This window comes from Oncorhynchus kisutch, linkage group LG21 (genome assembly GCF_002021735.2).
Source record: "Oncorhynchus kisutch isolate 150728-3 linkage group LG21, Okis_V2, whole genome shotgun sequence".
Classification (NCBI taxonomy): Eukaryota; Metazoa; Chordata; class Actinopteri; order Salmoniformes; family Salmonidae; genus Oncorhynchus; species Oncorhynchus kisutch.
Window position 1 is genome coordinate 13,283,741 of NC_034194.2, and position 219,196 is coordinate 13,502,936.

Sequence of the window (219,196 nt, forward strand, 5' to 3'; positions counted from 1 at the left end):
TGGGGATTGGAAATTGTCATGGACGTTCATTCTGAGAGAGACGGTCATTTCTTCAAACTATCATCTTTATTTAATATCGATGAATTATTGCAATAATGAAGCCGTCGACCCCACACTCTTGAGTGTGTTGCCGAGAGCTAAACTGATAATGAAAAAAAAACAGAGATCTTATATAGGAGACCTAAAAATGCATATACAGGGCTGGTTCCATCCTTCCCATGCTGATTGGTTGGCATCATAAGCCACCTTGGGTTCATCTCCTGGTTATCTGCACGGATTTTGTTTTACCCCCAACCCGGCTTAGTTTCCCAGATGCCAGGATTTAAAAAAGTGTTTTACTAGGAAAGTCAGTTAAGAACAAATTCTTATTTTCAATGATGGACTAGGAACAGTGGGTTAACTGCCTGTTCAGGGGCAGAATGACAGATTTGTACCTTGTCAGCTCGGGGATTTGAACTTGCAACCTTTCAGTTACTAGTCCAATGCTCTAACCACTAGGCTACCCTGCCAGGATGAAGATGAAACAATGAGGGATTGTTCTAAACTCTTCCAGGCTATCTCTATCTCGGGTCACACACACCACATATTGTCTATGGAATGCCAGCTGTAGGTTTTTATCACAAAGTCATTGTCAGCTCAAGCTATCGCTAGCAAAACCCATTTCCTTGAACATATGCCCAGGCTAACTGCAGGAAGCTAGAGTGGAAACCATCCCTTTACAGAAACACAGCATTAATAGAACAGAAATGTCTTACTATTTATTAAGTATTCATTGTTAACAATTAATATCAAACAAATCAGGTAGGTAGGTCATTTTTTTCTCACAAAATAAAAATGAAAATGGTTTTAGATCTATTTGAACTTATAATCGCTGGAGACAAATGTGAAACCAGTTACATGGCAGCAAACTAAAGCATATTAACATTTCGACTTTCCCACAGTGATGTTTATGAAATGTGCCATTATGCAGAATTTAAATTGTGTGGCCTTTTAACTTCAAGGGATGAAACTTGGAGACGCAAGCCAAATGGGTACATGTGAATGTGATGATGCAAAGCATTACGCAATAACAGTCGTAGAAAATCTAATGTTGGTCACTCTCCAATGTTTTAATTATATATCCAGACTTTCTCTGTTTCCTATTTCTATCATGTTAAATATTAGCCACTTTCAATATCGTCCATCAGTAGTACTGTTGGATCCCTTCAGTTGGTATAGTCTACATTTCGTTTCATTCTTCTTCTTCTGTAAATGCTGTCACGGTGGTTGTTGCTGAGGATCACTAACAGTTTACCATATTTAATGTAAAATAAAAATGACATGTTGGCTAATTAAATAAGCGCACACCAAGCAGTTTGAACCTGACGCATGATGCAAAACTTGACTGTGTCATCACACAGTTCCATGGTGAGTGCGGGCAATAGACCAGGGTATTGTACACTATTCTGCCTATCATAATTCCATCTACACTAATCTTCCAACATCACCATGGTTTGAAGAACTGAATGTAGCAATTTTCTAAATGAATCAAACCACCTTTTTCCTTTTCTTTTGTGCGTAAAGACTCTCAACCCATTTCTTCATGATTGCCAAGGGATCATGAAAACTTCCCTAAACCTACATATTGTGAAACATCAGTGTTTTTAAATCTATGCATGGGTTCCGAAACGCATATGTTTTGATGACTGTATTTTATTGATCTCCATTCTGAATGCCTTCTCCATAGGCTACATTCTAGTTGTAATTTATGATAGCTGGATACAACTGTAAAACCAGTCACATGGCACAGGCTGGTCTCATAGACTAGAAGTAACATAGTAAACAAAAATCCGAGACACTTAAATTAGTATGATATGTTTTGTTTGGTATGGCTACATAAGACAGAAAGAAGGTTACTTTAGGCAAAAATGAAAGGAGGTTGGGTGGACGTATAACGCGAACATCTATCATACGTGTTCGAATCTCATCAAGGACAACTTTAGCATTTGAGCTACGTTGTAACTACTTAGCATGTTAGCTAACCCTTCCCCTAACCCTAACCTTAACCCTTTATCCCAACACCAACCAAAAGGTTGCTAGATCAAATCCCCGAGCTGACAAGGTAAAAATCTGTCGTTCTGCCCCTGAACAAGGCAGTTAACCCACTGTTCCTAGGCTGTCATTGAAAATATGAATTTGATATTGACTGACTTACCTAGTTAAATAAAGGTTTTAAACGTAACCTTAATGCATAGCTAACATTACCTACCAAAAATTGGAATTCATATCATGCGTATTGCAAATTCATAACATATTGTACATATTGCACTTCGTAACATATCATACACAATTTAATTCGTAACATATCATGCGAAATGAATGATGGACATCCACAAATGAATACATACAATAGGCCGACCAAATATAACATATCATACTACTTTTAGTGTCCTGAATTTTCTTTTACTATGTTACGTCTCCCCAGCTACAGGTTGAATGGCAGTCAACTGAAGCTTAACAGCATATCAACTTTTCCACAGTGAAGTTTATAAAATGCTGGATGAAATTTGGAGATCCAAGCTACAGGCTTCTGTATAGCCATGTGCAAATGATAGTATAGTGCCAAATCTACTGAGTTGATTTAGGATTTCTAGAATGTGTCAATTATATGCCCGGACTTTTCACTGTTTAAATGTTGTTGTTTTTTTGCCACTCTCAGTAGCCACCGTCACTTATACACTCTTAGAAAAAAGGGTTCCAAAAGGTTTCTTCGGTTGTCCCCATAGGAAAACCCTTTTTGGTTCCATGTAGAACACTTTTTTTGTTCCAGGTAGAACTCTTTTGGGTTCCATGTAGAACCCTCTGGAACCAAAATAATTCTACCTGGAACCAAAAAGGGGTTTTCAAAGGGTTCTCCTATTGGGACAGCTGAAGAACCCTATTAAGTTCTAGATATTTGTTTTATTCTAGACATTTTTTATACCCACATACATTTATAACTGTCACTTTAGTGTTAGTTTCTTTACATTTTCCATCATTCCATTACATCATTAGTTTACCTTTCTTTCCACTGTCACTTTCGATAGCAATAGTATAATAACATTGTGCAATAATTTGGGACATGGAGCCTATTTGAATCATTATGGAACACAGTCCACACGTAGAAGTTTAAACCTGGAGACTGGCGCATGGTTCCCAACTACTTGACCGTTGTCATCACACTTCCTTGATTATAGTAAAGATAGATCTATAGGACTACTGTTCAACCCCTATTGTACACTTTCCTCACCTTCCAATATTTCATAGATTGAACAATTGAATATTGCAACTTTCAGGAGGAATCAAACCACTGTATTTTTGATTCACCAATATATTTAGGGCGTAAAGGTTCTCCAAACCTGTTTTTGTATTATTCATGAATATGTTCCTAACCCAAAATAATATACAAGATCAGAGTATTTTTAAATCTACCAACTGGTGCTGAAAAGGAGATGAATATGCGTGTGTTTACATGGCTTTCTTTCATTGATCCCTAATATTCTGAACCTGTTCTCTCCATATATTCTAGTCAGTCTGTTGAGAAAATTAAGATGAAAGGTACACCAAATTTAAAGGGATGGCTTTAGATAAATGTACGAAAAAAACGTACTGAATGTACTGAAAACTCCATGAGAAAATATGATGGCTAGCATGCGGGAGGGTTTCAGTGGTTTAATGACATTTATTCAGCGTGTATTCAGCGTGCGCAAGGGCACCACGCCTGCAAATCCTGTTACCATCCAACTATTGAGAAGTGCATAGGAAAGGCTTGCGTAGGAAAGGCGTACATTTCCTATGTCTGAATCGGGCTCGTAATGCCTATATACTCAAAGCGCTATAAACATTCCAAGCAGCTTAAGCTTGATCTTAAAATGAAAAGCCTCAGTAGAAAGAACTCTGGTGGCAATAAGACAGAGGCATGAGTGAAGCTCCTCAAAGGTGGTTGACCTAAAAATCTTAAAAACAAGCCGACACTGATATGCGAAGCCATTTCCTATTTTGACTTGCAAATCTCAAATAATGCTTCAAACATCATGTTGCTTAAATAAGAAAACCACTGGAATCATCACCCACATAAACAGTTCCAGACAAATCAATGCCATATTCTTCTCACAAGGTCAGAGAGGATTAATATTGGACTATGATCCTCTCTAGGTATTGTAATGGAAAGTAAAGGTGGAAGGTGTACACAAATCTGCAAAATTCTTTCTCAATAAGCCTCAGGAAGCAACGTAATCTTAACTCTCTCAGCAGATGCCTCTGGGATTTTAAATAACATGACAGTATCGTTGATTTGATTGTTTTAGGCAGGCGCTGACTGAGTCAGTATGAGTTCCCCTGCCGGTCCATTGTGCTAAGGGATTGGTCCACCACGATAAGGGTGAGGCCGGAACATCCATTTGTGGCTAAGCAGACATCTGGCACATCAAATGTGAATTGATGCAATATCTAAGGATCAACGCAAGGCCTACAGGAGATCATCGCTATTTAAACATAGTACAGTGTAATCTTTATAACCAAATGGACTGTGGGCCCTCATTTGCGCAGTGTAATTTGTGCAATAAAGCGCAAGACACACAGACAGTGCCTGTTCACACAAGTTTGAATACATTGGGCTAATACGATGAGGAGTTTGTCCTGCGTGTGAGGTGCCAGGTGAACAGGGAAAGGAAGTGATGTGATTGGTCAGGACAAGCACTTGGCAAAAGCCATGCTGATGGCTAAACGTGCTGCGACCAACATCTATTCCTACAGAAGGTCACTGATGTGACTAGAAAACCTGCTGTCTCTTTAGTCCTGGGGCACTGAGACATGACATGATGTGGTGTGAGGGTTGCAGCGAAGAAGCACTGCAGGGAAAAGTTAACTACAGTCCTTCCGATGTGACTGGACAGGGGCCAGCTGTATTCAAAGCACCACATAGGCGACTGCATGGCATATCCGTGCACAGCCACATTGAACTACAGATGTCGGATCTTAATTTGATCACCCTGTTGCAGGATAACTGCAATCAGTCCAAAAGTCCAGTTTCAGAAAATAAAGGCCTGCTATTCCCTTGTTGACCTGAAAGGGAAATGTTAAACTTTACCTCCCTTATGCTACCTCATTTGCACACACTGTGTATAGACTTTTTCTATTGTATTATTGACTGTATGTTTGTTTATTCCATGTGCAACACAGCGTTAATGTTTGTGTCGCACTGCTTTGCTTTATCTTGGCCAGGTCGTGGTTGTGCATGAGAACCTGTTCTCAACTAGCCTATCTGGTTAAATAAAGGTGAAAAAAAAAAACTTGTAGTGTGTTTGAGGTTTAAAAATGTTTCAAAGGTGTGTCATTTCCACTTTGAAATTTCACTCTATTTTCTCTTACGAGAAATTTTTATTTTAAATTTTTATTTTATTTCACCTTTATTTAACCAGGTAGGCTAGTTGAGAACAAGTTCTCATTTGCAACTGCGACCTGGCCAAGATAAAGCATAGCAGTGTGAGCAGACAACAAAGAGTTACACATGGAGTAAACAATTAACAAGTCAATAACACAGTAGAAACCAAATGTATCAACCACTACAAAAATGTCCATTAATTGTACCCCCAACAGCACACATTTTTGTTGTATCCCAAACAAGTGTGTGCTGTTGGGGGTGTGCTGTTGGGGGTACAATTAATGGACATTTTTGTAGTGGTTGATACATTTGTCATAAGAGAAAATAGAGTCTGAGATTTCAAAGTGGAAATTATACACCTTTGAAACATTTTTAAACCTCAAATACACTTCAAGTCATTTTTTATTTCACCATTATTTAACCAGGTAGGCTAGTTGAGAACAAGTCATTGTCAGCTCAAGCTATCGCTAGCAAAACCCATTTCCTTGAACATATGCCCAGGCTAACTGCAGGAAGCTAGAGTGGAAACCATCCCTTTACAGAAACACAGCATTAATAGAACAGAAATGTCTTACTATTTATTAAGTATTCATTGTTAACTATTAATATCAAGCAAATCAGGTAAGTAGGTCATTTTTCTCTCTCAAAATAAAAATGAAAATTGTTTTAGATCTATTTGAACTTATAATTGCTGGAGACAAATGTGAAACCAGTTACATGGCAGCAAACTAAAGCATATTAACATTTCAACTTTCCCACAGTGATGTTTATGAAATGCGCCATTACTTGAGGACTGGAATTTGGGGAAAACTGTACTAGATGTCGCCCAAATGGATCAAATTACTAGCCTAGAAATCAACAAATCAATACGGTGACATCATTGGTGTATTAAAAATCACTTTTAATTACAATGAGATTTTGCTCTTTTGCTTTCCAATCGGATAACCTTCAGGTAGCAAAGCCACAACAATAACCATAAATGTAGGTTACGTAATCTGATTAAGTGATTTTTCTAACCACGCACCTTGCATCAACCAAACAAAACCCTCTATAATGCAGTAGGCATCAGGATCCAATCCCAGCTACATAAATAACACATCTCAATACATACAGAATTGTGAAATACTGACATTTTCATAAATAGTCCCAGCACAAACCTTTAAAATATGACTACTCATTCAGGTCAACAAACGAATATCCTATACAATAATAGCCTATACCTAAGAATGTGGATATAGGCCTAGCTTCACCACAAATAGCAATGGATGTGAACAGCTATCGTCTAAATGCATCATGCCAGCATCTAATTCAAGTAATTCCCTCCTCATTATATATATACACACTACCGGTCAAAAGTTTTTGAACATCTACTCATTCAAGGGTTTTTCTTTATTTTTTACTATTTTCTACATTGTAGAATAATAGTGAAGACATCAAAACTATGAAATAACACATATGGAATCATGTTGTAACCAAAAAAGTGTTAAACAAATCTAAATATATTTTATATTTGAGATTCTTCAAATAGCCACCCTTTGCCTTGATGACAGCTTTGCACACTCTTGGTATTCTCTCAGCCAGTGTCATGAGGTAGTCACCTGGAATACATTTCAATTAACAGGTGAGCCTTCTTAAAAGTTAATTTGTGGAATTTTTTTCTGTCTTAATGCATTTGAGCCAATTACTTGTGTTCTGACAAGGTAGGAGGGGTATACAGAAGATAGCCAAGTCCATTTTATGGCAAGAACAGCTCAAATAAGCAAAGAGAAACCGCAGACCATCATTACTTAAAACATGAAGTCAATAAGGAAAATTTCAAGAACTTTGAAAGTTTCTTCAAGTGCAGTCGCAAAAACCGTCAAGCGCCATGATGAAACTGACTCTCATGAGGACCGCCACAGGAATGCAAGACCCAGTTACCTCTGTTGCAGAGGATAAGTTCATTAGAGTTACCAGCCTCAGAAATTGCAGCCCAAATAAATGCTTCACAGAGTTCAAGTAACAGACACATCTCAACATCAACTGTTCAGAGGAAATTGCATGAATCAGGCCTTTATGATCGAATTGCTGCAAAGAAACCACTACTAAAGGACACCAATAAGAATAAGAGATTTAATTGGGCCAAGAAACACGAGCAATGGACATTAGACCGGTGGAAATCTGTCCTTTGGTCTGGAGTCCAAATTTGAGATCTTTGGTTCCAACCGCAGTGTGTTTGTGAGGCGCGGTGTGGGTGAACGGATTATCTCCGCAATGTGTATTTCCCATCGTAAAATATGGAGGTGGACGTGTTATGTTGTGGGGGTGCTTTACTGGTGACACTGTCTGTGATTTATTCATAATTCAAGGCACACTTACCCAGCATGGCTACCACAGCATTCTGCAGCAATACGCCATCCCATCTGGTTTGGGCTTAGTGGGACTATCATTTGTTTTTCAACAGGCAATGACCCAACACACCTCCAAGCTGTGTAAGGTCTATTTTACCAAGAAGGAGAGTGATGGAGTGTTCAGTGAAGTCGGACCGCAGAGTGAAGGAAAAGCAGCCTACAAGTGCTCAGCATATGTGGGAACTCCTTCAAGACTGTTGGAAAAGCATTCCAGGTGAAGCTGGTTGAGAGAATGCCAAGAGTGTGCAAAGCTGCCATGAAGGCAAAGGGTGGCTATTTGAAGATTCTCAAACAAATCAAAATATATTTTATATTTAACACTTTTTTGGTTACTACATGACTCCATATGTGTTATTTAATAGTTTTGATGTCTTCACTATTATACTACAATGTAGAAAATAGTAAAAATAAAGAAAAACCCTTGAATGAGTAGGTGTTCTAAAACTTTTGACCATTAGTGTATATACCCTATATAATCCATTAATTTGAAGGGGTGTCCACATACCTTTGTGTGTGTGTGTGTGTTTGTGTGTGTGTGTGTGTGTGTGTATATATATATATATATATATATATATATACACATACATACACACACACACACACACACACACACACACATGTAAGGTCCCCTACAGAGAAGCATATGAACCAATTTCAGATTAATTTCTGTTTTGAAGGCTATTCAATCTCATCTAAATGGTATGATGCTACTTACAGCAGGGAGGAAAAGTGATTGTCATTTTGAGCGTGGCTGGTGGTAGCACAAATAGATTGCAGTCCTCCCTCGCTTTTTGTCCTGCTTACCTGCCAAAAGTGTACCCGCCAATAATACTCACAGCAGAGGTAGAAGCAGCCAGGTACACTTTCACAATAGAGCATCATTCTCAGTAATCATTAGCATATCCTATGCATGTCCATGAGCATCTTGCAATACACATCAAGTGCTGCCTGTGGTGATTGATATTAATCTATGACCATTTCAAACACATCAATCATGTAGCCTACCTGATTTGTCTGTAGTTCTGAAGCACATGCCCCCTTGGACCAACCGACCTCACAGATGCGCCAACCACCGAGGCAAGTAGCAGCAGCAGTAGGACATCCGTGGGCATAGTGTCCACACTGACAACGTTCTGGACCAAGATGTCCAAAGGTCTAGTTTCAGAAAATAAAGGCTACAGTGAGAACTTTTTATGTGCCTCAGGCATGATCCCTGGTACCGTTCGCGCCAAAAATACTATAGACACAAATACACACTGAAACATCCGAGGTATTTAATCTCACTGTTGGGAAAGCAATTTCGCCTAAACCTATAAATCCTTCCACGTCAGATGGCTCAGATGTTTTCCCCATCGTATATGTGAGCATGGCGCAGAACGTCCGGTTTTCCCGGCTCTCAAGAGCAGATCTGTTAGCTCTGGTTAAAAGGCGAGAGTGAGCTACAAGGCAGTTCTGTCCCTAGCCTAACATATATCCGTAATTGAGCACATTATATGATATTATTATAGGGCGGAATTATTTCAAATGATCATGTGGCCTGAAATACCTCAGAACACCTGACACGAGGCTAACATGCCCTCTGCCAAACATCTTTAAATACAGTAAAACATTTCATAAAGTAAATCCTATGACAGTCGTTTTAAACAATGGCTATTCTTTGTTTTCACAATAATGTCCACTAATGTCCACACTGTTTTCATAATACCATATTGATAGCAGGGTTGTGCTCAATTCAGAATTTTATTGAGAATGGCTCAAAAATGTCAATTCAACAGGACACAGAATTGCAATTCGAATTAAAGGAAATATAATTGGATTCAATTAAATTCAAATGCCTCTTCTATTCTATACTGAACAAAAATATAAACAGTTCGTACAAGGAAATTAGTCAAATGAAATAAATGCATTAGGCCCTAGTCTATGGATTTCACATGACTGGGAATACAGATACAGTGGGGCAAAAAAGTATTTAGTCAGCCACCAATTGTGCAAGTTCTCCCACTTAAAAAGATGAGAGAGGCCTGTAATTTTCATCATAGGTACACTTCAACTATGACAGACAAAATGAGGAAAACAAATTCAGAAAATCACATTGTAGGATTTTTAATGAATTTATTCAGTAATTAATGTTCAGTTATCTGCCAACAGCTGTGGTGGACATTCCTGCAGTCAGCATGCCAATTGCACACTCCCTCAAAACTTGAGACATCTGTGGCATTGTGTTGTGTGACAAAACTGGGCATTTTACAGTGGCCTTTTATTGTCCCAAGCACAAGGCGCACTTGTATAATGATCATGCTGTTTAATCAGCCTCTTGATACGCCATACCTGTCAGGCGGATAGATTGTCTTGGCAAGGGAGAAATGCTCACTAACATGTAAACAAATTTGTATCAGCTATGAAGGTAAGACCCACGTCGGATAACCAATAGTTTAATAATCAGGCAGGAAAATAGACAGGTCAAGGCAGGCAGGGGTAAATAGTCCAGAGAAGTGGGGGAAAGGTACAGGACGGCAGGCAGGCTCAGGTCGGTAATCTAGAGGTTGGGCAAAGGTACAGGACAGCAGGCAGGCTCAGGCAGAGTGGTCAGGCAGGCAGGCTAAGAGACAGTACCAGCAAGGGTCAAAACCAGGAGGGAGAGGAAAAAAGAAAGACTGGATGAACCCAGGCTCTGAGACAAACCACTGGTTGCCTTGAACAAACAAGACAAACTGGCACATACTGACAGAAAACACAGCTATAAATACACAAGGGATAATGAGGAAGATGGGCAACACCTGGAGGGGGGTGGAGACAATCACAAAGACAGTTGAAACAGATCAGGGTGTGACAAATAACATTTGAGAGAAATACGTTTTTTTTGCATATGGAACATTTCTGGGATCTTTTATTTCAGCTCATGAAACATGGGATCAACACTTTACATGTTGCGTTTTGTATTTTTGTTTAGTGTTTATTAGGCGTAGTCTATACAAATATACATCCTGTAAATAACATGTCGTTATATAGGCTACATGCACATAAAATATTGATGAAACAATAGATTTTGCCGACAAACTCTTAAAAGGAATGATCAAGGAAAACAAAAACTGTATGTGAATATTGTAAATTATTGTATTTCATTAATCACTTATATTTTAAATATGGGGAAAATACTACATTTTCTAGACAACATTGATTTAACCCTCATGTTGACCCTAAAGCCTTCAAAAATAATCCAAACAATCTAAATGGTTGGTGGAAATACACTATATATAAAAAAGTATGTGGACACAACTTCCAATTAGTGAATAAAGCCATTTCAACCACCCCGTCGCTGACAGATGTATAAAATTGAGCACACAGCCATGCAATCTCCATAGACAAACATTGGCAGATGAATGGCCTTACTGAAAAGCTCAGTGACTTTTAACGTGGGATGCTACCTGCTACCAGTTCATCAAATTTCTGCCCTGCTAGAGCTGCCCCGGTCATCTTCAAGTGCTGTTATTGTGAAGTGGAAACGTTTAAGAGCAATAAAGGTTCAGCTGCAAAGTGATAGGCCACACAAGCCCACAGAAAGGGACCGCCGAGGGCTGAAATGCGTAGCGCGTAAAAATCCCCTGTCCTCGGGTTGCAACACTCACTACGAGTTCCAAACTGCCTCAGGAAGCAACGTCAGCACAATAACTTTTCGTCGGTCGCGTCATGAAATGGGTTTACATGGCAAGCAGTCGCACATAAGCCTAAGATCACCATGTGCAATGCCAAGCATCGGCTGGAGTGGTGTAAAGCTCGCCGCCATTGGACTCTGGAGCAGTGGAAACACATTCTCTGGAGGGATGAATCACGCTTCACCATCTGGCAGTCCGATGGAAGAATCTGGATTTAGCAGATGCCAGGAGAACGTTACCTGCCCGACTGTATAGCTCCAACTGTAAAGTTTGGTGGATGAGGAATAATGGTCTGGGGCTGTGTTTCATGGTTCGGGCTAGGCCCCTTAGCTCCAGTGAAAGGAAATCTTAACGCTACAGCATACAGTGACAGTCTAGGCAATTCAGTGCTTCCTACTATGTGGCAACAGTTTGGGGAAGGCCCTTTCCTGTTTCAGCATGACAATCCCCCCATGAACAAAGCGAAGTCCATACAGAAATGGTTTGTTGAGATTGGTGTGGAAGAACTTGACTGGCCTGCACAGAGCCCTGACTTCAACCCCATTGAACACCTTTGGGATTAATTGGAATGCCGACTGCAGGCCAGGCCTAATTGCCCAACATCAGTGCCCAACCTCACTAATGCTGTTTTGGCTGAGTCCCCACAGCAATGTTCCAACATCTACTGGAAAGCCTTCTAAGAAGAGTGGAGGCTGTTAAAAAATGTCCATGATTTTGGATTGAGATGCTCGATGAGCAGGTGTCCACATACTTTTGGTCATGTAGTAAGGCTATTCGAAGCACTAAGGTTAAAAGAATATGAACATTGTTTCCAGACAAAAGTCATATATTGTTTGGTATCTGGAAGTGTCAGATTCAATGAAACTCTCATGTTCTATGACGGAGTTGAATTTCATTGAATTGCACTGAATTCAATTCTACTTCCTATCTCTTTTTGTGTTATTTGTAACTTATTTTGTACATAATGTTTCTGCCACCATCTCTTATGACCGAAAAGAGCTTCTAAATATCAGGACAGCGATTACTCACCCCGTATGGGAATAATACTTTTTCTTTAACGAGTTAGACGCAAAGGATTTATTCCAGACACCCGACAAGGCCCTCATGCCTGTCTTTCGCAGGAGAAAGAGAGGGAGAAATCGGGGACGTAGATCTGGGTGCCTTGTAAGGATATGACGGCGAGTTTACCATTGGTCCTATTGGCCAAAGTACAATCATTGGATAATAAAATAGATGAGCTACGAGCATGTATATCCTACCATTAAAAACTGTAATATCTTATGTTTCACCGAGTCGTGGCTCGCTTCGAGGCAAGTAACACTGAAACATGCATGAGAGCACCAGCTGTTCTGGACGACTGTGTGATCACGCTCTCTGTACCAGATATAAGTAAGACCTTCAAAAAGGTCAACATTCACAAGGCCGCAGGACCAGACGGATTACCAGGACGTGTACTCCGATCATGCACTGACCAACTGGCAAGTGTCTTCACTGACATTTTCAACCTGTCCCTGACTGTCCAATTTGCTTACCGCCTCAACAGATCTCTATTGCACTCCACACTGCCCTTTCCCATCTGGACAAAGGGAACACCTATGTGAGAACGCTGTTCATTGACCACAGCCACGCTGATCCTCAACACGGGGCCCTCAGGAGTGCGTGCTCAGTCCTCTTCTGAACTCCCTGTTCACTCATGACTGCATGGCCAGGCACAACTCCAACACCATCATTAAGTTTGCAGATGACACAACAGTGGTTGGCCTGATCACCGACAACAATGAGACATCGAGGAGGTCAGAGACCTGGCCGTGTGGTGCCAGGACAACAACCTCTCCCTCAACATGATCAAGACAAAGAAGATGATTGTGGACTACAGGAAAAGGAGGACCGAGCAGCCCCCCATTCTCACCGACTGTAGTGGAGCAGGTTGAGAGCATCAAGTTCCTTGGTGTCCACATCACCAACAAACTACCATGGTCCAAACACACCAAGACAGTTGTGCAGAGGGCATGACAAAGCCTATTCCCCCTCTTGTACTCCTGTATTCCTTAAGGAAGATTAGCAGTATATTCCTATACTCCTTATGGAGGAGTAGCAGTATGCACCTGCACTCCTGCGCTCAGTGTGTACTCCTGATAGTACTATAAGTATACTCCTGATACTACTGTATCATTAGACTATCCCGACCTGCAAACAGGATCAGGACAGAACCTGGAAGTGTCTGAATAGGCTAAAACACAGGGAGCATAATACTATTATGTGCCAAACTGACATCTGAGATTAACATAATAAAACGCAGCATCTGTTCAGGCCAGGCAGAGTCACAAGGGCGCATCAACACAATTTAGGGATTGGCTGTCAGCACCACACATAGTAAAAGGGATGTAGACATGTTTTTATGGCTTAGGGCAGCACCACAGGGCAAAGCCAATATTTCTCTGCAGAAAAGATTTGTAGGTTACTAACTTCATGTTCTCTGATGCACATGGTGTCATGATATGAGCTGTCCTATTACTGTATGTGGCATTCAAATGGAAGTTAATCTGCCTCAGATTACTTAGGCTACAAGTTATGTAAGATTCAACCCTAACCCATGTTTGTGTTTTTTATTAAACAGGATGCTAAGGTTAAAGCTAGGGTTAGAGTTGAACTAGGATGTGGACATGAAGCTAGGGTTAGGGTTAAGATTGGAGCTGGAGCCAAGGTTGGGGTTAACTCTAACCCTCAACCACAACCCTAACCTTAACCCTAACCCTAGCTGTCCACATCCCGGTTCAACACTAAACCAGCCTCAACTAAAACCCTTACCCTAACCCCTAGATTAATGTCCACATCCCGTTTCAACCCTACCCCTAACCCGGTATTCAAGATATCAGGATGTAAAATGCAGTAGTTCTCAATGACAGCAGTGTGCACTACAAGTGCATAGTGTTATAGCACCACCACCTGCTGTTCCAGAGCACTGGCACACACAAGACTACAGGGTACACATTTACTTGGATTTCATTTGAACAAACATTCTATTGGACACCTTTCAACCAATAGAGGGCGGCATGGTCTAAAACAAGTTTTAGAGTGGAAATTTGTTTTACAGAAATACCTACCAGATAGAAAAGTACCTGATGGCAAGGTCTTCTTTTATGAGATACTGTATATATCTAATTTAATAAGGATTTTTTTTTTTTTAAATGCAATGAACAATTTATTGGAATTATAAAATGCTTTTACAGATGCTTAAAGTGATTTGCACATGGGGGAAACTCACCCTATCTACTGCTACCAATGTGTATCACCAAAGTAGCCATAGCTTCAGAAAGCTCAACACATCAGCTATCACAGAGGTAATCCAATATGTCTCCCATGACATAAATAATTTAGAATGGTGTTGCAGTTCTTTCATAGCATGTGTGGCAGTTTAATTTTGTTTGAACTGACAGATTTTCTCCCACCTCCCCAATCACTTCTCCCCACACGTAATTCATCTGGATTTGGTGGGCGGAAGATTGCAGCACTTGATGCAAAGCCAACCGCATGACATTACATTTTTTTTTTTCTCTCTTCATTAGAAATTAATCTGCACTAACCAATTGTCAACTGATGATGATGGTTCTGTTGAATATGACAGTGAGCATGGCACAATACAATAGTATAATATTTACTGTAGATGCTTGTTAAAATATTTTTTACAATATACTGTATGAATATGAATTATGTTATACTTATAATATATTATATTTCAAGCTGATTTCATCAACTTTGGTAACTTGGGTAAACAATGGAATTAACAAAGCAATTAACGGTAAAATCCCCTACTGAATTCCAAACCCACATAATGGTTCTATGAATATCAATTTAGCTATTGAACAAATCAACATAGATCTTATCATTAATCTGTAAAGGGAATTTGTGTTTGCAATTTTTTTCAACACAAATTCCGCACACACACACGCATTATGTTCTTCTATCCTCGTGAGGACCTACAATGTATTTCCACTCAAAATTCTATTTACCCTAAACCTAACTTTAAACCCTAATTCTAACCCTTACCCTAACCTTAACCAATAACCGAAACCTAACTCCTAAACCTAACCACTTAAACTAACACTAATTATAACCCTAACCATAATTGTAACCCTAAACCTCACTCCTAAGTTTAAAGTAACCTTTGTCCTCATAGGGACTATCCTTGTAGTGACTTTTGGGGATTTCAGGTCCTCACAAGGATAGAACCAACACACACACAAAGAGTTGTCTAATCATAATAGTTAAGCCCTGTATTAGGGTGTATTTGTAGTGAGGATTGGATTGCCAATCCTCACTACAAATGGGCATCCAAGCCCCCTCACCCTCTGTTACTGGTTTACTGAGGACCACAGACAGCGGTCATCTGATGAGTCAACAATAGACAACATTTGTAGACAGATTACACCATGTAACAGGCATCACTGTAACATAACAGGGTTTAGCATATTGCATAAATGCCAGTTAACCAGAAACAGCAGTTGTTTCTCTGCAGACAGAGGACAAAGGATCAAACTGTGCTGTGGATCAATGACAGTGATGTCATTTTTCTGCTGAATGTGTAACGAATCTCTTCTTCGCCTGAGGAGGAGTAGGAAATATCGGACCAATGTGCAGTGTGGTAAGTGTTCGTCATATTTATTACACTGAACACAGAAAACAAGTGAATAAAGGAAAACTGAAACAGTCCCGTATGGTGAAAACACTGAAACGGAAAATAACAACCCACAAACAAGAGTGGGAAAACCAGCTACCTAAGTATGGTTCTCAATCAGAGACGATTGACAGCTGCCTCTGATTGGGAACCATACCAGTCCAAACACATAGAAATATAAACCCAAGAACAAAACATAGAATGCCCACCCCAACTCACGCCCTGACCAACCTAAAATAGAGACATACAAAAGGAACTAAGGTCAGGACGTGACAGAATGAGTTTGCCATATCACATGACATCTATGATGTTCAGTAGGTCAACCACTAGGCCTCACTTGATTGGTCAATGCTATATCAGGCATACCCTGCTGAAAGGGATATGTAGGCAGTAGGCAACTGTACTGTAGCTCCATTATGTTACAATGTTATGTTGTAATATACACTGACTGTACAAAACATTAGGAACTTTCCATGACAGACTGACCAGGTGAAAGCTATGATCCCACATGTGTGGCATTCAGAGGGTGAATTGGAAAGACAAAATATTTAAGTGCCTTTGAATGGGGTATGGTAGTAGGTGCCAGGAGCACCGGTTTGAGTCTGTCAAGAACTGCAACGCTGCTGGGTTTTTCAGGCTCAACAGTTTCCTGTGTGTATCAAGAATGGGCCACCACCCAAAGGACATCCAGCCAACTTGAGAAGCATTGGAGACAAAGGAGGGGGTGCAACTCAATATTAGGAAGGTGTTCCTAATGTTTTGTACACTCAGTGTAGAGACACATATAGCGGCTGTGTAGGTGGGGGCAGCTTAGACATTCTCACTGAGGCTAATTTAATTTGTTTGTTTGGGGATTAAATGTGCTATGAATGCTCTCTAAAATCTGGATTACAGACAGACAGATGTACATCACATGGCAAGATTGTCTCAGAAACACATTATTCTTAAAAGTGAATGCTGTATTTCCAGTCATTTTATCTCATAGTCCTTAGTAATGTTGCCTCATCCATAAGGAAACAATGACATAATCCAGCTAGGGTTGCAAAAGTCCAGCAGCTTTCCCAAAATTCACAGGTTTTCCCGAAATCCTGGTTGGAGAATTTTTCAGATTTCCTGCTTATCAGGGAATCTTCCAACTGGGGATTTTTTTTGAAAGAATTTGGGAATTTTGAGTTACTGGAACTTTGCAACCCTGCCTCCAGCAATTGAAAGATAACGGTTACAGACTTTTCTTTAGATTGAGAACAGGCCATTCAAAATATGTATGGTCACGACTCATGCTCAAACACATTGACTGCAAACATGCTTTTAGCTTAAAGCCTTTTATTTAGAAATCTGCTCCAAAAAAACCATACATTCTAAATGTTTTGACGCGACAATAATCAGTCTACAGTAGTTGCGCAAGCTTGTGGACAAGCATCTGTATGAGGTGATTTGCGTTGGTTGAGCATTTGTCCAACAGGCTGACATATCTACAGTGGCAATATGGATGCCTAGTAAATCCAGCTCATGCTTGTGGCTATCTACATACTACATACAATACCATGTGTACTAATATACTGGTTGGATAGAATACTGGATATAAAAATGCAATATGCAGTCACTTGTAATCCAAACAGTCAATCAAACAAACAAACAAACACAAAAGATTTCGCCGTGAAACCAGTTCACTTAAGGCTGTTCAAGTTCATTACATCGCTGATAAAGGTTTATAAGTCTTGAAAACCCCCTTCTGAGTAATATACAAACAGAAACAACTCTTTAATTGGTGGATAACATTGAGTTCCTGAAACAAGCTGAATGATAGTGCACATAAGCATTCCTTAATGGTACCCACCCTCACAATTTCTGTGGCCAACCATGAAAAAACCTATTAAGCCCCATGCATTGTTTTGAACAACTTAAGGTATAATGGCATATTAGTGCACTAAACATTTATTATTTAAGTAAATTGATAGGCCTAAAATGAATAAATAATTGAATAAATAGATCATTAATAAATAATTAAATAAATACTGTAATCTAAGTGAAAATCTGCCAGCTTGTATAAATGTAGATTTAGATTTTTGTGTGGTTTGCTCAATCATGATCAGCTGTTAAAAAGAATAACACTTGGTGCATTCCTAGAAGACATCGAGTCTGTGGCTGTGTTTCAATTTGCTCATGAGCAACTGATGCTTGCCAAATCAACATAGTCGATTTTAAGAGGTCAAACCCTCACATTATGGATCAAGCTTTCTGTTTTCTGCTTAAGGAGGCAAGCTTGGGCAACACTTAGTCCATTTTTTAGAAGTACGTACACTGTCAGTAATACAGACACAGTTTTCCTGCTTTGACAGTGCCATGAGTATAAAATTCATCATAGTTTGTGCTTGGACCTGCATGGTTGCGTAAATAGCAAAAAAAGGAAAGCTGTACAGTTGAGTCAAGTAGTAACATGGTTGTAGCTGATGGTGAGGATAGAATGGTGTTATCCATCTAGAGATCTGTGAAAACCTTTTGTGAGTGCTGCTGGTGAGCACAGGTGTTATAAGAAGTCCATCACCTCAATGTGCATTATGGAGGTCATTACCACTTTGAGTCAATCAGTTTTAGTTAAATAACGGTCCTGTTTCATCTGGTACAGCAACATCAGTAGATTGTCTCTCTGCTGACTCTAACAAGGCTGTCCGGGAGAGCCTCAGCAGTACACAGACCAGTAGATGAGGTTGAAAATGATGTAGGATCCAGGAAAGATCATGCGGGAGTAGGTGTCAATGGCGTGGGTGTTCTGCATGAAACTGAAGCTGCGGAAGCCCGTCTTCTTCTTGGTTGCCGCCGTGGACTCGTTGTCCAAGGAGATGTGCACCACCATGCGTTCCTGCTTCTCTGGGGGGTCCTCAGGAGCGGGGGCCCTGGTGTACCCGGCTAGACTGTTGGTGTCGGACTCGCTGTAGGTCCCGTCCGCCATCATGGTCCCGGTGTGGGACATGCCACATGTGCAGGGGAGCGACTGTAGGGCGGAGAGAGAGAGAGAGAGATGGAGGGAGGGAGGGAGAGAGACAAGTTGGTGAGAGAGAGAACGAGAGATCAGAGTAGGAAAAACGATGAAAGGACTTGTAGTTCAGTGTGGTATGATGAGGACCTTTACCTGTTCTCTCGCCAGGCCCAGGGACTGTAGGACAAAGAGAAAGAAAGAGAGATCAGACTAGGAAAAATGCTGAAAGGACATAAAGAAGAGCAGTATAGCATAGTAAGAGCCTTACCTGCTCTCTGGCCTTTTCCCTGAGCTTCCGATCTTTCCCGTCCCTCAACGTTGTCAGATAGTTGACGGCAGCATATTCCAGCACCGATAGGAACACAAACACAAAACTGACCCAGAGGTAAATGTCCACAGCTTTGATGTAGGAAACCCTGGGCATGGAGGCGTTGACTCCAGTGATGATGGTGGACATGGTGAGCACCGTGGTGATACCTGGAGCACAGTACAACCACAACGTCCGTGTGAACACGAGACTCAAGGAAGTATCCTCATAGATATGAACCAACCAATCCATCTACACTCTTAGAAAAAGGTTTCCCCGCCACAGGGACAGCTGAAGAACCCCTTTAAGGTTCTAGGTAGAATATTTTCTTCTAAGAGTGTATCTTACCTAATGAGACCCTGGCCGGTACGGCCCGGCGGTCGATCCAAAACGACACCCAGGACAACATGACCATCAGAGTTGCAGGGAAGTAGGTCTGGAGCAGGAAGAAGAAGATGTGGCGTCGCAGGGTGAAGTTGATGTACAGACGGTTGTACCAGCCTAGAGAGAAGAAGGGAAAGACATGTGAGATATCACCAAAAGTATGAAAATGGGTTTTGCTTCTCTGAAGAACTTAAAAATGTATTTGTACAACAATGGACTGTATTTGGATTCAGTGAAATTGTCACAAACAAATATCCGTACCAACAGTTAGATAATATACTTCAATTTTGTTATTCAAATAAATAAATAAACTTCTTGAGAAGTAAATGCTGCCACATCCAGTCATCATTTGTACACAGAATGTGTTATTTTTCTACAATACATTTTCTTATCCATCCCTCAGAGATTATTTGTGGTTCTACCTGTGCTGCTGTAGAAAGCCAGTCTGGAGGTAGTGTGAAACTTCTGGATGAGGAACTGAGACAGAGAGATTCTGTCATCCGTGCTCAGGGACTCATCCCCACTCTTCCAGTACAGCATGAGGTCCTCGTCCGTGTAAGCATCTGGAGACAACAGAAATGGATTTCTAATTGAAATCTGCCTAATTTACTGTACCGCCACACCAAATCCCTTCATAACACAGTATGAGACAGTCAGAGTACCACTACTTACAGCTCTCCAGCTCTAAGGTGCAGGTCTGTGAATCCAGAGGGAAACGACTGAAGTCCATGTTACAGGCAGCAGTAACCGTCACCCTTGGGATTCAAACACAACATCTTTATATCCACGATGACAAAAACACAAACATGTCAACATGCTACATCCTCGTAGTTAAGTATGATTCTATGAGATGGGTAAATGTGTGCTGGGAAAATGTGGATCAACTGAGTTCTGCGCTGTCATCGTCGAAATGACACAAAACGAAGCTGCTGCTTCCAGTTTCCTCACCTGAGGCTGTAGAGCACGTGTCCGTCTGGGAACACCCTGAGCATGATGTTCTCAGTGGTGGTGTCATGAATGAACGACCTCTTGGAGTGGACGAAGAACACATCAGGCACCCAGATCTTCTTGACCAGGCGCCCATCGAACGTCATGCTCTTATTGGTTGTGCTGGGAAAGGACAGCCTCTCATCTTTCCAGTAGTGCCTCAGATACAGGGTCATGGTGAAGTCCTGCAGGTTACCGAAACATTAATTTGTTAGTTGGTTGAAGCCTTGTATAAATCCTCTGAACCCTTTTCCTGGATTTAGAGTTGTAGATAAAGCCATTGATTGTATATGTTGTGATTACCATGGTCTCACCCTCTCCCTGGATTATAGTGTATATTTATGATCAGATATACACTGAGTATACCAAACATTAGGAACACCTTACTAATATTGAGTTGCGCCAAATGTTCCCTCTATACTGCTCACACGCGCAGTAGCCCAGAGGCTGCCCCTTCACTCAACTTTCTAGAGCAGTAGTCACTAACCGGTCGATCTCCAAGGCATTCCTAATCAATCATTTCCGTAATAAACTCAACAATAAAGCCTTGTGCTCCTATTTTTTTTATTTCTCTCGGGCTGTTGATGGTAGGTGCACCCAATTCAGCTGCCTTGCGTATCGGGTAGGCGAACTGTTGCCATTTTGAACCATTTCATGCATCTGAAGGTACCTTCCCTGAGGGCCCAGAGAGCAAATCAAGTGCACTATAGGCCTACCGCTGGCCAATCTGATGGCTCAGATTACCGTGTCTGCAGTAATGTAGCAGGCATAAAAGAAAGCTACAGCGAAATTGATACTGTGAGATTTTAAAACGGTTAAAAACATGACTAGAGAGAGGCTGTCAACAAATACAGCAAAGAGATGCTGTTCTTATGAAAGAGCTCATGTTTAAGTTCTTACTCATCACTGTCAACACTTTGTATTCAATACTTTTATAAGCCATAAAATGCACGTTCTTCCTATCTCCACTCAGCACTACAACAAACACTGCAGCAGTAATGAATGAGTAGGAAAGTGTATCTCTAGGCTTGCATTGTTGTTATTATTAGTGGCTTTGGGCCTTTTTTAATATCGACTATTTGAGTTTCTCTGTTCATGGGAGTAACTACAGTCATTTGTGCATGCGGTGTGACTCGAGTCACCATCAGCTGTAAGACTTTGTCCCTTTTTGGCCAGTGTCAGTGGAGGAAAGGGAGAGCGGCGGGATGTTGAGAGGCGGACCCTCAGTCTGCTGCTCTCTCCCTCCACTGAGACTGACCATCAGATGCAGGCACCATCAGCCCAGTAAAATACAAATATAAAGCTCATTATTTAAATGTATGCTCACTCAGCTGTGCCTCACAAGTAATACAACAATGGATCTATAACCGGTGTGATCATATAGCCTACCTCAAAGTTAAAATGGCCCGAACAATAATGCATTAGTTGGGCAATTTTGCACAGCTAATTTGCAGTGATAATGTATGCCCAATACATAGCTATAGCTTACTACACATACTTACTTGCTACAGTACTGTTTTTAATTGGTTAATAATGTATAGGCTTACGTTTTTTAAGTCATGTTAAATACAATTCTGAGAGGTAGATCGCGGCTTGCATTTTGATGCAGAAAGTGATCTTGACTCAGAAAAGTTGGGTGACCACAGTTCTAGAGTTTTCCCTGTTAACACTATCAGGGTTTCCCTTTACTGTGGCAATTGTGATTGAATCAACACAGTATTAACCACGATCAATGCAACATACCGAAACAAAACTATGCAAGAGATTTTGTTGTAGGCAGAACGCATCAGAGTAGCATACATTTGTCATGAAATGCCCTGGGGGAGGATTATAGCCCCCCTCCTCTCTCTCTCTCTCTACAGTTTTATGACTTTATGACTGGTCATAAATACCTGGTAGAAACTGCCATGCAATATTGAGAGAGTCTACCAGAACAAAGAACCTCTCTTGGCCAAACTCCTAATCCACAAAATGGGAGAATTAAACAATATTTCTACTTTTGAGAATGGTCCGTGGACACTTAGAGGACAGTTATGAAGAGTGTGTTTCATGTGGTGATCTCATGAAGAACAGGAAACACACATAACTGTATCTCTTAAAGTGTACATTTTCCAGCTATCAGGTTTACATCTAAATATTGTGAAACGGATGTGATTAAACAGGAAACTATTTGTGAAAAGATGTAATATAATGTTAACCTTCTAAATGAGAGTATGGGTTTTTCATATAAAGTTAACCAAATCAATGGCCACAGCCACGGCCACGGCCACGTGAGCATAGACATTACGTTGGCGTCATGGACCGCCCTTTTCTCAGAAATATATAAAACTCACTCGTGGCGCAATTCACACCAAACCACGGCGTAAGCTAAGGTTGCAAATGGTTGAATTTCCAGTGATTTCCAGTTATTTCATCTTGTGATGAAATAAATAAAAGCTGAAATAAATCATTCTCTCAACTATTATTCTGACATTTCACATTCTTAAAATAAAGTGGTGATCCTAACTGACCTAAAACGGGGAATTTGAACTTGGATTAAATGTCAGGAATTGTGAAAAACCGAGTTTAAATGTATTTGGCTAAGGTGTATGTAAACTTCCGACTTCAACTGTACATTGCAATTATTCTCTAATGAGTGGCCATTCATGTGCAAAGGATTAGCATTTCAATTAATATAATTATGGACTGTGTGTAGTGAATCCATTTAGTCTTTCCCGCTCTCTCTCAGTCCCCACCCCTTTCCTTTGGCTACCAAGCAATCATATCGGCATAGCCCACTAGGAACATTTCTATCATTGTTAGATACCAGTATCTACTGTTAGTTTGTTAGGTAATTCTGTGTGATTATTTAGTTAGTTAGTAAATAAATAATGAAGCCATTTTGTATATTGCTGATTCATTATGAAAACTAGGGTTCGTTCAGATAGCCAATAATTTTATGACGTTTGGAATGAGACTAATGAGGTAACAATTAATAATTAATTAACAAAGGACAAATTGATAAGATATGAAGATATCTGAAGTGTCAAATCGGGAAATAGAGACTCTATAAACATTTTTCCCGTGGTGCCCCAACTTCCTAATTAATTCAAGTTTACATGATTAGTTTAATCACGTAATAATAATTACACAGATAATTGATTTGATAAAATAACAGTCTTCACATTTAATGATAGTCACAGACATGCCATGTTGGTGCCTCCTGTGAGGAATCTAAAATAGAATGAGATCTTCATGATTGAATTAAATCTATATATATTAATTGTGCAATCAGATTACTGTACAAACAGACTGCGTTAGACACGAATAGTGCCGTTTGGTGTGTGTGTTGCCCATAGTTGTCCCGGTGTCGCTTTTCTGATGACGTCAGAATGGCTTATGAGTTGTGAAGTTGGTGATTATATTTGTAAGTGCTAGGACACGATCCAGCTACTTATAGAAATTTGACAAATAGACGCATTGGGCCAAAGGTGCTATTTCTGACTCTCGTGTTTCAGATGCAGGTAGACTCTGTCATTATTCATTTCCCGAGCGAGGACATAGGGCCAGCCAATTGAAATTTGAGGATATATTAGCTTGACCAAGCAATAAATCTTGGTCCCCTGTGTTTGCAGTAGCGTGGGTAGGGCACAGGTGTATCGAGTTCCGGTAACTTAGGGCTAGCGAAGAAGATCGCCGAAAAGGGTTTGAACGTAAGACATTACTAGTAAAACCGTTCCCTTGTTTAGGGGGTTCCTATGTTATGCTTGAAAGGATTAGCACGAGATGCTAAGCTAACAAAGGGAAAGCTGCCATTTTTCTGTGTCATGTTGAAATTCCTCCGTCTTGCGCGACGGAAGTCCAACCCTTTGTACTTCCATTTGATTTCAGCTTTCTGTGATCAGTGAACCCCCGAGGGTGAAGAATCGGCAGTAGATTTATTTTACAAATAATTATTTAGGTGACACCCTAACGTGGATCACGTTTAACAAGTGGTTACTTATGATATCCAGCCAAAATCCTTATGATATCCAAAATTATAACTTTGCAATCTGAAGATTTTCCTTGGTGCCCTGACTTCCTAGTTAATTGCATTTACATGATTAGTTTAATCACGTAATAATAATTACAGAGAATTGATTTGATAAAATAACAGTCTTCACTTTAATGATGCCAAAGACACGACAACTATCAAGGCACAAGGCGAGACCCAAATGCAGACACAGGAGGCAGATGGTTGGAGTCTTAAAATTTTAATTAATCCAAAGGGGTAGGCAAGAGAATGGTCATGGACAGGCAAAAAGGTCAAAACCAGATCAGATTCCAGGAGGTACAGTGTCACGACTTCTGCCAACGTCGATGCCTCTCCTTGTTCGGGTGGTGCTCGGCGGTCGACGTCACCGGTCTTCTAGCCATCATTGATCCATTTTTCATTTTCCATTGGTTTTGTCTTGTCTACACACCTGGTTTCAATCCCATTCATTACGTGTTGTGTATTGAACCCTCTGTTTCCCATCATGTCTTTGTCAGAGATTGTTTCAGTTTCGTGTTGTTTGTATTTGGTGCGCGACGGGTCCTCGTACCCAATTTGTTTCACTTGTATTTATGGTTTTGGAGTTATGTTTTGTTTTATTACATTACATTTACCGAGTTTATTCTCCTGCTCCTGACTTCCCTGCCACCTATACACACATTTGTGACATACATAGTGGCAGATAGGCTCATGGTCAAGGCAGGCAGAATGGTCAAAAATGGTGGGTACAAAGTCCAGAATTTCGCTGGTTGACTAAAAGGCGAACTGGCACAAAGAGACAGGAAACAAAGGTATAAATACAATGGGGAAAATAAGCGACACCTGGAGGGGGTGGAGACAATCACAAGGACAGGTGAAACAGATCAGGGCGTGACAGTACCCCTCCCCCTAGGGACGCCACTTGGCGTCCTACCTGGGCGCATACCTGGCTGACCGGGGTGTTGGCGGTGGAAATCGGCGATGAGGGCAGGGTCCAAGATGTCTTTAGCAGGAACCCAGCACCTCTCCTCCGGGCCATAACCCTCCTAGTCAACCAGATACTGGAAATCCCTGCCCTGTGGTCTCACTGTATATGCTGGCTGGCCACTGATAACCCGGGGGAGGGATGGGCCTGGAGACAGAAGACAAAGGAAAGTGACAAAGGACAGCTTAATCCTAGACACATGGAAGGTAGGGTGAATACGGAGCGTATGGGGTAACACAAGACGGACAGCAGTGGAACTCGGGACTCTGGAGATGGGAAAAGGACCAATGAACTGGGGAGACAGCTTGCGGGACTCTACCTGAAGGGGCAGGTCCCGAGTTGAAAGCCATACCCTCTGCCCAATGCGGTAACGGGGACCTGGGGTCCAGCGACGGTCCGCATGTCAACAATACCTGGAGTTGGTCTTGAGAATAGCTGCCCTGGCTCTTCTCCAGGTACGTCGACAGCGGCGGACAAACAGCTGGGCCGAGGGTACGCTGACCTCCTGCTCTTGTTCAGGGAAGAGTGGAGGCTGATAACCATGGAGCACTCGAAAGGGGAGAGTCCCGTGGTAGAACTGGGAAGAGTGTTCCGGGCATACTCCACCCAGACCAGTTGACGGCTCCAGGTAGTGGGGTTAGTTGAGACCAGGCACCTTAAGGTGGTCTCCAGGTCTTGGTTGTCTCGCTCTGACTGACCGTTAGTTTGGGGATGGAATCCGGAAGACAACTGGCTGACGACCCAATAAATGTGCAGAATGCCTTCCAGAACTGAGATGAGAACTGAGGACCACAATCGGAGACCATGTCTACCGGGAGTCCATGGATCCGGAAGACATGCTGCACCATAAGCTGGGCCGTCTCCTTGGCAGAAGGTAGTTTGGGGAGAGGTATGAAATGGGCGGCCTTGGAGAACCGGTCGACTACCAAATCAAATCAAATTTTATTTGTCACATACACATGGTTAGCAGATGTTAGTGCGAGTGTAGCGAAATGCTTGTGCTTCTAGTTCCGACAATGCAGTAATAACCAACAAGTAATCTAGTTAACAATTCCAAAACTACTACCTTATAGACACAAGTGTAAGGGGATAAAGAATATGTACATAAAGATATATGAATGAGTGATGGTACAGAGCGGCATAGGCAAGATAGAGTAGATGGTATTGAGTGCAGTATATACATATGAGATGAGTATGTAAACAAAGTGGCATAGTTAAAGTGGCTAGTGATACATGTATTACATAAGGATGCAGTAGATGATATAGAGTAAAGTATATACGTATACATATGAGATGAATAATGTAGGGTATGTAAACATTATATTAGGTAGCATTGTTTAAAGTGGCTAGTGATATATTTTACATCATTTCCCATCAATTCCCATTATTAAAGTGGCTGGAGTTGAGTCAGTGTGTTGGCAGCAGCCACTCAATGTTAGTGGTGGCTGTTTAACAGTCTGATGGCCTTGAGATAGAAGCTGTTTTTCAGTCTCTCGGTCCCAGCTTTGATGCACCTGTACTGACCTCGCCTTCTGGATGATAGCGGGGTGAACAGGCAGTGGCTCGGGTGGTTGTTGTCCTTGATGATCTTTATGGCCTTCCTGTGACATCGGGTGGTGTAGGTGTCCTGGAGGGCAGGTAGTTTGCCCCCGGTGATGCGTTGTGCAGACCTCACTACCCTCTGGAGAGCCTTACGGTTGTGGGCGGAGCAGTTGCCGTACCAGGCAGTGATACAGCCCGACAGGATGCTCTCGATTGTGCATCTGTAGACGTTGTTGGTAATCAAGCCTACCACTGTTGTGTCGTCCGCAAACTTGATGATTGAGTTGAGGCATGCGTGGCCACGCAGTCGTGGGTGAACAGGGAGTACAGGAGAGGGCTCAGAACGCACCCTTGTGGGGCCCCAGTGTTGAGGATCAGCGGGGTGGAGATGTTGTTGCCTACCCTCACCACCTGGGGGTGGCCCGTCAGGAAGTCCAGTACCCAGGGCGGGGTCGAGACCCAGGGTCTCGAGCTTGATGACGAGCTTGGAGGGCACCGTTAGAATGACAGTGTTGCCATCAGACGGAGGGAGCCCAGTGACAAAGTCCAGAGATATATGAGACCAGGGACAATGAGGAACCGGTAGTGGCTGCAGGAGGCCAGAAGGAGCTTGCCGTTGAGTCTTGTTTTGAGCACACACAGTGCATGCGGTGACGAAGGCAGAGACGTCAGGGACCATTGTGGGCCACCAGAAACTTTGTTGAAGGAAGGCTAGTGTACGATGGGACCCTGGATGACAGGTCAGCCTGGAGGAATGAGCCAATTCCAGGACCCCGGACCGGACTGAGTTAGGGACAAGCAGCCGGTTAGCCTGGCCCCCTTCAGTTCCCAGATTCTTAACACCCCAATCCACAGTGGAACTATATATAGGCGGGAGAGAGCATCAGGCTTCACATTTTTATATCCAGGACAGTAGGAAATGGTCAAGTTGAATCTGGTTAAAAGGAGGGCCCGACAGGCCTGCCTTGAATTGAGGCGCTTGGCTGAACGGAGATATTCCAAGTTTTTATGGTCGGTCCAGACCAGGAATGGCTGTTCTGCTCCTTCCAGCCAGTGCTTCCACTCCTCCAACGCCATGTTCACCGCCAGGAGTTCTCGGTTGCCAACATCATAGTTCCTCTCAGCAGGATTGAGACAATGGGACAGGAAGGCACAGGGATGAAGCTTCTGGTCCTGGGCAGATCGCTGGGACAGGATGGTCCCCACTCCAACATCCGAAGCATCCACTTCCACCACAAATTCACACGAGGGGTTCCGGATGGATGAGAATGGCTGCTGTTGTGAACCGATGCTTCAGGTCCACAAAGGCTTTGTCGACAGCTGGAGACCATTTGAACGGTACCTTGGGGGAGGTGAGTGCCGAGAGGGGGGCCGCCAGGGTGCTGTAATCCTGAATGAAATGTCAGTAGAAGTTTGCAAACCCAAGAAACCCAGAAAGGTGATAGAAGAGCGGTGGAACTCATACTTCTTGGCTTTCACAAACAATTGGTTCTCCAGGAGGCGCTGAAGGACCTGTCTGACATGGAGTACATGTTCTTGGGCAGATCGGGGAAAGAAATAGGATGTCGTCCAGGGAGACGAACACAAACTGGTTTAGCATGTTCCGAAGCACATCATTGACCAAAGCCTGGAGGACAGTGGGGGTGTTGGTGAGTCCAAACGGCATGACCTGGTACTCAAAATGTCCACTGGCTGTGTTGAAGGCTGTCTTCCCCTCATCCCCCTCGCGTATCCGAACCAGGTGGTAGGCATTCCGATGGTCCAACTTGGAAAACATGGTAGCCCCCTGGAGAGGTTCAAATGCTGAGGAGAGGAGAGGTAGGGGTAACCGTTTTTGACAGTGATATCGTTAATTCCCCGGTAGTCAATGCACGGGCGCAGTCTCTTGTCCTTCTTCTCCACAAAGAAAAACCCTGCGCCTGTAGGAAATGCAGAAGGACGGCCCCAGTGGTCAGAGACTCCTCTATGTACTCTTCCATAGCTTGATGGTGTAGTGCCTTGGAGACGGTCAATGGCACAATCATAAGGATGGTGCGGGGGAAGGGATGTAGCATGTGCCTTACTGAACATTTCCAGCAGGTCATGGTATTCAGTAGGAATAGCAGAGACATCCACAGTCTTGGGGAAGGCTGAGCCTTATGTGACAAATACAGGTTTGATTTATCATTAACATTGATTTATCAGTAAAAATTGCTTTTGCAAAGCTCATTCAGGACTATCCAGTACTGAATGAAGTCTCGCCTCCAGCAGGAATCCCATGTGGCTTTGGCCTTAGCGATAAGTGAAGCTAGTGGTGAATGTACCATAACATTTGCTCTATTGGTTACACTAATGATAATCCAGACAATCTCAATTGATTGGATATCATTGTCTCGTTCAATTTAATAAGTTAAATTGTCAAACATACCTTTTCAGGTTCTTCCAATTAAATGAGACATTTTAAACTTTCCTATATTAACCTAGATGAACCAACTTCTCAGGTTAACTAAAGTTTAATTCCCAGCTGCCTATACAGGTATGAATAATCATTATCATTAATTAATCAAGTCAATTTGTTTTTGCAAATTCATTTACATCACAGTACTGATGGGTCATTAATGTCTAACGTATTCCAAAACCAAACCTTTGGAAAAACAGGAAAAAATGTAATAATCCTCTCAAATGTTCTAATAATGTTCAAGCTATCAGAGGGAGTGGTTCCTACTCCTCCGCTAATTGGTGAACCCTCACCCATAACAGGATTGATCTCTGACCTTCGCAGCAATACCAACCCTAACTATGCCATTAGAGGAAAAACAGTAGAAATCACGACAAACGCTCTCCAAAATCTAACCCTGATGTTTTGCCATCCAAGATTGGCATTGGTCCAATCACGAGCAGGAAACGGTAGACATAAAGGGACAGGTGGAGAGAACCAGGAAACTAATGACAAAAGAAGAAAAGGGAAAAATTCTGCTAGCTATGGAACTGTGTTTGAAAACTGAACAATTAAATGTAATTGCATTTTATGACGATAATTGCAGCTTATGACGATGAACGAGCACAAACTATTCAACAAAATCGTTTTTGACAGGAACAAAATATTTTTCTACAGGAACAACTCGATTTAGCCAAAACTAAATATGACAATGTCCACGCCAAACTAGTTAAATCTGACGAGTTATCTACAAACAGGAGCACTCAACTTGATAACATGTATGCAGTTTTGTTGAACGTTACTCAAAGTAACACTGTTCTACTACAAATGCTGCAGACCAAAGACAATCAGTTAATTAGCACAATTACAAAGTTGGATGACAGGTCAGCAGAACTCATTGAAGTCATTGACCAAATTAATGATGAGAGAACTCAGGTGATGAAAATGAAAATAGTGATTTTTAAGCAAGTGGAGGAAATCTCATCACTGAATCTCTCGCTCCGTACTTAAGACCTCTATCTGCAAACAATGACAGATAAGTTTGAAACCAAAAGGAGCAAGTGCAGCAGAATATCACCCTTAGGTACAATCTGGTGGAATTCCAGAACGGTCACGTGCTACAGCGTGACTACCCAACCAAGCAACCGGAGTCCGGTACTCAAAGGAGTGAAGACGATAGAAGGTTTCAGACTTTGCCTCCATGTGTTCCTCAGTCTTCTGCTCTTGGCCATTCGGCACTGAGTAATATGGTGCCTCTTCGCCAACAAAACCAAAGCTTGGCTTCTCCTCTTGGCCTTTCGGCAGCAATTTCACCACAGGATGAAGCCAATCCTCTCCGCCCACTTTGCGTGGAACGCCTTGACAATCTCGTCAAGAATTTCCCCACCTTTGACCCCGTTCCAGGTCAGCCAAACAATACTGAGACGTTCCTAGCTGACATAGAGGACGCATTGGATGGCTCCTCGAACGCTACGGTTTCTGACCGGGTTTACCTGTTGAAGCGAACATCGAATAGACACATGACGAAGTTAATTAGTCTACAACAGCAACATGTGCTTAATGATTACGCTAAACTTGCCACAGCTTTGAAATTAGAATTCAGTGATTCTGCGACTCGCAACCACGATAGCTCACTGACTAACACTTTCAAACAAGCTTGGAATGAACACCAACAAGCTTACTATCATAGGCTTTGCTCAGCTTACAGCTTACGAAGTTAATTTGTCTACAACAGCAACATGTGCTTAATGACTACGCTAAACTTGCCACAGCTTTGAAATTAGAATTCAGTGGTTCTGCGACTCGCAAACACGATAGCTCACTGACTAACACAGTCAAACAAGCTTGGAAGGAATACCCACAAGCTTACTATCATAGGCTTTGTTCAGCTTACTTTGGCCTACTCACTGAAACAGGAATGGAAGAGCTGTTACCATTCAAACAAATGTTTCTGTCGAACATGTATTCCACCTTCATTACCTACTTGGGCCTTACAGCCCACGTTGGCTTGCCTATCTTACAACTCAGAGAGCTTGCAAGAACAGCTTTTGAGGCTTTGAAGTTTGACCAGGAGCACTCATTCCAGCTAAGAGGGTGCATTATCAGGTATTTGAGCATTGAGAGATGACGCACAACAACGGTTTCTACCACAAAACCACGATTCCAATAACCTCCGCAGTCTAAATAACTGTAAAGTACGTCGCCATCGAAACCAATACGGCTACAATTGACCTGTTTGCTACGTTCCTGCACCCAACCCGCACAAAGTGTCAGAACAGAAGGGTTACAAAGGGTTAGGACGATCAAATCGTAGACCAATGTTCTCTACAAGTTCCACTACGTGAAGAACTAAAGCGCTACATTGTTTAGAAAAGGGTAAAAGATCGGTCACAGGACTAGACGGGGAATTGCCGGACATCAGGTCCGCAGGAATTAACACCCTTAGCAAGGAAGTACAAAAATCTATTTCGCCCACTCTCACGCGAGACCCTATCCAGGGCCCGCTCGATCAAGAAACAAGCCCGCAGGCTTTGTCTACAGACTCTATAGACTCTACAGACTGATATAAAGGTTGCGAAGAACCAGGTCAAAAGCTTTGTTAAAGCCAAGCCCACTCAAAATCCGAAAAGTCGATCCGCTTTCACCTTGAACTGCGAACAACCACTCCACTTTGTGGGGAATATGTCCACTAAACGCGACTCTAAACGGCCATAGCTGGAAACAGTCCTGAGGGACTGCTTAACTTGTCATGCTCTAATTGATTCGGGCGCGACAATATCGCTCATCTCTCAAACATTGTTCGATGACCTCAAAAAGGTTTTGAAGCCAACTAAACGTTGGTTAAAAGTAGAATGAGGCGAAACTACAATTCGAGGATCATTCAGACTACCTCGCCTCTAACATTGAGAGTCATGCTGAAACTACACTTCCAGGACGTATCGCTCGTTCACCCTGTGTATGTTTTCAGCCTCGAATCTGAAACCCTGCTACTCGGAGCAGACTTGATGGATCGGTTACTCCCACTGATGGATTGGAAAACCAACCATGTATGGTCACAGGTCACAGTGCCTTCTCCACTGACCGCACTGTCTTCCCCTAACGCTAGCTGCAACGCAGTCATCCACGAGGGGTATCTGTCAAAAGCATCCCTTGGGAAAAAGACGTTTAGAAACCTCTTGGTGCAGAATCCGATCCAAGGAGATATTACGATATCTCGACACATTCCATCAGTAAACCTGATTGACCATTATTTTCATAATTTAGAGTCTCTGTGAATGAGCAACTTCCCTCCTCCTTGAAGCCGTGCAATACTGTAGTTGAGATTAACTTCTCTTGCTCTTAGGACACTTGCGCAAGCACTGCGGCCGTCTCAGCAAGAAACACATCAATGAGCAGAGTGTACTCTGCTTCCGATGATCCATCTTCTGCTTTCTTGGGGACTGTCATCCCTTACAATAACACTAACGCCGTCAGTCCAGCAACTGACCCAATGACTCCCACTGGTAAAACACATTGCGATATCACAGACAGATATCCTCGTCTCAGTTCGCAGGTACTGAAGATGTTGCCACACGCGGACGCTGTGGTAACTGACAGGCCTCGACAGCCATTGAGCGTTTTGAAGCACAAACACCAGGAGATTTGATCGAAAGGTTTCAGCCATTCTCATAACAACGCGGCCACTGATAACTCGCACATAGGGTCCGACCTTTTCATTTGTGCCTCGGGTACCAACACCAACCGCTGGTGGGGGGGGGGGGGGGTCCCGAGCCAGAAAGGGGTGAATAGTAGCCCAGACCCATGATGAGCCTCATCGAGGCCGGTGAGGGGGGGTGGGGAGGGTTGAGACTATGTGCAACACCGTATGAGGCCGTCAGAGCAGAAAACAAATCTAGTTGTAAACTCCCCTATGAGAACAGTGAGGAGCAGACAGGCCCCTAGATGGGGATCATCTTAGAACACATCTAAGATATTACTGAGGTGTTCCACACTGGTTGTAAAAGAAGCCCAGTGGACTTTCACCTCCAAAACAAATAGAAAAAATAGCAATGCCTTGCTATATGTAGTTTCAATTACAATACAACTAGTACAGTACTTTAATCATGTGTTCCGGTAGGATAATATTTCAGAATAAATCGGTGGGATAACTGATCCCCTTGAGTACCAATACCAATGCTACCACAGTCAGTCCAGCAACAATCAGTAAGAGGATTAGAGACCTCATAAGTCAAATTGCTATTGATAAATAGTGACAGAGGAGTTAGTAATCACTCAGATTGTAACACATGTAAGGGAATCTCCAGAACACTCTTCTGATGGTCAACACACATGCCACTAATAAATAGAACCCTCCATTCAGGAGGAAAGTTATTAGAAGTCATGAACCATGATCACACCGCGTACGACTGGTTCAGTGCTTAGAGAGTACTTCCGTCACGAGGTTAGCTCCTCCGTAGATAACATAGCTATGAAATTGACTCCTTTATACCTATCACCACTACAATGATGTAAGACACAGTGACTTGTAGGAAAACTACTACAGGTCCCCTTACCATATGTCTTGAGGTCGACATAAATTCTTACTGACCTCCAGGCATTGACCTGGAGATTATCTGATGACATCAGACCCATTCTGAACAGGTTGCAACCTAGCAGGATACTTGGTTCTTTCCCTTGGCATGTGTGCTTATGTAAGCATAAACGCACACGTACAACAGAACATTCAATGAGGATTTATGCTCGGCTCACTTAAGGGTCTGAAAAAAATACCAGCCTTAGTAAGTTTAAAATGTACTCTGAGGCCATTGACTCTACACCTACAGAACCAGTTTATCCACAGAGGTCCATAGGTCATCCCTGTAGACTACCCGAAGCTGTAGTAGTTATCAACTTAGGATAGTGCCCTAAGCAACACGCCACACATTAGGAACACCCTAGATATGACATTAGACAACACAATGATAGGGTCATTTTGCCAGGACCTTGGACGTATATAGAATACAGTCCAATTCAATGATTTTGGTGTGAAAACTTTATTTTGTATATCTTTTGTTTATGCTTTCATTCCTTTTAATTTCAGTTCCTTTGACACTTAGGAAGTGATAGAGCCATAAACAAAGTCCCCATTGTTAGGTTCTTATTTTATCAGAGTAAATAACTCACGGACACTACAGAAGCTTTAACCAAGTTTAATCATTCCCCAGAGGTTCTGTACAGCTGTAAACAGACAGCAAAATACTTCAGACATCAGAGTTTATATGCATCCTACTAAGACACTCCTCTCCACAGCAAAGAAGGTAACCAGATACCAACCCTGATTACTCCCTTAAGGGGAACTGACCTCACCCCTCACCTTCTGACCTCAACCCATCCTTCACCTACTCCAGAGATATCAATCTGTCTTCCCTATATCAACACATCGCTCTCCTCTCCTCCATCAAACACATTCCAAAGCCTTCTGGCTTTTTACAAACTCTTTATATTCAAGGCTTTGTCTCTATCATTTATTTAATATCTCAATGTTAAAGTTTAGCAGATTCCAACACCATACAACCATCACTTAGTGCCACAAAGCCACTCATTTTAGAAGAAATGTAATTTAGGGATGCACAATATATCGGTGAACATATTGGAATCGGGCTGATATTAGCTAAGAATGCCAACATTGATATCGGCCCAATGTCTAGTTAAACACCGATGTTAAAAACCGTTGTCAAAGCTATCGTGCATACCTACAGGTATATACCATCGGTACATGACGTAATAACACCACATCAAATGTTGCGCTACACGTGCAACACAGCATTCCAAACCTAGCCCATACAGTGTCTGCTGTGTGGATCGAGCAGTCAACAAGTCGGGCAGTCATTTGAAAGATGAAGAAAATTTCAGCGAGACAACTCAAAGGTGAATTCCATTAAAGCCAAGATAATGGAATTCATTGCCCTTGACAATCAACCGTTCTTTGTCGTGGGTGAGGTTGGCTTTCGCCGACTGGTCGAGCACCTGTACACACTACCAAGTGCGCTAGTTTTCAGATATTGCCCTACCGGAGTTACACAGTAACGGCGTCACTGCTATTAGCTTCATGACATACATACTATGGAACGTCATTTGGGTATTTGCGTGTCAAATAAGAAAAAAAGTCTGCAAACAAGCAAGCACCGGCCACAAACGATGTGTTTAGAATACCGCGTTGGTAATAAAGCATTATTTGTTCGACCGCAACTTCTGGGGTAGCTAGCTTTAGCTTGATATCTAGCTAACACCAACACAACCAGCCTGAAAACAATGACCAGTAGAAACTGCAGGCATTTTCATTATTCTTAGCAATGATTTAGGAATTCATGTGAGGTTAGCGCAAAGTCCACTATTGTGGCTAATCCTTATTGTGGCTAGCGTCACATAGATGGGTCCGCCCAGCATTAATCAAATAAGAACAGTCTTATAAATTAGGGTTAATTTAGATGACACCTAGCTATATAGTTAGCTAGCTAACTATAGCTACTGAAACAGATTATGTCGTGTTATTTGACACATCAAATAGTGTTATTTGACGTGTATCTTTTTTGACACGCAAACACCCAAATGGCGTTCCATAGAAATCCTGATTGAGAATGAAACAGCTGAACAAATCAACAATGAAATAGGTTTGTGAAAGAAATAGGTTTTGATTATATTTGACTGGTAATGGGGACATACGTAAATGCCAACAAAATAACTTTTTGGTCAGTGTGGTGAGTGTGTAACCTTCATTTAACTAGGCAAGTCAGTTAAGGGACAGTTATGACCAGTGTTTCATTTGGTGATCTCATGAAGGACAGGAAACACACATTACGGCTGAAATCCCTCTAACGGGATTGATATGACAACAGAAATCTCATAATTAAAATTCCTCAAACATACAAGTATTTTACACCATTTTAAAGATAAAATCGTTGTTAATCCCAACACAGTGTCCGATTTCAAAAAGGCTTGTGAAGACTTACAGAGGGTATATAACAAAGTATTGAGATAAACTTTTGTTATTGACAAAATACTTATTTTCCACCATCATTTGCAAATAAATTCATTACAAATCCTACAATGTGATTTTCTGGATTTTCTTTTCTCATTTTGTCTGTCATTGTTGAAGTGTACCTATGATGAAAATTACAGGCCTCTCTCATCTTTTTAAGTGGGAGAACTTGCAAAATTGGTGGCTGACTAAATACTTTGTCTCACTGTATATACTTCTCCTTAATGCAACTGCTGTGTCAGATTTCAATTTTTTTTATGGAAAATGCACACCGTGCAATAATCTGTGTGCAGCGCTCAGACACAAAAACAAGCCATACAGATACCCGCCATGTTGTGGAGTCAACAGAAGTCAGAAATAGCATTATAAATATTCATGTACCTTTGATGATCTTCATCAGAATGCTCTCCCAGGAATCTCAGTTCCACAATAAATTTTTGTTTTGTTCGATAAAGTCCATAATTTATGTCCAAATACCTCCTTTTTGTTTGCGCGTTTAGTTCACAAATCCAAATTCATGAGGCGCGAGCACTAGGTCCAGATAAAAAGTTCCGTTACAGTTCATAGGAACATGTCAAACGATGTATAGAATCAATCTTTATGATGTTTTTAACATAAATCTTCAATAATTCCTTTGTTTTTAGAAATGCAATGGAACGCAGCTACCTCTCACAGGTTGAAACAGCTCTCATTCTCTCCTCCTTCACAGTAGAAGCCTTAAACAAGGTTCTAAAGACTGTTGACATCTAGTGGAAGCCTTAGGAAGTGCAATTGGACCAAATTTACACTGTATCTTGGATAGGCAAAGAGAAAAACTACAAATCTCAGATTTCCCACTTCCTGGTTGGATTTTTTCTCAGGTTTTTGCCTGCCATATGAGTACCCACAGACATCATTCAAACAGTTTTAGAAACGTCAGAGTGTTTTCCACCCAAATCTACTAATAATAGGCATATCTTAGCTTCTGGGCCTGAGTAGCAGGCACCTTATTCATCCAAGCTACTCAATACTGCCCCCCAGCCATAAGATGTTAGTGTACATTTTCCAGCTATCAGGTTTACATCTAAATATTGTGAAACGTGATGAAACTATATGAAACTATTTGTGAAAAGATGTAATGTGATGTTAACCTTCTAAATGAGAGCATGGAAATATGAAATATATAAAACCCACTCGTGGCGCAATTCACACCAGACCACACAAACCACGGTGTAAGCTAATGTTGCAAATGGTTGAATTTCTGTGACCAAAAAAATGCCGGATGATGCTAGTGTGTGAAGTGGTTTAAACTTTAACTCTACCAAAGGATAAGTCAGAGAACGTCGTCCCCACATTGGAATGGCTACAACTCTATAGGCCATTAAATCAGACCGCAGGTAGTTGGCGACACTACTGGAAATGGTTCAACTCTGAGACTATCGATCGCTACAGAATAAGGGAGAAATTTTAGACGACACAAATTACTTGTCTGCAGCTAGAAATGACGTAAACCTAGAATGAGAATAACGACAACCGCCGAATCAACTATTCTATGAGAAAAATGTTGAATGTTTCTCTGAAGTATCCAGTCTAACTACCTACAACCACGAAAGACATTGTGACTTCTAGGAAAGTTAACCAGAGACTCTGATGAACCCTACAGGACAATCGAGGATTTCAACAGAGAAGACAACAACGACATACAGGCGTAAATACATATACATTGCAGTTATTCTCTAATGAGTGGCCGTTCATGTGCAAAGGATTAGCATTTCAATGAATATAATTATGGACTGTGTGTAGTGAATCCATTTAGTCTTTCTCGCTCTTTCTCAGTCCCCACCCCTTTCCGTTGACTAACATGCTGTCATATCGGCTTAGCCCACTAGGAACTTTTCTATCATTGTTAGTAACCATTATCTACTGTTTGTTTGAAATGTAATGCTGTGTGATTATTTAGTTAGTTAGTAAATAAATAATTAAGACAATTTGTTTATAGCTGATTCATTATGGAAACCAGGGTTTGTGCAGATAACTAAGAATTGTACAATGTTTGGAATTAGACTAATGAGGTAACAATTAATAATTCATAAATAAGATAAGATGTGAAAATATCTGAAGAGTCGATTCGGGAAATAGAGACTAAACATTTTCCTATGGTGCCCCGACTTCCAAATTAATTCAAGTTTACATTATTAGTTTAATCACGTAATAATAATTACACATAGAGAATTAATTTGATAAGATAACAGTCTTCACATTTAATGATAGTCACAGACACGATACAGTGCATTTGGAAAGTATTCAGACCCCTTGACTTTTTCCAGATTTTGTTATGTTAAAACCTTAATTCTACATTTTTCAGACCCTTTGATATGACACCGAAATTGAGCTCAGGTGCACCATGTTTCCACTGATCATCCTTGAGATGTTTCTACAACTTGATTGGAGTCCACCTGTCACCTGTGGTAAATTCCATTGATTCCAATTCCAGAGTTCCTCTGTGGAGATGGGAGAACCTTCAAAAAGGACAACCATCTGTGCAGCACCACCAATCAGGCCTTTATGGTAGAGTGGCCAGACGGAAGCCACTCCTCAGTAAAAGCCACGACAGCCTGCGTGATTGATTGAACTCTTTGCCCTGAATGTCAAGCGTCACATGTGGAGGAAACCTGGCACCATGCCTTTGGTGAAGGCTGGTGGTGGCAGCATCATGCTGCAGGGATGTTTTTCAGCAGCAGGGACTGGGAGACTAGATGAACGAAGCAAAGTACAGAGAGATCCTTGATGAAAGGTCCTGAGCGCTCAGGACCTCAGACTGGGGTGAAGGTTCACCTTCCAACAGGACAACGACCCTAAGCACACAGCCAAGACAACGCAGCTGTGACTTCGGGACAAGTCTCTGAATGTTCTTGAGTGGCCCAGGCAGAGCCCAGACTTGAACCCAGTCGAACATCTCTGGAGAGACCTGAAAATAGCTTTTCAGCGATGCTCCCCATCCAACCTGACAGAGCTTGAGATGATCTGAAGAGAAGAATGGGAGAAACTCCCCAAATACAGGTGTAGCGTCTTACCCAAGAAGACTCAAGGCTGTAATCGCTGCCATAGGTGCTTCAACAAAGTACTGAGTAAAGGCTCTGAATACTTATATAAATACGATATTTCAGTTTTTATTTTTAATACATTTGCTAAAATGTCTAAACCTGTTTTTACTTTGTCATTATGGGGTATTGTGTGTAGATTGTGTGTAGAAACAATTGTATCCATTTTTGAATAAGGCTTTATAAAATAACAAAATGTGGAAAAAGTCAAAGGGTCGGAATACTTTCCAAATGCACTGTATATGGATCTGTGCCATTTACTTTGAACTGGATTGTGCTTACAGCATGAGCAGTCATGAGTAGATGCGCTTGTTTTGAGATCAAAGCGAGAGCTGCATGTAGCCAAGAGCACAAAACATGTACATTTCTAGATATCTTTGAAAAGCGAGTCGGGTAAAGAGCTTTTTTGTTGTCTTAAAGGGGCAGTGTGTATTTTGAGACAGACTTGAATAAGCTAAGTAGCCAATAGGCATAGGGTAGCAGAATATTTCTGTTTCTCTGTAATAATGGTATGACAATATTAATGCATTTTATTTTGTAAAGTGGTTTCTTACATCAAACAACACAACAGCATTTTCAGTCACCAAGTGAATAAACAGGTTGATGTCAAGCCCTGTAAGTTTTTTTCAAAAGTGTCATGGAATGTAGGTCTACATTGAACAACACAAATCGGCTGCTACTGTAGGCTTAATGATAGAACAGCTATTTCCATGTTAAAATGTTATGGGATGCATTTTCTCCATTGTTTTTGATGGTAAGGCCACTCTGGTAGGCCTACATTATTATTATTATTTATTTTTGAATTTTACCCCCTTTTTCTCCCCAATTTCATGGTATCCAATTGTTTAGTAGTTACCTTCTTGTCTCATCGCTACAACTCCCGTACGGGCTCAGGAGAGACGAAGGTCGAAAGCCATGCGTCCTCCGAAACACAACCAAGCCACACTGCTTCTTAACACAGCGCGCATCCAACCCGGAAGCCAGCCGCACCAATGTGTCGAAGGAAACACCGTGCACCTGGCGACCTGGTTAGCGTGCACTGCGCCTGGCCCGCCACAGGAGTCGCTAGTGCGCGATGAGACAAGGATATCCCTACCGGCCAATCCCGGACGACGCTAGGCCACTTGTGCGTCGCCCCATGGCCCTCCCGGTCGCGGCCGGCTGCGACAGAGCCTGGGATCGAACCCAGAGTCTCTGGTGGCACAGCTAGCACGGCAATGAAGCGCCTTAGACCACTGCGCCACCCGGGAGGCCCTGGTAGGTCTACATTATGATCAAATAGCCACAGTAGCCTATATAGCCACTGTTAAAACTAACTTAAAGTGGGTACAGTCTCAGTGTTCACAGTAAACGCGTGCTGGACGTTGCACAGAATTTTCACAACGTTCAAGTTTGCGCTCAACATTTGCCCTGAGAACAGCCTCAATTCGTTGGGACATGGACTCTATAGGGTATCGAAAGTGTTCGACAGGGATGCTGGCCCATGTTGAATTCAGTGATTCCCACAGTTGTGTCAATTTGGCTGGATGTCCTTTGGGTGGTGGACCATTCTTGATACACAAGGGAAAAGCAGCATTGCAGTTCTTGACACACTGTCCAACCAGTGTTCCTGGCACCTACTACCATACCCAGTTCAAAGGCACTTATATCTTTTGTCTTGCCCATTCACCCTCTGAATGGCACACATACACAATCCATGTCTCAATTGTCTAAAGGCATAAACATCCATCTTTAACCTGTCTCCTCCCCTTCATCTACACTTTTTTAAGTGGATTTAACAAGTGACGTCAATAAGGGATTATAGCTTTCACCTGGATTCACCTGGTCAGTCTGTCAAAGAAAGAGCAGGTTTTCCTAATGTTTTGTACACTCAGTGTATGTCCCTAGTATGAGCAGGGAACATATTATGTCATATTATGTCCAGAGAGGGCAGTCAGAGTTGAAATTAGTGATGATGAGACACATACAGTAATGACAGCTCTGGGTTAGAGGTTGCATTGGTCACACATATCCTTTCCCTTCCTCTCTGCTCCTTGATCTGTATATGTTGCTAGGCAAAAGGGTCTATTTCATGCTGACTACGCCACTGCATCCACCACAGCAGATCCTCCCCTTTTCCATTCACTTCACAGCATTACACTATGTATTAGATCAGTAATAATACAACTTGAAATAATGGCACCAATGAAGTAATCAGTACCATTGTCGTTACATACAACGTGTGTATAACATCACATTTGGACACATTCAACAAATATTAGTCCACTGTAACATTGCATAATGACATTAAAATGGTTGATACGGATGACTGAACCTTTGTCCTCCATCAGTCTGGCATTAAGGACAGTCATAGTCTGAAAGCAATAATTTGCCCAGTCTATTTTAATACAATTATATACAAACATTGAAATGCTCACATAGAGGCTTACAGGACATCAGGATGGCAGTTTGGCTCCAATTTATAGCTTTGGACAGCGGGCCAATGTAATTATATTACTGTGGTGGAACATGTGCATGGTCATTTGCAAGGTCATTTTGAAGACAAAACACTGTTTTTAGCACTGTGCTCCTATTATTTGGATTATCTGAGAATACGAGATTAAGAAGCATGACCAATATAATTCATTTGAGTTCATCAGCTCCAAAACAGTGCCCCCCCCCCCCCCCCCCCAGAAAACAGCTTCACAGTCTTATTTACTTATTAGCAGATTGTGAAGGATACGTTCATTTTCTTTGGTTCAAAGGAAGTGGTGGGCAGCACAATCATTGATGTTACCGACTCTAAAATACTTTTATTTAACACTGACGGGTCTCTCTTTATTTGTTCTAGGAATGGCCAGCATCCCTACCCATTGCGTTCAGCAGTTGTTGAATTTAAACGCTGTATCACAAAGACCTCTTCAAATGTTCCGTAATGTTCTGTAATAATAACTGTTAAAGTTGACTTCATTGAAATGTTACAAGGTTTCATGTTTGTATGATTATCAATTCACTTACCATGTCCACCTCTGATATACTGTCCAAACTCTCCACCTGAACATCCACCCCTACAGGGACAGCAGGGCCTGCAAAACAACAGTCACAAGAACGAGATTATTTTCCTTCTTATTATTATATTTCTGAGTCAAGGATTCAGTTTCAGATGGAAAGACAGTTTCCCCTTGAGAGTGGCCATAATCACATAACATGATTTAGGGTAAGCTAGTGTGAAACAGAACAATTCTACTTTCTCTTGGTAGATATACAGTGCAGTAAAAAAGAAAAGTATGTGAACCCCTGCACAGTTGTCAAATGTTGTTGTGTTGAGTCTGAAATGTTGATACTTTCAATTGTTACCCTGTGAAGTAGGCTGTGTAGATCAGTAGAAAAAGACATTGAACGTGTCAACATTTCAGACAAACACCACAAAATGTGAAAACTGTGCAGCACTATTCTACTGCACTAGTGTCGATTTAAAAAAAAATTCTCTATCTGAGATGACGTCTTAACTTGGATTTCGTTGCCCCAGTATAGAGGCTCTGATATTTTCTCCATACTTCTTCCTTGTTATGTCTAGCAGTTTACTTTTCCTTTCATCACTACCACAATCCCGGAAAGATTTGGTATTACACGGTATTACAGCTACAGATATCTTCAGCTCATTTTTTAAAAACCCTTTCGTTTCAGTATTGAGGGCAATACCACACACTCGTGTTGAAGTATTCATTTGATTGAAGTGGATGAGTCATGAGTGATAGATTTGGGTTAGATTTTAGGATCTGCGAGGATATTGAATCCAAATAACTCCATATAAGGTCATGTTTATTTTCACAGCACATACATTCTATGAATCAGTTCTATATGCAATTATATGGCAGACAGTTTCATCCATCCCATGTTAAAGGTTCACATTAGAACCGCAAATAAATGCATAATACATACATAGCTCAAAAAATTAAAGGGGACACTTAAACAACACAATGTAACTCCAAGTCAATCACACTTCTGTGAAATCAAACTGTCCACTTAGGAAGCAACACTGATTGACAATACATTTCACAAGCTGTTGTGCAAATGGTGGAAATTATAGGCAATTAGCAAGACACCCCCAATAAAGGAGTGGTTCTGCAGGTGGTAACCACAGACCACTTTTCAGTTCCTATGCTTCCTGGCTGATGTTTTGGTCACTTTTGAATGCTGGCGGTGCTTTCACTCTAGTTGTAGCATGAGACGGAGTCTACAACCCACACAAGTGGCTCAGGTAGTGCAGCTCATCCAGGATGGCACATCAATGCGAGCTGTGGCAAGAAGGTTTTCTGTGTCTGTCAGCGTAGTGTCCAGAGCATGGAGGCGCTACCAGGAGACAGGCCAGTACATCAGAAGACGTGGAGGAGGCCGTAGGAGGGCAACAACCCAGCAGCAGGACCACAGCAGGACCGCTACCTCCGCCTTTGTGCAAGGAGGAGCAGGAGGAGCACTGCCAGAGCCCTGCAAAATGACCACCAGCAGGCCACAAATGTGCATGTGTCTGCTCAAACGGTCAGAAACAGACTCCATGAGGGTGGTATGAGGGCCCGATGTCCACAGGTGGGGGTTGTGCTTACAGCCCAACACCGTGCAGGACGTTTGGCATTTGACAGAGAACACCAAGATTAGCAAATTCGCCACTGGCGCCCTGTGCTCTTCACAGATGAAAGCAGGTTCCCACTGAGCACGTGACAGAGTCTGGAGACGCCGTGGAGAGCGTTCTGCTGTCTGCAACATCCTCCAGCATGACCGGTTTGGCGGTGGGTCAGTCATGGTGTGGGATGGCATTTCTTTTGGGGGCCGCACAGCCCTCCATGTGCTCGCCAGAGGTAGCCTGACTGCCATTAGGTACCGAGATGAGATCCTCAGACCCCTTGTGAGACCATATGCTGGTGCAGTTGGCCCTGGGTTCCTCCTAATGCAAGACAATGCTAGACCTCATGTGGTGTGTCAGCAGTTCCTGCAAGAGGAAGGCATTGATGCTATGGACTGGCCCGCCCGTTCCCCAGACCTGAATCCAATTGAGCACATCTGGGACATCATGTCTCGCTCCATCCACCAAAGCCACATTGCACCACAGACTGTCCAGGAGTTGGTGGATGCTTTAGTCCAGGTCTGGGAGGAGATCCCTCAGGAGACCATCCACCACCTCATCACGAGCATGCCCAGGCGTTGTAGGGAGGTCATACAGGCACATGGAGGCCACACACACTACTGAGCCTCATTTTGACTTGTTTTAAGGACATTACATCAAAGTTGGATCAGCCTGTAGTGTGGTTTTCCACTTTAATTTTGAGTGTCACTCCAAATCCAGACCTCCATGGGTTGATAAATTTGATTTCCATTGATAATTTTGTTGTCAGCACATTCAACTATGTAAAGAAAAAAGAATTTAATAAGAATATTTCATTCATTCAGATCTAGGATGTGTTATTTTAGTGTTCCCTTTATATTTTTGAGCAGTGTATTTGTGTGTTACGCATTGTGGGTAATGTCCTGATTGCCTGCCATTGTCTAATTAAGCAAGGCCCAAGGAGGTGTGGTATATGGCCAATATACCACGGTTAAGGGCTGTGCTTGGGCACGACACATCGCGGAGTGCCTGGACACAGCCCTTAGCCGTGGTACATTGGCCACATACCACAAATCCCGAGGTGCCTTATTGCTATTATAAACTGGTTACCAACGTAATTAGAGCAGTAAAAATAAATGTTTTGTCATACCCATGGTATACGGTCTGATATACCACGGCTATCAGCCAATCAGCATTCAGGGCTCGAACCACCCAGTTTATAATCTGTGCTAGCTGCTGTAGTACCAGCCTCTGAACCCTCATGTAATCGCTAGTAACTAAAGCCTCCTTTCACTCAGCCTCCCCTCGCCTGTTGCCTGGAAGAGAGGATATTAACTCCTCGCCTTGTGCCAGCTGGGTGCGCTGTCATCCCTCGCTCACACCATATGCCATCCATCAGATCCTAAACTGGGACCCAGGCACCAGCACCCCTCCCAACACCTGTGCGGACAATGCTGCCCGCCACACCTGCCAGCTGCTGGGAGAAAGGCTTCCCACAGCCTCTACCCCTGTAATAGATCATGCTAGCGGAGGATTGGGCTGTTATTTAAGAAAATGTTTATCTTTCATTCATAGTGATTACATGTGCTCTCTCCATCTGCTCCTCCTGCCATCGCGGAGCCACTGGTTATTTTGTAGAGGCTGTGGGAGATGTGATCTTGTAAAAAGACCACTGCTGAGAACAGTCATTATGGGTCGTTATGGGGTCATGTCCAGAGGACGGAGCACTGTGTGTTTGACCTTTTCACAGTGCGTTTGACCTCCAACTTAAATTCATATCAGTTTCCCTGTTCCCCCTAGCAGTTACTTGTTTGTTAAAGCTCTCTTAAAACATATTCTGATGGGGGACAAAATGGTGCCGTAGAGAGAACACGGTGTTTCAGCGAGCTCTCGTGGCATTCGTAAATTTATATTCTTACATTAATCTCCTAGCTTGAAAAAGTGGTAGAATTGGCTAAATAAGTTACCATATAATGAGTCTTGACGACTATTTCGCAAAACTCTCCGACAACATGCCCAATAGAACTACTAAGAAGTCGACCAAAACCACCACCCCTGTGGATGTGCATGAGGAGCTAGCTAACGTTAGCGAAGCTAACACCATTGCGGATACAGGCACAATGGACCTGATGATTCAAAAGATGACTGATAACATTACTAAAGTGATCGATGCTAAGATAAGAACGGTCTTGGAAGCAATAGCAGGCCATTCAGCTGAAATACAGAGGGTTGTGAAACGTGTTGTTGAGGCGGAAGGAAGAATTGCTGCAGTGGAAACTTCAACTACATCTATGGACGCTAAGATAAAAGCACTTGAGAAACAGGTGCGCGAAATGGCAGAGCACATTGACGACTTGGATAATCGAGGACGCAGATGCAATATTCGTGTAGTGGGACTCCCGGAAAATTCTGAAGGGACACGTTCAGTAAAATTCTTTGAGGAATGGATCCCTGGCTACCTACAAATGGACACTAAGGCTGGTCGTGTGAAGCTGGACAGAGCCCATCGCTCTCAAGCACCGATACCCGGTCCCAATCAGCGCCCACGGCCGGTGTTTATAAAGTTCCACAACTTCACCGACAAGCAGCGCGTCATGGATGCGGCTAGAAACATTGGCTCTGATGGTAGTCAACATAAAGGTCCAAAGGTCTCATTCTTCAATGATTATTCCACAGCGGTTGTACGAAGACGCAAAGCGTTTGATGAGGCGAAGGCTCGACTCAGGAGAATGAAGATGGACTACGCACTGTTGTACCCGGCCACATTGAAGATTATGGTCAACGGATCACCTAAAAAGCTCTACACACCTGAAGAGGCTGCTGCGTTTATTGACTCTCTCGGGTAAATAACTTTAAGCTGCACCTCCACAGCATTGAATAACTTTGTTTATTTTTGGTTGAATCTGATAATGAAACAGTGGTGTGAGTCCTCACGTCCTCCGGCTCAGTAATATTCGTATCTTTATTATTTTTCTTGCTAAAGTAATAGCCGCTATAGCTCAGGTTGAGATATGTGTGAATCCATATTGGTGCCCAGGCTTGGTTTTAGGTGGAAGAGCCTCAATCTTCTTCTATTGATTTTCTTTTCCATACATATAAACGGACTTAAGAGTCTACATTGGAGAGTTGAAATCCCCTGCATGTTAGCTAGTGGGAAAACCCCCTTTTGGATCTTTACATGTTTCATTTTGGGATCCTGGACATAAAACTCAACGAGGCACTCAATCGGTCAAGACATTGGAGGTTGAACACAACCATTCTTAAAGACCATACATTCACATCATATTTTATTACAGCGTTTAAAGCATTTTTCTCTATTAACTCTCAATCAACAGATAACCCCTCGCTCCTTTGGGAGACCTGTAAAGCGTATGCCAGGGGTCTGATTATGTCATACACAGCCAATAAGAGACCTGTAAAGCGTATGCCAGGGATCTGATTATGTCATACACAGCTACTAAGAGACGGAAAAAGCGGGAAAAGCAAAAAATGTTAGAGGGTGAATTAGGAACTAAAGAGAAGGACTACATTAAAACGCCCACTCCTGCCCTATTAAAGGAAATATCAGTCATTAGATCAACGTTAGACTCTCTCCTAACACGGGACGCTGAAAAGAAAATTCGATTTGTCAGGCAAAAGCTATATGAACATGGCGATAAGCCAGGAAAGTACTTGGCATACCTAGCTAAAAAGAGGGCTGACTCTCAGTCAATTGCTACAATTACTGATTCTGATGGTAATCATTTATATGAAAATAAATTGATAAGTGACTCATTTAAGAAATGTTATACAAACCTTTATGCCTCAGAACTGCCAAAGGATGCACCCAAATTAATGGAGAACTTATTTTGTAAGATTGAGCTCCCTACTATCTCCGAAGAGCAGAGGTCCCTCCTTAATGCCCCTATTACCAAGGAAGAGATAATGTTCTCAATTAAGAATCTGCAAAATGGTAAGGCCCCAGGACCAGACGGGTTTTGTAGTGAGTTCTATAAAGAGTTCCATGGCCTGATCCTTGAGCCATTGCGTGATATGTTTAACCACTCATTTTCAAATGACCAACTCCCTCAAACGCTGAGAGAAGCCAACATTTCACTTATTCTCAAAAAGGGAAAATGTCCAGAGTCTTGTTCCTCGTACAGACCAATTTCCCTTCTGAATGTGGATAGAAAATTGCTTTCTAAAATTCTAGCCACAAGATTAGAGGACTCATTGCCACTAATTGTGAAAGGAGACCAAACTAGCTTCATTAGGGGCCGTAAGTCATGCAACAATGTCAGGCGGATTCTTAATGTAATTCAAGCCTACCAACAAAGTGCTGTGGATGGTCTTGTGCTCTCCCTAGATGCTGAGAAAGCATTTGATCGTGTGGAGTGGTCTTACCTATTATTTGCACTAAATAAATTTGGTCTGGGGGACAACTTTATAAAATGGGTGAAAGTTTTATATGATGATCCTCAGGCTGCTGTCCTTACTAATGGGCTAAGGTCCAATAGCTTCTCTATACACAGAGGTACCAGACAGGGCTGTCCTTTATCCCCCCTCCTCTTTGCACTCGTTGTGGAACCACTGGCCGAGGCCATCAGGGTAACGCCTGCTATACAGGGGCTGCTCATTGGTGATGTTCAGCATAAAATAAGCTTGTATGCTGATGATGTCCTGATATTCATCTCTAGTCCCGAGACTTCAATTACATCTCTTATTAATATTATTGAATTATTCAGCGAATTCTCAGGCTACAAGATTAACCTTACTAAGTCAGAGGCTATGCCACTTGGTAGCCTACACTCTGTACCTAATACTTCTCCCCCCTTCCCTTTTAAATGGTCTCCCTCAGGTTTCATGTATCTGCGTATATTTGTAACTCCTAAATTCCAGCTAATGTACAAAGCCAATTTTGTTCCCTTGTTTGATACAATAAGACAGGATCTGGAGCGCTGGAACTCTCTCCCGATTTCTTGGTTGGGTAGAATATCCCTCTTGAAAATGAACATTTTACCTAGACTACTTTACCCAATCCAAATGATCCCAGTATTACTCTCCAATAAGGTAATAAAGGATGTAAATGGATGGCTAAGTTCCTTTATATGGAGTAAACGCAAGCCAAGACTTAAGATGGCAATATTGCAGCTGCCAAGTTCTATGGGCGGTTTGGACCTGCCCAATATCAGGTTCTATCAATGGTGTGCCCACCGTTGTTATATTTCTGACTGGATCACAAATGATGACTCCTCTATTTGGTTAGACATTGAGACTTCTCTTTCAAAATACCCCTTACAGGATCTTTTATTTTTCAGAAGTTTCAAGTCTGTAGAAGATCACTGCAATAATCCCGTTACACTTAACACACTCAAAGTATGGAGGTCAGTTCAACGCTTCCTGGGAAGGTCCAAACTAACCTCTGCTCTTACCCCAATTCTTAACAACCCAGATTTCAGTCCAGGATTGCTGGATGCTGGCTTTAACTTATGGCTTAATAAGGGCGTACGCAGGCTGAATGACTTATTTGCTGATAAGATTTTGTTGTCATTTGAGCAGATGGTCGAGAAATATCGACTCCCAAAGCAGGACTTTTTCCGCTTCCTACAAGTAAGACATTATATTCTGAAGAGCACCACCTTAATTGGTAACCCTGATGTGTCCGTCATTGAAAGAATGCTTTTTTTCCCACAAAGGAAAATGTCTGTAAGTCTGTTTTATGATACTTTAAGGTCCTTTTCTGCTGTCAACACACAGAGGGTGAAACAAGTGTGGGAGAAAGAATTGTCTGTTACTATTGACGAAGAGATGTGGGAGGACATTTGGAGATATGCAAAAACAATATCTATATGTAACCGTACTAGAGCAATGCAATAAAGAATAATACACAGATTGCATATATCCCCAAATCGCAGACATGCTTTTAGCCCCACTTCCTCTTCCCCTCAGTGTTTTAAATGCAAAACTGATACAGGCACCCTAACACATTGTTTATGGTCATGTACCAAAATACAAAGATACTGGTCTGGTGTTCTGCAAGAAATTGAAAAGATCCTAGGGGTTGACCTACAATTGGACCCAGTTTCTTTACTGTTAGGTCTCCCTAGTAGGCATGTTACTTCTGTGGGTAAAAGGAGGCTTTACAACATCCTTACCTTCGCAGCGAGGAAAAACATCCTTTTACAGTGGATTAGTGATAAGGTTCCTTCTATTAAAGATTGGCATAAGATACTATTTGAATGGGTGCCTCTGGAATATCTGACATGTACATTGCATTCTAGAACAGACCAGTTCTACAAAGTATGGGAACCTTATCTAAATTACCTAGAACCTGAGGTATCAGCTATTATGCTGCAAGGATTCTCTTAGAACGGCGGGGATCTATGTATTTCAGAACTACACTGTACGTTCCATGTGTGGAACCCAACCTCTTGGTTTAAACTGAGCTTTTTTGTTTAATTTCTGTTTGTAAGTTTGTTTAAAATGTATGTATTGAGAGACGCAATGATGGTGATGGGGTGAGAGAAGCACCGAGCGGGAAGAGGAAAATGGTGTACGTATGTATGTATGTGTGTGCGCGTATGTATGCGTATGTGTGTGTATATGCATGGGTATATGTGTGTGTATGTATGTATGTATGTGTATATATATGCGTGTAGATATGTGTAAGTGGGTGCTGTTTTTCTTGTTTTTGTTCTGTGTGCTTTGTCTCTGTTGTTGTATCTCCTAATATGGGTGAAAATTGTGAAACTCCAATAAAAAAATACTGTTACAAAAAAACATATTCTGATGATGCAAATGTGAAATGTTCAATCAGAGCCATACAATGTATCATTAACTGATCAGATCACAGCTCTGTGTGATCGAGATTGCCATCTGGAATTGTCTGAAATACTCAGTCTCTTCATAGAGTGGGTCCTTAGTATGGTCTGGTCAACAGTTGTCAGTGGAGCACAACAAGTAGAACAATCTATGTTCTGTGCGGATTCATTGAGTCATCAAGAATGTCTCTGTTAGAAGTCAACATGACAGAGGAAGCTATTCCTCAGCCAGCATAAAGACTTCAAAGACACAGAACCCCCCCCATGGCAAATCAGTTGATCAGCAGCATTTCATCAGTCTATTTTCTCATACACAGGACAACCGCTAGCTATCTGAATCTCTGCACAGCAAAATGATGTAACCTTCCCGTAAAATACCAGCAGATCAGGAAAGATCACCAAATCTGTCATAAGACCTTAAATAGACATGACATGAATGCTGAATGGGGGGGGGGGGGGGGGGGGGGTAGCCCTTTCATCTATTTCACATAATGACACTGGAGTGCTCCCTTTTAGCAATTGTAAATCAAGCCTATGCATTAGACACCTCTGCTCACTCCTGAAAGAAATCCCAAAGATGGAATGGCTTTGGCGGATGTTTGCAAATTTGATTAAATGGTGGTCCCATGTGGCTCAGTTGGTAGAGCATGGTGCTTGCAACGCTAGGGTTGTGAGTTTGATTCCCACAGGGAACCGGTATGTAAATGTATACACTCACTACTTGCTGTAAGATCGTAAAGCTAAAACGTCAAATTAAAGCCATGGACAGGTCTTTACATGCCTCGGATGGTGTTTTCTACCCTCGGATGGTGTTTTCTACCCTCGGATGGTGTTTTCTACCCTCGGATGGTGTTTTCTACCCAATGGGAGATGATTCAAATACTTTGTTTTTATACTTACGTTTATCGGTAAACCCGGGACATTTGAACTTGCTGTACTGTGTGACAAATATGACATTCACTGCAACAGCAAATCTCCATGTCTCCGTATCCGAACGTTGTTTAGACGGTGGATTTTCAAACAGAAACCAGTCAGAAACCAAACCTCCAAGGATCCACAGAATGGAGTATTCATGGTAGTTTTGTGCAGACAACTGGCATGGAAATAAAAGTGAATCTCCTTTTCTCTGCTATTTATAAAAGTTGAAATGGTAATGGAGCAGCAGGGGTTCCCTACAGTCATAACCTGAAACACATGGGAACAGCTCTAACCTTTATACTGGGGATATTTACAGCCTTATCCCCATAAAGGCCTTCCCAACGGCAGAGCACTGTATGCATAATGCAAAACCTCACATACTTGTTGTCTCTGGAAGAAAAAAACGACATTCGCACAGCCCTAATTCTAAACAAACAATTAACTTTTATCTCTCTGTGAAAATTATGCCACACAAAGCTGCTCATTGTGTGCAATGGGACAATGCAGTTGCTCCTTCCCAGTGGGATTTCTCTGATTGTGTTTTGGAAAGAGACCTCATGCTGGCACGCCACAATGTCACACAGATAACATTCCTCCAGTGAGCGGGGAGCGGCTGTGTAAGAGGCTTTCACTTGTGCGCCTGCTTCCGTTTGAAGCTAGGGAAGAAAACCTAGCCACCGCTATACATCTCCCACCCAAATTAATACAGACAGTTTTCACAGGCTTACACAAGTCAACTTTTCATAATGTTTGTATAAGACAGACAATTTGAATCTCCCAAAGCTCTCTATTCCGGGACACGAGGCTGTGTCTGCGTGTCCATTTACAGATACACTGAAGGGTTTTATGTAGGATCCTCTATTTGAAATTCTTAGTGTCTGAGCTGCCACTCAAGTTCAGTAACACTACATACAGTACATTCTTCACCAGGGAAATATGCAGCATCCCATTTCATGCATTTCAAAAGCTCCTCCTATACCTGCCTTACACTTTGGCAAACATGTCAAACCAGGTGTGGATACCGAATGGATTGCTACAGAGGAATTCATTCTCAAAGTGTCATATCTCACTAGCTCCTGTGTGTATTGATATGAGACTACTTTTTCACACGTTCTCTGCTGGATGTGCTTCAATGCCGTTCAAGATCTCAACCAGAGTATCACCACTCCAGTCCCCAAGGGCCACAATCTTGCTGTTTTTTTTCTCCGTTCCACACTGGCACTTAATTAAAGTTCAGAGACATTCATTGGTTTCCCAGAGGTCACAAGAAGTACAAACATGGAAACAGACATACACTGCGGCCCTCAAGGAACAGTTTTGCACCCCTGATCTGAACAGTGATATCAGGGCCCCTTTCCCGGGTTTAGAGGGCTCTGGATTCTACTTTCGTTAAATCAGTCAACAAGATGTTTAGAACCATGTCCTTACCTGCAAAGGCTGGTCTCATGGTGAAATCATGGTCATCCACTCGCAGCAGGTTGTCTGTCTTCAATTTGCGAGATTTGGTGTTATCAACCATCCTTTTTCCAGTCAGGGGACTGCAAAAGAAAACAGCAATCAAAAGGCTACTTCTGAAAATATTGGTGGATAACAGCTATCTGTCTCCATCCAGTCCTTACTCCTTACAGAGAACCACCCAACCACCTTTAAAATGACCTTCAAACCACAACAGTTAGATTATCAAAGGAACAGGGCCCGAATTTGGAACAGGGCAATTCAGTTAGGAATTTGTTCTTAACTGAATTGCCTAGTTAAATAAATATATAAATAGCCTAAAAGGTTAGCAATATTATAAACAAGCAAAGCATGGATAGGACTAGGGGGGGTTCTGAGATTTTGAGGTACTGGAATGCATGAGAAAAAAGTGGCATAGAGCAGTAGAGTAGAGGCACTTACAGAAGTTGCACACATGGGTAACATTTTTAGTAGCATAGTGTCTGGGAACATTTTGCCTTGTATAAACGCATTTCATGCAATTCTACGTCATTTTACATAATACTGAAGAAATGATCGAAATGGCAGGCTACTTTGACACTGACAAACTGGGAATCTGAGATCAATAAAAACAACCTTGTCTTGAATCCATAAATAGCCTAGGTGTGTTGAGACACATATTTTAGGCTGCAATATGAGGACTATCCTGACTCTTCCTTTTTACTGGGCACCAATCCACAGCTAGGCTATTTTTTTTTTATTAAATAAACTGTTGATCCTCTGAGGCTAAATAATAGGCCTTCTTGTGGTGTAGTAGACTATTCTGAATTATGTATTTAAATTGATCAGGGGTGCTGCAGTTCCTTCAAAACCCTTCTGGTGAGTAAATAAATGATTGAGTGCAACGCTGGCTGATGTCTATCAGAGTAGAGAGGGTGAAAGATCATGTAAAGTTTCTCATTCCAGTTCAAATCAAATCAAAAGTCACATGCGCTGAATATAACAGGCGTAGTAGACCTTACGGTGAAACGCTTACTTACAAGCCCCTAACCAAAAGTGCAGTTTCAAAAAATATGGATAAGAATAAGAGAAAAGTAACATCGTAATTAAAGAGCAGCAGTAAGAAATAACAATATATATACAAGGGGGTGCCGGTACGGAGTCAATGTGCGGGGGCACCAGATAGTTGAGGTAATATGTACATGTAGGTAGAATTAATTAAAGTGACTATGCATAGATGACAACAGAGAGTGGCAGTGGTGTGGAGAGGGGAGGGGGAGGAGCAATGCAAATAGTCTGGGTAGCCATTTGACTAGATGTTCAGGAGTCTTATGGCTTGGGGGTAGAAGCTGTTTAGAAGCCTCTTGGACCTAGACTTGGCGCTCCGGTACCGCTTGCCGTGTGGTAGCAGAGAGAACAGTCTATGACTAGGGTGACTGCAGTCTTTGACAATTTTCAGGGTCTTCCTCTGACACCGCCTGGTATAGAGGTCTTGGATGGCAGGAAGCTTGGCCCCAGTGATGTTCTGGGCCGTTCGCACGACCCTCTGTAGAGACTTGCGGTCGGAGGCCGAGCAGTTGCCATACCAGGCAGTGATGCAACCAGTACTCTCGATGGTGCAGCTGTAGAACCTTTTGAGGATCTGAGGACCCATGCCAAATCTTTTCAGGCTCCTGAGGGGAATAGGTTTTGTCGTGCCCACTTCACGACTGTCATGGTGTGCTTGGATCATGTTAGTTTGTTGGTGATGTGGACACCAAGGAACTTGAAGCTCTCAACCTGCTCCACTGCGGCCCCGTCAATGAGAATGGGGGCGTGCTCGGTCCTCTTTTGCCTGTAGTCCACAATCATCTCCTTTGTCTTGATCACATTGAGGGAGAGGTTGTTGTCCTGGCACCAAATGGCCAGGTCTGACCTCCTCCCTATAGGCTGTCTCGTTGTTGTCAGTGATCAGGCCTACTACTGTTGTGTCATCGGCAATTTTAATGATGGTGTTGGAGTCGTGCCTGGCCGTGCAGTCATGAGTGAACAGGGAGTACAGGAAGATGCTGAGCACCCACCCCTGAGGGGCCCCTGTGTTGAGGATCAGCGTGGCGGATGTGTTGTTACCTACCCTTACCACCTGGGGGGCGGCCCATCAGGAAGTCCAGGATCCAGTTGTAAAGGGAGGTGTTTAGTACCGGGGTCCTTAGCTTATGATGAGCATTGAGGGCACTATGGTGTTGAACGCTGATCTGTAGTCAATGAATAGCATTCTCACATAGGTGCTTCATTTGTCCAGGTGGGAAAGGGCAGTGTTGAGTGCAATAGAGACCGCATCATCTGTGGATCTGTTGGGGCGGTATGCAAATTGGAGTTTGTCTATGGTTTCTGGGATGATGGTGTTGATGTGAGCCATGACCAGCCTTTCAAAGCACTTCATGGCTACAGACGTGAGTGTCGGTAGTCATTTAGGCAGGTTACCTTAGTGTTCATGGGCACAGACACTATGGTGGTCTGCTTAAAACATGTTGGTATTACAGACTTGGCCAGGGAGAGGTTGAAAATGTCAGTGAAGACATTTGCAAGTTGGTCAGCGCATGCTCGCAGTACACGTCATGGTCATCCGTCTGGCCCTGTGGCCTTGTGAATATTGACCTGTCTAAAGATCTTACACACATCGGCTGCGGAGAGCGTGATCACACAGTCTTCCAGTACAGCTGGTGCTCTCATGCATGTTTCTGTGTTATTTGCCTCGGAGCGAGCATAGAAGCAGTTTAGCTCGTCCGGTCGGCTCATGTCACTGTGCAGCTCCCGGCTGTGCTTCCCTTTGTAGTCTGTAATGGTTTGCAGGCCCTGCCATATCCAACGAGCGTCAGAGCCGGTCTAGTACGACGCAATCTTAGTCCTGTATTAACGCTTTGCCTGTTTGATGGTTCGTCGGAGGGCATAGCATGATTTTTTATAAGCTTCCGGGTTAGAGTCCCGCCCCTTGAAAGCGGCAGCTCTAGCCTTTAGCTCAGTGTGGGTGCTGCCTGTAATCCATGGCTTCTGGTTGGGGTATGTACGTACGGTCACGGTGGGGACGACGTCATCGATGCACTTATTGATGAAGCCAATGACAGATGTGGTGTACTCCTTAATGCCATTGGAGGAATCCCGGAACATATTCCAGTCTGTGCTAGCAGAAGAGTCCTGTAACTTAGCATCTGCTTCATCTGACCACTTTTTTATTGATCTAGTGCTTCCTGCTTTAATTTTTGCTTGTATGCAGGAATCAGGAGGATGGAATTATGGTCAGATTTGCCAAATGGAGGGCGAGGGAGAGCTTTGTCTCTGTGTGTGGAGTATACGACGGATCATTGCTTTATTTTTAAAGTCAATTAAGAAACAAATGATTATTTACAGTGACAGCCTAGGAACAGTGGACCTCCTTATTCAGGGGAAGAACGACAGATTTTTACCTTGTCAGCTCGAGGATTCAATCTAGCAACCTTTCGATTACTGGCTCAAAGATCTAACCACTAAGCTAGCTACCTGCCGCCCCACAGTTATAGGTTCCATCTCTAACAGGAAACCGAGCCCAGAATGAATAAGAGTAAGAACACAGACTTTACAACACACGTGTGACTTTTTTAAATATGATCAATTGGCAGGAATTCTGAAACCAAGATATGGATGTTGCGCAATGGATGAAACAGCAATGGAAGTTATGGTTAACATTCCTGGGCCAGGTTTCCTGATAGTGATTGAATTTAGGTTTACTAGTGTTTAAACGATGCATCTTTCCAGACTGGTCTCATAGACTAGATGTAACATAGTAAACGTCAATCCGGGACACCCAAATTAGCATGATGTTATGTTTGGTATGGTTACATAAGATATAAGGTTACCTAAGGTAAAAACAAAAAGACGGTGGTTGCTTAGGCTGACTCTGGATGTCTGGACAGACAGACGGGCAGGCATATAATACAAATGTCTAGGAATCCAAAGGTTGTGTGTTCAAATCTCATCCTGGGCAACTACTTACTGCTACTTAGTGTGTTAGCAAATGTTAGCCACAACATGTTAGAATTTGTAACATTTCATATGTTTAGAAATGTTGTAACATATCGTAGATTTCACTAAATTGTCAAATATCATACGAATTGTAATTTGTAACATACTACACAAAATTGATGATCCACACATTAATAGGAGGCCAGAAAAGCATCAAATGACACAGAGCTGTTCTACAAGTAGTCTGAGGCAGGCATTAGATTACGAGCGTTTTCAAGTACAATGTTAATAACGATGGTTTTAGGAAACAGATCTGAGATTTAGCGATGCTCCTTCGAAGGTTCTGACGATGAACTTAGCCTTAAGATGCTTTTGGGAAACCGGGCCCTGATCTTAAAAAAACATTATTTCTGTCATGTTCACGGTGTGGTTTCAGGTGTTTTTTTTAATCAGCATTGAGACTTGAGCTTTGCTGTTTATGGGCCATTTGTCTGCATGAGCATAACTGCAATGTGTGTGGGTGTATGTGCCCTCAGAGAATCAAGAGAAACATGCTTTGCTGTCAAAGTGAGTTTATCTAACCCACATGATACGTTTGTCGTTTGAGGATAATATGGGTGGAAGTTCGTTTCCATACTCTGTAAACATTATATGTTCTGTGGGTATAAAGTTAAGGGAAGACTGTTCCGAACAGACCCCCATCTATTTAGGCATTTTTGCACCAGTTTCAAGGGCAGGGGTGGACTGGCCATTTGGCATTTCAAGCCAATGTCAAATGGGCTGGTCCATTTTTAGCCCAAGAGGGCATGTCTAACTTGGGTTAGTAGCTCAAAATTTGGTTTAGGCTAATAATGAGAGCCTCATGGAAAGAATTGGGCCTGTGTTGGGGCCGGTGTGGGAGCGTCAAGGAAAGGAATGGGCCGGTGTGTTAGAAATGCCAGGGCCAATTTCTGTTCAAGGCTCTCCCAAAATAGAGGGGGTTGCAATTATTGAGTAAATGGGGGCAAATTAGGCCATCAGACAACCAATTAGACCGTGCCAGCCTTCGCAGTGTATCCAGGTATGCACACTTGGTGTTTGTGATTTTGCACAATTAACCTTTGTGTTGGCTTAAGGGTAAAACATGACCAGCCACTATGTTTAACAGCAGAGAAAACCCCTAAATGATATTTTTTCAACTTGAAATTTGATGACTTTCCTAGAGTGACCGCAACATTAGAAAAAGTTAAACATCGTCTTTGTTCATATTTCCATGAAAGCTGTACACCACCAGGGTACAAATATTGTCTTAGAGTCATTTGTGACCTGGCAGGTATAAAATCATCTACACACCACAAAAACCACAAAGACACACACACACACACACACACTGAGAAATTGAGACTGTGTGCTACTTGATCGAACTCAGAGAAAACAAAAACTTTAATGTGCATGTGCAGCATCTCCACTCCATGACCCCACACATGACTCAAGTTCACAGACAAATAAAAACCATTTCAGTCAAAATAAACATTTCAGACAAAATAAACATTTCTTGAAAGCAATGTTTACTAATGGGGAATGCAGTCAGAGGCTCTAAAGGTGCTGCAGATGACAGTCTCCCCAGTTCTCTCTTTGCTAAAGCCATGAGTGCACATACAGGTAGTAGATCAGATTTGGAGGGTTTCCGTAAATATGGAGACAACTGGAAAGGGATGGATGAGATTGACCTGCGTGCCTACATTGGGTGTGTATAGGTCCCGAGGCGAGGCTACATGTAGTCTCTGCGATTCAGAGTGTGGAAGGGCGATTTTTTCCGTGCCACGATGCAACTGAAAGTCTTTCACACTTTCTCAAGAATGGTATGATTTGATAACCGTGAGTCAAGACCTGCAAGTCTGGGAGAAGTGGGTGGAGCCATACCTCTACAACTCTGGGCCTGAAGTAACAGTGGATGAGCAACTGGTTCCATTCAGAGGTACATTTTTATTTTCATATCTGTAATGTAAGTGATTTTCAGTGTTAATTTTATTATGTATTGCTGTAATATCCTTGATTTATGTGTTTGTTTTCTGTGACACTGATACTAATTACTGATAGTAATCTCTTTTACCCAGCAAGCCAGCAAAGTATGGCATCAAGATATGGGTGGCCTTTGACGCACAATCCAGCTATGTTTGGAAGATGCAAGTCTTCACAGGGAAGCCGACCACCGGAGGCCTGGAGAGGAACCAGTGGATGTGGGTTGTGCTTGATGTCACAGATGGACTGAGGGGGCACAATGTCACGTGTGACAATTTCTTCACCTCTTATGAACTCAGCCAGCAGCTCCTGAAGAGGAAAATCACCATGGTTGGCACAGTTAAAAGCTCCCACCTGCACCTGCACCTCCCACAGTTAACAGCTCCCACCTGCACCCCTCGCAACAAGGGGGAGAGAGGCCTTCTCATCAAAGTTTGCCTTCACCCCCACCACCACTCTAGTTTCTTACCACAAGAATGTGGTCCTCCTGAGCACACTGCGGAAAACAGCTGAGATCCGTGATCGTGAGGACAGGAAGCCAGCCATCATCCTGGACTACAACCACAACAAAGGAGGTGTGGACAACCTAGGCAAGGTTATTGGAACTTACAGCTGCAGGAGGATGACTGCCCGCTGGCCCCATCTTCCATAACATCATTGATGTGTCCTCATACAATGCCTTTGTGATATGGAACAAGTTCAGCACTACCTGGATGCCTGATAAGCGGAACAAGAGGAGGGAGTTCCTGGCGAAGCTGGGAAAGGCACTTGTAACCCCACACATTCAAAGAAGGGAGCGCGTCCCCCGTGCAGCAGCCTCTACAGCGCTTGTGAACGCTGTTCACGGGGCTGAATCTTGTCCTGATCCACCTGAGGCTGCCGCTGGGCCAGGCAAGAGGAGGAGATGCCAATTCTGCCCCCAAAGGACTGTGAAACTAATACTATGTGCTGCACATGGGAGAAATACATCTGCAAAGTCCATGCACACACACTTGCATACTGTCCTACATGTGCTAATTACAGTTGATTGATTTATGTTCTTCAAGTTTTTGTTTTGTATCAATTATCTTATTTTATTCTTATTTGTTGTTGTTGTTTATACACCTTGTGGGTGGGGGCAATGGTTAAAATGGGAGAAGACTAGTATTTTGTAGTTGAATTCCTCATTGTACAGTATATGCGAATTGTTATTGTTTCCCTTCAATAAAATGCATTCAAAACTACTTTCTGCACATATCTGCTACTTTCTTAGGCTATACAAGTGCTACCTCTTGCTAAAAAAAAGTAATGTTTACACCTATGCAGTACCTTTAGCAATAATAATAATTAACCTCTACTTTAGCAAAAAAAAAACTATTATGAAGGGTGTGTTGTAATAAAACCCAGTGATGTCCACTGATTTAAATGCAATCGTTCTGCATTGTGAAGAGGTTGTTTCTTCATGCAAAATAGATTTGGGGTTTAAAATTCAACTAAGATGCTTTATTTTAGGGGTTTAGTGAAGGTGGGTCATTTTTTTTTACCCTTAGGACAAGGGGAGTATACAGAATGTTAAAACAACACAAGAGTTAATAATGAACCACACATTGTCCCCTGCCACTTCATGCTATAGGGGTTGATTTGTAATTGTAATCCTATAACTGTCAACTGGACAAAAATGTCTCATGTTATAACTAAATATACAAGAATAACATAATTGGTTAGCTACTTGTAATACAGCGGGGGATCCTGAGAACCCGATTAATCCACTGTCCCCATGGAACTGTTAAATCTGTTCAATCTTGCAGATTACATGAACCATGTTCTGCCCTTACTGAAGCCTACTTCAAGTGCATTTGAGAGCTTTGTGTCATTGAACAGTCTCGCAGTGGGATCGCCTCGCATTTCACAGATACGATTATTAACAATGACGGAACACATCACTGGTCATCTGAAGGGGAGAACGGCACAAGTCAGTGAAGCACGATGCAGAATAATGATGCAAAATTCAGATGAATGGCATGGATGATCACACTTGCAGATAGTGATGATTCATGACATCTCTGCTCATGCAGAGTCCATCCATTGATTGCATCCTTCCATCATATGCGCACTGCGCTCTGGGTCATCTTTACGCACGGACACCGTGCGTGTTCGAGTCCAACCCACGGAGGCTAATATTTGCATACAGTCTCCGTGTCAACGACTAACGGGTTTAACATTACTGAAACGAGCCATAAATCATTTTCAATGTAAAAAATGAGGTCGAATAAATAGCCCAGTATTAGGCTACATCAAACGGAACGTAGGGTTCCACAAGTGTGGAATTTAACCCAAGAAACAAAGAAAGGGGATGGCATGAAGACCTCCAGTTGTTTTAAAGTGCAAACGAAAGAGTGAAAGATGGAAACACATTTGGATGGACTCTCAAAAAGGGTAAGGATCCAGGTACTTACGCGCCATGCTTGTAAGATTCCACCGCCCCGGACCACCGCCTTTTCCTACTTTTGTGCTTTCGGCATTCCCCGATAAGTATCAAGCAAAAAAGTAAGAACAAAAACGTAATATAAGGCATTATGTGTGAAAACTCAAAAGTCTTCGAATGAGTGAAGCGATCCCTTTAATCCACGTCCGCAATGGTTTGAGCATTGTAGCATATTTTGTTCCCAAGCATTGTAGTGAGGCAGTTTGCCGGTTGAATAAGTAACAACGACTGTTCACGAGGCCAAGCGGCTGGTCCCGCTTATTGCTCCCTGATTGGTTCACGGTCTACAGTGGTTGGTTTCCAAGCGCTCCAAACCAAGGCACCGAGCGCGCAGCTTCAGCAACAGCTCTTGTTTAGCTACAGTATAATGACATGACCACATTCCAGGGTGTCCGTGTGAAGTTGATTGGCAACCATTTCACGGTGGGAAGACGTTTACATGACACAGGGAATCCTCAATCAACTGATGTAAGGATTCTCACAGGTGTCTGGCGCTTGTCGAAAAACCACAACGTAGATATATGGCGCCTGTTCTAATTAAACCTCTCAGTAACAACTCACAAAGCACTATGCATGTAACTATAATATAACAGGCCTGGAATCAAGTATATCAACAGCAAGTGCATATCCTAATATACAGTGCATTCAGAAAGTATTCAGACCACTTCACTTTTTCCTCATTTTATTACTGTTGCAGCCATATTCTAAAATCGATTAATTTAAATGTTTTCCTCAATCTACACACAATATCACAATGACAAAGCGAAAACAGTTTTTTAGAAATGTTTGCAAAAACCACTGAAAAATACATTAATTACTTAACTATTCAGATCCATTGAGACTCAAAACTGAGCTCAGTTGCATCCTGTTTCCATTGATCACCCTTAAGATGTTTCTACAACTTGGATTCCACCTGTGTTAAATTAAATTGATTGGACATGATTTGGAAAGGCACACACCTGTCTATATAAGGTCCCACAGTTGACAGTAAATGTCAGAGCAAAAACCAGGCCATGAGGTTGAAGGACTTGTCCGTAGAGCTCAGAGACAGGATGGTGTAGAGGCACAGATTTGGGGAAGGGTACCAAAACATTTCTGCAGCATTGAAGGTCCCCAAGAACACAAAAGTGGCCTCCATCATTCTTAAATGGAAGAAGTTTGGAACCAACAAGACTCTTCCTAAAGCTGGCCGCCTGGCCAAACTGAGTAATCGGGTGAGAAGGGCCTTGATCAAGGAGGTAACCAAGAACCCGATGGTCACTCTGACAGAGCTCCAGAGTTACTCTGTGGAGATAGGAGAAACTACCAGAAGGACAACCATCTGCAGCACCACCAATCATGCCTTTATGGTAGAGTGGCCAGACAGAAGCCACTCAGTAAAAAGCACGACAGCCCGCTTGGAATTTGCCAAAAGGGACCTAAAGGATTCTCAGACCATGAGAAACAACATTCTCTGGTTTGATGAAACCAAGTTTAAACTCTTTGGCCTGAATGCCAAGTGTCACGTCTGGAGGAAACCTGGCACCATCCCTATGGTGAAGCATGGTGGTGGCAGCATCATGCTGTGGGGATGTTTTTCAGTGGAAGGGACTGGGATACTAGTCAGGATCGAGAGAAAGATGAACAGAGCAAAGTAGAGAACCTTTGATGAAATCCTCCTCCAGAGCGGTCAGGACGTCAGACTGGGGTGAAGGTTCACCTCCCAACAGGACAACGACCCTAAGACCACAGCCAAGACAACGCAGGGGTGGCATTGGGACACGTCTCTGAATGTCCTTATGTGGCCCAGCCAGAGCCCGGTCTTGAACCCGATCGAACATCTCTGGAGAGATGGCACCATCCCTACGAGAGTTTCAAGTTCCTTGGTGTCCACATCACCAACAATCTATCATGGTCCAAACACACCAAAACAATCATGAAGAGGGCACGACCAAACCTTTCCCCTTCAGGACCGAAAAGATTTGGCATGGGTCCTCAGATCCTCAAAAAGTTCTACAGCTGCACCATCGAGAGCATCATGACCGGCTGAATCACTACCTGGTATGGCAACTGCTCGTCATCTGACCGTAAGGCGCTACAGAGGATAGTGTGTACGGCCCAGTACATCACTGGGGTGTCAGAGGAAAGCCCATAAAATTGACAGAGACTCCAGTCATAGACTGTTTTCTCTGCTACCGCACAGCAAGCAGTACCGGAGCACCATGTCTAGGACCAAAAGGCTGCTTAACAGCTTCATAGTTACTTCCCCCCCTACCTACATGTACAAATCACCTCTGACCTGTACCCCCGCACACAGACTGGTGTTCCTTTAGATTTTTTTTTTTACTTCAGTTTACTTAAATATTTTCTTAACTCTTCTTGGACTGCACTGTTGGTTAAGGGCTTGTATAAAGCATTTCACGGTAAGGTCTACACTTGTATTCGGCACATGTGACAAAGTTTGATTTGAAAATAGCTGTGCAGCGACACTCCCCATCCAACCTGACAGAGCTTGAGAATATCTGCAAAGAATGAGAAACTCCCCTAATACAGGTGTGCCAATCTTGCGTCATACCCAAGAAGACTTGAAGCTTTAAATCGCTGCCAAAGGTGCTTCAACAAAGTACTGAGTAAAGGGTCTGAATACTTATATAAATGCATCATTTAAGTAAATTTGCAAGCATTTCTAAAACTCTGTTTTTGCTTTGTCATTAAGGGGTAGTGTGTGTAGATCAATGAGGGAAAAAAACAATTGAATACATTTTAGAATAAGGCTGAAACTTAACAAAATGTCAGAAGTCAAGGTCTGAATACTTTCAAATGCACTGTACATCTTTTAGATAAAACTTACTGGATGATGAAATCTGATCCTTTATGTGTACATGTGTTTCAACTCTCCAGATTACTTAATGGTTTGCGCAGAGATGGATAACTAAGTGTTACTTTCAGCCAGCCGTCATGACAGAGAAAGAAAAAAATAAATTCCAAGGCATTTATTTTCTGATACAATGTTCAAACCTACTGTATGTATGGTTCAAATACAGTCTGAAGAGATGGATATATGTCTAAATTACATCTTGAGACATGAATCAAGCTGTCTTAGATGTTTCTAACTTAGAGGCCCTATTCTGGTCATTTTATTTGCTCTGAAGTAAAATGTGCACACAACATTTAAACCTCTGCATTAGTCCCCAATCCTATTTCTTTTGAGGACTTCAAAAGATAGGCTATAGTCGTACAGTCTCTTAAAATCTCCCTTTCCTTTAAGCTCATGAAATTGAGTGACAAGCAGTTGGCAAGAGAGCAGAAACAGACTGGCACTCAGGCTATAAGATTGACAGAGTATGTATACTAGCTAGGTTGTATCTGCTATTGCAAAGTAGGAACAGCCAGAGCATTGGCTAGGCAGTCAGATATGTAAACGACATAACAGTTCAGCAGAAATTGTTAGCATCTTATCTGTATACAAAATGTTAATCATGTAGCTTCCCTTTGCACAATTAAATAATAATTTTGAGACAAACAATTTAATAGCCTTCATTGTTTACATGTTATATGACAGTATTGTCTTGTTTAAATATTGAGAGCAAATCAGCAATTCCTATGATAAACAGATGCCTGACAAATTAAAAAGGAGAGCTAGAGCAGACCTGGGTTCAAATATGATTTGAAATAATTTCACATACTTTATCTGTGGTTGCTTGAGCTTGCCTGGCTACATGTCCCAATATAATAATTCCAAAACAAAAAACAACTGGCATCCCAGGCAGGCTAGAGCAAAAACAAAGTATTTGAAAGATTTTAAATAGTATTTGAACCCAGGTCTGATACAGTGTCTCCCCTCTGGGGAGGTTTAGATACAATACTCCCATTCTAAAAAATTTAGTACACTCTAGAGTCAGTTCAAAGTAATAGAAGACACCTCGGGAGGTGTTGTGGTGGTGAGTCAACCCCATCCTCCACAGGAATGAAAGTTACCCTCATTGTAAACCAAGCCCTCTTTGAAGCCCACGGTAAAGAGAAAGTCAGTTTGTTGCCAGCTAGGGTGTCAGGTCAGGTGATAGGAGGGGCGGTTGACTCACTCGACTCAGGGGGGTGGTGGGGCTGGGGAGGATAAGGTTAGTTTTGTCACAGCTCGTAGTCAAACTTGTACTCGTTGGTCAGGTAGACCCTGCGGAAGATGAGGGCAGCCAGGAGCAGGGCGAGCACCACGATGAGCACCACAGAGCCCGTATGGCTGGTGTCCTGAGGAGGGTGGGGGGCGGCGGTGTGGGGGAAAGTGGGCCTGCTGGGGGGCTCTATCTGGTCTCTCTGTTGCTGCTGGGCCCGGCGCTGGTGGGTGCTGGGGGCTGGTGGACTCGTCTCCTCCTCACTGGGAGGTGGAGCCGCCTCGGCCTGCAGGGAGCACAGCATACATATCATATACAGGATCAGACAGTGGACCAACACACATACACACACTGCATGAGCACACACACACACTATGGGCCATCTTTCTAGAAGCACATCGGTTTTTCCCACCACCAGAGACATGGTGTTACTACACAGCAAAACACGTTTAATTCATGAGCTTCTCAGCAAATGTGCATATTGGTTCACAGTTGGTCTTGGGAATAACACTTAAGTTGCAGCCATAAAAATACACTAAGGTCATAGCAACTAAAAAGGCTGCCGTTGATTGTCTTAAAGGGGAAACAGTCTTATTTAAAGTTGCTTTAAAAGGTGATGACTAAACAAAGAGCAATAGGGTACAGCTCAAGTTTTACACAAGAGAGAGCGAAAGCTCAATCTCACACCTCCTGGTTAGGGGATGGCTGCAGGCCAGGGAGGGCTGGCGCGCAGAGAGACAGACACTGGGGGACAGAGTAGGGAGCAGTGAACAACGCCCTATAATCATGCCTATATCACACTGTTCAGTTTGACATAGGAAGAGCAAGGCAGACCGTGATGATGCAGTCAAGGTGTGGGATAACCACAGGACCAGAATGGTCCCTCTCCCAGCCAGAGGTTACTGCATCCAGCAGCAGACGGTAAGTCAATTTTATTATTTTAACTATCCCCGTTCTTTCTCTCCTACCCAGGTCAGTTCAGTGGGATTGAATCCAAATCCACATAGACCCTATTGTATGAAGTATGAAGAAACATAATTCCTTCATTCATCTTCACCATGCTTGGAAACTGCAATCTCAAAATTGCAATCACCTTCTCCTAATAAATAATGGTGCTATGAAATGACACATCATAACACTGATATCTAGCTGTAAATTCAGCTTATAAGAAAACATCAGTTATCATGAGTGTTGTCATAGGGGACTGCTCGAAAGTGGCATCATGTCTCACTGGCAGCGGGTTGGCGCACAGTGAAGAACCTGGAGGGCCAGAGAGCAGAGTGCTGCCTGCACCGTCATCATACAGATTGATTACCTCCCGAGCCATTAAACACATTGTTTAAAAATAAAAATAAATCAAAGGTGCTGTTCCCTGAGTGAGTGACAGAGGCTGATGCAGCACAGTGGAGCCACAACATTACATAAAGCACTATGAGAGATTAGGGATCATTTACGGGGTAACGACGTTGCCATGTTCTCCCTTTTATACCCCATTCTGGAGCGTCGGGGGACCCCCCCCCCCACTCCTCTCATAAATAACTCTTTCATTTAATGGCTCGGGAATAAGAACGACAAAAAAACCCACGGAGAAAACGGTCTTCGGGACGTTGTCTGCGACAAGGTGGCACATTCGTGTGCAACCATGCCAACTACGCAACCATATCAACCTCTTTCAATAGCAAATACACGAATAATCCCCTAGAATAGCAAATACCTTCAGTATGCAGTTGTTTCCCTGCCCACGTAGGTGGCAGAGATTGCTTATTAAAATATGTGTAGGTGGGGAGGTTTGTGGTGCAGGGTAATCTCCTCCACCAGCCGTCTCGCTCTCACTTTCCAACTGTCTGTTTTCACAGTGCCTCAGAAAGGGACTTGAATGGATCCTATGTCAGGAGCAGGAGAAAGTGCTGCCGGATTTTAAATTGGCTGATCTCACAGTCCGTCACCAGCTACTATAACACTGATGGCGTTCCTCACCTGCTCAGCCTGGGCGTTCTCCTCTTCCTCCTGTCTCCCCGAGGAGGATGTCTCTCCCTGGGGTTCTGTGGGGGGCTCACTCTCTGCCCCTGTGCTCTCACTGCCCTGCCTGGACTCTGCCTGCAGAAACAAACACACAGTTGACGGTTGCTGTCACACACAATGTACTCCAGCTCTCGTCAGCGGGCTGAGACAACATTCCTCGGGTGCAAAGCCCTATCTTTGCTGTATGTGACTGCTTGACTGCACAAATGGTTTAAGACATAGGAACACGTGTTTCATCCAGTTCTGACATCTGGTAAAAGGTTTGGAAGAAAACTGACTAGACTCAAATGTAAATAAACAACACCACACCGTTGCTGGGGTAAGATTGTGGCTGGTAGGCAGTTGTACCTTGAAGTTGATCTGCTGGGCAAGCTCTTGGTCCTCTTGGTCCTCTGGGCTGGGGTTTGTGGGGGAGGGAGACAGGAGGGCTAAGTGCATGGAGCAGCCACAAGTCTCACAGCAGAAGTCCTGTGATCTGTCAGAAGGTCAGCGAGAGCGAGTGTGAGTTATGGACAGAAGTGTTTACATTGAACTTTCTTTGTTTTCCTGTAGTCAAATGGATTCATCTGACAAGCCGGGTAGAGAAAATGTAACTCAATATATAAACTCTGTGTATAAATGATGGGAAATAATTCACCCCAGCAGTCCTCTAGGCAAAAAGAGGGCCTGGATTTGTTTTCGTTTAGTATTTAGTACGATCTGCCCAGGCAGCAGCTACTCTTCCTGGGGTCCAAACAGGATTAAAATAATGCATCACATTAAAACAATAGCCAACATCATACAAGACATTGTGCATTATACACATGTACATTGCTTCTATATTACTAATGTACAATATAAAATGTACAATATTGCAATGTGTGTAAGTGAGTGTGGTTCCTTGAGGTGTTGTTTTGTTGTTTTTTTTGTCAAATTTTACTGCTAGCTTGAGTTATGAGGTGGAAGAGAGTTCCATGCAGTCATGGCTCTATATAGTATTGTGTGTTTCCTAGCATCTGTTCTGGACCTGGGGACTCTGAAGAGACAACGGGTAGCATGTCTTGTATGGGTGTTTGAGCTGTGTGTTAGCTGTTTGAACAGATCGTTTGTGACACGTCAATACATCGCACAAAGACAAGTAGTGATGCAGTCAGTATCTCCTCTACTTTGAGCCAGGAGAGATTCTAACAAAACAGCTCCCACAATCTTATTATCCATGGACTATAATGTTGCGGATAAAGTTCGGAATGACAATTTGTTCATGTTTTTTCAGCACCCCCATACTGCACAACGAAGATGTGCATTGGTTGGGGGGGTCAGTTTCTCAAAAGCAAGTAAAATAGCTATAAAAAAAATAATTTAAATAGTGTCTGGACCCATCTATAACATGCCATTTACATCAAATTCTCTGTTCATATTGCAGCAATGCAATTATAACAGTGTGGACTGTAAACATGTTCAACATATTTAGCAAACACGGTGCAGGCTGCTTAAAGAACTAGGCTATAACAAACCAACATTTGAATTGTAGTTGATGACAATGCAATACATAAAAGACCATAAATACACCACATGAAGCAACCACATATCTAGCCTTGGCGCAAGTTCTGATTGACCAGTGAGGGGCCAAGCTTCGACACACACAACCCAGCAATTTCACGCCACCGCGCCCATAATTCCGGTTGTGAAAATAACAAATATTTCTGACACACACTGAACAACGACGCTACCACCAGCGCTAAGATTTACCATTGCGCTAGGTTTGTTAAAATAGAGCTCGGAGTCGTTTGGCTGGAGCTCCAAGCACAACAATCAAAAACTTAAGAGAAACTTCTTGGAGATTTGGTTAGTCAAAGATGACTCAGACAATTTGACAAGACGTATGGATTGAAACTCATTATGTGAAGAAAATATTCAACGGTGGCTTGGAGAGCAATATTGACAAGTTACAATTCCATCAACGAAGTCAAGCATGACATCCCAAGAGTTTCTGTTCTCTCCCCCCCCAACCAAAATCATGCTTTAATAGGCAGAAAAGACAACCATCTGAAATGTTGTCCTCCTCTAACCTCTGCATGATTAACACTTGTCATTACAGCAGTCTGGGAGCCAGCAAAACTTCCCAATCAGTTTACTTTTCTGTCAGGAAACAGCCAACTCTGAAAACTACAGATTATTCTCCTGTTTCGCTGCTTCCTGCTGGGTGCCCCTGGCCCCGACGTTGACTGACAGCTTTCACAATTACCACAGGGCACGGAGACAACCAAGACGGGAGATCTGAATCAAAGCGAAGTTGCTCTCTCAGCCGCAGCCACGACAGCCTTTCGTGAAACGGGCCTTTCTTTCATCCCGGAAGATAAACAGCCACGCAGGCACGGTGTGCACTGTATGTATTTATAGACCGAGATATGTTCCTGTGTCACATCTCATCTTCATGTGTTAATTAAACAGCCAGTTGTTAAAGACCCCTGTCCTGATATGTTAAATACAACAGATGCTGGGTTGCGGTCCAAATAACACCCGATTCCCTTGAGAGTGCACTACTTTTGACCAGAGCCCTTTCAACAAAACAAAAAAAAGGTAATAGGGTGCCATTTGGGACGCATCGGCTGGACCCTTTGCTCTTTTGATACATCTCAAAGTCAGAGCTCGGTGCGAGTTTCTTCAGAGGGAGAGACCCGTAAACAACGCGAGAAGAAGAGCATCAAGATGCCCAGACGTGTCAGCCAGAGACCCTTTCCCTCAGCCACTAATGCTGCCATCTCATAAGGTCCAATGCTGGTGCCTTGGTGTCCCTGGTAATGAGCATAGCTATATGTAGAAGGCACATGCACTGTGTCCAGGGTGTTAATTTCATGACATGCTTGCATAAGCATCGCTTTATGCTCAACTTTGTTGAAAAAATGCCTGCCAAACACCATTAGGTTCTGCATGTACAGCTAGTCCATCTAAATTGTATGTAAAGCTAGTGCGTACCACACCAGTATCCAACATGCATACATACAGGCCTAATGTGTGTATTGTGTAATGATGCGTGTAAGGGTTAGGGACACATTGAAACAAAATGCAAACAGACATTTCACTCCAGACTGTTGTGTGTGTGTGAGTGTGTGTGTGTCCCTTCTCACAACATTGTTATCAGCACCACTCATCCATCCGTTAGTGCACACAGGGTAAATGCACTGGAAAGAGAGTAAACAGTGGAGAGCTCTAATCTATGTAATCTTACTTTTTGGCAAGGGCTCTCCTCTCCTCTGGGGTATAATCAAGAGATCCGATTGCACCCTCTCCTTTGGTTGGCATGAATCCGATTATAGCTATTAGTGCCGTTCTGACTGAAAGAGAAAAAAACAAAAAGGGAGAAACAAAAAAGTTATGAAAGACAATAAAAACAAACTCATACCGTCTGTCAACTCTTAACAGCAGTTAATAGTTCTCTATTTTTGATCAGAGGCCTATGAAGGGAATAGGGTGCTATACGGAGCAAAAATATAAATGCAAATTCTAAAGTGTTGGTCCCATATTTCGTGAGCTAAAATAAAAGATCCCCGAAATGTTCCATATGCACAAAACACTCATCTGCTTGCTCATCGTCCTCGCCAGGGTCTTGACCTGACTGCAGTTTGGCGTCATAACCGACTTCAGTGGGCAAATGCTCACCTTTGATGGCCACTGGCACGCTGGAGAAGTGTGCTCTTCACAGATTAATCCTGGTTTTAAACTGTAATCAGGCAGATGGCAGACAGTTCATGGTGTTGTGTGGGCGAGCGGTTTGCTGATGTCAACGTTGTGAACAGAGTGCCCCATGGTGGCGGTGGATTTATGGTATGGGCAGGCATAAGCTACGGATAACGAACACAATTGCATTTTATCGATGGCAATTTGAATACACAGAGATACTGTGATGAGATCCTGAGGCCGATTGTATAATCGTTTCATTCATCCACCACCATCACTTCATGTTTCAGCATAATAATGCACGGCCCCATGTTTCAAGGATCTGTACACAATTCCTGGATGCTGAAAATGTCCCAGTTCTTCCATGGCCTGCATGCTCACCAGACATGTCACCCATTGAGCATGTTTTGGATGCTCTGGAACGATGTGTACGACAGCGTGTTCCAGTTCCCGCCAATATCCAGCAACTTGGCACAGCCATTGAAGAGGAATGGAACAACATTCAACAATCAATAGCCTGATCAACTATGTGAAGGAGAAGAGTTGCACTCCATGAGGCAAATGGTGGTAACACCAGATATTGACTTGTTCTTTGATCCACATCCCTGTTTTTTAGGTATCTGTGACCAGATGCATATCTGTATTCCCAGTCATGAGAAATCCATAGATTAGGGCCTAATGAATTGATTTCAATTGACTGATTTCCTTATACGAACTGTAATTCAGAAAAATCTTTGAAATTGTTTTGTTCAGTGTATTTGGGACCCAGCCTTTGAGATTCTACTGGAACTTATTATCCAGCTTTTCCACCACAGTGAGCTGGTAATGCACCAGAGTGAACTTGTACTGGGGATCTGAGACATCAAAAACCCAGCAGGGGAGGTCCAATCTCTGGGGCATGGCCTCATTGTTTTGCCATGTGACCCTGGAGGGCAAAAGGGGGAGGTTGTCTGTCACAACCTGTTTGTCCACATGATTAAATTCTGTTATTAATTCCCTAAACCTTACTATGGACTAAGCTTTTTTTTGGCTCATCCAAAATACCCCTAAAGTAATAGAAATAAATGCAGTGTGGAACATCTAGATTCTCCCATTGAATTCTATCTGATAACATTTTCATGTTTTTGGTATGGAGAGTAACATGAGGAGAATACTCAGAAAAGGGATGGCTTAATGGTGGTAACTGAAATCAAGCCAGAAAAGGGAAATATCCGACTTAAGGTACGAAGCAGATTGCCTGCTGCCAACACAGATTATTGCGAGTGAATAAGACGTGTGTGTCAAATCTATATTTCAAGTAAAACTTTATCTTATTTACTTTGTTCTCCTATGAAGGCTTATTTTCAGCCGCTTCCAGTTTTGACTTCTTAAACTGTGGGAGAAAAGCCCAATGATAGAACAATGTAGAACAAAGTTGAGAAAAAAAAAGAAAACATTTGCATATCTGCCTTCATTTAAATTCAAACGAAGAGTCTTAAAGGAAAACTCCATCCAAAAACAATCTTTTGGTATTTGTATCATTAGTCAATTTTTGACATAGTCCCAAAATGTTTTGCTTGTCAGCAAATCAAGTTTTCAAGATATGTAAACATTAAAAAATACAGAAATCATCCCGTATGCAAAACATTTTGGGAACTATGTCAGCTATGTCTCATTTCTTCCTGTTGGTACCCGCCAGGCAGAGAGCAAGTGAGTGGGGATGCTGGGCTAAGTTTTGGTGCAGCATCTGGAGGAGTAGGGGGAACAGGATAGAGGCGGCCTATAGCTGTAGGTGTAACGGTGTTGGATTGGTAACCTGACTCTTATGCTAGACATTTCTCTACTCGCACTACCGAACTGCTAGGTTTTCAGTAGCGTAGTTGGCTAAGATGTTATCAAGCGGGCAGTCACGTGTGTTTGCGAGACAGAGGATCCGAACTCGAGTGCCAGTGAGGAAGGTAGCCATACTGTTAAAAGCAGTCACAGTGACACCTGTTACACAGGGATACCTACTGCTCCAAGATGGCTGCCATGTCTCTGGGTGGTGGCCGGAGATGCTCAGACAGATCTTCTTCCCCACCTCGAATCTCCCATTGGGCTGAAAAAGAAGCATAACTATAGAATTACATCTAGAACACATATATAATATGGTGTAGTGATTTATAGGATTTCTATGATAGGATCTTGATTACCATATCGCTGTCTATGACAACCTGGCTGAACAAGCAACAAATAGACAGTGAAAACCGACAGAGGGGGGGATGGTAGAGGTTGATGGGAGGGATGGGATGTTAAGAAAAAGATGTTAAGAAAAAGAGAGTGCCTTCAAAGACCAAGAAAAACATGCCAGCCTGAGCTGAGACAATACATTTTTTTTTAAAGAGACTGGGCATAAAGACTGTCACAAGCTTTCAGATCCACTGGCTTTTATCAGCCTGTCATTGGTTCTTCAGGTTATTATTGGTGCATCACCACAGAACCATTCAAAACCTCTGTGACAGGGCAATGACCATGCAAAGACAGCTAGGTCTTGTTCTGACAGTAAGTGGCTCGGTGTGATGTAACCAGATGTGGCTGTTGGTTATGGCCAGATGTCTATAGCTGTCCATCTTCCAGCTTGATCATTTGATTAGCTAGCCTTCATCGTTACTTCAACTAACACATAATTGGCTGTGATTGATTGAGAGAGGGGGATATCTTCATAAGTGTGTGTGTATATGAGTGTGTGTTTATTGGGTGCTTACTGTGAGTAGAATGATGCTGGGGGGCTTCATGGGGTATTCCGGGGGCAGCACGATCCTGCCGTGGTAAACCCCACCGTCGAAATCCGAGTCTGGGGGTCCGCGGACAGAGAAGTGCCACTCAAACAGATTATCCTGCGGGTGCACAACAAGTCAGTCAAATTAACACATTTCAATGATTAGTCCAGCTAGCTAGAGAACACCCTTCTCTATGTGTTTTGTGTGGGGTTGTTTGTCGATTTGTAAGAAACATATAGGGAATCACACACCCATGACACACTATGTTGATAATGAGGAGGGCAGGGATGTTTGTGGTGCTGATGAGCCCGAGTGAGTTTTGGTGTCCCAGGTGAGACTCACCTCCAGTGGCTGGGCGTGGTAGTGCTCTGTGGGGTCCCTCAGTTCAGCAGCCTCCTTCATCAGCCTCTTTACAGCTAGCACCGATCCGGCGAAGAGAACAAACAAACAAACATCCCAGTAAGCCCCAGGTTAAATGACTAGCAGATATCCTCTCACTCTTTATCCCAGCAGACACAGAGCTTGCAGTTTACTTCCACTGGCATGCGATGTCCCAGGTTCTCCAGCTGTCTTTCTACATCCCCATATCCATCCATAAACAGACACTACAGCAGGATAAACTCCTGATTTAAGATGCACAGGGCTCGAGAAGCGCTTCGCCTGGGCTGAGGAGAGGCTAACACAGATAGACTGGGCTCCACAAAGTTTACAGTGCTGACTCGAACCAGCAACTGCAACGCACACTGTCTGTCAAACCAGCTCAAACCTCTACGTTTATCGCCTTACAATGCATGTATTTTCCAGTGGAAAAAAGTATTTATTCCATTCTATTATTATATTTTGTTTGCTTTATCATGGGCTGGAGCTCTTTATATGACTTAATTAACTAAATGACTATCGCCCTGTATCACTCACTTCTGTCATCATGAAGCGCTTTGAGAGACCAGTCAATGATCATATCACCTCCACCCTACCTGTCACCCTAGACCCACTTCAATTTGCTACCGCCCCAACAGGTCCACAGACGATGCAATCGCCATCACACTGCCCAATCCCATCTGGACAAGAGGAATACCTATGTAAGAATGCTGTTCATTGTCTACAGCTCAGCATTCAACGCCATAGTACCCTCCAAACTCATCATTAAGCTTGAGTCCCTGGGTCTTGACACAGCCCTGTGCAACTGGGTTCTGGACTTCCTGACGGGCCACCCCCAGGTGGTGAAGGTAGGAAACATCTCCACTCCGCTGATCCTCAACACTGGGGCCCCACAAGGGTGCGTGCTCAGCCCCCACCTGTACTCCAGGTTCAGCCACGACTGCGTGGCCATGCACGCCTCCAACTCAATCATCAAGTTTGCAGACGACACTACAGTGGTGGGCTTGATTACCAACAACGACGAGACCGCCTACAGGGAGGTGGTGAGGGCACTCGGAGTGTGGTGTCAGGAAAATAATTTCTCACTCAATGTCAGCAAAACAAAAGAGGTGATCGTGGAAATCAGGAAACAGCAAAGGGAGCACCCCTCTATCCACAGACGGTATGGTACAGCAGTGGAGAAGGTGGAAAGTTTTAAGTTCCTCAGTGTACATATCACTGGTCAATGGTCCACACAGACAGTGTGGTGAAGGCACAACAGCAAAATGTGGCATGTCACCGAAAACCCTGGTAATCAATCAGATTTGATGATTTGACATTGTGTGGTGTTGAGTGTGTTAATTACTGTTCATCTACGTCTGACAAAAATCTAAAATGTTAATCATAAAATCATTACAAGTAATGCAAGGATTGTGCCATTCAGCAGGTGTCCATTCAAATGTCAACACAAATCCAGCTTTGGATGAGTTAAAAATCTCTATGAGAGACTGAAAACCCATCAGTTGCAAATGGGTAGCCTAGGCTATATGAGGAGACTGCCTGGCTTGGAAACAGGAAGCACACGTGATGCCAAATTTGTGCAAGCTAAACTCCATGTAACTAGGGCTCATGGAAGAGGAAGTAAACACATTCGTATAGCAGTAGGGTCAAGCAGTAAAGCCAGGGTCAACTTCAGACATGATGTGCTCTCAACAGCTGAAAACATCTGTCGGTGTGTATTGACCCCTATGACATGAACATTGATGCCTCCGGACTGTGTTCATCTGGACCAGTCCCTTTTATACAGATGTTTGCAATACGGCTCTATAACCATAAAGGACATATTCTCCTTGATTTAATGACCAGCAGCCTTATTACACCTCTGCTGCTGGTCAGACTGATTGGCAGGAAGTGAACTAGGACATTTTGATGACCACATATTATCTCAGGACATACTGGGTGTTTTTCAATATGCATACTCCCGTGCTCCAAGTGCGTTCTCCGACAATGTTCTCGAATACATTCTTGTGAGGATGAGAGGGTGGATATTGCATAACACTTGAGAAGCACTCGCACTCCCCCTACTCTATTACCTCACACTATACCTCCCATTCACTGAACCTTCTTTCAGCCAAGACAATGGAAACAATAGACGAAACAAGATACACACAAAGCAAACGTTTTACGTCATAATTGTCAGCTAGATATGGGAATCGTAATAATCTATCTAGCCAGCTAGTTAAACAGGCAAAAATAAGTTAAAGCTAATGTTATGTACGGTAGATGTACATTTTTCGTGGGTAGCTACCAATTCTTCATGGCTACTATGGATTTAACTACCCATTCACTGAACAGCCTTCCAGCCAGGTCAATTACAAAATTAAAAAACGGTTTTTTTTGCCTTTATTTAACTAGGCAAGTCAGTTAAGAACAAAGTGGGTTAACTGCCTGTTCAGGGGCAGAACATCAGATTTGTACCTTGTCAGCTCGGGGATTTGAACTTGCAACCTTTCAGTTACAAGTGCAACACTCTAGCCACTAGGCTACCCTACCCGTCAATAGAGACAAAACAACATTTTCACAAAGCAAACGTTTTACTTCATAACTATCAGCTAGTTATATATGTGAATCGTAATAATGTAGCTAACCAGATAGTTTAACAGGCAAAAATGACCTAAAATGAATATTATGCAAGGTAGATACCCATTCTTCATGGCTATCTGGCTAGCTACAATAGCTAACAGTAGTAGCTAGCCAGTTAGCCCAATTGACTTATTATGGGTTTGCGGTCTACGGTACATAGGTAGGTAAACATGTCAAAATTAACTCAGCATGTATTTATTAACATATCAAGATGTAATATGTTGCTTGACTACAATATTCTATGTGAATACGTAACATTTTATTCTGAAGTCGGAGTGTATTTTCTTTTTCTTCAGCTCAAATAATGGGCGCCATTGATTTGAAGAGGCCATGTGTCATGACATTTTTATCATAGCTGTGACATGATGTCATAACACATGGACTCAAGTGTATTATTGCTTTTTAACAATGAGCTAGCTACCAGCATTAAAAAGCAAGATTATATCCCAAACCATACCATTTTCTACATTCGCTACATTCACTGAACACTGGTTGAGTTCGAATTTCAATATCGAAACAATGTTGCAAATGTTGGAGATTATGTCTAGACCTTTTTAAAAATAGTAGTAGTAGTGCATTGGTAGGTAATGACGTAAGATGGCACTTTTTATGAATGTACTGGCCATGTGCATGTTGTCTAGTATATCATGGGCAGCATAGGTTCTAACAATGGGAATTCCAAATATAGAAGACTAAAAGTAAGCCTGTGAAATTAGCTCAGGAGGAGTGGGGACCAACGGGATGGAAGGAAACCCTGGCCGGTCTGACTGTCTTAAAACTTTACCACCAATCAAATCCTTGCTTCCTCCATTCCTTTCAAAGCACATTGATTGGTGGAGACGATTCAAGGTCCCTCCCTTGTACCTGCTCCTCCAATGAGCTTAAAGTTTTTTTTTTTAAGGAATTGAGGAAACAAGGACAGAAGAAGCAAGGATTTGACAGCGAGTAATGTTTTTCAGACCCCTGTGTGACTGTAGGGCAGAGAGCAGGGGAAGGAAAGCAGTTTAAGGCAGTGGAACAGAGGCTCTGACATCACACCTCCCAGGGCATGTGTTCCAGATCTGATCCCGCCTCTGGCCAGACACTCTAAAGATGTAACTATCTGTACCATTCTGTAATCCTGCACTGGAAAGATAACAAAAATGAAGGAAAGTCTGTGTGTGTGTGTGAGTGATAAGAATGCACTGATTAAACTCCCCCCCCCCCCCCCCCCTCCCTCCCTCCTCCTTCAAGTGTTTACCCACAGACAACAGGGTCACAGACGGTAGGAAGTAGGAACCCAGATCAAGTTGAGCTTCCTGAACATTTTTTAAGGTGTAAACACAAGATGAGATTAATCAGAAGAGGAGGTTGACATAGAGCTGGGACGATAAACCGAACATTACCGACACCAATCACCTACGGCAATAATTTTGCTGATGTCCTTCATTACGATAAACAGCATATACTAGAAAAAAATTGAAATTAAATACAATTGCTAATATGGGTGATTGTTAATAGGACAATTGATGGCTACAACTGTCAAACTAGTAGTAGTAGTTAAAGGATAACAAAAAAATAACTAAGGTGCACAATAATGTTAATAAACATAGAATTCTATTTACCATTATCGCATCAATTCAGGCAATTTATCACGATATGGATTTGTCTCTCTCTCCCAACTTTATAACATGCTAATAAGTGCATAAGACTATCAATAACTACTTGATGGTTTGCATGAAACCTTTCGGTGAGCGAATGACATGACAGTTGACAGTGTGACCAAAGAAATGGGGGAAATCATATTTTCCAAAGAGAATGACTGTTCTGAGAAATCTCTTTTTACATCCAGATGTCAGCTTAGTGATGCCAGTGGTTCCTATTGACACTTTAAATCAAGCTTAGAAGTCATCTTGTAGAATACACTAGCAGATGCATTTCCGTCGACAATCAACAGTGGAGAAACAATCCTTAACTACAGCTTGGAAATCTGTAATATAAAAACAATAGATACTAAGCTTCAACAGAAAGCAGCACAGTACAACAAAGCTGTCGAAGCGGTCAGTGTTGGAGACTACACTGGAATAACAGTATATACAGTTGAAGTCGTAAGTTTACATACACTTAGGTTGGAGTCATTAAAACTTGTTTTTCAATCACTTCGCTCAGCAAGCGAGAAGCCACTGCTCTAAAACCAACATAAAAAAGCCAGGTTATGGTTTGCAACTGCTCATGGGGACAAATATCGTACTTTTTGGAGAAATGTCCTCTGGTCTGATGAAACAAAAATAGAACTGTTTGGCCATAATGACCATTGTTATGTTTGGAGGAAAAAGGGAGAGGCTTGCAAGCCGAAGAACACCATCCCAACTGTGAAGCAAGGGGGTGGCAGCATCATGTTGTGGTGGTGCTTTGCTGCAGAAGGGACTGGTGCACTTCTCAAAATAGATGGCATCATGAGGGAGGAAAATTGTGTATATATTGAAGCAACATCTCAAGACATCAGTCAGAAAGTTAAAGCTTGGTCACAAATGGGTCTTCCAAATGGACAATGACCCCAAGCATACTTCCAAAGTTGTGGCAAAATGGCTTAAGGACAACAAAGTCAAGGTATTGGAGTGGCCATCACAAAGCCCTGACCTCAATCCTATAGAACATTTGTGGGCAGAACTGAAAAAGCATGCCTACAAACCTGACTCAGTTACACTAGCTCTGTCAGGAGGAATGGGCCAAAATTCACTTATTGTGAGAAGCTTGTGGAAGGCTACTCAAAACATTATACCCAAGTTAAACCATTTAAAAGGCAATGCTACCAAATACTAATTGAGTGTATGTAAACGTCTGACCCACTGGGAATGTGATGAAATAAATAAAAGCTGAAATAAATCACTCTACTATTATTCTGACATTTCACATTCTTAAAATAAAGTGGTGATCCTAACGGACCTAAAACTGAATTTTTACTAGGATTAAATGTCAGGAATGGTGAAAAACAGAGTTTAAATGCATTTGGCTAAGGTGTATGTAAACTTCTGACTTCAAATGTATGGGACTTGTTTCAGGAAACTAGGCGTATGTCACACGTCACTACTTCACAGGAGCAGCATGTGAACGTAAACATTTATTTTATCTTAATCCCTTCTGGAACATGTGTACTTCGGTGTGCCTTAATATCAAACTTGTATTCCATCCATAAATACAAATAAAATTGTTAAACTACGAGCCTAGTTGGTTTAGCCATAGAAAAAGCCAGGAACCTTCACACTAGCCATGATTGGCTGAGATAATGTAAACCATTTGCATTGCTAGTTATAGCCTAATGTTAGCTACTTAATATTTAACCTAGCTTGTTAGCTTTAGCTACTTCAGATTCATACTACAGCTATGACAATGTTTGTATTGGTAGTAGTATGAGTTGGGGTTATGCCGGTTCATTGTTTAGCTAGCTAGCTAGCTACATGTCCAAACCCATAAAATTAGCAGGTGTGTCTGGGGGTGATTACGGCCATCTATTTTATTTCATGAACCTGCACATGTCTAGAAAATAGTGTCCCATCCTCTTAGTTAGATGTGGGTGAGGGGTGGTTATAGCATTTCCTTCACATGACCCATCAATTTAGACAAGTGTGTCAGGTAAGCGTCACCTACTAACGATAAAATATTTATAAAATATTTTTTATCTGGACACTTTGTTTTTGATATTGCTACTATGCAAGTACTATCACTGTACCATTTACACCTTCGGTATACTGTGCGTGACAAATCAATTTAGATTTTATTTGATATAGTGTGTGTTTACCACATGGCCTCAAATGTGAATCCTTAAAGAGAAGGGTGGGACTAAGGCTTAAGAGGGTGTGAACGATCCTGAATGGGTGTAGACAAAGAAGAGCTCTCCAGTCGGTGTACCAAAACATTCAAGTGCCATTTTCTCAAAAGTAGGATTACTTTCAAAGCAGAATTACTTTCCCATTTTTCCTCAACTGCAGTGTATGATATACCATTTGCTAGCTGAGTCTCTACTTTTATCTGATGTAAAAAACACAATTTCAAATTTTGCTACATAAGACCGATTCGAGGCAGGCGGTCACATATTGACCAAAAGACTGTAGGGAGCCAAGAAGTCATTGTAGAAAATAGCCTATATGGTTTGCACAGTATAGTGGAATGTGTGTTAATATGTGTACGAACTACAACCTCTTCCCTAACGCACTGATGCATTTGGCCCACAGAAACCCTGGACCAGAAGAGTCAGCAAGGGTGATGCGTGGTGTAAGTTGCCCTGACAGCCACTGATTTTTAACACTGTCCAAACTGGAGCACGATTCCCCAGCAGGACTTCACACAACAAGCCTGCAGAGCTATCAACCCTTCCTTTCTCTCTCCCCAGCAGCAACAGATGATGCATTCACACACTGAAGGAGCTACTGCGGAGGAGGAGGACCATGTGTACAAATCCCTAGAGTGTGCTTATGAGCAGAAAAAGGTGTATTTCCTGGTCTAAAAATAAGTGAGGGAGTCTATATGCTACGTGTGGATATTGTTGTTCATGGTTGTAAACATATTTATGTTGATACCTCTCCTGTTGTGCGCTGGCAGACAAAATCTTACACTTGGGACTTCTTTTAGGGTTCCCGAGCGGCACAGCGGTCTAAGGCACTGTATCTCAGTGCTAGAGGCGTCACTACAGACCCTGGCTCAATTCCAGGCTGTATCAATCCGGCTGTGATTGGGAGTCCCATAGGACAGCGCATAATTGACCCAGCGTCGTCCGGGTTATGGTTTGTCCAGGGTAGGTCGTCATTGTAAATATGAATTTGTTCTTAACTGACTTGCATAGTTAAATAAAGGTTAAATAAAAAAAATACAAAGAAGTGGTTGAGCGGTGTGAAAATGACTGAGGTGAGATATGGTATAGCTATCAAAGCTCCAAGCTTTGATAGCAGTGCCAATGGCGGCTCAGACACCGTCTGTGCCACTAAACCCTCCAGTCATGGGCCTGATCCCCGGGCCATGGCAGCTGTCAACAGTAGCTTGTCCCAGATCTCATTGGGTAATATGGGTCCCTCCTCCAACTCCCACATAGTGGTCGTCTCTCTCAGCAGCTGGCTGAATCATTTTGTGAGCGTTTTTCAGAAACACCCTGATTAACCAGGGTTGATACAGTAGGCTGGTGGGATGAGCAGTCACTATGAAAATACTGTATACTGAGGGGTTAACATTTGGATTTTATTTGACTAATCAAAACAGGTTTTTGTAGGGTTGATTTCCAGATTAAAGACTAGCACAGTGTGGTCTGCTTGTGTGGGAACACCACCCCTTCTGTGATGATTATCTAGATGAGACAGCTGTTGGGCATATCCATGTAAAGGACCCATGAGCACCAATGTGAAGTTTATAGAAGCATGTCAAATCGGGTGTTAAATAAAAGCTAACAGTCCACACACACACACACACACACACACATACATACATGCACAGCACTTTCAGAAAGTATTCATACCCCTTGACTTATTCCACATTGTTGTGTTACAGCCTGAATTCAAAATTGATTAAATAGATGTTTTTCCCCTCACCCATCTACACACAATACGCCAAAGTGAAAACATGTTTTTAGAAATGTTTGCAAATGTATTGAAAATAAAATACAGAAATCTATCCTAATGATAAGTATTCACACTCAAGTCAATACATCACCTTTGTTAGAATCACCTTTGGCAGCAATTACAGCGTTGAGTCTTTCTGGGTAAGTCTCTAAAGCAGTGTTCTCGTTGACAATTTGAAGTGACTCATTTCATTTTTTGGGGCATTTCTGATTTGAATGTGTTCTTTTTCCTGCCGTCTGAACAGCCAAGAAGCACATGGAATCGGATAGTTCAAGCCACCTTCGTAGGTCGTTTGAAGTCGGATACAAATCTGATTCCTAGCCATGTGACTTGCGTCTAACTGGTCAAATCTGATTTATTTGCCCTCAAGTGGTTTTTAGACGGTTATTTGGCATATCTTGTTGCTTGCGAGCTACTCTGTTGACAGTTTGACAAGAACGTGTATGTGGTAGCCAACTAGCTTGCTAATTGATAACAAACAAATGAGAGAATATGCCAGAAAGCTAAACAGCTACTTAGTTGACTGCTGTGGCTAGCCAAAAAGGACTTGTTTTAAAAGTTAGATAACCTTATCCTTTGAAGCTTTAAAAAAGTGTTCTTACACTATGATTTGGAACCTTCAAAGCAACTGGGAAACATCCATGGCAGGTATTGTTGTCACCTTAGCTTCCTACACAACTTCTGATTGATAGGAAGCACGAACACCACCAATCAGCCTACATCACTGCACACAAACCCGTCGTTACCATGACAACCAACGTAACCATGTCAGAAAATGACTGCTGTCTGAATACACACAAATCCAATTTGGTCACTTGCAACTTGGACATTCGATATTTAAAAACTGATTTGAAAAACAAAACTGATTTGAGCATTAAGGCCTGCAGTGTGAACACGGTTTTAGAGTTTTGCACAGCTGGATTGAACAATATTTGCACATTATTCATTAAAACAAATATTTAAACTCTGTCAAGTTGGTGGTTGATCATTACTAGACAGCCATTTTAAAGTCTTGCTATAGATTTTCAATACGATTTAAGTCAAAACTGTAACTAGGCCACTCAGGAACATTCCATGTTGTCTTGGTAAGCAACTTCTGTGTATATTTGGTCTTGTTTTTGAGGTTATTGTCCTGCTGAAAGGTGAATTTTTTTATTTAACCAGGTAGGCTAGTTGAAAACAAGTTCTCATTTGCAACTACGACCTGGCCAAGATAAAACATAGCAGTGTGAACAGACAACAACACAGAGTTATACATGGAGTAAACAATAAAGTCAATAACGTAGTAGAAAAAAATAATCTATATACATTGTGTATGGTATACAGAATGTCTCCCAGTGTCTGTTGGAAAGCAGACAACCAGGTTTCCTCTAGAATTTTGCATGTGCTTAGTTCTATTCCATTTAGTTTTATCCCCCTAAAAAAACTCCTTAGTCCTTGCCGATTACAAGCATACCCATAACATGATGCAGCCACTACCATGCTTGAAAATATGAAGAGTGGTACTCAGTGATGTGTGGTGTAGGATTTGTCCCAAACCTAACACTTTGTATTCAGGACATAAAGTTCATTTCTTTACCATTTAAAAAAAAAAGTTTTCCTTTAGTGCCTTATTGCAAACAGGATGGATGTTTTTGAAATATTTGTTTTATTCTGTACGACAATGTTGATCCATCCAGTGTTATCCTATCACAGCCATTAAACTCAAACTGTTTTAAAGTCACCTTTGGCCTCATGGTAAAATCCCTGAGCGGTTTCCTTCCTCTCTGCAACTAAGTTAGGAAGGACGCCTGTATCTTTGTAGTGACTGGGTGTCTTGATACACCATTCAAAGTGTAATTAATAACTTCACCATACTCAAAGGGATATTCAATGTATTTTTTTATACCAATAGATGCCCTTCTTTGCAAGGCATTGGTTGAATCTGTGCTGATGGATCTTACAGATAATTATAAGTGTGGGGTACAGAACTGTGGTAGTCATTCAAATATCATGTCCATGCATCTTATGTGACTGGTGAAGCAAATGTTTTACTCCTGAACTTATTTAGGCTTGCCATAACAAAAAGGGTTTGACTACTTATTGACTCAAGACATTATTCTATTTTGACATTATGGTTTAGTGTGTCTCGTAGGCCAGAGACACAAAATCTCAATTTAATTCATTTTAAATTCAGGCTGTTAACACAACAAAATGCAGAAAAAGGCCTGGGGTGTGAATACTTGCTGAAGGCACTGCACATTTTTCAACCATTTTCTATCCTAAATATTAGGAAAAAGCAAAGGCTTTGATTTCTGTTCAAAGATGGAAAGGGAGTCTAAGAAAACACCTAACCAGGAAAAAGTCTTAAGGTATTAGAAATACATCAATCTTGTGTAAGTTTAAGAAACTGTGCCTTGTAATTCCATTACCAAAACCTCACATCTCTCCCTCATGAGGGAGGATGATGAAAGTTCACCCAAAAAACAAGTAGGTAGACCTACATATTAGTGTTTCTACTGATATCTATTTGGCTTATGAATTATTAAGTGATTAAAACTCAAAAAGCTGACAGCCCTACTGTTTCTGCAGACATAGTCGAATCTTCATTTGCAACAGATATTTAAGAGTTTTTGGAAAAGATGGTCAACAAAGTGAGGGAGATTTGACCTAAATTCTGTTTCCAAAATGTGTTGTTTGGTCCAATGTTCAGTTTAAATTGTTAAGTGGTACATGTGCATAGAGTTCTATGGCTTGTTAAACTTTGGAATCAATTATTTTTGTTTGGCATACATTTTAATGTGAAAGAGCATCAATGCAATTCCGTTACCGTGATATTGCCCTGCTATTGTGATGAACATAAAATATAGCATAACACTTCATACCAAGATTGAACATTTAGCCTACTTTGTCATGAAGTTGCCATTGCCCATTTGTTACCTAGTAGGTACATAGGCTCTATGTATTTGAACTCTGAAACTGGGGAGTTTGATGCAGAGCCTTATTGTTCACGGGCTATATTACAACCTGAAGGGCCACTGAGCACTTCAAGAACCACCCATCATTAAGTCCAAATCATTCGGTTTGGGGAATAAACACAGGCCCCAACACTACTTTTTACATAACCTTACACTTATTATAATATAGTTTGTGAAAAATAAGGATATGCATCAATCTCCCCAGATTCAGAGTTAAAAGTTTACATATAGCCTATGTCCCTACTAAGTCCAATTCCTTTGGTTTGGGGAATAAACACTGGCTCCCTTTGAAAGCACTGCAGCAGGCTTCAAAAACACTTCTTTTGGTTATGGCGGGGGAAAGAAAAGCCTGAAGAAAATAAAAAGCATTGTTTTGTATGTGGGCGGTTGAATCGACATTGTCTTGGAGCAGTCTGGTATAGTCCGCACTCGTTGTGTTTCCCAGGGGACAGAAAGAGGAGATATGCTGTTTTCGGACATCCTCCGACAGCGATCATGCACCCTCGTGTAGGCTAAACAACTCAGCCATCCCTCATTAAAGCCACTATGGGGTGAGGGGCTTTTGCAGTGAGAGTCAGGCTATCGGTTAAGCATGATGTATCGTAATAATTCACTAGGTAGGACAAAGAACTAACAGGACCTTAGGAAATCCTTAAAAGGCTCAGTGGACTCAAACTGGATTATCCTGTGTTTTATTTAAAATTTCCATACTATGAGGTTGGAATAATACTGGGAAATTCTGATAATGCCCTTTTAGTGTAAGAATGCCTGAAATTTCAGCCTGCTTTGGTGGGATGGAGTTTTGGCCTTCCATGTTGACATCACCATGTGGTAAATTAGTTAATAGATCAATGAGAGAGTTCCAAACCTCTCTGACAATAATAGCTAATTTTCAGTTTTCCCCTCCCCACTCAGCCCACTCCCAAACAGCAAAATTCTTGCTTGAGAAATTGCCCATTGCTAAGGAGCTATTTGTTTATTTTTTTACCATTTGAATTTAAAACACAGTAAGGTACTTAATTGTAACTCAGAAATGATTTGATATTGAGATAAGGCTGCAAGAATCAAGCTTCAAAATCCTATATTAACCCGGATCTGGACAACAGTGACATCAAGCCTTGCACAAGTGCTCTTACTGAGGCTTCAGACTTTTAAATCAATACTGATACTCACATCTGATTACTGTTGTTACGATACCATCATTTTGACTTCAATACTGATACCAGGTTTAGTATCACGATACTCGATACCAAAACGATTAAAATAATTATACCACAGGGGGAAAAAAGGCATATTAGCCAAAGTCACAAAATGACACGATGTAGACAGATACACTCAGCTACTGCTCTGTTCAATTGTTGGGCATCTTTTGAGTTCAATATCATTATATCTGAAATTTGATGTCAACATTTCAGACAGCCATGTATGCATTAATGAATGAATTATACAATCATACAATTAATTAGACTTTGTTATGTAGTTAGATTGTTTTTACCAAAGGTCATCATTTATTTGAATGCTAAATCTCTATTGATAAACTATTGAGGTTGGTTTCGCTGATTTCATGGGGCTACAGATGACAACCTGTTTCCTTCCATTTGGGACTTATTTTTATTGTACTGCTTAACAACATTTGCCTAGAATAAGCAATCTCTTACTTTATGAAATTACATGCTGTCTTTAAGACCCAATAATGATGTCATGGATACATGCCCACACAGTCAGTTGAGTTAGGTGAGGGAGGGAGAGAGACATGTCACGGACAAAAGTATCTTTGGATGTGAGGGAGAGACGATTAAGTGAATCAATAAAGTTTTTGGGGACAAACAGCTTTAAAATCAGCATATCTTTACAAAGTATTTCGGTAGTGAATTGATGTTAGCTTCCTTCAGCTGTAGGCTAGCAAGGAATGTTAGCCTACAAAGCCGAAAGCTATGAGTATCTTATTGCATTGTAAAGTGTTCAAGCCTGTATGGGCATTGTTTTGCAAACAGTAATTAACAGTTTCAACAATTCAACATGCCTTGTCGCAATATTCAAGTGTGCTCATTTCTGTGCAGCATGAGTGGGGAGCTAACATGTTGCAGCCCAGACTCCCAGTGCTCTAGCAATGTATGAGTAAGTGGAGTAGGCGAGAGGCATGCACGGTGCGCTTGCGACAGACTTGATCGTTCCAATCAGTAGATGACGTGAGACATTTGACAGAAGTAGCGAAAATAACAAATTCTAGTACCAAACCACTTTTCATGTTCTAGTATATGTTGGTATACCATGCAACACTACTGCTGATACACATAAACCAGATGTGTTGCAGACAGACAGTGACGTTTCTTTCTTAACTGGATCAGTTGCTTGCTCTGCTGGATAAGTGGAACTCTCCCTTGTCTCCCTGTGGAAGCTTTGGACCCTGGGATTAAACACATCCCTCTGCAACTGGATCCTGAACTTCCTGACGGGCTGCCCCCAGGTGGTGAGGGTAGGCAACAACACATCTGCCACACTGATTCTCAACAGAGGGGCCCCTCAGGGGTTCGTGTTTAGTCCCCACCTGTACTCTCTGTTCATCCATGACTGTGTGGCCAAGCCCGACACCATCATTAAATTAGCAGATGACACAACGGTGGTAAGCTTGATCACCAACAACAATGAAACAGCCTACAGGGAGGAGGTCAGAGACCTGGAAGTGTGATACCAGGACAACAACCTCTCCCTCAGCATGATCAAGACAAAGGAGATGATAGTGGACTACAGGAAAGGGCCGAGCACGTCCCCATTCTCATCGACAGGGCTGTAGTGGAGCAGGTTGAGATCTTCAAGTTCCTTGGTGTCCACCAACAAACTATCATGGTCCAACACACCAAGACAGTCATGAAGAGGGTACGACAACACCTATTCCTCCTCAGGAGACTGAAAAGATTTGGCATGGGTCCTCAAAAAGTACTACAGTTGCACCATCGAGAGCATCCTGACCGGTTGCATCACCGCCTGGTATGGCAACTGCTCGGCCTCCGACCGCAAGGCTCTACAGAGGGTAGTGCGTACTGTCCAGTACATCACTGGGGCCAAGCTTCCTGTCATTCAAGACCTCTATATCAGGCTGTATCAGAGGAAGGCCCTAAAAATTGCCAAAGACTTCAGCCACCCAAGTCAGACTGTTCTCTCTGCTACGGCACGGCAAGCGGTACCGGAGCTCCAAGTCTAGGTCCAAAAGGCTTCTAAACAGCCATAAGACTGCTGAACAGCTAATCAAATGGCTACCCGCTCTATTTGCATTGACCTCCCTCCCCTCTTTTTTTCCCCCCGCTGCTGCTACTCGCTCTTTATTATCTATGCATAGTCACTTTACCCCTATACTACCTCAATTACCTCGACTAACCTGTACCCCCGCACATTGACCCGGTACCCCTGTATATAGCCTTGTTATTTGATTGTTTGCGCCTCTATTTTTTAGATTAGTAACATTTGTTTTTGAACTCTTATTTTTCTTAAAACTGCATTGTTGTTTAAGGGCTTGTAAGTAAGCATTTCACGGTAAGGTCTATAACTGTTGTATTCGGCGCATGTGACAAATAACATTCGATTTGAAGTTGTGCTGTGACTGTCCCTAAAGAGGAACAGACACGGTGGCAAGTTGCGACAGAGACCGTCTCTAGACTTGACAGTTCATGCAGCTTCAGTATCCTGATCATAGAGTTCCGATCATGGAATTCCGAAAGCGTCATGCATATCTACACCTACATTTAAAATGTGTCTACCGTATTCACAGTGTGCCTGGATTCTCTTTTCCTCTGCGATTTCAAAATTGCAGTATGCATTCTACAAACGGTGGAATAGGCTAAATATTATAACAACAAATAATGGCACCTGTAACCTCTGTAGCTAGCCAGCAAGCAACGCTAAAGGGATTGCAAAGGGTTTAACATAACTCTCGCCAAACATTTTTTTTCTCTAAATATTAGCTAGCTGACTAGCATTTATGAGGCCAGCAAACACGTTCCTCACATACTACGAACGTATTTCCTCCAATGTTTTAATGAAAAGATGCCTCTCGGTCCCAGAACACTAGTTTTCTGAGGAGACAGAGGAGAAATACACACACAATGCATCCCTGATCACCGCCTGAAGTGGTCAACCAGATGTGAACACAATCAGAGCAGTCTTTTCAATGCGATCTTCATATTCTGAGAGCAGAAGTCACATGTAAGTGTCAAGTGTAGGCAACCTGAAAGACGAGGAGGAACTCATTCAGGATCTTTGTCCTCAGTCGGGATTCACTGCCCTAGTACTTTGTTTGTGAAACCATAAAGCAAAGATTTGCTGATTTCAACGCTGATTGTCCACAAAAACATTAATTCACTTAAATCGCCTCTCCCTCACATCCAAAGATAGTTTCCCCTTTTGTCTGTCATGTCTCTCCCTAACTGAGCTCAACTGAATGAATGACATCATTACTTAGTCTTAAAATAAGAGATTGCTACTTCTATGCAAATGTTGTTGATTAGTACAATAAAATAAGTTTCAATTGGTGAGTACATCACTGGTGCCGAGCTCCCTGCCATCCAGGACCTCTATACCAGGTGGTGTCAGATAAAGGCCCAACGTTTCTTCAAAAAGACTCCAGCCACCCAAGCCATAGATTGTTCACTCTGCAACCGTGCGGCAAGTGGTACCAGTGCCCCAAGTCTGGAACCAACAAGACCCTAAACAGCTTCTACCCCCAAGCCATAAGACTGCTAAACAAGACTGCTCAACAGCTAATCAAATGGATACCCGGACTACCTGCAATTACCCTTTTCTAACTAACTCTCTTGCACAGACTCTGTGCACACACATTATGCACACACAAACCCCAACACACACACATAATATTGCTATAAAATCGTAACACAAAGAATCGCAATACATATCATATTGGCACCTAAATATCGTGATAATATCTGGCAATCCCTGGCAATTCCCAGCCCTAGTCAAAAGTAGTGCACTATATAGGGAACAGGGTGCCATTTGGGACATAAACCTCTAGGTTAGGAAAGGGGAGTGGTCAGTAGTAAACTCTGACAATTCCATCATTGCCCAGGTCTCTAAATCCTATTGTATTATTATGAATTTGGTTAAAAGTCATTATGTAACGGTGTCTCCCTGCTCACAGGACCCAACCTGTCTGAATCGTCCCCAGTTGCCTGCAAACACTAAAATGCGTTACGTAAGATTTTGTGTACAGGATTATAATCCTATCCCACAGGTCCACTGACTGACACCCTGCTCACCGCAGGAGTCAGGAGGCCCATGTGGCAGCAGAGGCTTTTCTTCTGTCACACCCACTCATTGTTATTATGAGACACAGCTAAAGAAGTGCTCCACATAGTATGCATCCCAAATGGAACCCTATTCCTTATATAGTGCACTACATGCATCCCAAATGGAACCCTATTCCTTATATAGTGCACTACTTTTGAACAGGACCCATAGTGTTCTGATCAAAAGTAGTGCACTATATAGGGAATAGGGTGCCATTTGGGACATAAACCTCCTCTAGGTTAGGAAGGGGGAGTGGTCAGTAGTAAACTCAGACAATTCCATCATTGCCCAGGTCTCTAAATCCTGGCACTGTGATGCTGTGCCTTAGACCACTGCGCCACTCGGGAGGCCCTCATTGTGGGTTTCTAATGACGTTTCTTAACAGAAGTCAGCTCTACAAGCTTTTGGGACACGTCTCAGAGACAATGTCACACTCACCTTACAACAATAAGCTATTGAAAAATGGAGACAGTGATACTCTAAGCATAGGTTCTCCATTTGCTTATCCACACAAAAAAAATGGGATACTGTAAATCCATCAACTACCAGAAAGTGGTGTAGCCATTTCCTTACTTTGACTTGACCACCTTTCAAAACTGGAAGCAAATCTTTATTTGATCCTCTCTCAACACCCTGACTCAACTATAGCCTCAGCCTTAATTTGACCCCCTCTCAAAATCCAAACACTAGCTAACCCAAGCTGTATTTGTAAACCCTTCCTTTAAGACCTTAAATGCAGCCCACACCGGGCTGTATCTATGCTCAAAGACTCCACTAAGTCTGATCAAATGAACAGCAACACGAAAATAGACAAAAGTATATCATGACTTCAATTATTCTATTAGTGTCCGTGAAGTTGAGGTTAGGCTACGTGTTAGCTACTAAGTGACAACGCCTGTAAAAGGCCATAACGTCTAGATTATTTCTTAATATTATGGCATTGTCATTTGTATTCAAATATCATTGGGCAAATAGTTTGCTAAACATACAGTCAAACAAGCTAGCTAACGCTAGATATTATCAATCAGCATTATGGTGGAGTCACTTCTTCATGATGGGAAACCCAAAGCGAATAAAGGCAAATCCGTTCTGCTAGGCTAAATAGCATTAGCGAGTTCGACACATTGTAGTCTGTGTAATTTACAAACTTACCTGGACTCTTGAGGTTATATTTGTTCTCCATTTTAACAAGTCAAATGGACTCAAAATGTAGGTCGCGTCTGTTTAGGAGAGACAGCTGACACACGCACATCCAGCTAACACTAGCCAATACTGACTTTTGATTCGTCCAAAACATGCGAGCAATGTATTCGGTAAAGCTCACCGAGTGCCAAAAGTCGTATGCAGTTTACCCTAAACAGCTGTCATATGCGTTAGTTAGCTAGAAAGGAAGTCCTGACGTGGCACAAGTTTGTTGTTCCACGAATTTGGTGAGCGACCTGTTCGAACAGAGAAGAATGTCAGTCGTGTGACGTCACATGAAAACGTAAACAGGAAGTAGTAGACCTGTAAAGGATTTGAACGACAACTTTATTAACACACTTTCTTTCTTTCCCTCTATTAAGATATACTGAACAAAAATATCAATGCAAAATGCAAGAATTTCAAATATTTTGCTGTTACAGTACATATAAGGAAATCAGTCAAATTCAAATAAATTCCTTAGGCCCTTATCTATGAATTTCACATGACTGGGCAGGGGTGTTGCCATGGGTGGGCATAGGCCCACCTACTTAGGAGCCAGGCACACTCACTGGGGACCCAGGCCCATCCGAATGAGTTTTTCCCCACAAAAGGGCTTCATTACAGACATCAATTATCTTCAGCACCTCCTCAATTATCTGGAAACAGCTCTGGGGGACATTCCTGCAGTCAGCATGCCAATTGCACGCTCCTTTAAAACTTGAGACATCTGTGGCATTGTGTTGCTTGACAAAACTGCACATTTTAAAGTGGCCTTTTATTGTCTCCAGCACAAGACGCACCTGTGTAATGATCATGCTGTTTAATCAACTTCTTGATATGACACAGCTGTCAGGTGGATGGTTATCTTGACAAAGGATACAATGCTTACTAACAGGGATGTAAACAAATTTGTGCACAACATTTGAGAGGCATAAGCTTTTTATGAATTTGGAATATTCCTGGGATCTTTTATTTCAGCTCATGAAACATTGGTCCAGCACTTTACATGTTGCGTTTATAGTTTTTGTACATTTTTTATATTTGCATGCATGCGAGATAGAGATAGAGAGAGGTGGAAACTGAGATGCACTTCCTAACCTGCAAAATGTATGACCATATTAGATAAATATTTCCCACAGATTATACCGAAAACAAATCCAATTTTGATTAACTCCCATATCTATTGGGTGAAATATCACAGTGTGCCATCACAGTAGCAAGATTTGTGACCTGTTGCCACAAGAAAAGGGCAACTGTAAGGGTCGATGCTGGAGACGAGAAGCAAGTACATGGAGTGAACATTTAATTAGCACAAACATGGAACAGGACAGCGTCTGGACATAAACACATAACAACATTAATGCAGACACAGGGAACAAACGGGGGAGCAGACAGTTATAGATGGGGCAATCAACGAAGGGAAGGAGTCCAGGTGAGTCCAATGACTGCTGCTGCGCATAATGATGGTGACAGGTATGCATAAAATGAAGGGCAGCCTAGTGCCCTCGAGCTCCAGAGGGAGAGCGGGAGCAGGCGTGACAGCAACCAGTGATGAATAAACACCATTGTAAATACAACCCATATTTGTTTATTTATTTTCCCTTTTGTACTTTGACTATTTGCACATCGTTATAACTCTATTCCTATGAGTGTAATGTTTACTGTTCATTTTTGACTGTTTATTTAACTTTTGTTTATTATCTATTTCACTTGCTTTGGCAATGTAAACATATGTTTCCCATGCCAATAAAGCCATTTGAATTGAAATTGATACAACATTGTGATTATGTTCAACATCTATTCAACAAAACTGTACTCAAAATTTACTGAGAGCATATTCTATCATTTGAGCCAAAGCAGGATATTAGCAATTTATTCAGAAACACTTTTAATGGGATTGCAGTGCCCCTTCATAGCTCCATGGTGAAATAGGATTAAAGGGAGGGCTGTGCAGCTGTGGTTAATGTCATCTCTACAGTACCCCAGGGCCCTTCCCTTCTACCTCTTTGCCCTCCAGTCGACTCTGTCTCTGGACTGCCAGCCAGATGTCCCCCACATCAGCCTGCCAATTTGCATCAAGAGAAAAACGAGTGCACAGGATTATGTGTTTTTTAATCTTCATTTGATTAAATCCCCCTCAAATGATTCCCCAAAAAATACATGACATAATTTTTTGATATCACACTCAAAATCAATGAGTGCCCAGCAGGAAATGACTAGCTATGTGTGCATTAGTAATGTGGCCGGCCATTCCATAACTGACTCCCATTTTATAACATCATCATAAAAGAGAGCACATAATCAGGGTTGGATATTGACACCCGCCACCCTCCAAATGTGGGTAGATTTTGTAATTGGCGGCTAAATAAGAATGTCTATTTTACGAGCCACGTTGGCGGGTGGTCACACAAAGCATCTGGGAACAGTAAAAAAAAATATGAAAACCCACATGTAGAAGTTGGTTGAATTGACAAGAAAGGCTACTGAGGTGTGACATTGTTCTAGTGTTTCTTTGCCAGTTACATCGTTTTGTTCACCCGCTAGATTGTTTTCAATTTTAGTTTGAGTTTATTGCAACTGCCTGCTGCTAGGAAGACATTGCAGTCAGAGATTGTTTTCATCGGACAATGGAGTGACCAAGTTACCATGGTAACGGCCCATCCCTTAAAGGGGTAGCTGAAAATGTTTAGGTGTATTTGAATACGCAAACATACTTCATGAGTATATACTATAAATTCATTTTTGTACACTGTAAATGAACGGTATCCTTTCAGTTGAGTGTACAAGTGCTTCCTCCTGTCTACCGGAAGTTGATGCTGTTGCTATGCAACTTCTTGTTAGCTAGCTAGACATCTTACGACTTCATTAACAATGTCCACTGGGAACGCACAACTATACCACGTAGCTAAGCTAAGAATGACATGAATAATCAAGTTAATAAATGTTGGGTAGTTAGATAGCATAGAGTTAATATACTGGCATATTAGTAGCCAAGCAACTTTAGGTAGCTTGCTAACATACTGGTTCATACACGCAATTGCTGTAATGATATGCTATGCGGTTCATAAGGATAGCGTAGCTATCAAATTGTCAGCCAACATAACGTGTAATGTAACTTATTTGAAAAAAACATTACTTTATTACATTGCTAAACATTTTCTTAACATTTGTCATAATTAGTTAAAGCAATGAATTTGTATCAACTCTTGTCGGATTTCAGCTGCATATTTTCCACCATTTTCTTCAAATCTGAAAACGGTGTGAAGCCACGAAGAATTGCATTATGGGCCCTAAAAGCACAGAAATAGTGTCCACTGCTTGTAGACTTTGTATTTTGGGGAATGTAGTATGACATCTGGGATTTCTTTTAACACTAACTATATACATACTATGACCAATAAGCATACTACATACTCCATTTACGTCACACATAGTAAGGTTGATGTGGTTAGTATGAGTATTCGATTAAAAAACATGAGCTGGCGCACACCCAGAAAAAGGAGTATGTGTGGAGGTGCTGCACACTCCATATACACACTCCATATCTAAACTCCCAGAAATTTAACCAACATTTCGGCATCACTGTAAAACTGATATTTGAAAATAAAAGAAACCTTAACCTGACAACAAATGAGATATTGGCAAAACAAACTAACAGCTCGGCACAGTGGTGCCGAAACGTTGGTAAATACCCATTACATTTCTGGGAGTTCATACATTGAGTGTGCGACTTTCTTTATTTTCATAGTTTATAGTTTATTCGCCGTTAGTCAGCACCTCCACACACTTATTTTTCTGGGTGTGCGTCAGCTCATGTTTTTTAATGTAGATTGAAAAGTTAAAAAAATCTCATTTACTTATAAATAAATAAACCATATGGAATTGTCTGGGCAGGATCAGGCAGTGTTCTTTCAGGTGGAGGATTTGATCAAAAGGCTGGAACATATGACTTTATTGGAGCAGCCCTTGTAGAAAAAGTGAAGAGAACTCAGATGCTTCTCTCAGATGCTTCTCTGAGAGATATATATATCACAAACAAACACCATGGGCACAGTGTTTTCCTAATGGTATCTTTCCAGATCAACTGGCAAAGTACTATGAAGGGGGTGGTGCTTGACTGACTTGTGTTTCCATATGAATTCCCACTGCAGGTGTTGTTATTCTGCTTCAATGCTTGTGTTCCCATACATTCTGTCCTTCAGATCAATATTATTTGTCCTGTATGGGCACAAAGGGCATTATGACACAGCACAGAGCCTTTCTCCTCTAAGAGCTGGTTTGCCCTTGTCCTGCCCAGGGCCAAGTCTTCATTGACAAGAGTTCTTATCCCAAGGGACTTCCTGGTCAGATGAAGGTTAAATATATAAATAATACATTGAACAAAAATATAAACGCAACATGAAAAAGTGTGTGTAAAGTGTGTGTCGCATGTTTCATGAGCTGAAATAAAAGATCCCAGAAATGTTCCATGTGCACAAAAAGCTTATTTCTCTCACATTTTATGAACAAATTTGTTTACATCCCTGTTAGTGAGCATTTCTCCTTTGACAAGATAATCTATCCATCTGACTGGTGTGGCATATCAAGAAGCTGATTAAACAGCATGATCATTACACAGATGCAGCTTGTGCTGGGGACAACAAAAGGCCACTCTAAAATGTGCGGTTTTGTCATACAATACAATGCCACAGATGTCTCAAGTTTTGAGGGAGCATACAATTGGCATGCTGAGTGCAGGAATGTCCACCCGAGCTGTTGCCAGAGAATGGAATGTTCATTTCTCTAACATAAGCCGCCTCCAATGTCATTTTAGAGAATTTGGCAGTACATCTAACCGGCCTCACAACCGCAGACCACGTGTATGGCGTTGTGTGGGTGAGCGCTTCGCTGATGTCAACGTTGTGAACACAGTGCCCCATGGTGGTGGGGTTATGGTATGGGCAGGCATAAGATACGGACAACACAATTGCATTTTATCAATGCAATTTGAATGCACAGATATACCGTGACGAGATCCTCAGGCCCACTGTCGTGCCATTCATCCGCTGCCATCACCTCATGTTTCAGCTTGATAATGCACGGCCCCATATCGCAAGGATCTGTACACAATTCCTGGAAGCTGAAATATCCCAGTTCTTCCATGGCCTGCATACTCACCAGACATGTCACCCGTTGAGCATGTTTGCTGATGCTCTGGATTGACGTGTACGACAGCATGTTCCAGTTCCCGCAAATATCCATCAACTTTGCACAGCCATTGAAGAAGAGTGGGACAACATTCCACAGGCCAGAATCAACAGCCTGATCAACTCTATGCGAAGGTGATGTGTCGCGCTGCATGATGCAAATGGTGGTCACACCAGATACTGACTGGCTTTCTGATCCACGCCCCTACCTTTTTTTAAATGGTATATGTGACCAACAGATGCATATCTGCATTCCCAGTAATGTGAAATCCATAGATTAGGGCCTAATGATTTTTTTTTTTAATAACTGGTTTCCTTGTATGAACTGTAACTCAATAAAATATAGAGAAATTGGTGCATGTTGCGTTTATATTTTTGTTCAATATACCTTGCTGCCATGCTGTTTCTTTGTATTCTGCTGACACTTGCTGGTCAATGTATGAATAGTGTTGCCCTAGATCTAGTCTTTAAGGGAAACCTATAAAACTATATGCACTTTGCAAAGTCAGTGTTTGTTACACTCCAAATTGCTGTGAGTGTTCAAGAGTGAGACGAATGGGGCATTCTCAAAAGTAATAGGGATTCTGTGTGAAATGTCAATATACATTTTTAAAGCAGAACTATGTCACCTAACATCAGACACCCGTCAGTCCTAGAACATAGGCAGTGCAGGATATTCCAATGTGCAGAATCCATTTGAGGAAATCCTCAGTCTTCAACGTTTGCCGCTTCACTTCTCACCTGAACAGATGTGCTTCCAGGTTCTTCCACATAGGTGCAGATTTTTTTTTATTTAACTTGGCAAGTTAGTTAAGATCAAATTCTTTTTTTTAAATGATGGCCTACAGGGAACAGTGTTCAGGGGCAGAATGACAGATTTGTACCTTGTGTAGTTTGGGGAGTCAATCCAGCAACCTCTCGGATACTGGCCCAACACTCTAACCACTAGGCTACCTGCCAGATGAAGGAAAGGACACAAGCAGAGGAAGCTCCTTTGGCATCAGACTAATTGGCATCACCTAGACTTTACTATACTGCTCTCCTAAAATCCTGTTACCACAAGAAAGAATAAAAACGCATATAGTGTACTTGCCCACAGTTTTAAGGAGACTCACCCCAGTCACCACCAGATAGCGCTTGAGAGCGGTGATATATCTGAACTCCATTAAATAATGTTGAGCTGAACTTTCTCTAATAATTCCTTGTGAATAGGTTTGCTAGGCTGCGTTGTCTGTCAGATGCACACACCCGAAATAATTTCACATCAATTATGTAGGCAAGGTACGTTTTTCTTCTCTAAAAAGTTTTGAATAACCATGAGTAGCAAGTGTTCATCCACCTTGTTGTTGAGGGGACGTCACAATCCAGTAAAAACAGTAGCTAAGAGCGTCATATGTTCATGTGAATGTTCTGTGTTTACAGTACGTCGACATTTCTTTACTTGTTGCTTAGCCAGTACAAAGTAAACAATGTAAGAATTTGAAATTACATAGCAGTATTCGTGAAAATTGTTGTTACAATGTTTTAAAAGATCTCCACACGCCATGCTGTTCATGCTAGCCCACATGAGAGGTTTTCACTGTAGTGTTTTTGCAGACTTTACTATAGTTTTCACCATTACAAAAAAAAAATGACGTTTTGAAACCGCAGGAAAGTGCAGTTACTGCAGTGGACTGTTATTTTGGACGCGGTATTTGCAGCATACTGCAGTTATACTGCATTAAGCAAATAAGGCCCAAGGGGGTGTGGTATATGGCCAATATACCAAGTCTAAGGGCTGTTCTTATGCCCTACGCAACACGGAGCGCGTGGATACATCCCTTAGCTGTGGTATATTGGCCATATATCTCAAAACCCCGAGGTACCTTAATGCTATTAGAAACTGGCTACAAATATAATTAGAACAGTAAAAATACATGTTTTGTCATATACGTGGTATACTGTCTCAAATACCACGGATTTCAGCCAATCAGCATTCAGGGCTCGTACCCGTTTATACCTACAGTTATACTACAGTGTACTGCAGCTGTACTGTGCTCTGACTGCAATCTTTTTTCGTAAGGGCATTGTAGTGTTTTTGCAGAATAAACACTACAGTGAAATCTGTGGTATTTGTTGTAGTGTTTTGGACATGACTATTATACTGTAGTATTTACAGTTTACAATAGTGTAAATACTGTAGTAAAAAACTACTGTTGTATATACTATAGTAATTATTGTAGCCAAATACCTCAAACCCCTGAGGTAACTTATTGCTATTATAAACTGTTTTCCAATGTAATTAGTGTAGTAAAAATAAATGTTAAATAAATCTGCTTCTACCATGACATAGACTGACATAGACTGACCAGGGGAAAGCTATGATCCCTTATTGATGTCACTTGTTAAATCCACTTCAATTGGTGTAGATGAAGGGGAGGAGACAGGTTAAAGAAGGATTTTTAAACCTTGAGAAAATTGAGACATGGATTATGTATGTGTGCTATTCAGAGGGTGAATATTCAAGACAAAAGTGCCTTTGAACAGGGTGTTGTAGTAGGTGCCAGCAGCATTGCAGTGTGTCAAGAACTGCAAGGCTGCTGGGTTTTTCACATTCAACAGTTTCCCTGTGTGTATCAAGAATGGTCCACCACCCAAAGGACATCCAGCCAACTTTTATTGATTTTACCTTTATTTAACTAGGCAAGTCAGTTAAGAACAAATTCTTATTTCCAATGATAGCCTAGTGGTTGTTCAGGGGCAGAACAGCACCTTGTCAGCTCAGGGATTTGATCTTGCAACCTTTTGGTTACTAGTCCAACACTCTAACCACTAGGCTACTCTGCCACCCCTCACAAATGTGGGAATCATTGGAGTCAACATGGGCCACCATCCCTGTGGAAGGCTTTCGACACCATGAAGAGTCCATGCCCTGGCAAACTGAGGCAGTTTTGAGGGCAAAGGGGGGTGCAACTCAATATTAGGAAGGTGTTCCTAATGTTTTGTACACTCAGTGTCTGTTACCTGGGTGATTAAATAATATAATAGAAAAGTACTTCACTGTACGACTCTATTTGTACCTGTTAGGGTGCTCATGCTTCTTAACTACTATCTGCACACATGAAGGTAATACAAAAAGTATATATATATATATATATATATATATATATATATATATATATATATATATATATATATATAAAATAACAATAAAAGACAGAATATGTTTTTCACACCTAAGCTATAACCCTGCCTAATGTGGTCAAACAAAGCCGCTGTGCTACCGTTAGCCTCAGCTACAGGTCAACCCAACACAAGAATCTCTCACGGCTCCCATGGATGAGAGCTGCTGGTAGGTCAGGTTACAACCATCTCCACATCTCCAGGGCGTAGAGCAGGAATCACAAAGGGCTCGCTCTACCACAGGCAGAGATATCTGTGCACACTCACGCTCTTATTAACAGTGGCACTTGAATAACCTCCCAAGCTTGGCTCACATCGTCTAGGTGAAAGGATATGACGGAGGCTAGCCCTTAAGAAGCTGCCATCATGGGGACAGGCTGCCACTCTCCATGATGTGGTTTCTGTGTATTAAACTGTATCCCTTCACTAAGGGTAGGACACCCAAACTTTTCTTTTATTTCACACCTTTTCTTCTGGAATGTGAGGAGATAGCAAGATACCCACCTCTCAAAAAAGTTGAATTTGTGATTGCCACACTCTCTCACAGAAGCTGTTTCTCAGTTGATCAATTTCCAGTAATTGGCTCAAGACATTTCCCAAAAAAATATTCCACCTTGACATTATGCGCTATTGTGTGTATGCCAGTGACACAAAATCTCAATATAATACATCTTAAATTCAGTCTGTAACAGAACAAAATGTGGACTAAGTCAAGGGGTGTGAATGCTTTCTGAACATGTGTAAAGTGGGCCTTCGTCACTGGTATTCACGTGAGAATGTGGATGTGAACCCAGGGCTTTTGCTTGTCAAAACACTGCCTTCGTGCGCTCAGACAGTCTTCAGTTTTATTAATATGGGAGTAATGATTAATAAATGATGAAAACACAACAACTTAATGGCATTTAATGGTTTATTTTGGACCCTTAAAATAAAGGGTTACCAATATAATGAATATGCAATATGAAAAGGGACTCCCATTTACAGATTTTGGAAACTCCAGAAAAAGGGAGCCAATTCTGCTCTAGGCAGGACTCGAAACACCATAAGTATTTTCAACCCTTTCCGTGTTCGTGCTATCCATCTCTGGCAAGGTGTTGCACAATTCTTCATTATGTTGCGTTACAACACACCATGTCAATATGATGTATCAGAACACCTCAGGATGAATGGATGAAAAACAAATGTTGGTCATTGCTGGTTAATGATAAACTAGTCTACTCAGTAAGATGCATTTCATAGCATGACATGAGTAGCCTGTTGAGGATAGCACAGAAATAACCGGAATTGCCTTTCACCCTGGTTCTAGTAGGAAATAAAGTGACAGGCCAGTGAGAGGGTTGCTGTCCCATAGGGTGACGCCGGGTGCAGAACCGATGGACTGCTTCTCTTCCCAAATAGTGGGATTTTATCAGCGCTCCTTCATTTCACCTCATTAAAAGAGGCTGTCACAAGATCTATTGATATGCAAATTGGACAGAGCGGGTGGTAGTGTGAGGACAAACTCGGATTGAGTTTACTTGGGAGTTGGGTCTCAGTGCGTGTAGCTCCCGCCCCTTCTGTTTTTACTTTCTGCCTGGATAAACTACGGAGCCATCGACAGTCCCCTCAAGCTTCTTGTTGTCTTTCAATGTAAATAGCCCGCACCGCTTCTCGTGCTTCGAATCGGGTTTATCTTCCAAGGATTTGTAATCGGACGGAGAGTTCGTCTGGCGAATTACGCGCGGAACATTTTGGTATGAGCTCAATATCTGATACTTTTTGCTATGATGTATTTTTTTCCCCGAGCAGATCAAATAATTTCATGGGTTCCTTTATTTAATTATGTTAAAATCTGGGACTATGTGTAGCCTATGCTACGTTGGTCAAATTACATTTCTTGGCCATTTGGATTATTGATCATTTGAGACCAAAATTGATGCCTTTTGAACAGTTTTATGTTTAGCGGGACATCCCTGGTCCCAGATAGGTAGTCGAATTCCACGTGCCGAAGGGGTACCAACGACAACGCCATATACTGTATATCTAGGCCTATATGAATAAAATAATGTATTATCTATTTCAGTATATGTCCTTGCCTATCAGGGTGAAGGAGAGGGAGAAAGTTTTAAATTGAGGGGAAAGTTGAAAAAAAACTGGCATATCAGAGAGATATACACAGGCAGCCACATTTGGCTTCTCAGTGGACTGTAAGCAGAGCTTGTAAGTAAGGGCCTTATTATTGTCAGAGTCAATTACAGGTCGAGGGTAATTACCGTGTTAAGAGGAAATCATTAGCAGAAATCCCCTAGGCTGTACAAACCCCCATTTAATAGAAAGAAAGCTTATATAAATGTAAAGAAATGACTGTTTTCTTGGATAGCTTTAGATTGTTAAGTAAACCATTCTGAAGCAGAAAATACATTCACTGTTTTTCATATGCAGAATAGTTAAGTTTATTGCCTTTCATCATGAGAAAGACACTCCAAGGTGGTGCATTTATGTAAATAGGTGCATGATTGAGCGTCAACCACACTCCAAGGGCTAACTGTCTGTTTCAAGTAGATTTGATCTGTGTTTTTTGAACTACAAACTAATTTCTTTCCCCTCATTACACTGGCTTCCTCCAGCTAGATTGTTTTATGTGTTTTTATGGATGGTAAGAAAAAAGGACATGAGAAGTCAAATGCTGTAATTTTCTGTTAAACATACTGTTGGGGAAGGGAACTCTGAGACAGTCTCTGAAGCATTCCTTGGGTACCTGAGTGGTTCAACAGTCTAAGGCACTGCATCTAAGTGCTTGAGGCGTCACTAGACACCCTGGTTCAAATCCAGGCTGTATCACAACCAGCCGTGATTGGGAGTCCCATAGGGCGGTGCCCAATGTCGTCTGGGTTTGTCCGGTGTAGGCCGTCATTGTAAATGAGAATTTTTCTTAAATGAGTTGCCTAGTTAAATAAAGGTAATAAAAATGGAGCTGCTAAACACCTTAGTGATGACAGATTTGGTAGACATTTCTGAGTCACAGCTCTGTCATAAGAGGATAAAGGTGTCCGCATGCTTCCCAACCGGAAACGTTTGTGCGTATATTATGAAGACGTTTTTTTTCTCGTTTTTGGCTGTTCGGGCAAGGCGAAGTTCGGAGCCGAAGTCTACGCCCCTTCGTCGGTGATTGGTCAACAGTCGGGATTCTTCCATAGTCTTTGTTGTCTTTCAACGAGAGAGACAACTCATTTTCATGCACATTTTTTTCATTGAGAAATACAGCACCAAACATACTGAGTTAGAGTTTTTTTTACATGGACAGTGCACCGTTTGAGGAAAAGTGACGGTTTTAGCCAGCCGGCTCATTTTCAACCGCAGTCCCTGGGCGGGTCATTGAAAACAATTGCATTAACAATACAGACAAACAATGAGCCGTGAGCACATGCAGGTGCAACATAGGACAAGCAGCACGTAGCACACAGTCAGAGAAATGGCACAAAATGCAAAAAAACTAAATATATAAAAGCTGCAAAGTGGTTCCACACCTCACAAGCTACAGATAACATGGAAAGCGGCAATACACAGCTAGGAATTATGTTCACAAGTCCAATTGACCTTTAGCCATGTCTTTATGTTTTTTTTTTGTGAAGGTTCGACAGTTGCGTGTGTCTAATGGCAGTGTGTTCCAGACATGGGAAGCTCTCACAGAGAAAGCAGATTGACTAAAGGTGCTTTTCTGTAAGGGAACTATAGTCACCTCTCATGGCAGACCTTGTGGATCTGTTGCCATGGGTTTGGGTTTTCTGTTTGACTAAAGTACTAAGTGGAGGGGAAGCCAGACCATTTAGGAGGTTTTTCCCCAACTCAGCTCATGCCCACTGAGGATCTAACAGTGATGATGGCTATTGGGCTTTCTATCAAGCACTGAGAGCCTGTTTGTATACAGACTGAATGGGTTTTAATGTTGAACAACAAGCTTGGGCCCAACTAGTTAAGCAGTATGTTAAGTAGGGGAGTATCATAGCATTGAAGTACAGTTTTGCTACCTCTGTAGTCAAACAATTTCATATGAATTGGAAATTAGATAGGTTGAATTTGGTTATTTGAGTTACCTTTTTAACCTGCTTTTTAAAAGAGAGATTGGAATCAAGTATTATGCCAAGGTACAGTACTTAAAATTGTATATCACCTAGAGCTTCTCCCCTGACACATAGACAGACATCTGGCTCAGAAGCATCAGTTTCCCTCTTTGTGAAGAAAATGCAGACTGTTTTTTCCCATTGAGATGCAAACATGAGTCACTGAGCCACTTTGGAAGATGACCATTACAGTGGTGAGTTCTTGTGCAGCTTGTTGTTTGCATGCACATATATCACTATCATCTGCATACATTTGAACTTCAGACCCAGTACAGACAGAAGGCAGATCATTAAATGTATAGGCTGAACAGGAGGGGCCCCAGTATTGACCCATATGGCACGCCCACATCATAGCTGAGGGTGGGAGACAGCTCATTGCTCACTCTGACACACTGGGTTCTGCCTTCAAGGTATGATTTCATCCATTTTCTTTTTCTTTTTTCATTTTACCTTTATTTAACCAGGCAAGTCAGTTAAGAACACATTCTTATTTTCAATGACGGCCTGGGAACAGTGGGTTAACTGCCTGTTCAGGGGCAGAACGACAGATTTGTACCTTGTCAGCTCGGGGGTTTGAACTCGCAACCTTCCGGTTAAAAGTCTAACGCTCTAACCACTAGGCTACGCTGCCGCATCCATCTCAAGGCACCGGGGGAAATGTTGAAGTTGGACAGTTTTGTGATGAGAATGTCGTGGAAATTCATACACAGGGATACAAAGTCAATCTTAAATGAATAATTGTTTATTGTCAGCTCTGGAGAGGTTCCAACCAACTCAATGCACCATATTACACATATCAATCAGGAGCTCTACCTGGGCAGACCCAGAAGTTGTCTTATATACGACTATTCACAGACAAGTTATATGTGCATGATGTAGCATAATTAATTAATCATGACTGTTTTGTTTCATTCATGTGACCGACCAATACTGGTTCATAACATGTGACAGACCAACAACTCGCGAGGCTTCTTTCTCTCTAAACTGAGTCCTTGAAACGGAGATATCTTTCATTCCTTCTCAAAACACGGTCTGGGCGTACTGCCAAATTGCAGCTACTGATAGTGAGGATTTGTACAGTCAGCCACTTGCATGAACACAGAAATTGGTTATTAGAACAGCACATGAATAGAAGGACAGAAATTAGTTCTAAGAAAAGCACAAACATTCAAATTCCCATTACAAGAACCTCATGGTTAACAGTATCAAAAGCTTTCCTTAGGTCTAGAAATACAGCCACAACAACACCCCCTTTGCCCATATTGGACTTCAAATTTTCCAGAATAAAGCAGTTGGCCATTTCTGTGGAGTGTTTTGCTCTGAAGTCAAACTGCATGAAGTGTAATATGAAGAGATTGTTGTTGAGGTGGGCAATCAGTTGCTCTGCTACACTTTTCAGCAACCTTCGACACCACATGTAGTATACTAATGGGCCTGTAGTTACTCATGTCCACAGGGTCACCTGATTTAAAGATGGCCGTTACTATGGCCAACTTCCAGACCCTTGGAACCCCCCCCCCCCGACCAATAGATGTGTTGGTGACCTTAGTAATGGTGCCAATGAGTGACTCTTTGTAGTTTTTAAGAAAGGTAGAGTCCAGCCCAAATACATCTTTGGCTTTAGAGTTCTTTAGTGAGCTAATCACCTTGTTCACCTCTGACTCAGAAACCTCCCTTATGATGAAGACAGGTTGAGTGTCATTCACTGGCACTGAGCCCAAGAAACCAGTGGAGGGGCTCTGTGTCAGTACCTTGACAGTCAACAAAGTAGGAATTGAAGGCTGTTGCCATTTCGACTGCATCCTGTCATTCACATCGATTTCTAGTCTTTTTGCAGTTTTACTATGGTCTTTCCCTGTTAACTTTTTTAGATTCTCCCAGATACATTTACACTTTCCCTCTATTTTGGACTTTAGAGTTGATTTTAGAGCATGATCTCTTTCTTTCATCAGTTTCCAGATTTCTCCATTTAGCCAAGGAAGAGTGCTCTTTTGGCCAGGTTTGGATTAGATCTTCTTTAGGAAGCCATTTATTGTAGTTTGGATTGTGGACAGAAACCTGACTGACTATCAGCTTCCACATAATTTGTATAGGACAAGAGATATTAATTCCCTTAATTATGTTTTCAAAATTATTTAATTCACTCTTAGGTATTCTCAGCGGATCAGGCTTTCTAACAGTAGAGAGGTTAAACCTGTACTTAGAAAGCTTTCTGGCTATGAGTGTCAGGTTATGATCAGACAGCCCAGTTACTATATTGAATGATTTAGTCACTCTTTCTGGTTTATTACTGAACACCAGACGTGTTTTAGTCACCCTGGTTGGCCCTTTAACTAGCTGTGTGCGTTCAAAGGTATTAGTGATCCGTTTGAGGGATTTCCTACAAAGACTTGTCTTCATAATGAATGTTAAAATCTCACACTAAGATTACCTCTTTGCCAAAATCACATTCCCTAAGCATGTTATTAAACTGATAACAAAACACACTTTTGGTGGAAGGTGTTGTGTACATTCCAATAAGGGTAGAAGACATTTGGGGACAGTGTAACGTTTAGGCCAATACATAATAGTTCATTATCACGTTATCAATTTGTTTACAATGGAAATGTTCTTTAATATAAATCAGAGCCCCTCTTCCTTCAATCCTGTCTCTCCTGATAACATTGTAGACAGGCACAATCAAAGCAGAAGATGGAGCCATGTCTCTGAAAGGCAGTGGAAGTCGGTGAGAAGATGTTGTAATTTGATCACTTTTTGGAATGACATTGCAAATTTTCAAGTGCCCCCCCTAGTAGCCGCTTGAAATTAGCTTGCGGGTCCCAGATGACTCAAGCAGGATTTACACATTGAAAAAAAGGAAAATTCTGTGTTTTCTGATGGCTGGGTTTAGGCCGTTTTGATTAGGGGCGGTTCGGTAGTACAATTAACTATCCCTTGCGCTTGCACTGGAGGCGGGGAACTATTTAAAACAACTTGCGTGCCAGAAGCAGAGTCGGGGACAGGGCTGTGGCGGTGACCAAATTGTCAGCTGGTAATTGTCAAGCAAATAACTGTTGGTCTCACGGTAATTGACTGTTAATTAACAAACATATTTAGCTCTCCTGGCTTCCACACACCTTTGGAACATCTACATTTGAAAAAGTCTAATAAATCCATGTAATATAGCCTACACCTTCACAATAAACACATTATTTTGGACAGGTCTAAAGAAGCATGATATGAAGAACATCTATTGTCCTTATGTTAGATCCTGATCTGGTTATGCCAAATGGCTGTGGGCTACACTAGTTCATTTAGCAGACAAGCGTTTTAGAATTCTTAGCATTATTTTATAGTATGAAGAAAACAATTGAACAAAGCTGAATGAAATATAAATATTTCCTCCAAATGATTAGAGGAAGTGTGCACATTCTGTGTTCTGTGTTGAGAAGTTAAAGAAATAGGTACTCCTATACTAACCCGGACGACGCTAGGCCAATTGTGCATCGCCCCATGGACCTCCCGGTCACAGCCGGTTACGACAGAGGCTGGGCGCGAACCCAGAGTCTCTGGTGGCACAGCTGGCGCTGCGCCACCTGGGAGGCCTCTCTGCTCAGTTTTTTTGCACAGGTTGTACACTCTTCATTAGTTTCTCATTCATAATTTGACAAGCACTTGATAATGCCTTTGTGGCCGTAATGCACCCAATAAAATACATACCTTTTGCGGCCAGTGGCTGTTGGCTGTTGTGCGCATAAGCACCCCTCACTCACATGGCTCTCCATCACTTGATTGGGTCTTTCTCACAGGCTACAAGTGAAGACAGACACATCGGGGATGCAACTGTGCGCGTTCTTATCCAATTTGGAGGTGCATATTGAAGATATTGGAAGAACTGTCCACATTTACTTTTCGTCAGCAAACAAGATGAGTAGGCCTAACAAACAGCAAAAGCACTAGCCTATGTCAATCTACTATCACCCATAGTACAAAAGTCAACCTATTCTATGCGATAAATAAATATTCCAAACATAGTCTGTCAGTTGTGGGATGCAATAGATCCCAAATTAATACAACCACTAGCATTAAAAAAAACTTTAAACAATGTGGCTGACGTAACAGAACATTTACCTTAAAATGTTGATAGACTATTAGTGTTACGCTCGTCGTTTGAATGAGGAGACCAAGGTGCAGCGTGGTAGGCGAACATCTTACTTTTATTTAAATGAACAATGAAAAACAACAAAATACCAAAATGAATGTAAAGTTCTGCAGGCTACACAGCAACTATACAAAATCAAGATCCCACCAACTAAGGTGGGAAAAGGCTGCCTAAGTATGACCCCGAATCAGAGACAACTGCCTCTGATTGGGAACCATACCAGGCCAAACAAAGAAATAGGAAAACTAGATTGCCCACCCTAGTCACACCCTAGGTCACACCCTGACCTAACCAAAATAGAGTACAGCAATGCGCACATGGCAGTAGGTTATAAGCACGAATGTTCCATGAGCGGGAAAACACCATTATCAAAATTGAGAAAAATTTTATGGTGAAAATGATCTTCCCCAAACTTGAAACTCAATCTCTGCTTATGTATGCCAGTTAGGCTCTAAACCCCTTGTAAAGCGGATTCATGTGCTTAATTTTGAGAAGTTATTATTTGGCCACTTTAGTTGTGATACAAACCTTATCAAAACATATAGGCCTATGGGTTAGGCTAGATGAGGTGGGCGACTATGATTTGAAAAAGTCGCAGAAATAAAAGGCAGTTTATGCTGGGCATAATTCACAAGTGATAGGCTAATATTGTTGTAGTTTAGCAGTTTCCGATATATGTTGGACTTGTGTTTGTTACTCCTGAGCGATTCAGTAGAATAGGGAGCAAGGTACACTTGGCCATTATTCAGAACATTATGGTACAGTATGCTGTGTACTGTCCGCTCCCATGGAACGGTGAACCAATGTGTTTGTCTGGGATGTTGCATTCCCCGACAGTAGATTGGTTGTGTCATCCCAGCAAGGATGCGCTGAGATTATCAGTAGAGCAGCTACATAACTGACAATCGTGGCAATGTACTGGAGATAAAACACAATTGTACTTTAAATCTTTGCAAGAATTACTTGGCTTGTGTCGGCGTACACCTAATGTTTTAGATAAAATAACAGCATCTGGATGCCGCACCACCCTCCCTTCGGTCTGCCATTGTGTGTGGGACGATGAGATGGAAGCAAACTCCATCTCATGTGCACTGCAGAAACATGCTAACCAAACAGTGCTAGGTGCCTGCGTACTTGTAACTTTGAGAGAGTAAACCTTTTTTTTTTTTAAAGGTATTCTTCTTAGTTAGATGTAAAATTGCGCGATCTCTAAAGATCTCCTTGTGAAAATTAAATGACAGATTTCTTGAGTTATTTCAGATTCAGATTATTTTGAGGAAGGGTATACTGGCTACTCCTTTAAAAAGACCTTCACTTGAAAAACTAGAAAAAAAGCGGCAATAGTACTGTTTGTCCATTTAGAGACGCTGTAGCCAGTATACACTTCCTCAAAAGTCAGAATTAATAAAAGATAATCAATGACAGATTTCTTGAGTTGATGTTTTTGACGAGAAGGTCTTAGTCATGCAATTTTACATCTGACTAAGATGTTTGGTGCAGTATTTCATTCATTTCTTATAGAATGACAAAGACTTTACTGAAGAATCCCTACTGTTGACCAATTACCGACGAAGGGGCGTAGACTTCAGCTGCCAATTTCGGCTTGCCTCAAGAAAAAAAGATGTAGTGTGTCCGAACAGCTGAAAAAACCCTTAACAAAGTCTGAAAATAAATTTAAAAAACTTCAAAATGTTGTCATATTATATGAACAAACTCTTCCGAACCATTTCGGCTGGGAAGCATTCGGACGCCTTTATGAGGGCTAATCAGAATTCTCCTCAACCATATTAAAATTGTAATGCAGAGATAAACCAGAACCAACTACTCAGTTTTACATATTAAATATGTGACAAGAGACATTAAAACTGTGACATAAAGGGAACATAACGGGAGTAAATTATGCGATCATGCATTGTGCTGTAAATAATATCCCCATTTTATCCAATCAATCTTAATACAGTATGTGTGATTGAATTATGTTTGTCTGAGGGTGATGCATAGGCCTCGCCTAATTGTGCATTGGAGTATAGCCAGTGTCTTCAGTTCTGTGTTTATCATGAAAGCGCTCATCATGCAGTCAGTGTGTGTAGGAGTTGCCTAGCTGTTTCCCCCGCCTGGCCGTCTCTTGGGTTCCCTGGGGAGCTGATTAGCGTGCCAGTGTGATGGAGAGGTCAGCGCGGCACCAGGTGTGTAACTGGGAAAGGATGACCCATAATGGACGTCTGGGGCTGGGGGCCCATTAAACTTATATGAGATGAGGAAACCAGATAGTGTTATATGGATGAGATTCTTTTTACATTGATTACGGTTTCACTTCCCAGGTGGTGAGACAATGCCTATTATCAACGTACAAGATAAATGAGAAGGGAGAGGAAGGAAGGGGCCATTTAATGATGGGTTACTAGCCTATTACTGGTTTGTGGCGGCCAAGCGTTCATAGCGACGTCGCTTTTTGATCCTTCGATGTCGGCTCTTCCTATCATTGTGAAGCAGAATTCACCAAGCGTTGGATTGTTCACCCACTAATAGGGAACGTGAGCTGGGTTTAGACCGTCGTGAGACAGGTTAGTTTTATCCTTTTAGTTTTACCCGATGGGTTACTAGCCAACTGCTATGTTGTGTATTTTTTTTTTTACATTTTAGGGAATTGTGTGATTGTAAAACGGAAGTGCACCTTTTGACGTAAATAGTAGGCCATTGAATGAGCAAGTGAATAGCCTGGTGGGACAATAAAAATATATTTCTTTACTCCTTTGCCTTGCAGGTGCTCTAAACCTCTTTATTGGTACAGTAAACGCTTGTCATTATCCACAGCTCCTTGCTCTTTCAGCACAGCCACATCTGCGATCATTAAGTGTTTTAGTGCAGAGGATTTAAGGTGTTTCGCCTATATTAATCTAGCAGCGTGAGGCCACCACTCCAAAAAATATTTGAAAAAACACACAGTATATATTTATACATATGTTGAGAATGGTAAAACATTTTCAGTGTAAATTTAAATGACTAAAACCAGATAAATTATGTAGAAAAGATAATGGAGCTATACATTACATCTGGAAAGTATTGACTTTTTCCTAATTTTCTTACGTTACAGGCCTATTCTAAAATTGATTAAATAAATGTTCCTCTTCAATCTACATACAATACCCCATAATTACAAAGTGAAAGTTTTTTTTGTAAGGTCCCATAGTTGACAGTGCATGTCAGAGCAAAAACCAATGCCATGAGGTTGAAGGAATTGTCTGTAAAGCTCCAAGACAGGTTCCACATTTCTGTAGCATTGAAGGTCCTCAGGAACAGTGGCCTCCATCATTCTTAAATGGAAGAAATTTGCAACCGCCAAGACTCTTCCCAGAGCTGGCTGCCCGGCCCAAACTGAACAATTGGGAGAGAAGGGCCTTGGTCAGGGAGGTGACCAAGAACCCAATGGTCATACTGACAGAACTCCAGAGTTCCTCTGTGGAGATGGGAGAACCTTCCAGAAGGACAAACATCTCTGCAGCACTCCACCAATCAGGCCTTTTTTGGTAGAGTGGCCAGATGGAAGCCACTCCTCAGTAAAAGGCATATGACAGCCCACATGGAGTTTGCCAAAAGGTACCTAAAAGGACTCAGGCCATGAGAAATAAGATTCTCTGGTCTGATGAAACCAAGATTGAACTATTTGGCCTGAATGTCAAGCGTGTCTTCTGGAGTAAACCTGGCACCATCCCTACAGTGAAGCATGGTGGTGGAAGCATCATGCTGTGGGGATATTTTTCAGCGGCCGGGACTGGGAGACTAGTCAGGGTTGAGGGAAAGATGAATGGAGCAAAGTACAGAGCGATCCTTGATGAAAACCTTCTCCAGAGTGCTCAGGACCTCAGACTGGGGAGAAGGTTCACCTTTCAACAGGACAACAACACTAAGCACACAGCCAAGACAATGCAGGAGTGGCTTCAGGACAAGTCTCTGAATGCCCTTGAGTGTCCCAGCCATATTCCAAACATCTCTGGAGAGACCTGAAAATAGCTGTGCAGCAACGCTCCCCATCCAGCCTGACAGAGCTTGAGAGTATCTGCAGAGAAGAATGGGAGAAACTCCCCAAATACAGCTGTGCCAAGCAAGTAGCGCCATACCCAAGAAGACTCAAGGCTGTAATTGTTGCCAAAGGGGCTTCAACAAAGTACTGAGTAAAAGGTCTGAATACTTTATACATTTGCACACAAAAAAAAAATGAAAAATTATTTTTTTGCTTTGTCATTACGGGGTATTGTGTGTAGATTGATGAGTAAAATGTATAATATTCTTTTGAAATAAGGCTGTAATGTAAAAAAAAAAGTGGAAAAAGTATACTTAAAAATATAAACGCAACATGCGAAAATTCCAAGTTATATTTCATTTAAGGTAATCAGTCAATTGAAATGAGTTCATTAGGCCCTAATATGTGGATTTCACATGACTGGGAATACAGATAGGCATTGTTGTTCACAGATGCCTTAAATTAAAGGGTAGGAGGGGTGGATGAGAAAACCCGTCAGTAAATGGTGCAAACACCATTTACCTCATGCAGTGCGACATCTCCTTCGCATAGAGTTGATCAGGCGCTTGACTGTGGCCTGTGGAATGTTGTCCAACTCCTCTTCAATGGCTGTGCGAAGTTGCTGGATATTGGCGGGAATTGGCACACTGTCATACACGTCAATTCAGAGCATGCCGAACATGCTCAATGGGTGACATGTCTTGTGAGTATGCAGGCCATGGAAGAACTGGGACATTTTCAGCTTCCGGGAATTGTGTACAGATCCTTGTGGCATGGGGCCGTGCATGATCATGCTGAAACATGAGGTGATGGTGGCGGATGAATGGCACGACAATAGGCCTCAGGATCTCGTCACGGTATCTCTTTGCATTTAAATTGCCATCGATAAAATGCAATTGTGCTCGTTGTCCGTAGCTTATGCCTGCCCGTAAACCCCACCGCCACCATGGGGCACTCTATCCACAATGTTGACATTAGCAAACCACTCGCCCACACTACGCCATATACATGGTCTGCGGTTGTGAGGCCGGTTGGACGCACTGCCAAATTCTCTAAAACGAGGTTAGAGGAGGCCTATGGTAGAGAAATGAACATTACATTCTCTGTCAACACCTCTGGTGGACATTCCTGCACTCAGCATGCCAGTTGCACGCTCCCTCAAAACTTCAGACATCTGTGGCATTGTGTTGTGACAAAACTGCACATTTTAGAGGGGCCTTTTGTTGTCCCCAGCGCAAGGTACACCTATGTAATGACCATGCTGTTTAATAAACTTCTTGATATGCCACACCAGTCCAGTGAATGGATTATCTTGGCAAAGGAGAAATGCTCACTAACAGGGACGTAAACAAATTTGTGCAAGAAATGAGATAAATAAAAAATATTCTGCCAATGGAACATTTCTGGGATATTTATTTCAGGTCGTGACACATGGGACCAAAATATTGCATGTAGCGTTTATATTTTTGTTCAGTGTATTTTCAAATAAGATTCTTTGAGATCTAACAATCACCAAAATAATCATGACATGGGGCCACCATTGATTTATTTATGTTTCAGTCACTCACATAGCATGAAGAACACGGTATAAGCATTGGCAAAATGTGTAGACATTAGCTTTGAAACAGCAACATTGAGTCTCTGCGGCCAAGAGGTCCTTTAAAAAAAGTGGGTCTGAGATGGTCCACCCCACCCCACGCTGCTGAAACATATTGATGTTTGGTCCTTCTTTTCAGAGGCAGGCTGAAAGGAGATGCTCCAAACAAAGCAGTGGGGGGGAGTAAGTCTTCTCTTCAGGCTGCGCCTCAGCCTTCATTTCACACAAACATTTGTTAGTCCTCTGCAGCTGGAGACTGGGTGACAAGGCTGGCAGGCCCTTTGCTGTGCAATTGCTAGTGTGTGTGTGGGGAGAGGGGCATTTCCATATAAACGAACCAGTGAGCACCAACGTGAAGTTCATAGGAGCGTGTCAAAGGAAAGCTAAGAGTCTGTTTTAGAGAAATATATATATATAAACCATTTTTCATCTTACATTTTTTTTTTATTAAGCAAAAGCTTTGATTTCTGGTCAACAGATGGAAAGCGGGTCTTTGAAATACATCAAAACATAATAATGCTGAAGTAAATACCCTTGGCCAAAAATATCACTTATTTTTAGTTGGAGAAATCCTTTGCCTTCTGGACTGTAAGTTGAAGAAACATTGCCATGTAATTATATTACCAAAACTCCACATATCTAAGATATTTTCTGATTTCTCACCCTCATGAGGGAGGATAATGACAGTTTCCATAAGTAAGCAATAAAGGTAGACCTACCAATTAGTGTTTTCACTGATATAAAGTTTGGTAATGAATTATTATTATATATTTTATTGCTTTGGTACTGGTACTATTTTCACAAGTATGTGGTACATTTTCACAACTTTTAGTACAAAACTGGTCCGACTTGAAGCAGCCCGTCTTTCATCCATTCATTTTGTGCATACGTTTGGATGTAAACATCTCATCACACAACCATTTGATTCATATTATACGTTTATTGGGAAATGTAATAGAACATTGGGTTAATCACCAAAACACAGCATAATATATTTTTAATTGAGTTATTTTTTTTTACTTCAATGCCATACAACACTCCTTCCGTGGCCTCCAACTGCTCTTAAACGCTAGTAAAACCAAATGCATGCTTTTCAACCGGTCGCTGCCTGCACCCGCATGCCCGACTAGCATCACCACCCTGGATGGTTCCGACCTAGAATATGTGGACGTCTATAAGTACCTAGGTGTCTGGCTAGACTGCAAACTCTCCTTCCAGACTCATATCAAACATCTCCAATCGAAAATCAAATCAAGAGTCGGCTTTCTATTCCGCAACAAAGCCTCCTTCACTCACGCCGCCAAGCTTACCCTAGTAAAACTGACTATCCTACCGATCCTCGACTTCGGCGATGTCATCTACAAAATGGCTTCCAACACTCTACTCAGCAAACTGGATGCAGTCTATCACAGTGCCATCCGTTTCGTCACTAAAGCACCTTATACCACCCACCACTGCGACTTGTATGCTCTAGTCGGCTGGCCCTCGCTACATATTCGTCGCCAGACCCACTGGCTCCAGGTCATCTACAAGTCCATGCTAGGTAAAGCTCCGCCTTATCTCAGCTCACTGGTCACGATGGCAACACCCATCCGTAGCACGCGCTCCAGCAGGTGTATCTCACTGATCATCCCTAAAGCCAACACCTCATTTGGCCGCCTTTCGTTCCAGTACTCTGCTGCCTGTGACTGGAACGAATTGCAAAAATCGCTGAAGTTGGAGACTTTTATCTCCCTCACCAACTTCAAACATCAGCTATCTGAGCAGCTAACCGATCGCTGCAGCTGTACATAGTCTATTGGTAAATAGCCCACCCTTTTTCACCTACCTCATCCCCATACTGTTTTTATTTATTTACTTTTCTGCTCTTTTGCACACCAATATCTCTACCTGTACATGACCATCTGATCATTCATCACTCCAGTGTTAATCTGCAAAATTGTAGTTATTTGCCTACCTCCTCATGCCTTTTGCACACATTGTATATAGACTCCCCCTTTGGTTTCTACTGTGTTATTGACTTGTTAATTGTTTACTCCATGTGTAACTCTTTGTTGTCTGCTCACACTGCTATGCTTTATCTTGGCCAGGTCGCAGTTGCAAATGAGAACTTGTTCTCAACTAGCCTACCTGGTTAAATAAAGGTGAAATAAATAAAAACGTTTCAAAACGCCCTTAGAAATGCTGAAAGTAATATGCTATAGTACTGTAAATTACAGCAGATTACAGTTTTAGGCAATACACTTACATTACCCAACAAAATCTACAGAAAATCTATAATTTCCATAATATATACCCAATGTGTAATCAGTCATTTTTCAGATACATTTGCCACGTACAGTAGGTCTAATGACTAATGAAATGTAATGCACGCATTCATTTGCATCAAGCCTGTCTTGAGCATTTGGCCATAAATTCTCATCCACATCACAGTGAATGTCCTCATTAACTACATAATGAGCTGATGATGGCGCCGAAGGAGATAGCTGCCATTTTACGTGCCCCTAACCAATTGTGCCATTGTGTGTTTTCGCATTATTTGTAACTTAGTTTGTTCATAATGTTTCTGCCCCCGTCTCTAATGACCGAAAAGAGCTTCTGGATATCAGGACAATGCCCTCGTGCACAAAGTGAGGTCCATACAGACATTTGTAAAGATCAGTGTGGAACAATTTGACTGGCCTTCCCAGAGCCCTGATCTCAACCCCATCGAACACCTTTGGGATAAATTGGAACACTGACTGCGAGCCAGGCCTATTTGCACATCAGTGCCTGACCTCCCTATTGCTCTTGTGGCAGAATGGAAGCAAGTCCCCGCAGCAATGTCCCAACTACTAGTGGAAAGCCTTCCCAGAAGAGTGTAGGCTGTTATAGCAGCAAAGGGGGGGACCAAGTCCATATTGATGCCCATGATTTTGGGAATTAGATGTTCGACAAGCAGGTGTCCACATACTTTCGGTCATGTAGTGTATACTTGTGATGGTTCACAGTAGCATCACACACAATCACCCTTTAAAAATTCATATTTTTTTTTACAGTATAGTTCCATTATGATGTTGTGAAATAGCATGTGCATAAAATAGTATCAGTAATACAGTATATAGTGTTGTACTTGAACATACTCGGCCCGCAGTCATTTCACCCGGTCAACGTTTCTCTCAAAAGGCACCGGGTAAATGGGTTTCATAGATACCTGGTGTCTCTTCAAAAGGCGGGTGTTTGTTGGTAGGTTGACGGATGCCACGTTGGCAAAGGTGTCATCGTTCTCCCCAATGGCCTGCTTTATTTCGGACAGCCGTATGTCATTCCTGGCCCTCAGCATTTCCACCACTGCTGGTCGGTCAACACACGGCCACAAACAACACCATGGGGTCTTCTGTCAATTCTGAGGGTAGAACAGAGTCTACTGTCAATAGATCATACTGAAAACATGTTTTGTGAATTTACATGCGTTACCATTTCATTTACTGTAAATGTAATGGTAACGCATAGTGCATATCCTTCAGACTTACCAGTTATCTTGGCGAAATGTTCTCAAGATTGAATGTATCTTTTCAGATTGAGGTGAACTAAATTTGACTGCCTCTGCAATTGTAAGGCCTCTGTTTACCACGTGGTCAAAGACGATGGTCCGGACTTCATTAGACACAACAGTTCCCTGCCGTCTGCCTCCCTCTCTCTGATGGGCCACTTTCCCACTAGCTCTTTGATGTCTTCCTCTCCCTTGCTGTCTATCCTGCGCCGTGTTGAAAGAAATTGCAAGTGTTCACACACCCACTTTTATATGGTGGCCAATTGTGGTTCAATTAGTAATAACGAGTAGTCATTATGTATGGTTATGATGCATCTTACATGTAATTTTGTTTATACTTTACAAACACACATTTGTGAGTATTGTGAGCATTGCATTGTGAAAGGCCATTACTTTTTCTGAAAGGTATTTTATATAAAGAAAGGTTACTGTGTGAGTGTTGTGTGTTGTACTTAGCCAATTGAAAATTGGCTTTAAAGTTATTTGAAACAGTCTTTTTGAATATCTGTTTTGATTTTTGTACTAAGAGAAGTGAAATTTTATCATATACTTGTGAAAATAGTACCAAAGCTATAAAAAAAACTGTAAGTGATTAAAACTCAGTAACAGAATTACTGCCATTGAATTGGTCACAATGGTAAATCATAGTAAACAGAAACTACCTGCTACTGTCCTCCCTTCCACTGGCATACTGTTATGTTCAGCTCATCATTTTTCACACCTCCCTCTCATTCTCTCTCACTGCCACTCTCTTCTCTCTCCGGTTAATGTCACCTCTCCCGGCTCTTACTGACACCTCCCGGGACACCTACCACCTAACCTCTTTCCATTTACTGTAACAAGCATTCTCACCCACTGAGCACCGACCGACAACGGACGTCCGTGGACGTTGAAAAATAGTTGAAATTTGGTCAGTTGACCCTGGCCGGAGCCAATCTGAACCAATCATGGACGTCGATGTTTCACGAGTTTGGGTAGTTCAGTACAGTGCAGTAGAGCACACTAGACTATAGTACAGTATTATGTACTGTATTGTTCTATACCCTACTCTACTGAACATATCTTATTGTATGTACTCTACTGTACTCTACTGAACTGTGCTGTGCTGTACTGTACTCTACTGAACTGTGCTGTACTCTACTGAACTGTGCTGTACTCCACTGTATTCTACTGAACTGTACTGTACTCCACTGTACTCTACGTTGCTGTACCGTGATTTCCAAACGTTTGAAACATATTTGTCTATGATTGTTTCAGATGTGGTCTGGTCCGGACCAACCAAATGTGGTCTTGTTTGGGGGCGGAGTTCATTACAATAATAGCCAGTGTGTAGGCTAATATCCAGATATGCAAAATAAGGATGATGCATATTTCTACCTTGGTGTGCCTTATTCAGGAAACATCACCATTTAAGAGAATGATATTCATATCCATAATGATGCATTTCTGTGTAGTACAGATCAGGGACCCATGATGTAATTCCGTTACCGAATGTAAATCCACTTCACCTACTCTAGTTCGATAACCAAAATAGTTGTTTCCAACTCAAAGTGTAATGTCATAGCTGACACTCGGTTCTTTCTGCAGACATCTTTGAAACTTAATCGGAGCAGATACAGATAGGATCTTAATTTGATCACTCTTGTTGCTGAGAATTTCCCTGCGTTACAGGACATGAGAACTTGTAGTGTATGTGAGGTTTACAAAGGCTTTTAAAGTTTGTAATTTCCACCTTAAAATGTCAGACTTGATTTGTCCTAATGAAAAATGTAGCAACCAATACAAAAGAAATTCCATGAGTTATAATCCATATGATAATTAACATTTTCTGTTGCTGCAGTATAATATTTCTGCTGTAGAAACTGGCTCAAATGAAGATCCTACATCTGTATTGAACTTGAGTTTTTTTGGAAAAGGGGGTCGCATAAAAAAACAAAGGAGATTTTCTGTTACCAAACTTTGCACCTGCGCAGGTCTTCCAGTAAATGTTTTTGGAAAATTGTTTGTGTTCAAAGTAGTCCTCGTGCATAGAGTTGTATGGTTTGTTAAACTTTGAAATCAGTGGTTTTTGTCTGGCAAACATTTTAAAGTGAGAAATCTGAGTCAAAGCGTGATTCCATTACCGTTGAATTACCCAGAGGGAGAGAGAGAGAGATTTGTGTTTGACTGGCCTCTCTCTGACTAACACAAGGGGCCTTTTCTGTTCAGTGGTCCAGGACAATGAATCCAAATCAGATGATTATGATAACTAGATTGGCCAGAGTCTAGAGTCTTTGGTCAGTACAGTATCTTCCCACAGCTGGAAGTGTGTGTATACTACTGTGGCAGCGCTGGTCTTGTGACAACATCCTAAACCTCACTTATTCATTGTCAATGTCTGCATATGAGGCTGAAGTCTTGGCTTGCTATAGAGGTTACGACCCCTGGTAATACCTTTGATGTTGAGTTTCTTCAAAGTGCTGTTAGCGTTATCTCCAGTCTCACATCTGGCAGGCATCAGTAACACACAGAACAGCTTAATTATCACTGTCCCAACTACCTCAGAGTAACAACAGCCCAGGAGTCTTTCTTCAAGGCTGACACTCACGAGTTTTGGAATTGGGTCATTTGAAAGTATATGATCTGTATTTAGACTATTTAAACAGACTATTTCGATTTTGTGATTAGTGATGACCATAAATCTCTGATTCAGAAATAAACTCCTTGATCTGTGTGTGTCAGAGGTTTCCAAGGCACCACCCCTGGAGGAACCGGGGCTATGAGCTCTGAAATAGATCTTGGGATTAGCGAAAGGGTCAAAGTTTTGATTTAATCTCTCTCTTTCTCCTTATCTCTCTCTCTGCTCACTCTTTCTCTTGGCCCTTTCTTTCTCTGCCCTCTCTTCTCTCTGCCATCTCCTTTCTCTGCCCTCTCTCTCTTTCTCTCTCTCTGCCTTTGTCTCTCTGTTTCTGCCTCTGTTTGCTGGAAGTGGGGGGTGGGGAAAGACAGATGGCTGAGTTTGACTAAATACTGGGGACTGGGGAGCCAATCCTGCTCTGGACTGAGTGCTCGTCTCAATCATTGTCCAATCACGTCACTGATCCCTGTTCCATACTCCGCTGGGGAACACCACTCCAGCATGGAGCATGACCACAGAAGCCACAGCTACAAGTTGTATTTCAGTCAAATGTTGTTTTGTTTTTTATGTGCTGCCAGAAAATCCAATAGATCACAATGCTTTGGGGTCAGACTCAGGAATCTTGTCTCTGCTTACTTCATTACAAACAACAAAGATGCTTGACCCAAGCAATAAGGGTCCCAGCCAAGCTGGCGGCTCACTGTGTTAGTGAAACTGGTCCAGCAGATGCCCTGAGACATACAAAAAAAACAACACAAGCAAGGCCTTCTTTTTAAATCCAGAGGGGCCTCTCAGCTTGCTATGGCTTCTTATGTAACCCCCTCTGTCCCCATCAGCGCTAGAAGGTTTATGTAAGAGTAGAGGGAGATCTCTAGAGGAGAGCTACAGCTGGTCCAGAACTCAAGAGGTCAAATCCCTGTGTGTTAGGCTAGCCTATGCCCCAGAGCATGCTAAAGAAAGACGTACTGTTGTTGTGGTGGATGGATGTGAGCTTAAACAAATGGAGGGAGAAAGTGCCCTCACTGATGGGAATGTTAGAGACAGCCGGCAGCGACTTAGAGCACAAACACGTTCATTCTAACGCGTTTGTTATATGTCTCATTGTGTGGATGTAATGTTGTTGTTTGGACCGGCTCCATCCTGTGCTGTGCTGTGTGGATGTAATGTTGTTGTTTGGACCGGCTCCATCCTGTCCTGTGCTGTGTGGATGTAATGTTGTTGTTTGGACCGGCTCCATCCTGTGCTGTGCTGTGTGGATGTAGTGTTGTTGTTTGGACCGGCTCCATCCTGTGCTGTGCTGTGTGGATGTAATGTTGTTGTTTGGACCGGCTCCATCCTGTGCTGTGCTGTGTGGATGTAGTGTTGTTGTTTGGACCGGCTCCATCCTGTGCTGTGCTGTGTGGATGTAATGTTGTTGTTTGGACCGGCTCCATCCTGTGCTGTGCTGTGTGGATGTAATGTTGTTGTTTGGACCGGCTCCATCCTGTGCTGTGCTGTGTGGATGTAATGTTGTTGTTTGGACCGGCTTCATCCTGTGCTGTGTGGATGTAATGTTGTTGTTTGGACCGGCTCCATCCTGTGCTGTGCTGTGTGCATGTCTCAGGTGGAGGTGAGCATCGCTCTGACTCACTCTGCAGTACATGAAGGCCCGGCAGTGTTGGCTGGCTCCCCGTACTGTTTCTGTTGCCAGGTGTCTGAAAACATTACGCTGGACTCCCTGGGGAACCGTTTGTTTCTGTCAACCAGAATAGCGGTTGTGGGTTTTCTTGACGTGTTTCATGGATATCAAGTGCTGTGCAGTTATTCAGGAGGTGTGCAGTTCTCCTCACTTATCGTTCTTGGCACCTACCAACTGACAACTGACTGCTTAAGTTCCATTGAAGATTAAATGCTGGAAAATAAAGCCGATCTAGAGGTGTTTAAACACTTTAGACTTTTTAACTCTGGACTAGGACTGGGCCGATATATCGTGTTCAAATGTTATTTGTCACATGCGCCAAATACAACAGTTGTAGACCTTACAGTGAAATGCTTACTTACAAGCCCTTAACCAACAATGCAGTTTTAAGAAAAATAAGTGTTAAGTAAAAAAAATAGGTAAGTAAAACATTTAAATTTAAATAAAAAATGATCAAAGAGAAGCAGTAAAATAACAATAGCGAGGCTATATACAGGGGGTACCGGTACAGAGTCAATGTGGAGGCTATATACAGGGGGTACCGGTACAGAGTCAATGTGGAGGCTATATACAGGGGGTACCGGTACAGAGTCAATGTGGAGGCTATATACAGGGGGTACCGGTACAGAGTCAATGTGGAGGCTATATACAGGGGGTACCGGTACAGAGTCAATGTGGAGGCTATATACAGGGGGTACCGGTACAGAGTCAATGTGGAGGCTATATACAGGGGGTACCGGTACAGAGTCAATGTGGAGGCTATATACAGGGGGTACCGGTACAGAGCAGAGTCAATGTGGAGGCTATATACAGGGGGTACCGGTACAGAGTCAATGTGGAGGCTATATACAGGGGGTACCGGTACAGAGTCAATGTGGAGGCTATATACAGGGGGTACCGGTACAGAGTCAATGTGGAGGCTATATACAGGGGGTACCGGTACAGAGTCAATGTGGAGGCTATATACAGGGGGTACCGATACAGAGTCAATGTGCGGGGGCACAGGTTAGTCGAGGTAATTGAAGTAATATGTACATGTAGGTAGAGTTAAAGGGACTATGCATAGATAATAAACCGAGAGTAGCAGCAGCGTAAAAGAGTGGGGGGGGGGGGGGGGGTTGCAAGCGTCGGAGCCGGTGTAGTACAATTCAATCTTAGTCCTGTATTGATGCTTTGCCTGTTTGATGGTTCGTCAGAGGGCATAGTGGGATTTGTTATAAGCTTCCGGGTTAGAGTCCTGCTCCTTGAGCTTAGTGCGGATGTTGCCTGTAATCCATGACTTCTGGTTGGGGTACTGTGGGGATGACGTCATCGATGCACTTATTGATGAAGCCAGTTACTCATGTGGTGTACTCCTCAATGCCATCGGAAGAATCTCGGAACATATTCCAGTTTGTGCTTGCAAAACAGTCCTGTAGCTTAGCATCTGCGTTATCTGACCACTTATTTATTGACCGAGTCACTGGTGCTTCCTGCTTTAGTTTTTGCTTGTAAGCAGGAATCAGGAGGATATAGTTATGGTCAGATTTGCCAAATGGAGGTCAAGGGAGAGCTTTGTACAAGTCTTTGTGTGTGGAGTAAAGGTGGTCTAGAGTTATTTTTCCTCTGGTTTTAAGGTACTTCGATTTTTTACAATACCGTCTATAACAATATTTTGATACAGTGCTAAACAAATGAAGTTCTACAAGTTCTACAAATTGGACTACTTTACTGTCAGCTTTGTCCTAGTTTGGTTGAGTATGAAACAATCTGAATGGAAAAAAGCCCATTAAAACCACTTTGAATTAATTTCTTGCAATCTTAGGGTCATGATGCAATACGGCCAAAAATGAGAAGAATATATATTATATATTATGTTGACCATATTGCCCGGCCCTTCTTTAGACCATGCCATATTGCAGTGTCATGAATATAATTAAAATCAGTTCAATAAGGATTCCCTTCAATATGTAATAACATTGTGTGTGCCACATGGCACCCTGTAGTATAGTCGTATAGTATAGTAGTATAGTATTTCAGTATAGTATAGTCCTATAGTATAGTAGTATAGTGGTGGTATACTATAGTAGTATAGTAGTATATTATAATATGGTAGTATAGGGTAGTAGTATAGTATATCAGTATAGTATAGTGGTATAGTCCTATAGTATAGTAGTATAGTGGTGGTATACTATAGTAGTATAGTAGTATATTATAATATGGTAGTATAGGGTAGTAGTATAGTATATCAGTATAGTATAGTGGTATAGTCCTATAGGATAGTAGTATAGTGATGGTATACTATAGTAGTATAGTAGTATATTATAATATGGTAGTATAGGGTAGTAGTATAGTATAGGGTGCCATTTAGGAACATGAACTCGGTCAATACCTTAATCAGATTTGACATTTGTTCATTTCAGTGGGTCAGACCATCAGAAAACCCCAAAGTATGGGCAGTTTCAGCCACCCATCTATTTGACAGGAGAATACGCTGTCTATGCCAAAGATTTTTTTAAATGGCACAATGATGATGGACCAAGCATTAGCTACAGTACGGCTTATATTTCTTGGTGCGTCTATGAATGTCTATGAATGTAGTCCTTCACATTCGCAAAGTTTTCCTCAAACTCTTACAACAAGTAGCCTACAGTCTCGAGGGCATGTCTGATGTCAGAACTACAGTGTCGGCTAATACATGACAGTGCCCCAGGGTTGAAAGAGTTATGCTTGAGTATTTTGGCAGACCTCTTTTCGCTGCTATTTGACAGCTCAAGGAGTAAACAGCGGCCTAAGGTATTGCAACGTGGTCAAGCTAGTTGAGGCGGGCAGCCTCCTTTAGAACCATTTAACTGTGATTAAATGTAATCGAAAATGTAATCTACTTCATCCCCAAAAGTAATTATTTATGATGATCAATAAACAATAACTAGTAATACTACATACTCCAAAAAGGCTAAAATCTCACCGTTCTGATAAAAATAGTTAATGTATTTCCTATTCAACAAAACTGTATGAATAATGCTTAAAATTACATATGCTTTTTAAATATAGTATAATCAAATTATGAAACTACTAACTATAAGATTTCACCTTCCTTCACTGTAAAATACATATTTCTATGTTTAGTGTTTGAGACAATGTGCATCTTTTCCAAAAGTCTCTCTTGATCACAACGTCTGCCCCCATTACTGTGAACGTCTCACAGAGCTCTAGCTTCACTTCTTGAACTTTATGTCTATGACATACCAAAAGTGTTTTTTGTTTCAAATCTATTTGACATTAATGGCTATAAATCGATCTCTGAATGTGCTACCATGATGAAACCACTTTCTCCTGCTGCGCTACGATGTAAGGATTGTAGGTTTGTGACATAGGGTTCAGGCAAGAGTTGATGGACAGTCAGAAGAGCGAATAAAACGGTAGGAGAGACATCCCAGCTACAAGTGGTTTCAGATTTCATATCCTACATCACACAGGCTTAATTATACTACTGTGTCCGTGGGAACCAGGGCTATCGCTCAATGCTAGCCATTTTGATCTACGGTATCCACAGATTGATTTATAAGCGAAAATGTTTGATCGGAGCCGGTACCATAACCACGCAGGTCCCCTAAACAGGGAACTTTACATTTAAGAGGATTTATTAATATGCTTGAGTATATCACCTCAGAGACTATCCCAGACAAGTCCACCCATCTTCCCATTGGTGTGGATGGAAACTGCCTGGGGACCTGACTTTCCCTCAGATTCACTAGATGCCAATCCAGGGATAGATCAAACTACATTGAGGGAGAAGAAGGTTAAAACTAGCAGTCTCTGCAACATGCCTGTATAAAAAAATACTTAATGTGTCCTTAGGCCTCCTCCCTCTCAAAATTGGTATGAAAATCAAAAGAGAGCTTGGCATTTCTTAGTTTTGAACCGAGTCCTGAGTTCCTGAAAGGTTTGCACAAAAGCCCCGTTGCCTAGCTGCCTGTGAAGATCCCTGTTCTGTCAGCCTTTGTGTGTGGCTATATGGCTATACAGTCCTCTTATGGGAGATCCACAAGAATGCAGAGGGTGAGATACTTTCTCCTTACTTCATCTTATTCATTTCTCAGCTGGCAGGAGGGAGTCATTTAAATGTTACCATAGTACATTTAGCAACCATTTTAACTCAAAAGAAAATGTATTTCAGGAAAAAAAACTATTATTTGACTAGTTACAGTGCATTCCTGATGAATAGAATATGAATAGATGATGAATAGAATATTTGCATTGTGCACAGGCATTCTCTTCTAAATAGCCAACGAAAGGTGACTTTTTTTTCATGTCAAGTTTATGACATGTTAAAATAGCCCTTGTCAATCAGAAACATTTCAACGTGTCTTAATCTGTGTGTGAATTATCCATGCATGGCATTCTGCAGATTTGTAAGGGTATAATCACTGCCTTGCTGTTCTTAACCCCCCCTTAGGACATTTCAGAGACTCACCATCTCTAGATAGAAAGCTCTGGAATGTCTTTGCCTGTAAGATCTAGACAGGGGAAATGGCTTCCTCCTTCAGACGCTTCAGTATGATGACATCATTGAGAGTTACATAGATGTTTGTGGAATGAGATATTGGTTGATATTGCAAGAAAATCTGCTCTTGGACTCCAGTAATTGTTTTCAATATTGGTTTCATAAAAAGTAATGTTCTCCGTTTGATTCTAATGGATTTAAGATGTAATGCTTGTATGGAAGATATTCCCGAGGTCAGATTCAACTTTTTGTCATAGCATATTAGGGGACAAAAAAATATTTACTATGCTTCTATTTTAAAGTGACAGAAGATTACAGCACAGCTAGAGTGCCTTCAGAAACTATTCACACCCCTTGACTTTTTCCACATTTTGTTGTGTTACAGCTTGAATTCAAAATGGATTCAATTGAGATGTTGTGTCACTGGCCGACACAGAATACCCCATAATGTCAAAGTGGAATTACGGTTTTAGATTTTTTATTAAAAATTGAAACGTTTTTGAATGACTACTTCATCTCTGTACCACATACAATTATCTGTAAGATCCCTCAGTCGAGCAGTAAATTTGAAACACAGATTCAACCACAAAGACCAGGGAGGTTTTCCAATGCCTCGTAAAGAAAGAGGACAGGGGAATACCTAGTCAGTTGCACAACTGAATGCATTCAACCCAAATGAGTCTTCCACATTTAACCCAACCCCTTTGAATCAGAGAGGTGCGGGGTGTTGCCTTAATCGACATCCACGTCATCGGCACTCGGGGAGCAGAGCAATTGTTGTGGTGGTTAACTGCCTTTCTCAAGGGAAGAACAGCCAATTTATTTTAACCAGCCTCCTTTCGGTTATTTTTAGGATAAAAATACACGGAATCGAGCTAAAAAACACAGGCAAAATCCTGGAGGAAAACCTGGTTCAGTCTGTATTCCAACAGACACATAACCTAAAACACAAGGCCAAATGTACACTTGTGTGGCTTACCAATACCACATTGAATGTTCCTGAGCGGCCTAGTTACAGTTTTGACTTTAATCAGCTTGAAAATCTATGGCAAGAATTTAAAATGGCCGTCTTAGCAATGATCAACAACCAACTTGACAGAGCTTGAAGAATTTTAAGTGCAAGTCTTGTACAATCCAGGTGTACAAAGCTCTTCGACTTACCCAGAAAGAGTCACATCTGTAAATAGCTGCCAAAGGTGATTCTAACATGTTTTGACCAAGGCGTGTGAAAACTTATGTAAATGAAACATTTCTGTATTTCATGTTCAATACATTTGCAAAAGAAAATGTGTGTCGATGGGTGAGGAAAAAAATGGATTTGATCCATTTTGAATTCAGGCTGTGACACAACCAAATGTGGAATAAGTCGAGGGGTAGGAATACTTTCTGAAGACACAGTAAATGTGAAAATGATGCATCGTAGGTCATGAAGGGTTACAGAAAAGGCACAGTGTTTTCTAAACACCCCAGACGTTTTTGGGTCTGCTATGTTTGTTAGACGTGTTAGTGCTCATCCTGGTGTGATCACCTTGGCCTGGCAATGGCCTAGTTCTAACTCTTTTTAAATGGAGGTCCCCCCCGGTGTACAATAGAAAGGTCATGGCTTCAGTAATCTATTATTTTAACCTGGCATCTGTGATACATCCTGGAATATGTTTGCAAAATATTAAACAGGAATAGCCTGCAATGCATTCACTTTGCAACAGGTCATTAAAAGAAGAGTAGAGTTTAATTTCTAAATATATATTTTCATATGTTTAGTAATGCAGAACGCTGTTAGTAGGATGTACAGTGTACGTCACACATGCAATACATGCGTGTGACAACTATTTGCAGAGGAATCATTTCAACAGAGCCACTAGAATAGTTGTCAAAGTGAATTAGACTCAGGGGAATCTGATGAGACATGCATGTTCCTCTCCAGATTGAAACTGAACAATGTTCCAGAAAAATTGTTCTGATTTTTCTTGGTGTCTCTCACTTCCTCTAGGAAGATGGCCGTTTGAGCTAATAGTTAGCTCAGGTTCGTCTCATGTTTCGTAGTCGTATCCTTGGACCTGTAAGGTGCCCAGAATGATACAAGTTGGGACATTCCTGTCTAGTACCATCTTTCTCACTTCGATTTTTACCATTGAACTCCCCAGACAACAGTCCTTTATGGCAGGGCCATTTAAAGTGAACTGAGAGAGGAACTGACTGGTGAAGAGGTGCCCTGGCCCCTTCCTTTTATAATGGTTGACAGAAGCCACAGATAACACCGAGGTGGGTGCCGTTAGCTGTGTAATGATCCAGCCACCTTGAGGCTTTACAGCATATAGATTCAATAGACTCCGGATTAGAGATACCCAACGGTTATCTTTGCTTTAATCGCAGCGCTTTATCATACACACCAACATTCATCTGGTTCATTGGGGCCAGGCCTAGAGGTGTGATGGACTGTGAGAAGCTTGATTAAAGCCACAGTGAGAGAGGAGCAGGTGGGCCCCGCTGATCTGTAGCCCCGGGGCATGATCAGAGGGACTTGCCTGCTCTGAGCATGCCCAGTCCCTTCATGACAGAAGATCTGACAGAGAGACACTACTCTTAGTATATGGAGATTAGGAAGGTATGTAGCATATGTCCCTGATGAAACAGATGTTTTGAAGTGTTATCAACAGACTTATGGTCTATATGGCTACAGTATAGTCTGCTTGTTTGATTTATTTCGCTTTTCAAAGAGCTTTATCTAGACAATCTGTTGAAGTCGGTAGGGGGGGCTGAGGGAGACATAGACCAGCTTATCCAAACTATTATTAAGACATAGCATGACAGCCGACTTGTTTGGTTCTTTTTGGTTGGTTCGGTGTTGCCTGCGAAATAGGAATGTCTGAAACCTTAGACGAGGTGGACCAAGCAGTAGACTGAGAGTCCTCGGGGCTCTATAATTAGGATCATCTGCCATACGTCTCAGACGCAGAAATGGGAGGTCCATCATCAGGAAAATAAACTGGGTAACTAGTGCATGGACCTGTATTTTTCAGGATTACACAAAGACATGGTGAGCTTTTTCTTCATGTAACTCTACTTGGCCTCTATGGAAGCGTAATGTTCTTTCGTGGTATAGATTTACAGCTGTCCCTGGAATGTGTAATTTAAGACTTACCAGCCCATTAACTTACTTCTTGAATCGTTGAATTTCATTCACCTGCTGTAGACCTAGCCTATATGTTGCGTGGCAAAAGGGGGAACATAATATACTCAAATAATTGCCTCCACTTACAGCACAAATAGCATGAATTGAAAGCTCTGCAATCAAATAGTGAGTAATGTTAAGACATGTAAGGACCCACTGGGCACACATTTCAACGTGGACATTTTGGTAGTATTTGGTTGAGACTTCGATCAAAGAGATTTCAACCTTTATTTGTTGAATTCACAATGTGTTATCACTGCGCTTTCAAACATTTAAAAACACGACAAAGTTCAAATGGGAATATAATGTCAGATATTTTGTATTTATACAATAACAATAAGGTGCAATGTGCAAAAATCGCTTTCATTTCCTGGTTCCTAAAATTCTAATAAACTGAAATTATGTCAGTGACAATGTGACAAAACAAGCAAGTATAGTGTAGAGAATCTAAACCGCTGTGAAATATATTTTACCCCAAATATTGTATTTTCAGCTGTTTGAAGCTCGGTATACAAACCCGAAAGTAAACCAGACGTAAAAACAAAAACTTAAGAACTATCGATTCTTAGACTTACTTTCAATGAGAATGACAGATCAATAACTGTTTTGGTCACCCAAAAAGTTACATATTGCAGCTTTAATGCATTATCGCTGTGCTTCATCTAACAGCACAAACAAATGACGTGGATTGTAGTCGAGATCACATTAAAAGTACATAGTGCAAGTGATCAATGCTGTTTCAGGTTCTGTGCAGATTATTACAGCAGTTGTGAATCTCTCCACCGACCTGCGACCTTTGCATGCTTTCTTGAACATGCACGCTTTCTATGATTGCAAAAGAATACATGTATAGTTCGCAGTTGCAAATGAGAACTTGTTCTCAACTAGCCTACCTGGTTAAATAAAGGTAAAATAAAAAAATAAAAAAATAGTTACAGTAGGCTAACCTCAAAATGTGGCCATGGAGGTGTTACTCATTTTACAGTTGAATAAATACTGTTAAATTAGTTTATAAGATAGCCTTTAGGCTATTTACTGTATTACAAAAGTAATATTGAAATGTGTTTGGTTGTCAACGAATTCCAGTTTGGATACAAATTAATAATTCATATGTTGGATTCACGTCTCCATCTCAACCAAGAATCAAAGTTAAAGAATAGGACTAAATGTGCATTTAAAGTTTGATTATATTAAGTCCTATTCTTTAACTTTGATTCTTGGTTGAGATGGAGATGTGAATCCAACATATCAATTATTTATTTGTAGACAAACTGGAATTAAAGCCAGAACTAAGTCAGTGGCAAAGATGGAACTATCCAAGCAGAAGATACATCGCCGTTGACAACCAAACACAATTCAATATCTAGGTATAATACAAATTCAACATTTTATACAAGGTTTGTCTATGTTGAAAATTGGTTACAATTGGTTACAATGATGACATAATCCTGTGGTTTCATCCTCAAAACAACAGTTTACATTGATTACTTTTTTCTAGAGGTCGACTGATTAGGATTTTTCAACTCCGATACTGATTAATCGGCCTGATTTTTATATATATATATATATATATATATATATATTTGTAATAATGACAATAACAACAATACTGAATGAAGCCTTTTATTTTAACTTAATATAATACATAAATAAAATCAATTTAGTCTCAAATAAATAATCAAACATGTTCAATTTGGTTTAAATAATGCAAAAACACAGTGTTGGAGAAGAAAGTAAAAGTTCAATATGTGCCATGTAAAAAAGCTAACGAGGTTAAGTTCCTTGGTCAGAAAATGAGAACATTGGAAAGCTGGTGGTTCCTTTTAACATGAGTCTTCAATATTCCCAGTTAAGAAGTTTTAAGTTGTAGTTATTATAAGAATTATAGGACTATTTCTCTCTATACCATTTGTGTTTCATATACCTTTGACTATTGGATGTTCTTATAGGCACTATAGTATTGCCAGCCTAATCTCGGGAGTTGATAGGCTTGAAGTCATAAACAGTGCTGTGCACCAGGCGGCCCAAACTGCTGCATATACCCTGATTCTGCTTGCACTGAACACAAGAGAAGTGACACAATTTCCCTAGTTAATATTGCCTGATAACATGAATTTCTTTTAACTAAATATGCAGGTTTAAAAATATATACTTGTGTATTGATTTTAAGAAAGGCATTGATGTTTATGGTTAGGTACATTGGTACATTGGTGTTAAATCATCACCCGTTTGGCAAAGTTGACGTAGGCTGTGATTCAATGATAAATTAAATTAACAGGTACCGCCTTGATTATATGCAACGCAGGACAAGCTAGTTAATGGTAATATCATATAATATCACTAGTAATATCATATAATATCACTAGTAATATCATCAACCATGTGCAGTTAACTAGTGATTATGTTAAGATTGTTTTTTTTATAAGTTTAGTGCTAGCCAGCAACTTACATTGGCTCCTTGCAGCCACAAGGTCCTTTTGATGCTGCACTTGCATAGCAGGTGGTCAGCCTGCCACGCAGTCTCCTTGTGGATTGCAATGTAATTGGCCATAATCTGCGTCCATAAATGACGATTACCGATTGTTATGAAAACTTGAAATCGGCCCTAATTAATCGGCCATGCCGATTAACCACTCATCTATGTAATGAGTGGAGCTGAAATATGGGACTAAAAACAAACAAAAGATAACTATTGTAAAAAATATACTGTTTCTGTAAAATGAATATAGTATGTATAAGCTGGAAGTAGAAGCCTAAGTGTTGTTATCCATCAGTTTACTCCAATTAGGAGAGGGATGGTAGGGTTAGGGGAAAATAATAACGGAAAATATATTTTTAAAATGCTATAATTTAAACACAGTGCCTTCGTAAATTATTCAGACCCCTTGACTTTTTCCTCATTTTGTTACATTACAGCCTTATTCTAAAATGTATTTTTAAAAATCAATCTACACACAATACCCCATAAAGTGTTAACAGGTTTTTATAAATTTTTGCTAATTGATTTTATAAAACTGAACAGAAATACCTTATTTACATACAGTTGAAGTCGGAAGTTTACATACACCTTAGCCAAATACATTTAAACTTAGTTTTTCACAATTCCTGACATTTAATTCCAGTAAAAATTCCCTGTCTTAGGTCAGTTAGGATCACCACTTTATTTTAAGAATGTGAAATGTCAGAAAGAATAGTAGAAATAATTATTTATTTCAACTTTTATTTCTTTCATCACATTCCCAGTGGGTCAGAAGTTTACAAACACTCAATCAGTATTTAGTAGCATTGCCTTTAAATAGTTTAACTTGGGTCAAATGTTGGGTTGCCTTCCACAAGCTTCCCACAATAAGTTGGGTGAATTTTGGCCTCCTGGCAGAGCTGGGATTGAGGTCAGGGCTTTGTGATGGCCACTCCAATACCTTGACTTTGTTGTCTTTAAGCCATTTTGCCACAACTTTGGAAGTATGCTTGGGGTCATTGTCCATTTGGAAGACCCATTTGCGACCAAGGTTTAACTTCCTGACAGATGTCTTGAGATGTTGCTTCAATATATCCACATAATTTTCCTACCTCATGATGACATCTATTTTGTGAAGTGCACTAGTCCCTAATGCAGCAAAGAACCCCCACAACATGATGCTGCCACCCCAGTGCTTCACGGTTGGGATGGTGTTCTCCGGCTTGCAAGCCTCCACCTTTTTCCTCCAAACATAACAATGGTCATTCTGGCCAAACAGTTATATTTTTGTTTCATCAGACCAGAGGACATTTCTCCAAAAAGTAAGTTCTTTGTCCCCATGTTCAGTTGCAAACCGTCAATCCAGTCTGGCTTTTTTATGGTGGTTTTGGAGCAGTGGCCTCTTCCTTCCTGAGCGGCCTTTCAGGTTATGTTGATATAGGACTCGTTTTACTGTGTATATAGATACTTTTGTACCGGTTTCCTCCAGCATCTTCACAAGGTCCTTTGCTGTTGTTCTGGGATTGATTTGCACTTTTCGCACCAAAGTACATTCATCTCTAAGAGACAGAACACATCTCCTTCCTGAGTGGTATGACGGCTGCGTGGTCCCATGGTGTTTTATAGTTGTGTACTATTGTTTGTACAGATGAATGTGGTACCTTCAGGCATTTGGAAATTACTCCCAATGATGAACCAGACTTGTGGAGGGCTACGATTTTTTTTTTGAGGTCTTGGCTGATTTCTTTTGATTTTCCCATGTCAAGCAAAGAGGCACTGAGTTTGAAGGTAGGCCTTTAAATACATCCACAGGCACACCTCTAATTGACTCAAATTATGTTAATTAGCCTATCAGAAGCTTCTAAAGCAATGACATCATTTTCTGGAATTTTTCCAGCTGTTTAAAGGCACAGTCAACTTAGTGTATGTAAACTTCTGAACCACTGGAATTGTGATACAGTGATAAGTTAAATAATCTTAATCTTAAATAACCATGGAGAATGTTCTCGGCAGTTAATTTAGTTTCAACAAGTATGCCTGAATACAGCCTGGCAGATGATCAGCCTTATAATTGAGCTAATAAACTACATTCAATGGACTATAGTGGTTTTTCACCAGATGCTGGTGTGTTTCATGAATTCATTAGTTCCTCTGAGCCAGTTGAAAACATTGACAGATTTGACAGCTCGACACATTGATGGGTTGTAATGATGGTAGTAGGAACTCCAGGAAAGACAACCTTTTTTCCTGTGAGTCACCCTGCCTGCGGTCACACCAACTCTCGCTCAGCGAACCGCAGAAGTCTGACTCCTGTATGTGGTTGGTTAAAGCTGTTTTTATTAGCTTTTTTATAGCTTTATGTCTGATGACATGGCATAAAAGTGAAAACAAAACAGTGTTTGTGTAGAAAGTACTCTCTGTTGTTGGAAATGTCAATCCTTAACCCCTATTCAACCTGTATGAACTCATTTAACAGACAGATCTACTGTGTACAGCTGCTGTCTCCCCCAACAGGAACTAGCCTGTTTTCCCAATTCCCACAGCTGACTATAGTGAATTAGATCATCCCAGTGCCCAAGAAAAACCGGGTGACATGATAACCGCGCTCACCCGGTTATCATGGAATTATATTGTGAGATTCTTCGAGAGGCTGGTCATGGCCCACATCAAGGCCAGCATGTCAGGTACACTGGACATGCACTGGAAGATCCCATTTCTATCGCTATTCACACGGCCGTAACACATCTGGACAAGAGGAACACCTATGTGACAATTCTGTTCACTGACTACAGTTCAGCAGTCAACATTATTGTTTCCGCCAAGCTCGAAACCAAGCTTAGAGCCCTAGGTCTGGACACCACCCTCTGCAACTGGATCCTGGACCTCCTGATTGGCAGACCGCAGGCTGTGAGGATTGGTAAAGTTCACCCATGACTGCGTGGCCTTTGCACGACTCCAGCTCCATCATTAAGTTTGCTGACGACGCCACAGTTGTAGGCCTGATAACCAACAAGGACGAGTCCGCCTATAGGGAGGTGGTAAGTGAACTGGCATTGTGGTGCCAGGACAACCTCTCCCTCAACGTCAGCAAAACAAAGGAGTTTATTGTTGACCTCAGGAAGCAGAGGAGGGAACATGCCCTGATCCGCATTCATAGGACTGCAGTAGAGAGGGTCAGCAGTTTAAAGTTCCTCGGCGACCACATCACAGAGGACTTGTCATGTACCAACAAGACCACCACTCTTGTCAAGAGGACACGACAGCGCCTGTACTTCCTGAGGTGGCTGAAGAAATTCTACATGCCAGCCTGTGTCTTCTCCAAGTAATACTGCTGCACCATCGAGAGCGCCCTGACCGGTTGCATCACGGCCTGGTAGGGGAATTGGTCCTTCCACGATGGCAAGGCCCTCCAGCGGGCCCTCCATCCAGGACATCTACTCAAAACAGTATCTGAGGAAGACCTGTAGAATCATCAAAGACACCACACACCCCAGTCATAAGCTGTTCACTCCCTTACCGTCAGGTAGACGTATCGGGGCATGAAGTCTGATACCAGCAGGCTCAGAGACAGTTTTAATCTACAGGCCATCAGACTACTTATCTTTTTTTAAATGTCTTATTGTTGTTGCATTGTCAGTAAGGAACTTGCAAGTAAGCATTTCATTGGACAGTGTATTCCATGTGTATCCCGTACATACGACTAATAAAACTTGAAACTAGATAGCTAGCAGCAATTAAAATCTCAATATATTCTTCCCCATTCCCTCCTGGCTTCCTGTTTGCCATTCTACTACTGTACCATGCCTGTTATCACCACACACGTGTTTCCTGTTCTCTTCCAGGCGCTGAGGATGACATGAGGGAGCCAACCTGGGAGTGTCCGGAGGTCCGAGCCCTCTCTCTTCTCTTCTCCTCCTCTTCTCCTCCTCTCTTTCTGCCCACTACCTGTGTGTGCGTGACGGTCATGACTTAGGGTTGGTGTGAGCCCACCCTCCCTTCCTTGGAGCACTGCGTCTTGGAGACAGTGCTTCGCTCGCCCTGCTTACATGAGCCAGCAGGACGCAGCTGCGGTCCTCGCACTCTCCGAGCGCCTCCTGGTAGCCTCGCACAAGGGCCAGGCCGACAATGTGGTCCAGCTCATCAACAAGGGCGCCAAAGTAGCCGTCACCAAGGTGAGTGGATTAGAGGAGGTTTGTCTTCTGGTGTGTTCATAAGACTTTTGTCTTTTCAATGTGTTTATTATGCCAAAGTAGCGGCGGTCACACAGGCTGGGCCACCAGGCTTTTTTTCCCTGTCAAACGTGTACTGTGTACCACAGGAGGTTGGTGGCACCTTAACTGGGGAAGGACGGGCTCGTGGTAATGGCTGGAGTGGAATAGGTGGAATGGTATCGAATACATCAAACACATGTGTTTGATGCCATTCCATTTGCGCCGTTCCAGCCATTTGATGAGCCGTCCTCCCCCTCAGCAGCCTCCACTGCTGTGTACTGTTTCTGTGTGTAGCCAATATGGGTGGGTTTGTGTGGGTACTGTGTCTCAACTGCAGCCTCATTGGGCCACCAGGGCAATGACCATGGGGCAGATTAGTGGGACTGGAGCAGTATATGAATTGATTATAATCCTCACTTTCATGGAGTATCTATTAAACTACCCTGTTTCCTCACAGTAAGTTAGAGTAGCTGTATTTTACAGGAAGGAGTTGGAATTTGGAGTATTAGGAGAGGAAGAGGAGGCTACAAATGAACACGGCCATGAGGGACTCTCTCTGATGCTGATTTTACCCATGTGTGTGTGTGTCACTTGTGCGAAGGAGCTTTTCCATCGCTCCATCTGGCTGTCCGCGACCACAGCTGTGGGAGCACAGATCTGGGTAAACACGCTGACACACGCAGCACAGTGTAAACCTCTGTTTGAGGTCACTCCACACAACGCTGGGAGAGAAGATTTCTTAAACATGCCATGTAGCCCCAAGCCTCTTCACTGAAAGGAGTAGAGGAGGAATACAGTATAAAGATGCCCGAGATTGACAAAATTCATATATATATATCAGATTAACACCTGGGTGTTTGCTGTGAGAGTCACAGACAGACATGCTTGATTGAAGTAATGTGCGGCAGTAGCAATCCTATCTGTCTGTGAAGTGAATAGCCTGTCTTTGTGTCTCTGTCAGAGCAGCTCTGGTAATTAAAAACAAACCTGAGGTGTGGAGATAGTATTTAGGTCAGGCCTTCCTCAGATCTCCAGTCTTTCTCTTGATAGACTGCAATGTGATACTGGCCGATAAGACAGGCAGGCAGAGGCCTTTTTTCCTGAGCCTCAAATGTACTTCCTCAATAACACATCTCTGGGCAGAAGCTTTTTTTCTGCTCTCTGTGATGTTCACGTTAAATGCTGTGTGCCCCTTTAAGAGCGCACAAGAGTCATGGCTTAAGGAAGACTTTCAATCGTCTTTAATTTGTCAAGAATGCTGCATTTTTCATTGTTTCAGGAAATTAACTGCAATTCTTACACCTACAGCTGAATATGAGTGAAATATGAATACATGACTGACTGAATATATGAAAGTTGTCCGTTTTCTATCAGGTCTACCTGTCTCTTTGATAATGTTACGTTCAGCTGGATTTTCACATTTTGTCTGGGTTCCCTAGTAACAAAAAAAAAACTAGAAACATGAGGATTATATTTCAGTTGGAAATTCCGGTGCTTCAGGGGAAGAGGAGGGGAGGTGAGGAGGGTATTGTATTGGGGAATGTGAGGTAAAGTGTCAAGTTTTGAATGGATGTTTTAGGTCTGTGGAAGAGAAACTCTTTTGAGAATGAGAAAGAGAGGAGTTAGACTCACGACTGGTTCTATTCTTTCTAAGGTCGTACCAGGCCACAGAGCAGAGAGCAGGCCCTTTCCATTCACAGTCTCCTGGGATAATAGACTTCACCCTGGCTGGGCCCTGACTCTGTTTACCTGAGACGCTTCCATGGCAGACATCCAAGCCTGGCCCAGTGAAACTCAACCCATGCCTGGCCATAGTGAATACCAGGCAGTGCCGAGCCGCACCCATATATCAGGCCACACTCGCCTGCTAAAGTGATTGTGGTCTCTCCCGTCTCTACCCATTTAATGGAGGGCTGTCAGGATTAGGCGTTGATAAGGGGGTTGTGTTGATGTGGTTCTTTGTGATTGCACACCTGATCTCTAATTACATTGAATTAACGTGGATGATTCAATATGGCTGCCAGTTACAGGAGAGGGATTCTGCCGCTGGCAGACAGCCCGTTTGCATTTTATTCTCTCACTTCCAGATTGTCACTGTGCTTTAAATCAAAATCAAATCCAATGTTATTTGTCACATGCGCTGAATACGTGTAGACCTTGCAGTGAAATGCTTACTAACAAGCCCTTAACCAACAATGCTTTAAGAAGAACAAATAATTAAACAGCAGCAGTAAAATAACAATAGCGAGGCTAAATACAGGCGGTGCCGGTACAGTCAATGTGCGGGGGGCACCGGCTAGTTGAGGTAATTGAGGTAATATATACAGAGATAATAAACAGAGAGTAGCAGCAGCTTAGAAGAGGGGTTTGGGTAGCCCTTTGACTAGCTGTTCAGGAGTCTTATGGCTTGGGGGTAGAAGCTGTTTTGGACCTAGACTTGGCGCTCCGGTACCGCTTGCCGTGCGGTAGCAGAGAGAACAGTCTATGACTAGGGTGGCTGGAGTCTTTGACAATTTTTAGGGCCTTCCTTTCCTGTAGCCTATGTGGAGAGATAGGGTTCGGCATTTTGAAATAATGCTTTAAGATTTACTGAGAGCATCTGTTCACATTAGCTTAACCCCAATTAAGCCTCTTAAAGAGCGACTGCCTTCAATAAAGCAACAAATCGTTTTGAAAACTGCCTACGTGGCTTCGATTAGAGTCAGAAACAGTTATTCTAGTGTCAAAATTGACTACAGTGTAAATAGGATAATTTGTGTCATAAAGTCAGTCTCGTCTTAAAACGGAGTTTGGAACATCCGTGCGTCACAGCGGGTAAATGAAAGTTGGGTTTTGATTTGACGATGTCCATTTGCCCACTATGGGGTGAACCGCTGCGGTGATTGCTATATATCCAACAGCATAGACAGTGAGACAGACCTGCCAAGCAGCTCCGACTTTGCTTACATAAGATAACATTTTTTACTTGAGAACTTTGGTACTTAACACCTGAGGTGTAAAATTGCACAACTAAAACATCCACGGCAAAAACGGCAAAATGTATTAAAGAATTTCTTAGATTCATTCTGGGGATATTGAGGAAGTGAAATAGGCTTCTGTGTCTACAGTGTCTCATGGGAGACAAACATCATTAACCAAGCACAGAATCATTTAGGAAACACACCTCCCAAGACGGAAATCTAGTTTTCCTAAAGAGCAACAGTTTGGATTCCTTTCAGTTGTTAAAAGAAAAGGAACCTTCCCATGACGAATATCCAGCATGCCTTTAAATGTCTAACCTCATCTAAACCAATACAGCATATGATCGTAACGTCGGGTAGTATCACTGTTTTAACCTGGCAAAACAATCCATTATTACCATAGAAAGAGAAACCTCCCAAAACTATAAATACACATTTGCTCCATAGCAGGCTGCAGGTCCATAAGTCTGGGCCTAAGAGTCAGAGGATGTGGGAGGCCTATCCATAAGCAGCTATATAGGTTCCCTTCCATTCAAGCTTGTTTAAACCGTATGTGGATTAAATATTTGTTTGTTTACTGGCAACTCGTTATTCAAATGACCCGTGTGGCCATGACAGACAGATTGCATGCGGCTAAATGCTGTGCCATGATGACAGCACAACGTGTTACTGGGTATGGCTGAACTGTAGACGCATTGTCACATACAGTCTGGTTGGCTTCAGTTGGGGACACTGATATACGGTCTGGTTGTGTGGCTGGCTTCACTTGGTTTCTCTCTCTTCAGTTGGTGTGTCTGTCTTCAGTTGCTGTGGCCCTCTCTTCTGTGTGTGAGAGTGTGTGTTCTGTGTCCACAGTACGGCAGAAGTCCCCTGCATCTGGCCTCCTATAAGGGCCACACCGAGGTTGTGCGCATTCTCCTGAAGGCCGACTGCGATCTGGACATCCAGGACGATGCAAGTACCCAGAGACTGTCTGTTTGTACACTGCCTTTCATTTGCACTGCCCTCTTTCCATGTTTCCAGCTAGCACCACAGTCATGGTTGTGATGATGGATTTGTGTGTGGACCATCGCTTGGTTTTCGCTGGCGTTGCATTAGTGTCGCTCAACATCTTCCCAAATGAACATCACACCCATTTAACACCATGTAATATTTGTACAATCGCACAAACAAACACCAGAATATGTAACATAGACCTTTACGTGTGAACCAGGTCACTTTTTGAAGCGCACAAACGACATGACATCTGCATGGAGATTCTGAGTCTGGCTGCCTGGTGTGTGTTTTGATTGAGTAGTTTCTCCTGCGTCCTTTCCATTTCTCTAAGACTGTCACGCTAGTAGTATAATGACCTCCAGTGGCCTCGAGTGGGATTATTTGGATTGCCAGCTTGAGGCATGCAGCAGACCTCCACGGGTCTCGCCCCCTGGGTGCAGGTCAACCTTCCTCCCTCTCCGCAGTCCCACAGCCACAGATAATGGTCCAAAGCTCTGGCGCTCCCAAATTCTCTCCATCTGGTCAATGAGCTCCCGATCCCGAACGGGCCACAGCGCATCCTCGGCCACCAACGGGGGGGAGTGGTCACAAGGAGGAGGGAGAGGAGGGGAGAGAGAGAGACGGCAGTGGAGGAAGGCTGCTGGACCTGGGCCTGGGAGAGAGACTGAAAGGTCAGAGAGAGTGAAGAAGGTTAGAGAAAAGCTACTTTGAGCCCGTGGAAAATATTCACTCTCCCAATCCTCTACTACTGCACGTCCTCTGGTTGTTGGGCACGCCTCTTGGTTATCTTCACTTGGAATGAACAAACCACAACCCCACCTCGCCCACTCACAGGAATCAGCGCTTCTTCTTGCTCTTCTTTCTTCCCACCCTTTCCCGTGACATGTCGAACCTGGTCTGCAAAACGTCACTCTGTTGAGCTGCTGTTAGGAGGGGGTTCTCCATGTTTGTGGGAATTCCATTTATGGTAGAGCATAAATGAGCTGGTCTGAACTGAGTGCTTTTGCCTGCTGCTGCTGTGTTCACTGCTTTGTATGGAGGATGCCCACTGTAGTAGACTGGTAGTATGGAGGCTGGTGTCAAACTGCGGTGTTGGATGATTGTTGTAACATCATGGTCATTTCCTGTCTTAGTAATAACCTGAAACATTGTACTTGAGAAACTCTACTAAAAAGTCCACCCATCATATTCAAGTCAGGTTGAATATGCAACTGCAATGGAATGGAAAGTTATTAACCAGTGGATGTGGTATTTTGTATTCATCATTGTTGTGTAAATCCCTAACTGATCATTGTGTGTGTGTGTGTGTGCGCAGGGTGAGCAGACAGCCTTACACCGGGCAGCCGTGGTGGGAAACAGTGATGTTATCTCTGCCCTCATCCAGGAAGGGTGTGCTCTGGACAGACAGGACAAGGTACATATCACACACAGCGCTCACACACTCACACACACACACACGGCTAAAAGCACGGCCCAATGCACTCACAGGCACAGAGGGATTTTAAACCCCCAACAAACTGTCAGACAGCATTAAAACTATAGAGAACACACTGCGCCTGTAATCTGCTTAACCCCCATTCATTCCCAGCAAAGAAATAGGAGTTGTCCCAAATGGCACCCAATTCCCTATATAGGGCACTACTTTTGACCAGAACCCTATGCGCCCTGGTCAAAAGTCGTGCACCAAATAGGGAACAGGGTGTCATTTGGGATTCATACATAGCCCATGGAAGTCCATGTGAATAGAAAGTGTGTTTATAGCTAGGCCTAGACATGCAGCCTCTTACCTTACCTCACTAATCTCCGACTTAGCTTGACATGTTAGCTATTTTGACTGTAACAATAACACCGTTGTCCAGTATGATAGTTACCAATCCAGAGGTCAGGCTGTGGATGTGTGAAGCTCTTGACTGTTTGTTGTTGCAGGACGGTAACACTGCTTTGCATGAGGTCTCGTGGCACGGCTTCAGCCAGTCTGTCAAACTGCTGGTCAAGGCCGGAGCCAACGTTCACTCAAAAAACAAGGTACTGCAAATATACTGCAAATACTGTAGTTATAAAACAGCTGTGGTTCCTATAGGTCCTGTGCTGTGACTGCAGATTATTATACGACTGGAGAGCTTTTAGTGGTGCTTAGTGTTGACCTGGGTGGTTTTCAGTAGGGCACACCATAGCAGAGATATAGAACTGCAACCGGAAAGCTGTGCTCTAATTGGACAAGTTGAGTTTTGTACAATACCTCCCAGTTTCACCCTGTTCCAAAATGTTGTCTCCCTATTAAAACACAACCCTGGTGTCTGTCTGTTTGTCTGTCCATGTAGGCAGGGAACACAGCCCTCCACCTGGCCTGTCAGAACGGCCACGCTCAGAGCTCCAAGGTCCTGCTGTTAGGTGGCTCCAGGCCCGACAGCAAGAACCATGTAAGTCCCCCTCCTCCATGGTTTGGCTAGTCTATGGGGCGCCATTAGTACCGTCCTATAATTTGTGAACAACAATATTTCCGTGTCACAAAATGTAGCATGTTTACAAATGGCACTCCAAAGTAGCTTTCCCGTGATTTGATACACAATCCCCAGGTATCTCTGAACCACTGCTTAGGTAAACATGCTGACAACAGAAGCGTCTCTACATTTAACTACTACCACAGAGCAGTTTGCATTGCAGTCACTTAATTATGAAACGGCGTATGCATGCAAGTGCTCTGCTCCGCACTTCGAGCATAATCGCCCCTCATGGGTCTCTCTTCGTTGTGTTCCAGGTGGGTGACACGTGTCTGCATGTGGCGGCCCGTTACAACCACGTGTCCATGCTCCGCATCCTCCTGGGAGCCTTCTGTTCCGTGGGAGAGAAGAACCAGGTTGGTCTGAGCATGTGACTGACACTACTTTCACACAAGAGGGCTTTTCCTTCTTTTTACATTCTGTCTTGTATACAGTGCCTTGCGAAAGTATTCGGCCCCCTTGAACTTTGCGACCTTTTGCCACAATTCAGGCTTCAAACAAAGATATAAAACTGTATTTTTTTGTGAAGAATCAACAACAAGTGGGACACAATCATGAAGTGGAACGACATTTATTGGATATTTCAAACTTTTTTAACAAATCAAAAACAGAAAAATTGGGCGTGCAAAATTATTCAGCCCCCTTAAGTTAATACTTTGTAGCGCCACCTTTTGCTGCGATTACAGCTGTAAGTTGCTTGGGGTATGTCTCTATCAGTTTTTCACATCGAGAGACTGAAATCTTTTCCCATTCCTCCTTGCAAAACAGCTCGAGCTCAGTGAGGTTGGATGGAGAGCATTTGTGAACAGCAGTTTTAGTTCTTTCCACAGATTCTCGATTGGATTCAGGTCTGGACTTTGACTTGGCCATTCTAACACCTGGATATGTTTATTTTTGAACCATTCCATTGTAGATTTTGCTTTATGTTTTGGATCATTGTCTTGTTGGAAGACAAATCTCTGTCCCAGTCTCAGGTCTTTTGCAGACTCCATCAGGTTTTCTTCCAGAATGGTCCTGTATTTGGCTCCATCCATCTTCCCATCAATTTGAACCATCTTCCCTGTCCCTGCTGAAGAAAAGCAGGCCCAAACCATGATGCTGCCACCACCATGTTTGACAGTGGGGATGGTGTGTTCAGGGTGATGAGCTGTGTTGCTTTCACGCCAAACATAACGTTTTGCATTGTTGCCAAAAAGTTCAATTTTGGTTTCATCTGACCAGAGCACCTTCTTCCACATGTTTGGTGTGTCTCCCAGGTGGCTTGTGGCAAACTTTAAAGATATCCATAAAAAGTGTTGTTTAAGAAATGGCTTTCTTCTTGCCACTCTTCCATAAAGGCCAGATTTGTGCAATATACGACTGATTGTTGTCCTATGGACAGAGTCTCCCACCTCAGCTGTAGATCTCTGCAGTTCATCCAGAGTGATCATGGGCCTCTTGGCTGCATCTCTGATCAGTCTTCTCCTTGTATGAGCTGAAAGTTTAGAGGGACGGCCAGGTCTTGGTAGATTTGCAGTGGTCTGATACTCCTTCCATTTCAATATTATCGCTTGCACAGTGCTCCTTGGGATGTTTAAAGCTTGGGAAATCTTTTTGTATCCAAATCCGGCTTTAAACTTCTTCACAACAGTATCTCGGACCTGCCTGGTGTGTTCCTTGTTCTTCATGATGCTCTCTGCGCTTTTAACGGACCTCTGAGACTATCACAGTGCAGGTGCATTTATACGGAGACTTGATTACACACAGGTGGATTGTATTTATCATCATTAGTCATTTAGGTCAACATTGGATCATTCAGAGATCCTCACTGAACTTCTGGAGAGAGTTTGCTGCACTGAAAGTAAAGGGGCTGAATAATTTTGCACGCCCAATTTTTCAGTTTTTGATTTGTTAAAAAAGTTTGAAATATCCAATAAATGTCGTTCCACTTCATGATTGTGTCCCACTTGTTGTTGATTCTTCACAAAAAATACAGTTTTATATCTTTATGTTTGAAGCCTGAAATGTGGCAAAAGGTCGCAAAGTTCAAGGGGGCCGAATACTTTCGCACGGCACTGTATTTGTATATCGCTCTCTTGTATATCTCTCTCTCTTCCTCTCCCTCTCTCTCTCTCTCTCTCTCTCTCTTCCTCTCCCTCTCTTCCTCTCCCTCTCTTCCCCTCCCTCTCTCTCTCTTCCTCTCTCTCTTCCTCTCCCACTCTCTCTTCCTCTCCCTCTCTCTCTCTTCCTCCCTCTCTTCCTCTCCCTCTCTCTTCCCCCCTCTCTCTCTCTTCCTCTCTCTCTCTTCCTCTCTTCCTCTCTCTCTCTTCCTCTCTCTCTTCCTCTCTCTCTTCCTCTCTCTCTTCCTCTCTCTCTTCCTCTCCCTCTCTCTTCCTCTCTCCCTCTCCTCTCTCTCTCTCTTCCTCTCCCTCTCTTCCTCTCCCTCCCTCTCTCTCTTCCTCTCTCTTCCTCTCCCTCTCTCTTCCTCTCTCTCTTCCTCTCTCTTCCTCTCTCTCTCTCTTCCTCTCTCTCTCTCTTCCTCTCTCTCTCTCTTCCTCTCCCTCTCCCTCTCTCTTCCTCTCTCTTCCTCTCTCTTCCTCTCCCTCTCTCTCCCTCTCTCTCTCTCTCTCTCGCTCTTCCTCTGTCTCTCTCTTCCTCTCTCTCTCTCCCTCTCTCTCTCTTCCTCTCCCCCCCCTCTCTCTCTCTCTCTCTCTTCCTCTCCCCTCTCTCTTTCTTCCTCTCCCCTCTCTCTTCCTCTCTCTCTTCCTCCCTCTCTCTCTCTCTCTCTCTCTCTGGGCCAGGCTGGGGACACACCGCTGCATGTTGCAGCAGCGCTGAATCATAAGAAAACGGTGCGTCTTCTGCTAGAGGCTGGAACAGAGAGCAGCATCCGCAACAACGTGAGTGGAGGGGCCCGCGGACCGGGCTCTGTTCTACACTCTTATGAGAGAAAAAAAAGGGTTCTTCAGCTGTCCCCATAGGATAACCCTTTTTGGTTCCCAGGTAGAACCTTCTGTGGAAAGTTTTTTTTACATGGAACCCAAAAGGGTTCTACCTGGAACCAAAAAGGGTTCTTTCAAAGGGTTCTCCGATGAGGGCTGGCAAACAACTATTTTAGATTTTAGATAGTATACTCTTAGGGGGGGGAAAAGGTGCTATGTTCACTACGCTCTGGAGCAGTCATGCATTTCTAAAGGCCGTCTTAATCATGACTAATGTCCCCGCACATTCTGTTTGGTGAATAAGCTGCTCTGGAACCATGCCTGTGGTTTTTTCCTCAGTCACAGTAAAGCCATGCAGACCTTGATGAGTAACAACAGTATGTTGTTCAAGAAATGTCATTTTAACATACTGACAACTGAAATATCCACTTGGAAATATCTATTTATATTTACCCTTCACTTCGTTGCCTGACGACTCAAACTGAATTCCCCCGCTGCTCTACGTTCGCTACAGTCTGAGACTGACGTTGTTGAAGCCGTTTGTGGTGAAGTCAAAACGAGAGCTGTTTTACGAAACCAAGTCATCAGCGATCGGATAATCTTTAACCAATCAGAGTATCAAAGCCAATGACACTTTTTCAAAACGCAGCTTTACCCTTGTGTTCTGGCTCTGGCCCGACCAATCAGAATGTTTAGAATGTGTTTGCTTTCTAGAAAAGGTCAGGAGGGTACTCAGTTCCAGACCCATTGCGGAGAAGAAGCTAACTTCTGTTTGGCCAGAGCAAGGAGTTTGGGTAGCCAGGCAATGAACATAGTGCCATAGCCAGTTGAATTATGTATCTCTAACTAGGCGATGTAGCCCTGGTTGACTGGCCTCTTGTCTCTGTGTGTGAGCAGGCAGGCCAGACTGCACTGGACCAGGCCAGAGACCACAACAACCCAGACATAGCTCTGCTTCTGACCAAAGCACCTCAGGTGAGTACAGGTTTACCCAGTCTGTCCAACAGGGGCACCCAGGCAGTGTTATTATTTTACTTTCACACCTCACATACCAACCGTATCTATATATTTAGATAGACAAAAAATGTATGCTGCAGACTGTGTTTGGACTTGAATTACGATACTTCAGGTGTTTGACTGGCGTTTTTATCTGTCTGAAATGATCATATCTCCATAACGCCTACCTGACATCATTCCTGTGGGTTGGCAGTAAAGGTGTTTCTGCATCAAGTGCAAGTATGGGCAGAGTCCATGGGAGACTGCTATAGATCTAGATAGGCACTGGCACTTGGAAGTGATAGGGAAATGGAGAGGCTAAACTATTTAGCATTATTTGTGCCATTTTAGCTGTAGCTATATCCCTACTTAATCAAGAAACATTCACTAATTGAAGAATTTGCATTTGCTCCATGTAAAGAGCTGGACAGGCTGAAGTAAACAAAAAACAGGACCTTCAACCAATCAATGGCCGTCAGTAAACGTACAGTGAATTATATGACTTAGTTCTCACACTGCTCTCCCTGCGTGTATTCAGGTCCAGAGCTTCACCCGAGGCAGGATTGTGAGGAAGAGGAGGGATAAGCTGAAGGCTGAGCGCCGAGCACAGTCTGTGCCCAGGGATGAGATGCTCCCCAGCAAGGTACAGTTGCAGTACAGCTAACCGTCTCACTCTTACCGTGTGCGCCAGCATATTATAAACACAGATGTGGAGATGTTCGATTTTTGTTGTGCCTCACAGGACAGTGCATCTGCTGCTGACGACACCCACAGCAGCGACCTCGTCGCCCGCAAACACGAGGTGGTCGAGGCGAGCGCTGGCAAGAGCACAAACAGGAAGCTCAAAGAGAAGGTCAGCTATTACCTTAACCTTCTAAACAACCCGCACATGTTTACCCAGGTGAGATACGTTATCAATATTTAAACAGATGGAATATGTGATGCGGTGTGATGTCGTTGCAGCCCTCGCTCTCCGACCCCCTCCGCCGGAGAGAGAACAAACACGGAAAGAAGAGGCGGGGCCAACTGCGTGGCTCCTCCCCCCAGCCCCCGCCTCACAACTACAAGGCCTATCAGCTGTACACTCTGTACCGCGGCAAGGATGGCAAGATCATGCAGGTAGATAGAAAAGAGCACACAGACGCCTGTGCTTTTGTTTGACATTTTTCATGTGATGCTATGATTTCATTTTGCTTTCGCTTCACATTTAAAGTGTGTTGCTGTGAAAGCACTGTGAAAGTAGCTACTGTCAGAGATTTTCTGTCATGTTGAAACCTTGTAACGGGCTTTGCTGCTATATTCTTCTATGTAGAAGATACATATTGCAGTCGGAGCAAGGCCCTGCGACAGACTAACATCCTGTCCAGGAGGTGTACTTGTACATCTAGCTGCCTCACGCTACAGAAACATGATAGGCTCCTGTCCTATGGGCCACTCTGGCTCGGACTTACATACTTAGTAATTAATACAATTTCAGACTGAGTTTGTGTCTGCTATCAAGTGGATCAGTGCCCATGGTTGGTTTCTGTCCCAGGCACCTATCAATGGCTGCCGATGTGAGCCTTTGATCATCAAGCTGGAGAACCAGCTGGAGGCCACCAAGGAGGAGATGAAGACGGAGATCCACACGGTGCAGGACCTGATGAACAACAAGATGGGACAGTTGGACCGCAAGAACAAACATCAGGTACGCAGTAGACCAGGGTCCTGTTCATTAGGGCGTTATCAATTTTTTTGCAACGTAAACTGAAAATGATAGTTTTCGACCTACATCCCACAAGCCTCTGAAGTCACAGCAGTGGATGTGGGGCAGGCATGCATTCATAATTTGCTGATTTTGCCTATTAATGAAATGAAGTGTAATGTTACTAAAGTCATAAGCAGCTGTGAGCTTTTGTTTCACAACCGGCATCTTGCATTAACCACGACAGCTTTATCAGGCTCTGGCATTTAACTATGTGGTTTGTGATTGTGTGGTTCTAGATCCGTGCCCTAGATAAGATGACAGTAGAGAGAGTTTCAGCGGAGAGGACAGAGTGCCAACACAGGATCGACCAGAGGGCCATGCAGGAGAGACAGGAGGGGGAGAAGAGACAGGTAATACTAACAGCAGTGTCAAACTCACTCAACACCGCAAGAGAGGCGGGTCTCAGATGGACTTAACAGTAGTTCCTATACCGTCACGTGCTGTCATTAAACTTTTTTAATTCAAGGTTGTCGTTAAAATATTAACATAGCTAACAATGCTTTAAAAAGTAACTGTCCAGTGTTTCCAGATTTCTAAGAAATATGACCTGTAATGACTTATATGAGTGAAATAGCTAATTAAAACAATTTGGGAAGGAAAACTATGTTAAAAAGCATATTTTTATGTTGGAATGGTCTGTGCGTACCCCAACAACAGAATGGTGTGGGCGTATACCGGTCATTAAAAATATTCACCCATGTAGACAGCTGATTGGCCAGCTCATCCTCCTCTAGAACAGGGTTTCCCCAAACTTAGTCCTGGACCTCTCTGGCAACAGCTCTGGTGGACATAACTGCAGTGACTTTTATTGTCCCTAGCACAATGTGTAATGATCGTGCTGTTTAATCAGCTTCTTGATATGCCACACCTGTCAGGTGGATGGATTATCTTGGTGAAAGGAGAAATGCTCACTAACAGGGATGTAAACACAGTTGTGCAATACATGAGAGAAATAAGCTTTTTGTGCATATGGAACATTTCTGTGATCTTTTATTTCAGCTCATGAAACACGGGACCAACACTTTAAACTTTGCATTTATATTTTTGTTCAGTGCGGAAAGTATTCAGACCCCTTGACTTTTTCCACATTTTGTTAGGTTACAGCCTCATTCTAAAATGGATTAAATTGTTTTCCCCCCTCAATCAATCTACACACAATACCCTATAATGACAAAGCAAAAACAGGTTTAGAATTTTTTGCTAATTTCTAAAAATTTTAAATGAAAAAAATACAAATAAATAAAACACATTTACATAAGTATTCAGACCCTTTACTCAGTACTTTGTTGAAGCACCTTTGGCAGCGATTACAGCCTTGAGTGTTCTTAGGTATGACGCTACATGCTTGGCTCACCTGTATTTGGAGAGTTTCTCCCTTTCTGCTTTGCAGATCCTCTCAAGCTCAGTCAGGTTGGATGGGAAGCGTTGCTGCACAGCTATTTTCAGGTATCTCGAGAGATGTTTGATCGTGTTCAAGTCCGGGCCACTCAAGGACATTCAGAGACTTGTCCCAAAGCCACTCCTGCTTTGTCTTGGCTGTGTGCTTAGTGTCATTGTCCTGTTGGAAAGTGAACCTTTGCCCCAGTCTGAGGTCCTGAGGTCCACTCTGAAGCAGGTTTTCATCAAGGATCTTTCTGTATTTTGCTCCGTTCATCTTTGCCTCGATCCTGACTAGTCTCCCAGTCCCTGCCGCTGAAAAACATTCCCACAGCATGCTACTGCCACCATGCTTCACCGTAGTGATGGTGCCAGGTTTCCTCCAGACATGCCATTCAGGCCAAAGAGTTTAATCTTCAGACCAGATAATATTTTTTCTCATGGTCTGAGTCTTTAGGTCCCTTTTGGCAAACTCCAAGTGGACTGTCATGTGCCTTTTACTGAGGAGTGGCTTCTCTCTGGCAACTGTACCATACAGGCCTGATTGGTGGAGTGCTGCAGAGATGGTTGTCCTTCTGGAAGGTTCTCCCATCTCCACAGAGGAACTCTAGAGCTCTGTCAGAGTGACCATCGGGTTCTTGGTCACCTCCCAGACCAAGGCCTTTCTCCCCCGATTGCTCAGTTTGGCAGAGCAGCCAGCTCTAGGAAGAGTCTTTGGGTTTCCAAACTTCCTCAAGTTAAGAATGATGGAGGCCACTGTGTTCTTGGGGACCTTCAATGCTGCAGAAATGTTTTGGTTCCTTCAACCTCATGGCTTGGTTTTCGCTCTGACATGCATTGTCAACTATGGGACCTTATATAGACAGGTGTGTGCCTTTCCAAATCATGTCCAATCATTTGAATTTACCACAGGTGGACTCCAATCAAGTTGTTGAAACGTCTCAAGGATGATCAATGGAAAGAGGATGCACCTGAGCTCAATTTCAAGTCTCATAGCAAAGAGTCTGAATACTTATGTAATAAGGTACTTCTGTTTTCGCTTTGTCATTATGGGGAAATTGGGTGTAGATTGCAGAGGATTTTCTTTTATTTCATTCATTTTAGATTAAGGCTGTAGCGTAACAAAATGTGGAAAAAGTCAAGGGGTCTTACTCTCCGAAGGCGCTGTATCTACCCTGCTGTATCTCCGTCACGAAACCTTTTCTTGCCTTGGCCTGCCCTTCCAGCAGGCATCAGTGGTGAGCGAGCTGAGAAACTGGTGCCTGGCCAAGCTCCAGAACATTGAGGTGCGTGTCACTGGAGACCCCCGCAATGCCAAGCTGCGTCAGTCCTCTTCCATGGCTGAAGGCCTGTGTGCGATGGCCCCTGGGAGCCTCACTGTGTTGCCTGCAGGGGGGCCTGGGTGCAGCGTCGAGTGTCTGGCCCCCCACACCACTGTCCTCACCGAGGGAGACCCCAACTCGGCCGCCACAGAGGACCCCTCATCCAAACACAACTTTGGGGTTCAGGTGGACAGCTCTCCAGGTACAGTTGAAAACAGAACTCAGTGAAATAGCCAGTCCTCCGAATTACTACTCTTATGCACATGCACGAACGCACACACACAATGGAGGGGGAACTCATTTAACACAGATACAGGCTTATGTAAACGTTACGTAATCTAAATATATTATTCTTAGGTCATACCCTTTTTTTTTTAAAGTAAATAACAGAGAATGTTGCCCAAATAGAACATTTTCACAGAAATGCTCCAAATATAAAGTTGCCTTTAGGATGATAAATTAATTAACCTGCCAATCTATCACACTGCATTTGAAGATGGCAACCTCACTGGAACTAATTTGAATAATCATTAATTATTTGTGTGCCGTGCTCTAAGGTTGACTTTTTAATTCTAATTCACTTAATAATTGGCTCTCGCAAATCTCCCAGACGGTGGTAAACATCACAAGCGAGAAAAGATCTCCTCCCCAACTGCCGCTAAGTCCCTGTCCCCATCTCCCCAAGTGGTGCGGCCCAAGGAACGCTCGCTGTGTTCTACTGACCCCCGCAGGCCATACCAGGGACTGCAGGACATGGCACTGCTGGATTTGGCGCCGAGCAGAGGCGGCAACAACCAGCGGGCCAGCAGCCTTTCCCCAGCCACCGAGCGCCGCTGCAGCACCAGGCAGGACAAGGACTGCGACAGGGAGAGAGGCAGGGACAAGGGCAAGCATCACAAGAGGCACTCCCAAGGCAGAACTAAGGCCAAGGGGGCCTCGGTGGGGCAGGCCGAGGGGACTCAGACTCTGGGGGTGTTTGGGGAGAGAGGTGGGGGGGAGGGCTTTGCACAGGAGAGGGAGAACATGCACGCCCTGGAGGTGACACAGTACTTCTTTGAGGCGGTGTCCACTCAGATGGAGCACTGGTATGAGAGGAAGATCCAGGAGGCCAGATGGCAGGCGGACCAGAGGGCCCAGGCAGACAGGGCTGCCCTGGTGGAGAGGATCACCTACCTGGAGGACGAGCTACGCACGCTCAGGACTAACAGGCACGACGACAGCTAACACAGGGACACCACTGCAGAGTATAGAGCTACACCTTCAGAACAGCAAAAAAAATCATCATCTGAGCTCATTACAGGCACCCTGGATCAACTGGACCCACCGACCCAAAAAATTGTCATTGACTGAATTTAGCAGATGTAATACTTTTGGTAAATAATGTCATGCAACAGTAGAAAATAATCTGTATAGTAACTTATTTTAAAGGCATGTTATGGCATGCCAGACTATTCAGTATAATGTGGTCTTGTTATTCATTTGTTTTGGGCAGCTCCTGTGTTTGTGCTTTGTAAAAACCCCTAGTAGATTTACTGATAGTTATTTATAATGTATTATGTCATGGGGCCATGACAGAACTGGTACACGCACACACCTGGGCACAATGTCACGCTGTCATTAAGTCAACACGCCAATACTCCAGTGCTTTTTATCCTGTGATGAGAAAGCCTGTTATGTGAACGATTCTGGAGGTTTGCTTGTGGAAAATGTGGGTCATATTTTTCTTGTGACGTTCTTAATGTGTATTCAATGAGAGAGTAGAGAAAGACAAAACGCAGACAGCGGAAATAGTTGAGGTAACCAGGATGCTTAAAATATCAGTAGAATATGCTACTGCAAGCTTCCATACAGATATGTGACTTACAAGGGTAACAGAACTCAAGAGAATACAGCCAAACTGGCAATTTCTTAACTATTAAGGAAACTTTCGTGTTCATAACCTTTACTCCAACCCACTAATGTATGTTTCTTTAAATGGTAAAAACCACAACACCCTACCGCTTGTCCTTAGCACTAAAATGAGGTACTGTTAAGAAGAACCTGTTTGCATGGTGGAAAGTCTGGTTTTAATCTTCTGAAACAGACCTGTGCAAACAGTGTATTAGTTAGTGCTCATGTGTGACATTTGTCCTGTTCAGGTGTGAGGTCGTGTACATTGATGCCTTTGTTGATGATATGAACACACATTCTGTGTAGTAAAATAGATATCAAATTGATTTTGTAAAAAAAACAACTGTCATTGTTTTATGTTCAACATGTACATAACATTTCATGGAGGGTCCTCTAGGACACAAACAACGTTACAATAGCCCAACATGAGACCGAGGGTATTACGTCAGACATGATTGCAAATGGCATATCACACATGGCTCTCACAGCTTTCCTCAAACGTCATTTGAAAGCGTCACCACTGCTAGACATGGACGATGGCAATATGATATGGGACTCCTCATGACAGATTTCATATGGTCCAAATCACATTATGAATCTGCAACGGAGCTGGTCTAGCCAAATGCCAAGGTGCTTCCACAATAAGTGTACTGTCCCAAGTACTGATTCCAATGGCTTTCACAGTCCATTTGAGGCAGCATAGAAAATCTTCTGGCGTTCACTTGCAGGAGAAATCGGTAGATTTACCTCAGCCAGGTGACATTACTTCTTCACGTTAGCCAATGCAAGGGATGACTGTAGCTCATCGTGATGCATGTTTGCCTGTGTGATCATCATTCGGATGGCGTCCTAGACATAGGGGAGACCATGAAGGTAAGAACAGGGGTTGAACACAGAATGACGTCATTTCAGACCATATCTCACCTGATTTGTGCTATTTTTATTCCTCTTGAACTCATCTCTCGCCCAATCTCGCAGGTATTTTCGGTCTCCCTCGTCTGGCACTTGTCTGATGGTTCTCATCATGTTTCTGTAGAGGCTCAACACTTTCTGCCTCTGTATAAACTGTAGAAATAGACCAGAGGAAGCAAAACAAGCAAGCTAGCTAGCAAGTTACCTGGCTATCTGGCTAATTTATCAACAATCATATTAGCAGAGCAATCTGCTGAAGGAGAAAGCGTTAACAAAAAGGCATAGTATTAGCGACGCGGTGAGGATATTACACGTAAAACCAAATTGTCAGATGAGCTAATTAGAGCTGCTGCTGAAATGCTAACGTTAGCTAGCTAGCTCATCATGCTGCCATGGCTATTTCCCAAGTGTGAATGAAAGAGAATACTATCTAGTTGGCAGTAGTACTCGAACCGCATGGTTTACAGGTCATGAAACCGACAAAATATGTATTACCTGTTTTAATGTAAGTGCTGCCGCGGGTAACCTTGAGCTAGCCATGATGTGAATTGTAGCAAACATGGTTGTAGAGGCAGCTCCACAGCTGACCTGTTTTGGCAGTCAACATAGATAAATATAAATGTCGCCCTCTTGGGGGGTGGAGTATTATTGAAAATATATTTATTTAAGGGCCATAAACTAATACTGTATGTACATTGGCTACTACCAAATACAGTACATATTACATAAAACAATGTGCTCAAAACACAGATTAAAAAGTTTATTATCATCATACAATGTATCATGTCATATGATGTGATTTATGGATGGTATGAAGAAGAAAAACTTCCATGAATATCACATGTTTACTTTGAGTTACATCTGTGTTCCATATGGCCACAGCAATGACATTTCCTAATGGTGTCTTCATGTCAGTGAATGAACCGTATCTACAGTAAGATGTAGTGGATATGCCTCTTAGACCAGAGAAATGGCATCGATTGGAGCGTTTATCAAAATCGTTATTAGCAGTCCTTGTGCTTAAATTTTCCCAAAACCTTGACATTTAATGAGAGAGAGGGTTAAGCTTTATATGAATAACACATTGGGGCAGAATGATCATTTCCATGTAAACAACGGATTATTTTATAAGCACATGGGCGTTAAGTGAGATGCAATAACATTTCTTCAAGGCACAATTTTGGGATTACTTTCGAAATGGATCAAAGACCATATCCGCATGCTGTTGTTTTGCCACGACATAACGAAAAGGGGTTGCTTTTCTTCTTTTTCTGCTCTTTGCAAAACAGTTGTCCAAAAACAACTTCATCACAGCACTACTGCCAGCTCCACACATTACCAGTTGAGGTGTTCACATGGAAGTAGAATGACTTGGTGATGAGCATGTAACACCGAAAACATCCCACACAACATGAAGGGGGTTATATACTACACGGGGGGGAAAGAGGTACAGTATCTCTTCACTGAGGTTGTTTACACGGAAGGGAATCACATTTTGTATCCTCATCTATCATTTGTTACAGACGTGCAAGTTAAAGTGATGCTTATTACATTACGAAGGAACCTCCAGAATCCACCTGGTCTGAAGTCAAGGACTAAATGGCGGAAGTCGCTATCAAACTCTACAGTCTACTGAAATGACAGTAAAAAATAAAAGGCACATACACAGCGGCCAAGTCCGTCTTTCTTTGAGAGTCCTGTTTTGTTTTTGAGTCCGTGTGCTGTCGAGAGGCTAGCAGCAGAGTGGCGTTGTGCGGTTGGTTGCTGCCTTCTAAGATGGCTTCTACTGGTCGGTTGCCGTGACGAGTTCGAACCACTGCCTCAGTGCGTCACTCAGGGTCTCTGGCAAGGCGTGGACGTCCCGCAGGATCACGTAGAAAGGGAAGGGGAACTCCTCCATGTAGGAGCGGATCTCAGGCATCTCTCCTGGACCTTTGAAGATGGGCACCTTGATGTCCAGGATGGAATCCTGTCGAAAAATGACAAAGGAAACACCAATAGGAATATTTAAGGGAATAGTTCTATATGAATATCATATCTTGTAGTGATTTGATTATTCACATTAACAAATGTATCATGTACATTAGATGTTGCATTACCATCCTTGACACATAACATGGATTCCATCTAAACCAGCTTTAAGTCCCTTACCCTGGAGTTTGGGTTGTCGAGCACCACGAAGATGACGAAGACGTTGGCGCTGCGAGCCGCCTGCACAGCCGCCGTCACCCTCTCCTTCCCCTCCAGGAAGAGCCCTCTGCCGTCCGACACAATGAGCAGCAGCTGGGCTGTCTCTGTGTGTGTGTGTGTGTGTGTGGGGGGGGGGACGAGAGAGAAAGAGGAGGCCGGTCAGTTTACACTGCTACCACAATGGCCCTGGGTGTCTGTGTACAGGTTCCAGTCCTCTGGGCCGCAGAGGGAGAGCAGTGAGAGCTCAGATACCAGCTCTGATCTTCACCACGGCTCCATAGAGGGCATGTTAGCTTCACCAGGGGGCCACTGTAGCAGGAACAATACCCTGCCTTTGTGCTCTGCTCCTCCCCTACTCTCCCACTGTTTCCCTCAGGGCTTGTTTGTTGGACATCAAATACAACCAGGGCACGGAACCCCACAGGCTCAGAGTACGATGCAATCAGCAGGCATCGATTAATATGTAAACTCATTACTGTCAGGGATAGTGGGCTCTAAACCCACTTGAGTACATTAGCAAATGAAGAACGGACTAGGGGAGGCCATTCTCTTGTACGGTAATCATATTAAACATTCTTATTGCATTGATCAAGTGAACGGGAGCTTCTGCACCACCGCAATGCATTACCTGTGTTCATGGATCCAGGGCTGTGCTGCTTAGCTGCTACAAACATGTTGGCTGAGGTCTCCAGGAACTGAAGGACATGAGCACAATGGGGCGGTCAGTCTCAAACAAGAGTAGCCCACTAAATAGATGCGATCTAATATCACAGACGGTAAACAAATGGTCCTGGAAGGCGTTCAGTTCATGAAAACAAAGATATCAAGCACAACAACAAAACCAAAGAAGCGGGACCCCACCTGGGCTATCCTGGTCTTTTTCTGCTGGAACTGACAGAGCCTCAGTATCCTGGCGCCAGACTGGTCGTTAAACTGTTGTTGGAACGGATGGAGCAGCTGCACCGTCTCACCAAAGCTGAGGTGACAACCAAAACATTTCACAAATTTAAACAGCACTGTCTGGGGAAGAGCAACACCTGGACATCAATATTCATTTATCTACAGAGGGCCGCTCCTCTCACCTGCACACGGACACCTGCCCGACCTCCAGGAGAGTGAGAGCGTTGACAATAACAGACAGGGATTCAAAGGCCAGCTGTGACACACGGGAGACAGAGGTGAGACATTAATGAGACATCGTCTTTTTCCCAAATGGCATTCTATTCCCTATATAGGGCACTACTTTTGAACAGACACCTAGAGGCCCTAGTCAAAAGTAGTACACTATGAAGGGAATAGCGTGCCATTTGGGATTCATACATTGTTCCTGCAGCAAAATGACTAAGGCAACTAGACTCGGAGCGGCTGTCCGGGGGACCAAAAAGAGATAGTATTTGAAAATGATAATTTCATACCTTCATTACATTGAGACACAATCAGGTCTCTTTTTATTTTTATTTGTGGGAATACTTGATCAACAGATTTCCTAAATTAAACTAATTTTTAGCTTAATTCCTGGTGATTTGATTCTTTTATTTTGCTAAAAACTTTGGGGGGGGCCAAATAATATCCCTTGCGGGACGGTTTTGGCCCGCGCGCTAAGGTTATTGTATCCACTCATCCCTCTGAGAAGGCCTACTGTACCTGTTTGGAGTGGTTGTCCACCATGCTGGAGGAGTCGTCCACGGCCAAACAGATCTGGTACTCTCTCTTGCTGGGCTTGGTCCTCCTCAGCCAGATTTTGTCTTTACGGAACTGACTGGCGATGTAAGGGATCACCTTCCGCATGTTCAAACGCTTCCCTGTGCGGAAGTCTCCTCTGTGACACAGCGAGAAAACAGAATACATTTTAAAAAGTCCTAATATTTGTACTGAGATTAAAAATATTTAAAAAACAATGACCATGCTCCCTGAATGATTGTCTAGGGGTTGCGGTAGGTACTCACTTGAGCTTGGCCGCCTGCGTGGGCTCTAGGATGAGACGGAGCTGCTCGCACAGCTGCTGGGACAGGGCCGAGGTCAACGTCTGGTACTGGTGCCACATGGCTGCCGCTGCACTCTCCTGTAGGTCAAGACCACGGCATGAGTTACACATCTCAGTTGCACACAGATCTGAACTTCGAGTGGTAGGTAATGGGAACAGAGAACGACAGGGTAAATAGTGTCCGGTATTAGGAATGTTTTGCAGGACATCCAAAGTGCTGGTACCTCCTCCCGTTCTCCAGGGGCCTGTTTCATCCAGGCTTCCAGCTGCAACTCCATCTCCCTCCTCAGTTCCTCTGGGTTGCGGACTGGGTTCTGGGGACACACAAGACATTCAGCTAATCTTATACAGAGCGCGCCAGAGCTTTCTGGGCGATCCGTTTCTTTAGTAGTAGAGCACAAAGCAGGTCTCGGATCATCTCTCGGGTACCTGCAGTGTGTCCATCAGCAGCTCTGGGACGGTGTGGAAGGTAGACTCTGTGCTCCTCTCTGGGTGCTCCTCGTCACTGTGACCCTGTGTGTCTTTTGGCCTCTCCTCGTCCCCCTCACACTGCCTCTGAGCCTCCAGCTCACCGCTGTCTAGACCTACAGTGGAGAACAGACACAGTAAGACACATTAACAACAGGCAAGCGCAAACACGCACACACACACACACACACGAGATGAGTAGATGGCTGGGGCACCTTTCTGCGATGCTCTGTTCGACTCCAGCTTCTCTGGCTTCAACTCCTGGGCCTCAACAGCCTGCAGGTCCTCTTCCTGCTCCTCTGTATCCATAGCAATGTCCTCATCCTCTTGGTCCTCCTCTTGGGGGGCTCCGGCTGGTTTCTGCTGGTCTGCACTGGCAACATCTGTAACATGTCAAGAGACACAATGGTTTTAGAATGGTTGTCGTCTTCGACGAGGATAAAAGTGTGAAGTGAACTCCGCGGTACGGATATCTGTGCAGCTCAGTGTTCTGTGGTGCGATCGCTGCCTCACCGTATGTCTGCGTGTCGTAGGCCGTCTCTCCCTGTTTGATGTGCTCGTACAGGTCCGACTCCCGCTTGGCATCAGTCTGGTTGTTCTCCTGCGTCTTCTCCGTACTGCTCTCCACTGTTCGCAGGCGCTTGCTGATGCGCTCGTTGTAGTCGCCCGTCGAGCGCTCGTTGTCCGCCCGCCCAGGCTTCCTCTTGAAGCTCTGGAACAGACAGGTCGGAATTAGAACCCATTTAGAAATATATTGCTCATCTTAAAACACAAAATTTTGAGCCCGTTTTGAAATGTTTCGGTCTCACTTCAACTCAAGAACACACTGCAGAGCAAACCCATTCCATGGAGGGCCCGAGTGTCTGTGGGTTTTTAGTTTTTCCCTTTCAATTAAGACCTAGACAACCAGGTGAGGAGAGTTCTTTACTAATTAGTGACCTTAATTCATCAATCAAGTACAAGAGAGGAGCGAAAACCCGCAGGCACTCAGCCCTCCGTGGAATGAGTTTGACACCGAGAGATTCGTTGACCAGACATACCTGTGTCTTGCTCTGGCTCTGTTTCTGAGAGGACATCCTTGCCATGAGTTTGGACTCATGCCCCTCTGACTGACTGGCATCAGCTGCTCCGGTACCGTGCTCCTGGACAACAACACAACAAAACAAGAGGGTCAAATGTGTGGATTTAGACATTTACATGGGCTGTAAATGGGTTGGGCGAGGTGGGTGTGTACCTCTTTAGCTTGGTCTCTCTCGGAAGCTTCTCCTGCCAGCTCCACGGCCGTCTCACTCTGGACGTTCTCCTCTCCCGTCTGGCCGTCTGTGTTGTGCTCCTTCCTCTCTGCCGACTCTGGCTGCTCCTCATCCTCACCCGTACCCTCCTCTTCCTCCTCCTGTGGGCAATGACGAAGAAAGGCGTTAAACACCCGACGAGCAAAACAATCTGTTCTAGGTACATCTGAATCCCCAATGTGCAAGAAGAGAGGCAACAAGTCAAACAACCTTTGGTTTCTGGCCTTCGTTTGCAGGGATGGCCATGTCCTCCTCTTTCCCTGCCTCCCCTCCTTCATCCTTCTCCTCATCCTCCTCGGCTGCCTCTTTGTCCTCCTCTGTTTGTTCTCCTCCACCTGCCTCTTCGTCCTCAGTCTTGGGTTCCTGGCCTTCCTCCTCTCCTTGTTTGTCCATCTGATCTTCAGCCATCTCCTCCGCTCCTCCCTCCTCATCTTTCTCTGCTCCCTCCTTCTCGTCCAGCTCCATGGGCTTCTCGTCAATGTCAAACGGGTTTTCCTCTGGAGGAAATAAACAATGGTCACGCACTGGTTCTGTGGTGTGTCCACCTGTGTCTCTCAAATAGTATTTGTTTTCTTTCAAATTATTTAGCTGCAAGGGGCAGTAAAGTTAAAAACACGATTGTCCTGTTTTATTAAAGATATTTCCACGTGGGGGTCAAAATAAAACCGAAATTGATAATGCCATTTTTGTGTAAGATCTATTTTTTGGCCCATATCATGATGTCACAATGTGATCTGATTATAATAGACCAATGACTGTTCATCTGGGTAAGGGGGTGGGCTCTAGACCTATCAGCCAATCAGGGCTGTGTATGTAAATATCTTCAAATGTGTTTCCTAAAGCCCAGATGATCAGACTGAGCATTTCAAGGGCCAAAGGAGGATCAGGGAAATATATATTAGAGTTATTTTCATTACATAAACACAGTGATTTATTAGACAAAGTGATGATTTAAAAATACAATTACAGAGACTGCATGGGGGCTTTAATTCATCTTGCCTGGCACAATGGACCCAATACAATAGTCCCAAAGTGCAAACCCTGCCTACCTGGCACTCCAACACTGAAAGTATTTGTAAGAATACAAATAATATTTGAACCCAGGTATGTTCCTCTCCTCCCCTGTTGACCCCTGACCCTTGCTAAAGCCTCACCCTCTCCCTCTCCATCCCCTTCGTCCCCAGCCTGCTCCTCCTCCTGGTCCAGGTTGAGTTCATCAGGCAGGTCCATGGCCTCCGGGTCAGGCTTCTTCTCCTGCTTCCCGTGGTACGGGTCCACCTCGTTCTCATCAAACTCCCGCTGGAACACAAAAACAGAACAACTCAAATTAGATACGGTCTGGCAGTCCTGTTAAAACACACCCAGCTACAGCCTGAGATTTAGTGGCCGATTGCTCATTACACAGCCAGGGACAGTTTGACCAAACTACTGGTCTTTCGAAGTCAACATTGTTTCCTAGTTAAAAGCTTACCTCGTCCCCTTGTTCGTTGATCTTCTCCTTCTCCTCCTCGTCCAACTGTTGGTCTTTGTCGTCTTTGTTCTTGTCTTTTTTGGGGTCTGCTGCATCCAGGTTGTCGTCCTTGGCGACCAGTTCTGATTCCCCCTGAAGACAAACAGAAGAACAATTACTAAACAACGAATACAGTAGCATGCTGACTGGTCGCAAGTGGTAGATACGGCACTCGCTGTCAGATATGTGAACAGTTTAAATCAAATTCTTTCTCCCCGTACCTGGTCCATTCCTTGGCCTGACTCCTCCTCGTTGTCACTGCCCTCCTCTTCGTCATCATCATCCTCATCATCACCCCACATCCTCTCATCCAGCGTGTCCGTCTGGCCCTCGCCCAGGTCACCCATCTTCTTATCCAGATCTTCATCCTCCTCTTTGTCAGACTCCTCCTCATCATCTTCACCTGAAAAGGAATAACCAAGAGCGCTTTGCGATGTGAGACCAGGGTTGGGTTTATTAGGGCGTGCAACAGAAAACTGTTTTGCAACAGACAATGAAAAATGAGCGTTTTAATTGGACAAATTCGAGGTAGTCCCTTAATGTTTCAGTCTATTTTCTCTCGTTGCTGCCTAATGAACATGACCCAGGAGAAAGTTCAGACTGCCATGAATGAGGCTGTGTGCGTTAAGTGGTCTGTCTTCCCACCTGGCTCTTGCTGGTCTCCATCATGCATCTGGCCGTCAAAGTCCTCGGACATCTCGATGGCGTTGTCCTCCTCCTCAATGTTCTTCTTGTCAGGCTCCTCCTCCTTCTCCTGGCCTTCCTGGAACGTGTCCTCCACCTACGACAGAAACAGCCATTTTAGCTAGCAAAACGTTATACCTTTTGGGGTGAATCCCAACTCTCACCAAGTATATTGTGTTTACTTAGTCATGTATGGATGTCAGTGGGAGACTAAGTGAAAATAGACTTTAGTGGAAGTTAGGATTTGGCCTTTCACGAGCAACGCTAGTCAAAAAAACATAGATCTTATAGTGTCTGCATTATATTGTCGTTCTTGTAGGCATCACCTGCTCTTCATTCTCGATCTTGTCGCTGACGTCTTTGGTGCCCTCTCCCTCTCCGATGCCACCGCCCTCATAGTCATGGAACTCTGTGGCCCCCTCTCCGTCCCCTCCCTCCATCAGCTCCTGGGGTAGACAGAAGCCCTGCAGGACAAGACAACAGGACAATCAACCAGAAAAAAATAACTGCTGTACTGTAGGCACCATTGCAGCGTAGGTAACTTACCCAAACAGTAGAAATAAACAGGTACTGAAACTACAGTTTGTCCTAACGTTTTTCACTTAAATCAAATGTTTAAAAAAAAGTTTCACAGAGAACCTGATAGTATGTTTTAAAGCAGATCCCAGTAGAATGAATACAGTACACTACCTTCTGGGCTAGCTCAGTGAAGATGCCGGCCAGGACAGAGAGCAGTTTCCCAGTGCTCCTGTGGGCTCCCAGTGACACGGCCAGGTAGTAGCGTACCAGCTCTGAGTACAGCCCCAGCATGGGCTCCAGACGCGCCAGCAGCCTGCACGCCTCACTCAGCTCCTAAACACACAGCACACGGGACAAAGGAGTAAAACAGAAGGTCAACGGAGACGTATAAATATCACAAACAAATTATTCTGAAACGACAGGACATCATCTCTCAGAAAACCTCAGGAGAAAGAAGTAATGAACTCCTATGGCAACTTTGACATCGTTGGCGTCCTTACAGAACCGTTGCGTTTCAGTATTATATCTCCACTACACTAGAGGGCGGTATGGGCTACAGTATATGCTGTGTTGACTGCACCCACCTGGAGCTGGTGAGACGGACAGGAGTCTCGGTGGACTCGGAGTCTCTCCACTAGCTGTTCCAGCGTGTCGCTGACCTCCCCCAAGGAGAGAGACGCCACCTCGGCTCCTAGCTCCTCCTCCAGCAGGCGGCTCAGGTGACCAGGCTTCAGCAGGTCCTCCTGGGGCGCCTCCTCCTCACCTTCTGGAACAGGCAGATAGGACAGGAAATGACATTCCCAATCAATGATCAACACACTTTACGGGACCCTAGGATTGATCACGTTAATAAATCTTGGCCAGGTCTCACTCTGGCTTGCTTGGTTTGCTTTTTAGACAGCTATTTCTCCTACAGTTCTCCAGCAATAACCACACAAGGACACAAAGAAAAGCCCCTCCCAGTTTCAGTCCGTTCTCTTCTGTTTGGTGCCTAGCGAATATGACCCAGGTGTGTTATTGGAGGAAGACAGCAGGGGTCTCTCCTCACCTCTTTTGGTGTCTGTCTGCTCTTCTCCCTGCTGCTCCCCCTCCCTCCTCTTCACCAGGGTCTGCACGGCAACCAGCACTGTGTTGATGGCCTTTTCAAGTTCAGCAGAGAACTCTGAGCGGAATGTTTGCTGGTAATCTGAAGGGGGGGAATTATTTTAACAATGTAATAACACTGTAATACAATTTTAATACGAGTGTAATACCAGTGGAATATATATTTTTGTAGAAACTGCCATTATAATATACATGTGACGGATTGATTAACTTAGCATGATCGGTCTGTTTTCACCTGTGTGTCCGTGGCCCAGGGAGAGTAGCTGGGTCTTCCAGGTGGTGAACTCTGTCAGGGCGGCCTCCACCTCTCCTCTGACGTACTGCAAGCCCCGGGTCAGGCCAGGCTGGGTGTCGGCCGTGCCCTCGGGGGTGGTGAACAGCTGCTCCACCGCGGGCATCTGTGCCGTCACGGAACCCAGCCGGTCATAGCCCGAGCAACACACAGAGAAGTGGCTCCTGGGGAGATGTGGAGGAAAGACATGAAGACCCAAGCTTAATGGTCTTACCTGTGTTAAGTTCCTGTTTAGTATTATCAGTATTCCTAATACTATTTGTGCTCCTAGGCCTTACCAGGAGTGCAGCGCCCCCTGTGTGGACTGCAGTGCCACTGCATCCAGTTCCTCCTTCAGGCTCTGGGTTTGACCCAACATGTCCGCCACGCGCTGACTCAGCTGGCACCAGGCCGGGTCTCCCCTCCTCAGCAGACACCCAGGGGGCTGCCTCTGAGACGCCAGGGGGGACGGGCACCTCAGGGTGGGCTCCCTCTGCCCGCCTGACCCGTCCGTCTGCTGGGGCCCCTCGGGGCAACACTGCAGCAGCCAGGAGAGCTGTTGGAGGAGGGTGACACACTGCGCCGACAGGCCCTGGGCCTTGATCACCCAGGCCTGGAGAGAAGCCTGGGGGGGGAGGCCACCAGCGTCCTCACTGTGGGCCCGGAGGTGAGCCTGGATGCCCTGAACACTGACTGTTAGCCTCCTGCATGTGTTAGAGGATACAAGCCAAAAAGAGTGTTAGAAGGACAACTACAGATAGAGATACTCAAGTTGTCTATATAGTACACTGATTTTGACCAGGGCCCGATGCGGAATACGGTCCCATATAGGAAATAGGGTGCCATTTTGGACGGAACCATACTAAGAGACACATAGATCCTCTAGCCAAACTGTAAGCTCCGAGGTGTAAGGTCATAGGTTAGAAGGTAAGGTTCACCTGTGGTGGACCCACTGCTCTGTGAGCTTGGCCAGGCGTCGCCTCTGTCTGAGCAGCAGCTTGAACAGGTGGGAGGAGAAGCCTCGGCACCGATCAATGTTCCCAATCCCCAGCTCCTGGAACACACACACACACACAGTTCAAACTACGTCGCAGTTTTTCAGACGCCGTTAAGGCAATGGATATCCTATCATTTGGCACGTAACTCAGTGTTTTAGGCCCCATTTAGAACACACAAAATAACCAATATTTCGCAGTTGCAATGAAGTCAACCTGTCGGTCGTTCCATTTCAGTCTTTCACCTTAGCAGCGCTCTGGAGAGCAGTCATCATGGCCGTTCTGCGGGCCCACGAGCGGTAGAAGTACTTCTGACAGCCGTCCCACGCGGCGTTCATCTCAGTAAACAAACTGAAACAGACACGGTTCCATGCCACAGTCAACCAGGTACTCCGTGACGTACTGCACAGCTATTCAAAGACGCGCACGGCTATTCAAAGTTTAATATTTTTAACATGTGGTGTGTAGCAGCCAGGTGGGTGCGTCTCGTCTTACCTGTTCTCCGCCTGCTCCTGGGTCCTGACTGCTGCCAGGGCGGTGTGCAGCTCCAGCGGCTGCAGACACAGGGTCTCCTCTGGATCCGCTGTCCTGTTCCAGTTCAGGCCCTTACGGTAGGACAGACCTGCACAAAGACAGCAGCGCCCCCGTCAGTAAACTCCGGTCATAAAATACTGTACAGCATCAGAGTTCTACCACACTGACATAAGATGCACTTGGGGTACAAAGTCTATGTGGAGGGACTCACCGATCTCAGCCAGCATCTTGAAGAGGTCAGACAGGGCCCTCTGCTTCTGCTGGAGGATGTGTTTGACCTCGGACTTCTGCTTCTCCTTCTCGGCTTTCAGGTCGATCGCGAGGCTCTGGAGGTCACGCAGGTTGCTGATGATCTCCCCTGAAATAAAAAACACATATCTATAGTCAAAACTATAATCATAGAGGGACTTTTTCCACAATCTAATCCGAGGCAAGTAGAACTTCAGCTTCTCATCCAAAACCTTTGATATCTTTTGTTTTTCTCATTGCCATTCGTGATGGATTCTCAACGAGGCAGCACAAGCAGACGTTTCTCATCTAGAACCTGTGAGAGGCCATAGTTTTTCTCCAGCTCTTACCGGTGAAGACGTCCAGGTCCTCAGAGAGCTCGGGCAGGGGGTTCTTCTTCACCAGGGTCACACACATCTTCCTCATCTTCCTGGTGAGGAGGGGAAGACGGCCCTGCAGAGATGAGGGCTCCACACCTGCCAGGCCCTCCTCTGGGGACTCACCCTGTAACACACAAGCACAGTCAAGCACAATCATTGCCAACATCATCAGAATGTAATGAAAGCGCTCTTTGTGGAGAGCAATACTGGTCCAAACTGTCATTTTATGGAGTCAGAACAATAATGTTTTTGTGTCAGAACAGAACACTGATGTTGATACCATAGTATACATGCCATATTGACGTTGTATATTATTGCCACTCGTCTGTGTGATCTGAGTGATTGTGGCTAGAGGGTGGTTTGTACTGCACCTGTAGGTCTCTGGCCTTGCCAGGGAGGGCGTTCTTCAGGGCATGGTGAAGCCTGTGCAACGGGGTGTTCTCTTGGTTGGCATCCACACTGTCCAGGCTGGCACTGCCCCCCTGCTCCATCAGTGCCGGGGCACACGGCCCGCTCAGCGCCGCCTCAAACTTCTTCACAAACTTGAACAGGGTGCTGGGAAACCATAAGTTGTGGTGGATATTGTCATGTATTTACTGGATGGGGATCAAAGGTCAAATGGTATGGCGTAACGGTCATTTTCTTTAATACACAAGAAAATGAGGATCTTTTATTAAACAGGCAGTCTTACCGATGGGTCTTGTCCACCGACTGTTTGATGGACCAGAAACTGACGTCATTCCACTTGGAGATCTTCACAAAGTCCTTGAGCTCCTTCTCAATGGGCTGGCGGAGCTGAGTGACTTTGGTCTGGATGCATTCTGAGAACTGTGTGTAGTACTTGTGCAGATTCCAGAGGAGACTGCAGAGAATTTCTGTGAAAGCAGGAAGGACTTCCTAGTCAGGACTACATCTGCATGTTTGAAAAAGGTGAACACCAAGTCAACGGACTTAGCGCAGACTACTGTGTGTCTGTAAAAGTATGCATGTGAGGGGACGCTGGGTTGGGTCCCACCTTGTCCGTGCTGGCTGGGGGCCAGGAGGAGGTGGCAGTGGAAGCTGAGAAGCATGGCCAGCCGCGTGTGGTACTCCCCTAGCGTGGAACCCTCCATGAAGGCCTGCAGAGTGGACGACACCGTGGACAGGGACAGACTCTCCAGAGACAGATCGCCCTCTACTGGAGACAGAGGACAGGGAGAGTTAGCTGGCTAATACTCCAGTGTTCATTAGGGCATGCAATGGAAAATGGCGTTGAAAATTTTTTTTTTCAACGGAAACAAAAAAAAATTTGTGTTTCTTATTGGACAGGTCCAGGTAGTCCCTTCCTTGTTTTAGTCTGTTTACTTCCGTTCGGTACCGTATGAATGTGACCCAACATTTTCATACCTGTGCCGGAGTCCATCCTCTGCTCCTCCAGGTACCTCTCAACCAGCTGGTAGAGGGAGAACCAGTGCTTGGTGGATCTCTCTGTGTGACGCTTCAAGGCGTTGTCCAGACTGCTGGACCAACAGCTGTTGACGCGTAGAAAGAAAGAAAGTAGAAAGACCTTAAAGTCTAGCGGGTTGTGGGAAACCGGATCCATTTTTCTCCCATAGTGTCAAAATGCATGCCAATTGCTCACCACGTCTACACTACAATAACTCTTAACAGAAAATGATATTATACGCATGATGAAGAAGAAAAAAAAGGTAACAGTATCATAACCAGGAGTGTAACCCTGCCTGCCCGCTGTTCCTTACTTCAGCTCCAGTTTGCGCCACTGGATGATGAGGTTAGTGACAGGCTCCAGCTCCCTCCTCAGAGAGACCTTGCGGCTGGCGTTGTTCTCCCACTCCTGAGGAGGGCAAAGGGGGTGAAGTTAGAACAGGGTTAGGGCCATTATAGGAAGATATGGCCCTGCATCCCAAATGGCCTTTATAAGGCTACTACTTATGACTAGGGCTCAGGGCTATAGGGAGACATTTGTGGAGTGGGTATGGAGCCCGGTCGGCTCGGGGATTCAAACCAGCGACCTTTCGGTTACTGGCCCAACACTCTTAACAGCTAGGCTACCTGCCGCCGCTGGATAGCCTGGTCACAGGTCTGTTTGTACGGTTCTTGCCAACTCCTATAGTCAGCATAAACATACTGCACAAACATACTGTATCTAGGACCAGACTAAGAGAGGGAGAATAACAGCAGTAGTGGCAGGAGGACGCACCTGGGCTTTGCTGAGCAGGATCTCCAGGCCGTTGAGGAACTTGGCCAGTGGGCTGGCCAGACTGAAGCCCATGATCCTCTCTATCACCACCGTCAACTGGAACAGAGAGACGGAGACAAGCTCAGCAACACTAAACACCGGAATGCTTACTGACGCTGGTGGCAGGATGCATTAACCTACTGTTAGGTTCTTATTTTATCAGAGTAAATAACTCACGGACACACTACAGAAGCTTTAACCAAGTTGAATCATTCCCAAAAGGGTCGTGACATCTGTAATTCAGACAATCAGACATTTCTCACCATCACAGGTATGTGTCTATATATATATATATCTCCTACTTAAGACACTCCTCCTTCTCTCCAATCCTTACATCTTATGGTTAAACAGGAAGAGGGTAGTAAAACCCGTATTACTCCCTTCAGGGGATCTGACCTGACCTCAACCCCTCCTCCACCTAATCCACAGATGTTCATCTGCTTCCCGTATAGCTATCCTTTGATCTCCGTCCACCCAGCACATTCCACAGCCGCTCTGTCTTTCTACAGATCTCACGCCTTTATATACTATGTGTCTGATCTATTGTGTCTTTAATATCTCAACGTTCAACATTTCAAATCCAACCCCGTTAAATTTCCCTCTTGTGAAAGCCTTTGGATTAAGTGGATTAAGTAACAAGTAATATTCATTTAAAATAGCACTCAACTACTAAGTTCAGCAAACCCTTACATGGGGATATGAGATACGAGACACTTATAAGCCCATAGGTTGGGTCACTCATGGTTCTTACCTGCACTAGGGCAGGGTGCTCGGGCCACTCCTCCAGCCTCTGTCTGACAGCCAGGGCCAGCTGTTCCAGTACAGGCAGACACAGACGGGCCTCGCTCATGTTGGGCTGCTGGTAGAAGTCATAGGGCCCGTCTGGCTGGAGGGTCAGGCCCTCGGGCCCCGGGGTCCCCTGGACAGTGTTCTGGAGCAGGGTGCTGAGAAGCAGCTGGGTGCCTGTCATCTGCTGGTCCATCTCAGAGTCTGAGGGCCACGCGGGGGGAAATACCGATTTAGACAAAGTCGTAAACAGTAGAGTTATGGAAATATTCTAAAGAGAAGAGCAGGACTCAGTTAAATCATAGGATAACATGCCTGTAGGAAGGGCTTAAAAGTCCCGACACCTCTCAATTTCAGGTTTTGTGTAATTGTGTAGATATAAATACAGACATGGCATGACTAAGTGTACTACCCACCCATGAGATGGTAGAAGCGTGACATCACAGGGGCTGTGGTCTGATAGGAGGAGACCAGAGCTCGGATGTGATCTCTGCTGTGAATGGCTGGAGCACTGGCCTGGTACCACAGTGATTGGGTGTAGCCCAGACAGAGGCGTTGATGGACCTGTACCACAGTGTTCATACAGGCTGGAGACAGGCAGCCAGCATCGCTGGGATCTTCGGTCACTTTCTCCTCCTCTGGCTCTCCCCTGTCTGCCGGTCCTTCCAGACTGGGCTGGGCAGTGATGTCAGAAAAGTCCTGAGGAGAGAGAGAGAGTGAAGAGAAAGTGAGAGAGAGTTAGAGAGGCAGGTTGACTAGGTGATAGTGAAATGTAACAAACTAAAGAGTGATTACATTGGATCCATTGGCTAGCCTTGACGTGACTGTACCTTGTTAAACTGGGGGAAGCAGCGTCTGAAGTCTCTCTCCTCTTGCTCGTCTTCGCTCAGGCCCGTTCCGTGGAGTCTGCTGCGGTGACGGTACAGACTGGCCTCGAGCTGCTCTCTCTCCCGTGCACGTCTTTCCTGCTCGTCCCACTCGTTCACCAGAGCCTGGACATGCCGCATGACAAACAACATGAACACTGGTTGGTCCACCTGACTATCAATCAATAAGATCAACCAAAAAGTCGACATCCAATGTTATCCAATCAAAACGTGTGACACCCACCTGACAGATGTGTCTGAAGAGTTTGAGTGTGTCCTGGCTGAGCTGGCCTGTGGAGAGGGCGTGACACTGCAGGTACAGCAGAGCGTTCAGGAGTAACGTCCCTGGCTCTGGGACCACGTGATCTGGGTCCGGCTGGGGCAAGAGCTTCCCTAGGCCCCTCAGAACATCCATGCAGCCCCTGGAGCACAGGTAGTCTGCCCTGGCCAGGTAAGAGGGCAGGCTGGGGGAGATGGAAGGGAAGGCCAGTAGGCAGGACACCAGCTTGGGCAGGCCAGGAATGGGGGTTAGGGAGGAGTCCACCTGGGATGCCACCAGCCTCATGCCGTGTCGGAGCTGGAGGATGGCGGTCCTCAGGGGCCCCACCACGTCAGGGTACAGCGGGTACTCCTCCACCAGCCTCTGGGCGAAGCGGTGCTGCGATGCCTGCCACACAGCCTCCTCCTTCAGCAAGCTCTGAGTCCCTGACCTGAATTTGGGGCCACTTCCCTGGAGGGCTTTCAGCAGGTGGGAGAGCAAGTCTTCCACAGCGGCCGGCTGGCCAATGCTGCAGAGGTAGTGCTGCAGCTCCTGGAACAGCCTGCCGTACTGGGGCTCGTTGGGCCTGCAGGCCTGCTTCCTGGAGAGCTCTGCTATCTGCTCCTTCACCTGCTGCATACGGATCCACAGGTACCTGCGGACACAGAGACAATGACGTTTATAAAAAGACCCCATCTGGCAAAAACCAGTCAACCAGAACATATATTGCCATGGTGTCTGTGGACACGTTGAGTTCTGATACGGTGGACGGTTGTTCACCTGATGCGAGGATGCTGGAAGCCGTCGGTGGTGCTGCTCTCCTCCAGCTCAGCTCCGGTCAGCAGCTGAGAGGACAGACTGCGTCCTCGCCACTCCTCCTGCAGCAAAGCCAGCTGGGAAAGAGAAGGAAGGGGCACTGTCGACGTCACATAATGGGGGAAGAGAATGACCCTCAACTCCAATGTTAAAAAAAGACCAGGGAAATAATATCTCCTGTCATTACTACACTCTACAAGGTTGAATTCAGAGACTGCTGGATTCAACTGGATTCAGAGACTGCTGCATTGACAGTGGCCCACCTCCTCCTGGGCGTAGTCCAGCTTGTAGGCCCTCTTCACGGCCGGGTCGAAGATGGTCTGTGGGGTCCAGGTCTTAATCTGCAGCAGGCCCATGTTGACCCAGAAGACCCCGGAGCGGACCAGCTGGCTGAAGCCCTGGACGCGGATAGAGCCCTGGACCCTGTTCTGGACAAAGTGCTGCAGGCAGGTGAGGAGGGCGTCCAGCAGGCCTTCGGGGAGCAGGTTGGGGGGCAGGAAGTCCCTGAGGGCGGTCTGGACCTCCTGGGCAGCTACCAGAGGGTCCTGGTCCTCCACCAGGCTCTCGCAGGTCTCGGTGTAGCCCTCCTGCAGCCCCGGGGGGAGCAGCTCTGACAGGGCCTGGAGCTGCCTGCGCAGCACCACGCCCTGCAGCCGCAGGTCAGTTCTCCTGAAAGAACCAACAAAGAGAGGGTGAGACAGAGATAATCTAGCCGAGTCAAATGGATATTAATAGTAGGCCTTGTAGATATGCACCAAAACCATAGATTGTGTGCACCACTCTTGATATAGGTGGGGTAAGGACTTTTCTTATTGATAGTGTCAGCGTTCTATATGTTGTTCATGGTGATTCCACTCTATAAGCCTGGGGTGCGCGTGTCTTTCTCCAGCGCGTGTACCTGAACTCGGCCAGGGCCGGGACAGCCATGTTGTCCCACAGCACGGCGGTGACGTCTTGGAGCTGCTCGGTCCTCTCCCTCCACTCCCCCAGGGTGACCCGGGACGAGGACAGGAGGGACGTCCCCGTAGGGTCCCAACATCCCCCTGTCTCGCTGCTGCTAAGGACCCCTAACATGCACCTGGACCACACTGCTTTGCTCAGCATGTCAGGACCCTAGAGGCGACGCAAGGAGAGTGAGTGAATGCCTCATTTATGGAAAACTCCAATTCAATTAAATAATTAACTAAATCCCGTCCACCAGCCGGCTCTGTATGTGGTACAACTGAGGTTAAGAAGTAAGAAGGTTAAGAAGTAACATATTGGAATCGGAATGGCAGGAAATGGAATTCAATTCAGTGATGTAAATGGGTCCAAATCCTGATGCACAAATCAAACCAACATCATTGACATCAACACACATTGAGATTGTTTTGGCAAGCTGTGAGTCTCTCTAACATCCTACATGTTACATTAGTTACCATTTTATCAGGTCCCAGAGGTGACTTGGATGATATCATCTGGCCCTCGGGACACAGGGGGTCCCACTTCAGCCAGCGCTCGGGGTCAGCGGTCACACTGCTGCTCCACAGGGCCGACAGGGCCTCCGACAGCAGATCACACCACACAAACTGCAGCTCCTCCACAGGCTGGGAGGGGAAATGCAGGCAGGCACCACAGTCAACAACACATGACACAAAACCACATCTTCTGTTCTGTTTGAGGCACAGGTACAGGGATGTCCTCTTGAAGGACAATACAACAACATGATAAATCAATTACACTGAGGGTAAACTGGTTGAACCACTGACCCGGTCACTGCTGAGGAGGAACCAGAGGGGCTGGAGCTGGGTGACGTTCATGGGGGTGGACTGGAGACAGAAGCGCAGGTGTTGGGAGACCTCGCGACGCAGGCTGTCCTCTGACTCCCTGTCCCTGTGGGCAAAAGTCAACACTGGTTAGTTATCCATACAACTACATGGCACAACAAACTTATTTTTGATGGCATTATTGCTGCTTGTGTGTGAGGTGTCTAATATGCCAAAGAGGACACATTTGAAACGCTACATACTTTCAGGCATGATTCAAAATCTGATTCAGTAAAGGAAGATAAGTCCTCCATCCGTCATGAAGTGTACTTCCTCCATTGACCCAGTTTGGCCGTTCCCTTACCCCTGTGTGAGAGCCAGCTGCAGCAGGTCGGTGCTGAGCCTGAGCTGGTTGAGGACGGCCAGCTCCTCCATGAGAGGCCAGAGCTGGGCCCTGCGGCTGAGCTGCTGTAGCACCTCTCTACAGGGAGGCGCGCTGTCCCCCTGGTCCCCCTCGTCATGCACGGAGGAGGGGCGTACCTCCAGAAGGCCGCACGAGGTCATGTGATCCTGCTGCTGCTGGACGCACGACACCAGCCTCTCCAGGACACCTGGGGCCAGGATAGAATGGAATAATGAATAGTTAGACAGATGCAAACACTGACAGATCGACACATAGACACTTCACTCTGCAGCACCAGGTTACCGGATTTCTGGGGCTCTAGCTGGTTGTTGGCTAGCAGGACCAGGCCCCAGGCTTCTAGCAGTCTTTCCTTGGTGTCCAGGCCTAGAGCGGCTCCCTGCAGGCGGACCAGCTCCTGTCTCCACAGGGAAGCTGTGTTGTCCAACCTCAGGTCGCCCACGTCCAGGGCCCTGCTCAGGACCCTCAGCTGGGAAGCACACTCAGCCACAGACTCCAGCTATGGGAGATGGAGAGGGAGACAGCTTCATATAACATGAACTCTACCCGATGAAGGTGTCTGACAAATACCGTTATGCAATGTTTTAACTTGTACAATAAATCATAGATCTTTCAACTTCAGTTAGCACCTCTACTCCACTTGAGTGCCAATAACAGTTAGGGCAGTGTAAAGGTGTTTGTCAGAGTGGATTGAATGCTCTCTTCCTCTGTACCTTGAATGGAAGGGGTTTCCCCAGGGTCTTCTGGATCCCCTTCAGGGCGGTGGCCACGGTAACAGAGGTGGACAGGACGGTCTGGATGGCAGCCGACACCGTCTGGAGCTCCTGCTGACCACTGGAACAGCAGGGCAGCACAGGCTAGTTGTCAGTCATTACATTGCAGCCAGAAAACACAAAGTCTGCCTCCACAAATTGCCTATGTTAGTACGCTGACTCCGGTCAAATGGCGTGAACGATGTAGGGAATAGGTGACGTGAAAACTTTTACTGTCAAGTCAAAGTGTTTGATTCTAAATGTCCAGAAAGTCCATCGGAGGAATCGAAATACTGACTCCTGGGTAAAAAAAAAGAAAGGAGTCACTCACTCATGGGTGCCATCTCCCAGTAGCAGCTGTGGCAGCCGGAGGATGAGGTGTTTCTGGACCCACTGCCAGTGTAGCGAGAGGACCGACACTCCCTGGGAGTCGGCAGGCAGCGAGTTACACACCTGCCAGAACCGGTCTCTCCACTGCAGCAGCTGCAGGATCTGTGGACACCATAGATCCTGTTAATTACCATCGTTCGATTTAATTCCGTGGTGGACACACACACACACACACGTTAAGCAAAGGTTGACGACGGTTGCTGAACGAGAGAAACTAAAACGCAACTGCAATGACTACGACGGTATTCTGACGAACCTCGAACATGAGGTGGTCAGATATGTAGGGTTGTCCAGTCTGCACGGCCTGCAGTGTGAAGGTGTCCCACAGGTCAAAGAAGGAGCGCAGGTGCATCAGCACTGGGTGAGGCAGACGACCAATATCGACCGTCCCTTTAACGGTCAAAACAAAACTCCATCAATATTAAAACTCTCATATTTCCACAGTCCCCCCCCCCCAATTATACTTGACCGAGGACTTCCCCTGGGGTTTGTTCAACATGGTGTACTGTACAGACGAATGCTGTACCTTTGGAGAAAGCAGTGGCCAGCCTCAACGCGCTGTTGTGTGCTGATGTCTTGATAGCACAGCTCCCCACCGCAGCCCTCTCCTCTCTGTCCGTCAACAGTATGATCCTGTTAGGACGCACATCACACCCAGGTTACTCAGCAACCACAGCCCCCGGTGTAAACCCAGGTCACTAAACATCCAGACGACCGGACGGAGGTTGAATCCCAAATGGCTCCCTATATGTGAAAGGCACTAGTTTTGACCAGAGCCCAATATGCCCTGGTCAAAAAAAGCTGTGCACTATATAGGGTCCAATATGGGACACAGCCGGACACATACCTGTTGGCCACTGCGTTGAGAGCCTCCATGAACTCCATGTACCTCTCCTCGTCCTCAAAGTTGCACGTGTTGGCCAGAATGTCCAGGTACTGCTTGTTCCAACGCATGTCCACCAGAATCCTGTAGTCATCTAACAAGAACAGACGTGACCGTCAATGTCAATTGTGCAATTTGTGAAAAGGGATTGTTTTGACGGGAGTTATGGTATGTAAGATCTGTGCAAAAGTGCTGGAGGGTGTTCTGGAAATAACCGGGGAGGTTTTTATTGTGTACAATCGGTATCTAACATATACATTGAGGAATTGAGTTTGTTTAGCCTACCTGTGCTGTGTGGTTGCAGCAGCTCAGTGAGACACTTCCCCTTCACAGTCAGCTTGCTGCTGAACATGGCCTTCAGAGCTCTGTTCCCTGCCTCCAGCTGCACCAGTGCCACCTCTGAAACAACAAACGGATCTCAGAGACGTCCTTCAGAGTAACCTGCACCACAGACAGCTACAAAGCTCCACTGACCACAGAGCAGTCCCCTTGACACAAACAGTAACATACACCAAACGCACACCCCTAGTAGGTAGCAACAAAGCTCCATAAAGGATGAAATAAAAACTAAGGAATAAGGGCAGTGAATGGAGCTCCCCTACCAGGCGCGTGCTTGTAGCTCTTGGCTAGGCTGGAGAGCCAGGCGGTGCGGAGCATCCAGTCGGAGTGCGAGGCCCTTTCAATGAGCAGCCTGACGGCGGTGGGTAGTAGGCGTAGGGCGTCACCGTCCTCCACCAGGTCCACCACGCCGCCGGAGAACACCAGACCCTCGTGCAGCGCTGTCCCGCTCTGAAGCGCCCTCTGGAGGTCACACAGGCTGAGCGGACGGCTCCTGGTGACACACGTCAATCCAAAAGGTTTGCATTATAGCTACAATAAGACCCGGTAAAAACGCTGGGGCCTAGTTCTAATCTGTTTCTCCAGGCCTCTGATCATATGATCAGTAAAAACTCCTGGCACCCCGACCTGTGACCTACGAGTCTCACCTCTTGCCCTGCATGCTGAGCGTGTTGAGGCAGAAGGAGAGGACCTGTCCGTCGCGGAGGACCGAGGAGAAGCAGGAGTCCTCAGTGGATAGCAGGGCGGAGGGGAAGCCGTCGGGCCACACCCCAGCACACAGCAGCCCGCTGCCCCAGTCCTCTGTGTCCAGGATGGACAGGCGACGCTCAATCACCTCCTGGGCTTGCTGGAACAACACAGAGCAGGGGACAAGACATGTAAAGCTTATAAATATGATAGAATATAAATGTAGGAGAATAAAAGTCGTATTGGACAGTGGGATGTCACTACGTAGATCTAGACTGGTCGCCGGGGTATCCTACATCACAGAGTAACAGGGAGAGGCTGATTGGCTGAGGGTAGCGGTGAGAGTTTCATACGGTGGTCTATAATAGACATGGTGGTGTTGGTTGGTACCTGTTGGCTGGCGTTGGTGCGTTGGCAGAGGGAGTAAGCCTCACCACAGGCGTGCTGTAGGGCACTGGGCAGGTCCACCCCTCTCTGCAGCTGGCAGGACAGCAGGGCTGCAGCGTGGAGCAGGGAGGAGACGCATGACGCAGGGGAGTCTGGGTGGACAGAGAGATTCGTATCAGATGACTCCTCCTACGGATACCTTTGATTTGGAAGAAACAAGCAACGTGCCAACCCCAGCTGATATCTAACTGATATCCTCCATCTTTTGGAGAGGTTTCTCACAGTGCCCAGGGCTTACCCCAGATGCTAGCTTTGATGTCGGTGTGTATCTCGATCAGCAGGTCAGACACACAGTCTCCGGTCACCCCGGCGGTGTGGAGTACAGTCTTCAGGTCCAGCGTGTCCCAGCAGACCCCCTCGTGTTCCCCTGGGATGTAGATCTCAACCCCTCGGTTCCTCATGGCTCTGGAGATCGCTCCATGGACTGGGTCCATGGTCAGGAACAACCTAAAGGAGATGGGGAGACGTGATGAGTTGAGACCGGACTATCCAAACAGAGTGTGTGTGTGTGTAACCTTTTGTATTGTACCTGAAGTTGGGGTGTGGGGTGATGGAGGGGGTGGTTCCGTCGATGACCCCGCGCTCGTTGATGGTCAGACAGCCGCCGGGCTCCAGCAGGGCATTCAGACGGTCCAACACAGAGGGACTTAACACAAACAGAAACACAACAGCCATTTACCATCTACAACACACTCTGGTGGCATCCTGCATCAGACCAAGGGTTTACACAAACCAAGGGTTTACACAAACCAAGGGTTTACACAAACCAAGGGTTTACACAAACCAAGTGTTAACTCAAACCAAGGGTTAACACAAACCAAGGGTTAACACAAACCAAGGGTCAACACAAACCAAGGGTCAACACAAACCAAGGGTTTACACAAACCAAGGGTTAACTCAAACCAAGGGTCAACACAAACCAAGGGTTAACACAAACCAAGGGTCACCACAAACCAAGGGTCACCACAAACCAAGGGTTAACTCAAACCAAGGGTCACCACAAACCAAGGGTTAACTCAAACCAAGGGTCAACACAAACCAAGGGTTAACTCAAACCACAGGTCAACACAAACCAAGGGTCAACACAAACCACGGGTCAACTCAAACCACGGGTCAACACAAACCAAGGGTCAACACAAACCAAGGGTCAACACAAACCAAGGGTCAACACAAACCACGGGTTAACTCAAACCACGGGTTAACTCAAACCACGGGTTAACTCAAACCACAGGTCAACACAAACCAAGGGTCAACACAAACCAAGGCTCAACTCAAACCAAGGGTTAACTCAAACCAAGGGTCAACACAAACCAAGGGTTAACTCAAACCACGGGTCAACACAAACCAAGGGGTTCAGGAACTCCCTGTAAATATAACAGTATATTTTCCTTTAATGTGATCATTTCAGATGCAGGCCATTTCTCACCTGCAGAAGTTGACGTTATCCATGAGTAGCCAATCCCCAGCCTGCAGGGCCTGCACCAGCATGCCGTCCAGCCACTCGAAGCCTCCGTTACTCCAGCCGTCCTGCAGCTGGGCCAGACGCTCCTTCAGCAGGGTGAAGTCCATCTGCAGCTTGGACATGTCTGGAGAGAGAGGGTGGGGACACAGAACATAGAGTTTACACTACTCAACCAGAGTTTATCACATGAAGACGGGTAGATATTTTCCTTGAGCAACGATACGTGCCGTGAGCAAAATGCTATGGTTAGTTTCCCCACAGCCCCTGTGTACAACGACCCAGTGTACAACGACCCAGTGTACAACGACCCAGTGTACTACGACCCAGTGTACTACGACCCAGTGTACTACGACCCAGTGTACTACGACCCAGTGTCGTCCTTCTTTACTACTTGCGTCAAACATTTCATTAATCAACTACTCATACACAGTCATCATGATAATGATCGTCTGTTCCAGAGGGAGCTGCCTGACCTTGACATGACCTCGAGGAAGATGCACTTGTACCTTCCTGCCCGTGTGTGCTCTTCAATCAAAATAAAGTGCACAAATATACCGTACCTGTGAACACCTTGAGTTTGGTGTTGAGCTTCTGCAGCAGGAGGATGATGACCTCCAGTTTGTTGAGCGCCTCCGAGGTCACCGCCCCCCCGGTCCTCTCCAGCCCCTCCTCCTTCAGCCAGCGGTAGAACAGGCTCCAGGTCTTCAACAGGAACTCGGTGTCCTGCACCCCGGCCCCATCCAGCGACATCAGGCCCCGCCGCGTCACCATGGCGACGATGTAGTCCACGTTCTCCAGCACTTGCTGCCAGGGCCGCACGATGTCCACCTGGAAAGAGAACGGACCCAACTCGGCATTCCGGAAAGGAAAACGGAAGCCGACCCGACCCGTGCTGCAATCCCAACTCAACCAGCACTATAACTCAACACTCAATACTAAGAGCTCACAAACGCTACAAAGAACTTGACCCTACAAAGAAGCGTGTATAGTGTGCGTGTTCGACTAAATTGCAGTCGGACTGCACGGAATCACTGATCTACAAATCACCTTGTGTTCCTAATTACTACTCATTAGGTGTCTTGATCACATAACCACTCTGCTCATCGCCTTGCTTAAACGGATCCTCTCAAAAGTCTCTCTGTGATTGGTTACCTGCTCGAACCCTCCCAGAAGCTCGGTGGTGTCCATGGCGCTGTTCATGGCCATGACGCGGAGGCGGTGTCCGGTGAGCAGGGCCAGGAGGCGCACCAGGCTGGTCTTCCCGCTGGCCGTGGGGCCCACCAGCATCGCCATCCAGCCCATCTCCACACACTTCATCAGGGACTCCAGGGGCCGCAGCGCCTGGTGGGTGATGGACAGAGGAGGGTCCAGGGCCACAGGTGCACCTCCGCTACGCTGGAGCACAGAGAAGCCCACCTGGACGAGAGGGAGAGAGGCGGGGGACAGAGAAGAGGGTCAATTCACTGTCTCGATAATCAGCTCTGAATGACACCATTTTATCAGTACAATCAAAACATTTCTTGATAATATCTTTCAATAATAATATTAATATCTTTCAACCGAAAAATTGGATGGAGTTCGCAACATGACTGACCTGCAGATTGAGTGGAGTGATGTGGAATTGTCTTGATCCGGTGTAGGGCTCAAAGTCCTCACCAAACACCTTCCTGAACACAGACAGCACCTGAAGACACAAAACACGTCAAGTGATAAAAAATAAATAAAAAAGGAAGTTTGAACACAAACCCACTGAGTAAAGGTGCTACATATGTACAGGAGTTGTAGTCTACATACCTGGGCTTTGTCTGCCTCGGTCCTCATCCTATCAGCGTACACCAACCCCACATGCTGACCCGGGTTGAAGAACCCTGGCGATTGGTCGGCCTGCATCAGCTGACACCAGCGGAACATGTCACGCAGGTTGAACTCCCAGGGGCCTCCTCTCTGACCCCACTTCCTCTCCACAGACACCTCATGGACCAGCTGTGAGAAAATAAGAATGCAATACAACTTTGTCCATTAAAACTAAAATATGTTTTTTAGGGGAACAGAGATAAGGAATATGAGTGGCTAGACAAAATGGTGTTTAAAGACAGCCAAAAATGGATAAGGAGAAATATGGTGGCCATGGGGGGGCTCAGTCATTTCATGACATTACAGGTTGAAAAGACAAAAACAGAATTGATTCTCTATCAAACAAGTCCTCAACATAAATCAGAGGGACTATCGTGACCGATTTGACATGGACAATGTTTTTTGGTCACTTTGCCATGCACTAATGGCACTAAATGTGAGGAACATCGGACGCAGCTCTACAGGCTGGAGGGCATTGTCCTTGGCTGTGAGGTCAAATATGGACACATGTCACCTCCCCAATGGTCACAGAGAGCCAGAAAAACAAAGAGTTGAAAAGGGCTGATGGGGGAGTCAGTGTAACAGGACTGCTCTACCTACCCGGTTGTTGAACTGCACCATTTTAGAGATGATCTGCTTGTCAATGTTTGGGAAGATGGAGTCTCCTATGAATTCCATGTCTTCACTGGTCAGCTGATCCACAAACACCTGAGAAAATAGGTGAAATGTCTGTTTATTTCCCCCCCCAAATGACTCAAATATATTCAAATCAACCATAATATTTATTCAACGTATCATTACATATATCTAAAACACTGGCTCTTAATCACTTACCTGCGTGAATCTGTTGAGGAAGGATTTGGGCAGGCCCTTGCGCCCCCCTCCTTGAGTGAAGGGGTTCTGGCAGCCAAAGATCTTGGTCTTCTGGTGTTGTACCTGGAAGCTCATGCCCAGCTCTGGGATGTAGATCTCAGCACGGTGGTCAAAGCAGGCGTTTAAACCCTCCAGGACCGACTGTGATGCCAAGTTTAACTACACAGAAAAATAGATGTATTCATAAAATCGCATTCTTCTCCGAAATATCTCATTTATACCACCTAAAACACAAATTCAAGTAAGTTTATACAAATGTCTATTTGCTGGGGAGTTATTTAAAAATTAAAAAAACTGTGAGAGCCCCCCCACCTCATCCAGGACAATCCAGTGTCCAGCCTTCAGTCCAGCCAGGAGAGGGCCATCCCGCCATGCAAACTCTCCCCCTTTTCCTCCCTCCACAGGCAGGTCGGTTCCAAACAGGTCTGTCACATCCTGTCCGGAAAGGATATGACATCGTACATAGGTTTTAAAAGTGCTTCCACTTGTCCATTACTGTGTTGTTAATTCCTTGCTCATTTAATTCCACAATCTTAGGAATTTATACAGTACAACGATACGACAACAAGTTGAAAGTTCAGAAATGACATAATAATACTATATAGTACACACATATACAAAATATAAATCCAGAAACTTGATATTGGCATAATCGTAGTAAAGCCTTCTATATTAACACAAGAGCCCCAGTGAAAGTTAGTGTACAGTGTCTTACAGTCTGCTCAGAGAGGTTGATCCTGACCAGGTGGTTCCCAGAAGCCTTTGCCAGGGCGGCCACCAAGCTGGTCTTGCCCACTCCAGGGGAGCCCTCCAGCAGCACGGGTCTCTGCAGCTTCAGGGCCCGTAGGAGCCTCTGGGCGTTGACCGCTGTGGTGCCTGCGGCTATGGCATAGTCAGTCAGGCTCCTGCTTTCCCTCTCCGGGCCTGATCAGAATCAAAGGACGGAAGAAAAAAAACGGATGGAAAAAGGAAACAAAAATCTATGAAAAAAGGTAAACACATTCAACACCAACGACATACAGAAACTGAAGGATGTTTTTTTTTTACAAAAACAGATCCATTAAACCACACGCTCCAGTCTTGCTTCCTATGGCACCCTATATAGTGTACCACTTTTGACCAATGGGCCCATGCTCTCGTCTAGGATCAAAGCGTCCCACACCTGAGGGGATGTAGAAGGGGTCGATGCCAAAGAAGTCGTCCCCCCAATGGGGCTCCCTGGACAGGCTGGTGTCGTAGACCCTCAGCGCGTCTAGCATCTCCTGGTCCAGCTTGGTGATCCCAGCCAGTTTGGTACTCAGGAAGCTGAGACAGGCCCTGCGCGCCACCAGGGCGTTCTCCGCAGCAGACGCCGTGGTCCCTGTGACATCATAGGAGGGGCCGTGTGAGATTAAAAGATTCTAGTAGTTACTAAGCCTCTCACAACAGCAGTCAGCGTCTTCTTCCACGTGCTGTGTATTCTAGCCACACATAAGCAAAACAGATCATTTGCTGTTGTAATCCCACACATCAACAACAGTCTGCGTCTCGGTGTCTGACCTGAGCCGATGCCGTCCACGTAGACCAGGCACGCTGCGTGGATGAAGGCAGTGACCGTGTCCAGCCGGAGGTCCCACTCGGCCTCCTCCTCGCCCTCGTCCCCCATGGTCATGAAGCCGTCGGCGTCGCGCTCACACACCAGGTTGAGGAAGTTGACCCAGGACAGGATGTCCCTGACGCTGACCACGCAGCGCCGCCCAAAGTCCTGGTTGGTCAGCCAGTCGATGAAGTCCAGCATGAGCTCGGCGATGTGTCCTCCTGGGTTGGGGGTCAAAGGGTCACGGTGAGAGATGGCCACAAAAAGGAAGTAAAATGGATATTGAAAGTACTGGTGCCAAATTAACACAGAGGGTGCAACACATTTGAAGCAAAGCAACGACAAAAACTGGAGAAGACTATATAAAATATGCAGTCAGACTATTCTAGCCTATCAAATGCTACTCCTAGATGAATAGCTGTATTATGTCTGTGGTGTGTGGAGGAGAGGAGTACCTTGGTGGTCGCTATCGTCCAATGAGAGGCCAGTCCTCAGGTTGTGCTGGATGATCTGCACCAGGTCACTGCGGCTGTTACTCTGGGGGCACCAGATCTCTGTGAACCTGTTCCTCAGCGCAGGTGAGAGCTGGACACACGCAGAGAATTGTTAACAAGTTGGACTAATCATCACCTAACAAACAAACGTGCTTGTGGTCCTTTAGAGGCAGAGTTAGAAAATAATAGAATATAGACTGTTCACCTCCTTCTTCCCGAAGTCTCCCCCAGGGTTCATTGTGGCTACCAGGCGGAAGTTCTGCCCTGCTGCAATCACCTCCACGTCGTCGTCATCGCCACTTCCTTTCTCTGCCAGCACCAGAGACTTCTCCGTCTCTAGGACACTGAGCCAATCAGAGAGCAGGGTCAGAGTTTAGAGGTCAATGCCGTCTAATGAAGTGCTATACGCTAATTCTCGTGAGGAAGTGGCCCTATTCCCATATCCACACTAGCATTCCATTTGGAATGAAGTCATGTATCGGGGAAGGATCCTAAGTCGTATACCAGTGCCGATATTGGAGCATAGTCAGGGTGTGTACCTGTTGAGTCTCTCCAACACAGAGTCGTCAGCCAGGGAGATCTCGTCCATGAGGAACACCCCTCCCTCTCTCATGGCCAGGACGAGGGGCCCGTCGTGCCACTCAAACAACCTGCCGTCCTCAGCGTCCGCCTGTACCAACGCACAACGACGGGAGGGGGTCAGTGGGACTGCATTATCTGTTGCATTATCATTTGTGACTGCATGATCTTTACCCATACAGCATCATTTTATTGAATTTATTGTTTGACCTCAATAAGATAAAAATGCCTTATGACGGCTCCATTAAGACTTATACGTTCATGGTTCCATTTAGATTGTGCCCAATATCAGTGTGCTATCCATCTACCTGCTGTGTCCCAGTGTGTCTGACAGGACGCAAGCCGCCCAGGAAGTCAGACGTCTCCATGTGCAGGTGACAGTTGAGGGAGAAGAACTTCTGTCCGGCCAGCGCAGCAAAGAGCTGGCAAATGGTGGTCTTACCGCACCTGGAGGGGGGGGGGAGAATTTACGTTCTAACTGATCTGTCATTCTGGAGGCTAATACTTTAATGTAGTGGCTTCCGGATAAGTAGACACACTGTAGGTACTACTGAGCCATTCACTTTACCATGTTCGCTTTGGAAATTATATTTCTGATTCAATTGGACAATCAGGGACTCCGTATGAATCGTACCCAGTGTCTCCCACCAATAGAACAGACTCCCCGAAGCGCAGGGCCCGTCCCACCAGCACGGCCAGTCTCCTCATCCCCCGCGTCCACACCACGTGACGGAACTCCTCGGGCACTCCCGCGATGCTGTCCACGGACGGACCTGCCAATCACAATAACCCAGATTAATTCTTCGGACACGCTGACCAATAAAAATGGCTGGGCTAAACTTGATGTAAATCATTTGAGTACGTTACGTAAAGGGAGGTGCTTAATGGCGTTGTCCGTCTCAACTGGAATGACACGTGACACATATTCCATCCACTTCACACTCAATATTCATGTTCACACACTATTGTCCCCAAATAATGGAGTTATAACAGTAACACCTCGTGTTCTCAACATCTGAAGTACATATTGAGTACGTACAACCGCGGGTAATCTGTGGTTCCTCTTACATGCACTCACAGGACATTGAATGTCCTGTGAGTGCATTGTATTGAACATTCTCCACACCACATTCTGCACTTTTGACATTATAGCTTTAGTTGAATGCTTTCCTGTGTCGTTGACACTCTCCTCCTATAGGAATTGTCTGTGAACAAACAGGGCCATGCACTCAGTTGGGTTGTGGTTCAATTGTTGTCTGCGTGAACCAGGCTCTGCTCCACTCACTAAACTGTGTGGTGAGCTGCTCCTCTGAGAACAGGTTGTCAGGGTTCACCGTCCTCTTGAAGTGTTTCTCCAGGATAGACTGGATGGTAGCGGCCTCCTCTGGCTTCCTCACACGCCCAGCCAGCAGCATGAACCCTGAGAGAGAGAGAGAGACAGGGTTTGATTACATTGTATGAAGTGGATGTCATCGACATAAAAAAATATATTTTAAAAAAGAGCACGGAAAAAGCAAGAGACAAAAACCGAAAATGTGCCTTTTGCGTAAGATAGGGGTGTGATTCGATTGGGCCTTACCATCATCAGCTAAATGCTGCAGCCAATCGCGAGAGGCGTCCGTCTGCTCCTCCAGCCGATAGCGGTCGGCCCAGCGGAACAGATCTCTCAGGGTGATGAAGCCATGTTTCCCAGCAAACACTGTGGATCCCCTGCGAAGAGACTACACACACACAACAGCATTACCTTAACGCCAAAAGCAACGAGTTAGCATGTGAAAAGGAGGCTCAAATATGTGACACTCACCTGGAGATCCTGCATGACCTTGACCAGCTTGGAGCAGTAGGACGGAGGAAGGCTACATCTCTGCTGGAGGATAGTCTCTAGCTCGTCACTGGGCAACTCGTCAAAGTGAAGCTCCACAAAACGATTCCTGAAGGCCCTGGACAGCACCTGACGGGGGGTTAAGATTACATTGCAATCGATGAGACTCGGCCTGTCAAACTACACCGTAGAGTTTGTTTCTGACACTTTTTATTTTTTTTATTTCACCCAGTCTTACATCATTCTGACTAAAATATCATGTCGTTTCAATATTTATTTAGTCTAGTTATTCCATGTGCACAAACATACATAACCTTGTCCAACCAATACTTTTCTGCATAACATTCTATTCCCAAAAGAAGAAATAATGACTAACATATATAAGAATGATATATTCAGCTTAGATACCGCACATCACACATACATAACAAACAGGGACACACAGAAGCGCAGAGTGAGAGCAAGTGTGTCCCCTGAGTCACCAATGGTCGGTCGCGTCACGAGTCCCCATCTCTGAAGTCCAAATCCCAGTGCTCGAGTCCTGGACCAAGTGCTCAAAATAAAGTGATTTACCCAGTCAGATATAGTGAATTGGCTAGATGGATTTAGTCAATAAATTGCTTGCTATCCCTTTTCCTTTCTTTCTGTGCCACTAAATGTTTTCAAGTAGGCTACTGGTAATGTTACCAGGGCCACGTTCTTTGCAAAATCCCATGAATAGAGCCAAAGTTGTTCCGTATTCAACACGTCAGAAAGAAATATGCTATCTGAACATTCCAAAACGTTGCGTCCTGCTGAACGCGCCTTGGGTTGTTAGGTATTGCTAGCTAATGAGGTAACAAGACTGAACTAGGCGTAGCCTAAACAAATGGTTAACGTTCCGAGTCCGCTAGTAGCCTAGTTTTCAGAACGGCCCGCGATATGCTTTATGAACGATAGAAGGACTAAAGATGTTTTCTCTGAGGAACAGAGGGAGATTTGGCTGCATATCCTGGCTATGAAATTCAGTAGGGAAAGTGCACTATTCCAATTGAATCTTAATATCTCACTATGGCCTGAGTGACGCGTACCTTTCTGCCTCCGTAGAAACCAGGTGGATTCTGGGTAGCGAACAGCATGAATCGGGGGTGAGCTTTGACCACCTCCTGTGTCTCTGCGACAAACAGCTCCCTGTTGTCGTCCAGCAGTCTGTTCAGGGCCTCCAGAACGTCTGTAGGGGCCAAGTTCAACTCATCTAAAATGATCCAGTAGCCTTTTCTCATGGCGTCAATCAGAACGCCTATAGAGGAAGAATACACAGAGGCACAAGACATTACACCATAATTATGAACAGAGTGTTTACTACAGGCTGTGTGAGACACTGCAGGGCTACAGCGGGGAACTGGCCGTACCCTCTTTGAAGACCAGCTTGCCCCTGCCGTCAGAGGAGTAGCAGCCGATGTACTCCTGGATGTCTGTGTGCTCGTGGTTGTTGATCCGCACACACTGGTTCCCCGTGGCGGCCGCTATCCACCTGATCAGGCTGGTCTTTCCAACCGATGTCTCTCCTTGGATCAGGACCGGGTGGCTCCTGAAGAACAAACAGAAATACATAAATACAACACTTTCTACTGGCGCTTGGTCACCGTCTGTTTGTAGCGGTGTCCCACTGTGCAATTCGTGGAAGAGGAGTTGATTGATCCCCCCCCCCCCCTGGCCTCGAGAGTAACGTAGGGAACAGGGTGCAATTTGGAATGCAAACCCACGTGCCCAGAGAGGACGGAATTAATGAAGGGCCGAGAAACAATCAAGCACTTAGTGGGGACGGTCGACCCGTGTGGCGCGGGCATGGAAACACGCGACAACGTGCGAAAACCAGCCACGTCGTCTTTATGGCAGCAGCGAGTGATGACGCAACTAATATTCCGCTAACAACAGCTCGTGTGACGCTCCGGTTGACAACACAATTTCGCTTTAAAGAAACAGAATCAACCCTGAATACAGCAGCCAGATAGCGGCTGCTATGAATAGGCTCTTCCAGAGCCATCAGTTTTATAGGACTTTTATTTAATACCTCCCATGTAAATGTCAAATGGGGAGAGAACATGGCTGCCATAGAACGTTGACGTGTCATGAAAACGCACCACAACGCAGAAACTTCAATGGCCCAACTAAATAAATGGTTCTGGGCTCCCACGGTTATTTGACGGCAGCAGGCCGGTTTTCCTACCCGGCTGACACCACCCTGGCCAGGTCACGCAGGTTGAGCTTGACGGAGGTGGTAAGAATGTAGCTGGGGTCCAGGGCTGGCTCCATCTCCCCCTGGGAAACCCAGTAGCCTTCCATCTGGATGCAGGGTCGCCCAGTGGGCTCCGGGATGGGCTGGGGGAAAACACACAGATCAGGAGACACGGCTCAATCCTGAACTCATGATTCATTAAGCAAATGACCCCAGATTGTGCCTTTAAAATGTTCAAAAACACTCAGAAATCGCATAAAATGTCTTCTGACCTAATTAGTCATTGTACGGGACTGCTGTTTTACCTGCTTTAGACATCTGAGGTTTCCCCCCATGATGTGTTGACACACCAGCTTCTGGACCATGGGATGGGAGCTGCGGTCCAGCTGGGTGAGGAAACTCAGACAGAAGCCCTGGAGAAAGACACCAATGGAGAATCTGGTGACGTCTGAACCTCTAATCCCATCTAAATCAATGATGTTACTAAGGATATCAACAGTGACAGAGCCTTTGGCCTCCTACCTCGTAGAGAGAGCGCTGGACGCTGTGGCAGGGGTTGGCTGCCACGTACTTCAGCGCCCTGCAGAGGGTACGCAGGCTGTAGTGGGGATGGTGTCCTGTCCCATCCACCAGCTTGGAGGTAGCCTCCTTACGCACCGCCAGATAAAAGCTGCATCAACAAAATAAATTTAATCAATCAAATCAGCAATCAATATGACATGACATTCAACGTGACTTTGTGAGCCACGTGATGGCTACGACAGTCTGTGTTCTGACCCCTGACCTTATGATGCCGTTGATGACGTTTTTATTAGGGTTCAATCCTTTCAGGTAGTCAGTCACCAGGATGAGCAGGTCTCCCTCATTCTCCAGCTCTTCCACATACAGCTCAGTGAACCTGGGAAAAGACAAAGGTCACAAAGTCAAACCACCATTAGTAGGGCTGTCGGTAAGTTAAAGACATTTCAGCCCCACACCAGGCCTGGTTCTCTCTTGTTCTCACCTGTTTCTGATGCCCAGGGGCAGGTTCCTCTTCCCCACGTCAGTCGCTGGGTTCATGCAGGCAAAGAGACGGAAGTCTGGATGGCGAACCAGGGGCTCTGTGCAAAGAAGTTTCATTCTGTCAGCATCAAAGTGATTTCCAAGGTCATGATCAACAAATAACTTTATGACCAAAATCATGAGAATATTAATTTATGAGCGAGTTTATTAGCAAGTGCATCGGTGATGTTGTACCCACGGTGACTACTAAAACCTTCCCCAACCAAAAACCGTGGATTGATGGCAGCATTCGCGCATAACTGAAAGTGCAAACCACTGCTTTTAATCATGGCAAGGCGACCGGAAACATGAACGAATACAAACAGTGTAGCTATTCCCTCCGCAAGGCAATCAAACAAGCTAAGCGTCAGTATAGAGACAAAGTAGAGTCGCAATTCAACGGCTCAGACACGAGACGTTTGAGACGTACAGTCAATCACGGATTACAAAAAGAAAACCAGCCCCGTCGCGGACACCGACGTCTTGCTCCCAGACAAATTAAACAATTTCTTTGCTCGCTTTGAGGACAATACACTGCCACAGACACGGCCCGCTGCCAAAACCTGCGGGCTATCCTTCACCGTGGCCAACGTGAGTAAAATATTTAAACATTTTAACCCTTGCGAGGCTGCCGGCCCAGATGGCATCCCTAGCCGCGTCCTCAAGAGCATGCACAGACCAGCTGGCTGGTGTGTTTACGGACATATTCAATCAATTCCTATCCCAGTCTGCTGTGCCCACATGCTTCAAGTGGGCCACCACTGTTCCTGTTCACAAGAAAGCTACGGTAACTGAGCTAAACGACTATCGCCCCGTAGCACTCACTTCCGTCATCATGAAGTGCTTTGAGAGACTAGTCAAGGATCATATCACCACCCTACCTGACACCCTAGACCCACTTCAATTTGCTTACCACCCCAAAAGCTCCACAGACGACGCAATCACACTGCCCTAACTCATCTAGACAAGAGGAATATCTATGCAAGAATGCTGTTCATCGATTACAGCTTAGCATTTAACCCTATAGTACCCTCCAAACTCGTCATTAAGCTTGAGACCCTGGGTCTTGACCCAGCCCTGTGCAACTGCGTCCTGGACTTCCTGACGGGCCTTCCCCAGGTGGTGAGGGTAGGAAACAACATCTCCACCCCGCTGATCCTCAACACTGGGGCCCCACAAGGGTGTGTTCTCAGCCCTCACCTGTACTCCCTGTTCACCCATGCACGCCCCATGCACGCCCCATGCACGCAACTCAATCATCAAGTTTGCAGACGACACTACAGTGGTGGGCTTGATTACCAACAACGACGAGACAGCCTACAGGGAGAAGGTGAGGGCCCTCGGAGTGTGGTGTCAGGAAAATAACAACAAAACAAAGGAGATGATCGTGGACTTCAGGAAACAGCAGAGGGAGCAGCCCCCATCCACATCGACGGGACAGTAGTGGAGAAGGTGGAAAGTTAAGTGCCTCGGCGTACACATCACGGACAAACTAAAATAGTCCACCCATACAGACAGCGTGGTGAAGAAGGTGCAGCAGCGCCTCTTCAACCTCAGGAGGCTGAAGAAATTTGGCTCGTCACCGAAAACACTCACACTTTTACAGATGCACAATCGAGAGCATATATGCATCACCGCCTGGTACGGCAACTGCTCCGCCCACAACTGTAAGGCTCTCCAGAGGGTAGGGGACGCATCACCGGGGGCAAACTACCTGCCCTCCATGACACCTACACCACCCGATGTCACAGGAAGGCCAAAAAGATCATCAAGAACAACAACCACCCGAGCCACTACCTGTTCACCTTGCTATCATCCAGAAGGCAAGGTCAGTACAGGTGCATCAAAGCTGGGACCAAGAGACTGAAAAACAGCTTCCATCTCAAGGACATCGGACTGTTAAACAGCCATCACTAACATTGAGTGGCTGCTGCCAACATACTGACTCAAATCTCTAGCCACTTTAATAACTAAAAATTGGATGTAATAAAATGTATCGCTAGTCACTTTAAACAATGCCACTTTACATCCACATATACATCCGGCGCCGACAGAGATGGCCGCATCGCTTCGCGTTCTTAGGAAACTATGAAGTATTTTGTTTCATCCCTTTACACTTGTGTGTATAAGGTAGTTGTGAAATTGTTTGATTACTTGTTAGATATTACTGCATGGTCGGAACTAGAAGCACAAGCATTTCACTACACTCGCATTAACATCTGCTAACCATGTGTATGTGACCAATAAAATTTGATTTGAAATACATAATGTTTACATACCCTACATTACTCATCTCATATGTAAACTCGACAAAAAACATTTATTTTCAGCAAACTTAACATGTGTAAATATTTGTATGAACATAAGATTCAACAACTGAGACATTAACTGAGCAAGTTCCACAGCCATGTGACTAACAGAAATGGAATAATGTGTCGCTGAACAAAGGGGGGGGGGGGGGGGATCAAAATCGAAAGTAATGCAGCTGGTGGCCACACCAGATACTAAGTACTGCAGTGCATCTCCTCCTCATGGACTGCACCAGATTTGCTGTGAGATGTTACCCCACTCTTCCACCAAGGCACCTGCAAGTTCCCGGACATTTCTGGGGGGAAAGGCCCTAGCCCTCACCCTCCGATCCAACAGGTCCCAGACGTGAGATCCGGGCTCTTCGTTGGCCATGGCAGAACACTGACACTCCTGTCTTGCAGGAAATCATGCACAGAACGAGCAGTATGGCTGGTGGCATTATCATGCTGGAGGGTCATGTCAAGATGAGCCTGCAGGAAGGGTACCACATGAGGGAGGAGGAGGTCTTCCCTGTAACGCACAGCGTTGAGATTGCCTGCAATGACAACAAGCTCAGTCCGATGATGCTGTGACACACCGCCCCAGACCATGACGGACTCTCCACCTCCAAATCGATCCCACTCCAGAGTACAGGCCTCAGTGGAACGCTCATTCCTTCGTCGATAAACGCAAATCCAAACATCACCCCTGGTGAGACCAAACTGTGACTCGTCAGTGAAGATACATTTTTGCCAGTCCTGTCTGGTCCAGAGACGGTGGGTTTGTGTCCATAGGCGACGTTGTTGCCGGTGATATCTGGTGAGACCTGCCTTACAACAGGCCTACAAGCCCCTCAGTCCAGCCTCTCTCAGCATATTGGGGACAGTCTGAGCACTGATGGAGGGGTTGTGCGTTCCTGGTGTAACTCTGCCATTTGCCACCCTGTACCTGTCCCGTAGGTGTGATGTTCGGATGTACCGATCCTGAGCAGATGTTGTTACACGTGGTCTGCCACTGCGAGGACGATCAGCTGTCCGTCATGTCTCCCTGTAGTGCTGTCTTAGGCGTCTCACAGTACGAACATTGCAATTTATTGCCCTGGTCACATCTGCAGTCCTCATGCCTCCTTGCAGCATGCTTAAGGCACGTTCATGCAGATAAGCAGGGACCCCGATAATCTTTCTTTTGGTGTTTTTCAGAGTCAGTAGAAAGGCCTCTTAAGTGTCCTACGTTTTCATAACTGTGAGCTTAAATTGCCTACGGTCTGTGAACAGTTAGTGTCTTAACGACCGTTCCACAGGTGCATGTTCATTAATTGTTTATGGTTCATTGAACAAGCATGGGAAACAGTTTTTAAACCCTTTACGATGAAGATCTGTGAAGTTATTTGGATTTTTACAAATTATCTTTGAAAGACAGGGTCCTGAACAAGGGACGTTTCTTTTTTTACTGAGTTTATATACTGTACTCTATACCATCTACTGCATCTTGCCTGTGCTGCATGGCCATCGCTCATCCATATATTTATATGTACATATTCTTATTCATCCCTTTACACTTGTGTGTATAAGGTAGTTGTGACATTTTTTTTATATTACTTCACATGTATGTGACCAATAAAATGTGATTTGATAAATTGTCATAATATGCTATGGAGAGCAATGGGAGCCTCACCAGTGTCTCCGCGGTCCAGCAGCACCAGAGAGCCGGCGGTGCCCTCCAGCAGGCCACTCAGACACTCCAGGGTCTCTGCTGCAGCCAGGTTCATCTCATCCAGCAGGATCCACTCTCCTTTCTTCACCGCCTGGGCCAGAGTCCCCTGTGGGAAGATAGACACACACACACACACACAGAGTTTAGCATCATAATAACAGGTTGGTGAGCAACGGGGATGTGTAGCGTGTGTGTGTGTATAAGAAAGGAGAGGCTTTAGGTAAGCCATTACCTCCACAAAGGCAAAGACCAGTGTGGTCTCACAGGCTCTGATCTGCTGCTGGGTTTGAGCCAGCCTCACGGCCAGGGCTTCCCACTGGTCCTGCAGTAAGGCAGCTGGAGGAGACACAACAAAACCACACACTGAGAACAGCCTGAGGCAACACTCACATCGCTGTCACAGTGAGAGTAAGGCTAAGCTATTCAAGATGACAGGGGTTTAAGGTACTTCTGTCGTTGTTCCCCAAATGGCTCCCTATTCTCGAAATAGTGCACTCCTTTCGACCAGATCCCCAAAGGAATAGGGTGGCACTTAGGACACAGACAACATCTAAAGTGTCTGACGGTACCATTGTTCTTCTCCTGCAGCTCCGACTTGCCGAGGGCCGACTTGCAGACGTGGTCCATGAGCTTGAGCAGGTCCGGCCAGCGCTTGCCCCTGAAGCAGGTCTGCACGTGGCCCAGGAAGGTCAGGTTCTGCTTACGGGAGTACGTCTGGGAGAACACGTCCTCGAAGGCCTCACGCAGGGGCAGCAGGATCAGCTTGTGGTCCACTGGTTTATAACTGCAGATCGGGGAAGAGAATATGCGTACTCAGTACCAACACAGGCATTTTCCCTGTCTGAATATGCTGGTATAGGTGAAACGGTCATATAAGAAAAGGACTTGCTAGGTCTTCTATTGTAATTCACTTACCCTCCTAGCAGGTCAGCTGTGTCGCTCTGCTGGTTCATATTCACCACCCGTAACCTGTGTCCTGGAGAGAGGACAGGAGGCGAACAGAGGTGGTGGTTAGTGGGTTTCCATATTGTACCATGTTGTCTGTGAGAGGAGCTTCCTGGCGGTGTTGTGTGTCTCACCAGTGAGTCCAGCCAGGTACTGCACAGTGGACGTCTTGCCCGTGCCCGTCTCACCAACCAGGAGGATGGGTTCCCCCTTGGTAACGCACACAGCTAGCTGTTCCAAAAGCACCGCAGAGGGTCGCGTGGCAGCAAATGTCTGTTTCTCACTGAAAACATGGAGGCAAAAACAAAATGGGCATTTGCTTTTTTCCAGGTTTTTAGAGCCGGGTACAATAGATTGATAGATCTGAAAGGAAGAATCCACGTGTTTTTAGTCGATTGCGGAGGCTTGGAATATTTGCTGGTTTATCATAGTGTGTCGTTAAAGATGTCGGATCTTAATTTGACCCCTTTCGCTGCAGGAGGAAAGTAATCCTTCGGCGGGAGGGTTTGAATATCTGAAGAAATATTTCATAGTTTTGGTGTCTTCACTATTACTCTACAATGTAGAAAATAGTACAAATAAAGAAAAACCCTTGAATGAGTAGGTGTGCCCAAACTTTTGACTGGCACTGTATGTTGAAGGCAAGCAACAGGCAGAATAAATTAACGGTTTCCTCAGTGCATGTGTGGTCCAGTGGTTACAGCCACTGACCATGGCACACATATGCCAAAAGTCGGTGTAGGTTCAAACCCGGCCCACTGACCTTTGACTCATGGATGAAGGTCTATTTTTGACACATTCATTCTGCGTAGTTACAGGTTTCAAACAAAAACTCAGAAAAGGTTAACAGTTTAGGCATTCATCCCGAGTGGTTAAGGTTGGATCTATGGTTTGGGGAACGCTTAAAACAAAATCATTTTTAAAAATGACCCGCCTATGTTCAATCAGTATTCTTGCGCCTGCTGTAGCATTGTGGTCTAAGCAGTGCGCTCCAACTGCGAGCCAGGAATGGGGTTGGATTGAAAACCAACAGGAGGTTAGCTCTCCAGGAATGGGGTTGGATTGAAAACCAACAGGTTAGCTCTCCAGGAATGGGGTTGGATTGAAAACCAACAGGAGGGTAGCTCTCCAGGAATGGGTTTGGATTTAAAACCAACAGGAGGTTAGCTCTCCAGGAATGGGGTTGGATTGAAAACAAACAGGAGGTTAGCTCTCCAGGAATGGGGTTGGATTGAAAACCAACAGGAGGTTAGCTCTCCAGGAATGGGGTTGGATTGAAAACCAACAGGAGGTTAGCTCTCCAGGAATGGGGTTGGATTGAAAACCAACAGGAGGTTAGCTCTCCAGGAATGGGGTTGGATTGAAAACCAATAGGTTAGCTCTCCAGGAATGGGGTTGGATTGAAAACCAACAGGTTAGCTCTCCAGGAATGGGTTTGGATTGAAAACTAACAGGAGGTTAGCTCTCAAGGAATGGGGTTGGAGAGCCCCGGGCTGACGGGTAGCCTACAGAATGTAACCTATTGGAATATAATCAAATAACAAGGGATCTATTGCAACCATCGCCAGCTTGTTAAAACATCAATACGCGCTAGATTTTCTACTGTGTCAATTTAACCCGACACCGAGTGAATGGAAACTAATGTTGGTGTAGCCAACATGTTATTATTTTTATTTGTGTCCTATTTATGTTATTCTAAAGTGTCTGGTGTGGTAATTTCTTAGCCGGATCGGGGGGTAAAATATCCCTGGACTGTCCATATTTGAAAGGTGTAAATAAATCAAGTAAAATCAGGGGAATTGAGCTATTTGTGCCAAAAGGGTGTGGGCCGGAATCAAAGCCACACTGACACCTTTCCCGGGACTCAATAGGCTCATTTGAATTCCCTGATGCAGCAGGAAAATTCTCGGCAACAAAAGCGGGATCAAGTTAAGATCCGACATCTGTAGAGATCGATTAAAAGTTTATTCCATCAACCAGCGGGGAGTCTACTTGGCTGTTTCCCCAGGTTGGGTAAGTGTTTGGCCTGGCACAGTGACTATATTGTGTAAAACAGAGAGATTACGTGCACATACTGGCAGCCTGACCCAGTGCGTTCCATAAGCCCCAGCTGCCAGCCAAATAACTGACCCTTGTGCGGCCGGCTCCTTCACTGGCTTAAACAAATTGGGATGCATCAGATGCCACCAAATGTTATTTTAGGTCACACAGTCTGCTGACTTACTTGCAGATGCGGACCACATCGTTCTGCTTCCGTTCCAGGGTCACTCTGCCCACCAAGGCCTCCAACTCCGTCCCAGAGATGCCAGGCTTGTACATCTGGCAGAAATGTGCGGCCTGAGGGGCACACGGCCATCACGTCAACAGTCAACAACAAACAGTCACAATGGCTGAGTCCCAAATGGCCCACCTTGTCGGGCAGTGGCCCGTAATTTCCAGTGGTGCTGCACTTACCTTCTCTTTGGAGATGTTGAGCTTGCTCCCGATGACCTCAGCCATGCGTAGCCTACTCTCTGGTCGGGATAGCATGGCCGTGAAGCAGTCTAGGGCCTTAAAGGGGGAAAGCCACAAAACAGTACAGTAAAGAAGAGCGGGGGATGGGGGGATCAAACTGTTAAATGTTTCTGAGACTGTTACAGCTACATTGATTTTTCCATTCAAAGATACGTTGTGCTATGCCAATGAATCTATCCATAGCCTATCCTAAACTAGCCTTGTTCAACCACCCTGATCAGCAGTACATTCTGGTTCACGAGGCTAACCCAAAACAGCTATGAAAAAGTGTGAAAGAGTGCTAGCGCAGCTGCAGGATTTTCTTTCCGAACCAAGACTGGGTAATAATCTAATCTAATAATAGTCTCTATAACTCCTCAGTTCCACACAGAATTCTAAATTACAGTTTGCCTGATGATCAGTGGTGAATAATGATCTCTGATTTAAGCCGGTTCAAGGCAGAAAGCTTCAGTAGCTAAGTAAATATGGCAGGTGGGTGATAACCTTGCCAGCCTGTGCAGTGACTCGAGGCTTACCTCCAGAAAGACATGTTGAGCGGTGGCAGACGAGGTGCTGTCAAAGTTACTGCTGATCCTATCACACCATTTCAGCAGGTCTCTGTAAAATATAGTGCAGAGGTTACATAAACATGACAATGATAGACAGAGGAGTTGCCTTAAGGACATTCAGATCTCGGAGCAGGCTAGATACAGGTCTCGGGGGAGGCTAGATACAGGTCTCGGAGCAGGCTAGATACAGGTCTCGGAGCAGGCTAGATACAGGTCTCGGAGCAGGCTAGATACAGGTCTCGGAGCAGGCTAGATACAGGTCTCGGAGCAGGCTAGATACAGGTCTCGGAGCAGGCTAGATACAGGTCTCGGAGCAGGCTAGATACAGGTCTCGGAGCAGGCTAGATACAGGTCTCGGAGCAGGCTAGATACAGGTCTCGGAGCAGGCTAGATACAGGTCTCGGAGCAGGCTAGATACAGGTCTCGGAGCAGGCTAGATACAGATCTCGGACCAGGCTAGATACTGATCTAGGACCAGGCTAGATACTGATCTAGGACCAGGCTAAGTTTTGCAAATGAAAAAATACATTCAGTCTGTAAGTTAATTGCATTGATCCATGCAGCTAAACCATATACCACATTGAAGAGGGGCACAGAGGCCATATGGAAAAGCGTGCTGCCAACAACGAGGGATCTCCTACAAATGAGGGGGTCAGGCTTGAACTAGTTATCTAATGATAAGGGCTGGTGTGACGTCTAGCATGAGTGAAACAAGCTCTATAGAAAGACGGGGCCAATCAATGGGCCATGGAGCGCAGGCAGCAGCACCCAGTGGAAAGCTAATTAAAGTCCTCAGGGCTGGCTGGTCATCTCATCTCCCAATAGGCCGCAACAGAGCCAAATGTAAACCACACAACCTTCCTCTGCTCTGGGACACGTGGTGGGATGGTTGGGCTTGCTGGGTTTGACTCTCTATACGATGGGAGGGGCTGAATAGCTAGGGAATTATGGCAATGAGTTTATCACAAGTTCATGAGCTAACAGCGGCATATAGACAGATGGACTGTGTCATCTTTCAAAGCCGGGGAAAAAGATTGTTGTAGACACCTTTGGTGGGAATTTGAGGGTTGGCATTGTTAGCTGTGATTGGTTAAATCCATTGCCACAAGACATTTGAATAAATGTAAGTAGCTACAAAGTATAAAATGAAGCTTAAAGGAAATTTAATTTCAGGTTTTCATGTGTATCTGAGCTAGCCGTTTAAGCGGGCAGAAATACAACCAGTATGACACGTTTTGCATTATATGAAGGGAAGAAGCTCAGATAAACATTAAAACATGAAATGACCCTGGGTATCAATAGAACATCACTCAGAGACGCACCAAAACTATTTAAAAAAGATATATAAAAAAAACATTAAAAATTGGTAAATCTTTCCTTTAACAGTTTTTTCCCCCAGCATCAACATGTATCAGGTCTCAAAATCTTAAGATTAAAAAATGTTAGCATGTTACTGGGCATTACCTCAGGGACAGTCCCCTCCCCTCAAGGGACGTGGTCTTGCCTTCCAGCCTGTGATGGGACACCTCTGGGGGCTGCAGGCTGTCTGTGTGGCCCAGTGCCACCGGGTCAGGATCACTCTCTCCAGTCAGCTGGCAGTAAATATCCAGGAGGCGCTCCACAACAACCGTCAGGTTAGGGTACCTGTTCACCAGAACCTGCACAGACAAAGAATAACACTACTGGTAGCTTCAGGGACATCTTTTAGTATAGTAAGGTTAAACGGAATCAGTGTACTGAGCATTATGGATACCGTAGTACATCGTGCTTCAGAAACTACGCTTGATACAAACGGTCAAAATATAAAACCCCAGGAAATCGATGTGGAATCCGTTTTGATCAAGTCCTCAGTTGTCTCACCTTCTTCAGTTCCTCTCGCACCATGTTTCCCATCTGAAGTTTAGTCCAGTACTTGTCCAAGAGAGCTGCGTGGGTGTTCTGTGGTCTGTACCAACCTCCGGCACTGTGGAACATCCTACAAACAAACACAAACATCAGTTAGTTTCTGTGTTTAAAAAGAGGATGACATTTATCGAGTCACACGTGGGGCCACATATAATCATATTCTTACCTTCTGGTAGCAAAGAATTGGAAGCCTGGGGCCACTTCGACGCAGTCCTCCCGTCCTGGGATCACCAGCTTTTTATTCTCCATCAAGGGAAGGAGTACAGATATCTGCAAGGCATACAAACTCATAGGATGACATACTAGAAAATACCTTGCAGGCTTGAACCCACTCCTACGGCAATAACCGCACAGGCCACTTCATGTAATTCCATGTGCGATTCAGGTGTGCAAATACCCACCACATCTAGAGGAGCATGGTCAATGTCCTCCAACAGGATCCAGTGTCCTTTAGAGACAGCCTGTGTCAGGGTGCCTGGCTGCCACACAAACTTCCCTGGGATATCAGTACAGCGATACATCCCGAGCAACATCTGCAACAAAAAAAAGACAGCAAAAGAGATTAGACAATTCCTATTTGCTACCGTTGAAAGAACGTTCAGAAAGCTCTCAGGAGGTTGAGGTCATACTCGTGTCATTGGACTCTCCCTCTACATGGACTGATACTGGAAAAAAAGATTTCATAGGTTGCCCATATTAAATCACTGCTCTTACCTTGCTGTCAGTTTGATCCCCAAGTTGAACTTTGAGAATCTCTGGTGTTTTGGTGTGGCCGGTCACGGCAGCCAAGAACTCCACCAGGGCAGTTTTACCACATCCAATGGGCCCTTCCAGAAGGACAGCCTTCTGGGATGCCACGGCCATGGCCAGTCTCCGCAGGTTGCGACAGGTCGAATCCACCAGCACCAGATCCTTTAGGTTACCCTAGATTTTGAAATATATTTCCACTAATCAAATCAACACTACCGATGTTGTTTGAACCATATATCAAATACACTTTTTCAAATAACAAAACTATAAAGAATTTGATGGGAGATTCCCTATTAAGTTTGCCTTTTAGTCTAGGACTAGATTTAATCTGTGTCCAGAAAGATCGCCCCTTAATTTCAACAGGAAGTCTTACCTGTTCTGTCTGTTTGGGGGCGATCCTAGGTAGCACCACCCCACAGACAGCCACCACAGTCTGGGACAGGTCTTCTGACCCCACCTGACCCCGGGTGAATTTGTTCCCCTTCTCCTGGTGCCACATCACAGTGCCCTGATTAGCCAGGACAAGGGCCTTCTCTACTTCAAACTGCTGAGTTTCCTCCAGTGACCTAGATGTTTATAAACCGATACAAGCAAAGGTTATACGCGGAAAAAGTCATTCATGCATTTGCAACAGATTGTAATAATAGAAACAGAAATTAACCTACTTTATCTTCATGTGCTGAATCTCGTCACTCGACAGCACCTTTCTCAAAAAAATGGTTTTCTGATTGTCAGTCATGTGCGACACCAGGGCCAGACACTGGGCAGTGTAACTACACAGGAAAGAACCCAGACAACCGCTGTTAGCATCTTCAAGTTGACTTCATATGAACAAACAGACGGTTGTAAAAGCATCAATCAAAGCATTCAGCCCGTTTCCGAGGTGCGAGGCGGCTTGATGTACAAGTACACCCCCTCCGGACAGGACGCTAAGCCTGTCGCAAGGCCCGAGAGAGAATAGACTCGGTGAAAACGGTAGACAAGGTAGATACGCACCCTCGAACCATGATGTCGCTGGTGAGCAGTTGAGAAACACACGCACTCCAGTCCCAGAGGACTCGGAACTTGGCACAGTCGCTCTGGAGGAAGCGGAGGGTAGCACCCATTAAGTCCCGCAGCTTCATCCTCCTGGGGCCATACTGGACAGACGAGGACTCTTCACTGGTGAAGAAGAGCCTCTGGAACACTGGAGGGGCATCGTTGAAGTACCTCGCAGCAAACCTGAGAAAGAAAAGAGCGGAGTAACAGCGTGGAAGTAGTGGTTGAAGTGGGCTGGTAGTACTGTGAATTTTCTACTGCTTGAGTACAAGCCCCTCATACAGAATACCAGCACTAAAATACAAACTCTGGTACAGTAAAAAATAAAGTGAGTATTGGTAGCTTTTTCATGCCACTTCAAGCACTTAGACGAGAATAGAAAAGATAACTAGTGTTTATGAAGTGTTCGTCACGTGGGAGATCACAGAGGGTTCACTACTTACGCCTGTGCATCGGGACTGACGCCGAGGAGTTTGCTGAGCGCCACACACAGGCGCTCGTGGAGATCATGGTTGATTCTGCCGTCTGCTTTGATCCTCTGCGCGTTCCTCTCCAGCAGGTCCAGGATCAGCGGCCGGAGGTGGCGGGCGAGCAGCAGTGTGTAGTCCTTCTCCAACAGCAGCTGAGACAAACATGCCAGGATGCTCTGTCTGTCCTGCTGGCTCCATATCTACAGACAAACAGAAAGACATGTCAGGTGAAATTGAATTCATTAGGACTTTCCAGGCAACTGTAGACAAGCATTGGCTAAATCTATACCCTCCAATCTCAAGGGACATCAATCAATGTCATGTAAAATGGCGTCCTGATAAAAGACAATTGTAATTGGTTTACATTTGCATTCATTAAGATGGTGTGTAGGCGTGGTGCAATTCCTTGGATGGTTAATAAGACATCTAATCTATGCATATATAAGATGGTGGAATATGCAGATAGGATGCATCCTCTATCAATAAGTCATATAAAGAGACATATTACAGACACTATGGTTTTAACAAGTCAAGGAGAAATATATCTTACCTGTTTAGTTAAATACTTGCTGAGTTCGTTGTGACTTTTGTCAATATGTCTGGATATGGTACCAAGTGATGACAGGCTCAATTCTAAATTTTCCATCGTACCATTTGTCGTTTAGGACATAGAGATCCACAGGGAAATGAACGATAATGGGTAAACACTGTAATAGGTTGTTATATTAGTCGTTGACCAAATCGTGAGGTACATCACTTGTCTATCTAGGTTGTATCACAACACAGCAAGCACGTTCCCGTTACTGTTAAAATCCAGTCCACATGTGAGAAAATCAGAAACACTTCCGGTTCGGGCGACTGTCCAAATTATGTCGCTTAGATGACGCCAATGGAAGCGACAGGCATACCTACTTGAGAAAGATGCTTTTTGCTTTGCATAAATCTAAACAAATTTCATAAAAGACACCCAAGAGCACAGATAGAACAAGGACATAGTTATAAATATATTTACTAGGAGGTTCCGATTAAAGATTATTCACAATTTAATGACAGCGTTTTCGAGGTGTGAAACTGTGGTGTCCTATGATTAGAAAGTATTTTATTGACTTTGGCTTTGATTGAGTCTGGCCTAAACAATAGGCTGTTTTTATTTAATCATTTTATTTTGAATGCTTGAAAGTCCCGGAAGAGGCGCTGCGTGTGTCTTGCAGAGACCGCGGGAAAATGTCGTTATTTCCTGCTCCCTGAAGAAGGTTGTCGAGTCGTCGCGACAGTGATTGTAAACAGATGATAAAGCATAATAACATGCTAAACAACATTCTTAGAATCGATTGTCATATGGTGAGTAAATATTTTGTGTAAATTCACATTCCAAGGTTTTTTCATGATTTAATGTTCCTCCGTGTCTTGAGTTTGTAGATGGGTGCGTTTGTGTGGGTCCCATAGCTAGCTAACGTTAGCTGGCTTGTGTCAGTCCGCTAGCTAAAGTATGGTAACGGTAACTATTTTGTGGCTGTGTCATTCCATCATATCCTTGCCCTTTGTGCATGTGACGTTACAAGGAGCCGACATAGTTGATTTTAAGTTTGCTCAATGAACTACAAACATAATTGTTTTGTTAACTAAATGACTGGCTAACTAACAAGCTTACTAGCTACTCAATCTAGGCATTGGTACTAGTTAGTAGCTACCACCAACCCAGCAGAAGCCCTTGTGCTAGCCATTCCAGCCAGAGTAACATGTTTTGTAACGTTATGCTTCTTAGATCCTAGGTAGCTTGCTAGTTGACATTAGGCAGCTTACTGTTAACAACTAGCTACAGTAGTTGACATTAGAAAGCTTACTGATAATTATAAGAGCTAGCTAGTTGTGTGATCATGCTACAAGATAACTTAACTTCACCCATTTTAAAATCCAGGCATTAGTCTCTAGAAGGTCCAAATGTGTTGCTGAGCACTTTTCCAATCGACCTCACCAATTTCAAGATATCTGGACTTCTCACAAATTATGCATCGTTTCTTCCAGCTACTTCCAGGTACATCTCTGAGCCATTGATTGAGCATCAGGAGAATGGAGGGGGATTTGATGGATGAAGTGTATGGTGACCTCAGCCAAGACCACCATAGTGAGTACAATGCTATAACCTATTTCACTGTCCATAGATGGTGTATTGTTTTATTAGTTTTATTTCACCTTTATTTAACCAGGTCGGCCAGTTGAGAAGCAGTTCTCATTGACAACTGCAACCCGACCAAGATAACGCAAAGCAGTGGGACAAAAACAACAACACAGAGTTACACATGGGATAAACAAACGTACAGTCAATAAAACAATAGAAAAATCTATATACAGTGTGTGCAAATGTAGTAAGATTAGGGAGGTAAGGCAATAAATAGGCCATAGTGGTGAAACAATTGCAATTTAGCATTAACACTGGAGTGATAGATGTGCAGATTATGATGTGCAAGTAGAGATACTGGGGTGCAAAAAATTTACAGATGGGCTGCTGAAAGACATGGTACAACTTCCTTAAAGTACACTGAAGAAAAATATAAATGCAACAATTGCAAAGATTTACAGTTCATATAAGGAAATCAGTTAATTTACATAAATTCATTAGTCCCTAATCTATGGATTTCTTATGACTGTGAATACAGATATGCAGTTGTTGGTCACAGATACTTTAATACATCCCCCTAAGGTTGAAAATCGAATTAGCATAATTTTTAAAAACAATCCCTGCTAAAAAATCAGTTTAAGCTAGAGATGTGTTTTTTTTGCATTGGATGCGTCTCATTGGATGCTTCTCAATCTGCCCTATCTGCCTATGGCGCACTTCTACATCTACAGTGAAATGTGACAGAGCTAGAGCAGTGTTTGTCAGCTCCCTAAAAATCGGTCTTCTCAGAAAATTGTCTGTAGCTGAGAGAAGTAAACAAAATTGTGCACAAAAATTGAGAGAAGCTTTTTGTGCATATGGAACATTTCAAAGATCTTTTATCTCGGCTCATGAAACATTAGACCAACACTTCACATGTTGCGTTTTATATTGTTGTTCAGTATAGTTACTGCCATGAGTTGATCTGTATTCTTATTGTATAACTGTTCTGTCACAAAGCACTCTTATGGAAAAGTATGAATTCTCCTATTCCCTCTTGTATTGTTCGGTAAGGGTCGAGCCATACCGGATTTATGCACTCAAAGAAAATACACATACCTTACTACAAAAGCATATTATCTGTACTGTATCCAATAATACAAGGCATTTCTGCAGTAATGTTATTCCATGTGATGAAATTACAGAAGTGCAATATGTGGGTAACTTTGCGATACTTTTACCCCACAGATACCACAGCAGCTTTCAATGAAGACTCTGTGGATATTTATTTTGGTTTAGAAAGTCCAAAGAAGAATTCCAACGCAGGTAAACATCACTCAAACGCACACATTGGTTCTTTACGAGATGGTCTGAGTCAGATATATATATTTTTACAAGTATAAAAGATACCCACGTTGCTGATATGAGAACTGATAACATACTTTGTATTTGTGCGATCTTATTACAGAAAGGAATTACACACTCCTCTCACCACAGAATCTGAAATATATGGATTTATATGAGGAAATCATAACAGAGGAACAGCAGGATAGAGAGTCTTCCTACAATGAGGTGTGTACCATAATGCTTATCCAATTCATATATGCATTTTTTTTTTGTCTTAAATGGAATGCTGGTACACAGCTTCTTTTCCCATTAGTTATTAATTATAACCCCCTATCTTATTACAGTTGAGGACAAGATTCAATGCAGCACAAAGCCAAGTTGATGAGTTAATGAGAAGGTTGCAGCAGACTGAAACACAGGTTTGTAATAGAAAGTCTTAAGTGTCACTCGTGTATTAGTAGTACCCCTTGAAATAATAATAACCAGTACTTGAAATAATTGGATTGTACAAATAAAAATGTTCCATGACAATCATGAATGTCATTCTGTCGTGATGAAAAGGATAATTGGCAAAATTATTACATTGATTATCCCATTTACATTTTTAGTCATTTAGGAGACGCTCTTGTCCAGAACTAATTACATTACAGTTAGTGTAAGTTAGTGTTACCACTTACGTGCTTGACATGCGTTTTCACTTTGAAGAATACAACGCTGAACACCGAGAACAGCCGCCTGAAGAAGAACATCTGTGCGCTCATCAAAACAGCTAAAATGGAGGTTGTGCGGAAGGACGAGGAGATAAATAGGTTGAGCCAAAGGTAAGTGTCTTGGACCTTTGTATACACCTGTGAAGTGGTAACTCATAGTTGGCAGGGTACTTACAGTTATTTAGGGATGTACATGTCCAACGGGGACAGGCAAGAACAAAAAATACAAATTTTCTATGTACCCATTAGGTAAATGTATACTTTCTATGAACTCTCTGTAAATCTAGGCATGTGAGTAAATTATGTTTCAACTTTTAGTTTCAGGCCAAGGAGGGGTCCTGTAGTTCACCATCAATCTCAGATGAACTGCCTGAGAAATCAAATTCCAACCAGACAGAATCCTACGGGGCAGTCACAACCTAGCCAACCACAAGTTCCCACCCGACTGAATCCTACGGGGCAGTCACAACCTAGCCAACCACAAGTTCCAACCCGACTGAATCCTACGGGGCCGTCTCAACTTAGCCAACCACAAGTTCCAACCCGACTGAATCCTACGGGGCCGTCTCAACTTAGCCAACCACTAGTTCCAACTAGACAGAATCTTACAGGGCAGCCTCCACCAAGCCAACCCCCGCGTCCTAGACAGGATTGTGTTGTAAAGGATCTTAGCCAGCTCCTCTGTAAAGACAGAGATGTGGTCCACCCCCTTCTCCCTCCAACCCCCTCTGATGCAACAGTTTTCCGACCACCTCTTCCTGATACAACAGTTCTCAGACCACCTCTTCTTGATGCAACAGTTCTCAGACCACCTCTTCTTGATGCAACAGTTCTCAGACCACCTCTTCCTGTCACTTCAAAGACTGCTAAAGGAGATTCAGAAGCTCCAGTGAAACGCACTGTTGGTAGTTCCAGCCAGGACTCTGTGAATAGACACCCTACACGTGAACTTCACCCGTCAGACGAGCCGAAACAAACCAAGCACAGAGAAGGCGGAGGTGGAAATCCGAGGCTGTCCCACTCAAATGATCAGCGAAAATATAACTCCAAGTCAAGCAGATGCCCTCGTCTCTCAGATGTTGAGGTACGTAGGAGATCAGAGCGGGCTAAAAATCCAACCTCTGACATTTTGCATTGCACTGCTTCCTCTGACCGCACTTCCGAAGGATTGTCTAAAGATTGTGCAGCCTATCAATCAATGGGTTCTAGTCGGCATTATCAGGAGCTCAGGCGTGATAAGGGTGATGGTAATAGGCATAGTAGAGGTACTAAGGACATTTCCTCTAACAGAAAGCATGCCTATTTGAACCAAGCCAGTGTCACTGAACGATCCAGTGAATCTTTTAATCGCAAGGGAGGGACAAGTCCTCCAAGGGACCATCGAAGGAAAGAGGAGAGAAGAAGAGAGGATGAGGTCAGAAAAGAAAAGAATACATCAAAAAAATCAGGAGAAAGAAAAAGCACTTGTACAGAGAGAAGAAGAGCAAAGGAAAGTGACCGATGCAGTACGGACGTCAGTAAGGACAAGACAATGGACGACAGTAAAGTCGGGGGGCAAAAGACAGGTGAGAAGTCTGAATTTCTTCCATCTGAGGCTAAAGTGGCTGCGAAAAGCTCTGTAGAGGAAACCGGTCCAAACAGAAAGTTAAGTTTCATGGAAACTCTGAATCTTACCCTGTCGCCAGTTAAAAAACCAAGACGGCTTGCTGAAACCAAGGAACAGGAGGGCACACCACCTGAGGAAGTTCCTGAAGACCAGTCAGCGGAAGACAGTGGACAGCCTGATCTAGACAACTTACTCATCTTAGACGAAATCAACAGCAGTGTGGTAGAGACCGACGAGGTCTTCGAGGACCCAGTGGTACAGCCCTCTTCAGAAATCCCAATGTCTTCAGGACCTGGAAGTATTGACCTTAGACATACAGACAAAGAACCTTGTCAGGATGCTAACAAAGGTCTGACTGAGGCCACAGTGGCCAAAAAGCAACCTAAGTGCCAGTTAGAAGTGGAAGACATTATTGTCCAAGGTGTCTCTGAAGGTAAGCCTGAGCTGCCGGAGGCCACAGTGGATCAGAGGACTGAACCCACCACACCAGAACCTCCCAGAGAGGTTTGTGTTTCAGCTCCAGTCTGTGCCATTGTTTTGAGAACTACACTGAAAAACAGACCTGAAGACTGTGCCTCTGCAAATAAAGTGAGTGATTCTGAGGATTTTACTGCTGCTGCTGTCACTGCTACTACTGTGGCTGGGAATTGTGGAAACAATTCAAATACGGACACTGGCCTATCGTCTAACGGATTTACCCCTGACCATTCAATGGAAAATGTAGTTCTTATTACTGACAATTGGGTGTGTAAGCCAAACGGTAAAACTCCCAGTGCTTTGGTCTGTGAAAGTCAAACTGTGACACAAGTTCCACCCGCTGCTGTCTGCGTGGGACATCCTGCTGTTGAAGGTGTTTCAGGAAAAGAACCATCGGAATCTCTGCAATTGCCACTGCCTGCCTCTGTTATTTCAACCTCTAGTCTAGACGTGACAGCAGAGGTGCAAGATATTTCCAAGCATGGTGTTTCCAGTACGATTAGCATGGAGGTAATTCCAGAGATCTGCATTACATCTGAGATCGTTGAAGATGCCACAGAGATACCTCTGGAGTGTGAGAAAGAGAGGACTGTTGTGGTACAAGGTTCACCGTTGAGCGGTTTTGAGGTGTCTAAGGTGAGCAGCACAACGGGAGAGGTTGCACCATCAGCACAGCACAACAGTGGCTTGTCACAAACGCCAAAGAAGTCCCTGGATTCTGAGCCAAGTCACACAGAGAATGAGGACGTGAATGTTGAGCCCTCTAGCTCCATTCCGTTGGCCCATGATGAGGACTCGATGATGCTTACACTGGGCAGCCTTAAAGGTATTCCAGATGCCATCAGCCCACTCACAAGCCCAGTCCGTCCAATGAGGAAAAGCCATCAGCCGCCATGTCACAGCAAACCTGCTTACGTCAAGAGTCTTCGCAAAGGTAAGCATCACTTAAATGACAATTCATCACTTAAATGACAATGAACCTCGTATTCATTACAGCACCATACCAGAGTCTACATGTACATCTAAGGTGCGTTTCTATGATATGTTGTTAAAAAGATGGGAAAGGTCCTAAATAAAAAAATGCTTCTTTGTGACATAACAGGGTGGGATTATTATTTATTTTTCTTTTTTGAATGAAAAGTTGATTTTTCAAAGTCTACAACGAGTTTCTAGCCAGAGGGGAGAGTATTTTCTTGCTCCCCACATCACAGCGAATCTCAGGTTTAAAATGTTTCAATTTTTAATGATGTAGTCGGGTAGAACTTTCTAAAGTTGTGTTCACATGTAGACAATGGTATTGTCCTGGAGATGATAAAATGACGTTGGAAAGTGTTGGAGTTGCTCCTTAAGATATGTCACCATGGGTATGGTTAAGATTTTTTATTAATTTTATGAAAATGTTTCATTATTGTCAAAGTTAAGAAGATGCAGCAATAGCCTATGTTTGTAATCATCTGCCTAATTCCATGACACTTAATTTACTTTGTCAACATAGGCCTACAGGTCATGCCTTTTTACTTTGCTAATGAAACCAAAAATATTGTATTTGACAGAGTTTACCAGTGCTGCTGGGGATCCCAATCCAAAGAAGTTGGATGTGAATATGGAGAACAAGAATCCTGGCCGCTCCATTGCAAGTGCTACACAACAAGATGTGGATCGGGCTTCTGTCTGTTCTTCCAGCCCTGAGGATGAATTGGAAGAGGGTGAAATTCTTAGTGAAGGGGAAGAAACTCCTATCACGCCAAGTTCTCCAGCCAAAACGGTTAGGCCCACAAGCACGGTTAAAAGTCAACAAATTCCCAAGTCATCCCCTAGACTTTCCAAGAAGTTGCCTGAAGAGAAAGGGATTTCTAAACTCTTAAGTAAAACCTTGACTTCACCAGTTGGAAGCCCCATGTCAAAAGCTCGCTATAAAACGGTTCAACCTCCGTTACCCAAAGCTGCCTTGTGTACCGTGGAGGAGGTTATGGCCATGTTTGTAAAGATCCGCTATGCGTGCAGGAAAAAGTACATGAAGCTTCGTTCAACCTTCTCTAAGGAACGCTTCTGCGGTGTTATGGACATGTCCCTTGACTCTTTTACAGACTTTGTTGATAGTGTCAGCTTTACCAAACTATGCAGCCAAGAAGATGACCTCAAAGTGAAACTGAAGAACAACATAATGTCTGTTTTGAGTAAGTTATCAAATAATGGCATTGTCAACCGCATCTTTGACCAGGAACCACTTAATATGAAGTCGAAACTGTGGGAATTTGTGAATGTGCAGTTAGACTTCTTATTCAAGGAAATCCAGACTGCTCTGAGAAGTGTTTGCAAATCCTCAAATGGAAACCAGTCTGCAGGAGCTGAAAAAAGGGACTTGAGTCTCTCCAAGCAGCCAGTGAAGTCTCCCAAGCCGCCAGTGAAGTCTCCCAAGCAGCCAGTGAAGTCTCCCAAGCAGCCAGTGAAGTCTCCCAAGCAGCCAGTGAAGTCTCCCAAGCAGCCAGTGAAGTCTCCCAAGCAGCCAGTGAAGTCTCCCAAGCAGCCAGTGAAGTCTCCCAAGCAGCCAGTGAAGTCTCCCAAGCAGCCAGTGAAGTCCCCCAAGCAGCCAGTGATGTCATCGGTGTCCACAGCCTCTAAACTCAAAAGACCGCAGGGAGCGGTACAAAAAACTAATTGTGTGTCCAGAACATCTGCAAGTAAAAGACCGCAAGAGGAATTAACAGAGTGTGTTGAACCCAACATAAAAAGAACCAGGGCTCAGACTCTCCCCCCTTGCAAAACCGGTCTTGGAAGAGGCAAAAATATTAAAATGTCATTTGAAGAAGATAAGGAATCAGAGCCTCAAACCTCAGATCATCCTCTTATGCAACCTCCAATGCAACCTCCTTTGCAACACGGGTTAGAGATCTTATCATCAAACAGCCCTTCATCTGCTGAGAAAACAGCTGCCTATGTTCGCCGGCTGTCTCAAAATGGCTCACTCCATGACAAGTCTGACTTCGAAATCCTCACAGAACAGCAAGCCTCCAACCTAACATTCAACCTGGTGACAGACTCCCAGATGGGAGAGATCTTCAAGTGTCTCTTACAAGGGTCTGATCTGCTAGAAACTAGTGTCTCAGCTGGGGACAATCAGGGCTGGCCTCTTGGTACTCCTCGGAAAGGAGAGCGCTTCCGAGGCGTTACCACCCCAAGCAAAGTTGGTACCACAACCAAAGTTGGTACTCCCTCTAAAGTCATTGCCACATGGTCTTCTATTTCACCTTGCAAGTTTTCTTCTCCAAATTCAAAAGTCCAAATTCCACTAAATCCAGCTTTGTTGGATGAGAGTTGCATGTTAGAGGTGCCCTCCAGCCTGCCAGAAGACAAAATGACATCGCAGTCCAGTGTGTTCTCGCAGAGATCTTATTCCATTTTGGCAGAAGATCTGGCTGTCTCCCTCACAATTCCTTCACCTCTCAAGTCTGACAATCACCTCAGCTTCTTGCACCCAGCCAACGTGGAGCCCACGTCTGCTCCAGATAGTGTCATCAGTGCACATTTCAGTGAGGATGCTCTTATGGATGGGGAAGACGCTACAGAGCAGGACATTCACCTTGCCCTGGACACAGACAACTCCAGCGGTGGGTCAAGCGGTGCTGGCAGGACCAGGGAGGCTCCTGTTAACCCCCTGTTTCACTTCAAGCCTCACTTGCCCATGCAGGCAGTAGTGATGGAGAAGTCAAATGATCATTTCATTGTCAGGATACGGCATGCAAACACCAGCCCAGACATCAACTCCAACAACTCAGGTGTCAACTTCACCAACCTAGGCATCAACTTCTCCAACCTAGGCAACAACTCCACCAGCCTAGTGGTCAACCCCACATGCCTAGGAATTAAATCAACAAGCCAAGGAGTCAACTCTTCAAGCCCAGGAAGTGTAAACTCTACCTACCCAGGAAATAACTCCACCAACCCAGACACAAACTCAAGCTACCCATGTGTCAACTCCACAAGCCCACAAGTCAACTGCACCAACCCAGGCATCTACCCCATAAGTGCAGACATCAATCCAAGGGCTGTCTCAAGCCCTCAAACACCACCAGGAGGAGAACAACATGGCAAAGACCAAGCTCATCCCACAGGGAAAACTCCTTCTAAAACCCATTTTTCAGAGGCCAGTCCTCCCTTCTACCTTTCCACAAGCACCGAAACAGCATCTGCGCTATCTTCACCATGCCTCACCATCATAGAAGACACGCCGGAGAGGGACCACAGCAAGGGTAAGACGGGGAAAAAGCGGACAAGGCACCACGTCGAAATGAAAGCAAAGCGGCCTAAAAAGGAGGTGATCCCTGAGAAGATCATAAAGCATAAAAAGAAGTCCTCAAAAAGGGCCAAAGGAAAGGAGACTAGAAGCTCCAAGAGCGAGAGAAGTAAAGTCACTACTCCACCCCAGTCTACCCCATCACCCAACAGCCTGTCTGCCAAGAATATCATCATAAAAAAGGGTGCAGTGGTGGTGACTTGGACAAGGTGAGTTGGGTTTTAACATTCATGCCTTTTCGTTTACGTACCATCTTGCATGTTAGCTGTTGGGGGAGTCTTCAAGGTCAAGTGTCATGATTATCACGTAAAACCGTCATTTTCTTTTAAAGGGATGAAGACCGAGATATTCTCCTCGCGCTGAAGATGAAAGGTGCCTCTCCAGATACTTTCTCTTCCCTATCGGAGAAGATGAACAAGACACCCGCTCAGGTATGTCTTTACCTAATTTGCTGTGTTTTGATTTGAGACTAGTAGTTATTGCTGAGCATTAATGTCGGTTCTGTATATTTGAGTATTTAAAAATATATATATATATATATCTTTTAGATTGCAGAGAGATTTTCCCAGCTGATGAAGCTTTTTAAGAAGAAGAAGATGGCAAGTTGACTTTCCAGAATCGTAGAATTTTTCTTCATTCAATGAAGATTTCATGCACTATGCTTTTTTTTTTTTTTAACTCAGATGTCGCAAGGTCAAGGCTCGAATTTCCCATTTGACGAATGAGCAGAAGCAGATCATCTGAATTTGATCCCTGTAATTGATGGCCCTGGAACATACTAGATGGCCAAACCAACTAGATCTCAAACTGATTTTTTGTTGTTTTTTTTTGTTGAGGGGTGGTCAGCAAGGATCAGAATATCCTTGAGGTAACATCCACACTGCTTCAATGTATCATCTCCCCACGGCCTAAATGAATACAACTCGTATAAGCTGTTTTGGTACATCTGCACTGGTATTTTTTTCTTTTTGTTTGCGTTAAATCTAATCCACCATGTTGATCCTGGGCAATATCCCATATCAACTTCACAACTCTTAATATGCCCCAGCAAGTTTATACCGTATGTGGAGTTAAACACTGCTGCAATCATACATTTAATCTGAACTAATTGACGCATTTTAGCAGTAAAAGGGGAGTTGCTCTGATACTTTTATGGAGCATTGTCGTATGTACTAAAGTTACTTTTTTATACAACGTCTGGGGGGGGGGGGGGGGGGGGGGTTTGTTTGGAAATAAAGATTGGAAGTACAATTCAGGTCACATTTATATCTTATTTAATGCTGTACGGTCACATGGCAGAAAGTACATTTTAATGTACGGTATGTCAACAGTATTCTATTTTGGATATATATTGTACTGACTTCAAGATGGTCAGTTAAATGAATAAATACGGCGTACACGTTCCATTTTCTGTACGATTCAAGGTGGTATGTTTATAGAAATTAAGGATTTTAAGGGGAACATTTCCTGTCAGATTTTTGGTTGGTTGGTTGGTTTTGGATGAGTGACTTCCTGGTTAAACAAATGTACACTGTATATTGTGCATATTTTGGTTTTGTAAATAAAGTGTATTTATTTAACTTGGTTTTGATTTATTAATGGAAATTGAACTCAATGACTACTTAGCACCCGAATGAGTACAGCATATTTTAGGCACATTCTCAACTGCTGCTTAGGTTTTATTAGCAATGGGCAGCATATCTTCTGGCCAAAAGTATGAAAGTTTCATGGTCAAAGTTCAGCACACTTATTTTTGCTGCAACAGCTGTCATGGGATATTGTTCATTAATAATTAATCCTTCTGGAGGGCAATGTTTCAAGGTAATACATGCTCTAATATAAATATCCAGAAACTGGGCCACGAAGTATGGGAATTGAGGTCAGTGCCTAAGGATGTACTTGCCTTAGCTCACTGAAACAAAAGTTGAATGAAGTTGGTTATAGCAGAGTGATTGTAAAGGCCACCTTCTCTTTCATGAGAAATGAATGTCATGGAATGGGATCATGGGGTTGAGACTCACATTTGGGTGTATTAAAGGGATATTTCACAAAAATATGTTTTGGATTCCTTACCCTGTAAACAGTCTAGGGAGAAGGTATGACAGCAATCCGGTCTTTGGTATTGTTTAACTGGCCGCTAATGTAGATAACATTGACTTGCGTTGGATTTGTACCACAAATGCTAAAAAGTTAGCCTTTGAAACGGCCAGGTAAACTAAACCAAAGCCTAGATTGCTGTCACACCTTGTCCATAGACTGTTTTATAGGGTAAGGAAACCAATATGCCATGTTATAATTTGGGTGGTCTATCCCTTTAATGGTGGCTATTGCAACCACACAATGTAAAAGTAAGTGTTCAATACATTCCGTAATTGATTTTTCTTTCCAATGATTAAATTGTTAACTCATTTTTAGGAATCTAAATGGGCTACTAAATATCAATGGAAACCATGTGAATATGTTGTTCTAATTGTGTCATCTGTTAACAGTTTTCATTTATTTAATTAACAGAACTTTGGGGGGGGTCTGGTTGGTCTGTTGCCAGACTAGTCCAGTGCCTCAAATAGCCCACCGTACAGTGAACTATGAGATGGGGCATGACTCGTTGAGCATTATGTCTGGCCCAATAGATTGTTCATTTTGACTTGGTCATTTGAAAACATTTAGTTAGCAGATTTAGATCATATATAAACATAACACCAGCATACAGTGAAGATCAAAAGCTATTTGGAAAGTAAAAATAGCATGCATTTGACATGTCAAAGCTAGTCCGTGAGCTGATTGGCGCTGTTGGTAACGTTACATGTCCTGCCATCAACAACTGTGTGGTAAAACAAGCCCCAGGCCATTGTCCCGTCGCTTGGTGGATCGATCCTCGCAATCTATGAATCCTGCTTGCAACAGATTGGCGATACACTCACTGTAGCGATTCTCAGAGATGGGTCGCCTACCTCGTCAATGGGTGGAAACAAAACGTACATTCTACCAAATTTTCAGGTATTTCTGAAGCAAGTGGAACACACAACCTAGTTGACATGTAAGTTGTTTCTTACTCTTAAATCCTTTATTTTGATATTGCCTGCTTGAACAGTCTACATCATGAAAAATATACACACTAAACTATGAAAAATGTGCTTATCCTGTGAGGTATTTATAAAATACCATGGCCTAGTGGAAATTCATGTATGTCAAATCTTTTTTTATAGCATAAGGATATGTGACTCAGAAGATGGGGGATTGGAACTTGTTGGGGAGTATCTTAGAAGAGGTACATATTCATTCAACCATCGTGGGAAAAATCTGGCTAACCATCCTTTTTATATTCCGAATGCTCGTTCTTGGTGTGGCAGCAGAGGATGTTTGGGACGATGAGCAGAGTGAGTTTGTGTGCAACACGGACCAGCCTGGGTGTAAGAATGTGTGCTACGACGATGCATTCCCCATTTCTCTTATCCGATACTGGGTGTTACAAATCATTTTCGTGTCCTCTCCCTCTCTGGTGTACATGGGACATGCACTGTACCGTTTGAGGGCCCTTGAAAAAGAGAGACACAAGAAAAAAGCTTTCCTGAAAGCGGAGCTAGAGGGCGCTGAGCCCGTTCATGAAGACAGACAGAGGATAGAGAGGGAGCTGAGGAAGCTGGAGGAACAGAAGAGAGTAAGGAAAGCTCCACTCAGGGGCTCCTTGCTGCGCACATATGTTTTCCATATCTTGACGAGGTCAGTGGTAGAGATTGGCTTCATAGTGGGACAATATGTGCTGTACGGAGTTGGCCTGGATCCTTTGTACAAATGTGAGAGATTGCCTTGCCCGAACAGTGTGGATTGCTTTGTGTCCAGACCAACTGAGAAGAACATTTTCATGATCTTCATGCTCGTCATCGCTGGGGTTTCTTTGTTCTTGAATCTCCTCGAGATATTCCACCTGGGAGTGAAAAAAGTCAAGCAAAGTCTGTATGGAAATAAAGGTACAGATGACGAAAGCTTATTAGTGTTCAGGTCCAAGAAAAACTCCATGGTCCAGCAGGTGTGTGTCCTCACAAACTCATCACCCCAAAAGATGATGCAACTCACTCAGACGGCCTACACAATGGTCCCTAACAGCCACGTGGATGCTATCCCCTTGTACCTGCATTCGGTAGCTCCTCACAACGATAGTGGTGGCACCAACGACTCAGAGCAGTACCTCAGACAGACTGAGCTCCAGTCCCTGCGACAGCTGAGGACTGTGGAGCACCACTACACCCTGGACCAGAGGAACCACTCATGCAGCAGTGATGACTCCAACGGGCCTAAAGGCTCAGGCCATCCCAGGCACGGTGGAGCACAGCCACGGCCTTCCCTTATGGCCAGCCATATGGAGATACCAGCAGCCCTGTGGAACCAGCTACGCAAACAGAGCCGGGTCAGCGCTCTGCAGGATTACAGTGACATGAGTGATTCACCTGACAGTGGTCACTATCCCACGGGGAGGAAGGCTAGTTTCATGTCCCGAGGACTCTCTCAGACCAACCTGGACAGTCCTTCTGATAGCCCGAACTCCGGGAGTGGGACGGACACAGAGGCCAAGCGTATCGCCCAAGGAGAGAGCCCACCTATGACCCCGCCTCCAGCCAGTGGACGAAGAATGTCAATGGTAAGTAGAACTATTACACAACACAATTTTTTTTAAATGGAGGATGCATTGTAGGATTCTCATCATGTGTTTCTAAGGCTAAGATTCAGATTAAATAACTACTGACTAACTCATGTTGCATATTTCAATCTTTCAGAGCATGATTCTGGAACTGTCTTCAATCATGAAAAAGTGAGAACTGGCTGAGGAACCAGAAGGATCTGGGGACACTGATTACGAAGCAACATTCCCCTTCTAATTGCCTAATTGTATTCATAATAACATATGTATTGTGGATGAGCAGTAAACGCGTTAGTATAGTTACACTGAACAAAAATATAAATGTATCATGCAATTTTACTGAGTTACAGTTCACATAAGGACATCAGTCAATTGATAGAAATCCATTAGGCCCTAATCTATGGATTTCACATGACTGGGAGTACGGATATGCATCTGTTGGTCACAGATACTGTACCTTAAAAATAAAAAAAGTAGGGGCGTGGATCAGAAAACCAATCAGTATCTGTTGTGACCACTATTTGCCTCATGCAGCACGACATCTTCTTCGCATAGAGTTGATCAGGCTGTTGATTGTGGCCTGTGGAATGTTGTCTCCTCTTCAATGGCTGTGCGGAGTTGCTGGATATTGACGGGAACTGGAACACGCTGTCATACACGTTGATCCAGAGCATCCCAAACATGCTCAATGGGTGACATGTCTGGTGAATATGTAGGCCATGGAAGAACTGGAGGTCAGCTTCCAGGAATTGTGTACAGATCTTTGCAATAAGGGGCCATGTATTATGCTGAAACATAAGGTGATGGCGGCGGATGAATGGCACGACAATGGGCCTCAGGATCTCATCAAAGTATTGGTAGCTTATGTCTACCCATACCATAAGCCCCCTCCAACCGGCCTCACAACCGCAGACCATGTGTAACCACGCTAGACTAGGACTTCCACATCCGGCTTCTTCACCTGTGGGATCGTCTGAGACCAGCCACCTGGACAGCTGATGAAACCGTTTCAGGGAAGCTCATCTGCGTGCTCGTCATCCTCACCAGGGTCTTGACCTGAATGCTGTTTGGTGTCATAACTGACTTCAGTGGGCAAATGCTCAGTTTTGATGGCCACTCGCACGCTGGAGAAGTGTGCTTTTCACGGATGAATCCTGGTTTCAACTGTACCGGGTAGATGGCAGACAGCATGTACGGCTTGGTGTGGGTGAGTGGTTTGCTGATGACTACGTTGTGAACAGAGTACCCCATGGTGGTGATGGGGTTATGGGAAGAGAAATGAACATTCAATTATCTGGCAACAGCTTGGGTGGACATTCCAGCAATCAGCATGCCAACTGCATGCTCCCTCAAAACTTGAGACATTTGTGGCATTGTGATGTGATTTTATTGTCCCCAGCACAAGGTGCACCTGTGTAATGATCATGCTGTTTGATCAGTATCTTGATATGCCACACCTATCAGGTGGATGGATTCTATGGGAGGAGAAATGCTCACTAAGAGCGATGTAAACAAATTTGTGCACAACATTTGAGAGAATTAAGCTTTTTGTGTGTATGGAACATTTCTGGGATCTTTTATTTCAGCTCATGAAACATGCGACCAACACTTTACATGTTGCATTTATATTTTTGTTCAGTGTATGTTTGCTTGGGTAGTTCTAATTTCAAATTTTTGATATGTCAAATGCAATCTTTGCAAAAAATATCTGTGGCATCAAATGTAATTGCATTCGTGGAATTTTATATTTTTTTGTCAAAGTGATATGACTGCAAGCTACTTGTAGTGACATTTTGCTAAAAGACATCTTCTCATAAGATGATAATTCAACATTTTGATTGATTATACATGTAAAACATTGTGGGATATGATGATAAACTCCACCATGTACATATTTGATCTCAAAATGTAAATATGATTATTTTTTCAAGGACTTTGATATTGTTTATCCTACAGAACAATGGTAAAGTTAGAGATGGAAGTGCTCTTCAAAATGAACAAAATGTGAATTTATTGATGAATATCTTAAACTGTTCTGTGAACCCTGCATTGGATGCTTTACAAAAAATGTAATATAATATCTTCAACTTTCTTGATATCGTTGAGAAATCTATAACCTGTTTGCTTGTACATAATGCTTTTCTAGGATCTGATGTACAACTATTCAAATGCAAATATGTCACATCCAAAATTATTGGCACCCTTGATAAACAATGACTGTATAAAATTATATAATTACAAATACTTGAGCTATATTGTATGCTGAAGAGAATTTGAATATGATTTTATTTTATACTAATACAATTGCAATTGAACAATATTTTGTTTAACAAGTAATATGAAAAAATCTCAAAAAAGTATGTGTCAAAATTATTGGCACCCGTTTTCAATACGTTGTGCACCCTCCCCTTGCAAGGATAACATCACTGAGCCTTTTTCTATTATGTTTTATGAGATTGAAAAACACATTGGGAGGGATATTTGACCATTCCTCCATACAGAACCTTTCCAGATCCTTGATATCCTTCATCTGTACTTATGGACAGCCCTCTTCAATTCAAACCACAGGTTTTCAATGAAGTTCAAGTCCGGAGACTGAGATGTTGATTTTGTGGTGTGTTTTGGGTGATTGTCTTGCTGGAAGATCCACTTGCG

The 219,196-nt window shown here is 43.8% G+C and overlaps 7 protein-coding genes across 13 annotated transcripts; 3 read left to right on the forward strand and 4 right to left on the reverse strand.

The window, feature by feature from the left end:
• Positions 1-16,090: 16,090 nt before the first annotated feature.
• LOC109866545 (gamma-aminobutyric acid receptor subunit rho-2) lies at positions 16,091-62,203 on the reverse strand. The gene is made up of 10 exons (XM_031800116.1): positions 61,952-62,203; positions 53,532-53,641; positions 42,804-42,871; positions 20,736-20,959; positions 20,460-20,542; positions 20,210-20,350; positions 19,752-19,904; positions 19,365-19,573; positions 19,250-19,273; positions 16,091-19,111 (listed from the first exon to the last, which is right to left on the reverse strand). Exons 1-10 carry the CDS (start codon positions 62,068-62,070, stop codon positions 18,800-18,802), a joined length of 1,443 nt encoding a protein of 480 aa, XP_031655976.1. The 5' UTR covers positions 62,071-62,203; the 3' UTR covers positions 16,091-18,799.
• LOC109866468 (ubiquitin-conjugating enzyme E2, J1) lies at positions 58,914-92,829 on the reverse strand. The gene is made up of 8 exons (XM_020455155.2): positions 92,478-92,829; positions 74,828-74,901; positions 74,471-74,602; positions 73,740-73,824; positions 71,299-71,404; positions 68,439-68,565; positions 68,046-68,165; positions 58,914-66,354 (listed from the first exon to the last, which is right to left on the reverse strand). The coding sequence occupies exons 1-8, from the start codon at positions 92,506-92,508 to the stop codon at positions 66,088-66,090; spliced, it is 942 nt and encodes a 313-aa protein (XP_020310744.1). The 5' UTR covers positions 92,509-92,829; the 3' UTR covers positions 58,914-66,087.
• A 9,405-nt stretch (positions 92,830-102,234) lies between these two features.
• Positions 102,235-154,387, forward strand: LOC109866498 (ankyrin repeat domain-containing protein 6). Of its 5 annotated transcripts, none has more exons than XM_020455192.2 (16): positions 102,235-102,591; positions 136,503-136,832; positions 140,687-140,785; positions 142,143-142,241; positions 142,754-142,852; positions 143,149-143,247; positions 143,586-143,684; positions 146,109-146,207; positions 147,147-147,224; positions 147,784-147,888; positions 147,988-148,098; positions 148,209-148,364; positions 148,780-148,932; positions 149,229-149,342; positions 151,599-151,893; positions 152,302-154,387. In XM_020455192.2, exons 2-16 carry the CDS (start codon positions 136,707-136,709, stop codon positions 152,913-152,915), a joined length of 2,346 nt encoding a protein of 781 aa, XP_020310781.1. In that variant the 5' UTR covers positions 102,235-102,591; positions 136,503-136,706; the 3' UTR covers positions 152,916-154,387. The 5 variants fall into 5 exon arrangements, with proteins under 5 accessions (XP_020310781.1, XP_020310779.1, XP_031656658.1 ...); XM_020455190.2 differs by having other exon boundaries at positions 102,236-102,591; positions 151,596-151,893; XM_031800798.1 differs by lacking the exon at positions 102,235-102,591 and having other exon boundaries at positions 136,808-136,832; positions 140,687-141,517; positions 151,596-151,893.
• On the reverse strand, positions 153,735-155,114 carry lyrm2 (LYR motif containing 2). Its single transcript, XM_020455193.2, has 3 exons — positions 154,989-155,114; positions 154,506-154,646; positions 153,735-154,430 (listed from the first exon to the last, which is right to left on the reverse strand). The coding sequence occupies exons 1-3, from the start codon at positions 155,052-155,054 to the stop codon at positions 154,344-154,346; spliced, it is 294 nt and encodes a 97-aa protein (XP_020310782.1). The 5' UTR covers positions 155,055-155,114; the 3' UTR covers positions 153,735-154,343.
• A 124-nt stretch (positions 155,115-155,238) lies between these two features.
• On the reverse strand, positions 155,239-202,238 carry LOC109866659 (midasin). Of its 3 annotated transcripts, none has more exons than XM_020455441.2 (101): positions 201,924-202,238; positions 201,347-201,573; positions 200,862-201,086; positions 200,531-200,638; positions 200,239-200,431; positions 199,830-200,039; positions 199,517-199,648; positions 199,282-199,385; positions 199,071-199,185; positions 198,675-198,868; positions 197,178-197,259; positions 196,603-196,698; positions 196,373-196,485; positions 194,283-194,431; positions 194,119-194,179; positions 193,773-193,987; positions 193,436-193,539; positions 193,165-193,309; positions 189,164-189,260; positions 188,945-189,058; positions 188,683-188,830; positions 188,466-188,573; positions 188,152-188,303; positions 187,334-187,512; positions 187,013-187,221; positions 185,925-186,071; positions 185,700-185,841; positions 185,406-185,540; positions 184,755-184,893; positions 184,429-184,567; positions 184,081-184,211; positions 183,747-183,885; positions 183,503-183,632; positions 183,011-183,268; positions 182,634-182,831; positions 182,187-182,395; positions 181,784-181,906; positions 181,433-181,630; positions 181,199-181,306; positions 180,539-180,727; positions 180,339-180,428; positions 179,897-180,160; positions 179,305-179,572; positions 178,709-178,868; positions 177,812-177,928; positions 177,521-177,729; positions 177,226-177,374; positions 176,796-176,995; positions 176,412-176,641; positions 176,095-176,208; positions 175,774-175,903; positions 175,453-175,559; positions 175,183-175,316; positions 174,868-175,028; positions 174,498-174,618; positions 174,070-174,283; positions 173,728-173,974; positions 173,367-173,490; positions 173,037-173,204; positions 172,517-172,731; positions 171,882-172,287; positions 171,583-171,695; positions 170,788-171,457; positions 170,508-170,669; positions 170,094-170,376; positions 169,643-169,881; positions 168,853-168,948; positions 168,392-168,486; positions 168,039-168,163; positions 167,668-167,829; positions 167,344-167,527; positions 167,024-167,207; positions 166,623-166,776; positions 166,256-166,402; positions 166,006-166,132; positions 165,756-165,861; positions 165,454-165,569; positions 164,815-165,219; positions 164,480-164,700; positions 164,189-164,326; positions 163,725-163,906; positions 163,312-163,473; positions 162,948-163,085; positions 162,583-162,718; positions 162,159-162,340; positions 161,899-162,030; positions 161,582-161,726; positions 160,638-160,924; positions 160,370-160,528; positions 160,176-160,277; positions 159,649-159,847; positions 159,351-159,518; positions 159,097-159,251; positions 158,892-158,981; positions 158,630-158,745; positions 158,328-158,502; positions 157,766-157,839; positions 157,545-157,659; positions 157,312-157,378; positions 156,645-156,787; positions 155,239-156,462 (listed from the first exon to the last, which is right to left on the reverse strand). In XM_020455441.2, exons 1-101 carry the CDS (start codon positions 202,017-202,019, stop codon positions 156,277-156,279), a joined length of 16,629 nt encoding a protein of 5,542 aa, XP_020311030.1. In that variant the 5' UTR covers positions 202,020-202,238; the 3' UTR covers positions 155,239-156,276. The 3 variants fall into 3 exon arrangements, with proteins under 3 accessions (XP_020311030.1, XP_031656656.1, XP_031656655.1); XM_031800796.1 differs by having other exon boundaries at positions 167,668-167,826; positions 201,924-202,019; XM_031800795.1 differs by having other exon boundaries at positions 163,725-163,903; positions 201,924-202,019.
• Positions 202,239-202,275: 37 nt separating this feature from the next.
• casp8ap2 (caspase 8 associated protein 2) lies at positions 202,276-213,485 on the forward strand. Its single transcript, XM_020455037.2, has 10 exons — positions 202,276-202,714; positions 203,399-203,498; positions 204,720-204,797; positions 204,940-205,043; positions 205,163-205,237; positions 205,524-205,639; positions 205,847-208,545; positions 209,165-212,114; positions 212,237-212,336; positions 212,454-213,485. The coding sequence occupies exons 2-10, from the start codon at positions 203,444-203,446 to the stop codon at positions 212,511-212,513; spliced, it is 6,237 nt and encodes a 2,078-aa protein (XP_020310626.2). The 5' UTR covers positions 202,276-202,714; positions 203,399-203,443; the 3' UTR covers positions 212,514-213,485.
• A 1,649-nt stretch (positions 213,486-215,134) lies between these two features.
• On the forward strand, positions 215,135-216,898 carry gja10b (gap junction protein alpha 10 b). Its single transcript, XM_020455069.2, has 2 exons — positions 215,135-216,541; positions 216,678-216,898. The coding sequence occupies exons 1-2, from the start codon at positions 215,135-215,137 to the stop codon at positions 216,714-216,716; spliced, it is 1,446 nt and encodes a 481-aa protein (XP_020310658.1). The 3' UTR covers positions 216,717-216,898.
• The last annotated feature ends 2,298 nt before the right edge of the window (positions 216,899-219,196 follow it).

What these genes read in the sequence shown, in the direction of transcription:
- LOC109866545 (XM_031800116.1), bottom strand. Translation starts at nt 62,070, where the DNA reads ATGCCTTATATTACGTTTTTGTTCTTACTTTTTTGCTTGATACTTATC. An exon ending in GGCTTTCTACAGCAGCACAG is followed by an intron (nt 19,905 to 20,209) that starts GTAGAACCACAA and finishes TCTTCTCTCTAG; the next exon opens with GCTGGTACAACCGTCTGTAC. An exon ending in GGGAAAAGGCCAGAGAGCAG is followed by an intron (nt 19,274 to 19,364) that starts GTAAGGCTCTTA and finishes TTTGTCCTACAG; the next exon opens with TCCCTGGGCCTGGCGAGAGA.
- LOC109866468 (XM_020455155.2), bottom strand. Translation starts at nt 92,508, where the DNA reads ATGGAGAACAAATATAACCTCAAGAGTCCAG. An exon ending in ACCACGCCCAGCCACTGGAG is followed by an intron (nt 74,603 to 74,827) that starts GTGAGTCTCACC and finishes GTGCACCCGCAG; the next exon opens with GATAATCTGTTTGAGTGGCA. An exon ending in AGAACGCCCAGGCTGAGCAG is followed by an intron (nt 66,355 to 68,045) that starts GTGAGGAACGCC and finishes TGCTCCCTGCAG; the next exon opens with GCCGAGGCGGCTCCACCTCC.
- LOC109866498 (XM_031800798.1), top strand. Translation starts at nt 141,179, where the DNA reads ATGACCTCCAGTGGCCTCGAGTGGGATTATTTGGATTGCCAGCTTGAG. An exon ending in CCGTGGGAGAGAAGAACCAG is followed by an intron (nt 143,685 to 146,108) that starts GTTGGTCTGAGC and finishes TCTCTGGGCCAG; the next exon opens with GCTGGGGACACACCGCTGCA. An exon ending in ACCGCAAGAACAAACATCAG is followed by an intron (nt 148,933 to 149,228) that starts GTACGCAGTAGA and finishes GTGTGGTTCTAG; the next exon opens with ATCCGTGCCCTAGATAAGAT.
- lyrm2 (XM_020455193.2), bottom strand. Translation starts at nt 155,054, where the DNA reads ATGTTTGCTACAATTCACATCATGGCTAGCTCAAGGTTACCCGCGGCA. An exon ending in CAGCACTTACATTAAAACAG is followed by an intron (nt 154,647 to 154,988) that starts GTAATACATATT and finishes CTATTTCTACAG; the next exon opens with TTTATACAGAGGCAGAAAGT. An exon ending in ATAAAAATAGCACAAATCAG is followed by an intron (nt 154,431 to 154,505) that starts GTGAGATATGGT and finishes CCCTATGTCTAG; the next exon opens with GACGCCATCCGAATGATGAT.
- LOC109866659 (XM_020455441.2), bottom strand. Translation starts at nt 202,019, where the DNA reads ATGGAAAATTTAGAATTGAGCCTGTCATCACTTGGTACCATATCCAGA. An exon ending in GATGTGGTCCGCATCTGCAA is followed by an intron (nt 194,432 to 196,372) that starts GTAAGTCAGCAG and finishes CCATGTTTTCAG; the next exon opens with TGAGAAACAGACATTTGCTG. An exon ending in GCACCAACGCCAGCCAACAG is followed by an intron (nt 176,996 to 177,225) that starts GTACCAACCAAC and finishes GTGTTGTTCCAG; the next exon opens with CAAGCCCAGGAGGTGATTGA.
- casp8ap2 (XM_020455037.2), top strand. Translation starts at nt 203,444, where the DNA reads ATGGAGGGGGATTTGATGGATGAAGTGTATGGTGACCTCAGCCAAGAC. An exon ending in CGTCAAGAGTCTTCGCAAAG is followed by an intron (nt 208,546 to 209,164) that starts GTAAGCATCACT and finishes TGTATTTGACAG; the next exon opens with AGTTTACCAGTGCTGCTGGG. An exon ending in TGAACAAGACACCCGCTCAG is followed by an intron (nt 212,337 to 212,453) that starts GTATGTCTTTAC and finishes TATATCTTTTAG; the next exon opens with ATTGCAGAGAGATTTTCCCA.
- gja10b (XM_020455069.2), top strand. Translation starts at nt 215,135, where the DNA reads ATGGGGGATTGGAACTTGTTGGGGAGTATCTTAGAAGAGGTACATATT. An exon ending in GTGGACGAAGAATGTCAATG is followed by an intron (nt 216,542 to 216,677) that starts GTAAGTAGAACT and finishes TCAATCTTTCAG; the next exon opens with AGCATGATTCTGGAACTGTC.